Source organism: Equus asinus, chromosome 13 (genome assembly GCF_041296235.1).
Source record: "Equus asinus isolate D_3611 breed Donkey chromosome 13, EquAss-T2T_v2, whole genome shotgun sequence".
NCBI classification, from domain to species: domain Eukaryota; kingdom Metazoa; phylum Chordata; class Mammalia; order Perissodactyla; family Equidae; genus Equus; species Equus asinus.
Window position 1 is genome coordinate 15881553 of NC_091802.1, and position 284824 is coordinate 16166376.

Here is a 284824-nt window from a genome sequence, read left to right on the forward strand (position 1 = left end):
ACCTGTAATTTTCAATGGAGCACAGGCCGTTTTCTTTCATTCCAAGGCCATTGGGCACACTCCCCAGGCTGCCATCCCTCCACCATCAGGCATGCTACCCACTTACCTCTGGACCAAAAGCCTCTTCTTGGCCTAAGCATCACACACGCACACACAGATTTCAGACCTTAGCTCTCAGGAGAATGACTAGAAGTGCATATTCTGAGCACCCCAAGGCAAGTACCTAAGATGCCATTTGATTGGAAAATAAAAAGCATAACTCCATTTTAATTAATCCATAATATTACGTATGAAGTCCCCATGGACTTGTTTTTTAATTGGCTTTTTAATCGGTTTGCTTGCAAAAGCAAACAATGTAAATGTGCATAAAATTAAAAGTAAGGAGTCTGTATACATAAACGCTTATTTGCGTGAACTGTTGGGAAGGATACTCAAGAAACTTAGAAGTTCCCTCTGGATATGGGAACAGAGACATCAGAGTAGGAGAGAGACTTACTTTTCACTAATTACTCATTTGTGCAGCTAATATTTTTTCCATATAATATGTATTACTTCAAGAATACATACATTGTCCAAAGTAAAATAAAAAATAACTCTGCACCCTCCACCCCCCATATCCACTTTGACATACTAAGAGTAATCCACTGTTAATAGTTTTGATGTGTATCCTTTCAGATATTCATCCTTTTCTCCATATATTTTTCTGCCCCAACAATGTGTCTGTGTCTACGTATGAGATTGTGGAATAAACTACTTAAAATTACCCAGACATAGCAATAAGGCTCTGTCTTATCTTTGTGGTTCAGAGTTAGAGGAACAGAACAGTGACCCAGCGGGATAGTCAGCAATGCTGCGGGAGGCACTTTTGCCACGTTGCGAATGTGGCAGTGCCCACTGCAACTAGCACCATGCCTCACCAGCAAGCCCACATGACTAGACCACTGACTGCCTCTGTACCCGGTACCAATCCCAGGCTGGCTTATGGACAGAGCATCTTCTGTATTCAATTTTCTTGTTGAGCAAGGATCCCCACAGTTCCCATTCTAGTGTGTGTCCCTTCAGCCTATCTCTATTTGCCTATTCAGCAGGACCCAGCTCTGGGCCTCTGCAGGGAGGCTGCGTCAACCTCTCCCGGTACAGAAGCAACCAGTGCCCGGTTCTCAGCAGCTTCCTGAAAACCTGGAGCGTCTGTGTCTGTCGGAGCGGGGCAGGGGAGCGCTACAGCTTTATCCACTAGCCACTATAGGCGCTCGTGCCTCAGGCCTACAGTTTCCAAGGATTAATAAAATGATTGAGTCTTGAAAAAGATATGTATTATTGTCTCCAAAATACTACAACGGGAAAATTAAAATTACTAAATATTTACTTCAATGTCTGTAAAAACTAACACACCAACTTGTCAACAGCAACTCAAACCTTCTAGAGTCACCTGACCAGTTCCGTTCACTGTGGGGTGGAGGTGCTTGAATGTGTTCGATTTTACGTGGGGTCATGCCTCCAACACCGGGCACCGAAGGGGTGTGGGGCGCCGGCTGAGAGAGCCCGGCAGGGCTGCCTCCCGCCCGCCCAGCTCCGCGGAGCAGGGTAGGTGCTGCCCACAGTGTCCTTCTCCCTCCCCATTCGGGACTCTACCCCGGGCCCCCGCTCGGCCGGACAGAGCATCCAGACCGCTAGCCCAAGGAAAGACTCCGTTTCCCCCGCTCCTGTCGTTTTCTACGGGGGAAGGGTCGGCCGAGCCCGGAGCTCCCCCCAGGACCAGCCGTCTCCTGAGCTCGTCCAGCCCCGTGGCTGGGGTCTAAGACAAAGGGAATTAGGGAAGGAAAATGGCCAGTACAAGTACTACGGGGAACCCCAGAGACCCCCAAAGCGAGGGTACCAGGCGCGGGGCAGCAGCCAATGGGAAGCCTGAGGGGCGGGCCTCCTGTTGGATTGACCAATGGAAGGCCCTGTTAAAGCCGGGCCGACAGCCAATAGGGAGGCCGGAAAGGCGGGACTCCCGCAGAACCAGCTAATGAAAAGCCCGGAGAGGTCGGCGCTCTAATTACCTCCCCGACCTCCTCTGAGCGTCTCCCGCTGGTTCCGCAGGGTGCGAGCGCCATCCAGTGGCGGCCTGGCAGCGATCTACAGCTTCGTTATTAGGAACTTAAAGTCCGGCTGTTCTAACCTTCCTGGAGTTCCCCAAGTTCAGAAGAAAGGATGGTCCTGCGACCCTCCCCGCCCACCGGGGAGCAAAATAGTCCGGGACCCTCCTACTCCGCCTTAGAACTGAGTGATTCCTTCCCGCGACCGCCAGGCGCCCGCTCCCAGCCGTACCCGGGCTCCCTCGTTTGTGAGGGCGTTTGGTGCAAGGATTCTAAGTTAAATACTAGCAGATAGAGTCCAAATTACGTTAAAAGAACAATGCACAATGACAGTGATCAATGAGATCGTTAGGCGAGAAAAAGCATTTGATAAAATTTAACATCAATTACTGAGTTTAAAAACAAAAATGAAACTCTCGGTAAACTAGGAATTCAAAGAAACGTTAATAAAGACTCAGAAAACCACAGCGAATCTCACACTATGTGAAAAGCATTCCTATTAACGTCGACTCAAAAAAAAAAAAACTTAAGCCTACTATTAAAGTCAAGACGGATACAAACACCCCTGCTTTCACGGATTTCACTTAATGTTTTGGAGAGCCTGACCAAGCTGTAAGACCTTAGAGGGAGTGGTTAAAATCGGAAAGAAAAAAAAGACAAAATATCATTATTTCAGGTGAAATGATTTTTATTTGAAAATCCAGAAAAGTTCGCTAAAAACTAGAGGATTCAGTAAGGCATCTGGAAGAAAGATGTATTTGTGTGTACAATGTATTGTGTGTGGGTATACAAAAAGAGGGAAAGAAATCAAAGGAAAGAAGACTATAGCTTTCCTATGTGCTAGCGTCAAAGACTTAAAAGAAGTGGAGGAAAAGATCTTGTTCACTAAAAGAGGGGAGGCAAAAATTTTGTTATATGGAGATGATACGATTGTATACTTGGAAACATAAAGAGGGTCAATTGAAAACTATTAGTAACAGTGAGAGGATAGCGTAATTTGGCTGGATACAAAATCAATGTACAAAATTAATAGCATTTCCATTTACAAAGAACCTGGTAGAAAATATAATAGGAATAAAAGAAGCCCGTGTGTAATAGTGGCAAAAAGGGAAAATAACTAGGAATAAATTTAACAGGAAGTATTCATTTTCTTCCACAGGCCACTGAGGTACATAAAAGAAAACTTGAAATTGTCGAAAGGTATACCCTGTTTGTGGACAGGAGGCTCGATATTAAAGATGTTAAATCTCCCCAAATTAAATTATATCTTTAATGTGATCCTAATAAAAATTCCAAAAAGGTTTTTGAGAACTACAAAACTTTATCTTAAATTTATGTGGAATTATAAACTTGCAGTAAAATCAAAGGAATAACTTAAAATTTCCCTAACCTTATTGTCACAGATATCAAGGTTGAAAAGTTCACAGTCTCCAAAGCAATGAAAACAATTTATTTGAAAACTCACAACAAGACATGGCATCAAGAAATTCCGTATCAACTGTATATGCAGATCTTAAACGCTTCCAGAAAAGAAATATAATCAACTATAAAAGCTCAAGAATCAGAATGGTTATTCTGGTTGCTAGAAGACAGTGGAGCAATGCCTTCAAAATTCTGTGGAAATAAATATTTTCAACTCAGAATTTCTAGCCAAACTAGTAATCTAGTGAAGAGGTGGAATAGAGACATTTTCAGACTTGAGAAGACTCAAGAAGTTTGTCTCTCATTCTTTCATAAGAAGCTACAGGGGGACCAGTCCCGGCAAAATCAGAAAGTAAATCGAGACCAAGGAGTTCATGGGATCCAGAAAATCAGAGAATTAACCCAGGAGAGCAGCAAACAGAAGTCCCAGGATAATAGTTGTACAGGTCAGCCCAGAAAGCAGCCGGGACAATGGGAGCAAAAAGACAAAGGGCTCCCAGCTAGGGAAAAAGCAAAGTCAGTAGAACTTCAGGAAAGAAATAAGTCTATGCCTATGAGAAAGTGGGCAAGTTAAAACTGAGGTAACTCTTCTTCCTGGGGAAACATAAAGCTGCACAAGAAAGGAAATGAAATTCTACTTAACTTTATAGGGAGCAAAATGTATATCATTATAATGACTAGTACACCTTGATGGCTCATATAACTGAAACTGCTGATATTTAAGGAAGAATAAGATGGGGGGGAAGTTGAGAGAACTAATTCTATATCTTCCTGTCCTAAGAGGAAGACAATAAATATGACTAAAATTGATCAATCAATAAATAGCAGTATAAGCATATTATCAAACAATGTGACGGTAACAACTGGGGGGAAATGCTTAAGGAGGTAAAAGTGACTGCCTCTGGGTAGCAAAACCGGGAGTGGGGAAGGGCGATGTCACATCACTATTTTTTGTTTAAAACCTCCTTGTACTATCTAAATTCTTAAAATATGATTAATTTATCTTAATTTAAATAATGATATAAAGAATAACCAGGAAAAAAATTGGGGAAATCAGAGAAATACAGGGAGGAGAGTCCAGCCCTGTGAGATATTTTTAAATATTATGAAGTTACAGTAAGTTAAATAATTGGGACTAGCACAGAATAATGCAAGACTGTTCAGATATGGACCTATGTATGGAAATTTAATAAATGACAAAGATGACATTTCTAATCAATGAGGAAACATTGGGATATTCAATAAATAGTGCTTTGGAAACTGACTAGAAATCTAGAGAAAAACAAGTGAATCCCTACCTCACTTTACCCTTTATGTCAAATTCCAGATGAAACAAAGATTTAATTTGTTTAAAAAAATAAAACCGTAAAAGTTTAAGAAGAACACATGGGGGGAAAAAGGAAATTTGTAATCTTAGATTAAGGAAAGCCTTTATAAATTAGCCACTAAATCATGAAACCACGAAAAAAGATTGATTTGGCAGTTGCTGCTGGTTGCCGCCCTACTATCCTTTCTCCTCTTCTTCCTAACTAATAAAGGCTGATTTTGATGGTGGAAGGGAATGAACCATGTGCCCAAAAAATCATACTCATCTTTCTAGATTCCCTTGTACTCAGGGGTAGCCATGTGACACAATTCCGATCAATGAGATATAAGCAGAAATAGTGATTTCTGAGAAAGCTTTTCTTCCCTGATACAAGCCCAACCTCTTTATTCTTTGCCCTTTTCAATCCAGAATGGAGATGTGAGGACTGGAGGTGCCGCAGCTATTTAGCAACCACGTGGTGACCAATAAGGTGATGAAGACTGCATGGTAAGGAAGCAGAAAAATGGAGAAAACCTGGTTCCCTGATGGCATCACTGAGCTCGTGAACTGCCTACCTCCAGACTTCATGTTTGTTAAAAGACAACTTTCAAAATAAGGTAAAATCATGCTTCTCATACAGCATAAAAATGAACGTGTATTAATTTTATTTAATGCATCAATGAGGACACTGCCAAGATGTTACAATGCAAAGAACAGACACATTTTTAGATCACGAATATTGAAATGAACATATAAACAGAGGCAAACTGGTTTGTCCATGGGGGTGGGGCACAGTAGGGGAGAGTTGTCCCTCTCCTGGACATAATGCATTTTCATATCTATAGAGAGACTAGAATTATTTTGCTCTGCTATCAGTTATCTGAAACCTACAGAGTTGTAAAATAACCCCCGTAGAGTTAGAATTGGATAGGTGTGCTCGAGACGGTGCAGTTTCCATTTAGGCACAAAACTTTCCCTACATGTTGCATGAAATGAATATTCTCCCATCTGTTCGAGCGATTGTTAGTTGGCTTTTTATTTCCAGTAGCTGAATAGTGTCTTAGCTGATGCAGCTGATAAATTTGACTACAGAAAAAAAACTCTATACAGCGTAAAATAGCATAAAAAGCCAAAAGACAACAACAAACTGAAGTAATATTTCCAACATGAATGACAAAGGACTAATTTCCTTAATATTTAAAAACCAAACCAGTAAGAAAAAGACTAATGACCCAATAGAAAATGGCAAAGGGCATTAACAATTCACAGAAAAAGAGATGCAAATACCTTTCAAACATAGGGAAGATGTTCTAGCACACTCATGAGTTTTGAAAAAATGAAAATTGAAACTATGATGGAATAGTATATTTCACCTATCAGATAGGCTAGAATGTAAAAGTTTGTTGAGGGTGAGGGAAATAAAGTATTTTCATACATTCTTGCAGAGGGGTAAATTAATATAGCCTATGTGAAGGACAGCTTGGCATAACTTATCAAATTCAAAATGCACATTTCTCTTGCCACAATGATTCCACTTCTAGGCATTTCTCCTGTACGTATACTGTCTTGTACACACAAAGACCTATGTAGAAGAATGTTCTTTGTAGCACAGCTTGCAGTTGCAAAAGACTGGTCAAATACCACTCGTACATCCGTAAAATGGAATACTATGCAACCATTTAAATAATTGGGTAACGTAATAATATTAAAAGTCAGGAGGAAAGGTTTCCTTTTCTCCACATTCTTGCCAAGACTTGTTATCTTTGTCTTTTTTATAATAGCCATCCTAACAGGTGTGAGGTGATATCTCATTGTGGTTTTGATTTGCATTTCCCTCACGATTACTGATGTTGAGCACCTTTTCATGTACCTGTTGACTATTTGTCACTATTCCTCTGAGAAATGCCTATTCAGATCCTTTGCTCATTTTTTAATTGGGTTATTTTGGTTTTTGCTATTGAGTTATATGAGTTCTTTATGTATTATGGATATTAACCCACATATCAGATAAGTGACTTGCAAATATTATCTCCCATTCCATAGGTTCCCTGTTGGCTCTGTTGATTGTTTCCTTTGCTGCACAGAAGCTTTTTAGTTTGATGTCATCCCGTTTATTTTTACTTTTGTTGTCTGTGCTTTTGGTGTCTTATCCAAAAAATCATTGCCAAGACCAAGCTTTTTCCTTGTGTTTTCTTCTAGGAGTTTTAAGGTTTCAGGTCTTATATTTTAATCTAATCTATTTTTAGTTTATTTTTTATATGATTTGAGATAAAGGTTCAATTTCATTCATGGTTGTTAGGAATGTAAATTGATACAGCCATTATGGAAAACAGTATGGAACATCCTCAAAAATTAAAAATAGAGCTACCATATGATCTAGCAATCCCACTTCTGGGTATCTATCCAAAGTAACGAAATCAGAATCTCAAAAAGATATCCGTGCTCCCGTGTTCACTGCAGTATGATTCACAATAGCCAAGATTTGGAAACAATCTAAATGTCCATCAATAGATGAATGGAAAAAGAGAATGTGGTATATAGACAATGGAATATTGTTAAGCCTTAAAAAAGTAGGAAGCTCTGCCATTTGCAACAACGTGGATGAACCTGGAAGACATTATGCTAAGGGAAATGTCAAACACAGAAGGACCAATGCTGCAGAATCTCACTTACATGTCGAATCTAAAATAGTAGAACTCGTAAAAGCAGAGATAGAATGGTGATTGCAAAGGGATGGGGAGAGGATTAATGGGGTGATATTGATCAAAGGGTACAAAGTTTCAGTTATGCAAGATAAGTTCTAGAGATCTAATGTACAGCATAGTGATATAGTTAACTCCTATACTGTATATCTGAAATTTTCTAAGAGAGTGAATCTTAAATATTCTCACCAAAAAGGAGGAGGAGAAGGAAGAGGGGGAGAAAATGGTAACTATGTGAGGCGATGGATACTTTATTTAGCTTGATTGTGGTGATCATTTCACAACATATACATATATTAAAACATCAAGTTGTATACCTTAAATATATACAATTCTTATTTGTCAATTTTACGTTAAAGCTGGTTTTTTTAAGTCAGTTGGAAAAAGGTCAGTAAGAACCTTTGCAATGTCACTCTTGCTCCAGCATCATTATTAATTTTTCCATGTTCATTAAATGATCAGAGATTTTTAGGTTATCAGCATATCCCTTTTGTCTTTAATAAACAGAGTTCTATAGTGGATACCTATTGGGAAACTGCTCAGCTCACAATGACCCTTTAACTGTCCTCATCACCCACAGGGTTATTTGTGGCAGCCACTTGCGCCAACCTCCTGGCTATAATTGATTGGAGAAGAAGGTTATCACCTGACCTTCATAAGCCAATCAGATTTTCCCTCATAGGACTCTGAATAGAACTAAATACTGGCCCTGGACTGACTCTTAAATGAAAGAGATGTGGACTTGTATGTTATAGAAAGGCTTTTTACCAGAGAAGTAGAAAGCTGGTCTGTCAGTCTGAGTCCAATCAGGAGAGAGAAACCACACAGTAACTTGAATAGAGACGATTTAATAAAAAGAATTATTAACTGTAACGCAGGATTAGAGAATGATGGTTTGACTAGTAAGAAGTGAAGAGAACTCTAAAGAGTACAGGAATAGTAGAAATAAGGAGCAGCCACCCTTAGGGCTGAGACATGGTGCCCGAGGAAGCAGCACCTCCCAGGACTAAGATCCAGACCTTGGTGGCCTCAGGTCCCTGGATGGAAAAAGAAAAGAAGTCACTGTGGTTCCGCATGAGTGGACCTTGCTGGAAAGCCACCCTCCGTTCTCAGAGAGGTGTCTCTCTGGAAGCACAATGCTATAGAACTACCTGGACATGCAGGGGTTAGAGGAGGTCATCGAGAGGATGGGACCACCAGGTGACCCTCCAGCTGGACCTAGCCAATCAGAGGCTCCTCATGCCCTCCCCGTCCTTGGACCCTGCATCCCACCGGCCTTCCCCACACTAGAAGCTCCATCAAGGACACGCTCTTGAGAGAGTAATGTATTGTCGAGACCATCTGGACTGTATCCGTGACTGAACCCAGTTAAAGCCTCTAAATAAACTTTTAAGATTCTGGCAGGCAGATGCAGAGATCCAATTGTCTCACGGCTGCCCAAGACAAGCCTCGTAAGTAAGTTCCTTTGCTTATTAAACCTGCCAGCTACCCATCTGGAGTGGTCTGCTTCTTTCTTCAATCTCTCCTTGCCCTCTGTGTTTGGGAGCCAGTTTCAGATTTCACCTAGGAAACTCTGGAGGTTATAACCCAACAGAGTGCAAGAAGAGGCTGTTGCCAGGAGAAGCCTCTGGCCACCGGGTGCTGCTGGCTGTCTTGCCTTGCAGGAGCTGGGCACTGGAGAAGCTGTGGCACTGCAGGAATCTGGTGCTGGAAGAGCTGCCCAGGCTTCCAGAGCCAGACGTGAAGCCCACACATGCGCCTGGGCTCCAAGAGTTTACAGAGTGAACCTTAAGAGCTTGTCAAGCAAACACAGGAGAGCCAGAAGCAAAACCCTTCCTCCTGCAATGTCTCTCTTGCACCCTCTGCTGACAAAGCTTCACGTCGTGCCAGCTGGCAAAGGCAACGTTTAAAGGACCCGGGTCCATTTCACAGTCTAGGCAGTGAAGGGGAAACGGGGTGCTGAGACCAGCTCAGTTGGTCTTCAGGGATAGAATAAAGCTAAACAAAAACCACCACAGAGCCATAAGGAAAAGACCCAACAATGCAATAGAAAGGGAAAAAATACAGAGAAGCACAGAGAAAAGCAGAAGCGAGAGATAAGGCAAGAGGCCTGACCACCTTTGCTGTCCTTCCTGTGGCCCAGCTGCATCCTGTCCTTTGATTCTAGGAGACACTTCTCTTTTTAATAAATGCCTCCTCTTTGTCAGCTGAAACTAGCTTGAGCTGGTTTTCAACCCTGCGACAAAGTCATCCCAATCAATACAGGCTGGCAATAATAAGTCACTGAATTAAAATTTGGGATAATAATTTTATCATTGCTGAGACCTTGTAATGGGTTATAATTGTTTGGATCTGCTGAAATTTTATCCTTTCTAGATTTTGGAAACTCTCTTCCTTCATGGAAAATTCTATAATGAAAAAAGTTAAAATTCTTCTCCATTATATTCACTATTACACTCTAAGTGGTGCAGCTGGATTTCATCTGGGCCTCATCTCTGGACTTCTCCTCAGATTTCTTATTAGTGATAAGTTCTCGTAAAACCTACCAATTGCTATTTTAGAGCTAGGCTATAATGACTTCCTTGTTTGTCTTGCAGGGGATTAGTAAACTCATCCGATCCATTAATTTGAGCAAATTTTCTACCATCTTTCTCATAAAGTGTCTGCACCTTTCCATAATACAGTCTCGCTTCTGTCTCATCACTCATTTGTATCATGTTTTCACATGGAACTGTTGATGTTGCAATGTGTTCTTATTCTTTTCTCGGGGCTGTTTCTGTTTACCGTTCCACTTGATGGCGTTAATTCATCAGCCACATTCTTTAACTGCTGTAGTTACTGGATTATTTTGCCTTTCACATCATTAGTGGCAGGGTACACTTCACCCATGGGTGTGATCTTCAGCTCTTTCCAGCAGATCTGTTTTGTCCCTAGGTTGCTGGTAGGTTTCTGCAGTCTCACATCTTTCATCTGATAATTTGTTTTGGTTTGGAAAAAGAGGCTCTAACTATATTTTAATTTTTAATTTTAATTTAATTTCCAATTCTCAGTATCTGATTTTTCTTTTCACCAGATTCCTTCTATCTGTTTCACGTGTGATGCTCATCTCCTCTCCCACTGTTTCTTATTATAGGAGGCCCTCGTTCATGCAGCCATAATCCATTTGCATCTTAAACTACTCCTTACAAGCTTCATGTTTTATGAATATTTCTCTATTCTGTTCTCTCTAGCAATTTCCTTTCATTTTCATGAAAGATCTTGTGTCTTGCTGGGACAGACAATTCTCCCACATTTGTGACCGTGATGATGACAATCCCCTTGGGTGGGAGACTGGCATCTCTCAACCCCCCTGAACCCTCACTGTTCCCCACCTTTTCCTCATTGGACCCGGACTACTGTAACAGGAGAGAGGCTTACACAGAGACTGCAGACCGGATCAGTGGTTTCCGAAGTGAAAGACCATATCGGAACCCCTCATATGCTTGTTAAAAAATGCAGATTCCTGGGCCCTACCCAGCCCAGATGAATTCTAATCTCTGGAATGGTGCCTGAAAGATGCATTTTAACAATCTCTCCAGGTGATTTTTTTGCACCCTGAAGCTGAACTGCTAGAGAAGAAGGCCTCTCCAGATGGGAGCAGTATCCTGTTCTAGGGGCGGGGTGGGGAGGCACTTGTCTAAAGTTGAGGACAACCTTCTACAAAGTTTCTGCAGCCTCTGAGGCTTCCAGCAGCAATCATCTCTGCCTGAAGAAATGGAGACTTAAAGTCCCCTTCCAAGGATCGCTGCCCTTAGGTGTCATAACTGTCTCTCTCATAACTATGTCAGGCTTCCTCTCTGGACCTTAACCCTGGTTCCCATAACCAGCGCCTGCCATGGGAGCACAAGGGGCACCATGACATGTTTGACGACAGATGTTTGAATGGGCCATAGTACTAACCCACCAAATTCACATTTCAAATTCAGAGAACCATTGGAGACAGCTATGGAGTCCCACTAGACTTCCAGAGAGGCACCATTTCATCAGAAGCAGCATTAAAACCACTCCAGGGCCAGGTGGGTGGCGCAGCGGTTAAGTTCGCATGTTCTGCTTCTCGGCAGCCTGGGGTTCATCGGTTCGGATCCCGGGTGTGGACATGGCACCACTTGGCACGCCATGCTGTGGTAGGCGTCCTACATATAAAGTAGAGGAAGGTGAGCACGGATGTTAGCTCAGGGCCAGGCTTCCTCAGCTAAAAAGAGGAGGACTGGCAGTAGTTAGCTCAGGGCTAATCTTCCTCAAAAAAAAAAAAAAAAGACCCAACACTACACCCCATTCCCAGGCAATAGGAGGACTAGCTCCCTGAAGAAGGGAGAGCATCTGACTTGTCCTACAAGATTGAGGGTCCTCCAAACACATCCCCTAGTGGGTCATGGTATGGTGACTGTCTCTTGCCTTAACACTGTCAAGACCACCTGTTGCTGCTAGGGTCTGGGGCAGGAGAAGGTAAATGCAGAGTGAAGAGCAGGAGAGCTAGCATGTGGCACAGGCAGCAGACACTGCTACCCACTGGGGTGGTGAGGATAAGAGAACATCCTGAGGGTTGAGTGGACACCAAGGAGGTGGCTAGGCTTGAATTTCTTGTACCATTAACCAAAAGCTGCAAGGTAGGCTTCTTGGAGCAGGAGCTGAGGAAGGGGTAGAAAAGGGTCCAGCCTGAGCCCATCTCTCATGGCAGGGAACTTGTGACCAAACAGCAGCATTTGAATACCTGCCAAGCAAAGGAACCAATGGAGGGTTGGTACCAGGCAGAGATGCAGAGAGAACCAAGAGAAAGGGGCCTTCAGTCTCCCCCGTTAGGGCCTAATCACAAATGGAGGATACATTGTAACCAACCAAAATTGGGGCAAGTTCGTATGGCAGCCATGAGGAGGTGCCTCTCAGGTCTCCAACTGCAGGGGGCATTAATTAAGCAATGACCTCAGTTGCTGCACTCTGAAATCCTGTCACTGTGTTCCACAACTCACACCAAAAGCAGGCCTCCCACAGGCTGCTCCCACACTATGACTGGGTGTGGCAGGGATAGTAATTTTAGGCTCATTCTTGGGATATGCGGGACTCCTCTGGTGGGCAATTTGGGCTAGGAGGACTCCCCAACAGCCTTGCTAAATTCTTCTTAGAACTGGACTGACATCAAAGATGCCTCCACCCCGCCTCCCTTCCTCCCATCTCTCCCTCACTGGAGTCAGACCTGCATCACAGTCTGACAGCTCTTCAGCCTTCTCCAGCTCCCTTCCCATTTTCTCTCACAGGCCTTTTCTCTAATGAATTTCTTACTCCTGTCTTGGTGTCTGCTTCCCAGAGCAACCAGACTAATTCAGCGCTCTTTCAAAGGTGGTCTCAAAGTGAAGGGTCTCTGATGCCTCTCCTCCTGCCTCCAATACTGATGGGGAGGTGCCGAGAGGAGGGGCATGGGCGTGAGGACAGACAAGCCACCTGTCAAAGAAGACTTGCACCAGACAGAGTTCAACAGGCAAGAAAGACTTTATTCAAGACTGTTATAATAGGGGAGAGAGATGTGAGCTCAACTCCAAATATAACAGGGACAAGTGGGGATTTCTAGCCAGTGGACAGGGTGATGGCCTGACTGGAGGGAAAATTACTAAGAGCACCTTGGCTGGATATCAAGGGGTAGGGGCGATTCTTGATAAACTGGTTTAGCAGAATTCTTCGCTAAAACTAGGCTGGGCAGGCTAAAGACAGGCCAAGGATGACCTAGTTGAAAAGAGGGCTCAGAAGAGCCTAAGATTTGGTGAAGAAAAGAGCCTTGTCACACCCTACGCCAAGACACTGGACCCACCAGGCCAGCCTGCCCCAGGAGGTTGGTGGGGGGTCTTTGAATTGAATGTTAACTGAAGTTTAAAACAAGCACAACTGAGCCTGATCTGAAATGAGACTGTTTTGTTAGGTGATAGCTCCTCCAAAGTTGGAGAATTGGACTGCAATATCATTATTGGAGCCAGCTACCCAGAAGGCAAAGAAGGGTTGGTCAGAGCAGAGCTGGTAGCACCAATGGACACAGCAGGCATTCAAAAAACAAGATTGGAGGGGCCGGCCCGGTGGCGCAGCGGTTAAGTTCGCACACAGAGGAGGACTGGCAGTAGTTAGCTGAGGGCTAATCTTCCTCAAAAAAAAAAAAAAAAAACAAGATTGGAGGAAAACTTGAGCATGGCCTGAGCAGGCTCCTCAGGAAAGCCTTTCTCCATGTGGCAGGCAGAATAATGGCCCCCAAGATGTCCAATGACTGCTGTGAGCTGCCGGATGCTGAGGCAGGGGAAATAGCTTTCAGGAATCCTAAGATCCCCCCTCCATCTGGTGGGGGGAACACCTGAGCAAAGAAGTTAGACTGAAGGTGAGCTTGCAGGGCCCGAGGAGGGTCTGAGTAACTGGCCCACCTGAATGTCACTCATGCCTCCTACAGCACTTTCCCACACAGACAGGAAATGGTCAACCTCCACAGCAGCTCCAGGGTGCAGTGCTCTCCCAGCTTCTGGGAAGAAGCCTTAATCCCAGGAAGCAGTCAAATCATGAGGTACCAACAGGCACGGGGCGTTTGTGTGAAAGATGCACCTTCACTCGCCGCTGTGGGGACTCAACAGATGGAATCTAAAACTCTGAGAAATAGGAAGCATCAAACCGCAGGCTCAGGTGAGGCACCACAGAGCAAGGATGTGATGAGAGCAGCCCAGGAAGCTGCAGATATGGGTTCCAGGACAGCAGCCCCAAGCTGGGCAGGGAAACCAAAGAGAGCCAGAATGCACTTTCCCAGGTGCACTCCTGTGCATCCAGAACCCCACAGTCTGAAACTGACTATATTGAGGCCAACATATCTATGTAAAGCTACATCAAATTTGGATTCCAAACCGAAATTTGAAACTGATTCTTTAAGTGAAATGGAGATAATAATAACACATGCCTTACAGGGTTGTTTGGATGATTAAATGAGATAATACCATCAGTTCTGCCATAACACTTGTTTTGAAAATGGGGATTTGGTCCAACACTATTAATATTGAGTATAATGCAAATTGTACATTTGATTATGCAACTTGTCCATGAGAAATACTAAGTGAATGCAGAAAACCACATCCATCTGAATCGAACTGCAGAGAAACACATAAAACCCACATGCACACACCTCAAACATCTGCCAGCTACCTCGGCACATCATGAGTTACGAGCCACACCCACCCACACCTGGTGTTACCACTGTCTGTTCAATTTCAGAAAACCTCATCCCACCTCTTCACAGTAACTCAAAAGTGGCAAGGCTTCCAACATCCACTTCCACAAGCAAACTGCAGGTCTGTTTCAAAGTAAAGTGCCATATTTACTTTAGTATTTAGGTCTTTCTTAATATCTAACATGTGTAAAACTGTGCCACCATTTCCACTGAGTTCCTATATTTTATCTTTCTGTGTCACTGACAAAGTTTTTAAGTGTTATGCTCCAGCCCTATTTTTTCCATAAGCCCTGCAGTTGCACAATTTTGCAGTGTTGTGATTTTTAGGAACTAGTGTGTCATGTTACAGCAGAATTGACTGCATATGTAAAACACACAGCATGTGGTAAGCATTCAATAAATGTCAGCTGCTACTACTTTTATGACAATGACAATTATTATTGAAACTCTGGTGCTTGAATAACACTTGCCATTTGTTTTTCAAAGCTCTTTCCCAATTATGAATTCACTTTTATCCTCATGCTTTGCAGGTGGATTATTTTTTCAATTATACATAAAATAAATGCAAATCCAGAGAAGTTAAGTAATTTGCCCCAAATCACATAACCAAGCCCCAGCAGATAAAGGACTGTTCCTTCCCTTCAAATTTCTTCATGAAGAAAAAAATACAGATATTACTTCTAAGCCTACATCCAAACGCTATAAAGCAAACTACACATAGTGGACAGTGGGGAGTCAAAGCGGGGTAGGAGAGAGGGCATTTACTTATTAAAGGATCCCTGAAGAAGTGAATCAGGAGTTTGGAAAGAAAGTGGGCAGAAGGGAGAAAATTGCAGGATGGAGACAAATCAATGAATAGCAGGGATCTCAAACTCAGATGCCTATCAGGGGCCAAGCAAATAACAAGACTGAGTGAAATGCTGCAGGTGTAAACACCTAGGGCATGGTGGGACTGTGGTACGCTCAGGTCCCACCAGAAGGGTAACCTCTTGTGAGCTCTGACCAATTAGTGCCACTCCTAAGGAGTGGACCCAGCATCTGATTTTTAAAACAAACAGAAAAATTCAGATTTTATGTGAAATTTCTAGGTTTGGGGTTTGTGGGGTTTTTTTTCCAATTGTGGTCAGTTTTTTAAACATTGGTAACTAATTCAAAAATTTTAAAATACTTTTCAAGCCAAAGTAACACATCTACAGGGCAGACATGGCCCCTGGGCTATTCAACCTCTGGGTGAACTGAACAGCGATGCTCAGGACTGGGGTTCTAAGCAAAGAAGTCTGAACACTGATGGACACAAAATATGTTATTTATTGTCAATTTCTGCAAAGACACATTTAAGCAACAAAATATACATTTGTCGACCTTTTAGAATTTGTTTTATACATTAACAAATACAATGTGCTACCATAGCAATAAATTAAATGTACACTATTTACATTACATAGGCAGTCAGGGTCTACGAATCACCTCCTCAAGAGGAGGAAAGAAAGAAAAGTCAATCATCATATGGATCATCATTTCCGAGCTCTACTTCTTAGGTTCTATCACATAGAGGAATCTCTTCACACTTAATGTCAGCGCTTCCTGGGCTGGAGTGTGGAAGGGTAACGCCCAGGACAGGGGGCAGTTGGCACACATGCTAACAAGCGGGAAGGGGGAATTAACCCTTCCAAGCAGAAATGTCACAAAATCAAAGACGATGGCATTTAAATTCCAGTCTCCAGCCACACACCCTGTCCCCAGGGCTGGTAAGGCACAGGACAGAGCCAGGGCCCGAATAGCCTCTCACCAGGCAGGGCTTCACTGTCCTTGGCCCTAGCAGGGGTTGTCTCCTTCCTTCCAAAGGGACACATGGCCCAGCTGAAAGGAGGGAGACGTGGGGTTAGGGTGGAGAAGGGGCTGGTGGTAAAACAGGAATCAGAGCTTGTGGAAGAATGCCCCACCCGGCCCCCAGAGGCTGCAAGGGCAGCCTTGGCAAACTCCACTGACCCACCCTCGCCTTTGAGTTGAGGGGGCTAGAGGGTGGAGGAGGAGCCCGGGGTGTGAGCATAAATGACCGGCCAGGTCCCTGCCAACTACCTGTCGCCTTGAGATCTGGAACCCCGCCCATTCCCCCACAACAGACCTGTCTCTCCTGACTCAGAACTGAATGAAGAAGGTAATGTTCACACTGGCACCTTAAACAGTCAGGGTAAGAAGGTGAAACGGGCTCTCGTCCCACCTCGTCACTTGAGCCTATATTTTTATTAACCACCTTTGCTTAAGGATCAGGGAGAACCAGAGTTTTCTTTTACCACTTCTCTTCTTAACTTAAAAAGGGGAAACTGAGGGTTGGTTAACTGCATCTTTGCCCCGCCCTTCACCTCCATTACCGACTGGTTGAAAAGCCGATGTCACCAAGGAACAATCCACTGGAATCTCTTACTCTCCTTGTTTTCTTTCCTTAAGCTGCATCCAAACCCCAGGGCCCTCACTGAAAACTCTGAGAGACTATCCCTCCTGATAACACGAACAGAGACTGAGGTCCCACAAGCACCTTTGTCTGCTGACACCTCCCTCCCAGCTAACTGGCTTCTCCAAAACTCAGGGCCCCAGGAAATGCAGCCACTTGTTCAACCAACCACATAGGTGGTGCCAAAGGAAGGGCCCTGGGTTGTGGGTTCTAATCCCAGCTTTGCCACTAGCTGGCTGTGTGACCTCAAGCAAGTTACTTCCCCTCACTGGGCTGAGGTTTCTCACCTGGATAATGACATGGTTGGAATAGATCCTAAAAGGGGCCCAGAAGGCTTGAACATCAAGATGATGCTGACCAAGCTGAGACAGAATATTTTTCAAGAAATGCCATTTTCTACTCATTAGCATAGACAGAAGCTCTAGTCAAGCTCTTTCTGCATCTGCTTTTAAGCATTGACTGAGCACAGGCATACGGCTGCCCTACAGAGCCTGACAAGTACAGTGTCTTCTGTGAGTCAGGCAGTTCCCAGAGACAGAGAAGTGTCCAGGAAACACTTCTCCTGTATCTAGGAGATGGCAAGCAGAACGCCTCAAATACCAGCATGAGCACCATCAGGATGAGTCTAGTCACAAGGACTGATGAGGCTTGAGCAAATCTTTGAGCCCTAAGACTGGGTGAAGCAATAAAAGGAAAGACATTTTGGACCACAGCAGATGCAAGGAGAGTGTGAGAGAAGCTGCCTCCAGGAACCCGAGCCGCCTGCCCCACGGTCCAGAGGGGTGAGAGGGGACAGTCCTTGTTCTCCTCCCCCTCAGCCCTGGGACCTCAGGGGGACTAGTCGTGTGCATTCTGGAAGCCATAGGATGGAGTTTCTAGAAATGGTGATGCAGGACCCAGGGACCTTTCAGATCCTGCCCAGAGCACCCCCATTAGCACCCAGAAGGTAGACAACACTTTTCAGGTCTGTGCTTCTTAAGGGGCATGCCTGCGCCTCTCAGTTTCTCTGGACACTGACTCTCCCCAGGCAGAGTCTCCTGGCCACTGGCTCAGAGGCAGGGGCAAAGCCCTCACAGGAGGTGGGGGCTGCAGGGGGGAGCTGCCAGAGCAGCGGGGGAAGGTGGGTATGAGCTTCCCAAGTTGGACAGAGCAGGGACAACCTGAAAACCCCAGGGGACCCCCCGACCAAGACACAACACAGCACTACCACCCAGCAGCTGTAAATACCAGCTGCCCAGAGAAGCGAGCCAGAACCCAGGAAGAGTTTTCAAAGAAATGCAGTTTGACCTTTCAAGTTCCTTCAGAAACCCAGCCAGCAGAGCTGCCAGAATCCGCGGGCCTCATTCCAGCTGTGGGTGCCGCTACAGTGACTTTTAATAAAAGCTAAACAGACATTTTGGTGACCTTCTAACTAGAATAAATCTTACCGGACTAGTGCTTTAAGTAAATACATTTCCCAAATAGCGTGAGGGGAGATGTCTACCAGCCTGCAAAGGGGACCCCACCATGTCCATGCAAGTAGGGGTCAGAGGTTCATGGTTTTGCTCTAATGGCCAAAGCAATGGGGAAACTGTCACATCAGTCAAAAACAAGTGTCACATTTATAGGCCTGGACTTGGGAACAGGCCCAGATCCCAAGGCAAATAAAGCAGCTGGTTGGAAATCCTTGGCATCCACTTGTTAAAACAGGAGCCCCGCCAGCCAGCATCCCCCCGGCAGCTCCGTGTCACAGAGGCCCCACATGCACTTGAAGCTGCAGCACGGCCAAGGGTCTGCTCTTCAGTCTCTGTGTTTTACTTGGAGGATACCCCACCTTAAACCCCACCCAGGCCGGTCAGCAGCAATGACCTCTCGCATTGCAGACTTGGATGGCTGAGAAGCGAGGGGGGCTGCTCCTCAGAGAGCGAGCCGGCTCACCCAGTGAAGGTGGCTCCAGCTGAGGGTGCAGGCAGTGTCTGAACTGCACCCAGCCGAGGCCCAGGTTGCAGGAATCCCACAGATGTGACAACTGCCCACAGACTTGCTGTTGGAGGGGGGAAGAAGAAGATTGGGGGGATCAAACCCTGACACAGACAAAGGGCAAGTAAGCTGGAAAGCGTCCCTCAGGCAGCGCTAGGTCCCCCACAGAAGCCAGGAACATAAATTGCAGAAGGACACAGCTCTTAAGTCCTACTCACACACCAGCCTGACAAACCTGGTGTGTCATCCCCATCTCGCCTCCCCACCCTCCCCTAAGTGGTGGGTTGAAGTAACTCCTCCGTGAACCTCCACACCCAGTGGAAACCTGATCCCGGCCCAACCCTCGGATCTGAGGTTTTCCTCGCCCAGAGTCTGGGCACTCGCTGACTCTCCTCCCTGAATTCCTTCTTACTCCTGGCTGTCCATCCTTCATGGGAAAAACATCTGCTCAAAGGGGAGGGACTGACCCAGGGCTTCTCCCACAGCAACCACAATGAGGAGCCTGCGTGAAATCAGGCCGGACAAAAGTTCCAGCTGCCGGCAAGCAACAGTCAGCGCCCACTCCCCACACACGCCCGGCTGCGTCCCAGCTTCACGCGGATGCTCAAGATGCAGGGAGCAGGGATGGAGGCAGTTCTGGGCCTGATGTCAGCAGCGGGTAAGAAGTTTTTAGCACAGAAGCAAACAGATGTGAGGGAGCTCCAGAGATGTGAGAGCAATAGAGCTGATTTCTATTAGGACATCTTCAAAGACAGCTACGAATTTTGCTCCTGGAAAAGTGCTCCCTCCACCACCACTAAATGCCTTTGCTATGCCTGCCACGTCCAGGACACAGTGCTGCCCCTCCCTGGGCGCAGTCCTGCTGTCGGCCTCTGCTCCCCACCTCACCACTCTCTCCACCTCTCTGGTCTCTAACTGAGTCCCTGGTACCCAGATGCCCCCTTGCCCAGCTCTTGCCTCTGCAAACAAAACAAGATGACAAATGACCCAGACACACATCACATCAGGTGGTCAGGGGTAGGGGGAGCCTGGAGGACTGAGGCCTAGTCCACAGATGGGAAGGTGCTTTCAAGAAACAGGGTATCTTGGCAAAGGGGTGGGCAGGGCTGTGGCCGGGTCAGGACACTGGGACAGACAGCCGGTCTGCTGGGCAGGTGGCCGGTGGGGCAGCAGGCCTGTGACGGTCAGAGTAGTGGATGGCACCCCCAAACTGCTGAAATAGGAGTCTTCTCCGGGATAGAATTGGGTCTTCCCTGGAAGAGACAAGGAGAAGGGAGATGATGACCAAACGTTGGATAGAGGAAAGGAGGGCGAACACAGGCGCCCATGGCTACAGTCCACTGTATGTGCTCAGGACAGGAAGGGGCCAGACTTCACCCAACCCCAGAAGCTGGTGAACAGTGGCATCGAAGTACGCGATGGGAATTGGAGGTGAGTGTCAGCATTCTCATTTCACAGATCAGGTTTACTTAAAGTGGACTCAGCTGTCCCCCTCCTCTTAGTTCCAACTGTGACTCATACGGCTGGGAGCCCCACTGCAGGGCTGGGAATTCAGATGGGTCTCTAGTAACTTCTCTAGCAGGGGTTCAGGCCTTGGCAGCGAGCTGGACCCATGCCCTGCTCTTCTGAGAACCACACACTCTCTCGGCTGAGGCTGGAAGCAAAGGTCCTTCCTGGGGTCATCCTGCACAATGTTTAGAGGGCCTCTCTGGACATGCAGGAGGACACACTTCAGCCCAGAGCCCTGGCCAAAGACACAGGAGGGAAAGGCTGCCAAGAGCAGGGAGTCCAGGGGGCAAACTGAGGCATTCCCCCTCCAAGGAGGCAGGTGGGCTCTGAGCTCCTGCCCCTCTGCCTACAGGAACCAGGCTTCTCTGCAGGAGGGAAACCAACTCAGTGAGTTTGGCCCAATCCTACTGGGCAACCCTTCCCATCCACACCCAAGGCAATCTGCCCTCTTCCTCGTCCAGACTGAACCCCATCATAGAGGCTTCGGCAGGAGGCCACCGACCCTCCCCAGCTGTCAGGATCTCTCTGGCCATTCTCAGGTTATCAGGCCACCAGTACCCTGATCTTAAAAGGTCACACCTTCCCTCGTGGCCACAGCAGAACAAACCCTTGACCCACCTTTGACAGGCGAAGGACTCCTCTTTCACGTTAGTGACCCTGTTTCAACAAAAATCCATACAAGAGTTTTAAATAACCAGACAACATAATCCCCACCGACTGCAGCTTCTGTGCACTCAGCTCTCAACCCTCCAGTGAGCTCAGGAAGGGGCAGGAGGCCCCAGAAGCCAACAGATCACAGCTCCTACCGGGTGTGGCTCTAACACCGCGCATGTGGCAGAGGGGGCTGATAACCCCCAGGCTGATGCCTACACCACATGGGAACCAACAGCATCACCCAGAGATGTGACCAGAGCTCTCCTTCCCCAGATGTGATGTGCCCCCAGGAAGGAAGGCTGGCTTGTGGAGGACGTTGGAACGTGGGAGGCTCCCCTGCCACGGCCACCCCTCCAGATCCTTACCGCACTGGAGCCAGCATGGCTGAGCTTATCGAAGCGGAATTTCAGGTTTGACCTCGGGGAGTTTCTGCTTTTGACGTCTAGGAAAAAGAAGAATGCCCATGAAAAGAGGATGGGACTGTAGCGGTCACTGGGGCTGAGGGCGGGGAGGGGGCACTGGATAGGGAGGCCAGGAGAAGGGGGCCTCCTCCTCTCCACTAGAAACCCTAGCTGACTTGCACCGACTACGACAGCCAACTCTTAAATTTTCAGAAAAGTTGTGAGCTGGCTGTTAAACCCAGTCGTTTAAAAAAAATTAAATTATATTAGCTTACAATTGAATTATATTCATCAAAAGTAATAAATACTCAAAAGTCAGCCTTTCCTAGTTATTTCACTACATTTGACTATTATCTATTCTCTTAAGGTTATTTCCGTCTGTTGTATCTGTCTGGTGGCTCTTCCCAACTCCAGGTCCCATTGGTGGCTTAAGGTCAGCCATGGCAGGAGGGTTTACACCACAGAAACCAGCAAACACCACAAATCAGAGCTTGATTTATGGTTTTGTTGTCCAGACTCAAGAAACCAATGGAGAAAATGTTAATATAAATTAAACCTGAAAATGTGTTGTGTCTATAGCCATTGCATTGAGAATGGCACAAGAATTCACAGTGAGTGAGTGAATCCTCTCCCAGTGTTTGAAAACTGCTCTCTCCTTCATCAAAGTTGCTCGTGTCACTGACAAAATAATAGCAATGCCCATTCATGTCAGGACTACACTTGTGCATCATTTGGGATCTTACGTTCTCCATGGATACAAAGGTTAGGCAAATATCAATCAAAGTATTTTGTGATAATCGATTGACTATATGAAATTTGCAGTAAAGAATACTGGACATTCTATCTTTTATAAATTGTATGCTTCAGATTCTTTATAGCACTAGAATTTACAGTAAACATAAAGGTGGTGTGTGTGTGTGTGTGTGTGTGTGGTAGGAGAGCCAGTTGTTAAACATTTACCAGCACACCACTGGCGGGGGGCCACTTGGCTTTCTGGTTTTCCTCTGGCTGAGAGAACCAACAGCTCAGTACACTCCACCTGGAGGCTGCTGACTTACTCCTGGTGCTTCCAATCACGGGTTCCACTCAGTGCTATGAGTACCTCTCGATGTAACCCGCCAATCCCCTCTCAGGGCCGTAGGAGCCCCAGGTGTGAAATGACCAATGGTCAGGGCATCCGAGATTATGGAAGACCGGATGTCAGGCCCTCCCAGGCCACCTCCCTCCGCTCAGCCCTGTCTCTCCCCAGGTGCAGCTGAACAGTCTAAAACAGGTTTCCAGATCTCCACAAGCTCACCCTGTGGGTACCCGGCACAACTTCTGTGGGGTTGGGGATGAGGGGTGGCCCCTCAGGGTTAAATACTACAGGGCAGTGGGAGACAATAAGCACCGGGCAGGAGTTACCAGGCCTGTTCCTGGTCCACTTCTGCCACGGGTGACCTTCAGCAAGTCACAGGCACTCTCTAAACCTCCTTTACTCAAAACCTTATTTATTTTGATATTTATTTAACACCAAGTAGGAGCCAAGAGTGCTTACAGATTCTTCCATTCATCCCTTCAATATTTAATTAAGCCCTATTTTTTAAAAAATCAGGGAATTTGTATTACTACTCCACTTTATAGATGAGGAAACGGGCTCAGAGAGCAGACCTGTCAATGCCACGGCCAGAACGAGAACCCAGCTCCACAGCTGGCAGCCACAGCGGGCTGAGTGAGAGTGTGTTTCCATCACTTCAACTAGTTTCTCAACCTCAGCCTATTGACATTTTGGGCCAGATAATTTCTTGCTGCCCTGTACATTGTAGGCTGTTTCACAGCATCCCTGACCTCTGCCCGCTAGATGCCAGTAGCCTATCCCCTGACCCCCCATCATGAAAATCAAAAATGTCTCCAGACATTGCCAAATGTGCCCTGGGGAGCAAGATCATCCCCAGTTGAAAACCACTGATTACACTATTGTTCTATTCCTGTTATTAAATAAACTCTTAAGTTAACCATTCTAAATCTCTTAGACCCATAAGCTCATTTAATCTTCACACAACCAACCATATGAGGTAGAAACCATTCCCCTCCCTCTATTTTTCATTTGCAGAAACTGAGGCACAGAAAGACTCAGTAACTTGCCCAACATCACATCGTTAGTAAACAGAAGATCCAGGAATTGGACCCAGGCTCCAGAGTCCTGTCTCCACACTAGGCTGCCCTCCTCAAGGGCAGGACCAAGGCTCTGACTTCTGGGCACCCACAGCACCCAGCTGTGCCTACCACACACATCCAGACCGGGATGCCCCTCGGGCTCTGACCCTTCACCTTCTCCCCAGAGCTGGCTCCTCCTACTCTGCCCAATTGCAGGGATCACAGAACCCCAAAAGGCCCAGACTCCTTGCTCCCTCTGGACCCCGACGACTGAGTCCAGAAGATTTTACCTCCTTGACACCTCTTGAATCTGCATCCTTCTCCAATTTGCCCCAGACACTCCCAGATCCACGGCCCCATCACCCCTTACCGCCCACTGAGACCCCTCACTGATATCCCTCCCCCAATCTGCTCCCCGCCAATCCTTCCTACTCAGCCAGCTGCAGCCTCCAAAATGATCTTTCTCTACTCCAGATGGCGCTTCTCCACTGAAGAACTTTCAAAGACTTCAGACCCTCCAATGGCCTCCACTGCTGGCAGGATAACACCAAAATCCTCACCAGGGTCCCCGTGGAGGGCCCAGCCTGTCGCTCTAACCGCTGTCTCCTCTTTCATCCATGCTCTCTGTGAACTCCAACCACACTGAACCACGTGCGGTTCCAGAACAGTCTCTCAATTCCCTCCAGGCCTTTCCACGTGCAGCTCCCTCCACCTGCAACACTCTGCCACCTCCTATTCTTGCATTATCAGGACCATTGCTGTGACAGAGGGGCCTTAGGTCGATGACGAGGTCGGGCGAGAGGTCAAGGAAAGAGACTCAGCTTTACAATCCCAACTCCTCCAGCAAATCAACGAACTCTCTGAGCCTCAGTTTCCCCACGAGTAAGGAGAAGATAAGAACACAGGCCTCTTAAGGTTGATGAACAGATGCAGTGAGCTAGCAGAGCTGAAGGGCCTGACACTTTGGGGTAGGAATGGAAACTGGTCAGTTCAGGGTGCCTGGGGCATGCACCCTGCGAAGAGAGGTCAGGGTACAGCCCCCGCCCCCAGCCACATTGTACACACCACCAGATGCTACTGACCTGTAGGACTCCGGCTCATGATGATGGGGGTGGCGGCTGCCCCCAGGCTGGGGCTCTCGCTGCTCGGGGACTGGCTGTAGACAAACACCTCCTGCTTGAAGGGCGAGGTTGTGGACAGCTGGCTGCTCTGGGGAGAGAGGCCGGGTGAGCGAGGGCAGCCCCACAGGGTGGTCCATGCCGTGGCAGGCCTGAGACACGCCCCCCGCCAGCACAGGGCAGCCACTGGCCCCGACTCCTCACTTGGACCCGCTCTTTCCTTGGGCTGCCTCCAACCCTGGCTCCAACCTCCCCCAAGCCCAGCCCCCACGAAGTGCCATTGACCCTCTCCTCTCAAGCCAGGAACACCACTCAGTCTGGCCTCTGACCCTCTGCTGCTGCTCCTACGTCACTCTGAAGGAGACCTCCCTGAACCACTGCTCCCAGAGGGTGGAGATGGCTGACTGGTCCACCTCTTGTTTCCATACTTCCCCCTTTATCCACAGAGCCTAGAGTGGGGCTCAGCCCGCAGTACCTATTTTAATGCAGAGAACAGGTGTCTGGCTGGGCCCCAGGGTGCCCTTCCCTGCTCCCCAAGGCTGGACAGGGCCACACCTACCCCGCTGTCACACTCCTCCATGGCCTCCCCCTCCCCTGCCGTGCTGCTGAAGCTGCTGGTGCTGGAGGAGGAGCGGGAGATGTTGGCTCGGCCATTCTCCTTCAACTTAATGAAGGGCCTGCAGGGAACAGGAAGCAAGGCAGGCCCTGGTCACACACAGAGGCCCCCTGGGCCCTCCCTGGGGATGAGGGCAGGCTTAGCAGAGACCTGAGCTTGCCCACCGGCAGCTCCTCATGACTGTTGGCTTCTGTGTTCCAGAGAGTTCTCAAAGCAAGAGATGCTGACTCTCAGCTTGCCTGGAGCAGAGAGCAGCTTCCAGGGCTCCAAGCGGCTGCAGTCAGCCTTTCCCCACCCTCACTCTCTTACTTCTCCTTGTTGGGGCAGATTTCCGGAGAGCTGGGATTGGAGGAGGTCTCAGACTTTATCTCCTGAGAAGAGTGTCCGCCATCCGGGGTCTTGGGGTTGCTGGATGCACTGTCACTGAGGAAACGAGGATGAGGAGTGAGGCCAGGGAGGCTTCCCCCAACCCCTACCCCAGCCCCAGGCCTTAGACAGAGCCCGACCAGCTCTCAGCACCATGGGGGCCTATAGAGTCATAGCACCGCCTGCCAGAGCACAGCCACCAGGACCCCCATTCCCACCCGAGCTCCTCTCAGAGACTATGGCGGGCAGACAACAGAGATGTCTCCCTCCCCCTGGCCCCCGGCAACCACTAATCTACTTTCTGTCTCTGTGAATTTGCCTATTCTGGACATCTCATATAAATGGAGGCATACATGGTGGTCTTTTTGGGACTGGCTTCCTTCCCTTAGCATAAGGTCTTCAAAGCTCATCTACATTGTAGCGTGGATCAGTACCTTACTCCTTTTAATTGCTAAATATTCCATTTTATGGATTTACCACATTTTGTTTATCTATTCACTGAGTGATAGATATTTGGATTATTTCCACTTTGGGCTATTATGAATAATGTCACTATGAACACCTGTTTGCTAGTTTTTATGTAGACCGTGTATATTTTCTCTTGCGTATATACCTGGGAGCTGCGTCATATGGTAACTCTACGCTTAACCCTCTGAGGAACTGCCAGACTGTTTTCCAAAGCAGTCACACTAGTTTACATCCCCACCAGCAATGAATGAGGGTTCCAGTTTCTCCACATCCTTGCCAACACTTGTTATTATTTGTCTTTGTGTGTGTGAGGAAGATTGGCCCTGAGCTAACATCTGTGCCCATCTCCCTCCACTTTGTATGTGGGACACTGCCAGAGCATGGCTTGATGAGCAGCATGTAGGTCCACGCCCAGGATCTGAACCCACGAACCCTGGGCTGCCAAAGCAGAGTGTGCAAACTTAACCACTATGCCGCCAGGTTATTATTTGTCTTTTTGATTATAGCTATCCTAGAGGCATGAAGTGTCTCAATGAAGGTTTTTTTGGGGTTTTTTGGTGAGGAAGATTAGCCCTGAGCTAACATCTATGCCAATCTTCCTCCATTTTGTATGTGGGTCATCACCACAGCATGGCTGACGAGTGGCGTAGGCCCACGCCCAGGATCCGAACATGGGCCACCAAAGCAGAGCACAAACTTAACCACTACACCACCGGGCCAGCCCCTCAATGCACTTTCAATGAGGTCACTAACGACCTCCTAACTGTCAGTCCAAGCAAGAGTTTGGATCGTTGTGCTGGACTTCTCCACAAGTCTGACACTGCTGACCCTCCCTTGTGGAATTTCTCCTCTCCCGGCTTCTGAGCTCCCTGCCTCTGTGGATCAATGGATACGACCACCTTGGGGGGGGGGGGGCGGTCGGTGTGTGTAGAATGCCTTGGGAACGCCAGCATTTAAGGGCAGGTGGAGAAAGGAGAGCCAGTGAAGAAGACTGGGAAGGAAGGGTGAGAGAGGAGGAGGATCAGAAAGACAGTTGGCAAGAACAGGTTAAGTATAATACAACGTGAGAGTTACTTAAAAAAAAAAAAGAAGAAGAATAGAACCTTCTAGAAGCCCAAAGGAAGGTTCAAATAACTCTGCCTGGCAGAATCAGGGAAGGTGTCCATAAGAGAGGACCTCTGAGTGAGCATTGAAAAAGGAGGCAGAGAAAGAAAAGAATGCAAGCAACGTTTCTAGTTTGGGTCAAAATTTAACAAGAATGACTTTGGAAAGTTCTGTGCAGAGACTGGCCAAATCTGCCTTGGTGGATAAAGAGCTGTGTGAGTGACAGGGCATGTGCAGGGGCCTGAAGTGGGGACCACGCTTAGACAAAAGCCATCTCCCGAAGCTGCACAAAGCCCTCCCCAGGGTTAGGCATCTGATGACTGTGGCGGTGAAGAGCTGACAAACCCCAGAGTCGGGCTGGAGTGGGGGCCCCTGACAGTTACCTTCGTGTCCGGCTGTCCCCTTGGCCCTCAGAGCCCGTGTGCAGGCGAGGGAAGAGCCCCGACCGCCGCTTGATGGGGCTACGTGACTGGTTCTTCGCCGTTGCCACTGCCACCGGAGGCTGTCAATGAAACCGCCAAAATACGTGCTCATACCCCAAGCCCAGATCTCCTTCTCCGCATCCCCTCTTCTGGTCTACAAACAGCTCCTGCAACCCCCTACCTAGTTTGGAGGAGATTCCAGAAAATAGTAAGACAGCTAGGAAGGTTGGGATCTATGTTACAGCAGCTGAGACCCCGAGGCTCCAGACACTTGCAGCCTGTTTTCCTGTGTTAGTAAGCCCAGGCAACAATTCACCAAAGACCAGAATTCTTGGAGGAACATGGGGTCAGGGCCACCTTAAGGAGAGCCTCGCCTATTGAGAAGGACAGGATGACTCAGGCAATCACAGACTGAGAACCACAAAGTCTGGGGTTACCCCCAACAGCCTCAGTTGCTCTGGTCACCTGGCCCAAGCCTGGGTGAATGCACTCCTCCTTCCCAGGCCTGGAGGACCCTCCACGGGCCCCCGCTGGCCTGTGGCACTCACAGAGAAGGTAGTCTTGGTAACCTCCACGCTGTTGTGGGAGATGCCCCCGCTGAGGCTGCCGGGAATGCCCCCACTGTGCTGCTTCTTCTGGCTGCTCACCATGGTCTCCATGGAGTGGCTGCGCACACGGATGGCCCGCTGTGGGGAGAGAAGGTGACAGGACCTGAGAGGTGGAGCCTGGCTGCCACCAGAAGACCCTGCCCTCTTGATGGGGTCTGCAGACCCTGCCCTCAGCATGTGCACACTTGTGCACACACACTTGCATGCTCACTCTCTCAGTAGCTCATGCTACAGTCACTATGGTTCGCAGAGAATTTTCACATGTTCAGTCCCATGCTCTGGGCGTGGGTGACTCCTAGAAAGCAGAGGCGAGGGAAGGCACCAGCCAGGGAGAGTCCGAGGGGTCAGGGCCTCAGCTCCCCAGCAAGGTGGACAAAAGCTGTTATCCCCATCTTACAGTTAAGGAAAGTGAGGCTTCGACAGCTCACCAAACCCGTGTGACCCTGGTCTGTCTGGTTAGCAACCTCTCTAGGCTACAGCTTCTTTATCTGTAAACTGGGAATGATACGTTCCACGCAGGCTCGTGGTGGGAATTCAACAGTCATGTGCCTGAGCCCAATCTGACTCTTTTTCCCAGAGAACTAAGCATCCTTATATTTAAACACTAGATATCCCTTCTGCTGTCATCCCAATGTGGGCTTTGTGCAATGTGCAATACATTCGCCCCTGGTGAACCATGTAGGAGCGCTTACGAATCAGTGCATGGAGCCAACACTCACTTGCAGGGGCTTAAGACACTGTCAGTACAAGCCCGCAGCCTGACACAGCTGCTGAAAGAGAAGATGCACGCTCAGAGTGGGCAAGGTGGGAGGCCTCAGGGGGCAAAGAGCTGCTCAGCCCACAAAGAGCCCTGTGCCCACTTAGGGCCACCAAAGAGCAAAGGGCATTTCAGCAAACAGTGAGGTGTCCAGGAGGGGACAACCAGGGTGGTCAGGGGCTTGTCACAGTGCACGCATGGATAAGAACAGCTAAAACCAAGATTGCCGAGCCCACGACAGGGATGGACCTAGGAGGTGAAGACCGCTCCTTCAGACGGCTCTGCAGGCCTCTGTTGCTCTGGAACCAGACCCAAGGGGAGTGGTTATAGAGAGGCCAATCTCAGCTCAACCCAGGGAGGATGCCCTGACAAGGGAAGTCCAAGAGGATTCTGGCTACCACATGAAGGATGCTCTCTGGTTCTGGAGGCCTTCACAGATGACATGAGCATTCTAGGAAGGGAAGTTTCTCTCCAGTAAACCCCAAACCCTCGCATCACTCCCCTCTGATCATTTATTCAGTCACTCAATAATACAGCCAGGCAGCAATACAACTTAGTGGTCGAAAGCATGCAAGTGACAGGGTCCAACTACCAGGATTTATATCTGGGCTCCCTATTCCACCACCCATTAGCTGGATGCCCCTGGTCAGGTTGCTTACGTTCTCTGAGACTTACATGTGCAATGGAATGGAGGATATCTACTCCATGGGTTCTTGTGAGAATACATCCAAGGCTCTTAGCAGAGAGCCCGGCACACCATAAGTACCCAAGAAACGTGGCTACTCTAATTGTTAATATTAAGCATTTGTTGCATGCCTCTCATGTGCCTGGCGCTGTGCCAGGAACTGGGAGCATTGTAGGAGGGGAGTCAAAGAAGTGTGAGACCTGGCCCCTGCCTTCAAGGAGTGTACAAGTCAGCTGGGGAAACAAGGCGTTTTCCTAAAATTAGGGCACGCTGAGAGACCCAGGGCCCCTGGGTGCTCCCTCTGCGTTAATTAGCTGTCCAGGGCCCCAGGGCCTAAGAGCCACATGCAAAGACTCATGAATGGAGATATTATTAGTCATTCACGTAAAAGTGCCCTCCCCACCACATCCCTTGCTGGCAGAGCCACTGTCTGGTCCAATGTCCCCTCTTCCTCCGTGGGATGAAGGAGTAAATCAAGTCCAATCTAAGGCGGTCACATAACCCATCCCCTTGCCAGTGGAACATAAGGGGACCTCTGCTGGGGGCTTCAGGGAAAGGCTTCCTCAATGATTCCCAAAAGAGATGTGACATGTCTGTACCTGAAACCACAGCAGCCAGCTTGGGGCCATGAGAGATCGAGCCTGCAGGATGAAGCTGACAAGCTGGAGATGGCAGAAGGGAAAGGAGAAAGAACCCGATGCCAATGACCATGCAGAGCCATGAGTTACCTTGGCCTTCTTATTAAGTGAGCTAATGGATTTTCCTTATTGTGTGAGCCGGATGGGGTTCTCAGAACCTCGGCTTCGGGAAACCGATGCAGAAGGACAAACGTGAACACTGCTCCCTTCCTCCCTGGGTTCATACCCACACACGTACAAACATGCCAGTTTATGCACCCCATGTGCCAAGCTACAGATGTTCTCATGTGGAAGAATGAACCCCCTTCCCTCTCTTGAAGCCTCAAGGGAAGAGCTTAGTCTACAGCAAGGTGGTCCCAAGAAATCAGCATGAATGTTGCTCCTAGCGAAATAGCAGATCCCCCCGGACCCTCTCCCCAAGGTCAGGAAATCTCCAAGCTCGGAAGGTGAATGATCACCTCGCCTGCCTTTCTATCCTGACCAGGGAAGGTGATTCAGGAAGGAGGGCCATTTGTAAATATGACTGCCCTGGAGACAAGTTACTCTTGCGAATGAGGCACGGAGCCCAGCAGCCTCGTACCTGATGTCATCTAGCCTCTCCAAGATGGCCCTTGAGGGAGATCATCTCTCTCTCTCCCTTTCTAGACCACAGAATAGAGTCGCCTAGCAACAGTTTCCTGCACCATGGTTAAAACAGACAGCACATACTATTCATTCCATCACTTAAAGATCATTAAGTCACACACCCCTTGGAAAACTGAGGGCAGGAAGGGTGTGGCACCACACTGAGGTGTCCCTCCATAAACAGTGAGGTTCCCCAAGTGAGCTAAGTGCCTCATAAATCTCAGCATCATTACATTCCGTTGGTGCCCTGTGTGTGCTGCCACCACCACTATTGTCATCAACAGTGAGATGTCACTTAATCGTCTATGTTCTGATGTAGTCCTCACTGTCTCTTTTCAAAAGGGGTTTGATGTGGGTAATAAGCCCTGCGTAATGGCATCTGGTCTGCTGAGCTTCACACGCATGGTCTTATTGGATCCCCACAACTCTGAGAGGTACAGAGGACAGGCATTTGATAGAAAAGGTCCCGAAAGGTAAATTATTGCCTGAGGTCACGATGTAGATAAGACATTGCCATGACCCAAACCCAGGACCCTGGGCTCCAGATGAAAGGGTCCCAGGATCCCAAAAGGTGGTCCAGAATTGGACATATAATTCAACTGGTTGATGGACTAAGGATGATTAGAAACCAGGAGCTTTCAAAACAATCTCAAGGCTGATGTCAGAGAAGGCATCTTCTCCTCAAATGCCCTTGGTGCTGCTGTCTGAGTCATCGAGCTAAGTTTGCAGAGACAATGGGCTCACGAGGAATTCCAGGAATTTGCAGGGGGACCGTCTGCTGTCAAAGCAAACAGGGAGGGTTTGAATCCTGGCTCTTCCCAGCACAATGTATGAACCTCTCTAAGTCAGCCTCCTTGTCTGTACAACTTGGTGATGGTCCCTGAATGAGGATGATATGAGACAGCGTGTGCCAAACACCTGGTGTGATATTTACTCAGGATCAGCTCTCCTCCCTACTCTTAGGGATAGAAGCAGACAGACAATAGCTACCTCAAAACCTTAAAGTTATGTTCAGATGAAATCACCCAGGGACATAGTCTGAAGTATTTCATGTTTCAATCTGACGTAGAGATGGAAGCACTAGCCTTCTCAAGCTGGGCAGAAGAGTCAGGTGAAAGGTGAATAAGAGAAAGGAGGACAGTGATGTGGAGAGAGGTAGGCAGGAGAGAAAAGGACAGGCACATGAAGGCTTTGTGTCAGCATTAGGAGGTCTCCAGGGACCATCTGGACCCTCTCCCACTCAGCCCCTTGTTCATCTGGGCCACAGTTCATCTCTTGTCTGCTTGTTTCTTCCCAGGGATGGGCTGCTCACTGCTTTCAAGGCTGCCTGTTCCAGTGGTGGACAACCTGACCTTTGGAAAGGTCCTCTGTGCACCAAGCTGAAATCTTACCATTTCTAGACCTTGGGGTCTCAGACCAGTTTATTCCATATTTCACACAACTGTCCCTAGCTGTCCTCAGAGTCTGCTTTCCTCCAAGCTAATCATCTCTGGTTCCATCACCCACCCTCAGTCACCAAGGTTTTCCAGCCCTCAGCACACTTCATGGCTTACCTTTGAACAAGTTCTCCTTTGGGCGAGTGAGAAAAAAGAAAGGGTGTCACTTTCTCGTTATATGCTTACGTCACTTCATTTCAGGTAGGGGTTTGAACACCAACTAGCATCATGGAAGGAGCCATGTCTTTTCCAGGCCAACCACAAACCTCGATTCCTCACAAATTGGTGTTGTGAGTTGCTTCAACTTAACAAACTCAACTTAAGGGACACAATGCACAGGGATGACCACTAACGGGACATGCCTATCTGTACCAGGCAAGCAACAGAGGCAGGGGCCCTTGGAAAGAAAGATGCTAACTGCTTGTCTGCTGAGATGGCTCCTAATCAAGAAATACTCTGAGGTCCAGATTAGGGTCTTCTGTCCCCCTAGCAGCACAAATAAACGACAGAGGCTGACGGAAGAAGGAGCTATCCCTCCACATCTCCACTCCAGCAGACCAGAGCTCTCATCCATGAGCTGCCCCAGCCTGCAGGTACCTTGCTGGGGTTATCTGAGGCCTGGTGCTCCTCTCCGGCCACTAGGGGTCACATCAGACCAGTGCATTAACTATCACAGTCCCTCAAAGGCTGCGCGAATTCACCTGACAACTCCCTGCTTGCTATGGTCGCAGTCCTGCTGAGGCTCGGGAGCCTTCTCCTCCCTGGTCCTCCACTCCCTTCTGCATGACGAGGTCAATGGAGGGCTGGGCAGGGTCATTGTTTCTCAAAATGTGGCTCACACGTGCTTTAGGTACATAGCATGTAGACACATCCAGTATTGTCACTTTTTCTTTCCATTTCATTACGGACCAACAAAAACTTCATCAACAGCTGGCAGTGGCTGAGAACAGCATTTAAGACCAATAGTCTAGAAATCAATATTTTTCAAAGGTGAGTATGTACAGCTCCTTTATAAAGAAAAATATTCTTGCAAAACTCCAAGTGTATGTTCACAGACCCACCGCAACACCAGGGTTCCCACGGACTGCATTTGCAATATACCTACTTACTCCACAGAAATGTCTTTTAACGGTGAGATTCACTGCAAAAGTTTAGTCTCTATAATTGGAAATATATTTCTTTGATGTTATCAGCTTTGATGTTATCAGAGAAAATACAAAATTTAAGTGTTTGTAGCACTGGCAGATTCCTGAGAATATCTCCAAGCCCCTCAGCTTGAGAAGCAGATCTAGACGTCCATAAACCAATTGCTCTGTGTCTCGAGGAAGAAAAGCTTAAAATACAGCAAGTGGAACTGAATCAAGATGTGAAGAAGAGCTATTCTAAGTGGTGGGAGGAGCAAGCAGCCCAGCCTGGGGCAGTGGTGGGTCTGCTTCCTAGGAAAGGAACAAAGGGTCCCTTTGGGGGGAAGGGACAGTCACAAGAGGCAGGGGTGGATGGCCGAGATGGCTTTTAGTCCTGGGAATTCTCAATTATGCTTCCACGCACCTGTGAGATGAGAACTTTGACAGGAAGGAGATAAAGCAAATTTTTGTCCTGGCATCATTGCATGCACCACTTCTTTCAAGAGGAATTCCATGAAGGTCCGGGTAAGGGACCGCATGAGGAATCCCAATAATTCTGACACCACGGCACCACCCAAGGGGCCCACGAAGACATACCAAAACTAGAGACTGCTTCCCAAGCTGGGTCAGACCACAGGCACGGCCCAAACATCAGAATCCCCCAGCACTGGGCTCCATGCTGCTGAGCCTGGCCCACTCTCAGCTCTGGCCTCCACAGCTCAGAGACATGAGAGCAATGAAGGAAGGCGTGGGGCAAAAGGGTTCTTGTCCCCCAGCTGAGAGGAGGAAAACACGCTCTGAAGGCTTACAGGCCATGACAGTCCCCTCCCTCACCCCCAAGTGCTACCCCGGAGACGGGCATGGAAGCAGAATGCAGAAGTGGGCCTGTTTTCAGCCTTTCAGTTGGAAGGACTTAGGGTTGAAAAGAAGAATTCCCTGGATTATTAGATCAAATACAAGTAATGATAAAGTCTTGAAGCATCTTCTCTCTTGGAAACCCCTTTAGACAGACCCACTGGAGTCAAAGACAGATGAGATGCTACTCCTGCCAGAGGCAGGGGACTGGACCAGTGGCCTCAGGCCACCCTCCATTAGACCCGCAACCTGCCTGTAGCTGCTGGGCCATTTTACCCATTGGGCACCATGGCAGAGTGTCCACAGCCTACAAGCATTTCCAGGTGAATAAAGTATTTGAAACCTGAGAAAACAATAACTCCAAACCACAGAAGGAAACTTGCAAAACTGAAAGCAACAAATACTGCATTAAATGTCTGCAAAATATAACACCATGTCAACTAGGCAACCGCAGCTCAAGTCATATATAAACTACATTTACTGTGGGGCATGGGAGCAGTTTGATATGCTTGATACAATGTGGGGCAGAGGCTACAAAGTCCCTGTTCATAGGGTCTCACCTTCACTCCTGTCTCGGCCAGGTTGGCCGACCTGGCTCCCCTGTTCTTCCCCGTTCCTCTTCTCCCTTGCCCCGCTTTCCTCGTAATCTCCCAGCTTCTGCTAGTTCACCCTGGCTGCCACTGTCCATCAGGACTGAGCCAGATGCCCCAAGAATCTCTCACCAGCCTGGAAGAATGGCTGGGCTCCGACCCCCACCCTCGTGAGGAATCTGGGCAGCTGGCCCCGACTAGGGCCAGCAAAGCCCTGCCCTGCTGTCTGCGGTCCAGCCAGGCAGCGAGAGATGGAACCCAGGCTTGCCCAGGCCGGGCTAGTGTGCGTGGAATCTGAACCGAGTCAGGAACCAGGAGGCAGTGTCACACAGCTGTTAAGAACACAGGCTTCAGAATCCAGCAGACCTGGATCCGGCTCCCGTGTCTGCTGGGTGACTTGGGATAAATTACTGTGTCCCTTTGAGTCTTGGTTTCCTCACATGTAAAATTACACTCATAATTATTAAAATTGGGTATGAATTATTATACTCATAATAAGAGCCTTCTTCTCAGGGCAGAGAGGGCAGCTGTGAGGTTCCAGACAGGATCACGCGGGTTAAGCTTTCACTTTACACAACAATAACAGCTAACACTTTCACTGAGCATTTACTGCATTCTCCAGGCCATGCGAATTGTTCCAGACACTATTTCAACGAATTGTCACAACAACTGCATGACAGAGGTCCTATGTATCATCCCTGTGTCGTTGATGAGAAAAGAGTAGCTCAGAGACTGTGAAGACTGCCCATGATGACGCAGAGCTGGGATGCTAACATAGGCAGATCCAACCCTAACCCCCAACACGAAGCCCCCAAAATGGTAGCTTTACAAATCATTCTGCAATGGGCAATCCAGTAGAACATTGACTTAAGGACCAGAAAACCTTAAGGGCATGAAACAAGGCTCTACCTGTACTCAGGTGTGAGGTTTGGAGCAGTCCTGCGGCCTCTCTCAGCCTGTCCCCTCACTTGTGGGTGGAAATAACAAGACTCCTTCTGCCAACCACACAGGACTGAAGCCAGACTCAAATCAGACCCTGGATGGAAGTGCCGGGTAGACCAACAAGCACTCGGCAAGCACATGACGATGAACTTCTTCACCCCACATCAGCTAAGTGGCCGTCCAAGCTCCACCTAAATACTTCCAGGGACTTCTTTTAACAGCTTGTTCTCGTTAGAAAGTTCTTCCCTTTGCAAAGTCCACTGGGACTTGCCTGTAACTCCATCCCACCAGCCCTGGCCAGGTCCTCCAATGCTCTGCCAGCTGGGAAGAATCCTTGCAGTACCCCACACTGGCTGCTGAAGACCCCAAAGGCTTGTGTCCTTGCTCCTGCCGTCCTGCCCTGGACTCCCCGACCACAGAAGGAGGCAGATGGAAGCAGTCATGTTCTTGGTTTGTACCGGCTCCTCTCCTGCTGCTAACTCCTTCTCTGCCCCTGCATATCAGACTCCCAGGTCAGGAGGAGATGATCCAGATCAAGGAAGGACATGGCGGACGCTGCAGATACCGTTGGCTGCTCCGACCACTCACACTGCCTGATGCCTCTTCCCTCTGCAAACACCTGCGATGCCCCTGCTGGTCCTTCCACCTCTGGCTGGCATTTGGGCTCTGGGGTCAGGATCATGCAGACCTTGCACCTCTTCCCCTGTTTGTACCACCCGCTCCCTGCCACAGCAATCCCAAGCCACTCTTGTGCCTGTACCTTAAAAGATTCCAGGAATCCCCCATGGCCCCCATTCTCAAACTTGTCCTCTTCTGGGCCCAGTCCCAGCATGGCCTGTGTGTGGGCATGGAGCTCATCGTGAAGGTTGTCCAGGAGGGCAGCCCTCGTCCGGTCCTGGAAGGGAGAGGGCGAGGGTTGTGGAGCTAGCACTGAGGGCAGAGGCGTGCCCTCTCCCTGGGGGCTCCAGACACCTGGCCTGAGGGCTGCTATTCTGGCCAGCTGTATCTCGGCGACAGTGTAGACCTAAGGACAGGCTAGGCTCCAGGCTCACAAAGGCTGCAGTCAACACTACAGCCCCATTCCCGGCCCTCTGCTCTCTCCCCTCTGCCCCTTCTCCATGGGCTATCCCACAGCTCTACTGCGCAGACTCCCAGCCCAGATCTCCGCCCCAAGCTCTACATCCATGTACCCAACTGCCCACTGCTCCTCTCCATCCAGATGCTCATCCAGGGCCGTTCATACCGCCTCCAGGTGGCGCCATTCACACAGACCAGGACTAGATCTGTCAGCAACCCAGCCTTTGCAGGCACCTCCAGAGCAGCAGGTCTCAACAGAACTCATCTCCCAGGGGTCCCCAGGTCAGCAAAGAACCCAAGCCAAAGGCCCAAGAGCCACCCTACAATTCCACGTCCCTCTACCCTTATATACAGGAGTATAGACCGCCCCGCCCCCACTAAGAGAGGCAGGAGGAAGACCTTCGGAAACCACGCTCTCACCTCCAGCTTCGCGAACTTGTCAGACTTGCAGCAAGCGTTCTCTGCATTGGTGAGCTTGGTGAGCAGGAACTCCCTGAACTCTGGGCCCTGGAACAGACAAGATGCCCCGGGCCTCTCTCAGTCTCAGCTGTTGCCAAAAGGGCTTCAGCCACAGTAATGGGTAGGCAGAGCAGGGGTCTGGAGAGGGCCTCTGAAAGGTCCCCTGACGTGATCATTTCTAGCCCAGAGCAAGCCCACCTGCTAAGATGCCAATGTGGAAACCAGCTTCCCTGTCCTGGGAAATGCACCCTCCACACCCACAGTGGCATTTCCAGGACTGGGCGCCATTTTTGTCCAAGGGTCCTGGAACTGGAACATGGTATAAAACCCTTCCTTTAGCAGAAAGGCAACCCCAGTGTCAAACACCCTGACAAGAAGCCCTATGCTAGGCCAGGCAGGTAGCAGGATGGAGAGGTGGAGACCCTCAAACCCGGCAAAAGGTCTTCCTAATGCTCCCAGCCAAATTCAGCCCCACTCCAACCGCGGCCACTCAGGTATGGGAACCTGAAGCCTTAGGCATGAGAGGAGCAGAAAGGAGAGTTTCTTACCTTCTGGAAAACAGGAGGGCTGGGCAGAGGTGGCCCGAAGGCAGGCACGTCTTCCCGGGCAGTGACCGAGACCTGAAACACAGTATCTCGGTGTGGGCCAGGAGCTTGGAAGAGACCCAAGCAGAGGATGACAGCATGCCACATTCTGTGCCCTGGTGCTGGGGCAGCCCCATCCTACAGCAGATCTACCCGCCTCCTCCTCCATCCCCTTGGCAGAACACAAATGAAGTGCCCCCGTGAGCCAGCGCCAGCACCGCCCGAGTCACTGTTCCTAGAAGTGGGGCTGGACGGTGCAGAGCCATCTGCGTGCTCCCATCTGCATTCCTGGAGGCCAGAAGCGGGTTTGGCAAGAGGACTGGACAGGGCTGAGGAGCAGCCTGGGACCCTGATTCTAATGCAGTAAAAGTGTCCACGAGGCCTTATCTCATTACCTCACTTGATTGGGATCCTAATCCTCAGAGAAGGCACAGTGAGAATTACTAGCCCTGTTTCACTGATGAGGAAACAGATGCCCAGAGACATGGAGTGATCCCCCCAAAGGCACACCGGTGATCAGCCACAGAGAGGAACAGAGAATCCAGACCTCCCAGTCCTGCTCTGGAGTTATTTTCCCACAACACTGACTCCCACACCCAGCCATACAGCAGAATCACTTCAAGTGTTAATATCGATTGCATGGGCTCCACTGCAAACCTACTGAATCAGAAGCTCTGGGGTAGAGCCAGGAATCTGCACAGTTAAACGCTCCTGAGAGCTTTTGTGCAGTCGGTGGACTAGTGTCTGGGAGCCCTGGCCCCACACACAGGAGCAGTCAGTCCGGGTGAGGTTTGAACTAACAGAGAACCAGGGCCAAGGATGGGAACTGGGCGTGGGGGTAACATCAAGGTGCTTGTGTAGGGGTGTCCCAGGCTCTGGGTGGGGTGTGCACCTCTGACCAGTCTGGGTAACTGGAACCAACGGCAGGAGGAACTAATGGACTGAGAGTGCCCAGGTGTTCTGCCTGGGGGTCTTCCAGGCCCAGGAGAGGCCCACAGCTCCATCTCCCTTGTCTGCAAGGAGGTGCCCTGGTTTCACCTGCTCTCAGTCCACGAGGCTACAGACCTCTCTGGAGACTCTGCCCTCTCCCTTCCCCAGGCGGCTGCTGACGTGAGCCCAGCCCTGGCACGCCGCCAGCCACCCTGGCCTGTGAAGTAGGGCAGATGCAGAGTCTGCCAGACCGGGTGAGCAGGCAGCTCGGAGCCCGGCCAAGGAAAGGCCTTCCCAGGGTCTGCAGGGGAAGGGAACGGGAGAGGGCTGATCAATACGGCATTCTCTTCCCAAGCTCAAGGCTGTCTGCATGGCCCCAATTGCAGTACCCAGAGTCAGGAAATGGGGCATGTTTGGCTGACGTCATTTCTGGCTGATTCCAGCTGCCAAACACAGGCCCCCTCCACGACCCACTCTGCACCCGTGGCACCAGTCAAAAATTCTACCCACAGAACCAGAATCTGGGGAGGCAGTGGGGGGAAGGCCACCGAGGGGCTGCCAACTGGGACAGGGCCAGAGGCCAGACCCACCTCTCCCCTCTGCCCATCCCAATGCCCCCTCCTTCTCAGGCCTGCATTCAAGTGGTCTGTGCTGACTGGGGAAGTGGCTTCAGACATGCCCTTAAATCCAGAGTCTCCCAGCCAGACAAGCCCACTGCAGCAGCCGTGTCAGAAAGGCAGAAGACAGAACGCTTCCTGGTGACAGCCACTCATCTTCCGTCCCCACTGTGTCCCCTCTCCTGACCCCTCTCCAGCAAAGCGCTGGGCCTTTGTTGCTCCCTCCTCCTGAGGACAGCTGGGTTGCCGGGCTGAAAGCAGAAGCTGCCTGAACACAACCCCACCTTCCTGTTTTCTAAATCCAGTGAGGGCCTCTCGGCAGGGCGGGGCAAAGCTGAGAAGGAGAGGGGCAGCAGGTGACTCTTGAAGAGAAGCTTCAGGGCTGGAAAGCGGAAGGAGGCTGGGGCGTGTGAGTAATAAGGATGCACCAGGAGGTGGGGAAGCTCGAGGACTCCAGCCTTGACACGATCCTCATGTCTGTCCAAGTGGAGGCCTTAGAGGACGGCAGAGGTTCCTCAAGCCACAGATCAGTAGAGCGCGGAAGGGGGCCCCCAGACAGGAGTCTGCCCCAGTGGGCTGCTTGGCATAGATTCCTAGACCTTTGTGGGACTTTGGGCGGCAGGGTGACCTCAGACAGGGAGAGGACGGAGTTCTGGGGATGGCTCAGCTGGAATTTCCTTCCAATCTGGCAGGATAAGGACAAAATCCATGTCTAAAAAATAATCCGATGTAATGTTTCATGCACCACCGAGTTTCAGAGCCAAGTTTCCACCTGCTCCGACTGCTCAGTGATGAAGACCACAGGCAGACCTGGACGGGGCTCCACTCCACTGCTGCCAGGCCCTGTGGCCTCAGGCCTTAAGTGACTTCAGCTCTCAGCCTCAATTTCCTCCCTGTAAAATAGGGCTAAGGAGAGGCCCTGCCCAACCAGGCGCTTGTGAGGATTCGAAAAGACTGTGCTTCTGAGGGTGCAACTCAGTGCCCGGTATGCAGCAAGCACCCAGGAAGGGGCAACCATTGTCACCCAGTGCTTTTCTTTTCTAACTTTCCCTGCTGACCTGCACCTAAATAAAGGACACCTGAAATACTGCAGAGTTCCCCCAACCCAAGTCCTAATCCAACACACACACGCACACTCCTCCTTCTCAACTACCCCCCCTTCCCCTCCCGCAGCATGTCAGGGCTAGAAGGACCTTGGAGGTTGTCTAGTCCAACTTCCTCATTTCACACAGATGGAAACAGAGGCCCAGAGAGGGAAGGAACTGGCCCAAGGTCACACAGCAGTCAGAGGTAGGGCCAGGACAGAATCCCACGTTCCCGAGCCTCTCAGTCCGGGGCTTTTGCCTGCACATTCTCACACTGTCCTCCCCTTCCTCTTCCTCTTCTTCCCTGTTGTTCCTCCTCCCCAGTGGAGGCCTCCTAAGGAAATCTCACCCTCCTTTGCCATGGCCCCTAAGCCTGCAGGGGTCAGCTAAAGTCCCATGTCACCCTAGACCCTTTGAGGGATCTAACAAGGTCCTCCTCAGTCTGCTTGTCACCTGGAATGCTTCTGGGGGTGTGGATGGACAGAGTTTTGGGGTACGCCTTGGAAGGCTGGTCTCCCTCCCTGCCCTCTGCACCCCCCAGCCCCCATTCACAGGTCTTGCCTTCTGGCCTTAATGTTTGCCTGTCAGGTGGAGCACAAGGTCCCACAGCCCGGGGACAACCTGGCGCTTCCTGTGGGTCCTGCTTCGCTCGTTCTCTCCACCCTCCCTGAGGACAGTGCTTCTCCCTGGACCACAGACTGAGGCTCGGAAGACTTTGTCAAGACTTCTGACATCAAAGCTGGAGGTGAGATGGTGCTTTTTCGGATCTCTGATTTTTCTCTGCATTTTCCCACTCTGCTGAGCTCGTGGGAAAGTGGAGAAGCAGTTAGCTGAGCTCCATTTCCTATCAGGGACTAAAAGCAAATACTAAACATCCACAGGAGGCCCCATTCTGCCAGCAGAGGCCTAGCAGACAAGCCACACGTACATACATGACTGCCTGGCAGGGTCTGGGAGACGCTCCCATCACACAGCTTTACTTTGGGGATCCTAGCCCTCTGCCTCCGCTGGCTGTTAAAAGAGCCAGTCGGTGGTTCGAGCGGCCCATCCACTGAACAGCACTCACTGGCTTTTCTGTCCCTTCCCTGAAGGCTGGTTCTGCATGTCACTTTCACTTTCACATGCCCCACCCCTAGTGTGGCACCCAGCACACAGTAGGCACTGAACCAATAAACTTGCTCCCATCAATAAATCAAGCAGCTGCTTGAAGTGAATACCCATTTCAGTCAAAACAGGTAATCCCGTAGCATTCAAGGAAATGCCCAAACCATGGCTTCTCCAACTTTTCAGCTAAAACTGCTCAATGACAGAAGAGCATGAACACGGGCATGTAAAGAATCAGCTCTCCTCAACAGAAGAGAGCTGTGTTTTGTTTGTTTGTTGAAATCTCACATTTGGTTTTAAAGTCGATGTGAATTTCACATTTAATATATCTGGATTTCTACTGATGTAATAATGATCTAACATCATTTCTTTTCCCAAAATCTTTGAGCAAAATTGATACGTCACGAAGATGGCCATGAAATGCTATGGCTTTGCGCACCCCAGGAGCCAACCGGCCTAAGTCATTCTACAGGAAACACTTTCAGGCCTCCTGGTCGCCCATGAGCAATGACAGGCTCCTTTGCCTTCTCCCTGACAGCAGTGCTTCCCAACACTGTGGGGAGCAGGGATACCTCAGAAAATGTGAGCTATAGCCTCTCTCCCCAGAAAATGCAAAGCAGCACATAAACTCAACATTTTGCATATATCTGCAGGGGGTTCAAAGACTAACATCCACCTTAAAAACCCTCAGTCTGTCTCCCTTGGGTCCCATGCCCCAACACCACTGTGATACAGAGAAACTGCTGTCCAAGAGCTTGGGATCGTTTCTCATGGAGAAGAGAAAGGGATGGTTAGCGACACGGCCATCGGAAGCAGGCACGGTGAGGGCGGCAAGAGGCTCCTCTGCATTCGTGAGGATGGGGAGCCCACTGGAAAGACCACTTATGGATCAGGAGGCTCAGACTCAGGTGCTTGCAACCCCGCCTCCCGGGGAGTCTTCAAATTAAGGTTGAGCATTTACTCCAGAACAGCTAAACCAGAGGGGCCCACCCAGTGTCCAGCGTGGACCAGGCCCCTGAGGTTCTCCTCCCTTCTCACCAGAAACATTTCACCTTTTTCTTTCCTTCTTTGTTACCACCTTCCTTCCTCTCCTTTCCTGTCAATCCCCACTTCCTCTTTTTTCCTCTCCTCTGGCTCTGCCTTACTCTAGACTTGAGCAAATGGCATTACCAGACTCCAGATAGGAAAACTAGGGCTTGTCAACCCTTGAGTTAGATGCTGTCAAGACCAGAGGCAGCCAGATGGATGAGATGAGCTCAGACGGAGCCCTCACCAAGAGTCTAGCTCCCAAATCCCAGAAACCCGAGAATTCAGAGAAAATCAATCACACCAAAGGTAGGAGTGCCATTTTGGAGAATGGCCTGAGGAGCCATTGAGAACCAGTGTTCCTCAATATCGCTGAATCCATCAAGTGGGGTGAGGGGCAGGGCCCACTGCTTCCTCCAATGAGACGTTCTCCTTACCTTGTAGGATGGGGTCTCTGTGCCTGCGTTCTCAGCCTGTACAACAATGTAGGCATGTAAGAAGTTGGAGGCAATCATATCTGGGACAAATGGTGTATTTTCTTCTTGGAAGATGATGGCCACAATGTCATTCCCAATGTGTCTCTTTCTCTGGAGCTAAACAAAAAATGTTCCATTGTTATAAGCCAGTTAGGAACATCCTGAAAGCAAAATAGGTCTATACAGGAAATCCTCATTATTCTATCTTTATACATAAACTCTGGCACTCTGAGACCTAGCTCGCTAGGGAGTTTCTCTTGCAATCTTTAGAAGCCATCAAAAAGAAAAAAAATGGAGAAGATGCTGAAATGGTTAGGCAGAGACAAGCAAGCATCTTACTGAGCTCAACAGTGCAGAGCCCTGACTCAGGACTCGAGGAGAACAGTTAACAGGTGAGGGCTGGGTTTTGCCCTGGTAGAGCCTGTAATTGATCCAGGAGACACACAAACACAGGTAAAGCCACCTGAGAACACTAACAAAGCCACTAGCCAGCAAGTGCTAAGTCAGCTGCTGCAGACAAAGTGCCTGACTCTAGGGGCCAAGAAGAGGGCAAAATCAAAGGCCTGATGGCAATCTGAGAAGGCTTCCTGGAAGAGGAGATGGGGGCAGGCACTTGATGGAAATGTGGAAGAGCAGGGATGAGGGGGTGGATCATTCTATACCAGAGGGGAGAAGAGCCATGCTTAGAGAAACAAGGGGCACCTGGCTTGGCAGAGGTCACAGGGGAGAGAGAGACCCAACTCCGATTCAGTATCCCAAACTGTGCCAGGGGCTCACAGGCGACCTCAATCACCAAGCGCGTACTGTTTGTCAGGACCTGTGCTGGGCTGCTCACATGCCTGACTTCAAATGTTAAGATTCCCCCCATACCAAGTCCTGGCTAGATGCTTATCTACACATTTGTTCCTTTATTAAGCACCTACTGCATGCACACCCTATATTTCACATGAGTTTCTCAATTACTGAGCCACCTGCTATATACTGAGCCACGAGCTGAGCACTTTCACACAGATTGCCTCATTCCACACACATCATCCCATTTCTTGGGAAAATAAAATTAATATTTATTCATTCCTGGCTGTGAGCCAAGCTCTGTATCCCTCCCACTGAACATCCGTGAGACGAAAAGAGAGCCGGGCAGAGAACGGCCCTCAGCCTCCGGCTGGTACAGCGAGTGAGGGCAGCCGTGACAGAACAGAGATGGAAGGTGAAACGCTGAGAGAAAACCTACTTTGGATACAAAAGGAATCCTGCTCCCATTTGTTTCTAGAACATTCAGTAGTGATTTTAGAGCCAAATCACAGTCTCATTTGCCAATTTCCTTTTTCCCTAAGAAGCCAGGCACGATGTTTACAACTTCACATCTGTGCTGCCTCCCCAGTTCCCTGCACAGAATCGAACGGTCAGGGTCTGGTGGATGGTCCACCTTCCTTTCTTATTTTCCTGGAGATGGTGGGACAGGGCAAAGGGTGCAGTAGACAGGACCAGCTGCTGGCTTCAGGGGTCCATGAGAAAAAAAGCCAGGCCCTCCCTGGGGACACGCAGCTGTCAGAGGCAGCAAATGAGAGAGAGGGCAAGAAAACACTGGAAGCAGAGGCCTCAACCAGGGCTCCCTGGCTGAGGCAAAGGCTGAATTTCTGCCCACAGCAGGTGTGCTGAGAGATGAGGCTGAGAGCAGCAGAGCTGGGAGGGGGAGGGACCGTCTCAGGCAATAACCAGCTGCACATCACCGGGGTGGGAAGGCGGCCAAAAGCCCAGTGGCCTGGACAGTGACCAGCTGTTAGGTAGCAAGCCTGCCACAAGCCAGGCATGGTACTGAGCCCTACATTCAGAACCTTATGTAATCCCAACGATGACTCTCTGATGCACGTGGTGTTATCCCCATTCTACGGGTGAGGAAAATGAGGCCACAAGGTTACCCGGCTTGCCCGTAGTCACATATCCCTAAGCGGCAGAGCTGGCTTCAAGCTGCCATCTGCAGACCCTGTCAGGTACTCTTCACCATCACCCTCCATGATCAAAGCACCCGGGCTCTGCCCCTAATCTGGGAAACAGTCTTTTCACCGTGCAGAGCTGCTGTCTCCCCATTGGTCAAAGCTGAATAACCATGAGCCCTGTCCTGCCTCCTGCACAGGGCTGCTGACCGTGGCCTTGGTGAGATAACACAGCAGAACAGCTTTGATGAGGACGCAGCGGAACAGTCTGGCCTCTTGATTATGAAAATGGGGAGGGGGGCCACAGTCGCTCAGGCAGACCAGACCAGAAGCAGGCCTTCACCTCACACGCCCCGGGCTCCCACAGCCCTCCGGAACCAGCTTACCTGCTGGGCGTCTCCCTCGGTAAACGGCAGCTTCGTGGAGACGTGAAACATGATCTCCCTGTCCCGGAATATCGTGTACACTGATTCCACCCCCGTCTGTCCGTGGGTCACATCCAGGCCTCCTCGGAAACTGTCAGTGAAACAGGGCAGGTGCCGGGGAGAGAGAGTGAGGGGAAGTGGGCAACTTGGGGCGACCTCCCCAAAGGATATGGGAGCAGGAGAATGAAGGAGAAGACGTGTGAGAGTTGAGGCAGAGAGATTATGAAGCGTGAAATACAGGTAGGTGGGCTCTTCTGAGCAGACAAGCCCTGGCGTTCCAACCATAAATCCATTATTTAAAAGCCAAGGCAGAGTGCTTAAAATTCCACGCACTCCGCTTCAGCGGCCCAGGTTCACAGGTTTGGATCCCAGGTACAGACCTACTCCACTCACCAGCCACGCTGTGGAGGTGTCCCACATACAAAAAAAATACAGGAGGATTGGCACAGATGTTAGCTCAGGGCTAATCTTGCTCAGGAAAAAAAAAAAAAAAAAAAGACCAAGGCAGAACCTCCATTTCAAGCCTTGGCTGTGTTCTCTCCACACCATACGGTCTTGTGGGAAGGGAGATCGTTCATCCATAATCCCAGACAAATGTCGTCCCAGGTGCCAGTGGCCCCCGAGGCTGGGCATAAGCCTTTGCTCTCTACAAGGCCATGTCCAAGTCCTCAGCCCAGAGCCAGGGCAACCAGCCATCCTGTTGGATGGTGGTGAGCCCCACAGGAGCATCTGGCGCCAGCCAGGAGAGGTGACAGATGCTTGACTTCTACTCAGCCAGTCCCTGACGTGGAGACTCAACCAAGGCAGTACCCAGCTTGAAGGTACCCAAGGAGGCCCCTTCTCTGGCTATCTCCAAACAGGCAAGAAAGAAAAGAACTAAGGACCTAGGTGGGCTTCCGGGAGCCCCTTCTTCCTTTATGGCTGCTAGCTGTGCATCATATTCTTCAGCAAAGAGAGGAAGATGCAGGTTCCTTTAATAAAATGAAATAAAATAGACCCTGGATATCGGTCCCCTCAGGCACTACAATACAAGCCAGAAAATGTGCTCAGCCGGGCACAGCGGGAAGCACACTAGGCTGGGAGTCAGGCGCTCTAGACCTGCTTCTGCCACCAAGTCAGCACACGACCACGGGCATTTCACTTCATCCCTCTCGGCCTCAGTTTCCTCTCTCTACAAAATAAAGGGACAGGAATATATGATCTCTGGGGTCCTTCCTGGTTTTAATAGACTTTATTTTGTCTATTCTAAGACGCACCTTTTTTCACGTTTTAACATCTCTGAAATCAGGACACACGATGGCGTCTCAGAGTGGATGAAAGTGGTATAACAAGGACAGTAATGCCTACCAGCGCTCGCTCTGCGTGTGGCACTAGCTCAAATGCTTCGCATGCGTTATCTACGTTATTTCCCGACAACCTAGTGGGGGAATACTATCTTTACCTCCCTTTTCACAAGAGAAGAAACTGAGGCTTTCAGAGGTCAGTTCACTTGTTCAAAGTCATAGAGCTAATAAGTGGTGGAGATGGGACTTTAACCCATGTGTGATTGACTCCAGACAGCAGTGATGACCTTGAAGGGAGAGGAAGACAGAGAAAGAGGGAAAAAAAGAAGGAGAAGGAAGCAGAAAAGAAAGTGACTATGGACACCTGCTACATGCCGGGCACGGAGCTGGGTGCTTCCACACAGGGTAGGAGATCCTGCTAATGTGGCTGCCACAGTGGGGAATTCTGGGGGCCCAGCCATGTGCCAGCCACCAAGCATAGAACAGGCTGGCCAGGTCGGAAGGCCCTTCCCAAATGTTGCTTTTGTCAAGGAAAATCGAGGGCAAGAGTTTTCCAAGAAATAGCCCCAATTCTTTTTTGTCCACTCAGAGAACCACACACTATTGCATAGCTTCCTGCCAGGAGGGTTATTATATTTCCACCAACTCTTAATTATCCATTGCTTTTGTGTATTGTCTAAAATAGGTCATTTCCCCCAAAACTGCACAGGGCCCTCTTTCCTGAAAGCCTGGCAGGTGAGTGATGGGGAAGATGGATTCTTTTCACTCTCAGTCTGAACCAAATGGAATCAGGAAGCCAAATCCGAGGTGGAGCACTTTCATCACGCACCCGAAGGCCAACATCAATCCCTTTCAGGTAATCTGCCACTCTGGATTATCCCCTGCACCACCATTTCCTTAGGAACACAGGGAAGGGAGTGTGATCATGTGCTGAAAAACAATCCCAGGTTCTTCACATGTGTTTTTAACTCTCACAAGCCCTCCCTGAAGCTCAGCTGTCACCCCTTGGCCTTCCTCTAGGGCCTAGTCAAAGGGGCCGGAGTGATCCCTTGGCTAAAACCCACCCTTTGAAGTCCTGCAGCATGATTGTGTCTCCCAGAAGGTCCAAGAACTCCTTGAAGGCTGGGCTCTCCTCATTATTCCCAAACAGCTCCTCCTCCAGGGTCTGAAAGAGAAACAGGAACAGGGGCTGGAATTAGGAAGAGCCTTCCTGGTGCCAAGGGAAGCAACGTGGTTGTCCAGATCCCTGGTCCCTTTCTTCCTTTCTCCCCAGACCCAACACATTCACCACCCAGTGGCTCTGTCCTCAACTGGAGGAAGGACCAACAGAGGCTCACGCAACAGAGCTGGGTTTTCAGGGCTGGTTTATAAGGACTTTCTATCTGGACAAAGGCTACTGGTCAGTACAAAAAGCAAAGCTGGAGCAAAGAGTTCTTACACTTGCTACCAAAAACACAATCTATAAATGAAAAGTCAATAGTTGGACTTTTGACAAAGGACTTGTATCTAGAATATATAAAGAACTCTCAAAACTCAATAGTAATCAAAACCACAATGAGATATCACTTTACACCCACTGGGATGGCTACAATCAAAATGAAACACAAGAAGTATGGGTGAGGATGTGGAAAATCAGAACCTTCATATACTGCTGGTGGGAATGTAAAATGGTGCTGTCTCTTTGGAAAACAGTCTGGTAATTCATCAAAAGGCTAAGCACAGAGGTGCCATATGACCCAGCAATTCCACTCCTAATAATATACCCAAGAGAAACCAAAACATAAGTCTACGCAAAACTGTACACGAATATTGATAGCAGCATTATTCATAATAACCCAAAAATGTCAACAACCAAAAGTCCATCAACTGACAAAGAGATAAACAGAATGTGGCGTATCCATACAATGGAATATAATTCCACCATGAAAAGGAATGAAGTGCTGATTCATGCTACAACATGGACAAAACTTGAAAACATTATGCTATGTGAATGAAGCCAGACACAAAGGACCATATAGTGTGATTTATATGAAATGTCCAGAATGGGCAAATCCATAGAGACAGAAAGATTTGTGGTTGACAGGAGCTAGAGAGAATGGTGACGGGGAGTGAGCTAATGGGTATGGAGTTTCTTTTGGGGATGATGAAAATTTTCTGGCGTTAGATAGAGATGATAGTTGCACAACTCTCTGAATGTACCACAAGCCAGTGAATTGTATACTTTATTGAGATATAATTCACATACCACTGTGAACTGTATGGTATCTGAGTTATACCTCAATAAAATTGGTAGAAAAAACGTTTACACTTAATAATAAAAAAAAAGATCCAATTAGAAAATGGTCAAAAGACATGAACAGTCATTTCACCAAAGAAAATATACAGATGGCAAATAAGCACTTGAAAAGATGTTCAACATCATTAAGCATTAGAGAAACGCAAACTGAAACCAGAATGAAGTATTACTACACATCTATCAGAATGACTAAAACAAAAAATAGTAACACCACAAAAGGCTGGCAAGGATGCAGAGAAAACAGATCTCTCATACACATTGCTGGTAGGAATGTAAAATGGGACAATCACCCCAGAAAACAGTTTGGCAGCTTCTTATAAAACTAAACATGTAATTACCATATAACCCAGCAACTGTGCTCCTAAGCAATTATCCCAGAGAAACGAAAACCTATGATCACTCAAAAACGTGTATACAAATGTTCATAGCAGCGTTATTCATAATAGCCAAAAACTGGAAACCACCCAGATGTCCCCCAATGGGTGATTGGTTAAACAGAGCGGGGTACATCCATACCAAAGAATACTACTCACCAACACATAGGAGACAACCATGGATATGCTCAAAGAACTTGCGTGAATCTCGCTGAGTGGAAAAAACCCAGCCCCCAAAGGTTATATACTGTATGATTCCATTTATACAACGTTTTTGAAATGACAAAGTTTTAGAAATTGTAGAACAGATTAGTGGTTGCCAGGGATTTGGGGACTGGAGTGGAAGGGAGCATGGAGGCAAGAGAGAGGCGGGCATGGTTATGAAAGGGCAACACAGCGATCCTTGTGGTGGTGGGGTTCTTCTGGATCTTAACTTTGGAACCTACACACATGATATAATTATATACAACAAAATACACCCCCCTAAAAACCGAGCACATGTAAAATGGGTAAATCTGACTAAGATCTGTGGATTGTATCAGTATCAGTAGCCTGGCTAGGATATTGTGTTCTACTTTTATAAGACATGACCTTCGAGGGAAACTGGGTAAAGGGTACACAAGATCTCTCTGTATTTTTTCTTACAACTTTGTATAAATCTACAAATATCTAAAAATAAAAAGTTAACTAACTTAAAAAAATAGAAAGCAAAGCTGAAAACAGTTGCAAGCTCTGCAGCTGTGACAGGCTTGCAACACTGAGTGGCCCTCCCTGAGCAGTAGACTCTGCCCACAGTGACAGGATCTGCAAACAGTTGAAGGCTCTGCAAACACACACAGACAGCAAGAAAACTGCAGACGACACAAAGACACTCCAGTCTGCACACACTTCATGGGGAAAGTCTTCCATAAGTGATTCTTTAACACCTCCTTAACGCCTCCTTTACAACAAAAAAGAGCAGACCTCAGGTTCTATGTCTTCAAGAGGCAACAGAATCTAGCTAGATTTCAGTAACTTTGTTCTTTATAGTATTTCTTTTTAGAATTACCTTCATTTCACATAAGTGATACTGATTTTCCAATTAGAGTAGTGACATAAAATTTCCTTTAAAAATTCTTTTAAGGTGAAAAAAACTTTTTAAAGAAAACATTAAGTAGTTAATAGGAAAGGTGTGATTAAAAAGTATAATGGTGGCATACAGTGGAGCGAATAACAGGATCTTAGCTGTGGTTTGTGCATGTCTGAAGTTTGGGAAACACTGCTCGCTAACGGGGGTCTGCAAACTGTGGGCCAAGTCTGGCCTGCTGCTTGTTTTTATAAATAAAGTTTTATTGGAATACAGCCAGGCCAATTCATTTAGTATTGTCTACAGCTGCTTTTGCACTACAAAGGCAGGGTCAGCGCCTGCAACAGAGACAGTATGGTCTGTGAAGTCTAAAATATTTATTATCTGGCCCTTTACAGAAAATGTTTGCTGAACCCTGAGTATAGCACGGCAGGAAGGCATTGCAACTCTAGCCCACACACCGTTTGCCCCAGGTCATGAGGCCAGAGTGTCAGGGAACAGCTGCTTCCAGGCAACACACATCTTCTACTGGGAAAACAATCCAACTCATGCTCTGGGGTGTGCACCTCTCTCCAGGATTTACACCCAGCCTGGTATTAGCATCGTCTTATTTTTACACTGGCCTTGAGCTTGACCATGGACTCAGGGAGGGGGTCTTAGTCATCCCTGTATCCCCCACAGTGCTTAGCACAGTGCCTGACAAAGAGAGGAGTAAGTTGGGGCTTATTTATATCCGAAGACCAGCACAGGGCTTTCATGCAACAAATGTTCATATTAATTGCCCCCTTGGATACAGGTTTGCAAAACAACAATCTGCCGAGTTTTTTAAAAAAAGACTTTTATCTCGCCACACGCCCCCACCTCGCCTCGCAGCATCAGGTACATAAACAACACTCAGACTCCTTCTCAGAGGTGGATGGTTCACGTTCAATAATTATAACTTTGCTAGAACATGGGATTGTAATCACCTTACGAGATCTGCTTTGGTAAATTTCAGAAGCAAAGGACTTTAATTGGGGGGTTATATTAGCAGAGCTGTACAAAATAAAAATGCAATATGTGAAAATAATTAGAGCGGCTACCTGAATAACCTCCCTGAAATTATAAGATTCATCTGTGTGGGTCTTTCAGCTCCTAAACTCTTCACTGTGTTTAAGTCTGTCTAAGTGAACAGATGTCTCTGTGGGCTATTATCTTCAGACGAGGAAGTCAGCTATTAACTAGCCAAGAAAGACACTGTCACGCAAAAAAAAACACAGATAATGTTGGAAGATGCGACCTACCATTAGCAGAGTCAAACTTTTAGTCATTAATTCACATAACAAAAAATTATGAGTGTATTTATGTAAAGTCACCATGCTAGGCTCTTAGATGATGCAAAGATGAAATGGGTGTGGACCCTTCTTTCACACAACCCACGCGAGGAAACCGTGTGTTCAGCAGACCACTACTCAGGATGTTCATAAATGTTCATGGTAGGAGATACGGGAAGTTTGTGGTCAGACAAGTATGGGACATACTGAGTTCAACAAAGTCATAAAGAGTTCTTTACATTGGGGTTCCTTAGAGCCTTTAAAATGTTCCGCAACTGACCTCCAACCAAGTCATTTGCTCACAGAGTACCTCATCAGTCTAGCGTCTCTCAGGACACACTTTGAGAAACATTATTCTAGTCAACTAACTCCAAAGCAGCAATGTGCCACAAGAAACAGAAGAGGGTGAGCAGTGGTGTACTGATTAATTGTTAACAACCGGCTCTCCTAAGAGAGAAAACAGAAGCTCTGGGGTTTGCTGATTTCCGTGCCGTAAACACTTCCACCGTGGCTGATTTCAAGCTACCAACATGACGTCACTGAACTCAGAGCTGGGAAGAGATGCACACAAGTGGCTCCGGCACTCTGCTGAAGTTTGGGGAGAAAAAGCTAAGTCCAAGCTGGGAGAATGGTGGGCAAGGAGAAAGCAGCTTGTGCTGATCCATTCCCTTCACCCAGTCTGATTTTTCTTCTGACCAACAGCCCAGAATTAAATATAAGGTAAGGTAGCCAGGAAGAATTAGAATTTACTGTATGAAAAACTACATTACCATTTAAAGAATTTGCAGGCTTTTTTGAAGAGTAGTCCTCCTTGAAGATTCTGCCTCCTCTAGTCTAATTTATATTTGAAATGTGATTGTTGTATTCAGAAAATGTAAGAGCCTAGTGCAGGGCTCCTGTGCTTGGGGGAGGGGAAAAGAGAGGCCCCAGTGAGAAACCACAGGATCTAGTGACCAGTAGGGATCTGTGGTGCTTACCTGCCTGGCTTTTTGATAAATGACCCCAAATTTGAATGTGTTGTTGACATCATGCTCATCGTAGGACACAATCATTTGGGAGGCCTGGAAAATGTGGGGAGAAAAAAATCAGATGGTTTATTAATCTGGAGGTAAGGAAGGAAGCAAATTTTGGTGGAGGACATGTCCCCCTGATATGCAACATCCACACATGTCGAGGAAGAGAAAGGGTGAGGTCAGAAGCAGATGGTCAGGATGTAACTCCAAAGGTCTCAGCTGGTTCCCAGCACCACTCAGCTTCCCCCAGCAGTGGGCAAACCTCTGGATTACCATTCCAATCCCATCTGGATATGCCACCCAAGGCGCAGGCACAGAGGGAGTCCAGCAGGACTCAGGGAATTAACTGTACCCCAGTGTTTTATCTGTGGTGTAAAAAGTGAAGCCAGGACCCCAAAACTGGTCAGTGAGGATGACGCCAGCTCTTATTCCACCCCTAATCAGCAGTATGATTTTGAGCAAGGCACTGCCCCTGCCCAGACTTCACTCCCCCTCATCCATAAAGTAAGAGATCTCCAAGGCAGACACACCCTAATACAATATGCAAAGAAAAAAAAACCCTGAGTACTGCTTCTGCCTAATTTTCTATTGTTCTTCAAAAAGTTGGTGTCTGGGGATCAGAAACACTAAACTCTAATTTTGAATCTGCTGCTTTTACCTGTGTAGCTTTGAGTGAGCCACTTAACCTCTCTGGGCCTCAGTTTCCTCATCCATTAAATGGAAATGTGTGGTTGTGAAGATTCAGTGAGACCAGGCACATAAAGTGCTGAGCACAGAGCAGCTATCATCATCATCATCATCTATGGAACCCTCCAGAAAGATCAGAGCTGAACCAGCTTGTTAGAGAAGATTTGGGTGCTAGTGGGATGTTCTCTGCAATAAAAAGGAGGCACTCCAGGCACACTTCCTATTATGCAACAGGAAGAACAAACCAAGCACGACCTGCTGATGGGAACATGTGGCCCGTGTTAGGTTGTCACCCACCATACAGCTCTGTGAGGCTGTCAGCCACCTGAGGGAATGGATGCTTCTCAGCTCCCCCTGGAAGAGCGCGGCTACCTGCCCCAGAGGGAGCCCCCCACTCCCACCCAGGATGAGTCAAAGGCACGGCAGCTGTCCCACCAGGGAAGAGGCACCTGGCCACGGAGACCTTCCAAGGAAACTTCTAAACTCTGCGAATTTTAAAAATACACACAAACACACAACTCGGCCAGATGAACATCCCAGCCGGACTAAGCAGTGTTTCAAATACAGAAAACATGAAAATACAGCTGCTCTTCCATTATTACCGAAGTCGGAGGCTTTCCAAGTTATAGAGAGAATTATGCAAATGAGCATCAGTGGGTTCTCTCAGTGGATGTGATTTGACAACAAAAATTGCCAAATTTGCGGTTAAGTTAGGCCCTTATGATGGGGTTTTAATGTCTGGTTAAACCTCACTAATTCAGCTTTAATGGTAAAGGAGGGGCAGTCTGAATGACAGGAAATGTTCAGTGCAAGGCAGCATATTACTGCTAAGCGCGTACAGATGCTCAGAGGGCTAAAAAGACACGTCTGAGAGGACTCCAGCACATTCTCTGTGCAGGAAAGGACACTGCCATTAGCTCAGCCACTGTGTAGGGATAAATAGAGAGCCGTGCCCAGTCACGAACATTTAAGGCATTTGTTCCAGGGGTTTCTGGATGTCGAGCCAGGACAGGGCCTCTCTTCCCCACCCAACATTTCACCTCACGGTTCCTGGTTGTCAGAATCGGGACTCAGGGAATGGACCAAACCAGCCCCAGCAAGCCTCAGCTGCCACAGCGTTGGCCCACAGTGGAAGAGAAGCACAGCTCTGCCTTCCATCTTCTCTCCAGACAGTGCTGGCTTAGAAAGAAGCAGCCGGTGCACTGGGCCTCTTCCTGTGACCAATTTAAAGCAACTCACTGTCCACAGGTGATTCAAGTCCTGTCACGTTGCTGTAGTCCTTGAGTGGGCTTGTTGGTTTGTTTTGTTATTAATGCTCCTTTGCCCACCCACACCCCCACATCAGAACTGGGGTCAAGATCAGTCCAGTCCTAAGGAAACCAATAACAGAGAAATAGCCAGTTTATTAACTAGGGCCAGGGAGGGGCTTGTAAGGCCTCAGAGCTGTGGTAACATTGGCTATGGGGAGCCACTCCAAAGGCTATGAGTGGCCTTTTATTTCTTAGTGGGGTTCTGCCTTGTGCCCCCCTCACCCCTCCACGATGGCTGACCAGATCTGCATCTGCCCCCCAGCTGGAAGTACTCCCCACTCCAGCACTGGCCTCCGGGAGGTGAGACCGGAGTGAGGCGGGGAAGCGGCAACACTGCCACAGCTTTGCTGCCTCCACAGCAGCTGGAGATCAATTCATGGGGGCCAGAGCCTCAGGCACGGCCAAGGATGGGTTCTCAGTGGACCGGGTAATGAAGGGGTAGGCAGGGAGAGGGGCACATACGGAGCTTTATCACAGACACTCCATGAAACCCCACCAAGATGCAGAGAACTTTCCACAGAGCCACAGGTGTGCAAATTCGTGCCAAGCTGCAGAGCCATGGGTAAGGGGAGGAGTGAAGGTCCTCACCTTGGGGTACAGGACAGGGTTGAATTTCAGCCCCACTGCGTCGTCACAGAAAGCCTAAGCAGGAAGAGAGATGCACACAGTTCAGGGGCCATGTCCATGGCGAGCATCCGGGCTCCTCAGCCCACCAAGAGAAAGCGCATGGGATGCCAAGACCTACAGGGTCCGGAGGCCTGGGGTCAAATCCTGGCTCTGCTACACACCAGTGTGTGGTCAGAAAAGTCAACTGATCTTCCTGGGGTTTCCTGACGAAGAGAGGCTACCAAAGTTTTCGGCCCAATTCTGTCTGGGATTCTCGCTCCCAGAATGCAGGTGCAACCCAACCCAGCTGATCATCCCTCTCACCCCAGTTTGCTGCCTCAGTTGCCAGGTTCCCGGTACCCCAGAGCAGGGACATGGGTCACTCCACCAGCTGATGGCTCCTCACCCGAGGGGGTCCTCCATCTAGATCAACAGCCTGGCCATCCTTCAGCCCGACTCTCCTCTGCTGTGAAGTCTCCTCGGCCACCCCCTCCCCTTCCTCCTCTGAAGTCCCACTCTCCATATCCAGCCCTGCCTTTCCATTTCTCTTGCCTCCTGAACTAGCTGTGAACTTGGGGGCAGACACTATGGATTATCCTGAGCAGCCTCAGCAGCCAGGATGAGATGGGGAGGATGTGGGGAAGACAGAGGTATCTGCCAACAGCCCTCCCCCTCCCCCATCTATGAAGCAAAGGGCCAAGGAGCACAGTGGCCTTCCCCTCCCCAAGGGCAGAGCCCACCCAGGACAACCCTGCACCCCATCCCAGGAAGCCAGCCCTGGGCTAAAAGAGGAAGTCACCTTCTCTCAGGGATCAGTTTTTACCTTTGCAATCTGAGGGACGCTGGGCAACTTGCTCAGTCCAGCCAATGGAATCCGCTCATGCACTGTCTTCACTTTAGACCTGCAAACAGAGAAAAGAACGTCCATGAAAAATGGAGTCAATGGGGAAGGTGGCTGAGAACACGCCAGGCCACAAGGCAGGTACCCTTGCTTCATGTCTCCCCCGAGGTCAGGTCTGTCGCATTTCACCCAACCCACGTGTTGGGCACCACACTCAAATGGTGGGAAAATGGAATCCTACTTAGGTACCCCTTGGGAGGAGGATACGGTCATGCACTTTATCTGAGGGAATACGTTCCAAGACCCCTAGTGGGTGCCTTAAACCTCAGATAGTACCAAACCCCACATATATACTACGGTTTTTTCCTCTACATACCTACCTATGATAAAGTTTAATTTATAAATTAGGCACAGTAAGAGATTAACAATAACTAATAAAATGGAACAATTATACCAATATACTGTCATAAAAGTTACCATCGATCTTAGCAACCTCAGCATATGATTTTTTTTCTTTGCTTATTAACTCGAGAGCTTTCACCTTTTCACTTAAAGGAACCAGTTTACGGCTTCTCTTTGGCATATATGAATTGCCAGCATCGCTGCTCTTGCACTTTGGGGCCATTATTAAATAAAAGAAGGGTTACTTGAGCACAAGCACTGCAAACTGCGACACAGCAACAGTCTATCTGATAACCCAGACGGCCATTGAGTGACTAACAGGTGGGTAACGTGTACAGCGTGGATACACTGGACAAAGGGGTGATTCACACCCTGGGTGGGAGGGAGCGGGATAGTGCAAGATTTCATCACACTACTCAGAATGCCATGCTATTTAAAACTTATGGACTCTTTATTTCTGGAATTTTCCATTTAATATTTTCAGACCTCGTTAGACTGAGGTCTAACTCTGAAACCCTCTGAGAGAGAAACCACAGATAAGGGGGAACTACTTTACTTAAAGAACCTGCCTGGTAAAGCTGTCTGCAGCTGAAATACAGGAAATGCAAAGAGTCATCTTCAAGTCCACCATTATGTTTTGGTTTGTTTGTGGATTTTCTGTTTTCCCAAAGAATTGGGCACAGCTTCTGAATATATTTGGGTTCTCACATGCAATTAAACCTTTATGGAAAAAAAAATCTAATATCTGAAGATCTGGATTTGCTCAAAATATAAATGGGATGAAAGTTGCTTTATAAAAGGATTTACCATAAGACTAAATTTAGCCTGTTCCTCTGATTCATTTAGCACATTACGAAAGCACTGAATTTTACAGAATGCTTTTCTGCGTCTGCTGAGATAATCATATGGTTTTTAATCTATTAACCTGGTGGATTACATTTCTGTTGAGCCATCTTTTCAAGCCATGGGTAAAACTTCACTTGCTTATGATGCATTATTTTTTCATATCCTGCTGAATTTGTTAATATTTTATTTAGAGTTTCACATCTATGTTCAATAGCAAAACTGGCCTTTTTTTTTTTTTAATTTACTTGTACTTCCCTTGTCAGGTTTTGTTGTCAGATATTATTCCAATCTCATAAAATTGCTGGGGAGCAATTTGTTGTATAACATAGGGATTTTCTGTTCCTTAAAGGTTTCCTAAAGCTCGTCAGTGAAATCTCTGGGCCTGCTGCGTTCTTTGTGGGAGGATACCTTTGGCTAACAATTCGGTTCTTTAATGGTGAAAGTGAAGTTGTCTACTCCTTATTGTCAATTTTGGTAGTTTATGTTTTTCTATAAAATTATGCATCAAATGCATTGATATCAAGTCCTTTGGGGTGTTCTCTTGGGGCTTCAGCCCTCTTTGTAGTTGTGTCCCTGCCTTCATGGCTGTAATACTACCCATTTGTATGTTTTCTCTATTTTCCTGAATCAGTCGTAGCTGAGGGTTATCTATTCTATTAATTTTTTCAAAGAGATCGCCTTTGGTTTTGTTAATCATCTCTACTCTTTTTTATTTTTTTGAGGAAGGTTAGCCGTGAGTTAACATCCGCTGCCAATACTCCTCTATTTTGCTGAGGAAGATTGGCCCTGAGCTAACATCTGTGCCCATCTTCCAGACTATTTTATATGTGGGACACCTACCACAGCATGGCTTGATGAGCGGTGCATAGATCTGCACCTGGGATTCCAACCAGCAAACACCTGGACGCCAAAGGAGAGTGCGCCAACTTAACTGCTACACCATTGGACCGGCCCCTCTATTCTTTATTTTTCCTTTCTATTGCACTAACTTGCTCTTGTCTTTTTTATTTCCTTCCTTCTATTTTCTTTGGGTTTTTTCTACTGTTCTTTTTCTAACTTCCTGACCTGTATGCTTGTTCATTTAATCTTTCATTTTTTTTTTTATGAAGACATTTAAAACTTTCTATCTTTCTTTAAGTACCACTTTACCTGCATCCCACACATCTTGATAGGCAGTCTTTTCATTGTCATTTAGTTCTAAATATTTTTCAGTTCTTTTGTGACTTCCCCTCTAGCGCACGAGTTATTTCAAAGGGTTCTCTTTTTTTTTTTAACTTTCCAAATGTATGAGCTTCTTCCTTCAGTATTTTAATTGTTGATTTCTATCTTAATTTTCGTATATTCAGGGAACATAATCTGTATGATATTAATTACTTGAAATTTGTTGGCTTAATATATGGACTTTCTTTTTCATGTCCCATGTGGGCTTGGAAAGAATGTATTTTTTTTCTTTTGTTGAGTTCAGGAATGTATGTTATGTGATCAAACTTGTTAACTGCATTGCTCAAATCTTCTATTATTTCCTCACAATTTTTTGTTGGCTTGGTCCATCAGTATCTGAGAGATGTTTCTGAAATCTCCCACCATAACTGAGGATTTGTCTACTTCTCCTTATATTCTTGTCACTTTTTTGCCTTTTTAAACTCAAGACTGTGTTACTAAGGGCAAGTTCACGACTATAAGATCTTCTGAGTGGACTGTTCTCTTTATCGTCACGTATCCTGAGGTCTCTGAGGGGGTCCCGTAAAAAATATCTTTCTCTGACCAGGTTACGAACAAATTCAGAAGCAAAACAGAAAAATTAAGAGTAAGGCAGTTGGGAGTTAAAATAACTCCTTTGTTACTGATAAAGGCCAAGGGGAAGCACACGGCTTAGAGTGAAGAGGAAATGGGTCTTCTAACTAAACCTCAGAATAAGCCACCCAGTCACGAGCGGTGGTGGGCAGGGGCAAGGCTCCTCTTGTGGGGTCTGCTCAGGTGGAGCGTTCACTTCTATTCATTCATTGTATCATCATTTATTACCCCTTTTATAGATGCTATTCATTCTTCATCTTTAAAATTTGAAATATATTTAAGTCATTTTGAAAGCGTACCACTATTCGCATTTCATCAACAGTAAATCCACCTTCATTGTTGATGTTTTTGGCTGTCTTTCTTAATGTCAGTTTTCCCTGGGTGTTTTGGAACATTCCACTCATTTTTCCCTACCCTCAGTGCAAGCACTCGGGTTCCGCTCCCATCAGGCTGTTGGTTCGCACAGCTCCAGGGGAACCCTTCACATCGTGCAACCTGGTGGCCTGGATCATCACCTGTGATGATCACTGACTCACGGCAGCAGCCTGCTGACTCACCGTCCTACTTCTGGCCTTGCCTTCCCGCCACACCATTCTCCTTACTCTAGCCAGTGATCATTCTACAAGCAAATCTGATCATGACATTTTCCTTTCAGGAGCTCTCCTACTGCTCAGAGGATAAAATACATGTTCCTAGAAATAATCCATACATGATTTAGCCTCTTCTGATCTCTCCGCATGATCTCTCAACCTTACACACACTCACCCATATGCACATTCAGACACATTTCCACCTTCAAGCTCTTTTGAACTTCTCTTTCCCCCATACCATCGATCTTGGATCACCCTCACCAGAGTGCAATAATCCATGTCCATAAAAAGAAGATGAGTGAGAATGAGAACAGGGATAAGAATATCTGACACATACTGACCGCTTTCTAGAGCCAGGTAATAAGATAAGAGCTTATTCTTCACGTCGTCTCTACCCCAAGAGAAAGTCCGGCACATGTTAGGCCTTGCTTGAACAAACACTAAATGAATAAATGAATTTCCTAATATTAACCATTTTTGCATTCCTAAAGGAACTCTTTCTTGGCTATAGTGAATTATTCTTTTAATAGATTGCTTGCATTTGAGTTGCTGGAACTGGCATTTTATTTAGAATCTTTACTAAGATTGGCTCCTATTTTTTCTTTTTTTTTTTTTTTTTGCATTTCATTGGTCTGATTTTTTCATGAGAATCTTTTAAGCATTGTTAAATTAATTAGGAAGCTTTCCATATTTTTCTTTTCTCTTAAACAGTTTAAATAGCATGAAATCTGTTCCTTACAAGTTTAAAATAACTATCTGCAAATGATCCAGATCTAGAAACTTTGGAGAGAGAATTCTTTGAGAACTTTTTCAATTTATTCTAGTTATTGATCTGGTAAGGTTTTTTTTTTTACCTCCTGTTAAATTTGGTAATGTACACTTTCCTAGAAAGGCAACTGTTTCTTTTTTTTTCTTACCATGATTAAGATTGTGTATAGTCTGTTGAGATGTTGAGATGCTTTGAAATAAAGCTCGTTTTATCTTTTTTATGGAGGTAACTGGTTCATAACATTATATAAATATCAAGTATACATCACTGTATTTCAAATTCTGCATAGACTGCATCGTGTTCACCACCCAAAGACTAATTACGCTCCATCACAATACACACGGGCCCAGTCACCGCTTTCGCCCTCCTCTCTCTCCTCAAAAGGCGTCTGTTTCAAATAAAATTTCCAATATAATAGCATGGGTTGAACATAACATCTATTAACATCTATTAGCAGTTGTCTAATCTTCTTCACATCTGTGGTTATATGCCTTTTTCACTGCCTAATTTTGTGTATTTTTCACTTTTATCTACATTTCACTAGCTAGTTACCTGTTTTGTTACTGTTTTGTTCCCCAAAAGAAGTAGCCTAGATTTATTATCAAGTCTTGTGTTCTTTTTCTCATTTATTTGTTTCAGCTTTAATCTTTGTTAATTCCTTCCTCTTGCTTTCTTTAATGATAATATTGATAATAATAGCAGTTACTAGTGTTGAGTAGCTACAATGTATTGGGCTCGGGTACATAACAAGCATTCAAAAATTTTAAGGTAGACACTGCCATCACCATTTTACAGATGGAGAAACTGAGGCACAGAGAAGTTACTAACAACAATGACAACAACTTGCAAATATTCTTTCTTATTTAATAAGAAATTATTTAATGCAATTAATTTTCTTCTAAGTACAGCTCCGATCACAATCCATAAGTTTTTATACATAATATTATAAATGTCATTATTTTATAAATAGTCTTTAACTCCAGCTTTGATTTCCTCTTTAGCCCAATAGTTATTTAAGAAAGCGTTAACATTGTTTATTTCTAAGCGGTTAAGTGGGTTTTTTAAACATGATTTTGTTATTAATTTCTAGTTTTATTGTCAAATTGTAAGCAAATACATCCAGCAAAGTGTCTGCTATTTGACATTTATTTAGATTTACTTTGTGGCTCAAAAGACTGGTTCCTAAATCTACCTGCTATCAAGAATTATCCGCAAGATTTTTAAAAGTAGAAATTTGGCTTAACAATCCAATTTTTTTTAAAAAATGGAGTAAAGCTTATGAACAAAGAGTTAACAAAATAAATGCATGTGGTCCTTATAGAGAGAGATGCCCAACATCGTTCAATAAAATTACTGTAAATTTAAACCACACTAAAATACCATTCTCACCTATCAGATTGGTAAAAATCCAAGTGTTCAACAAAACATTCTGTTGGAGAGGCTTTGGGAAAATAGGCACTCTGATACATTACTGGTGAAAGTTCAGATTTATACAGCTCCTACAGAAGGCAATGTGGCAATATCTATTAAAATACAAATGGCATTTATGTTTTGACCCAGCTATCTCACTTCTGAGAAATTCCTTTAATACATACAACTTGACATTTGTACAAGGTTATTCATTGCATTATTTGTGACACCAAAAGACTGACAATGGCCATTAATAGGGGAGCTATTAAATAAGTTATTTCACATCTATATAAAGGAATACCATGCAGTAGTAAAAAGAATTAATAAGAAGCTCTTTATGTACTAAAATGGAAAGAAATCTAGATATACCATTAAGAGAGAAGCAAGTTACCGAACAATATGTTCTATAGAATGCTATAGAAATAAGGAGAAAATAAGAATATACATTATTTGTGTCTTTATATATCTTACATTTTTATATTCAAATATATATGTATGTGTATGTTTAAATTTTTATTGTTTTTTAAAAGGTTTTTATAAACATAAGACTTTATAAATAGAAGTCTGGGTTTTGTTTTTTGCTTTACTTTGCTTTAAAGCTCCAAGATGATTCTGTTGTAACAGGATCCACATAAACCACTGACCTACCTTACAATCAATTTGTGTAAATTTTCCATAGGCACTTGAAAAGAAGCAGAAATCTCTGTTAGAGGTTCAAAGTTTGATCGCTAAATCTAGATACAGATAAAGATAAATATATATAACTGACATGAATAGTACTAATGAGATTACCCACATCCTCTCATTTCCTACCCTAGTTGATCTGTCAAGTGATAAGAAGTGTGTTAACATCTACCACTACAATTGTATTCTGTGAATTTCTCCATACCTTAATCATTATATATAGACACACTATGCTATAATGTATACTATTAACAATAAAAAGTTTCAGAAGAGGGGCTAGCCCCGTGGCCGAGTGGTTAAGTTCGCGCGCTCCGCTGCATGCGGCCCAGTGTTTCGTTGGTTCGAATCCTGGGCGCGGACATGGCACTGCTCATCAGACCACGCTGAGGCAGCGTCCCACATACCACAACTAGAAGAATCCACAACGAAGAATATACAACTATGTACCGCGGGGTGCTGGGGAGAAAAAGGAATTAATAAAATCTTTAAAAAAAAAAAAAAGTTTCAGAAGATATCTTCACTGTAGATCCTATCTTCCATGAATAGAAAATAGCCTTCTTTGTCACACTGATTTTTTTGTCTTGAATTCTATTTTTTCATATTAATATTGCCACTCTGCTTCCTTTTGTATCTGATTGTTATAACTGTTTCTCAACACTTTTCTTTTTAAACATACTGAGTTACTTTCTCTAATAAAAGATACATAGATAGATAGGTGGGTTTATTTTATTTATTTTTTTTTTTTTTGGAAGGATGACCTAAACTGAGAATCTTGGCTATGTAACAGTGGAATTTAACTCATTTATATTTATTATACATCATCCATGTATTCAGACTTACTTCTATTATCACATTTACTTATTTATTATTCTTTTATTTCCTATCTTTTTCTATATGTGTATGTTTTGTCTTCCTTTATTATTTGGAACATTTTCATTCTACCAGTGAATATTAAATTTTCATCAGACTATGTCCAGCTTTTAGTTTCCTTTCCTTGATTTTGTCTGATACTGGGTGAGTCATTTTGAGCTACAGATTTAAGTATTCTTAAGTTAAGATAATTGATTACTTAAGATTTAAGTAATCAATTATCCACATTTAATTCCTGCTCACTATCCTCCATATTCATTATAATTTTGCTTATCATTTAAAGTTATTGTGTTTTCCTTTGATTATGTGGGAGCTTCTTAAGCTTCTCAATATTACTAACTGGGTTTGCTACAAAGTAGATTCTGCTCTTTACTCCTTCTAATACCATTTAACATTCTTTTTGGCCATTTTTAGTTTTCTTATATAATTTCCTTAATTTAACAAGCAAATTTTTCAGCTCATTCTGTTCTCTCATTTTATCTTTTGTCTTTTCTTTCACAGAGTTTATTTTTTCTATAGTTTCCTGAAAATGCAGAGTTAATTAATATCTAAATTTTACTTGGCTTTCTATAGTCAGTCCTTTTCAAAACTCAGCTATTTCCCTACCTTCTAAATGCTGGGTTATGCTTTCTTCGATGCAGAATCTTTTCTTTCACTGACCTGTGAGGGTTTTTTTTTTTTCCATTCTCTGTCTTCTTCTTTATATCCAAACTTGAAAAAGAAGAAATCTACTCAGGCTTGTTATTTGTTTCGAAATTGTGGGTAGATTCTTCTTGGCTACTCTCATGACACACACAAAGGCTGTTAGAATACTCTTCTCAGACTTTAGGCTGGAGAGCTGATTGTATCAATTAAATAATCCAGAAGCCTACGGGGAATGAGGAAGAAGCTGGGACAGGGGTCACTGCCAGCAAGGGAACTTCATCTCCGCATAATTTCTTCTTTGTGTCTGGTAAAGCTGCTAAGCCGTGGGGGCCAATTTTTTTATGTCTGGTTTTCAATTTGGCCTGGCCATCACTCCAAGTACATAATGTGATTGTCCAACTTCCTAACTGGTGTAGGGCTTCTCTCCGCCATCCCATTCATTGGCTTTCTATTTGGGAGAGCCACATTTGAGTTCCCCAGGGCATTGATTTCAAATGCTGTTGACCCAAAACAACAAAAACGATTCCATGTGGAAAGACCCCTGACTGTTCCAGGGCTCATTCTCATTTCTAAAGAGTATGGGATTCCCGAGCAAGCCATGGTGGCCTAGTGGTTAAAGTTCAAGGCGCTCCACTTCGGTGGCCTGGGTTCAGTTCCCAGGTGCAGAACCAGACCACTCCTCTGTCAGTAGCCATGCTGTGGTGGCGGCTCACATACAAGAACTAGAATGACCTACAACTAGAATATACAACCATGTACTGGGGATTTTGAGAGAAAAAAAAAAGAGAGGAAGATTGGCAATAGATGCTAGCTCAGGGTGAATCTTTCCCAGAAAAAAAAAAAAAAAGAGTACAGGATTCCCCCAGAATCTCCAATTTGATATATTCCCACACTACATTGCTTTCTAAGGAAGGCGAACTGGGGTTCACCTTTCATTATCACCTACATTATAGTCCTAACTGCTTCGTAGATTACAAAAATATATATATCATCCAAGTGTGTGTTGTGTTTCTGGCATCTTTCCCTAGTTTTCAGTCCTGCTGCAGTATCTCAGATAGGCTAGAGCATCAGAAAAAGGGGGTTAGAGGCTTGTGTTCATTTGTCATCTGACTTAGAATTCCTACCCAATCTGGGTCTGGTTTTTATTAAGAAAGGAAGTAATTTTCTTTACAGAGGTTTACCTAACTTGAAATCCTATTTGGACATGGGGATCCAGATATTACTCCCTCAGAAAATTGGCTCCAGCAATTTAATTGACTCTTCTTTGCCTTGCTGATATGATTTCTAGCCAGGTGAACCTCAGCGAAGACAACTGCTTCCTCTCTTAATAAAAAGCAAACCAAGATTGGACGGGTGCTGATGACTTCCTCGTCCTGCCCTCCCCTCCCCTCTCACACAGCAGGGCTCCGTGTCCGTTTCCTCTCATATTTATCTCAAAATTTGGGCAGAAAAAAATGTAATTGCTCTTTTCTAAATACCTTCAAATTAGATTTAACAAATATGGACTGGGAGTTTGACGAGTTCACAGCACTGTGCTGAGCACCAGCACCGGTCTTCACACCCGGCCTTCCTGCTTCTCCACCAGCCCACCAGGGACAGAGATAAATAAGACACAGACTCTCTATGATCCCACAGCATCCTGTGCATTTCGCTAAAACAACACCTGTGACACATATGAAACTGCTCTGTTCTTTTCTCCCACCAGACCATAAGCGTTTAGAGAACAGGGACCACGACGCAGTCATCATTGCATCCCCGCACCATCGCACTTCCCAGTACAAAGGAGGCTTTACTGAACATGTTAGTCAAACAAAACAGAAACCACTTCCAGTTCCTGCCCTTGAGGAGGTCATAATCCAGAGAGAGGTGCCCTGGCTTAGCTGTAAATCAGTGCTTCCACTGTGACATTCATTCCATCTCAGAATCCAGCACACACACAGATGCTTGGGGATCTACATTCCCTGACTGGATGCACACCACAGACAGCGTTCTGGCAAACCCTCTCCCGGGGCGATTTGGAGTTGTGTCTCAACAGGATGAGCCACCCTTACTTTTTCCTCCCATCCTCCTCAGAGCCACGGTCCCCAGAAGAAAGAGAGGCAGGTAGGGGTATGGTCTAGGTGACCTTGAGACCAGGACACCACTGTGACTTCCGCAGTCAGCCAGCTGGCATAAACACTGGTCTCCCTGCCTGGCAACTAGACATAGCCCCAGGATTTCAGCCGTCTGTTCCCCCCAGCACACCAGACCAGACTGGTCAGACTGGTGTTTCTGGGTCCCTGCCACTAGAGGTGTGGCCTCAACTGCACAGCAGCCCCACCTGAGAATGATCCGAAGGTACTCAATGCCCTCAGCCTCTTCGCACTTGATGGACAGAAGCAGGTTCCCCAAACTGCTGCCGGTGCAGTAAAAGTTTAGATGATCCTAGAAACAGAAATCAGGTGTTAGCGGGGAGGAAGGGACCTTTCAGACATGGCCCCCAAAATCACATCCTTCGCCAGGAGCAAGAAGGGCCATAGCAACAAGGAAGAGAAGGATGCTACTGCAGAGGCTGCAATTGAGGAGGAGGGGGAGGGGAAGGGGGAGGAAGAAGGGAAGGAGTGAGAGGAGGAGGAGGAAAGGGAGAAGGGGAGCAGGGAAGGAGAAGGGGAGGGAGTGGGGAAAAAGGAGGGGTAAAAGGAGGAGGGGGAGGGGAAAGAGGGAGGCGCGGGGTGGAGGTGGGGGAATCACAGTAATAAACTCCAGTTGCCGAGTCCTCAGGATGTGCTTTACAGGAGAGATAACATCATCTGCATTTCACAGAGGGGAGAACCGATGTTCAGGGAGGTTAAGCAACTGTCCAGGGTCACACAACTAGTAAGTGATAGATCCAGGGTTCAAACCCCTGGCTGTCTTGACGGAAGCTCAAATTCTTCACCGCAAGGTACAGAGCCCACTTTCTTGCTTCCCAGGGGCCACCCCTGCCAATTCAGACTATTTGTGGGAATAAAGTTAGGAGGAACACTGGTACCTCTACCCAAGGGGAGCTGGATGTCTTCTGGATGGTGGGTCTCTCCCTGGTTCAGGGAGCCCACCCTAGACCTGCCATATCAGGGCAGAGCCATAGGATCTCCATTTTAACAAGTTCCCTGGGGGGCTCTGATGCAGCTCCAGACTGCAAAGCTGCCCTAGGCTGGAAACTTCCGGAATGTGCCCTGGGGACTTCTGGAACCTGGCAAGTCTGAAGGGCAGAATATATTTAAAGAAATGTAACTTTGTCACTTTTAAGCAATCAGAGGCTCACAGCACATCATCCAGTACAAGCACCCCGGGGACCCGCTTGAACGAGGACGTGAGAGATTTGTACAATTTAGACGGAAACGAGGACTTGCAAGGTGTGAGAATGTATTTTTTTCTTCCACCCTCCTTCACCCCCAAACTACTCATTCCATCATCTCCTAAAGCATTTGCTGGGGTGGTCCCCACAGGGAGCCCTCACACTGAGCCTTCCTGACTTCTGCACACCCTCCACTCCCAGCCCAGGAGCAGAGCCAGTCGGACCTCTCCAAGGAGAAGGATGAAGGCAGGCAGCAAGGAAGGGGCAGGACCAGGGAGGAAAAGAAAGAGAGAAAGGGGCGCTGGAGAGGGACACGGGGTTCCCTGGTGCACTCCCCCTCCCACAGCTACTGACGCCCAGGGCCCTGGGCCTCACCTTCCCTAGGAAGTGCCTGCGGTAGGCCCTGGCTTCACCCCTGCACTCGAGCTTGTAGCCGAAAGTGTTGGGGCTGAGGCTGTCCTCTTCCTCCTCCTCGCAGATGCTGCTGCCCAGGGAGGTCGGCGTGCCCAAGTTCTCCGGGTCCTCGATCCAATAGCCCCCAAACTGGGGCAGGACGATGAGGGGGTACGGGCCTCCCTTCTCCACTATCTGGAGACAGAGGAAGGGTCTTGCCCTGCAGCCTGCCCTGACTCTACAGGGGGAGGGGAGGGGCGCCTAGGGGTGTCCCCACCCACCCCTGAAATGCTCCAAGGAGGGGACCCCTATATTTGAGGCCAAAAGTAGTAACAAGAACCCTTCCTCTAAGCCCCACATCTACAGCTTCACCAACCCTTTAGCCCCAGAGGTGCAGGGCCTGGATGGGCACCCCCAAATTTAACACGGAGAAGCTAAGGTCACAAGGGAAAGATGGGAAGAACCCTCAGACTCTCACGTCCCAGGTCCACAGTTCTCTCCCACATGGGGCTGGGCAGAGACCATCACCACCATCACCATCAGTGGCCCCAGCCCCACCCCAGAGACAGGACCCAGAGTGGGCTGCAGTGTGGCCTGCGGGGCTCCTACCTCGTCAATGCTGGGGTACGGGATATAGTCATCCTGCAAGACAAACAGACATGCCACCGTCAGTCCCAGCAGTGCCCACAGAGTTCGATCACTGTTTCCATTCCCCTCTCCCAGGTCTGGGGAGAGGGTGCATTGGGGGGCCTGGCAGGCTGCACCAGGCCTTTGGGAGCACCAGCGAGAAGAACACCAGACAGAAGAACAGCCTAGAGGCAGCTCTGCAATCTGGCTTCTCTTGAGTTCTTCCCCAAATTCACAGAACCTGAGTGCAAACCCTGCTGGCCGAAGATGCAGTACACAGAGGCGCTGGATTTCACACCACGAGTGACACTAGCTCTCGCCCTAGGATGCTGTAACAAGACGACGACCCTGGTCCCACCCAGTCCCCTCCAGGCAAGAGGGCTGACCTCCAAGTGATGAGCTGCCCCCCTGGGCCTTAGAAATGGAACCTGAAGCTGAGAATGACGCCTCCTGGAGCCCAGAGCCTGACACTCCAAAACGCTGTATGTGGTTCGTTCGCAGGAGGGGGTGCAGAGGAATCAGGCTGAGCCACAAGCCTTAGGTTTCCCCTGAGGCCTCCACCCCAGCCTGCCCTGAAGCTGCCCTCAAGGCATCAAGCCAGGGCCCCCCTTGCTCCCACCGTGCACCAGTCAACACAGCACAGCCACTTAAGTGGCTCTTGGTGAAAATCAGAGTCAGATGGTGTAAGATAGCAGGCCCCAGCATGCGGTGCTCCCCTGCCTTCCTCTCACCCGGCCCCCTCGCTGGGCCCACCTGGCTGCCACCTTACCCACCCAGCCCACCTTGTTCTTCTGGGGTCCTGGCTTCTGCTCTTCAAGCTTGATCCCCTGCAGAAACAAGGAAAAGAGGATCCATGGAAAAAGCAAAGGTCACAAAAAGCAGCCAAACAGAGGAGTCTGTTGGGAGCACTGCCTTGCCGGGGTTAGTATTAAAAACAGCAACAGCTGTAAAGGCTGGGCCCTTACATGTCACATACGTGTCATGCTCAGTCCTCACAGCAGCCTCAGGGGAGGCAGTAGGGCAGGGGGTTAAGAGCACGGACTCAAGCCAGATCACCGGGGTTCAAATTCCATCACTGCGAATTATGACCTTATGACCTCAAGCAAGTCACAAAAACCTCTCAGGGGCTCAGTGTTCCCTTCTGTAAAATGGGAATGATAGTGGTGCTACCATTGTGGTGAAGGTTAAATGTCAATAGTGTGTTAGGCCCTTGGAGCAGTGATGGGTATATAGTAAAAGCTAAGGGTTATTATTATCACGAGATAGGCAGTATTATCATCCTGGTGCTTCAATACCCCCACTGGACTCTCAGAGCCAGTAGGCAAGGAGCAAGGATGTGGGTGTCAGAGTCAGCACTCTGGACCTCCGGACCTAATGCCACATGAGCTCTACCCCCTCCCCGGTGGGCAGGCCGACAGGTAACAGGCAGGGGGCTGGTCCTCCGTCTACCGCAGTCTTACTATTGGCGACCCTGGACAAAGTCGAGCCTCCTGCCGCCTCCATGGCTTCATCCACGAAATGACGATCCTAACACACGCCCTCCCACCTCACAGAGGCATCAGCGCAAGGATCAGACTCCAAGGCTGGGCCTGGGTGAAAGGGATGCACCTGCAGGTATCTGGAATGTTCACTCCTGGAGAGAGTGCCGTGTCCAGTGGTCCCATGGCCAAGTTCTGACTTCACCGGGTTTTGTGGGAGGGGAGCGCATGGTGTGCCCAGGATTGTTTGAATAAATCCAAGGAGGGCATGAGATGGTGGGACAAACTAGGAGAAACAGGTCCCCTCTGGAGAGAGGAGAGTCCTGAAGCAGCGCTGCCTCAACATCACATCCCGCATCAGGATGTTAACCTTCCCGAGAGCGCTCCCTCTCTTGTCTCCTTTGAAGCCCACAGCACCTTTTCACCAACAAGGAAACTGAGGCCCAGGGAAGAAGTTGCTTGCCTAATGTCACTCAGCTAGTGAGTGGCAGGGCCTGGATTTGAAGCCGGGTCGTCTGTCCACCAATCGCATGATCATATCCCGCAACCCAGGGAACCCAGAGCTCCTGCTAACTGGGCGGATTTAGCCTTCGGCTTCTCCAGACTCCTCTGGGCTGAGTCACCAGGCAGCATTGTTCAGGAGCGTGTGGGAGGGCCCCTCCCACCAGACAGGTGCTACCATCCCAGCACAGGGAGAAAACCACCTGGGTGGCCCTGCAGACCCTGCCCAGGGAGGCAAACTGGGTGGATGGGGAGGGGGTGATGTCAGGAGTTTGTTTAGTTTGTCCTGCATTAGTCATCCTGCCTGGGAACAGCTCCTGGAGCAGGAGAGCAAACCTCCTACCATTCCCTCCCCCACGACAGAGCCACCGCCCAGCACTGGGCCCTCTCCTCTCCCCTCCCCTCCCTGTGTCATCCTTTACAATAGGTATTATCATTATTCTCCCCCTTCCCCCGCCATGAAGAAACTGAGCCTCAGAGAGGTCGAGTGACTTGACCAAGAGTTCAGGGTTAGAACTTGGACCAAGGACAGAAGGGATCCAGAGCTTGAGTACTTGGCTCCTGTTGCTTCACAGCATTGTGCCCTTCTTCAAATCCTCAGACTCTCGGGCTGGGGTCAGGAGTCCCAGATCTTAGTTTCGCCTCTTCCCAACTCAGAGCGCCCTGGGCACTTGACTGCTCTGAGCCTCAGTCTCCAGCACTGCAGGATGAGCGGAGATGGTGCCCACACTCAAGGACAGATCTGGCCACCCCATGAGGCCCATGCGTCCCCGCCAGTTCCCCACATGTGAGTTTCACACGTACATAAGAGTTGGAAACTGTGGGCCCCTAGGAGGCTGGGGCCCAATGGGCACATGGTAGGGACCCAAACACTGAGAAAGTCAGTTTTAGGCCCCTGCAGTCTCAGCTAAGGTGGAATCGGCAGACCACCCATGGGTGTCAGCTGCCATGGAGATACAGAGGAAGCACAAAAACAAGACCCCTGCCCTCAAGAGGCTCCCAATCTAGTTGTGAAGACAAGCCCAGCAGCCTCAAAACAACAGAACATTATGAGGCCAGTTAAGTGGGGCGGGGTTATGTGCTCAAACAGAGAGAAGGCAGAGTGAGGACAGGGTGAACCACAAATTCCCTGCCATCTCACCAGCGCACCGGGATTCCACGGGCTTGAGATGAAAATCCTAGCTTTACTCCAATCAACTGGGCACTGAATTACACACGGTCACCCACCGCTCACTGTCAAGGCAGATGCCGTCCTGTTTCCGCAACTTGATTGTAAGTTCCCTAACTGCATATAAAATTAGATTGTAGTCCACACACTGCCAGGCATGGAGAGGGATCTTAATAACTTGCTGGTGATAATGACACAACCACTAACAATATTATGCCCTCAAACAATTCCTCCGGGGCCAGCCGGGTGGTGTAGCAGTTAGGTTCACACACTCCGCTTCGGCGGCCCGGGGTTCACCAATTCGGATCCCGGGTGCGGACATGGCACCGCTTGGCACGCCATGCTGTGGCTGGCATCCCACATATAAAGTAGAGGAAGATGGGCATGGATGTTAGCTCAGGGCCAGTCTTCCTCAAAAAGAAAAAAAAGTCCCTCCCCTTCCCCACCCTTCGGGAGACCTGGCTTTCCCATGAGGACCACACTGGCTCGCAGCAGCCTTCTCAGCGGCTCCACCTGCATCTCAAGACTGTGGTGGGCACTCTATCTGCCTCTCCTAGAGCTTCCAGACTGTTACTACAGAATCTGCCCTCCTGCAGCCCGTAGCATCTACCTAAAAGGGTAAAAAGCATCCTAATATAATGGGTAAGGCTTCTGGCTCTGAAACTACTTATTAGCCATGAGTCCTTGAGAGTTTTATTGAATCCCTCTGTGCCTCGCTTCTCTCCCCTGTGAAACGGGGATAATAATAATATACCTGCTCCTGCGTGCTTTGTTAGGAAGAAATGAGATAACGCCTGTCAATCTCCGAGCCCAGACAAGTGACTGAAATATGAGGACCACTATCAGCATCTTCTTCCCACTCTTTCCATCAGTATCAGTTAAGCCTTCTGGACCACTCCCCATATTCCCCAGGGCAGCAGTTCTTAACCTACGAGCCTGAGCCCTTGGTAAGGAGTAATTATGAAGGACCCCAAATCCACACTGAATACTGATTTTTACGCCGTGTCTACCAAGTATTTACATATATTATCCCATTTCATCCCAACCCCCATGTAAGGGGGTATCTGTATTCTTATTTATTTATAAAAGCTGTCATACTGTGATTTATAATAATAAATATATATTTGGTTTTTGCCCAATTCCAGGCACAGAGCTCCTAAAAGCCTTGGAATTTCCTAAGTAATAAGAGCAATGGGAGCATCTTCCATTATAGTATTTGGCCTTTTGTCCTGGGTTCCTTTAACAGCTCCAGAGCTATAAGTGAAAGGAGTATGTTATTCCTAAGTTTATGTTAATGAGTTTATGTTAATGAGCTGACTTTTGGAAAGCCCCTAAGGATGAAGGCTGGTTGCCAGGGGAACAAACCCTGATTAGAGGGTTGGAACTCCAAGGAGGGGAGAGGGGCTGGAGTTGAATCAATCACCAATGGCCAATGATTTAATCAATCATGCCTATGTAAACAAGCCTCTGTAAAACCCCAAAAGGACGGGGTTTGGAGCACTTCCTGGTTGGTAAACACATCGTGTGCCCAAAGAGGGCATGGAAGCTCTGTGCCCCTGCCCACACACCCTGCCCTAGGCATCTCTTCCATCTGGCTGTTCCTGAGTTACATCCTTTTACAATACACTGATAATCTGGTAAGTAAACTGTTTTCCTTAGTCTTCGAGCCACTCTACTAAATTAATCAACTTGAGGCAGGGGTCGTGGGAAACTCCAATTTATAGCCGGTCGGTCAGAAGCACAGGTGACAACCTGGACTTGTGGTTGGTGTCTGAAGTGGGGGAGGAGGGTAGACTTGTGGGACTGAACCCTTCACCTGCGGGGCTAACACGATCTCCAGGTAGACAGTGTCCAAATTGAGTTAAATTGTAGGACACCCAGCTGGTGTCGCAGAACTGTTTGGTGTGGGAAAAACTACCCCGCATTTGGTGTCAGAGCGAGATGAGAAGAGCACAGTAGGCACAGAAAACAGGAGCGAGAGGCTTAGAAAACAGAAGGAACTTGAGTTAGTAAGTGTTAGATGCAGGATTTGAACTCAGGTCTGTCTCCCACCTGCCGCTCTGCCTCCCAGATACAAGATGCCTCCCCTGAGAAGGAGCTTTCTTTTTCAGGAACCCATTCCAGGAAAAACGGACCCTTTCAAATACTCCCCACATCCGGGGTTTTACAGCATCCCCATTGGCTCTGCTGGGGGGTTCTGTTTCTATCTCCTCCCTGTCCTTGAGGCAGGAGCCTCCCCCAGAGTCCTCGGTGCTGCACAACATGGAAATGGCCTCAGGTTGTCCAGGCCATCAGCCTGTGAGTTCTCTCTTATCTGCCCCTCCCTCCAAGACCCCCGAGTTCTGCCCGGGGGTTCTGGCTGGTGTTGTGTCCCCAAGGTCACTGCGGCACCCCCCACCGGGGCTCAGCTTCCCCACTTTGGGGGCTCACCTGCATTTTCTCCAGCATCTCGAAGAACTCCGCTGACTGAAAGACACAAAGAGGGTGGGGAGAGAAGGGCAGGGCATCATCCAGGGGTCTGCTGAGAAAGCCTCCTCACCAACAGCCTGCAAGCTCAGCCCAGGGCTTCCCCAGAGACAAAACTCATTTGGATCAAGAGAGAAGATAATTTGATTTTGCCTTTGCAAGGCTGGAGGACCAGAACACCCCATACAACAAAAGAAAAAATAAAACACGCCCGGACTGGCATATGGCCCCGAGGAGAGCGGCCACCGGGTCTCTGTCAAGAGAGAGGGGCCAGGGATCCCCCAGGAAAAGCCAAGTTCCCCAAATGCCTCTCGGCCATGGATTGGACTCCTGCTCCAGCAGGGGTCATGTTTGGGACGTTTTCAACCCAGCAGTGGGGCCAAGATGGCCAACACGAGTAGTATTCCAACTTTTGTGGCCACACAGCCCTTCTGTCTCACTTAAATCTCCAATATATAAAACCAGTCAGAGCAGAGCCACTGGCCAGAGCAGCCACAGGGGCCTGAGACCTTGATGTGCTACCCCTGCCTGCCCCTGTCCCCTGCTCCAAGGCACCTCTTTGGGACCCTAGAGCTTGTGAAGCAAAGCCTGAAAACCACTGAGCCACAGCCTCCAGGGGCCGGGATGGGTTACTTTAAAAATCTTGAACTACGTAAGTCCAAACCCTTAAGCTACTCTGGTGCCACCTTTGTAAACTCCAGGTAAAGACAAAAAGGAGAAAGGGGAAGTGGGGTGGCGGGGTGAGGGGCTGAAAGCTCGACCCTAACAAAACACATGCAGAGGTCTCTCAGAAGTCTCCCCACTCCCCATTTCATGACGACAGATACATTTGTCAAAAGATCATTGCCTAAATCTGGGCAGTGGAAACCCATGAGTTAATGAATGCCCAGAAGAGACAGTCCCCAGATGAACAGGAGAGAAAAGAGAGCAGTGATAAGAAGGAAGATGTATGTCCTTGTCATTTCTTGATGCAGAGATAGAGCACCCACTCTCCCTTCCTCCGCAGGCACCAAAGGGGCCAGAACTGCCCTCAGAATTCCCAGAAGAGAACCTGCATGCGAAGGACCCCTGTGGAGTCACCGAAGGACACCTAGCTCTGCTGCAGACTCCAAATGACCTCTACCAGTCCCAAAGCTGGCCTGCCAGAGGCAAAGGGTCTGCCACCCACCAGCAGCTCAGGTTCCAGGGTCTGGAAACCCCACATGTGAACATACAGGGTTGAGGACAAGCTTGGGGCACATGCCTCAAGCACCCTTAATCAGAAGCGGCCACCAAGCCCCCAGCTCCAAAACCTGTCCTTCCCACCTGCTCTGTGCACTCTTACCAACTCCAGTCTCCAGCAGACCAAGATTACTAGACATAAAGAACTTACCCAAATCAATAAGGCTGCAAGGATGAGCAGGAAGAGGACAAGGGGACAGAAACAATCAACATTTTAATACTCAGACCTCTCACCCAGCGATCCCTCTTCTAGGAATCTATACTAAAACACACTCACATATGTACACAAAGATAGATACAACAAACGTTCATTGCAGCATTGTCTATAACAGTAAAAAAAAAAACAATGGAAACAAATGTCAATCTATAGGAAACTGGTTAGAGCAAGCTACATTCATAGAATAAAACACAAATATTATGAATATCTACGTGTCAATAATTTAGATAACAGACAAAATAGACAAGGTCTAGAAATATACAATCAAAACTGACTGAGGAAGAAGTTGAAAACCTAAAAAGACCTATGACAAATAGAGATTGAATTAGTAATGAAAAACTACCCACAAAGAAAAGCCCAGGCCCAGACAGCTTCATTTGTGAATGCTACCAAACATTTAAAGAGCTAATACTCATTCCTCACAAACTCTTCCAAAAATAGCAGAGGGAACACTTCCCAACTTATTGTATGAGACTAGTATTTCCCTGATACCAAAACCAAAGACATCACAAGAAAAGAAAACTACACACCAATATAGCTTATGAATATAGATGCAAAAATTCTCAATGAAATACTAGCAAACTGAATCCAGCAATATATAAAAAGAATTATACATCATGACCAGGTGGGATTTATCCCAAGAATGCAAGGTTGGTTTAATATCCAAAAATCAATGAATGTAAAATACCACATGAATAGAATAAAAACCAAAAACATTATCATCTCAATAGAAAAAGCATTGAAAAAAGCCAACACTCTTTTTGATTAAAAAAAAATTCAACAAACTAGGAATAGAAGGGAAGTTCCTCAACACGACAAGGGACATCTACAAAATACCCACAGCTAATATCACATTTAATAATGAAAGAATGGATACTTTGCCCATAAGATAAGGAAGAAGATAAGGCTATCCTCTCTCACCACTTCTATTTAACATTGTCCTGGAAGTTCTAGCCAGAGCAATTAGGCAAGAAAACTACATAAACGGAATTCAAATTGGAAAGGAAGAAGTGAAACTATCTCTATTCACAGAAAACATGATGTTATATATAGAAAATGCTAGGGAATTCACTAAAAAACTATTAGAACTAACATAATAAATGAGTTCAGCAGGATTGCATGATACAAGATCAATATACAGAAATCAATTGTATTCCTATACACTATCAATGAGCAATCCAAAAATAAAATTAAGAAAACAATTCCAATTACAACAACACCAAAAAGAATAAAATACTTAGGCATAAATCTAACAAAAGAAGTGCAAAACTCATACTCTGAAAAGCACAAAACATTTATGAAAGAAATTTTTAAAGTTCTAAATGAATGGAAATAAATCCCATGATCACACCTGGAAGAGTCAATATGATTAAGACTGCAATATTCTCCAAACTGTTCTACAAATTCAATGCAACCCCTATCAAAATCCAAGCTGAATTCTTTGTAGAAATTCAAAAGTTGATCCTAAAATTGATATGGAAACTCAGGGGCCTAGAATAGCTAAAACATTCTTGACAAAGAAGAACAAAGTTGGGTCACACTTCCCCATTTCAAAACTTACTACAAAGCAAAAGTAATCAAGATAATGTGGTACTGACACAAGGAGAGACACGTACATCAATGGAATAGACATTAGAGTCCAGGTATAAATCCAAAGATCTATGATAATTGACTTTCAACAAGGGTTCCAAAACTACTCATTGGCGTCTTTTCAATAAATTGTGCTGGGAAAACCAGATAGCTGAATGTAAAAAAATGAGGTTGGACTCTTATCTCACACCACACACAAAAATTAACTGAAAACGGATCAACAACCTAAATGTAAGACCTAAAACTATAAAACCCTTAGAAGAAAACATAGGAGTAAATCTTTGTGACCTTGGTTTTGGCAATGGATTCTTAGATATGGCACCAAAAGCACAAGCAAGAAAAGTAAAAAAATCAATAAATTGGACTTCACCAAAATTTAAAACTTTTGTGCTTCAACGGATACTATCAAGAAAGTGAGGGGCCAGCCCTGTGGCCAAGTGGTTAAGTTCATGTGCTCCACTTAGGTGGTCCAGGGTTTCACAAGTTCGGATCCTGGGTGTGGACATGGCACTGCTCATCAGGCCATGCTGAGGCGGCGTCCCACATTCCACAACTAGAAGGACCCATAACTGAAATATACAACTATGTACTGGGAGGATTTGGGGAGAAAAAGCAGGAAAAAAAAAAAAGAATATTGGCAACAGTTGTTAGCTCAGGTGCCAATCTTTAAAAAGAAAGAAAGAAAGTAAAAAGACAACTCACAGAATAGGAGAAAATATCTGCAAATCATATATCTAATAAGAAACTTGCATCTAGAATAAAGAACTTTTACAACTCAATAATAAAAAGATAAATAACTCAATTTAAAAAGGATTTGAGTAGATATTTCTCCAAAGATGATATACTATTAGACAATAAGCACATGGAAAGATGCTCAATATCATTAGTCATTGAGAAATGTAAATCAAAATCACAATGAAAGAGCACTTCACACCAATAAAAAGACAAATAATAACAAGTGTTGGCAAGGATATGGAGAAATTGGATCCCTCCAACACCGCTGGTGGGAATGTAAAATGGTGCAGCCAATACCTGGAGGGTATTATGTTAAGCGAAATAAGCCAGATGGAGAAAGACAAACAGCAGATGATTTCACTCACATGTGGAAGATAAACAAACCTATGGACAAAGAGAACGGTTCAGTGATTACTGAGAGAAGGAGGCTGGGAAGTGGGCACAGGGGGTGAAGGGGAGCACTCATATGGTGACGGAAAAGAAATACTGTACAACTGAAATTTCACAATGTTGTAAACTATTATGAACTCAATAAAAAATATATAAAAATTAAAATTTAAAAAAATAATAAAAATGTCTAGACTAGGAAAATATAGAGACAGAAAGTAGACTTGTAGGGGGCTGAGGGAAAGGGGAGATTCGGAGGGTGATAGCTAAAGGGTACAGGGTTTCTTTTTGAGGTGGTAAAAATGTTCTAAAATTGACTGTGGTAACGGTTACACAATTCTGTGAATATCTTTAAATCCATTGAATTATATACTGTAAACGGGTGGCTTTGTGGTACGTGAACCATATCTCAATAAAGCTGTTCCAAAAAGAAACCACGCAGCCATTCAAAAAGAAAGCAATAGATCTACACTTCTTACATACAACACTCTCCAAGATGGATGAAGCATGTGTAAGGGGGAGAGAAAATCAAACCTAAAATTACCTGTACGAATGTACATAAACTCACAGAAAATAATACAGAAGAAGATACCTCACACTGTGAAACAGCGATTATGTGGAGACGAGGCGGTGAGAGCGGTGAGAGGGTTTTGCTTTATACATGGCCTACTTCACGAGCATGCAGGCCTACATTACTTGCATAGTTAAAGTTCAAATAAATAAATAAGTTTTGTAAGGGAAACAGAAAAATGTGCAAAGGACACGAACAATTTGCTAAAGGAGAAATATAAAATAACCAGTGAACACATGGAACACGCCCAGCTCCGTGGCTATTAAAGAAATTTAAAAGGTAACATCTTTCATCCATCAGATTGGCCAAGACTAAAAAGAAAACTCAACGCTGGCAAGGAGTATGCAGTTAAGGACACGGGGACTGCAGGTAAGTGTGCACCTTTCTGAAGGGTAATTTGATACCCAAGTGTCCAAAGCCTTAGAAACATTCACATATTCTGGTCCAAGAAACCCACTCTAGGGAATTTATACTAAAGCAATATTTGGGCAACTACCCAAGGATAAAATATACAAGGAAATTTGTTGCAACATTGTTTACAGGCAAAAAAGTGGAAATAGCCGAAGTACCACCAGTGAGGTAAAGGGTGAACAATGCATAAGAGTATGACAACACAATCAAATACGATGAGAGGAGATCTGTGCTAATTATACGAGCACAAAGACTCACAATGCATTGTTGCTAAGTGAGAAAAATAGGGTTTAGAACAAGATGGTCTCATTTTTTTCAATTAAATGTAAAAAAACCTGTTTGGGTATCTATGTGTATGTGTGTGTGTATATATAAATATAACTGCAAGTAAATATACACATCACCCATCCAGAGAAATATACCTTGATGGATACATGCCAAAACAAGTTACAGGTAAAGAATACATTTTTTCTTTTTTCTTTTCAATATTTTTTAAATTTTCTACAACAATTATGAATTATTTTTGCAGTCAATGTTTTTAAGACTTCAACACATAAGTGGCGGCTCTGGCATTCCTTTTCTCAATTCCCCCAACACTTACTACAAGCCCTTCCCCCACCTTCATAGCAGGGTGTGTTCAGGACACAGTACAGAGCCGTCGGTGCCCACAGAGAGCCCCAGGATTCAGGCTAACTCATTTCCAGGTCTAACCTTGGCTCTGTGTGACTAAGAGGCTCCCCTGAATCAACCCCAAATCCAGCTCACTCTCTGTTATCCATGCAAAGTGACAATCAAAATATACTTCAGGCGTGTTCTTAGACAATGCCCTTGTATTAGATAATCAATTAACCCCAACTGATTAAGCGCCTGCAAGGCATGGACTGGACACTGGACCAGGCAGGGGCCCAATTTCCTGAGTGCTTGATCTTAATTATGAGACAAAACTGTCCAGGGTTAGGTTACAGGTGATCAGTGCCACAGTGTTCAGAGGGGGCAGGAAGCACTTCTTGCCGGGAGGTCAAGTGTTCTCGTTCTCTATTGCTGTATAACAAATTACTCCAAACTTAGCAACTCAAAACAATTTCTGTGGGTCAGAATTCAGAAGTGGCTCAGTTGTGCAGTTCTAGCTCAGGTTTTCTCAGGTGGCTGCAGTGAGGATGTCAGCAGGGGCCGCATCATCAGAAGGCTTCACTGGGGCTGGAGGATCTGTTTCCAAGATGGCGCACTCACAAGGCTGTCGGCAGGAGGCCTCAGTTCCTCCTCACAGGGGCCTCTCCATAGGCGGCTTGAGAGTCCCCAAAACATGGCAACCAATTCCTCCGAGAGTGAGCCAACCTTTTATGACCTAGTCTCTGGAATCATACACCATCACTTCCCCTTTATCCTATTCATTAGAAGCGACTGTCCAAGACCAGCCCACACTCAAGGGGGTTCCATCTCTCGAGAAGTGTCAAAGAATTTGTGGACATATTTTAAAACCACCACATCAAGGAAGGCTTCTTGCAAGAGGTGGGATCCCAGCCAGACCTCAAAGGATAAACAGATAACACCTGATAGAGAGGGGCAAGGGGGCATTACAGGCAGGTGTAACTGTGGGCACAGAGGCGGAAAGGTGGAAAAGCAGGACATGTACTCAATGAGCTGTGAGTGGACCGACATGGCAGACTGAAGCCTCCGGGTCAACATCCTGAAGATCAGACTGGAAAGGAGGGCTGGAGTCCAGGCCTGGGAGTCTCCGAATGCCAGGAATTCGGGCTTCATGTGACAGCAGTGGAGAGCTACTGAGGTTTGGGTACAGTAGAAAGATACAGGAGGTGGCAGAGTTCAGTGGTCAAAGCCAGGTCCAGGGTGTGGCTAACTTGTTACTGCCCAGCTGTGTGGCATGAGGCATGTTACTCAACCTCTCTTTATTCCCTCACCTGCAAATGGAATCAAATAACCCCTGCCTTTTGGAGCTCACATGAGGATGCAGTGAGAATGTGGACGAGAAGCACCCAGGCAGGGCCTGGTCCACAGCGAGAGCTCAGTAAATAGCAACTACTAGAAGGAACTGTTAGAAAGCTCACTCTGGAACAAGCTTTGTCCTATTTGGAGACAGTCTAGTAGTTTTAGGGCAGTATTTAGCTTTTTCTGATTTAGGACACTTAGCTTTTCTTGACTTCATTGGTCTTTCCAGAGGTGGTATGTTTAGATTACTGTTAAAAATGGGTCTATATTTCCTGAATGAAGATGCTCCCTGGCGTTGGGGCTGGCACAGGTGGTGAAATGAAAGGGCCATGACTCAGCCTGAGCCCTGAGTAACGCAGTGGGTAGATGATTCCTGCCTGGACAGAGCCCTGGAGCAGAAATCAGCCAGTGGCAACTGGGCCTCAGCTGGGCTGGCCCCACTTCTCAGTGACTCGCTGAACTTTCCAATGGGACAGTTCCAGCCTTGGCAAAGAGCAAGTCTCCTTTTCCACCCAGAAGCCGGGTGACTCAGGCCAGCCTGAACAGCAGCTCCAGCCACTCAGACCCACCCTTGTCCACACCCCCTGAGATTGCTTCACACAGCCAAGGGCACACAGCAGGCACTCAATAAATGCTCACCGACTCACTGACACTGTCCCACAGGCCCTCTAGGACAGAGTGAAGTCCTGCCCGGGGCACCCTTAGGAAGGGGATCCCCCTCCACCGAGAAGCCACAGAGAAGTGTAATTCAGCCTCCTCATCAATAGCAGCGTCCGCTCAGCTGTCTAATTTATTATTAGCAACAGCCATTGCCACCCAAATCCAAGCAGCAGCCAGCATTTCCCCTTGGGCTCTGCTTTAACAGCCAGTCGAGCAGGCTGTGAAATAATCACCGAGAGCCAGCGCTCAGCCAAGGAAATCGCAGGCTGGGCCCCAGGGTTTAGTTCGGGTTCAATCCTTGTCGTCCTCACCTCCCAATATAGAAACCGCTGGTCTGCCTTTGGAAGGGCAAAGTGAGTCCTTGGGGGAGAATGCTGGAGGCCAGTCTTGAGAAACCTTCCCCATGCCTCTACTTGCTCTCTCTAGTGCCAGCCTCTGCCCAGCAGCAAAGAAATAGAAACAATGGAAGGAATACAGCGTCCATGTGGTGCTCATGGCATGTGTGAACATAGGATGGCCACCGCTGCCCATCTCACCATCCTGTGCCCTTCCCACGGGCAAGAGCAGCCCGACCTGCCTCCCTCTGGTCCACGGAAGCTCTACACATGGATGTGGCCTTTTCCTGCAGACAGGCGGCCACCTGTTCTTTCCTCCTTGTTGCATCGCAGCTCGGGAGGCCCTCACTAGCACTCTCCTCTCTCCCTCCTCCTCCTCTCTGACCCTAGTTGGAGAAGTGATACCCACTGCCACCCACCTACTGCCCGCAGAGTCTCTGCTGGATGTCCTGCCTTAGCTCTGGGCTCCTCTCCTCCCCTCCTGGAGGCAGGGTGTGTTTACATATGAGCAGCCGTCCTACACCCAGTTCCCAGGAGGCACCACACACCCACTGCTCAGCACAGGACGACAGATGAACGCCTGCACCTTGCAGGCTAACAGCAGCATGGATTCACAGGGCTGTGGTGGGATAACGTGAGCCAGTCTACAGAGCCTGGCACAGCACCCACACAGGACACACTCATGCACATAGTGGGTGCCTCCTTATCCCTGCCTACCTCAGTCCAGGACACACGTGAGGAGGTAAAGGCATGTCAGCGGCAATAAGAAGCACCAAAATGAGACAAGGATAGAGGACAAGGTGTTTCCACCCTACACAGGTCCCAGGAAAATGGGATGTGGGCTGGGCGGGGCTGGGAGGAGGAGGAAAATGGGGGTCAGAGCAAGTTCCCACAGGGAAGGAAGCATCACAAAAGAAAAGGATTTCTAGAGAGATGTGTAAAGAGATTTTTGGAAAGTAGGGGGAGCTGGGAACCCAGAGCACACAGCCCAGTGGGAGCCAGATGGGATGTGTCCCACGGCTGCCTAACCCCAGCGCATGCCGGGCTGCCCTGGCTCTGTGGCTGGCTCAGAGGCCCCCATCCACAGGGCGGGCAGCACAAGGGCCAGCTGGCTGCCAGCCTGGCTGCTGAGGCCTGTGGAAAACACCAAGTTGTGCACTGCAAGAAGGCAAAGGCTGGTTCACTAGAATAGAAGGTTCTCAAGGGTGAGGCTCTTTATTTTGTTCACTGCTGTACCCCTGGGCCTACAACTGCCTGGCACATAGCAGATGCTCAAGAAATGTTTGCTGAATGAATGACTGACTACTCTGTCCAGCAAGATGAGAATGAAGCAGGCAGTAAGGCTGAGTCCTGGGCCTGGGAGTCAGGGCTCGACAGGCCTGTGTCCCTACTAGTAAGCATTGCCCATTCTCTGGCCACGGACCGCACCCTGCAACCTGGACAGCCAACCCTATCCCCAGTGGGTGCGCCAATGATAAGCTGCATCCAGACACAGGTCCTGTTCTAACCAAGCCTCCCTCCCCCTCACCTCCATCCTACCCTCATGCTCCTCTTTCCCTTATTGGGTCTCTCCTCCCACCAACTCACACTGAGCACAGCTCCTCTACTGCTAGATCCCTTCAGAGGCACCGCCTCAGCCATATCAACTTGGGCCGGGAGCCCGCAAGGCTTTCCGTTACCTATGGCAATGGTAATACAAGAGAATCACCTGGAGAGCTTAAAGCACAGGTTTGTGGCCCCACTGCCAGAGTTTCTGATTCTTGGCCCAAGAATCTCCATTTCTAACAAGCTCCCAGGTGATACTGCTACCCCTGGTCCAGGGACCACACTTTGAGAACCACTGACCTACAGCATTAACTGTGTTTAATGAAGGTGGGGTGTGAAAAGGACCAACCCGGCCAGAGCAGAGATGGGGCAGCATGAGGAAGAATGGGAGATGGCTAGGGTTTTATAGGACATCTTAAAAATTAGGCAGACTTACATTTAAATCTCTTAGGCAGGATTTAAAAATGCAAATGACTACAGGTACCAGGCAAGTAACATAAAAGCATGAAGGGATAGCAAGTAAAGGGACTGATTCATAATCAAAAAGCTCCCAACAAAGCCCAGGACCAGATGGCTTCATGGCAAATTCTACCAAACATTTAAAAAAGAATTAACACCAATTCTTCATAAACTCTTCTAGAAAAACAGAAGAAGAGGGAACACTTCCTAACTCATTCTACAAGGCCAGCATTACCAAAACCATGCAAAGAAACTAGAAGGAAAGAAAATGACAGACCCCCTCCCTGATGGATATAGATGCAAAAATCCTCAACAAAATACTACCAAACTGAATCCAACAGCATGTTATACACCATGGCCAGAGGGGGATTTATTCCAGGAAAGCAAGTTTGGTTCAACATAAGAAAATCAACCAATGTAATACATCATATTACTAGGAGAAAAAAAAAAAAAAACCATACAATCATCTCAACTGATACAATACAAAATACAATACAATACAATACAAAATAGAGGAAGATTGCCACAAATGTTAGCTCAGGGACAATCTTCCTCAAGCAAAAAGGGAAGATTGGCAACCGATTTTAGCTCAGGCCAATCTTCCTCACCAAAAAAAATAAAATAAAATAAAATAAATTTAAAAATCCATAGCTAACACCATGCTCAATGATACTGAAAGCTTTCCCCCTAAGACCAGGAACAAAACAAAGATGTCCACTTTCACCACCACTATTCAGTGTACTGAAAGTTCTAGGCAGAGCAATTAGGCGAGAGAAAGAAATAAAAGGCATCCAAATTAGAAAGGAAGAAGTAAAACTATCTCTATTTGCAGATTTTATGATCCAATATAGAAAACTCGAAAGAATCCACAAAGAAACGACTAGAGCTAATAAAGTCAGCAAATTGTAGAGTACAGGATCAACACACAAAAATCAGTGGTGTTTCAATCTGAAAAGAAAATTAAGAAAACAATCTCAAAAAAAAAATTACATTTGCAATAGGATCAAAGAAAAGAAAACCTAGAATAATTTAACAAAGGAGGCGAAAGACTTGTACACTGAAAACTACAAAACACTGATCAAAGAAATTAAAGAAGACCTAAATAAATGGTCTGATGTCCCTTGCTCATGGGTTGGAAGACTTAACATTAAGACGGCCACATTGCCTAGAGCCATCTACAGATTCAGTGTAATCCCCGTCAGAACCCCAGCCGGATTCTTTGCAGAAATTGAAAATCTAATCCTAAAGGTGATATGGAAACTCAAGGGACCCAGAATAGCCAAAATCTTCTTGAAAAAGAAGTCACAGTTCCCAATTTCAAAACTTAGTACAAAGCTACAGTGATCAAAACAGTGTGGTATTGGCAACAAGAGAGACATATAGACCAATGGGATAGAATTTAGAGTCCAGAAATAAACCCATACATTTATGGCTAACTAATTTTTGACCAGGATGCCAAGACTAATCAATGGGGAAAGAATAGTCTTTTCAACAAATGGGCTGGAAAAACTGGATACCCACATGCAAAAGAATGAAGTTGGACCCCTACACCTCGCACATATACGAAAATTATCTTAAAATCAGGCAACAACCTAAACCTAAGAGCTAAACCATAAAACTCTTAGAAGACAACATAGGGATAAATCTTCATGACCTTAGAATTGGCAGTAGATTCTTAGATATGACACCATAAGAAACAAAGAAAACATAGATAAATTCGACTTCATCAAAATTTTAAACTTTTCTTCTTCAGTGGACATTATTAAGAAAGTAAAAAGACAACCAACAGAATGGGAGAAAATATTCGCAAATCATACATCTGATAAGAGTCCAGTATCCAGAACATATAAAGAACTCTTATAGCAAAAATACAAACAACACATTTTAAAATGGGTGAAAGACTGGAATAGACATTTCTCCAAAGAAGATACACAAATGGACAATAAGCACATGAAAAGATGTTCAACATCGTTAGTCATTAGGGAAATACAAATTAAAACCACATGAAATACCACTTCATTCCACTAGAATGGCTATAAGCAAAAAACAGCAAACAGGTGTTGGCAAGCAAGTGGAAAAATTGGAACCCTCATACATTGCTGGTGGGAATGTAAAATGGTACAGCTTCTGCGGAAAACAATTTCACGGTTCCTCAGTAAGTTAAACATGGAGTTACCATATGACCGAGCAATTCCACTCCTAGGTAGAGACCCAAAAGAACTGAAAACAGGGGCTCTAACAAATACTTGTATATGAATGTTGTTCACTTGTACACTGAATAGCAGCATTACTACCAAAAGATGGAAACAACCCGAATGTCAACCAACAGATGGATGGATAAACTTGTGGTGTATCCATACAATGGAATACCATTCAGCCATAAAAAGGAATGAAGTATGGGTACCTGCTAAAACATGAATGAACCTCATTATGCATATTATGCATATATGCAAATATGTATTATAAGCATATTTAACATTATGCTTAAATGAAAGGTACCAGATACAAAAGGTTACATATAGTATGTTTCCATTTCTGTGAAACATCCAGAACAGGTAAATCCATAGAGACAGAAACCAGATTAGTGGTTGCCAGGGGCTGGAAGGAGGGAGAACGAAAAGTAACTGCCTCATGGGGTCCTACCCAGGGGTAATGAAAATATTTTAGAACTAGATAGAGATGGTGGTTGCACAACACTGTGAATGTACTAAATGCCACTGAATTGTTCACTTGGAAATGATTAATTTTATGTTATGTAAATTTTACCTCAACAAAAAGAAGAGTGGGGAAGTGAAACAATGGTAAAGAGCCCACTCCCCTTTCAAAACAGGCAGCTACTGCTTATCTCTAGCCAGGCTGCAAACAGAAATACAAGCTCAGTGGTACCGGGGTTTTAAACTTCTCAAGATAAGCCAGAAATCCAAATTTGTATGTGGACTCTCCCAATTCTTTTTTTTTTTTTTTTTTAGATTTTATTTTTTCCTTTTTCTCCCCAAAGCCCCCGGTACATAGTTGTATATTCTTCGTTGTGGGTCCTTCTAGTTGTGGCATGTGGGACGCTGCCTCAGCGTGGTTTGATGAGCAGTGCCATGTCCGCGCCCAGGATTCGAACCAACGAAACACTGGGCCGCCTGCAGCGGAGCGCGCGAACTCAACCACTCAGCCACGGGGCCAGCCCCTGGACTCTCCCAATTCTTATACGTTGATCATCACTTAAAATTCTTAAAAATCACTACGTGGACTAAACAAAATACATCTATGAGCCAAATCAGCGTATAAGATACAAGTTCCAGGCTCTGCTCCGTATAACAGGCAGCCATTGAATGTTCCTGAGCTAGAAAATGGGATGATATAAGCCAAGTTTTAGGAAGCCCCAAGGTATCCTCTGTTGGGTACTCATGATGTAGCGGAAACTGGGCACCGGATCAGGCACTTCACAAATGCCACCCGTAAGCCTCACAAGCACCGAGGGAGGGAGGATGGAGGATGATGGGAGGGTCAGAGTGGTTGAACAACTTGCCCAAAGTGAACACACTTAGCAAAGGCAGAAGCCAGATTCAAGGCCAGATCTATCTGGGTTTGCCAACTCCACATCTCACATGCATGTCTGGTAGGCATCCCAGACTTAACAAGGCCCAAGAGAACACTCATCAACTTTTCTCCTCAAAAACCTTCCTCCACCCACCCTGGCACTCAGGACAAAACCCCAACGGTCATCATTGATTCCTTCATCCCTCATTCCCCACACTCAAACCACCTACAAGTCTACTGTCAAAATACATCCCAGGTCTGAGCCCTTCTCAGCAGCTCCCCTGCCTCCCCATCTCTCCTTGTTCCTCACCAGGACCATAGAGGAGCCTCCTTGCCAGGCTCCCAGCCTCCACATCAGCACCTGCCTGACCAGCTCCCCATACAACAGCCACATGGTCTTTCTGAAGATAAATAAGATGACATCAGTCCCCAGCTTAACACCCTCCAACGTACCACTCCACACCCCAGCCAAAGTCCAGGGGGTCAAGCCACATCTGTTTGTAACAGAATCACCAGGCTCACTCCCCGTCCTGCAGCCAGTGGTGGCAACAGCCTGAGTATGGGGGACTCCTTGGCCCAACCCTCAAACAAGTGTCCTGTCACTCCCCACACTCATCTCTAAACCATCACCCTCAGCTCCCCCAGAGAAAGGAAGAGAACACAGCCCACCCCCTACTTGCAGCAGGCAGGTCTGTGAATGCAGCAAAGCCTAGCAGTCCCCACCTGGCCCAGTCAGCCAGGGCCCCCATGTTCACCAAGAGGGGCACAGAGGGCCTGGCAAAGCTGAAACAGGGGACCCACAGAGCCCCCAGGGACAATCCGGCTTGGCAGGAAAGGACATTGACTCTCCAGGCCAGCTGGGAACGTCACACATACCATTCCCAAGTGTCACACTAACTACACGCTCTGAGGCTCTGTGACAGGATGCCGAGTCCCCTGCCAGGGCCATCCCAGGCACCACAGCACACAGGGGAGGGGGAGTGTCCCACAGGACTGGCCTGGCCAGCTCCAAGTGTCTGCAGCCAGGCAGAAGCCCAGCCCCAGAGTCCCTCCCTCTCTCGCCCTGGCACCCCCACCTGCAGCACAGCCTGCAGCTGGCTGTGGGTCCCCTCAGACTCTGGCATAGAGGTGAGCTCTGCCCAGTTTCCAAGCCAGGGAGGAAAGGCCCTGGCCCCTGACTGTCCCATGGCCTCCCGCGTCCCCCTCCACACACACAGTCCCCTCTGCCCCGATCTCTGTTTCCTCCTTCCCTTGAGCAACAGGTGGCTTCCACGCCCCATGATAGGCCAACAGCCACCAGGGGCTCCCTGCCAGGTGCCAGCAGGAGGGGCTCTGGCTCCTCCCCCATCCACCCGCTCCAGGCAGCTCCAGGCAGCTCCAGGCAGCGGGCCCTGGACAGGCATTCCTCCACAGCCCCGGGACACTCACCAAAAGGTTCTTTAAGAAATCCATCATCTTCCACCACTGCCTTCCCCTGCAAGTCGGGGGGCCCCGTGTGTCTGTCTGAGCACCACTGTAGCTGTGGCTGCTACCACCCCAGCTGCTGCTGCTGACGTTGGACAACTTCCTTAAGATCAAACAAGGAACTGCAGGATTTGGGTGTCTGCCCGGAGCTGTTATTCCACATTGACTAGCCCTGACCTTTGACCTCTCCTTTGCCACTGCTGTTTTTCTGGGGGGCCCAGGACTGGTGGAGCCGCTACACATCTTATGTTGTAAGGGTAAGGGGTCCCTCCCAGGGGGGAGGCACCATGCCAGCAGGTTGTAAGAGGAGACCCATTCAGGGGCCGAGGAGAGTCAGGGTGCAGGAAGCATTCCTACCCTTCTATCCTTCTCTTGAATGATTTCCCAGCAGTGCCGGTGATGGAGGGCAGGACCGAGGCACGAGATGCCAGCGACAGCACAAGGCCTGAAGGAGACCTGATGTCTGATATGTTGTGGGACTCAAGGCAGGCTCCACACTTGGTTGGGGCCTCAATTTTCCCAACTGCGAATGGAGAAGCCTTATGTGTAAGGAGAATAAAAACAAAGTAAAAGAAAAAAGCAAGTGCTTGCATCGTTAAAGGCATTCCCATGGACCTCACACAGCCCAAATCATCTTACTCAAAGATTTGAGGAAACAGCTAAAAGAGTAAGAGCGGTTCCTTTGCAGGTAGAGCCTGTAGGAGTGGGCAGAGGCATAGCGAACTGCTTTCTTTCATGAACAGCCTGGATTTTTTTTTAAATCACTGCATGTATTACTTTGGCTTAAAAAAATTTTTAATGTGCTTCAAAAAAGAGAGCCGTCCTCATGCCCTGTGGCTATCCCACCAGAAAAATTAAAAATGAATAAAGCAAGTGGCTTGCGGAGACTCCTACCACATCTACCGCTCCAGCCCCAGAGGTGCTCAAGGGCTTTCACAAGAACCCTTTGGAGAGTGAGGAGCCAGGCCCCGGAGTGCAGCCCAGGGCCCACCTGGGTCCCAAAGTCACTTTCCAACACTGGAAACACATCACATTTAATATCCATTCACGACCCTCAGCCCCGTTCCACGTTTGGGAGGGAGGCAATGTCCTTGACTCAGAAGGAAAGGAATGAATTTTTAAATCTCTCAAAAAAAAGCAGTGTGGTGTGGTAGAAATAGCCCCAGACTCAGTGCACAGCAGGCCAGGTTTCAACTCGTGACTCTGGTGATTACAAACTGTGAAAGCTGGTCACTCAGGCTCTGGGCCTTAGTTTCCATATCTGTAAAATGGAGAGCTCTGACACACTTTGCAAGGTGGTGGTAGAACAGGACGTGGTGTGTAGGATGCGTCCAGGGAGGGCGAGGCACAAATACCCTCAGTAAATAGCAACTGTGATGATCATCATTCCTTCCTCCCAGCCCTGCCTCCATGCTCGCTCTTCATGCCCCGGCCCCCAAGACAGGCCCCACCACCTGCTCAGCCCCACCCAGGAAGCCCATCTTTCCCTCCTCCAGTTTAGCTGCTGCCAGACACACAGCCCATCACCTCTCTCCAGCCCAGCCCCATTCTGCGTTTGCTCGAGCTCCAGAAACCCCAACAGCATCCATGGGAGACCAGAGAGGCCAGGAAAGGTCCCCAGGGGGAGAGCACAGCTCAATCGAGGTCAGAGAAGGCTTTGGCATGGGTCCGGCCCTGGGAGCCTGAAGTGACCCTGGAGGTCAGAAGGGGTAGGGGGAGGAGAGGGGCAGAGTTCTAGGATGTGAACTGGGCCCCCTCTCACATTTGGAGGAGTCAGGTGCTAGAGGGGACCCTGGCTGCAGAGAAGGCTAGCCACATCCCTTCCAGCTCTTACACTTCTGATATAAAAGATCATGTTACAAGAAGGGATGTGGTCAAGCTCACCAGCCTCCCTGCCCATGAAGGGGCCTCACTACGCTGTCCCTAAGGAGCCTGTCTCTCCTCTCCCTGGAGAAAGGGACCCAGGATAAGGCTCCTGCATCCTTAACATCCTCCTTGTTCCCTCCTGCACCTACTACTGGCTCATCTGAATCCTACTCAGAGCTAATGAGCCGTGTATCAGAGCCCCTACCCCAATCCGACCCTGCAGCCCAGCCCCCAAGGACATGCCCTGTCCAGAATACTTCTACAACCCCCTTGGCCACAGCACCCCAGGGCCCAGGAAGTGGCCTCTGCACAGGAATGCATTCAGAAGCATCAAGGAAGGAGAGAGACGAAGAACTTATGGATCCCCTCTGGGCCAGGCACTGGCTCAGGGCTAGGGACCCAGAGAAGTTTAGCCTCAGTCACTCTCCTCCTATCTACTCTCCGTTATTTAGTTGACTCCTGCTTGTCCTTTAGGCCTTAGCTTGGAGATCACTTCCTCCAGGGAGCCTTCCTGGCCACCACCCTTCCTCCAAGTGGTACTCCCAAAGCATCCTACATGTGCCCTACTAAATCACTCATCTCTCTGTATGGTAATTTCTTATCTGTTTCCCCCACTTCATCTGTAACCTCAGCAACTGGTATACTGGTGTCAAGAAATACCTGCTGAGTGAAGAACTGAATTAAGGAAATGCCTTCCATCTAGTGACTAAGACAATCACAGAAGTAAATACAGTAATGGGGTAAGCCAACACCTGCATGGACACGTGGAGGAGTGGGCAACGGCTGACCCGCAAAGGAAGGACTTTCCAGAAAGGAGTTACTCTCCCCATTTTGCAGATAAGGCCATGAAGGTAAAGGGAAATCAAGTCCTGCATCTAAGGATCCACCGTGGGAGAGCAGGAGTCAACGTGCAGGCCCAGGACTCATGCCCACAACATCCCATTAGACCCTTGACATAATCTAGTTCAGGAGGAGGTGAGAATTGAAGTTCAGAGAGGTTAACTGACCTGCTTAAGGTCACACAGCCTATTAATAGCAGAGACAAGTGTTCTAGGTGGGGATGAGGTTGAGAGAATGGAGAGGAAGAGGGGGGAAAGTGTAGGGAGGGAAGATAAGCGTGTTTGCCTGTCCTAAACTCAGAGGGCAGGAAGGAGGCTCTGGGTGAGGAGGCCACAGCCCCGGCAGAGTCATGAGCAGCAGCGGCAGCATGACCACACACTGGCGGCCTCTCCAGGGGAGCAGGGAGGGCCCGAAGGTCAGGAGAGTGAGCCCTGAGGACAGCCAAGCACAGAAGAAGGAATGAGGGCCAGGGAGACAAACAGCCACTCTGGGGGAGGCAAAACCGCCCACTGTCCGCAGGCAGTGGACATGGGGAGGGGAGGTGCAGGTCTGAGCACATGTCTCCTCTGTCAAATTAGCCTCCTGTGCCTCTGAACGAGACCTCTCTTCCTTCTACACCAGAAAACCCACTATAAAGAACAGCCAGCGGTAATAATTTTGATTATAAAATACCCCGCCTGAAGCGAGTCCACTGGGATCAGCAGGGTTTCCTTCCTCACCTACGGTTATTCACCAGCAGCTGTGCTCCAGTAAAACAGCACCAGAATGGGTGTCAGACAGACCAGCATCTGAATCCCAGCCCGGCCTCTGGCCAGCTTTGTGACCTCGGGCCCCATTCTCTTCATCTGTAAAGGTGGGATCATGATCCCCACCTCCCGGTGCTTTTGAAGATGAAATGAGGTGACAAACGTAAACACACCTAACACGAGGGCAGCAGCTGATGAACAAATGTAGCCGACTCTACATCTGCTGAACTTTTAGAATTGATTTCGTGATGGGAGCAGCTGACATTTATTGGGTTCTCCCTGTATGTGCCAGCCCCTGGTCTCAGTACTTCACTTGCGTTCTCTTATCTGATCCTCGTGCCCACCCAGGAGTCACTCATTATTCCCACTCTAAGTTGTGGAAACTGAGGCTGAGAGTTAACTAAGTCAACAGGCAGCATCAGCGACACAAACACTGTCAGCCTCCAGCATCCAAGTTTTGAACCAACACCCTGACAGGGGCTTGGGGACACTGTTTAGATTGGCTGGTTGATACACAAGAAGCACGATGCTCAGGGTGCAAATCCCACCCAGCCTCCCTAAAGTCTCTCTCAACCCCTCAGGCAGAATTCCCATAGCACTTGACTTGGTTTGGGTCGAGCACTTGACATCACATTCTGTTTCATATTCACGGCGAGGATTGTCTGATCTTTCCTCTAAACTGAAAACTCCTGGCAGGCAGAAGCTATGTCTACACACACCAGAGTTATACACACACCAGACTTCATCAAATCTAAATGACATCCACTGTAAGATCCACATTACTTTAGGGACCATTAATGAAGCAAAAACACCGCCAATTACAAACGACGGCATGCTATTGCTGGTGAGACAGATGCAGCCTGATTTCGCAGTTGTTAAATGAGAGGGGGAAAAGTGTGTCTTAGAAGCGAAGAAATACAGTAGTAGACACTCAGTAATTATTTGTACTCAGTAATTATTTCTTGGGGTAGTAGAAAGGATGAACTTGATATCACAAGCCTCAAGTGTGTGTCTTTCCAGTTGGCTAAGGGGAGTGCTGTATTTCTCTCTCCAAGACTCAATTTTGTCATCTATAAAGTGGGGAAAATAATGCTTCTCCAGGGTGGCTGTAAGAACCAGAAGAGCTCCGACAGTGCTTTGTAAACTAGAAAGCCCTGTACCAACCTAAAGCATAAATGACATGGAGATGAAGAGTGGATGATGTTCACCGTCAGTGGTTAGGAACAAAGCCAGAAGACCCTGTGGGTGCTTGCAAGGGGCGCTGTGAGAGGTGGCTGCCCTGGGGCAATCCAGCCCCATTTTCCAGGAAACAACTGGGGTTCCTGCTTCCAAGTTGTCCCTACCTTGGAACAACTTGTTCCCAGCCCAGCACCAGTTAAGGCATTGTGGCGTCTACACCGTGAAGACTCTCCAAGCCAGGCTTTGGGGTGCCAGTCGCCAGAGCTCCTGGTTCTGATCCAGTCTGTGGCCTGAAACTTCCAGTCTTCCTGACAAAGTTGGGCTCGGCTTCAGGGCTGAGCCTCACAGTGGGGACACTGGAAATACAGCTCTGTAAATCTCATCAGGTTATTTGAGATAAACCCTGCTAGGCCTGCAACAGGGTGATCCACAGGGTTAGGCACCCGAGGAGAGGCAACAGCCTGAATGGGCTTGTAGGAGGAAAGTGAGGGGGGTTAGTGTGGATTTGGTCTCAGCAGTGGCCAGACCGTGACCCAGGCAAGAAGCCCAGGTCCCCCCGCTGTGTCTATCCCTGAGGAATAGGAAATAAAGTGACCCAGAGGCAGAGAGGGTAGGAGCAGAGCGCAGTGTTGGCCTCCCGGAAAAATCTCTGCTTCCCTCTGAGCCTCCTTGTCCCAGAAATGCAAAGTGTCACACGCTCCATGGCTGTACACTCTCCTAATTGGGGGGTGGATGTCTGGCTGAGTGTCAGGGGCATGGCTCCCTCCCTCCATCACTCCTCAGTGGTCTTTGTTCCCCAGGCAAGGTTCCTGCATAAACCAGGGCACCTTCCAACTCACTCACCGTCTGACATTACACTTCCTTCCCCTCCCTTCTGCCCACTTCCCTGCTGGCTCTTTGAGAGCAGAAACTGCAGCCAGGCTGCCCAGCACACCTAGACTCTGGGTTTGCAGGCCAGGGCAGCAGAAGCCTTCTGAGCCCTACAACTGCCACCCCCCTCCACCAAGTGAATTTTAATACCAAGCATTGTGGACCCTGGTACCGATTAGCCTCCTCCCCCAGGCCTGGCCTTGACTTGTGCCTGGGAGGGAAGGGAGACCAAAGAAGGTCCTTCTGGGTTTGCCCATTCAGAGAGAACCCATCACGGCAGATGCGGAAACTGCGCCCTCCCCAGCAGACTCCTCTCCCCTTCTTTTATCTCCGAAGCTGTCCCCTGCCCGAGGCTCCCTCTCCATCTCCCCGCTGCCCCCCTGTGCCAATGCCCTCCTGGCAGAGTCTAGCATCATCTCATACTAGCTACCACTGGGGAGGGTGTCCTCCTCTTGTCAGTCACTTCACCGTGAACAGAGCTCAGTTCACTTACCTCCAAAACAAAGATTCATCCTATTTTCACCATTCAACTCACCCCCCAGGGTTGTTTGGGGGTAAAAGTGACTGAGCGGAAGGACGCAAGCTCACACCACTTCTAAAGTAGGAGGCACCATATACGAAGACATATACCAACAAACCCTCTCCACAGGCCTCTCCTGTCTCTGTGCCTCAGTTTCCACACTCATTGTGGGGTACGCAGGTGGCCTCTCTCCCTTCCCCCCCCATTGGGACTGCACTGTTGCCCCAGAGAAATCACTGGGTGCCCTATCACCGGCAGCAGGTCTTGACTGCCCAGCACCTGGCTGCTCCCAGCACCCTCCTGCCTAGGAGAAGCCCCCAGCTGCACAACCTCCACTCGAAGGGGAAGAAGAAAAACAGAGGCCCCAGACCCACATCAGCACTGTAGGAAGAGGCAAAAGCCAGATTTACAGACGATCTAAGCCAGAATTTCAATTATCTGGGCTCTTCCTGTTACCACCTCCTCCACCCAGGACAACACTTCACTGGGATTTCACCGGAGCCAGGCCCTTGCTGAGCACATAGTGGGTTCTCATCAGATGTACCAGATTGAGAACTGAATCAATCAACACGTGTTTTTGGGCCACTGGGCTGGGCTGAGGGAAGGGCAGTATCAGAAACTGGTGACCAGGGGCTCATGCTCCTGATGGGCCTGAGAGATGCCATCCAAGTCATCCCACCTCAGCCCCACCAGCCCCTAAAGGACCCCAGCCTTCCCCTCCCCAGAGGGAGATGGCGGGAGGAAGGCTGCTGGGAGTATCATTTCAGGCTCACCTGCAGGAAGGGGCCGTCTGCAAATTGCACGTTCTCTTCCTTCCCCATCTTCTAGTTAATGATTACCTAAATAAATGCTTCGGTCCCGAGTGATTCTAACAGTCAGTTTCTGAGCTCCAACAGCCTAATTATACATATACAACCCCATAGGGACTTGGACGCTTAACAGCTCTCTTCCCCGTAAACCATATGTCAAATAACACAATCCCCCTGCCCCCTTTTGCCAGCTGGGGATGATGAATGGGGTACACGGGCAAATGTAGACCCTCACAAGGTTTGGGGCAGGGCCATTGGGCTGCCCATCCCAGACCCAGCTGTCCCGGCTGGAGGAAGCATTCGGCTGCAAATACATTCACACCAATGCAGAGTCCCACAACACCCACCCCCAAACAGACACCCAAAATACACGGATAGTACAACAAAGAGTTACCCCAACATTCACATTCACCCCACACACGCAATAAACACTCACTCACGCAAACACACATGGCTAGTCTTGGGTGAGGTTTATGGGCCCCCAAGGCAGGACCATTAGCCAGCTGCACACGCCCTCCTGCTATAAACAGTTATCATCTGTTGCTGTTTGCAATTTGCCTGCCCAATGCTCCCCTCCAAAGCAGACCGACAACAAAGGAGGTGCACCAAGTGAAGGAGGATGAAGTCAGAGACCTCAGCCTCTTTCTCACAATCCGATTCCTTTTCTATCAAAAGAGATTTGCACAACCAGTGGATGTGTTTTATGTAGTGCGGGCACCTGGCTCGGAGGGCTGATGCCACCTTCCAGACCTTGCTCTGAAGCCAAAGGCTGGGTGGGACTGGAACAGCAGATGAGCCTGCCATGCTGGAAACGTGGGACACAACAGCAGAAGTTCATTCTGACTGAGGAGGCTGCTGCAGCCCCCATTTAAGCCTGCTCCCCCCTAAGGAGGTCTCCAGGGGCACCTGAGTGGCGAGGTCGGCAGAGGACTCAGCGGGCAGCTGGTGGCTTGTCACCACTCCTCAGTCTCCCCCAGCCTACCATCTGGGGTTGATGGTATCAGCCACAAGGGGGTCTGGTGAGCCATATGGAAGGTCTGGACCCAAAGCTGGGGCTCCAAGTCATCTCCCTGCGCTGGGTGGATAGAACCGAGACAGGTGATTGCAAAGCAGACATATTCAAAAAGAGCTCTGGCCTCTTACACTCTGAGAAGCACTGTTCCAGGACCCTTTCAGCTCCCCAAAGGGCAGGTGATATGCCCTGAGCCCAGGGCATAGCCCCATTTTCACTAAATTCGGAGTTCCTTTGGCCACACAGCTGTACAGGGAGAAGGATAAACTGGATCTCTGGGAGTGACCAGTCTGAAAGGGCCACCAGGAGGTGAAATCATGACCCTACTCTCCCACGCCTAAATGACGCGATATGTACACTGGAGATGGAAGGTACATCATGATTTTGGCTGAACCCACGGGGCTCAGGCTGGGCACTCACCCTCATGACCATCCTCTCCTAGAACCATCATGCAGCCTGGATCTGTTCTGCCCTGGGAGAGCATGCCCAGATTGAGAAAGGAGACCACTGCCTTCGCAGGGCAGAGCAGTCAGTCATGGGTTCTTTGCCACCAAGAAGATAGCCTGGCCATGCACATGGGAGACCCCACCTCCAGCTGTAGCAGATGGAGTCTTGGTCTTCCTATGCTTGGCCACACTGGTCAGCTCTGTAGAATTCTGCACACCTTAAGTGACAGTATTCCTGCCTCCATCAACTGATCAATATGGCCCCACAGCTCCCTTGAAGCTGCTCTTATCAAGGTCACTAATGATCTCCATGTTGCCAAATCCAAGAACTTTTGCCAGCTTCTTCTCTCAGCACCACTCCCTCTTCCTTGCAGCATTCCCTCCTCTGGGCTTCCCTCAGCCCTCCTTGTAGGCTCCTCCAGGGGAGGAGGATCTCCTCTGGGAAGATCTTCAAGGCTGCTCAGCCTGGGCCCTCCTCTCATCTCTGTCTCCACTGTCCTCCCAAGCTACATCCATCTCCCTGGATTTAATACCTCTCTACGCTGATTTCCGCAAATAATTAGCTCCAACCTTGACTTCTCCTTGGACCTTCAAATCAGCATCTCCAAATGCATATTTGATTTTTCCACTTCACAGTCCCATGAGAATCTCAAACTCAGTGTGTCCAAAATAGACGCCCTGATCTTCCTCTCTGAACCTTCCTAGGCTTCTCCATCTCAAAAAAATGGGACCAAAACCCACCCGTTACTCAGGTCCCATGTAGGATGACCAGACATCTAGATTCCTCCCTTTCCCCTCACCTCCCACATCCAATCCATCAGTACACCCTGTTGTCTCAACCTGCTCAACATATCTCAGATCCATCCATTTCTCTCCATCTCCATCGCCAACCCCCCAATCCAGGTTCAAGCCCCCTCCACTTTTTGCCCAGACTAGAGCAATAGTCTTCATATGTCTAGGATGTGAAATTATGACCCTGCTCTCCCAGGCCCACAGGACAGGTCATGTCTCCTGAAGAAGGAAAGTGCATTTGTAATATTGGTCTCCCTCCTTCCACTGTTGCTGATCTGTAATCCCTTCTCCACACGGCAACCAGATATAAATCACCTCAGTCTGCTGATTAGGATCCAAACTGTTCCCGAGGCCCACAGGCCTGGCATGTTCTGCTTGTCTGCAACCTCCTCTGGTTCACTCTACTCTAGCCACACAGGCCTCCTCTCTGTTCCTCAAAAGTACACATCTTCCCCACCTTGGGGCCTTTGCTTTTGTTGTCCACATACACTCCCAGCTCTCCACACAGCCATTCCTTCCCATCCTTCAGGGCTCAGCTTAAATGTGACCTCCTCCAGAAGCCTTCCTTGAGCCCCCATGGAAAGCCGTTTCTCCCCCAACAGACGCCAATATTCTCAAAGAGCACTCTTGAAATGCTGACCACTCAAGCACCATGTGTGCGTCTCTCTTTCAGAGCACGGATCAGAAGCCACCATCACCTGACTACTTCGCACCTACAGTCCATCTCCCTCCCTGGCAGGTAAGCTCCATGAGGGCAGGAATCGTGTCTGCCATGTTCACTGCTGTCTCCACAAGCTGAAAGTAGTCCCTAACCTGTGGCAGGTGTTCAGTAAATACTCGCAAAGTGAATGAAGGGATTTCACTGGCACTTCCATGTGTGAGGTGTTCTTGTGCAGGAGAGCAAGGAATACTTACTCCTGCTAGTGGAGTCAAGAAAGGCTTCACAGGAGAGGTGGCATCCAAGCTGTGCCTTTGAGTGAGGAGATCTGGAAAGAAGGAGGGAGGCTAAAGGGTGGGGAGAGAGGAAGAAGACTGAGTGACAGAAGAGGAGCAAGCACAAAGCACATGCAGGGAAAACAGCCACCTCGCTGGCTCTAGACCACCCATGTTGCCGTCAAATGATCCCTGCTAGGAACGACCTTTCTAGGACACCATCCCAGGGTCTCCCTCATCAGGTACCCCTGGAGATGCCCCAAGCAGCCCTTTGTGCACCTCCTGCTAAGAGGAGGCCAGCCAACTTTCCTACCCCATACAGAAGGAGTGGGTCTGCCCACAGCTGCTAGGACCCCCTCCTCCACCGCAGGAGGCAACGAGGCTGCCTGGGAACAAGGCAAATGTTCAGGATCCCACATGTGGTCTTCGGGATTCAACCAACTTAATGAGTTTCCCTTTAGCAGGACTGAGCTAGGCTATGAAGTGCCTTTGTGTGAATTAGAAAAGGACACCCCTCCAGGTTGACCAACTGGAAAAGGCATCCCTTCCTCTGATCATATGCAGCCCCTCAGAGGACACCTAGCTGGCCAGAAGATTGCTGCTTTCAGCCCCCACTCATCCCCTGTGCTCGGTCCCCGTGCAGGGCACACCTTCCACAGGGGCCCGCCCCACCACAGCAGTCCATGGCAAAATCTGGACGAGTCACCCCAGAGCCCCTTGCCCTGAAAGCCCCATCCAGCTGAGGAGTCCAAGTCAGCCACAGGGTCTCCTGTGAGTCTTGCCCAGGTGACCAGGGTGATAGTCCCCATGGGGCTGAGGCTGTAACTCGCCCACGTCCTTCCTGTCCCTCACAACAGCTGATGGCCAATTCCTAGAAGAGACCATCTGGGTCTCAGTGCAGAGCCCCCTCACTCACGGAGCAAGGAGAATTGGAGATTATCAGTGAGCTGGGAGGCCCCGCTGGGGTGTTTGCCTGTCCAGTGATACTGAATTTTAAACATGTGTGCCTGTTTACTCTCCCTGCCAGAGCCTCGCTGGCTGCCCCGTAGCCAGGCAACGCTATCTGACCTGGGGGACCAGGAGGGGGACTTTCCGTGCCAGGCAGGTCACCTGGGGAAGATTATCTAAGCACGGCTAGTCCCAGCATAATGAAGTGCCTCCCTCTCCTCCCACGGGCCTTCCCTCCCTCACCCCAGGATGACCCCAGACCCACAGGCTCTGCAGGACAGACAGCCCACTCTATCAGAAAGAAGCAGAGGGTGGTCCTGGGGATGGAAGTGATGGCACTGTTAGAACAGGACAGAAGCAGGTGACCGGGATTAGGTGTCATTATCAACCTGGTGGGCAGCTATGCTGTTTCTCTGCCAGATAAACTGAGAGCCAGCAGGCTGAACCTGCAGCAAGAAAGATCCAGGTTAGATGGAAGGAAGATGACAATGTGTGATTGGAGGTAGGTAACAGCACCTCCTTTCAAGAAAAGTTTGGACGACTCCAAATCAGGACTGGGTGAAGCTCATGTATGTTTTTTTTTTTTCGTTTTGCCTTATGAGGGGTGATCTTTCCACCTGGATGGGGGATCAGCAAGTTGCTGACTGAGAGTAACAAAATCAAGGTCACATCTCAGCTCTAGAATGACAGTGTGAGTACGTGTGGCCTCCTTCTCTCTGCAGAAGGCTTCGGGATATGCATCGTGCCTACTCCTCAAACCCCATGGTCAGGGGGAGGACATCCAAAGTCATATAATCGGCCATGGGCTCACAAAGCAAGAAATCAGGCAGGTGGAGAATCAATCACAGGACCATGGAATCCCACAGAAGGAAGACCTACTGTGTGCTGGGCCTCTGGATTTCCCGCTAAGAAGTGGGAAAAATTCCCCATTTTACAGATGAGGAGCCCAGGTCTAACAAAGCCCAGCCTCTCCTGCTGAACCATGAAGGTGGCCTGACCTTGTCAGAGGCTGAATAACGCCCCCCTCCAAAAGGTGCTCTTGTCCTAATACAGAATCTGTGAATATGTGAGATTACATGTTGGCAAAGGCTGCAGGTGGAATTAAAGTTGCTAATCAGCTAACCCTGAGATGAGACGAGGATCCTGGATTATCCTGGTGGGCCCAACGCAATCAAAAGGGTCCTTATAATTAAGAGGCAGAAGAGAGAGAACCGGAGAGACGGCAGCATGAGAAGGACCTGGCCCAACGTCGCTGCCTTTGAAGATGGAGGAACGGGACCAGAAGCCAAGGGATGCAGGTGGCCTTCTAGAAGTTGGAAAAGGCCAGGAAATGGATTCTTCCCTAGAACCTCCAGAAGGGATGCAGCCCTGTCGACATCTTGATTTTGGCCCAGTGAGATCCACTTCAGACTTCTCACCTTCAGAGCTATAAGATGATAAATCTGTGTTGTCTTAAGCGACTAAGCTTGTAGTCATTTGTTTTAGCAGCCATAAGAAGTTAATACAGACCTCCTGACAGGTACAGGCCCAGTCAGACTTTGTGTGGAGGGAAGAACTCTGACACTCTAGCACCATGCCTCTGACGGAGTCACCTTTCCCTGCTCCTCAAAACTAAAATGCTCTGTGGCACATACACACAAGCCGGGGTGAACTTTATTTTCATAACTGCCTTGAAGCTCTGTGCTGACCTTCAAGAAACCAGTTGTGGACTCCTGACCTCCACTAGGCCCAGGACTCATGCAGCAAGGAGAAAGGGGGCCCACCAGGGGTGGTAGAGGGCCATGCCATGCACACAGGACTTGGGGCACTGCCTGTCCATAATGACTCAGGTTGGACCAATGACCCGGGTGGCCTGGGCTTCCTGGTTCCCACCTCTGCTGCCAGCAATAACCTCAGGTACCCCCAGGCACTGGATCCCCAGCTCAGCCTTGCTCTCCAGGTGACAAGGCCCAGCCCTGACACTTACTGGACCCTCCGAGGCTTTGAAGACCCACCTTCCTGCTCCTCAGACCTGACCATGGTTCCTGACCTGCTTTCTGCTTCACTATTCTGTGTTTGAGAGACTCACTCTGGGGACTCTAGACCCCAGGATCCATCCCCTCATGCGGAAGTGACAGAGAGAGCATTGTTCAAGGATTTCGTGCCTTTTGTGCAAACTCAGGCCACCTTGCCTCCACCAGACTACTCAGTAGAGGTCATTTCCCATCTTGAGTCATTCTCAGAGGTGGTTTCTGGGGCTTTGCCTCCTCACAGCCATCATACTCTCAAAGAGTAAAGATCATATCATCCCAGTTCAACAGAGTCACCAAGCATAAGGAGACGAAGATAAATAAACCACAGCAACCGCCTCCTGTCTCCCACAACGCGGCTCTCCTGACCATGGAATGACCACCCCAAAGGAACACTCACATGTTGTCCTGGACAACCACGAGGGGCAGGTGGGCCAGGGTGCCATGCAGGGATCCAATGGATTCTCAGAATCATCCTGATCCCCACCATACCTCTGGGGTGAAATGCAACTCTGGTCTCCTCTGAGCCTGGACCACTCACCAGGACCAGCCCCTGGGAACAGAGAGCTCTAGAAACAGCAGCAGGGCATCCAGCAAAGGTCTTAAACCCAGATGCCTTTAGGAGCCAGGGAGGACATGAGGGCTGGAGAGAGCACATCCCTCCCAATGGAAGTGAGATGAATTTTTTAACATCACATTGGTCCAACAAAGCATATCTGGGGACAAACTAGGCCCAGGCCTGCCAGTGAGTGATCCTCCATGAAGCAAACCCAACTCCTCCACCTCACCTTTCTCATCCCTTCCTGTCTTTCCACCTTCTTTCCCTCCTTCCCTCCTCTCCCCTCCCTACCTCGTTTTTCCTTTCTCCCCAATTCCTCCTCTTTCGCTCTTCCACAGCAGATGACACCACCCAGCCATCCACCCCTCCCTTCTGGCCTCCCATTTAGAGCCAACTAGCCATCCTATTAACATCTGACATTTCAGAAACTTCTTGGTCCTGCTGCCAAATCAAATCGGCTCAGCCTGTGTCACTTGCTAATAAACCCAATTCACTCCCACAAGGGGCTCAGCTTGATTTCCACCTATAAATGAGCTGGGGCTCCGGACTCTCCCTCCACGTGGCTGGAGATGCAGAATCTGCCAGCCTAGCCTCATGGTAGGGGCACAGAGTTACCCAGAAAAGGAGTATGTCACACCATCTGAGGGGCCGAGGTCACAGATGGCATCACCTCCAAAACCAGCTGGTTCTCATAGTTCAAAGCAGGGAGCCAACCACTATGTATAAAGTTGAAATAATTTAGAAAAAAAAATTGTCTCCACCCTCAAAGGTTTGTTGTTGTTTCTCTTAAATCTTTTATCTCATCTTTAGAGACTCTTACAGGAATTAATACCTCTTATAGAGAGGAAACATTTTCCTAACCTTCAGGGATTCCTTCTGAGCTGCCTGATTTTTTTCTGCACTGGTTAAATGCAAGTAAAATTGAATTTAACTCTTTTTATTACAAAGGAGCACAAACAGAGCAATCCCATTTATTTATGCCTCTCTGTCTATGATGCCAAGATGTCTGGGCACTTAGCAAATGGTAAGAATGAATACGTCTGGATGGTAGGATTATTATTAGGGTGTTTTTTTTTACTTCCTTTGTACTTCACAATTGCTTAAATTTATTATAATGAGCACATATCATTTTATTAAAAATAGTAAATTTTTTTGCTGTTTACTTGTAAAAAGTCTTATGGAAATTCTCCAAGAAAATATTGGGCTTTTTTGTTCAATGCCACATTCTCAAGGCTGGATCAATCAACGAAGATCATAATCATCTATCATGAGTATTTATTAAGCACTGACCACTAAGTGTTTATGAAGCACCTACTGTGGGGCCCCTACGTACCAGGCCCTGTGGCAGCAAGGACGGGAAGAAGACGGCCTGTCCCTCAGGACATGGAGCTGGAGCTACACCAGGCCAGGTCCTCCCAGCCCTGCCCCTGCAACGTCCTGCCCCATCACACACACACCCTCCCGCAGTCACACTTGAATGACATCCAGCTACACAGGATGAGCAGGTGCTGGCAGAGCTTCTGGGCCTCCCCAAGCTCCCATCAGGAGCTCCCAGGAGAGGGCAACCCACACCCTATAGTGGGTTAAATAGTAGCCCCCAAAAAGCTAAGTCCATGTCCAGGAACCTGTGAATGTGACCTGATTTAGAAAAAGGATCTTTGCCAATGGAATTAAGCTAAGGATCTCAAGATGACATCATCCTGATTACCCAGGTGGACCCTAAATCCAATGATGAGTATCCTCACTAGAGACCCATAGAGCAGGGACACCCAGGGAGAAGAGAACTCACGTGAAGACAGAGGCAGAGAGTGGAGTCACGCAGCCCTAAGCCAAGGGAATGCCTGGAGCCACCAGAAGCTGGAAGAAGCAAGAAAGGATCCTCCTCCCCTGGTGCCTTTGGAGGGAGGACAGCCCTGCTGACAGCCTGATTCTGGACTTCTGACCTCCAGAACCGCAAGAGAATAAATGTCTGTTGCTTCAAGCCACCAAGTTTGTAGTAATTTGTTACAGCAGCCCCGGGAAATGAATCTACGCTCCAAGGCAACGAAACTCCACCTCCACATCAGCCAAGAGCAGGGAATCGGCTGAAGGTCCAGCGGAAAAAAGCCAACAGGAGGGGCACACGCAGTAGGTATGTAATGGGGCTCAGAACTGTGGGGGTGACATCCCTTCAGGAACAAACTCAGAACCTACCGTCCACTATCCCCCAAAGCACCAGACATACTGGGCTTGAGTGTCAGATAAATGAAACGCATGCATGGGGGTGGGGGTGGAAGGTGGGGCACAGAATCTGGCAGGACCCCACTCCTGAGCCGGCCTTGGTGAAGTGTCTAAGGCAGCTGGAAGAGAAGAAGAATAGGATTATCAATGAAACCACCCCACAGGCATTTAGCTCATTGCCCACAATAATGACCACTAGTATCCATTACATACCAATATATAACACCCGTACGTGCCTGGTGCTTTCGGAAGCCCTCATATGAAGCCACCCACTGCCTCCGGTAATCCTTATGGCAACCCTACGGGGTGGGCTCAGTTATACAAACGAAGGAACTGAGGTTCCTACGTTCCTGAACTGCACAATGTCACAGAGTTGTTTACTAAATCGCAGGGCCAGGACCAGGGCTCTGCACCACACACCCATCAGGGGAGTCAGGACCCAAAACAAGCAGGGATGTTGTAGAAGCAGGACCAGGATGGCTAGTGAGTCCTTCAAAGGCAGGTGGCATGACTAGGGCTGAGGCAGCGTAGGAAGCATCCCCAGGGAGACGTCCCGAAGGCCAAGTGCTCTATCAGGCCACGGGGTCAGTGTCTGTCTAGAAATATAGGCTCATTTTAATATTAGCCACAGGCAAAAGGAATTAGAAAGGAAACTCCTGATGGGGACAAACAGATCATAAAATGCATCCCATGGCCAACCCTGGGACTCTTTATAGCCCTGAATTACCCAGGTCTCTACTCAGTCCAATCCCAAAATCCTTTATGAGGATGCTGGCCTTGCAGGTTCTACCCAACATCATGGGGACCTGTGACTCCTGATTGCCTCAGGGCAGCAAGACTACAAGAGTTGGGAACCTGATCCAGAGGGATGCTTCCTCCCTGCAGACCCTCCCCCAGGGCTGTCTGAGTTTGCTGGGCAGGACCCTTGTTTTTGGCCTTTTTCCAATACTCTCATTGTGATCCACATAAACAGGCAGGGTTTGGGGGCTGAGACGCAGGGCTCAGATGGGGCTAATCACACAAAACGCAGTTTCAATTTTTGTTCACTGGATGTGGAGAGGCACCTCAGCTGTGGGTACCAGACAGGGCAGGGAATCAGGGAGTCCTGAGGAGAAACTATATTAATGACAGAGAAATCAGCATACTTCCTTCCAGACTTTCCCTCTAAGCACTGTTGTTCTCTGGAGAAATAATAATCACTAACATTTCTGCAGCACATGCTATGCGCCTCTGCTCCAAGTGATAAACATACATGATCTCAATGAGTCCCCATTACAACCATATGAGGCAGGCACACATACCCCTATTCTACAAGTGAGGAAACTGAGGCACAGAGAAGTTACACAGCTAGGAGTTCATAAAAGCTTAAGCCCAAAAAGACTGGCTCCAGAAACTGTGTTTGTAACTACTACTTGATATTGCTTCAGCTTTTTGAGAAAGAACCTCAAAGGGATCTGGGTCTGGGTCAAAGGAAGTGGATTAGCCTCCAGTGGGGGAGACCACGTGGCCTCTCAGAAGGAAAGGAAGATAGGCTGGAGAATCAAAGAAGAGGGGAAGAGGGTTCCCAGAGAAAGCATTCAGGAAGCCCAGCCGGCCTGTTCCCTCCACACAAGGGAGAGAAGGAACAAGGCCCAGATGGCCCGGATGCCTAGGCCAAGGCCTGTGGCTTGGGCTCTGTTGGCAATTTCTAGGAAGCCGGGCTCCCCTCTGGGGCCTCCAGCTTGGAAGACCAGTGGCTCAAGCCTACGTGGGAGCAGACAAGGGATTCTCATGTGCTGGTAGCTCCCAGTTCCCTAGAGGGAAGCCCTGACTATGTTTCTCAAGGGCAAGAACCACAACATCATCATCATCATTCTCCTCCTCATCAAAATTATCATCAAAAAACAGGGGCCAGCCCCGTGGCCGAGTGGTTCAGTTCACGTGCTCCGCTTTGGTGGCCCAGGGTTTCACCAGTTCAAGTCCTGGGTACGGACACGGCACCACTCATCAAGCCATGCTGAGGCGGCATCCCACATGCCACAACTAGAAGGACCCACAACTATGTACCACGGGGCTTTGGGAGAAAAAGGAAAAATAAAATCTTTAAAAAGAAAATTATCATCATTATTATCACAAGCAATTATTGAACACCTCCTGCATGTCAAGCACTCTACTAGCTACTTCATAGACTACCTCATTACTCCAAGGGGCCAGTGTCCCTATTCTACAGATCAGGGACAATGTCAGGGAGGACAGGGAAATGAAGTAATGTGCTCAAATGATTCACGCAAAGCAATCTAGAGTAGTGGGTAAGACAGCACAGGCTTCGAAGTCACAGAGACAGCCCTGAGTCCACATCCTGGCTCTGCACTCACCAGCTGCAGGACCTTGAGCAAATAACTTAACCTCTTCCAACAATTTCAATCAGAGATGCCAGAAGTAATTCATCTTAAATGTCAACTCCAAATGACTGGCGGTGGCTGCCTGCAGTGCTTTGTGAGAGGATGCTGAGACCACGTCTAAACTCATGGGAAAGAGAGCTGTGATCAATTACTAATATCTGCCATAGGGGCAGGAGGGTGGAGGCATAGCACAAGTGTCCCCTATATGCCGCCCCTGATCTAGCTGAACACTGTGGCTTGTAGAGACAACTTTACAAATACATGGGTGCACTTATACGGACAGTGGTTTGCCTAAGGCACCAAAGCAACTCAAAATCTTTTCAACGACCAGATATCCACATGGGAACAAATGGACGTAGACCCCCCTATCATCCACACCCAATTAGATTAAATTGAGATAGATTTTAGACCTATAGTTAAAACACAAAGCTTCCAGAAGAAAACATGGAAAAAAATCTTTATGATATGGATTAAGCAAAGACATCCTAGGACACAGAAAGCTATAGACATAAAATGAAAAAAATCCATAAATTAGACAGCATCAAAATTAAAACTTCTGCTCATCAAAGACACTGTTAAGAAAAGAAATGAACTTTTGTCCAGAATATGTAAAGAATGCCTACAAGGAGACAAACCAATTTTAAACAGGGAGGAGGGACAAAAGGAACTATAAGAATGGTCAACAAGCATTTGAAAAAGTGTCCGCCATCATTAGTCATCAGAAAAACGCAAATTAAAACCACAATGAAATACCCCTACGCGCCCACTCAAGTAGCTAAAATTAAATAGACTGACAATGGCAAATGTTGGTGAGGATGTGGAGCAGTCAGAACTCTCATGACATTGCCAGTAAGAATGCAAAATGGTACAACCATTTGGCAAAAGATTTGGCAGTTTCACATAAAGTTAAACATTCACCTACCCTTTGACCCAGACATTTTACTTTAGATGTTTACCAAAGAGAAATGAAAACACACGTCTCATAAAAAACAAAAAACACCATAAAACTTATATTGGAATGTTCGCCACATTTGGCTATTCATCACAGCCCCAAACTGGAAACAACCCAATTGTCCATCAACAGGAGAATGAATAAACTGCGGTGTATGCATACAATGGCAATAAAAACAAAGAAATTACTAACACACTCAACAGCAGCGGCGAATCCCACAGACATTATGCCGAGCTGGACACAAAGGAGTACATGCTACATATACGTTTTCAATTAAGTTCTAGAACAGGCCAACTAACTTACAGTGAAAAGAATCAAGAGCACTGGGTGCCTCTGCTTCTTCTGTTGGGATTGACTAGGAAGGGCCATAGTAGAAAATTCTTGGGGGAAAGAAACGTCCTATAACTGAATCAGAGTATGCATCACATGGATGTATCCATTAATAAAAGTATACAGTTAAGATTTATGCATTTCAATGTATGTAAATTTTTCAAAATCTGGTTATACCTGAAGTGATTTGAGAGAAGTGTAAGCTAGCTGGCCTTAAAACACGAACGAAATCAGGGACAATATACATATGTGCAGACATGCACCCCTGAGGGGCAGATTCACGCAGGTGGTACACACGCAGATATCGCATGGTCTTAAAGCCTCCAAGTGCACCCCACCCCTGCAGATCCAGGGGAGCCCCTCCTCACATCTCACTGCCCTTGGGCTCCCCCGTCCACTGGCCTATATGAAATCAAGGAGCTCCTGGGAAGCGGCTCCCAAGGAGACGCATCTGGACAGGTGACATAAATAGGGTCTATATGGAGACCAGAGATGGCTCTCCCAGGACCCACAGAGCGGTGACAAGAGAACCAGCTGAGCCTCATGTCCCCCTCCAGGACTTTCTTGAAGAGGGGAAACCAAACCTCTTTGCTGATGTCCTTGAGCCCTTCCTGCCCCCACCAAAGGAGGCTCCCAACATCCTTCCCACAAATCCCTCCTCAGCCTTGTCCACACAAAATTGGTAGATCTGTGGGGAGCTGACACCCCCTCACTTGACCCTGATGGAGGGGAGTAGTCTCCCTGCCAAGCGTGGGAAGAGAGAGAGGTGGCAGGAACCAGGGGCAAAGTGAAGAGATGACAGCAGACCTGGGGCTGTGCTACCAGCTGGAAAAGAAGCTCCAGCCCACCCCCAAGGAGAAGGAATGGCTGGTGGGCAACCGGTGAGCCCAGGAGGGTGGGAGGAGGAGACCCGGCACCGCTCTGCCCAAAGGGAATGAAGAGGGTACAGAGGAGAAGGCTCCCCTGACCATTTTCTTCACTAGCGTCTGGAGACTTCCACACCCCCCTGACCTACGTCTGAGGGTTTTGGGGCCATTAGTGAGTCATGGAGGGCAAAGTACCAAAGGGGCAAAGTAGAACTTTCTGCTTAACCCCAGGCCTCCATTATCTTCTTCTGGAAAGGAGAAGGTCGGAGGGGGCCTGCCCTCAGACTTGCACAAGGAAGGGTGGAGAAGGCTGAGTAAGGGTCACCTCCCAGCTGACCCGGCCGGTTCAGGCCTTGTGGGGCTCCAGAGGTGAGTGTGACAGTTCAGATGAAGGTCACATCAAGTCCTAGTATCGTCACCTTCAACATAACACCCTGTGCACTTACTGTGAGCTGGGAGGGAATCGGGAGGGCCAACCCTGAGCCCTTCACTTGATGAAGCCCAGAAATGTTGTGGCCTCAGGCCCCGGGGCTTTGCCCAACCCCTGTGCTTGCCATTAGGGCCCCCTCACTCCTCCACCCTGCCTCCCCACAAAGCTGTCCTCACTCCTCCCCACCCCACTGGGAAGCCACATGACACACTGGAGCTTGTCACATGCTGAGCCATATGGTTTCTTCTGCTCAGTTAAGGCCCCCTGTAGACAGCAGGTTCTCTGAGGGGCCAGGACTGCAGCCTCGGTTTGACCCCAAGGGGCCCAGCACAATGCTGGGCACACTGTCGGCCCTCCCTGATGCCTGTTGATCCATTTGGACATGAAAGCCAGATCTTAAAAAATGTGGGTCTGGAAACAATCCACAGCATTCCCAGGAAGACAGCCCCAAACCCCTCTCCCAGCCCACCCCGCGCCATCCACAGTTTGAGTTCTGGCTGGGAACTGGGCTCTCATTCAGCCCATCTGCTCAGCATCTCTGGGTGCTTTTTCTCAGTTTCATATTAGCAAAAAAAAAAGAAAAAAAAAAAAAAAACCTTGAAAAACACAAACAGCAAAGAGGTGGGGGAGGGTGAGTAAAGACCAGTTGCAGCAGGCATGCCAGTAGGGTGGGGCTTGGGGGGATCCTCAGCTGGAGGGCAGCTACTCCCCCTGCAGTCCCTTCCCAGTGTGAGAAGCAGCTAGAGGGGCTGTCCCAGGCTGTGTGGGGTGGGATGAGAGGAGCACCTTACTAAAACTGGTTTGGGTCTTAGAATTTAACTTACTCTGCCAACAATAGGAGGCATGCAACTATCTTTAGTGGGACGTTGGGTGAGTCATTTCCCATCCAATTTGCCTATAAAGGAAATGGATGGTCCACCCCTGACATTCTGTGACTCTCAAGCTAATCAATATCAAAGGAGTATCTGCACCACCCCTGCCCCAAGCCTGCACTGCTCAGGGAACCTGGTGAGACCCTCCCCTACTGCCCAGATGCTCGGCAGGGAGTCTGCAGGAACCCCAGGAACAGAGACCCTGGAGAGAGTCTAGCCTCCACCTCGGGCATCGCAGATGTCACTGTGCAATAACAACCTGGGGAACCCGGGAGATGTCAGCACTGCAGAGGCCTGATGCCACCCTGGAGAGGATAGCACACGGGGGAGCCCAGGTCTGCGCAGGTGACACCACGTGAGACTGATGGGGAAGAGGGGGCTTCAGTCACATCTTGAAGACTCATATCTACGGGCTTCATTTAGTACCTGGAGATCAAGGTTCTGCTGGGAAATAAGATTGAAGCAAGACTCAAGAGTAGAAGATCAAGTGCCATCTCCCCCGACCTGGACTCCCGTACACACCCGTACATTCCACGGACACCTGCCAGTCACCCACCCAGGCCAGGACTGGGGACCACAGAACAAGACACAGGCACTGCCCTCAAGGAACTCAATGCAGTGAAGCATCTGACGACCAGCAGCATAACTTGATGAGTGCAGTCGCAAAAGGGACGCTCCCTCTGTGGTAAGCAGGCTAGAGTGAGGTAACTGCAGATCTGGCTTTAAGTCCCATATGGGTCAGTTGGCTTTGCACAAAAGAAAGAAAATGTCCTAGCCACACACAGCCTCCTAACCATGGCCACTGGCTAAGGCTTAGGCACAGAATAAACCCAAATGACAGTTGCAAAGAGACCCCTAAGTCCAGATATGCACACACTGACCTCCAATGCCAACCACAGAAGGGAGTCCCAACCTAGTGTGAGCCCCCAGGGCGACCCCTCGCATCTTCCTCTGAGTTCCCAGCTCTGACTTCGGCCTTGGGGCTGTGGAGAGTAAAGTCACAGGCTGGGAAATTCCTGTGCTGAGTTCAAAGAGAAGAAGGACAGTGCAATCGGGGGTGGGCCTGTCTTCCGACTGTGGGTCACTAAGATTTCCCTGCAGGTTGCTGCTCTGCTCTGAGCCTGTCTGGGATCCCCTCAGGCCAGCCTTACCCCTTGACAGCCCACTAGGCCCTGTGCTTGCCAGAGCAGAGTAGGGTCAGGCACCCAGCAGATGTTCATAAATAATTTTTTGCATGAAGCAATGCGTTAACTAATAATCCCCTACTTGTGCTCCAGATTCCTGATGAGCCCCCCTCTCCTCCATGTCCCTCTACCCTCCTGGCCCCTTCCTCTCAGCACTTCTATATACTCAAGTCTCCCCAACTCACAAGCATCATCGACACCCTCTGACTCTCGCACCATCTCTACTCACTCCTTGCACAACCCCGTCTGCTATCCACCCTCATCCCTCCCCAGAACTGTTCAGTTACATCAGCAGCAGCCACCAGGCCACTAAACCCAGAGGACACTGTGTGCTCCACCTCGTGCTTGGCCTCTCTGCGGCCGCTGACACAGCTGCTCGTCCCTCCTTGGTGAAACGCTCCTCCCACCGTGTCTCCTGCCCTCTCCACACAGGCCTTTACCTGGGGGAGTCCCTCAAGGGTGCCGTCCCGGGAATCTCTCTTCTCACTCCACCCTCGCCCTGGAGAGCTCACCGCCCCTGCCCCAGGCTTCAATTCCTATCTCTATGAAAATGGCTCCGGATTTTTACCTCCAGTATGGACCCTTCTTCTGAGCCTGGCCCCCAAATACTCAGCTGCTCACTGACATCCCCATTCGTGTCGCAGGCATGGCCAGCTCCACACACAGAACTTAAGCCCTCGTCCTTCCTCTGGGGTCACTCCATCTCAGAGAATGGCTGCGACACTTAGCCAGTTGCTCCAAACCTGTAGCCATTCTTGCCTCCTACCCCTCCCCAAATGCTCACATCTCGTCAATCTACCTCTTACGAAATCTGAGCTCTGACTACTTCCCAATGACCTCACAGGCCCCTTGGATTTAGGCCACCATGCTCTCCCCAGTGGACTCCCAAATCCTCTCCCACTTTCCACTCTGCTCCCTCCTACACATTCTCCACACAACAGCCAGGGTGATTCTTCAAAAGTCCCATCGTCTTACTCCTCTAACATCTTCAATGACTTCAATGCCCTCAGTTAGGATAAAGCTCAAAATCTTTAACCAAACTTCCAAGGGTCTGCCTCTTTGTGCAGAACTGTGGATGCTCCGGCCACTCTGGTCTTCTTCCGGTTCCCCCAGAGCAACCTCCTCTCTCCTGCCTCAGGCCATTTAGGGAGCCTAGTCTCGAGCTCTAACATGGGAACGAATCACTTGGGAATGTTGGTAAAATGCAGATTCTGATGCAGTAGGCTAGAGTGGGGCCTGAGCTCTAAGGAGCTCCCAAATGATGCAAGTGTTGCTGGTCCCTTGGCCTCACTTTGAGTAGCAAACATCTAGAAGACTCTCCTCCACCCTGACTGCACCTTTGCCTAAGTGTTCAACTCTCAGTGTTCAGCTTAAACCTCATTTCCTCAAAGATGCCCCACCCGACCCTCACCAGGATTAGATTAGACTCCCCCACACACACCTTACGTTGTCCCCAAGCTATGCCGTGCTCCTTTGGAACATTCATCACACCTACTTGTCTATCTCTCATTCTTGAAATTATTTTTCCAACTTTTGTCTCCCAAGCTAGACTATAAGCTCCAGGAGAAGAGGAACCATAATGTCTTGGTCAGTACCCAGGTCCCCCGCACTCAGCACTGGGCCTGGCACATGGTCAGCACTTGTAGTAGAAAGCTGTTGGCCTTGCCTACCCTGCATCCATTTCCCCTTCTTCTCAGAGTAGCACCTCAATTTTCCTTTGAGAAGCCACCCCTCTCCCTCTCAGTTGTTACCTTTAGGCAGTGGACATGAGACCCAGGTCTGGCCAATGAGAGCCTTCCGCATCTCTGGTCACAATGATTGGTTCAGAGAAGACATGTGACCTAAGCCAGGCTAATCTGCCTCCTCCCTGGGACCTTTGTTAAAACTACGGAGGAAGAGATACCCTTCCTTCCACTGGAGTTACTTAGCAGGTAGGAGCTACTGTCAGCATCCTGCCACCACAGAGACAGAGCTTGACCAAGAATGAAACCAATACAGAAGAGAGATGAAAAGCGACCAATTTCATGGATGCAGCCATGCTTGGAGTCAATACTTGCCATTACAAAGGTAACAAATTCCCTTTTATGCTTATGCCAAAGTGAGTTATGTTTCCATCACTTGCAACCAAGGTCTTGACCAATACAACCTTCAAATAAAAACAGGCTATTGAATGAATTAAATGAGCATGCAAGTAAAGTCTGCCAAGAGAACTCAGTGACTCCTCCTAGGAGACTTTCTGAGCTCTCCTGCAAACTCCCGCCATCCATGAGCATAAAGACAAGCATCCCACACCCAACTCTGCAGACTAAGGGGCTGAAACTCAGAATGGTGACATGCTTCTCAGCATTACCCCAGGCAAACAAGCCACCCCAGCACCTGGTTCAGATGCCAGTACTGTGACTAGGCTGATGAAGGCGGTATGGCTTTCAGTGCCCCCAAGTACCCCACCAGGAGGAGAGCAGAGCTGTCCTCAGTGTGCCCTGCACCCCGCCCACTCCTGAACTCCTAATCCAACCAGGCAGGCTCTGGCCGCCATTCTGTGATCTTCCCCGTCAGTGCATACCACACAGCTCTCTGCACAGGGGACATTCAATATGGGACAATAATGGGAAGACGGCTTTTATCTCCTTCCTTTGTGGGTGTCACTTTGCAACAGATTAGGTCAGGGAAGAGGAGGTGCAAAAGAGAGCAACAGGGAAGAGCCCTAATTATTTCCTTGTGAGTCACCTCATAGCAGAGGCCAAGGTCAGAGATGGGGACTAGCCTAGATGTCCCTTCCGATGACTCAGGAGGCAGGTGACTTCTTCAGAGCTCAGTCCTCACCCAGCAAAACTGAGGAAAGGAGGGAGGGAGAGGGGTGCATTGCTGCCTAAGCAGGGACATTGACTGAACCAAAGTCTGTCCTTCCTGAGAGCCAGCTCAGGCGTGTATGGCCATCGTGCCAGAAAGGGTCTGAAGGGTGAATGGGGAAGGGCATGGTGGGGGGAAGGTGCTGACCCCTCAGTTCCTTTCCAGGGATGAGACAGGCCTAGGCCTGAGGTCCTGGGATGTGGTCTCCCAGAAAGAGACTTGTGAATGAAATGCTAATAGGAAAATAACTACTGGCCCCCAGAAGGTCCAGGGCAACTCTCCTACAGGAATTGCGATGACAGGGACAGCCCAGGAGGACCAGTCAGAGGCAGTTAGACCAGCATGCAAGTGGCATCATGTCCCAGGAGGGTCCGAGCCCACAGGACCCCTTCTTCCCCAGCCCCAGGAAGCCCTTCTGGGCAGTAGCCCCTTAAGGCACCCAGCTGCATTCTAAGTCTCCCCACCTACTCTTGCCTGGGCCCCTTGTTCCAGAACAAACTCCACAAGGCCTCTCGATAATTACTAAGCACGCTGCCAACCCCATTTGGCCCCAGTCTATTTCCTCACTGCCCCGACACCTCTGAGTTTCGCAGTCACACGTTCCTCCCGCGCTGGTGAGCTTAAGTGGACGCTGCCTCCAGAGATGTCAGGGCACTCCATGGCGCCCACTGGGATGGAAGCAGCTGGGCCTGGAGCCAAACTGACAGTGATAGCAAGGCCTTGAGACTTTCCCCACCCATTGCCCCTCCCCGCTTACCAACTCTAAGCCTCTTACCTTCATGGTGGGAGGTGCAGTGAGAGGAGGGGACAGCGGCCGGTCTGGGAGCGTCACATCCGAGCTGTTGGCCAGCTCCTGCTTCCTGTGAGGAGGCCACAGAACACAGAAGAGGTGAGTGAGGGCGCACCTGCACCTTCCCCTCTCTCCTGTAAGAGCAGCTGGGCTTGAGAGCACAGTCTCACACACTATGGGAAACTAGAGTGGGGTACATTTTTTTGCTGGGATGTGCTGAAGTCTAAAGCAGAGCTACTCCAAGCGTGCTCCCTGCACCAGCAGCATCATTCTCAGGTGCACACCAGACTCTCCAGTGAATCTGTGTTTGAACAATCCATACAGGTGATTCTGATGCACGCAGAAGGCTGAGAATAGTCTAAAGAACTACAGGACTGAGGCTGGGCTGGGAGAAGAGGACAGGGGCAAACGAGTGTGATTCATCCTCCCTGGGGCTCATGTGTCCCTATACAAACACGTGCACACACACGCACGGGCACACATGCCCTGGCCAGAGAGCTGACCTTGGGAGGACGGGGCTGCCTGCTGTGTAAACTGCAGGTAAAACTTATTTTAGTCCATGTGGGCTAGGACCATGGAGAGACAGCTATAAACAGAGTTGTGTCACCATGACAACATGATTGCAACAAGTTCGCTGTTCTCACACACTCCCCACTTTCCATCTGGCCCTTGCTGGTGACCAGGGGGTGCTGGTTTGCAGTCCAATCACCAGATAGAATGTCTGTGGTGGGGTAAGCCATCAGAGCAATGGTTACACCACAGGGTCAGCTGGGCAGAACCTGGGAGAGTCCCCAGACAAGGGACTCTGGTCCCTTTATCCTGGGACAGGAGGGAAGGCAAGAATAATGGTACAAAGAGCCTAAGAAGACCAGGCTGAGCCATCAAAGCCCCAGCTTTGCAACTGTCTCCTTCTCCAGAGCCCCAGCTTGAAGCAGCCAGAGTCAGCCTGACCCCTGGTCCCACTTAAATGACCAGAGAATCCCCACGGCCACCTCAAGAGAATGCTTCTCTACTTCTTTGCAGCTCATGTCCTGCCAGTGGGGGTGACAGCTTCAATGCCAAGCCTCCTTCATGAGAGAAGCCCACCCTCCCAGGAGAGCCCAGCCCTCCACCTTTCCAGAGAAGCCCTTGCCTTAAGGCCCAGACATCGTCCTGTCCCGGACTCCCTCAGCCCAGGCAGGCCCAGTCCAAGAAAAACCATGCCAGGTGCCGCAGGCCCTGTCTAGCCTGTCCCTGCAGCCAGCCACGCCTCACTGTCCCCTAGATAGCCACGTAAGGAGGCCGCGTGAACATCTGGCTTAGCAGAGGATCCATATGACCCCATTAACTTCAATCCTGCCAGTCTCCCCTTTCTGCTCCTCCATCTGCCTTCCTCCCTCTTTCTCCTGGACCTTGGTCCCACTCTGATGGCTGGAGGAGGGGCCCTCTCCCTCCTGATCCAGACCGTGACTCATGCAAGAACCAAAGGACCAAGTCTCAGCACGTGTGCGTGTGCATGCACACCTTCACACACAAAGGAACGACTGCAGCTCCTTCTACCTCTCAGCCAAAGCCACCAACCTCCCCTGCCACTGATGGCCTCAGAGGTTACCATTGTGGGGTCCAGCCCGCCTGCTCTGGCCTTCATCTTCCTGTGGACCCGAGAGAACTTAGCCTAGCACAGGCTCACCCCCTCCCACCACTCTGCACTCTCCCAAGCATCCACTGCTCCTCCTCAATGGGCCTGCACCCCTGAGAGCGATGATGGGGGAAAGGGAAGGGAAGAAGGGTGATCAAGGATGGGGAGCACCACCCTCGGGCCCCCCAAGGTGAAGAAGGATGAGGGCAGCTCCCCAGAGGGGCTGGGAGCCTGGTAGGGGAAAGCATGCAGGGAGGGGAGGGGGGGGGCAGGCCCCCCAACCCAGAGTCCATAGGACTGCTGTGGATTAACTGAGGACCTCTGGCCCAGGCCCCTGGAGTTGGCTTGTGGGCAAACTTAACTGATAGCTGCCCTGGCTCTCCAGGAACAAAACTCTAGAGGAAGGCAATGCTGGCAGGTCAAGGGACGCATATACACATAGTCATGCTGTCCTGTTCTCTCCATAAGGCACAAGACGTCCACTCCCATGGGACCAGAGCAGATGTCATTATTGTCCAAGGTCCCTGAGTTCGAGGCAAGGGGCCCCTGTACCCAACCCTCCCTGGACTGAGCCCGCTCCCCTGCACCAGCCTGTTTTCCCAGAACACAGGAATAAGCCCTCAGGACCAGTCTCCAGGGAGTGGTGAGGACTATCAAGTGGGAGCACGGGGCATCTTCTGCCAGAAGAATTTCCTGAATGGTGCTTGAAGCCTGGAAGGTGCTGGAGCAGGAATGAGCACCAGTGGCTATCATCCTCATGCTAGCTCCAGCACTCTGTCTAAGACTGCAGAGCAAACGCCAGGACGGGCAGAGGGCATGACTGCTGGCCTCAAAAAGATCAAAACCGAGAGCACACACAAGGCCTTGGCCGCAAATTAGAATCTACCCTGCCTTGGTATACAGATGGCTTGGAGTGGCACCTATGGAAAGGGAGGGCCACACTGCATCATCCCTCCTCTCGACTCCAGCCCTCCCTCCTAGGAGCCAAAGGTACTTATTTAAGAGCTAACTGCCTGTTATGGGTCAAATCACGTCCCCCAACAAGATATGTTGAAGTCTTACTCTCCAGTACCTATAAATGTGACTTTATTTGGAAATAGGGTCTTTGCAGATATAATCAAATTATGATGAGGTCATTAGGGTGGCCCTTTAATTGAGTATGCCTGGTGTCCTCAGGAGAGGAGAAGGTGGCCATGTGAAGACACACACAGGGAGAAAGCCATGTGACAACGGAGGCAGAGATTGGAGTGACGCAGCTAGAACGCCAAGGAATGAACATCAAGGATTGCTGGCCACTGCAGAAGCTAGAAGAGGCCAGAGGATTCTTCCCTGAGCCTTCAGAAGGAGCACAGCCCTGCTGATCCTGGATCTTGGACTTCTAGCCTCCAGGACTGAGACAATAAGCATCTGTTGTCTTAAGCCACCTGGTTTATGGCACCTGGTTACGGCAGCCCTAGGAAATGAACGTACTGCCCAGACCCAGGTTCTGGCCTTGACTTTGTAATTGGAGGACCAAAAACAAGAAGGATGAAATCCCTGCTTCAGCTTCACCACCCGTACTGTGGTCAACGGGTCTCAACCTTGTCCTGTCCCAGCATCACAACCAACGACATTCGCTTACGAGCCACCCTCCCAAGGACAGCCAGGCCCGGCCTAGCCACTGGCTGGTGCTGAGATAAGACAAAGTAAGAAGCACAGTGCTGGGTGCAGTTCCAGCGCTCGCTCAAACATATCAAACATGAGGAGTAATGTGACCCCATCAAGGGACAACATTGAATCTGCTCTAATTCATTTTAAGCAAAAGATAAATTATTAGCAAAGGTAGCACCCTTACTGTTCTTTGAAACAACTTTCTGGAAACCCACAGTGCTCTTGACATGCGTCATAGCCCTGAGATTAAAAACTCCCCCTCCAGCCATCCCAGCCTAATGCTCACATGCAGCTCTAAGGACGCAGGGTCCCAGACCCACATAGGGATCCACAGAGGAGGGGTTGGTAATGGGGGCAGAGGAGGGGAAAAGGAGGACGGAGAGAAGGCCGAGGAGGGGAGGAGGAAGATCCTACACTCAGCTAAAAGAGAAGGGTGGCAAGAGCAGGAGTGAACGGGCAGATCAGGAGAGCTCCCTCCAGCCTCTGGGGTCCTGAGGGTGCCACCCCCTTGGCATCCCGACTGCCCCAGAACCACATGGCGCTGAGCTTCTCTGCCAGGGATTCTTTCCCCAGAAGCACAGGGCAGCGGGGAGGGGTCAGGGAGGCCAGGAGACATCCTAACCGGCTTTAGCCAAATGCAACTCTCAGGAGAAAATGACCAAAGAGCCTGGAGCGGAAGCTGAGAAACCAGAGCGGGTGATTTACCCAGATGGGGCTGTTCGCAGGGCACTGGACAGACCCCCAGGGGAGGGCCCCCACACAGCACCCAGGCCTCCAGGGTCCGCACCCACAGCTTCAGATGTCTCTGCCCCACTTAAGGTCAATGAAGCCATGATCCCTCACCCATTTCTATGAAAGTGCCCTACATTAGGAATCAAGAGATCCCTGGGTTCAAGTTTGGTTCTAACTGCTACCCTGCTGTGTGACACTGGTTAAGTCACCTCGCCCCTGTGAGTCCCAGGTCCTTCATCTGCAAAAATGGGGGTGATAATTTTCTGAGGAATTAAACATAATGGATGAGAAATAAAACATAAAGTCCTATACAAATGTAGACCATTATTATTATTATAATCGTCTTTATTATTGTTATAATTTATAAAATGGTGATCTGATCTCCAAGTAGAGAGAGAGAAGCAAGGATTCAGGGCTCTTTAAATGTCCTTGAAAACATTTCTGGCATCTCAGATAAGCACCAGTTCTAGCCCCGGGGATCTACTCTCAGGACCATAACCATCGGTTAATAATCAACAACAGGAAACATACCCCCCATCAGCAGATGGCTCTGGGGCCAGGTTTAAGGCCTCGCTCTGGCAGAGTATTCTCCCCTACCTTCAAACGCCCATTTTCTGCTTCTCCCACCACACCAGCTGCCCAGCCAGCCCACCACGCTCAGCTCTACTTTCTCTTGCTTTCCAAATAGCCAAGCTAGGGAAATGCAGACAGCTGGCCGCTGCAAAGAGCTTCTCAGGACAACCAAACCGAAAGGAATGAGAAACATTATTCACAACAGCCAAAAAGTGGGAACAACCCAAGTGTCAATCAATCAATGAATGGATGAACAAAGTGTGGTCTATCCACACATGGAATATTATTCAGCCATAAAAACAAATGGAGTACTGATATATGCCACGACATGGATAAACCTCGAAAACATCAAGCTAAGTAAAAGAAGCCAGACACAAAAGGCCACATATCGTATGATTCCACTCATATGAAATGTCCAGAATAGGCAAACGCAAACACAGAGATAGAAAGTAGATTAATGGTTTCCAGGGGCTGGGAGGAGAGGGGGGTGGGGAGTGACTGCTAATGGGTACAGAGTTTCTTTCGGATGTGATAAAAATTGTTGTGGAACTACATGGTGGTGATGTGCACAACTTTGTGAATATCCTAAAAACAACTGATTTATATACTTTAAAAGGGTGAATTTTACAGTATATAAATTCTCTCTCAATTGTTTAAAAGGAACAAGAAAGAAGAGGCTGAAAGGGCCCCAGAGCTGTCATTCCTGCTGCTTAATTTCTTCTCTGGGTGCCTTTTGGTGGCCCCAGGGCCCAGGCTGTGTGCAAGTTCTCGCCTTATGGCCGTGCTTAAGATGCTGAGTAGGGTTTCCTTATCACTTGCAGCTGCTGAAAACAACACTGTATGTGTCAATTATCTCACAATAAAAAGAAATAACTAAGCTTAAAAATTAAAAAAAAGAAAGCAACCCCTTTCTTACCCCCTCCCAACACTCTTAAGTACTTACAGCACAATCATTCATTTGGAGAGATTTTTAGAGTTCCAACTTTTCACATTTTCACATCCTATGTAACCAACTAGACCATAAATGATAGAAAACAACATAATGAAACAAAATATAAGGTAAAATAAAAATCTTCAAGAGAAATCACCATCAATAGCAGACACGATGTGAGAAAGAGGGCACTAGCGGCCAGGAGTAGCTCTAGCTGGCCCCATCCCTGACAAGCTGGACCCTCAGAGTCTTCATACCTCTGGCTTCCCTTCTGCAGAGGGGGCAAGCTAACACTCATCTCCTGTTCCCCGCACAGGACTTGGAAAATTATGCTCAACTCCTCAATGTGACTAGAGTCTTAGACAGTTTTCACGTTGGCAGAGAATGTGTGGTCACTGGGCAAGCCAGGCCAGGGGAGGATCTGGCAGGGACCAGGCTGGGTGGGGGCTGAAGTTCCACCCATGCCCAGAGGAGTCCGTCTTGCTGTCTACAGAGACCCAAGGCCGGCAGCGCAATCACAGAGCCCTCATTCTAGCAGCCAGCAGAGTTGGGGCATCCCTGTGGCTGGGAAACAACATTCGAAAAGTTCCGTCCACACATGGCAGGCCAGCCTGGCTGCAGGCTGGAAAGAGGGCCAGGCTCCAGCCTCAAGGGAGGTGGGTGGGCAGTGAGTACAGAGGATCAAAAGCACTGGCTTTATGGTCCAACAGGCCTGGATTTGAATTCCAGCACCACCCTGGTCAGCTATGTGACCCTGGTTGGGCTACCTCACCTCCCCAAGCCTCAGCCTCCTCGTCTGTAAAACGGTATAATAATGCTCACCTCCCTGGGTGGTTTGAACAGACCCTGTATAGCACTTAGCACAGTGCCTGGTACCCCACAAAAACACAGTACCTGGTCGTCATTGTTGCCAAAGCTGCAGTCAAATGAACTGGAGGGAGCGGGCATGGTGGGGGGCCAAGGCAGAAAGCCAGTAGGAGGGCAGAAGGGAGGCAGGGATGTCCTCAATCTGGGGGAACTCGCGTGCCCACATACTTTGGACTGTAAGCCTGGACGCAGGGACAGGAGAGCCCAGTTGCTGCATGTGAGCCACCAGGTCCTGGGTACGTGCACATGGCTTGATTCCAAACCCCCAGGGGACAGACATGGAAGGGAGGGCATTAATGTCCCTCCAGTGTTGGGGCCGATGTGGAAGTGGAAGGACACGAGACCAGGAGAGCTGGCAGTGGGGGTGGAAGGAGGGAAGGGGGGCACAGGATTCAGGAATGAGAGGCTCTGACAGGTGAAGGGAGGGAATCCCAACACCCTGGAGAGCCGCTTGGGAAGGAGTAGGTGTTGGTCACCTGATAGCACCTGGCAGGGTTGACTTTGGTGTCACATCCCATCCCCGTGCATACTCTAAGAGGATCCCAGAGAGTCAACTCTGGACCTTTAATGATTCAAAATTCCCCAGGGAATGCAAAACAGCAACCCTCACCCCCACCATGCCCACCCAATCCCAGAGTTCACGGACAGAGACCAGCAGCCCTGGGAGAAACCACTAGACGCCATCCAACAGCCTACTCACACAGACAAGGACGCCAAGGCCCAGAGAGGCAGAGGGAGTTGCCCAAACCCCACAGCAAGCCTCTCTCCTGTTCTCCAGAGAAGAGGCACAGATCCCAAATCACCTCAGCACAGCAGGAGGTGAGCAGGGCACGTCTCGGGGAGAAGCATCAGGAAGCACAGGTGGTTTATGGACCAACATTTATAAAGCATGAGTACCAGGGCCCTGCATGAGGGGAAAGTGGAGGAGGGGCTCTCAGGGGTCTACACACCCCCCTTAAGGGATGAACTGATGGCAGAGGCCAGGGCTGCCCTGGAGGTGTACCAGGTGCGACTCTGCCACAGGCCACACCCTTGGCCGTGAGATGTGGCTGCATGCAAGACCACAAGGCGGCCTGGGGGATTCTAGGTGCCTGCAGCCTCGAAGGACATGCTAGCTTCTCTCTGGTGGCTTGGGTAAGGATGGCACTTCCCAGGAGAACCCTGAATCCCTAAACTAGGCCACGGGCAGGAGAAACCACAGGAGCCAAGAGGAGCAGGACACGACAGGGCAAACCAGCATGGAGATCCAGCCACGGCCCCTGGTTGGAGACAATAGCCTCCTCCCACCTTACTCTCAGAGCTGATGGACCACCCTACTCACACGGGCAAATCTCCACACTCCCAAGAAATAAGCCTTTACCAGACAGACATCTTTTAGAACCGTCTGATGCTGTTTGGTTCACACATGAATAAGAGGAGATTCTGAGGGGATTCAGCATGGGTCTGAGGGTCACAGTGTCAGAAAATTCGAGAGTTGGGCCTCAACCCCAAGATCTCCGACTCCAATTCCACAGCCCTTTTCCAACACAGTGAGAAAGCCAGCTCCCCTGGCCTGAGCACCCCAGCAGGATATGAAGAGAGGACGCTGGCCAGCACCGTCTCATGTCCTTTAAGCCCAAGTTCTTGGAGATCAAGGGTGGGCTGCGTGTCTCAGCGTGGGCGGTGACCCTGGATTATTTACAAGCATCTGAGAAGATGATCCAGGCGGGAGAAGGGGAAATGCAAAAACCCTCCAGCAGGCCCAGCACGCCCACGTGAAAGACCCATTTGCCAAGTGTTAACTGTGGGCTATGGGTTAAAACAGATACAGAATAAAGTGCCATGGGGACATAGAGAAGGGAGAGCCAGGCCTCCCTGGGAGATCAGCTAAGGTATCACAGAGCAGGTGACAGCTGAGCTAGACCTGGAGAAAACACATCCCTGGCACTTAGCAGGCCCTCAAAAAGGAAAAGTGAGGGGGCTGGCCCCCTGGCCTGGGGGTTAAGTTTGGTGCACTCTGCTTTGGCGGCCCACATTAGCAGGTATGGATCCTGGGAGTGGACCTACACCACTCATCAGCCATGCTGTGGTGGTGACCCACATACAAAATAGAGGAAGAGTGGCACAGATGTTAGCTCAGGGCTAATGTTCCTGAAGCAAAAAGAGAAAGACTGGCAACAGATGTTAGCTCAGGGTGAATCTTCCCCAGCAAAAAAAAAAAAACAGGAAAATTGAAATTAGCCAACAGTCCTCAGGGTTGATCATGAACTACATCCTGTCTGAAGTGATCCACATATCCTTTCTCATTCAATACTCGCAACACCTCTTTGCAGGAAATATCACTAACCTCACTTTACAGATGGGGAAACTGAGACTCAGAGAGGTTAAGTTACTTGCCCAAGTTCCCACAGCTGGAAAGGAGGAGAGCAAAGCTTGGACCAGGCAGTCTGGCTCCGCAGTCCACGATGTTAACCACTGGGCTGCACAATGGGGAGGAACAGGAGAAGAGAGTCCGCAGCACACTCTCCTGGAGCAGGGTGCACACCTCCATGCTGGCACCTGAGGTGATCTGGAGTGATCTTTATTGTAACAGTTACTTATTGATCCTTTATGGTGACCTCCTATTGTGGCAGCCCACCCCGATTCTCCTTTTATGGTAGTGACATAATGTTGCTTCTAAAACAAGTTCATTCAAGTTTTAAAAACTGAGCCAGTTAAAGGAAATCATTAAGTAACGAATACAGGTGGAACACAGACATGACAGAAACAGTGAAGCTGGCTTACTGACGGCTGAAGTTCGGGAAACACGCAGTGAGCAACCTGAACTCTATTTCGTGGGCAAAGGGGAGAGGCAGATTTCGAAGGCAGGGCACAGCCGACCTGCAGGGCTTTGCTCCCACAGAGTGACCAGAAGGGAAGAGGATGGCATGGGAGGGGCTCCACTCTTCTTATGGCCATAGAAATGAAACTAAAGGGTCTGATCCATAAGGCATTTCAGAGGCAAAATTAAAAATGCTTGGTGACAGAGTAAAGGAGGAAGAGAGAGCTAAAAACGTGAAGACTTGGGTTTCAGATAACTCAATGACTGATGCTTCAACCACAACACAGACTGAGGAGGAGAACCGGGTTTGCAAGAGGCAGATGATAAAGCATTCATTCTGGACACGATGCAAGTCAGGAGCCCCTGGGATACCCAGGTGGGATCAGAAAAGAACTGAAGCCTAAACAGAGAGACAGGTGTAAGAAGAACAGAGTGGAGGCTGAGGCCATGCGAGGAAAGGTCCCCAGGGAGAACAGGTGGGGATGAAAAAGCAAAAAGGAACAGGAGCCCTCGGCAGGGCAGGAAAGGAGAGGTGAGAGGGAGGACACTCCCAGATGGAGTATGGAAGCAGAGGGAGGGGCAAGTGCCAAGGAGGCAGTGGCGGGAAAGTCACCCCACTGGACCAGAGGCTCCATTTCCCCAGCACTAAGGAAATAAACTACGTGCGCGTGTCACCCAGCCCTAATGCGCTGCATCACTTGGAAACTGCTGAGGGAGCAGCTTCCCTCACGTGGTCAGCGGTTCTGCTTGGCACTGCCTGGCCTCAGTTGAGGGAGCTACATCACGGTCACGGCAAAGGCAGCCAGCTCACAAGGTCATGGCAAAGGCAGCTTCAGAATCCAAATCACAAAACCATGGAGTCACGAAGGCACAAAATATCAGCATTTTCCCAGGCTGTTAGTATTTCTTGACCTGGATGGCAAGTATGTGGGTGCTTATTTTATGATTGAGTTTGGATGTATGACATGTATCACAATAAAAAATAATTTTTAAGTAGTTCTCTCTGACTTCCCTTAGGAGAGATAGATATGGATAGGGATTTAGAGATAGAGATAGAGACAGATATAGTGGTAAGCCTGTTGAGACTTCCATGATGAACATATCAGACTGATTACATGCATTGATTTTGCTTCTTCTGAAGCCTCTTAAAATAATAGTTTTTTAAAAAGTGTGAACTGACAAGAACAAGTGTAATGGAAAAGGAAAATTCATCCTCCAAGGGATTAGAGGTGCCTGGAAGACGGACCAGGGATGCATGACGTGGGGGAGTGTTTGATACTTGAGACACTGAGCCTTTATATCCCCCACCAACCTCAGGTCACTTTCTCAACAGCCAGGTGACCCCCCAACCCCCACCAACCATGAGAAACTGAACAATCCCTGAGAAAAGACAATATCTGGGTTCCTCCATTGGAAAGGGCAGCTTGCTACCTGATCATCACCCTGAGTGGAAGCCCCCAGGTGGCACACCAGCCCAAGCGCACAGAGCTGCCAATCCACTTCCTAGTGCCTCACTCTTGGGTACAGGGAGACAGCCAAGGATGGCCAGACGTTTGAAGAAAGGCTCCAACATGATGGAGAGATGTCAAAACAATCAACAGGAACCTGAAGGAAACAGACAATGCAAGGAACCAATAGAGACTTCAAAAAATACCATAAAGTAATATCCTCAGAGAGACAGGACAAGATTTTGTATTCATGACACAAGGAGAGAATGCTATAAAAATGGAATGATCAGAAAAGAAAGAGATCTTAAAAAAGAGAAATATGACTGGAAGACTAAGTTGAGGAAGTCTCCCAAAAAAGTAAGACAAAAAGACAAAGACATGGAAAATGAAAGAGAAAAGATAAACACATCAGAGGATCCAATATCTGACCAATGAAATTTCCAGAAAGAGGAGGTAACAGAGAAGAGAGTGGTAAGTTGTGGTAACTAGTCTCCAAGTTGGCTCCCCTATGAGCACTTCTCTTGGTATTGATCCCTTGTACCCCTCCCTTGCTTTGAATCGGGACTAGCCCTGTAACTCAGTTTTGACCAATAGAATGAGACAGAGTAACATCACTTAACTTCCAAGGCTGAGTCATGGGAACCCTTGAAGCTTCCACCTTGATCTCTAGGAACATTTGCTCTAAGCAAAGCAAGCCAGTATGTAAGAAGTCTGACTATCCTGAGATTGCCATGCTGTGGCTACCATATGGAAAGAGATATCCAGCCAACTCCTAGATGTTCCAGACATCCCAGTCCATGCAAGTGAAGAAACTATCTTGGACATTTCAGTCCAGCAGATGCCATGAGAAGAACCTAGGAACTAGGCCAGAGCCAAGGCTCCCGACATATAGCCCCAGCTGAACACCCAAGGCATCTCCAGCCACATGAGCCACCCAAGATGATGTCTCAGACATTGTGAAGCAGAGGTAAGTCATCCGTCTCCAACGCACCCCACCTGAAATCCTAACACACAGAATTTGAGCATAATGTTTGAGTATATGTTTCCCCATAACAGAAGCAAATTATCAGAGAATCAGCACAAGAACACTTCCCAGAACTGAAGGAAGGACCTGAGTCTCTGGGTCCACCAAGTACCCAGCAGAGTGAATGACAAAAGACCCACCCCAAACATTGTCAGGAAATTTCGGAAGACCTGGGTAGATGAACCATCTTCAATAACTCCAGAGAGAAAATATAAATACACACCATATGCGAAGGAATGTAAATCAGCGCATCATCAGACTTTTCAACAGCAGCTCTAGAATCTACTAGTCAATGATGTAATACCTTCAAAAATCGGAAGGAAAATTATTTTCAACCTAACATTTTATACTCAGGCAAACTATCAACCACGTGTGAGAACAGAATAAAAACATTCTGAAATATGTAAGAGCTCAAAAAAATGTACTCCCTTGCACCCTTTCTCGCAAGGCTACTATTAAAAAGCAACCGTCTATTAGAGGATAGAGGGCTCTAGAAGTGAGGTCTCCTCATGGAAAGAATAGAATTGATAGGATATTTAATGGGTGCAAGCTTTTGGTGGGAGAAAAACAATTATTCAAGGAATTATAGTAGAATAAAAAAACTAGTAAACTAGAAAAATAAACATAGGTACATAGAAAACTATGCTAATGGGGGAAACATGAGTTAATCATTAACTCCAGGAAAAATAAAAGGTTATGCAAGTAAGGAAACATAATTATAGCACCCTCCTGGGCTCAACAATAAACAATACTTACGCAGTCATAATAAGTAAACATTAACTATTGAATTGAACCAAAAATGGTGCTACTGGGAGGACACACAGCTTAGTGGTCCCAGGTCTTGGCTGAATTCCTAGTTAACCCTAGGAGAGAAGGCTCCCCACCTCCTAGTGCCCAGCACAAGGGGTGTGTGAAACCATCCATGCAAAGAAACCACCCCACAGTCTGTTGGCATTGGGAGTCACCCTATCACAGAGCGTCCTGGCCTCCCAGCTAAGCCATCACTCCACCCCACTCCAAGACTGTGCCTCTCAACTCTGACCTATTCTCAGTAAGTTATTACTCAGTGAAATATCAGATTAGGGATTTTCATCATTGGTTCAAACTAAATAGTCTTAGCAGGGACAGACCATAGCATTTCAAGGTACACACATCTGGTCTTTTCAATTAATAACGTTATTCCCTATCTGTGAAAGTTTCACTCATCAGAAAGACAAATGCTTGGAGGTGGTTTCCAGTACTGAGACAGGGCACATGGCCCATCCTCATTCTTGCATCACTGGGAGATAAAAGTCCAGGGCAAGGGAGTCCACCTGCAGCCAAGCAACCAAGAGTAGCTGACTCAGGCCACAGGGACCAGGGCTGCGATCTCATCTCACCAACACGCTCTTACCCAACCTACAGAATCTAATGCATACGAACCAAAACCAGTGACATCAAAACTCTTGCCTCCTCCCGGCACTGGCTTCCTCCTTGTGGACATTAGGAAAAGAAGGAACAGATAACTATGAGAGCCTCCAGGGGCACACTGGAGTCTGGGCATGACCCTTGCAGTATTCTGTGGCTAGAAGTTTTGGAAAAAGGGCTTGGCAGCCTGGAGCACCTCTGGATAACCAAGATCTCCAAGTGATGAGCAGAAACCCATGCCCCTGGCCAGGCGCACCTCCCGACTCAGTGAGAACAGAGGGCCTTGATGAGCCACCCCTGTCTGGCCCCTTCTCTGGTTCTAACATGCACTCTGTCTGCCAGCCCAGTCCCCAACATAGTGGCTGGTACTGAATGAACTAGAGAATGAATAAGCAGTGGGGGGCTCATAGACCCTTGGAGCTACTCATAGACCCTTGGAGCTACAAGACTAAGTTAGAGCAGCATGAGCAGGCTGCTGCCATCGCCACTGCAATTTGATCCATTCTCTGTTGTTGCTTTGACAGACCTCGACTCCCTGCTCGAGAGTCTGAGACAGAGACAACCCATTCCCTACCAGTTTTATCTGTCACCAAGCTCATGTCATCTCCTGGGAACTGATTCTGCTCCTGACCTTGGATTACGCCCCTGGTCACCATATAGAAATAATAGAAGTATCCTTCATCCTCATCCTCACACCAGCTAATATTTATTTAGCACTATGCAAAGCTCTTTACATGCATTATTTCATTTAATCTCCTCAACAACAGTATGAGGTAGACAGAATTATTCTCCTACTTTACAGATGAAGAAACTGAGGCTCGGAAAGGTTATACGACTTGTAGAAGGTCCCACAGCAAGTAAGTAGGGGGCAAAGCTGGCACTCTAAGGGACCCTGAAGGGCAAGTTCTAGATGGCCCCCCTTTGTCGAACTCCTGCTTTGGAGGCCTAGGCATCGTTCCAGCTGCCACCCCAGCAGCCCTGGCCTCCGAGAGGGGGCAGCTGAGGCACCAGGATCATTCATTAAACCCTCTGTTGAGGAAAGTGTAGTTCAAGAGCCTTGAGGGTTCCCTCCTACACCAACCCAAGGTCCAAAAGCAATGCTGCTTGGGAAAAGGACCTGAGATGACTATTTTTTTGTTTAAGAGAAAATTGTTTTTTATTTGCTAAGTGCCTGCAAAAATATCCTTTCAAATACAGATAATCCATTCTAGATTGTTTCAAAGAACACTGCTAAGTGAGAGACCATCCTTCTATTTCTGATTTCTACATTTTCATTGTAAATATCAATACATATTCATTGGGAAAGAAATCCGGACAATCCAGAGGCATCTAACGGAGTGGCCGGGGTGTGGAGAGAAGCTTGCCATGTGTGCCTTCTGTTCTGCTCATGCAACCCATCAAACCAGAGCACACGAAGCCCCAGGGAGCAGACCCAGCACCTGCCGCAGGGAATGAGGGCTGAGGAAAGGCTGCTGCTGTGGTCTTCCTGCTGAATCGCTTCCAGCTGCCCTGGTCACTTAAGTGACAAGATGATGCATCAACATCAACAATGCTGGAAGGGCCTGCCCACGAACACAGTATTGTTCTCCCCAGGAGGCATGAAGTGGACCTCGAAAGGCAGCTGGGACCACTGAGAACCAAGCATCCCTGCCTAGGGCCTCTGTCGTACCCTCCAAGATCTACTCCAGGCCCCAGGTGGCCAGACCACACAGTGACAGGACAAGGCCATTCCTAGGCCAGCCAGAAAACCATCCAATAAGTAGGGGCTGCTCAAGCCCCTGGACTCAGAACTTAGTGCATGTGACAGGACAGGAGGAGAAACCAAGGGTGAGGACATGGAGCCTCTTTCCACTGGAGGAGCCGGCACAGCTTCAAGACTCAGTGGGACACCCAGGCCCTTCGCTGGCCTCCAGCGTGCCCCTGCACAGCGCCTGGCTCCTGGGGGTACTCAGTAACTATACGTTGAATGAACTGAAGAGCTGGAGGGCTATGTTGGTTCAGTGCCCCATAAGAAAGCATGATGAGAACATTCCAGCCAGATCCTCCAAGAAATGTGTCTCTCTGCAGGCGAGGCTATAGTGCTCTGGAGACAGAGACTGTCCTAGCCATCTCCGTACAGCCCACAGGGCCCAGGGCAGCATTCACACGCTATAGGCCCCCCAAAAATGTCTGTTAAGACTTACTAAGACCTTACATCCATATAACAATGTGCACTAATGACATTTATCATCACCTTCTCTGTCAAGCACAATTCTGTGAAGATGATCAGGACAAGGGGTATGTTTTCACCCTATATATAGATGAGTCAGCTAAATGATTTGCTAAAGGAAACACTAGTTAGTGGAGGAACTGAACTCAAGCTCAAGAATTCTGACTGCAAGATCTGTGTTCTGAGCTATCCCGCTTATGTAGGGGCTGAATGAGTGGATGAACGAGGAAAGAATGAATGAAAGGCTGGCTGCAGCCCCTCTGATCTCTCCCACCGCTGCCTGCCCGCATTCTCTCAGCCCCACAGCAAAGCAGGGAATTCAGTGCACTTAGTTTTCCCTGCTCCATCAGGGTCCCATCATGTGAGGAGGGTTCTCAGCTGCGGTGCAAATTCCAAGCTTCCAAGGACCCCCTGCTCCTTACATCCTCCCGCACCTTCAACAATGCTGAACAGTAAATTCCTGTCCAGCCAAGCAAAGGACACAGCCATGTCCTTGTTGGGGTAGCACCTGGTGCTTTTGCATGGTTCACCTGCGTCTGTTAGGCCAGGAACACAACAGGCCACCGGGTGGAGATGGCCCCCAGCAAATCCTCCCTGTGGTCCCGCGCCCTCCCTGGGGAGAAGAGAGCAGGCAGAGGTCGACTCACCAAGGAGCCCACGGTCCACACAGATGGAGGTGATGCGGTACCTCGTCTAGCTTTGCGACTGCTCAAAGGCTGGCTGACATCTCCTAGTCCCCTGCTGTCCTTTCTGGGTCCCTCTCCAGACCAGAAGGTAGGCAGGGAGTAGAGAGAAAGGGCCACCCACCCGCCTATCTGGGTCAGAGCCTCTGAGGCCTGGCTGACGAGGCCCCGGGCCACACGGAAGTGCCCTGGGATTCTCCACCAATGGCCCTGGGCCGCAGGAACAGAGCCGGCTGATGCGCAAAGCTCAAAAGCCAACTCCCAAGGAAGGCAGCAGCTTTATCCTGCTCGAGCTGCAGATGGAATACGTAAATGAGATTTTTTTCAATGTGTTTGTTTTACAGATTTACAGAACGGGGGTCAGGGCCAGGGGGAGAAAACAGGCAGAGGACGAACAGGGAGAGAGAAAAGAGAGGAAAGACAGGGTAGAGAGAGAGGGGAGAAAATGGAAGCTTTGGGAAGCTTTTAGATGGAAGACACTTTCCTCCCCATCAAGGCCAAAATCCATCAGTTAAAAGGCCGCGGAGCCGGAGAAGCCGCAGCAGGCCAGGAGGTACCCAGAACAGAGGCCTGCGGCAGGAACCACAATGGAACCACACACAGGGCTGGGCCAGGTCCTTCTGGGTCCTCCCAGAACCCCGACGGAAGTGTCAAGAGTGGAGGAAACCTCTGAGTCTCGCTCCCTGGGCGTCCCCTGGAGGAGCAGCGGGGGTGGTGCCAGGTGTCACATATGGCGTCTCAGTGTCCCAGGCCCATCTGCACAGAGGAAATGCTTTTACTCCACGCCTGGGGAGCTCAGAAAAGGCTTTGCTGCCCTCAGAGCTGCCAGCTCAGCCCTCGACTGCCCCCACCGGTTCAGACCTTCACCCGAAAGGCCATTCTCTCCAGCTCCCTAGCCCCACCCACATGGTCTCCTGGGTCTGGAGACTTTGAAATGAAGAAAAGATGGAGGCGGTCCCGCTGTTCTGCTGCCAAACCCCACCTTACCATACTCCCGTCCTCAGAAGAGGGGCTGACAGGCCTCCTTACCCCACTCCTCCAAGGCAGAGGGCTCTATGAGGGAGCAGTCATGGGAGGGGCCCTCAGTAAGAGCACAGAGAGCTTCAAAGTCCCCATTTCTCCTCCTCGGGAATTTGGCATTCATTCAGCAAGTATAAAGCACCCACTATGTGCCAGCAGAGTGCCAGCCACTAGGGATATGATGTGAAGAAGTCATGCTTGAGCCCCCGCTTCCCTCACCCAAATCCTCCAGTGCATTACTAAGTCCTCACCACCTCCCAGATCAGCTCTGGCTCTCTCCACCCTACCCCCTCCTTTCAGTGGCTCCCCATCACCCTTAGGATCACACTCAGCTCTTTAACCTCAAGAGCCCCTTGTCCCGGCCCATCCAGCCTCATCTCACCCCTCCCGCTTCCTCTCCTCACCTGCACCCACCAGGCCACAAAATTTATCAGTTCCTCCACTGAGCCCCCCTCTCATTCACATCAGATCCCTCCGTCTAGACTCTTCTCCTCACCCACACCCCCTCTACAGACTTTGTCTACCTGTGTCCCATTCATCCCCAAGGTCTCTGCCACAACGGCCCTTCCTTGAGGGCCCTGGTGCTCCTCCTGGATCAGGGCCCCTGCGTTCTCCACACCAGGGCACCCCACCCGTCACAGCACTCAGCCCCTCAACTGCAGTGACCTATTCGATCCCTTGTCTTTCCAGCTGGACCATGAGCTCCACAAGGGCAGGGATTGGGCCTGCCTCATCCCACCTGGATCCTCAGCACTTCCCCAGCCTCAAGGACCAAAGTATAATGGGGGACACGGATGCACAGATGGACAATTACACTGCCCCCAGGGAGCTTAGAGTCAGGCTCAGAAGGGAAAAGAGAATGGATGAGACCAGCTTGAACGCATGGGCACCAGAGGGATTCAGGGCAAGAGAGATGGTGGGGCCTGATCTGAACGGGAGAGGGTTCAAGCCAAGGAGAGGGACCAAGGAGGAAGAGGGACCTTTGATGTGAGAAGGGCTTGAAGGTGGGGCCAAGTCAGGTACCTGCAGGGGGCAAGGAGGGAGGAAGTGGGCAAGACCAGTGCCCATTCTGACTGTGCCACACCCTCTGGAGATAATTTTTTATAAGGTTTTTTTTTTAAGATTGGCACCTGAGCTAACAACTGTTGCCAATCTTTTTTTTTTTTTTCTGCTTTTTCTCCCTAAATCCCCCCAGTATATAGTTGTATCTTTTAGTTGTGGGTCCTTCTAGTTGTGGCATGTGGGAACACCGCCTCAGCGTAGCCTAATGAGCAGTGCCGTGTCAGCACCCAGGATCCGAACCCACGAAACCCTGGGCTGCCGAAGCGGAGGACACAAACTTAACCACTCGGCCATGGGGTCAGCCCCTGCAGATAATTATTATAACCTCACTGAGCACTGGCCAGCGCCAGCCTCTGGGCTCAGTGTGTTATATACACCATCTCATTGACCCTCACAAGCACTATTATTACCCCATCACACAGATGAGAAAACTGAGGTCCAGAGAGGTGAAGTGCCATGCCCAAGGTCAGCATGCTACCAAGCGGCTAAGTGGGATCTGCACCCATGTTCGCCCGAGACCACAATGGGGATCCTGGGCAGCAGGGACACCCAAATGCTCCCGGACAGCGGATCCTGACAGTTGCACCAAAACTGGAGAGTGGCCACCTCCTCCTTGAGAACCAGAGTTGTCTGGCTTCCCTCACGTGCCCCATGCTGGCAGCTGCCTTCAGGGAAAAGGCTCCCACTCAGTTTCTTTGTGAGGCTGTTAAACCAGCAAGGTCAGAGCCGTAGCGAATGAGCCTGGTGAAGTAAACACCCACCCACCGTCCTGCCAGCTGTCTTAACCAATGCCCTTGCCTTGGCAGGGATCTTTCATGGCAGTAACACAGCTTCCGGAGAGGTAGGGAGTCCGTCCCCTCGATGCACCCTCTCCCTACTCAGTCTCACTACACCAGGGCTGAGTTTGCTCAGAGGCCTCTCCTCTGAGCTTCAGACCCCACTCTCAACTGGACATCCCCATTTGGGATCTCACGGCACCTCAAACTCAACATGCCCAAAAGTGACCTCATCATTTCCCCCAACCTGTTCCTCCTTCTGGGTTCCGTCTCTCAGTTAAAGGCACCGAGCACTCCTGACTCTTCGTCCTGCCTTACGCTTGACATCCAAGCCAAGGACCCCAAGGTGTCCAAGGACCAGCAGCAGGACATCACCTGGAAACTCATTTAAAAGGCAGACACTCAGGCCCACCCCAGACCCAACAATGGGAAGCTGCATTCGACAAGACGCCCAGGTGACTTCTGGGCACAGTCAAGTATGAGAAGCCCGTCTCTGGTAAGAACAATCCTTTCTTCCTACCACCCACATTCCTCTCAGGTCCATCCACATCCCTCCATCCCCCCTCCACATCACCTCCAAGCCACTGACGTCTTCCTGACCAACCTCCATAAGCCCACTCTTGTCCTACTCTGGTCCCCCAGGAGCTAGAGTGATGCTTCGAAACATAAATCTGATCCTGGGAGCCGCCTACAAAAGACCTTGAAATGGCATCCCGTCACCCTCACCATGAAGACCAAATTCCATGCATGCATTCATGACATTTTTACTGAGCATCTTGTATGTGCCGGGCACTGTTCCATGCATTCGAGAGAGAAGAGTGAACAAAAGAAACAAAACCCCTGCCCTCATGGAGCTTACAATCTAGTGGGAAAAGAGATAATAAATACTTAATAATGTAAAAACTTTTTAAATATCAAGTGGTGGCAAATGCTATGAAGAAAAATAAAGCAGAGAAAAGTTTGCAATTTAAATAGGGTCATCAGAGAAGACCTCGAGGAAAAGGTGACATTTGAGGGAAGGCCTGAGGGCAGTGAGAAAGCAAGCAATGAGGGGATCTGGGGTGGAAAAGCATTCTATGGAAAAGGAACAGCAACTGCAAATGTCCTGAGGTAGGAACATACCTCAGTTGGTCAAGGAACAGCAAAGAGGCCCATGTGGCTGGTGTAGAGAGAGCAAAAAGTAAAGAACAGGAGCTGAGGGCAGAGAAATCACAGAAGGCACGGGCCTGTCAGGTGGTTTGGGCTTGGTCAGTCTTGAGTTTGAGCCTCTGCTCTCCTTTCTCCCTTCTCCTAGTCCACCCTCCTTCCCGCTTACAGGTCATTCATTCTTATGCATCCAACTCAACCACCTGGGGCCCCAGGTGAGGACAAAGTAAAAGTTTAACTCTCCCCAGGAAAAGCCAAGACATTCTTTTCCCCCCAGGTAGCAGCTATAAATTTTTCTGAAATTCCAACCATTCCTCCCTCCTGGTTTTAGTCTTCAAGCCTCTCCATTAAAATGCAAATGTCCAGGCTAGCCAGAGGAAAGGGAGCCTGACCTGGGCAGCCAGAGTACTCCTCATCTTCCCAATAGTTAACCCACAGGGAGACCGATCGTTCCCAGACACCAAGCCCTTACCTCATCCAGCCATCAGATTACAGAGTCTTCTACTATCACACTCCACAAAGGATCAAATGATTCTCCCAGAATAAGGTAATTTATCCACAGTCGTAGAGCTAGAAAGGGGAAGAGCCAGGATCTGAACCCAGGCCATCTGACTCCAGGGCTCACATGCAATAGGGTTTTGGGGGGTTTTTTTTTTTTTCAGTTTCTTCCACTTTTTTTTTTTTTTTTTGTCTGTTAACTTTTCTCACTTTCTTTTCAGTGTGGTAAAACGTAACATAAAATTTACCATCTTGACCATTTTAAAGCATGCAACTCAGTGGCTTTAAGTACATTCACAATGTTGTGCAATCATCACCACCACCACAGGTCTAGTTCCAGAACTTTTTCATCACCCCAAAAGGAAGTTGGTCTGTTGACTTTTGAATGAGCAATACATTAGCGTGGCTCAAAAGCCAAAAATTATTAGAAGGCACATAGTGAAAAGCTTGGTCTTATCCTCATTCTAATCTGTCCAGTGCCCACCTGGCCTGTGAAATGATTTTTCCACATCCTTCTGCAGCTTCTTTATGCAAATATAAGCCAATATGAAGATGGAGTCCTATTTTCCCCTTTTTTTATACAAAAGGGAGTCTATTGTACATTCCATTCTGCACCTTGCTTTCTTTCCTAAAATATCTTGGGAAAACTTTCTATCAGCCCACAGAAAGTTTCACCATCCTTTTTTAAGTAACATAGTCGGCCATGGCATGAATGTGAATTAACTGAGTGAACCAGGTCTCTGTCGACAGGCATTTGGTCGTTTCCAATGTTTTGGTTTTTCAAATAATATTGTGGTGAATGGCCCTGACCTATATTATTCCACGTATGTGGAAACATACATGCTGGATAAGGTCCCAAAGTGGTTCTCTGGGTCAAAGGGGACGTGCATGCATAATGGTCACAGGTGTTGCCAAATTATACTGCTTATGGGATGGTACCAACTGATCTCCCATTAAACAGGTATGAGAATGAGGGCCCCGTGCTCACCCAACACACTGCGCTAGCCCCCCATGGCTGGAACCAGCGCCGAAGCAGCTTTTGTCTATGGGTTTTGCTTACCCAATTCACTTGACCCCTTCCTCTGGCAGCAAAATTCCCCACCTTTACTTTAGAGAACTGCTCCTCTCCCACAGGAAAGGACTCTTGTGATCACAAGACCCACATCAGCCACAGGAATGAGTCCCTGACTGAGGCTGGGCCAATCGTTGTTTCCCACCCCCACCTCAACACAGGGATTGATACAGAGATGGACATGGCATTCAGCCCAATCAGAAGGCCTCCTTGGGGTGTGTCTAACTGGAGCTGGTGGAAAGGAGCTTTTTTCCCCTCTCTGAAGGAAAAGGGGTTGAGATGTTAAGCTCACAGTGGTCTGTAACCATAGTTCCAACATCATGGGGAGAGATGACCCAAGAGAATGAAGTCAACACAAAGAGAGCCACAGATACAAGAGACAGAGAGGAGGAGAAACTGCTTATAGTCCTGGATCCAGCTGTTCCTGAGGCCAGCCCTTTTCACAGATGGGTTATGCCAGCCAACAGATCCCCGTTTTGTTTGGCTAATTCAACCTGTGCCTCTGTCACTTTCCCCCAAGAGTCTTGACTAATATACTATATATAAAGTATAATCCCAATTTTGTTAAAGAGAAACATATATAGATGCAGATGTAAGCATATTGTGTGGGAGGGTATGTGTTTGGATAGAAAAAAAAGACCAGAAGAAAATATATTAAATGTTAATAGTGGCTATCTCTGTAATCCCCCATCTGGGATTGCAGATGATTTTTATTTTAGTCTTTGTACTTTTCTGTGTTTTCCAACTTTTCTGCAAGGAACACGGATTTTAAAAATATAATAAACATTTCTTTAAAAAATCATATTGGCAAGAAGCAGCCCAGAGAGCACTCAGAGGAAGGTTCTGAGAAGCCTGCTCTGCATGGTCGGCGCACCCAAGGTGGCCACTGCCCATCTCAGGGCCAGCTGGCAGGTCATTGAGAGCATCCACATTGTGGTCACCAAACCCAAGCTTTCCGTTGTGTGGTCACAGTCTCTGATCTGTGCCCAAAGGTCAGCACAGAGCCAAGACTTTTTCTCCACACTCCTGGAACCCATGCTGAGCCCCCATAAGTCCCCACGACCAGCAACCACCACCGGTCCCTTCGGCCTCCAAGGAGAGCCCCACCAGGCACTGGCAAAGGCCTGTCCACAAACCTGCAACTGCAGGAAGGGAGAATGTCAGGATAAAAGGGGAGCTCACACGAGGTGGCCGGGTCCCTCCAGGGCCTGCTCCCCGGGCTGACCTTCCCCAGCAACACACGATGGTCAGTGGGGGTGTATATGTTTGGGCAGGACAGAGTCCTTGGGGACTCCAACTTTAGAATATGATCTGTTAGGGAAGGGAGGGCCGTCGCTCCCCTGGGGTCCCCAAGGCACTCTGGCTCCAAACCCATCTCAGTTTTCATGAAGGCCAGGCTGGAGCCACCCCCTCCCGCCCACCCCATTTTCAACGAGAGAAACACTCTCTTTTATCTGTTTTACATATTAAGGTTCTGAATAAGATTCTTCTTTCTTTTACTACTTTAGCCATTTTTAAGTATGCAATTCAGTGGCATTCAGTGTTGTACAACTGTCCCCACTATCCATTTCCAGAACTTTTTCATCACCCCAAACAGAAATTCTGTATCCATTAAGCAATAACTCTCCTCCCCCCATGACCCCAGCCCCTGGTGACCTCTATTCTACCTTCTGTCTCCGTGAATTTACCTCTTCTAGACCCCATATAAGTGGAATCACACAATATCTGCCTTTTTGTGTCTGTCTTATTTCACTTAGCATAATGTTTTCAAGGTTCATCCATGTCGTATCAGAATTCCATTCCATTTTTCTTGGCTGAAGAATATTCCATTGTACAGATATACCACATTTATTTCTCCATTCATCTGCTGAAGGACACTTGGGTTGCTTCCACCTTGGGCTATTGTGAATAATGCTGCTATAAACACAGGTGAACAAATATCTATTTTGAGTCCCTGCTTTCGATTATTTTAGGTATATACCTAGGAGTGGAATTGTTGAATAATATTTTTGTTTACACAAATAATTGGATAAAAGAACAAGTCAAAATCATTCATTAGTCCCGGTCCCATTTTACAGATAGGGAAACTGAGGGCCACAGCTTAAATGCCATCTATACTGAGGATCACATGGTTCTGCTTCCCTGGGTTTTTCCATGAGGCTTCAGGCTGCCCCTCGGCCCTTCTACAGTTATAGTCTTGCTATCTAGGGGTCCCTACCTCTCATCTCCCCGAGACCTCTGCGGGGCCTGGGCCTCCAGCAGGGGGGGGTGGGTCACAGAGAGCCAGCCCCACTCTCAGGCAGGGGTTGTGACCAAGAGCACCCTTTGGCTAGCTGGTTGGAGGGAGCAGCAATCTGTATGCAAGAAATCCAGACTTTCTGGGTTAAAGGGCAACTGGGCCCACCAAGCACCAGCAAAAGAGGATAGGGAAGCATTATTCAACCCCAGAGCTGAGAGACAACCCTGAGTCAGGCCAGGCTGTCCTCCCAGATGAGGTCCTCAATGTTCTGGATAGAGTCAGGGAAAGGGGGGCCTTGGGTGGTCCCTCCTCTCTTTTGACCCCCAGAGCACCTGTCACCTCTTTTCCAGCACCACCATCTTCTGTCTTGGGTTTGCATCACACGCCTGGTCTCTCCTTCTGGAGCACAGGCTGCATGAGGCAGGGAGAGTGTCTTATTCTCCTCCTGGACCCCATTGTCCAGTGCCGGGTGCACATCTGGCACTCCACGAATATTGATGGAAATGAATTGAAACAGCACGAATGAACGTTTGGAACACAACCCTTTGATAAGCAGGACTGCTGCCTGCATTTGCATTTATGGAGGAGAAAGAGGGCAAATGCTGCAGAGAGGGGTGGCAGCACTTTCCAGAATGGGGGGTGGGGGGGGGTCAGAGGAACCGAGATATGGAAGCCAGGTGTCCCCGTTCCCATCACTTGCACCAATGCCTGTGTCCCGCCTCCCCGTGGCTGTGCCCTTGGGGGACCTTCTCAGCTATCATTAACTGGCCCTTGTTGATGTCACACTCAGAAGTCCTCCTGGCACATCTGCAGATCCAGTTTACAGAGACAGCCTGTTTCAGTCACCTCTTGATTCACACAGTTTCTGCCTTTGCATATCAGATTAAACATCTTATTAAAATAAAGTTCTATTAAAATACAGATGGCATGGGTAACCCGGGCTCCAGCCCAGACCTTCCAGTTCTGAGAGAAGTGGGAATTTCTGTTCTAATTAGCAAGGACAGCAGCCAGGAGACCTTTCAGCTTATCTGAAGCCTGTTAGGTCAGACCCTTCCCCCACCCTAAGCTCCACCATCCCCTCCAGTTCAAAAGAAGCCCAGCTGCCCCAGGGACCCATCCAGTCCCTTCCTTAAAAAATAATGAGAGGGGCCGGGCCCGTAGCCGAGTGGTTGGGTTCATGCTCCGCTGCGGCGGGCCGGGGTTTCACCGGTTCAAATCCTGGGCGTGGACATGGCACCGCTCATCAGGCCATGCTGAGGCAGCATCCCACATGACACAACTAGAAGGACCCACAACTAAAAATACACAACTATGTACCGGGGGGCTTTGGGAGAAAAAAAGGAAAAATAAAAAATCTTTAAAAAATAATAATAATAATGAGAATGGGCTAAGGTGCCGCGGTTCTTAATGTTTTGAAATCTTCTCATAGAGCTGGTATGTATTTCATACACCTGAGCTGTATTGCAATCCACTTCGTAGATAGTGAAAGTCAAGGGCAGAGAGGTCAAGTAATTCAGCCAGGGTCACCATGTAACTGGCGATGGAAAAAAAGGCATAGAATTTGGCATCCCAGCTCTGCTGTACAAGCTGAGTGACACTGGCTATGTCACCCCTTTTGAACCTTAGCTTTCTCCTCTATGAAAAATGAAGATGATGATAAGCATCGTGCAGAGAATGAAACAAGATAACAGAGGTGTAAGTGCCAGCCCAGGGCTATGCCCAGAGTGGAGCACAATACAAGCCCCCATCGCGGTGCCTTCTCTGTGATTCCTGAGTTTTTGTATTGTAATACACAGCCTCCCATAATTTCTGTTATTTTATTTGGGGGTAATTACGGAGGGGGAGGGAGCAGGAATGTCTACAGGCAAATTAACACTGGCCATTCTGCAGCTCCTGCAGGGAGCCCAGTCAGGCTGCCAGGACCCCTCATTTCCAATCACACTGGACCAGCCCAAAACCAGGGAAGCCCAGAGGGCACACAGGGTGGGGACCCAACCTCCAGCTTACAGCTCAGTGAGTTCACCTAGCGCTCCCCAACCCTGAGCCTCCTGCTTTTCACACTGTATATCCAGTCCCCCACGGGCGGGGCAGGTGACACAGGTGTGGCCAGGGATGGGTGCTGTGGTGAGCAGGGGGGCACTGGCCCTGTACTGAACCGGCAGCTGGCAGTTTAGATGTGATACAGGAAGGCAGGCCCAGCCGATGCTGCCAGAGCTTCTGATTTCTCAAGAGAAGACTGAAACATAGATTCCTAATGTGGAATCTTCCAATTTTAAAATATCAGCTTAAAAGGAATAAAAACGTACGTGGGCCTAACAAAGCCCCTCGAGAATGGGCAGGGCTTTGCTCCGGAGCTGTTCCCTGCCGTATCCCCAGCACCCAGAATGGTGTCTGGCGCAGAGTAGATGCTTCATGAAGCTTTGAGGAATCTGCAGGGGCCAGTTTCTGACCCCTCCGCCTCAGACTCCAAATTCAGGTGCTGGGTGCTGCTGTCCCCACTCTCTGTAGACAGGACAGTGTGGCGTGGTAGCACATGACAGTGAAAAATGAGGGGGTCCTGCCTCCACTCTTGCTAGGTATCTGTCCTGGGAGGCAGGTGAGAGCTGTGCCTGGTGCTTATAACAAGAGGAAGCATCACAAGGTCCCGATTCTACCACAAGGCAGTCAGTGTGGCTGGTAAAGATATTTACAGCAAAGAAACAGAAAAAGGGGGAGGAGGGGAACGACAGAAGAGGGGGCAGCTCCAATCAATGGGCCTGCTCCCTCCTGCCTTTGGAGAAGTAGACTGACCGTGAGCCCTGGCAGGGTCAGCCCACCCCCAGAGGACTCCGGGAAGGACTTGGCTGGAGCTCCAGCCTTCATGAAACAGAGTGTTCATAACCGATAAGCTTAAAAGCAAGTGACAATTTTTCAACCCACCCTTGCTCCAAGGGCAGTGAATAAACACAGCATCGGCTCCAGGTTCCCACTGAGAGTGTCTGGAAGGAGAGGGGAAGGTGAAACCAAGCTCGCTCGCCCCTAGAAATCAGTGTGAATTCTTTGACACCATCCTCTTCAGGGTTGAATCAGGACTCCCAGGAACCCCAACTCACAAAATCCTAGACATGCTCTGCCCTTTATCACGGGGTCAAGGCTGCCCCAGGTACCAATCAGCCACAAGAGCTGGAAAGTTCTGTATCTTCATCTGGGTGGTGTCTACATAGCTAGATGCACATGTGGCAATTCACTAGCTGTACCCTGAGATTTATGCCCGTGCTGTATGCATGTCACACTTCGGCACCTTCACAATAACAGCAGCTGCAGCAGGTCTTAAGCACTTCTCAGAAGCCAGGCGCTGTGCAAGTGCTTGTCCTGGGTTCCAAATAATTTAACAGTTAAGAACACGGCCTCCGGACCTCAACAGACCCAGGTTAGAATCCCTGCTCCTCCACCTCTGATCCTGCCCCCAGCACATTCCTCAGCCTCTGAGACTCTGTCCCTTGGGTGAAAAACAAAAATAACTCGTAGAATTAAGACAGATATGCACGTAAGCCCTTAGCACAGGGCCCAGCACACAGTAGGCCTCAAAAGGTGTTGGCTTGTTACAACCATTCAACCTTCAGCAACCCCAGGACATTGGCAGTGTAGGGTCCACTTTAATGTACGAGAAATGTGCCCCTTGCTTCCAACAGTGCCCCCCAAACCACAGGCATTGCCACACCATCTTCCCAATTTTTCCAAAATCCATGTACCACCTGACTATTACTTTTCTTAACACTTTTCTTTGAATTGACTCGCGATTTTTTTTTGCTTAAACAAATTTACTTCTTAAAAATGTTATGTAACTGTCGTACATGGAAAACCGGCATCACTTGCCAGAATTCATTTTTTAAAATAGCTATTAAAATAAAAAGCACTTGTCCACCTGAAATCGTCTTGCCTGCCTCATTTACTTTTTATGGACTCGGAAGGCAAGGAAACTGTTTGCGGGGCAGGCGTGGGGGGGGGGGGGGGCCTCAGCTGCTTAAAATGACTGAGAAACTTCCTGAGCCCTTCGGCAGCCCCCGTTTGCACAGAAGTGATTTTCGTTGGTTTAACCGAGCAGGCCTGGCAAGCCCTCTATTTGGCAACATCCTGGTAACCAGCCATCTGTGCGCCGTGCAGGCTCCAAAGAGATAAAGCTGCATTTAGAAAAAAATATATATTCACCAGTGGCGACCGTTCACTAATTCAGACGCCCACTGGCCCCTCTTTGGCATGAATGAAGGGAGCCCACCTCTGCCTACCAGACGGCAGCTCCAGAACGCGAGATCTAGGAACCCTGAGTGAGGACAGCCCTGGCACTCGGCTCCAGAATCAGGATGGTCAGAACCGAGCCTGGACCCTCACATCTCTGGGTCCGCAAACCACACAGAGGCAGGGAAGGCGTTAGAGGAATAACAGTGAACCACAAGTGTGCCGCTGATCAGCTGCATTTCTCTCCAAAATCTCTTCCAGAAGGGAAGGAAGGAAAGCGAAGGGAAAGACTCCCCAATCTCAGACAAGAAAAGGGCACCTTGAAATCTGTGTTGGAGGGCGCTGCAGTATTAAGAGGACCTCGGGGTCACAGGCGACGTGTATTTTCGGCCTGGGGAGTCGGCGAGTATCGTGAGCATGCATTCATTCATTCAGCAAATGTTTACTGAGCACCTCCTATTCTGGGCAAGGGGGACCCAGAGGGAAAAAGGCCGAGTCCCTGCTCTCACACAGCTCGCGTTCTAGGGCAGGGAACAGTCATTAAATCGTTTCTTACATAAGCTGATACCAGCTAATAAGCGCCGTGGAGGAAATAAATGAGGGACAAGCAATGGCTGGAACGAGCTGCTTAGACTGGATGGTCAGGGGAGTCCTTTCAGAGGAGATGGCATTTGAGTTGAGAGCCCAACAATGAGGAAGCCTTAGTCAATTAAGTCACCGTAAACAGCATGTGTAAAGGGCCTGGGGCAGGAACAAACTTGGCATGTTCCAGAAACAGAAAGAAGGCCTTTGCAGCTTCAGAAGTACAGCGGTCACAGTGAGGGAAGGGGAAGGGGTAGGAGGCAAGATCAGAGAACCAGGCAGGGGATGCAGGCCCAGCTTCAGAGTTTGGATTTCATTTAGAGTATAACGGAAAGCCTATGGAGAGCTTTCTGCAGTAGAGAGACTTGATTTTATTTGAATTTTTTAAACTCCACTCTGGCCGCCACATGGTGAATGGATAAGGGGGACAAGAAGTAAGGAGACCAAACAGGAGATTAAAATACTGGCTCGAAAGCAGTCTAATACACTCATTTATGCTTCAAATTCTGTCCCTTAACTCTAAGTGACGCTAACTCACAGTGAGGTTAAAAATGGGAAGCTGGCTAATGGGAGATGTTTGTGCTGTAAAGCAACGACAGCCAACCGGGTGGCATTCAGACATCAGACAAGAGAGGGCAAACAACAGGCCCCTCCACAGAGGGCAGGACCAGCCACCTCCTAAGAGGAGAACAAGCAGCCATCTGTTCTGAGGCCAGGAAGTGGATCAGCTCCTGCCTCGTGCCCCTTCCAGGCCTGGGACTCTGCAACTCCAAGGCCAGGACTCCTGGACACCACAGGCTCAGACCCTGTCTCCAGCCAGCTCGCAGGGCTGTCACTGGCTCTCCCACGGCAGAATGCAAGTGTCCTCCACAACACCAGCCTTCAAACCCTAAGGAGAAACCAATTAACAGCTCAAAACATGACAAAAACAGACAAATGAGACAACCTCCAACGGCACGGTCTTGCCCCCAAGGGGCCGGCCCCGTGGCCAAGTGGTTGAGTTCACGCGCTCTGCTTCGGTGGCCCGGGGTTTCGCTGGTTCAGATCCTGGGGACAGACATGGCACCGCTCATCGGGCCATGCTGAGGTGGCATCCCACATAGCATAACCAGAAGGACCACAACTTCAATATACAACTACGAACTGGGGGACTGTGGGGAGAAGAAGAAGGAAAAAAAAAACGATTGGGAACAGTTGTTAGCTCAGGTGTCAATCTTAAAAAAAAACTCATACCTGATTCTGATAGAGTCCCTAAAACTAAATACCAACTTACCGTAACACAGGGAACAGAAGAACATGTTGAATGACACCAAGAGACACCACCCATGAAATCCTGACTGTGAGGAACCCCCTATGATCATCTAGTTTCTTCAAGAAACTGTAAGGGGGAAAAAAAAAGAGCTGGAAGAGAAAACATAGATAAAGAGAAAACTATCACCAATCACACTGGATATTTTGAATCCCGACTCAAAAAAGCTTTTGAAAAATTTCATGAGACAATTGGGGAAATGTGAATACTGACCGAATATAATATTAAGAAATTATTCTTGGGGCTGGCCCGGTGGCATAGTGGTTAAGTTCGCACCCTCTGCTTCTGCAGCCGGGGTTCGCAGGGCACAGATACATGCACCTGTGGTCAAGCCATGCTGTGGCAGCATCCCACATATAAAGTAGAGGAAGATTGGTACAGATATTAGCTCAGGGACAATCTTCCTCAAGCAAAAAGAGGAAGATTGGCAACGGATGTTAGCTCAGGGCCAATCTTTCTCACCAAAAAAAACAAATATATATTGTTAACTGAGGGGGTTTGATAATGGTAGTGTTATGTTTTTTAGGAGAATTCTTATCTTCAAGATGCAGACTGAAATATTTCAGAATGAAGTGATATAACGTCTGGGATTTTCTTCAAAATAATCTTGTGGAAGAGTAGGTTGGTAAATAAATGAAACAAGATTGGCCATGGGTTGATAACGGCTGAAACTGAGTACTGTATTACACTGTTCTCTCTACTTTAGCCACACTTGAAAATTTCCACAATAAAAAGTTTTTTTAAAAAAAGCTAGAGATGGACTTTTTCTAATAACCTACATAGGAATAACCCACCAGACATTATACCCCGCAATGGAGGGATCAGATTCATCAGATTCACTGTTCTGCCCCCTAGAACCTGCCAGTAGTGATTTGCTGAATGATGAGTGAATTAATGTTTTCCTCCTGATGGAGGAGGGAAACCCCATAGTGGGAGTTGTCCCAAAATAACTGCCCCTGTAAGAAGGGGATTTCTTTTTCATTTATGCTAGTTGACCTCTCTCCAGTTCAGAATGTCACACCTGAGTCCACACCGACTTTATCCACACCTCTCAGAACATACACATCTTGACCCCGTTCCTCTGCCTCCATCCTTCCCGCCAGAGGCATCTGTTTCTCCCCAGAGGGCACTGCTCCTCCCACCACCCACTTCTGTCATGACTGAGGTGGTGCTCTGGCACCTACCCTGATCTTCCACACCCCTAAGAAAGCGGGCTCTGAAAATCAAAGCGTTTTAAAGGGCTCTTCATGACAGTGGTTTCCCAACTGCCGTCTCCAAAGAAGGCCTCATTCAGGTGCCCCCTTAGAACGATGCTCAGATCTGATCCCCTTTCAAACACGCCACTGCTTTCGCAAGATCACCGGTGATGGAATCCCTGGAAGACGGTCAGAAAGCAGCAGAACCTCCAAGTTGTTCCACAACTCGAGAGAGAGTCATCAAGTCAAGGCTGATGAGCACCACACCCATTTCTCCAGGAAGCAAACTGAGGCTGGAGCTGTGAGCACAGTTCTCAGGACCTACCAAGAGTGCCTGGGAGTCTCCTGATTCTGGGCCCATATGGGATACCTGTGTCATGACCATCCTCCCTGGCACACCTACCTGCCCCCACTATGCAATATTTCCCATGTGACCTGGGAAGAAGGCAAGAAGATGACAAGGACCCCTGGGCCATCACTGCAAGCCACACAGGACCATTTCATCTCTTATGGCCAACTGCCAGGAGTGTTATCTGCACAAGCCTGTCAATTAGAGGTGCTGGGAAGATCGATGGATAAATCAAGCCTTCTGGGAAGGATGAAAAAGAGGCCTGAGTCTGACCTGACCCTGTGATGAGACAGAGGAGGAAAGAGGAACTCAGCAAATTTAACACCCAGCATGGAGTTTGGGGAGTGCTTAAGAGAGGCTGGCAGCCGCAGCTGCTCCAGACCCCCCGTGGCCAGTGCCCACAGAGCAAGGGTCAATAGTGTGCACTGCACTGATTTCAGACGCTCGAAGACAAAGAAGCTCCAGATTACAGTAAGGGAAGCAAAGGTCATTTAGCACCAACATGAGATCAATCTCTCTTTCTCCTCAGGTAGGTAAAGGCCACGGCCAAATCAGGATGGCAGGAGCAACAGCAGAATGGGATGAAGGCAGGGGTGGGAGGGTCACCACTGTCTGCCTGCGTTGCAGGGAAGAGCACGTGCATCCAGCAGGAAGGATAAGATGCCATGAGCCTGGGGCATCCTTGCCAGCCAATCTCTTCCTGTTCCCTGTCCAGGTCCTCCCCTGTGCCTCACTGCAAACCACCCCCCCCCCCCACCAGATTATCGCTGCCCAGGCCCAGGCCTGCATGGCTGCCTCCTCGGCCCAGCCATGGCTGGTCTTGACTACTGGTGGGGCTGTCACCACCAGACATCTTACCTTGGTTTCTGGGGGCACAGGCCCAGAGAGAGGAGAACGGGAGCGGTTCTGATCACACCTCTCCATCTTCGTGCAGCCCTTCCTAACTTTCAGATGCACCTTCGCCCACATTATCTCACTTGAGCCTCACAAGCCCTTTGTGTAGATGCAGAAACTGAGGCTCAAGGAGATTAAATCTATATTATCACATCACAGTCAATGGATGAGCCAGGACTAGAACTTCTAGCTCCCTGTGCAGGGACTTTTCCACCCCACTACACGTTCTATACTCAGAGATAAGAACTGGTCCAATGCATCTGCCTTTCTATCAAGCACCTCTTCCTTCTCATTCCTCAAAACAGGCCCAGGTTGTCTCAGAACAGCCATCCCATATCCTTCTGACTTTAGAGGGTTGGCTTGTTCACCCCCCTCTACAGATAAGATGCTGAAGGGCAGAAGGGAAGAGAATTAAAATCTAGGGGAGAACTGAACCCAGACCTGGAGCTCTGGGCTCCAGAGGCCTGCTGGCAGCTTTTTCTGCTAGACGAGTGTGTCCCCCCAACGTCAGCCATTCCTACATCACCTGCAGGATTTCTGCCACATTGTCTCCTGTTTGTACTATTACCACTATTTTTATTAAATAGTCTCATTCTTGTGACTTAATGCATTTAATTTAAAGTGATGCTTTATATCACCACTGCAAAGGGGAAAATCAGTACCACTGGCCATAACCAGAAGAGAATCCTAATCCTAGTACAAAAACAACCTACAGTGTAGGCAGGCCCTGTTTCCCATTTAAAGGCCCTGAGCCAGAGGTCTGCTCTCTCTTTGTTATAAAAGGGAGGTTAGCAAGTGTCAGAAAAGTGTTATAGCCAGACTAGCACCAACCTGAAACTTTCCCCTTGAAGAAATCACAAGAATTAGCAGAGAACCGAAAAGGGAAGACCGTTCTCACTAGGTGACTCACCGTTATTTCATGCTTAACCACCGTAGGTCATTTCACTGGAGATTCACCCTACTCTGTGGGGAACATTGAGTTAGACTATAATATAGGAAGGGGGACAGGCAGGACGGGAGACAGCTGCGCAGGGGGAACCCATGCCAGCTTCTCAAACTGCTCCAGTTCATTGCCTGCCACCTCCCCCAGGCACGCCCAGCTCCTGGGCAAGCCCAGGGGCCACCAGTCACCACCCAGGTGTCTCTGGCTCTGCTTCCGGTGTCCTAGCCCTTGTCTTACACACAGTGCCGCACTAACCACTCCAAAACACCTTCGGAAATGAGGATCCAGCAGGGCCACCAGAGGTTACCCCAAATCCCCACAACATCTCTGTGGACAGTCAGCTCCAATGACCCCCAGTTGCTGGGAAGCTTTGGGCTTGTGTCCCCCAGCATGTGCCAGCCTGTGAGGGCCGCTCCCGGGGTCTTGTGGACATCAAGCCTGCAGCTGGGTGCTGGAGCCCAGGAAGTTGCCCCAGAAGCTCCTTTGCCCACTCCAAACCCCACACCTCTCACCCCATAGGTCATCCAGGTATCTCTGAAATACCCCGAGAGAACGATTTTCATCACTCAGGAGCAAACATTTAGGGGAGCAAACCCAAGAAAGGTGAAGAGTTAAAGACAGAAGACCCCAAAGGCAGGGAGACACGGAGGTGGGAGGAGGAGGAGAGTGGGGTGGAAAGCAGCCTGCAAACTTGCTCCTTGCCTGCCCGCACCTTGCGCAAAGCAAGCAGATCCCGGCCTGGCTGGCACCTCGCGGGCTCAGCCAAGTTGCAGAGAAACAAATGGCATCCCCAGCGCATTGGGCCATTCGGGCTGGGCCAGGAACTGTCGCCCGAGTCGGATCAATGCTACCCGCGCTGCAGGCTATGGGAAGGGCGCCACGATCGGCAAATGCCGGGAGTGGGGGTGACAGACTTGGTGCCCCGCTGTTGGGGATAAGCCCGAAGGGCCCTCCCAGCCGCCCTCCGCCCCAGCCAATGCCCTGCCTGGGCTTTCTCATAACAGCCAGCGTCTGGGGCAAAGCTCCGAACTCGCTCCCCCGACGGCGCCTGGAGTAAGAGGTTTTTTCCCGTCCAACGCTGAGCCAAACGCCCTTTTGGAAAAGTCCACCCCAAAGAAAACGGGAATTGAGCACGAGAGCGGAGGGAAGAGGAGGTGGCTCTGCCAGCCTTTACCTTTTCTCTTTATTCTGTTTTCGGGATTTGTGCAGGAGTCCGATGAGCACCACGGCGGCGCGGATCCCCGCCTTTCGGCAATGCATCCTGCCCGCCGGCTGGGACATGGCGAGGCCGCCGGCGGTGCCCGGCCGCGCCCTCGCCCTCGCCCGCCCGCCGCGCGCCCCCGCCGGCCCGGCTCCGCGCGCTCCGCGCCACCCGCTCCCGGCCCCTGCGCCCGCGCCCCGGCCCCGGCCGCCCGCCTCGCATGGGCCCCGCCCCGCCTAGGTGCGCCCCGGGGGTCAGGTGACTGGGCGCTCACTTCCCGGCGACCTTCAGCGTCTCCTCGGGGCCCGCCGGGCGGCCGGCGCCCGCACCCCCAGCGCGGGCATTTCCAAAGCTCGCTCGGGGCGCGGCCCGGACGGGCGGCTCCCGGGCTCTGGCTCAGACGCGCCGCCCGCGCCCGGGACCCCGCCCCGGCCCCGCCTCCCGTGCCCCGGCCCGGGGCGCCCCGGCTGCGGGCGGTTCAGGCGGCCCGGCCGCCAGCAGAGGGAGGCGGCCCGCTCGCGCTCAGCGCTCCCGGGGGCTCGGCGCCCGGGTTCGCCCTCTGCCTCGCGCCCAGACCCGCGTCCGGCCGGGCGGCCGGGCCTCCCGCCCTTGCCTCGCCTCTCCCTCTCGGTCCCCCACCCCCGCTAGCCGGGTCCTGGGCTCCCTCCCCAGGCAAAGGCGGCTGACGCGCTTTTCCAGCCCGGCCCTCCGGGATACTTCTCCGATGCTGTCACTGTCTTTAAAACAGAGGGAAAAAAAAACATGCACCGAGAGGAAACGCGCGTCCTCAGTCCAAACGAAACTGCCTTCGCGCGCGGGCACCACCGGGGGCCTTCCCCGCCCCAGGGACAGGCTGCCGGGCGGTTAGGGGGGCACCCGAGCCAAGCGCCCGGCGCCCGCCCTCCGGCCCTAGGCTCCCTGGCGTTTTGACTCAGCTGGATGCTACTTCCCAGCTTTCCCCAAGTCCAGGAAAGGATCGTCGTGGGAGTGGAGGGGTTCCCTCCAGCGTCGGCACCTACGTGGGCTGGGGTCAGCCCCTGGCTTAACATTTGTTTTCCCGGACCTGGAAGTTTGACACAACATAGGGTCGATGATCAATTTCACGGCTGCTACACCTCCGCCCCGCGTCCCGGGTTGCCAGGGAGACGCGGGGGGGCACCCCACTCCGCCAGACCCGGGGCCCCAGCGCTGGCCGCGGCGCACACCCTGCGTCCGTTCTTCCCCTCTTCCTGCACACCGCGCGCAAGCTTCCTCCTCACTTCAGAACGCAAAGACGGAGGGTCTCGCCAGTTCTTGGGAGAAGGACCCTGGCCTGGGGTGCTCGTAAGCACCCCTCACTCACTTACTTTTGCGGGGAGCCTAGCCCCTCTCACCACCCCCCACCCCACGCCCCGGAGTAACGGAGTAACGACTGGCTTTGCTTCTCCGTTCATTCCCCCCAGGGAAGGGAATCGGGCAAAGGGCTGGAAAGAATTAAAACAAGCCAATTAGTCCATCTTTGGAAGCAGCCCTGTTGGGTCCAAAGAGGTCCCTGAGGCAATTTGCCTTGTTTTTTACACAGTCTGGTGTTCAAGCAAGCAAGAAAATCCAGACAGGGAAGGGGACCTTGCTGGAGAGGGGTCAGGGGCGGCAAATGAAATTAAGGGCCTGAGGCCTCAGCCCGGCCTCTCCAATGGGCACAACATCTTGCTGGCATTGGAGTTGGGGTGGGGGGGAGGGAGGGAGCACAAGGGCGGTGCCAAAATATGACTGGTTTATTTATGATGCATCCATTAGCAATGGCCTCAGCCCCCTGAGCCCGCCTGGGTGTAGGGGGACCACAGATATAGCCATAGACATCTATTTATAGCCAGAGTGAGTGACCCAGGCGCCACCCCTGGGACTGCAGTTAGGCCGGCGGCAAGGACCACATCAGTAGTGACCTGAGAATCAGTCTGGAAAAAGAACTGGGAAATGAGCATCCTCGGTCTGGAAGAGGGCAGAGTCCCAGCACACGCAGCCCAGGGCTTCTCGGGCCTCTGGCAATACACAGAACCAAGAAGTTAGCTGATGGACTCCTTCAGCTAGATGGCAGGGCAGGTGCTGGGGGCACTGGCCATAGGTCTAGCCCAGCATGGGGTGTATTTTATGCACACACAGGGGTAGCTGCCCCTCAGATCAAGGCCTGACCACCTCCCAGGGAGGTGAGTGTGGATGGTTCCCACCCATCCCCCACTGCCTAGGAGATATTTTAGGTCAAGCACACACATCAGTGGGCAAGGGGCATTGGGATGAAGGCAAAAAATTTTTCCAACAAGCAGGTAACTTTATTCATTGTTGTTCTAGGGTTCCAGGCCCTCTCAGCAACTCTACAACCAAGATGTTTCCAGCCCCAATGTGGCTGAAAACACAAGGTTGTCCCCAAAAGACCATACATGATCTGATTCCTGGGGCCCTGAGAGGTAGAAGTTTCCAGGGGATGGGGGGGAGGCCTTCCTTCCGCCCACACCCCACACAGGAAACACCAAGGCCTAAGGACGCTCATCCATGGCAGAGAATGTCGTGGCCATCTATGCTAGACTTGCCCATTCCACCAACACATTTACTAATCACTTAGGATGTGTCCAGCTTTGTGCAAGAGACTAGGGTAAGAGAGAAACAGAAGACCATCCTTGCCCAGAACAGTCAGGGCTAACACCTACGGAACCACGAGACCATCCCATTCCCAGCTCCCTTGTGCCAAGTGACCCAGCCACTGTTCTCCAAAATTAGGCCGTTCACATACCACCTTCACACTTTCCCATCTTAAAACTTTACTACTCAGTTATTTACTTCTTATTTTGCTTTAATTAAATCGATTCACTTTTTTACTTAATCTTAAAAGAAAACATTACCACCCTAAATGAAAATCCATTATTATTTGTCCTTTATACCATGAAAATAAATACAAACGTATTAAATTTCAGCTCAATATACTGTTGCCTGACGAAAGCTCTGAGCCTGAAGCACCTTCACTAACAGAGAAAAACAGACAAGTGCAGGTGTCAGCCATACACTTGCGCCAAAGGAAGACACTGTCCTTGAAGAAATGATTAAGTTTGAAAGAGAACCGAAAGGGAACATTTTCACATTAGTGACTCGGAGGTGTCTTCTCAGGCCACACCCATGGGGCACTTTGAGGTGGACTGAGAAGGCTGGACATATCCAGACCAGCAGCTTATCCCCAGCAGTGTCCCAGCTCAAAGCCCCATTCCAGCCCATCCCTTCCCTAGCCCACAGGCCCTGAGAACAAAGTGCCAGGCAGCTGCCAGCCTGGGTCTCTGCCCCAATCTGGAGAGACCCAAAGGCTGAGGGGCCCTGGGGCAAGGGGAGGAGGGGACAAGGAAGTTAATCGAGAACAGAGGGCACAGCTGCACAGCCGTTCCTAAGGCACCAGTGGGGTGAGACACTCAGACACGCATGCTTGGTCCTGAAGAAAAGGGCCTTCTGTGCCTGGGAACCCGCTTCAGGAGACACATCCGTGTGAAACCAGGAATCAGTCAGCACCCAGGTCTCAGAGAGAGCCTGGAGCAAGCGCTCCCTCCCTCCCCGCCCCACCCCACCCCACCTCTGCCTCCCAGTGCCTCCGCTGCTCTGCAAAATGACTGCAACCCTTCTGGGCCAGGATTGGGCGTAGATGTGGGGCAAGAGGGGCTGTGGAGCCACGAGGTGGGACCTTTTATGTAAACCAGACGTCTTCAGATGCCTCGCCCCTCCCCTTCTGCAGGGGACAGTGTCCTCAGCCACCCCACGGATCACACAACCTTTGGAGCAATTCAAGAGTTATAAATATACAACTTCAGACCTGCTGGGGACAAGCCAGCACTCCCACTCTCTTATGCCTTTGGGGCACACCGATACACACACCAGCTCAGAGAAATCACTCGGAAGCCCCCCGGCTCACAGCTCTCTCTGCAGAGCACTCACACCTGTGCTCCTAAGGAAGTGGACTGACATTCGTTCTTGGCAGGTACATCAGCGCCCCCTGCTGGGGCCACAGTACAGTTGCTTCTGGGATACACCACGTGAGGAAAAAGAAAAGAGAAAGAGGAGAGAAAGGGGGAGAGAGAAGGCAGGGAGGGAAAGAGGGAGGGAGAGAGAGAGAGGAGGGGGGATGGAGGGAAAGATTGGGAAGATCATTTGAGGTGGGGAAGCAGTTTCTATTTTGAAAACAGAGACATACAGGAGGGGTCTTTGCCAACATGTTGACCCCTCTCCCAGCTCCTAACCCTCCCTTTCAGACCCTCACCCACCCTGAAGGGGTCTATCCCACCACAACAGGGTCCTTCAGCAACAGGCCATGCCCAGGTCGGGCTGGGAGGCCTCGAGACAAGCCTCGGGAACCACAGCTCAGCCGTACTTTCCCGGAGCTTATCATACCAAACAGAGGATCTGCCGAGAAACTGGCTCAGATGCTGGAAACGGATCTGGGTGACTTGTGTGGCATTTCCGAGCTCCAGGGAAAGGAAACCATGCCCGAGGAAACCCACAGCTCCCACTCAGTGGCAGGCATCCAGCCCTTGGGCTGCACATCATTTGGTACCCAGAACCTGCAATGCATGGTGTCAATCAGAACTGTGCTGACTTCTCGTTCAGGGGTTACAAAAGGGGTAGGAGGAGGAAGAAAGGAGTTCCTCATCTACTTCTTGGGTCATTGGAGGTATTTAAAATATTTCTTTTTGGTTCATTTATGGAATTTTGAATCTATGAATTTAAGTGATACAACTATAATTTCTCCCACAGTAGAAACATTCAAAAGGATTCTTCTGTGTGTGCAATTTCTGACAAACATGAAAAAGTGAATTTTGCAAAGAGGTTGCCCAGGGGTCATTGCAGAGACGCAGGAGCCCGTGAGGCCAAGGCCGAGGGCTCCGTAGCCTACAGCACAATCGTCTCGCCCCCAGGGTCCCCGGCCCCTACCTCATAGATTATCAGGCCTCCCCAATTCCTGCTACCACTGAAGCCACTTCCAACCCTAGGGTTTCTGGGGCTGAGTGGAAAAGCGGGGAGGGAAGCTGTCTTTCCACAATATTAGCAACATTGCTTAGCAACATCTTTCAAAGCAAGAACAGGCAGACTCTCCAAAAACCTATTCAGTTTGGCTCTACAGAGAACAGAGTGGTTTCTTATACATGGATTATTTATATACTATTTTATATGCCCAGGGATGCCTTCTGTGCCTGGCTTCCTCGGGAGATGACGTATTACACTTGAAACTTCCAGTCAACAGAGCTTTGAGTAGCAAAACTTTTGTTTGTTTGCTTGCTTTTATTGTAATGACCTTGGCTAGAAAATTCTCTAAAATATCTCACATATTTTGGTCCTTTTTAAAGACAGGTTTAATGTAACCTTTTCTTGGTGACTCAGAGCCATTATTATCAATACCACCTACTGTCCTGAGCCAACACTCCTTATGAACTAACAGGCCATTGAAGTGAGGACCCATTTGTCCCTATACTTGATGACCTCAGCTAGCTGTGGTGCAAAGATGCTACCGTGAAGAAAAACTAAAAGACCCCTCAGACAAACCGGAACTAGAATCCCATCTCCAGTTTTTACTGTCTCAGTGGCCTTGGGTTAGAAATTTAATCTCTCAGAGCCTCGGTTTCATCATCTGGAAAATGGGAATAACAACAGTGCCATCCTCGTAGGGTTCTTACAAGGAGCACGCATGGTCCACACAAAGATTTATAGGAAAGTGTTCATAGCAGCTTTATTCAAACTGTGGTATATCCACATGTGGAATAGCACACAGCAATAAAAAGGAACAAAATACTGACACACGCAACAACATGGCTGAATTTCAAAGGCATTATGCTGAGTGACAGAAGCCAGATACAAAAAATATTCACTGTATGATTCTATTTAAGCAAAGTTTTAAAACAGACAATCTAAGGTGCAAAAAAGTAGAACAGTGGTTGCCTCTGGGGGTGGGGACTTCTCTGGCAAGATGGAAACGTTCTATATCAGGATAGGGTGGTGGCATCCGTTTGTCCAAAATGTATAAGATTTGTGCATTTCAACGTATGTAAACTTTACCTGAAAAAGGAACTGAAATTAATCATAAAAGTGGTAATAATAGAGTGGGGTGTGCAGTGGGGGGTAGAGATGAAACAAGAATGGCAGAATGTTGATAATTGTGGAGGGGCGGGTCATGACACTATTCTGTTTATATGCTTGACATTTTCATGATAAAAAGTAAAAGAAAACGTTCATAGTGGGGAAAAGGGTTAATGGTGATTATATCTGGAAGTATGCTGATTTTTGTCTTTGTATTTTTTCTTCGATTTACACATTTATAAGGACTCCAGATTAATTTCATAAATAAGTAAGAAGGTGGATATGATCCTCAATTAAATGAGAATGCACACGCAGCACCTGGTAAGTGCTCTTTAAGTGGCCTTTCTCGCTGTGCTGTTTTGAGTCCTTGCTCACAGTGGCCGCTCAGTGGGAATCCAAAAACCAAGCTTGACAGAAATGAGAGAGAGCATCTGAGGGTTTTCCAACCCTGACTTGAGAACCTCTCTCTCTCTCCTCCTTCTCACGTGTCTGTACAAGGGTTTTTAGAAAGACTGAGGTGTGTTCACTCACACAGACACCGCGGTCCCATTTAGGATTTAGGTGGCCAGTGCACTGAGTTTGAATTCCCAGCACACTCCACTGGGTGTGTGTGTGTGCGTGTGTGTATGCACAAGGTACCAAGGAGAGTGTGCAAGCCGGACCAGACGCGGCAGGGGCACTGACTTCACCAACACAAAATTCACCATGTGGTTTGCAGATCACTCACATGCCGGGTCAACAAAATTCATAGGTTAGGGCCCCATCTACTTGATTCCTGATCAATTCTTTTTTTTTTTTTTTTTCTGTTGTCTGAACTAATCTCTTGCTTCTATGAGTCCGTGAAGAACTCTGGGTTGGATACTCCTTTCTAGAGGGAAACTGCCCCATTGGTGGGCGTAATCAGACCCTTTCTACCCAGCCAGAAACAGAGTTTCCTTCACTACGGACTCTGGACTCTAACTCATTGATGTGTGAATGACTTTTTCCGCACGCTGTCATTAAGTCCTTTTAGCCTTAAAGACAAACACAAAGCTTATCTTCCTTGTTGACACAGGACCCTCTCCCCCAGCTCTGAGCCTCCCACTGAGCAGCTGTGTCTACAATTCGCAGGCTTTCTCCCAGGTCTGCTTTCTGGGGCCTTGCCACCCTTCCCATCAGGAAAGTTCTTCCAGCTGTCTAGCCTGCATCATTCCTGTTGTAATGTAAGCTCTCCTGGTGAGCAACTCCCCTTCACGCTTAGGGAAAAACGCCATTTCGTTCCTACTCTCTTAACCTCCCTCAAGTCCCAAGGCGGCTTCAGAAACTTTCCCTTCACCCTAAGGCTCCAAACTCTCTGCTTCCTCCCCTTTCTCCCCTGCCCCAGCCCCCTCGCTCAGAGTCACAAGGCAGGACCAGGGGCTGCGTGGGTCACAATGATGGGTCACAGCTAATAACTAAGGGACCAAAATTTCCCCTTTGTTTCCTTCTTCTGAATACATTAGAGCAGCATCAAGGTTATGGAGAGCCGGGCTCAGGAGCCAGCTTTGTGAGAACCGCATCCATCGCCCCGTCGTGCAGGGGTCACGTGGGGAGGGTGTTCTGAGAGCGTCTCCAGGCAAGCCCAGTAGTGCCCTCCGTGTGGCCCCGTGTCAGCTATGAGAATTGCTGTCTTCACGATGCTAAGCCAGCAAGGGTCCTGTGTTTCTTGGAGCACCTGGGGTGGAAACAGTCTCAATGCACCCCACCCGGCAGGTCAGCAGGATGCTGGAAACAAGTGTAGGCAATTAATCGACAGTGTAATGTAACGAAACGATCCAAATGGGAAATTAACAGCGCTGCCTTCTCAGCTGTTGACCTGTCCCAAAAGAATGTCCCCTCCCCAGAGAGGGCTTCCTTGACCACTCACCCAAAGTACATCCCTCTTGGTTATTCTGCATCTAGCCCCCGGTTTGTTTCACGGCAATTATTCTAGCTTGGGGCAGGGGTGGGGTGTTTGTTTTTTATTGATGTGTCTGTTTGCTAGGTTTTTTTGGTCTCTTTGCCCCAGTGGAATGTAAATCCGATGGGGGCAGACACCGTGTATGTGTTAGCCATCGCCATCACGTCCCCATACCCCACCCAACTCCGTGCCCAGGATGGCATCGGACAAACTCTAACCCTCAAAAAATATCGTTGGAAGGAAGGAGGGTAGGAGGGGAAAAGAAAAGAGTAAGGGAGAGCACCCTTCCGGGAGGATCATATATCCTGGAGTCTGAGCTTTTCTGACCCCAGAAAATCTTCCAGGCTTTCGACTTGATGGAATTGGGTTTGCCGGAGGGGAGGGCAGAGCATCGAGGTCCCAAGGCTGGAGACCCACCCTCCTCCCTCACCCTCTCACAGGTGAGAAAACTCAGATGGGGTGGCTAAAAGGATGCCGACTTAGAAGCCCCACGCCCCGCCGGCGCGGCCATGTGAGTCTCACAAGGAGAAACTTCAAAGCAGCCAAGGTCTCCTTCAGGGCACCCAAAAGTCCCCCCAGCTTTTAGACAACCCTGGGGGGTGGGGGAGGCTCCAAAACTACTGTATTTCCTGCCAACCCTAGAGGGATTTAAGCATTTCTGGAAAAATAAAGGAGTGTAATTAGTTTCACATCCAAGGCTGGTGGCCAATTCCCTACCCATCACCAAGCATGAGCCCCAGGGCCAGACGGAGCTTTCAGGGTTGGCCCTGACCAGCTGGGGACCTGGACAGACCCCTCCTCCCCTCTACCAACATGAGAAGGATACGAATACCACCCCGGGTGGTAGAGTAAATGTTTGTGGAAGGGCCTATCTGACCCAGAGTGATAGAGAAGTTTGAGACTCAGATGGCCCGTCTGCACAGGACACTGCTACAGGCTCCCTCTGACTCAGGCTTCTGTGTCCTTAGAGATGCTATGGGGACAGGAGGACCAGGGGAAAGGTCGTGCCCCAGGGAGGCCTCACACCCATGCCTGGGTGGCCACGGCTCTTCTAGGCTGTGTCTGGGGCTTCTCGGGGGCCACATCTTGACACTGCCCATGAATATACCCCCTGCTTCCCATTCTGTCTTAAAAGGACTTTGGGACCAGGCCAGGAGGTGAGCCTGAGACCCATGCGTTTTCCCAGCACCTATTCTCAATATCTTCCGCCTCCAGAGTTTCTCTAACATCTATCACTCAAGGACGGCTCTTCTGATTTTTGAAATGTCCACATACCTCCTGTACCATTTATCTATGTAATGTTTTTCTTTAAATAAACTTTCTTCTTTAAACAAATGTTTTTAAAAGATTTGACATTAATCCTATGAATGGAAGGTAATTATAAAAGTAAATATAATATCCTACTCCTTGGGTGTGGGCTGTGCACAGTGACCTCCTTCCAAAGGGTACAGTATATTCCGGGGGAACAAAGAGTAACTTTGCAGTGGAGAAACAAGACAAATACTGCCTTAGCCAGGTGATCAAGGCCAACGTCAACAGTGGTAGGTCGTGTTGATAGCATGCACCTTTGATATGATGGGATGAAAAGGGCACTTTAACGGGATGTAATGTACAGCATAGGGCATATAGTCAATAATGTTGTAACAATTTTGTATGGTGACAGATGGTAACTAGATGTATCATGGTGATCACTTTATAATGTATAAAAATATTGAATCACTATGTTGTACACCTGGAACTAACATAATAGTTTATGTCAATTATACTCCCACTTAAAAAAAAAGAAAGAAAATGGTACTTTGCCTCTGTGGTCTTCCTCCCAAAACCCCCAAACCTCAGCCTAATCATGAGAAAAACATCAGATGAATCTCAGTTGAGGGGCATCCTGTAATCCACCTCACCATCAAAAGCAAGCAGAATCTGAGAAACTCCCCCAGCCAAGAAGAACCTAAGGAGACATGGCAACTGAATGCAATGTGGGATTCAGACGGGATCCTCGGACAGAAAAAGGACCTTAGAGAAAAATTAAGAAAGTCCGAATAAGCTATGGCCTTCAGGTGATAATAACATATCAATATTGGTTCATCAATTACAGCAAATGTACCATACTGATCCAAGATGTTGACAATAGGGGAAACTGGGTTATGGGGCATATGGGAACTCTCTGTACCATCTTCTCAATTTTTCTATAAATCTACAACAGTCCTAAAAAAAAAATTCTACTTTTTAAAAAGTAAGTATAATGAAAATTAAACAGTGTTATTACAATCTAGCTAGCGAGACCCTGTTGCCTGCCCAAGGCCCTGAGCCTGAGACCCTCTCTCCATCAATAAGGGACATTAGCAAATGTTACAGAGTGTGAAAGACATATGAGCACCTAACTGAGCTCTTCTCCCTGAGGCTGCAAGGAGCACTGAAGGAGAACTGAAAAGGGAATGGCTTTCTCCCTGGTGATCAGCGTCAGGCAATGCTGTGTCTTTGCACCACCTAATGTCGCCTTTCCCAGTTCCAACTTGAGAATCACTGTGCCAGCCCATGTACTTCCACCTTCCTCCTCTGGGGCTCAGAGAATGAGCAGAGGGCTCCGACGGTCCCCTTGTGGGACAGTGCTCTGCTCCATTCTAGGGTCACCTGAGGAGAAATTATCCCACTCATCCTGTGGGGTCCGGGGCAGGTCACCTTCCCGACTGTCTGGGGAGCAGCTCCAAGAATAGGCCCTGCCACCCTGAAGCAGGAGCATCAGCTCAGAGGGCATGAACACCACACCCTCAGTGGAGCACTTTATAGTCATAAGCACTTTCACACCTGTTACTCCACTGGATACTTACAGCTCTGTAACGAAGGAATATTCATATCATCCCCATTTGCTGGATGAGTACACTGAGACCCAGAGAGGTTAACTCTTCTGTCCAGGATCACACAGCTACTAAGAAGCAGAGCTGGGACCCAGACACAAATGGTCTCCATAGACACTGACTTCCACAAAATCCAAAATGAAGAGGACTAGAGACCCCAGGAGATTAGGCAATGACTCAACCAATCAGAGGCTCACCATGCCTGTCATCAGATGAAGTAGAATCTGCTTCTCTGCCTGCTCAGTACCCAGGCCCCTTCTTCTGGTTGACAGATGTTGATTTTCCCTTGGAGAGTACCCTGACACCACTGGTGGTTTTTGTGGTTCAGTTGGGGCTGTCCCTTTCTTAACCTAATTATCCTGAGCTCTAGGGTGGGTACACGGTCCAGGCCTGACCAATCCATGTATTCTATTCACAAGGCCACAGTGATTGCTTCAGGGATGAGCATATAAACCTACTTGGTCCAAACAGGGTAAACACCTATGTTTCTGCTGGCACCATAGAAAGAAGCAGCTTGCTACACCCTGGGGTTTCCAAAGTTGGTGGCTGTCTTATGAGAGGAGAGCTGCCTGTGAATGAAGTGAATGCAGAGGAAAGCAGAGCCAAGAGATAGGAACAGATTGTCTGATGACATTTTCTGACCCACCTGGATCCAGCTATTCCTGAAGCCAGTTTTCTTAAACTTATCAATTATAAGAGTTTTCTTAGATTTGTTTCTACTTTTGGTATCCCTTTTTTTTTCTTAAGCCAGTTTGACTTAGATTTCTGTCACTAGTAGCCTAGTTGATTAACATACCAGATCTCTACCCAATGGGCAATGAAACACTTGAAGGAGCAAAATAACAGCTTTAGACAACTAAGAAGGCCACATCACTCCTTCACCCAAGGGGACCATCCCCCAAAGTGGGCCATGGATAAGACTCCCCAGGAGGAGCCCCTGGAGCTGCTTCCTCAATGCAAACAGACCTGGATGCACCAACCCAGCCCATGAGCAACAGGTGTGGGGGCAGTCCCCCTGACCCTACTCAAGGGGAAGGCAAGGTGGCACAAATCTGAACATGCAGATAAAACAGAATTTCTCTCTTTCTCTTTGCTGTCAGCATGCAGGTCGCTTATTTCATCTTTCTTCAGTAAAATCAAGGACTTTTCAAGGAAAATGTTGAAAAAAAAGGAACATTCAGACAAATCCAAAATGTAGGACATTCTACAAAACAACTTTGCCAGGTCTGCTGTTCTATATTTAAAGAGACTAAAGAGGTGTGACAACCCAGTGCAACGAGTGACCATTAATAATAAATCAATAACATAATCTAATATACAATCCATATTTAAATTTGGGAAACGTTTAGATACGAACTGTACATTGTTATATTATTAAATTAATATTAATTTTCTTATACATGATAATAGTATTGTAGTTATGTCAGAACATGACAGTATTTGGAGGAAACATCTGCTGAAGTATTTAGGTACGAAGTATCATGATGTCTGCCACTCACTTTCTCTGTTTTACTATCATTGTACAGAGAACAACGGCGGTAAACGTCAATAAGTGGTGAAGCTCGGTGAATACAGGTCTCATTGCACTAGTCTCATTTTTGCATAGGTTGGTCATTTTCAAAACAAAAAGTGGAAAAAAACCTACATCACCCTTGCCTATACCTGTCCTCAAATCTTCACATACCTAGCGCACACGTGCAGTGACCGCATGTGTACACACATGCACGCATGCATTCTGCAACACAGCAGACTGGTGTGCAAAGAGAACTGGGCCAGAGTCAGCAGAACCAGCTTCTGGAGCAGATCTGTCCTCTCATTATCTGTACATCCCTTTCCTAGTCTGTTTTCTCAGCTACAAAACCAGGGCTGAAGCTTCCATACACACGCACGAGATGCAGTATGAGCACTGAGGCGGATGGAGTAGTATAGTTCTTAGGGGTTAGGAACTGAAGGCAGAGGCCTAGATGAGATAGTCCTTTCTACCTTAAGGTCCTTTCTAAGGAGGGGGGTGTGGGTGACAGAGACTGTCTCCAAGGTCACCCCTTCCCACCCAACTGCCCAGTTCTCAGGGGACCCAGTCCTTAGAACTTGACCTTGCGTATGAGATTGACAGGCAACACTCGTGGACTAGCCCAAAGAGAATCAGCCTCCTGGTTCCATCAGCAAAGGAAGCGCATTTGGGATCTAAGCTGTGGCTAACCAAGGACCCCTCAGGGCAGAACCTGTGCCTTAATAACTGTGAAAGGAGGAGAAGCCAAGGCCAGCCCCTCTGAACTTGGCTGAGGAAGTCAGCGCATTCAGTCTCACAGTCAACTTGCTAGCCACCTCTCTGGTCAAAAAGACCTCCCTGGTTTCCTGGGGCTTCTGAAAAGGGAGAGGTTGAGGATATTCTCAACAAAGACCATCCCGCAAAGACCCCAGGCAGGTGCAGGAACTTCAGAGGGCAACAGTCCGCTGACTTACAAGGCCTGCGCTGGTCTGGGCAGAGGGGTGGCGGGGCATTGCACAGCTGGAGAAACTCAGAGGGCGTGAAATCAGAGAAATGCAATCACAACGAAGAGATAGGACATTTCAGCCAACAGACTGGCAAAATCTACATGCCTGCTAGTGGTGGGGGCAGAAACTAGAGGGCACTTTAGCAGTACGATTAAAATAAAGTCACCTACCCTATCACCTAGCAAATATGACCTCTAAGATTTACTCAAATCTAGAGACACACTCTCAGTATGTATAGAGACCAGTACGAGTACATTCACTGCAGCACTTTCCATAAGACTAAAAAAATACCAGAAACTACCATTTAGAGGGGACTGATAAGTAGGACGTCATATATTCAAAACCTAGATACTATACAATGGTTAGAAGGAACGAGCTAAATCTATAGGTATGGACATCCATGGTTACTTAAGATGCATGTAAAAATATTTTTTAAATATCTAGACAAATATACACCAAACACTGAGCAGTCACTTCTCTGGGGAAGAGAGGAGGGGCGTGGCATTGCTGCCCAGGGAAGACTTCACCCTTAACATTCCAGGGTTTTCTAAGGTATTCATATATTACTCGTGTAATACAAAATTAAGCTTCTTAAAAGAATCATCAATTTCTAAAAGTCAATCCACATAGTGAAATACTATACAGTTATAAAAAAAAATGAGGGAGGAGGAGGAGAACAGGCTTTCAGTGGATGGAAATGGAAAGATCTACCAGACATGTTCTCCAGCGAGAAAAGTAAGATGTCAAACAGCATTGTGTGGGATATTACCTTTTATGTAAGAAATGGAGATGAGAAGAATGTGTTTATATTATATAGGAACACAGAAGCACTGGAAAGAACCTGAGAGGTGGATTTAAGGAGGTGACAGGGTGGATTGGAGCAGGAACAAATATTCTCACCATATATATTTTTATATCATTTCAGGTTTTGGACTAAATATGTACAAATATGAGTACTATCCAAAATAGATTGTAAATAAATGAATAGCACCGGTCATACTTTAGACAGCATCGCGGAAACACTCAGCATTAGTCATAAACGCAGAAGTTGAGACCCTTTGGGCCAGTTATTCCATTCTTGGGATTACATCCTAAGGAAATAATTTCTGCACATGCAAGAAACTACACACGCCAAGATGGTTGTTCCAGTGGTATTCCTGGGAGTGGAGAATTTGAAGCAACATAAATGCCCACTCAGAGGGGATCAGTTCATTTCTTTCTGCCCTGGAGACAAGGCTGCCGGGCAGTTGGTGGGCTTTCTCCCTCAGATGCTCCTCCACACCGGTTCCTCTCGCACAGGGGCCAAACATGGGTGTCAGGACAATGACAAGTTAGTGCAGGTGGCCAACCTTCAGGTGAACGGAATGGCTGATGATGGCACAGGTGGAATCCACTGACGCTCAGGATTTCCAGCCGTGAGCCTCACGCTGAAAGCTGCAGGTTGCCCAGCTCCACCCTCCAAATTCCCGTTTCGCGGGTCGGGGGTAGAGCCCAGGAATCTGCATTTTAACAAGTACCCCAGGCAGTCCACTTTGAGAACCGCTGACCTACCTCAATGCAAACTTGTAAGTAATTTCTGTGTTAGGAAGAGAGGATCAATTACAGGAGCTTTTTGGTCCGTTTTCTGAATATTTTCTTTAACCTTGTGTTATCTTTCCAGCAACAACACAGACCTGCGCGCATGGAGAATCATTTTGTATTTAAGCACAAGCATGGGAAGGTGAGTTCTGCTGGAAGCAAGTGTCTGGGTCCTGTTTTCTGGGCAAACCAGGGAGCTCTATATATTATTCTAATAACACGTTACCATCTATTGCTGTTATATTAACTTCAATTAGTTAATAATATATTGTAAGTATAAACATATTATGGTTAATAAATAATAATTATTATTACAGCAAGCAATTTCATTGCATTTATCATGTGTACTGTTGGAAACACCTTCTACATGTTGGCTCAACTAACCCTCACGACAACCTACACGGTGTTACTACTCTCACTCCCACTTGACAGTGTAGCAGCCGAGAGACAGCAAGGTTAATGATTGCCCAGGGCCCATGGTAAGGTGCAGAGCTGGACTCCTCGCCAGCAGGAGGCTGTAAGGGACCACACTCCTAACCGCTGTGCTCACCCAACAGCCTTAACCTTGACAGATGACAGCCAGAGGTCAACACCAGGCTGCGGCCAGTTCGCTCTCCACTGAGAAATCACTCAAAGGGCATGTCCTAAATGTGGGGTAGGGTAGACGCTTTATCTTTGTCGACTAAAATGACCCTTTCGTAACAGTCCTGGCGGTAGGCTCTCCTGCGGTTTCATGCCATCTGTTTTGCTGTCCCGTTCTCCCGTCTCAGCTCAAGCCCTGGTTCCCACTGTCAGGGGTGAGTTGCTGGAGGTGAGCCAGGAGAAGCACTGGGAGGTGGGCCTGAGGGGTGCTGGATGAGGGGTCCCAGAAACATTCTCTACTGATGGGGTCACTCCCCAAGCCCTGGCCTTCCCTTTCATGGAGAACAGAAGCCCCGGGAAGGAGGGGTAGGCACAGAGAAACGGAGGGGCGTCTCCCTGACCCTCCTCACCGGGCCCTCCACCTGAACCACCTCAGGAAAGCGAGAAATTAATCTTTGAGACAGGAACCAGCTGCACCAGGGCACAGTGGGAGAGGGGAGGAGCAGAGATTGAAGAGAGAGTAAGAGAAACAAAGGGAGAGGAAAGACACAGAACCCAGAAACGGGGAGGGAACAGTCACCAGTGGAGACATGAGCAAAGAAACACTGAAAAACAACACAGCAGAGGGAGAACAGTCAGGAAATCCTCAGCTGCTCTTCTGGCCTTGGCCAGGGCTCCCACCTACGCCGACCTCATCTCCCCAGAGGGCGAGAGTGCTCAGGGCAAGTGAGAAACCTGAGGTCAAGGCACCTGCTCTCCCACCTGCCCGCCTGGCCAGCCTGGGAGCAGGCAGTCCTGGGCTAACAGCACCACCTTCTGGCTCAGGGGAAAACTGTCTGTGTTCCCATCTTGCCCACCACCCGGGGGACAAGCCAGCCACCTCCCATCCCATCCCCCACCCCTCCTTCTTCCTTATCTTCACAGTGGCCAAGCTGTTGCCGCCTCAAGGCCTTTGTACGTGCTGTTCCCACTGCCTGGAATGTCTTCTCCCAGATATCCTCATGGCTGGCTCCTCTTACTTCAGGTCTCCACTCAAACGTCACTTTTACGGAGAGGCTGGTCCTGACCACCCACCTAAAGCCGCCCCCTGTGCCCGCCCCCCATCACCTCACTGTTCTGTTTCCTTCAGGGACTGGGCATTACTGGAAACCACCACCTGGGTTCTTTATTCTGTTCCCGTCTGTCTCCGGCATTAGAAAGTACGCGAGGCCCGAGCGGATCTTCACGGTCCACTTTTGTGTGATTTGCGCTCAGACCAGGCCTTGGCAATGAGCCTTGGTGAGTGAACAGCTCCATATTCATTCGAGCTCAAGAACCCAACTCCAAACTCCGCAGGGACGACCCACAAGCTCCTCCAACTCACCCTGCTCAGGGCCAAAGTCATTATCTCCCTGCAAACCAGGCCTCCCTCCTGCACTCCTGGCCCAGTGACGCCCGCGGCAACTCTGCAAATCCCCTGGGTGTGGAACCCCAGTTTCTACCGGCTCCTCCTCTCACACTCCTCAGGTGGATCAGATACCTGGTCTGATGATTCCACCCTAGACCAGCCCCTCCCTTCCAGCCCCAGGCCACCCTCAGGTTCCTCAGGAGCAAGTTTCCTTGCCTCCCTAATCCATCGCCAGGACTCCCAAAGCTGCCTTCCAAGTCAATTAGGAGACAGAGGGCTCCCCATCTCACTCTTTCGGGGCACATGTCACCTCCTCAGTACCACATTCAAGACCCTCCCTGAGCAGATCTCACACTTGCCTCAGTGCTGGTTCCTGCCAGTGTTTCTCAAACAGCTCCATATGCTTCCCCAACCTGTGCTTTGCCCTTGCCGTTCCCTCAGTCTGAATGCCCCCTGCAACCCTCCCTTCCTAAAGGATTCCTTTTCACCTTCAAATGCTACCTCCTTCAGGAAGCCCTCCCTGATTCCACCAGGAAGAATTCACTGCTTCTGCCATATCTCTACCAGCATTGCTTCACACTTTGCCACTGGCTATGAAATATCTATCTTCCAGGGCCAGCCCAGTGGTATAGTGGTTAAGTTTGCATGCTCTGCTTCTGCAGCCCAGGGTGTTTGGATCTCAGGTGCAGACCTACACAGCACTCATCAAGCCATGCTGTGACAACGTCCCACATACAAAGTAGAGGACAATTGTCACAGATGTTACTCAGTGACAATTGTCATCAAGGAAAAAGAGGAAGATTGGCAACAGCTCAGAGCTAATCACCCTCACAGAAAAAAAAAATTGTCTATCTCCTTCATAGACTGTGAGTTCCTTGGGTGCAGAGACCAGGCCCTGAATCATCTAACCAGCCTCAGTGTCTTCAGCAATGGCCACAGTCCTGAGCACTAAAGACTATACTAAGTACTTTTCATGTGTGAGCTCATTTAATCCTCAAACATCCCTAGGAGGTAGGGACCCATCATCTTCACCTTCCAGTTGGGAAAACAGAAGCTCAGGGAGGTTCAAGGCTTGTCCAATGTAACTTCATTAGTGGGTGGCAAAGCCAGGATCCCCAGCACCTAGGACAGAGGCTGGCACAAGGTAGGCACCCAACAAATACTTATTAGATAAACAAACGCCTTCATTTCTCCTGCGTGGGACCTCGGTGTTGCTCACAGCTCAAAGACAAGAGCACCCTGTGTCCTTGCTTTCTCTATTCCAGTTCTGACCCAGTGATATCAGCAAAGTTTCTCCTTCTCTCTTCCTCTCCATCCTCCTGTCCAAATTGTGAGCCCAAAAGGACCCTGCCGTGACAGGTGAGAGAAAAGAGAGTGATAAGCCTATGTTTAAATGGGGGGAGGTGGCGGCATGGGAAGTCTTTAGGGGAAATGAGGCACTGTACAGAGGCGCCCCTCAAAGACTCTAGGTCTTCCCTTCAGAATTGCCACAAGTGTCTCCACCTACCTCCTCCTCCTCTTCTCCAGCACGAGAAGCCTCCTTACTTCAGCTCAGTCAACAAAATTTGCAGTCATTACACTATTTCCTATTGCATTTTGTTGTCTCCATGCTCCGTCCGATCAGTAATTGCTGCAGTATTGTTCTGCAGTCTTTCCAGCGGCCTTATTTGTTACACGGCCACACAGGAACACAGCCGCCTCTTCTGACTTGGACTCGCTGGTCTCTGGACAGCTAACCTGAGGGGAATGCGCCATGCACAGCTTCTGGGGAAGCTGCAGTCAGCCCGCATTACTCTGAATGCTCAAGGCCCCTCCACGGCAGACACAATGCTGTCTACTCAGTCCTTGCAGGTGACTGACAGCAGATGGTGAAACACCACGAGACGGATAAAGGCAACAAGGATTTTTTAACTGAATTAGAATCCTAACAGATTTTCTTTCTCAGACACTTATAAATTCCTGAACCCAAACTATTTGGGAGGCAGGGCGTGCAGACATTCCTGGGGCTCCCCTGACAAACCTCGGCCCCAGTTCACTCCCAGGAACTTGGGCTCCAGGGTGAGAGACCACAACCAGATAAGACACAGGTGTCTTATGTGTCTTCTCTGAGCACAGCCCTCCCAGACCCACGTGACTGGAAACTAACAGGGTCCCAAAAGAAGGAGGGAGTGCGTCCAACACCCTTGCTGACAGAGCTTCCACAGCAGCACCTGGAAGTCCTGGGTTCAAGTGTAAACAGAGAAAGTGCCAGAGGTCAGGTATCAGGAAGCCAGCCTCAGCTCCAGCCCCATAACACCCAAACACTCTGGACCCAGGTACAACCACCTCTGTTCACAGCTTTTACAGTTTACCACGAGGTTTTCCACACACCTGGGCCTCGCAGCCCTGGGAAGCAGCAAACATCACTCCCCCCATTTTAATTCCCTCCATTACTTCCTATGCCCCTTGAGCCTCAGTGGGACCAGCAGCATTGATGTGTGTGTTTGTGGAAATGTGGAGCATAATTCCATCTTTCCACGCCTGAACCTGTGTGTCTGAGTGTCATCACTGGGTCGGCCTTTGGCCCTGGGCTCAGAATTCAGCATGATCAAGAGAACAGAAGGATGACGCCTACGGAGTCAGGCTACCCTGGCCGAACCCCAGCTGCGTCACACCCCGAGCCTTGGTTTCTTCCACTGTAAAATGGGGAGAAGAGCAGGAACCATTGCACAGGACACTTGTGAGGACAGAATGAGGTTACAGAGCTGCTGCTCCAGAACTCGCAGCTATTTTTGTTGCTGTTATGATGGAACGTGGCACCGACCATGCTTGTGCTGTTTGGGGCACTGTGTTTCTGAGAGTGTGTGTGACCTTGAGTGACAGGTGTGGTCACATCTAGAATGCATGTACCTATGTGTGGGTGTCTGAGTGTGAAGGCAGGACTTAGAATTACACTTGAACTGGATGTCAAACAATTCTCTCTGCCCCTGTTCGCAGGCCCAAGGAGACGAGAGCTGTGTGTGAGCCCAAGATACTGTCTCCTCGGTGCCACCTAGTGGCACTGGATTTGTGCAGCTCATTCATCTTCTGGTCTGCAGGTCTGAGAATGTCTCTGCAGCGTGCGACAAGTCACAGACTGGTTAGGATCTCTGGGCTTGTCCGGCCCTTGGAAGACCCTCAGGGGAGTCTGGCCTTCAATCTCGACCAGCACTGTCCAACAGAATCTCCTGTGACGATGGGAATGTTCTGTGTCTGTGCTGTCCAATATATCTGTGCTGTCCAGTATAGTGGCCACTAGCCACCTGTACTATTGAGCACTTGGAATGTGGCTAGTGTGACTGGAGAACTAAATTTTTAATGGAACTTAATTTTAATTAATTTAAATTTAAATTGCCACATATGACCACATTGGACAGCTCTGGTCTGGAGGATTGTTTAAGCCCTGAGATCCAGCTATGCCTTAAGTCAGTTAGACCGACTCCCTGGACCTCCCAGTTACGAGAACCAAGACACTCCCTCTTCATGTAGGCTGGTTTGACCTGGTTTCTGGCCACTTCCACAAAGAGTCCTGACCAATCAGATGATGACCAACTGGATCCTGTTCCACGGCATATGCATACAAAACACACTCAGGAAGGCAGTAGGAAGCAGTGGATGTCTGTTAGTGAAAGACAAGAGGAAGCAGGCCTCCAGAGTTGCTAGTGGGTCCGAGGCAGTGCGCCATGTCCGAGGATGCTGCACAGCCCGTCCTGGAAGAGCTGGGATCCCACGTGACTGAGGAGCTACGCAGGGCCTTTCTGGGCCTCCTTACTGCAGACACAAGCATGGGTTTATAGACAGTTAAACCTGGTTCAGTTCCCAGATTACCAGCTGTGTGACCTTAAGCAAGTGACAACCTCTCTGAGCTAATTTCTGTCATCTGTGAAATAGGAATCAGAGCACATATCTCATAGGGATTGAGTGAAGACCAAGACAATGCATATGCAAAAGCATTTCACACAGTGCAGTTGCACAGAATGAACACGCAATGTTTGCTAAAACTATTATTGGTACTAGATAGCTTTATATTAAACCATCATCATGTAAGTTTTTACAACCTGAAAAAAAACTTGATTAATAGAACAATTATCTGGGTCACTCAGATGGCACACCAGGGCATACTCCTTAGCTCTCCCATTTCTGCCCAGCCCAAGTCCAGCCCGCCCCCACGTTTTGCAGACTCTACCCTGTAGCATCTTGCAGCCATCTGTCTGTTTCCACACCACACTTGAAGCCACCTCCATCTCTCTCTTGAGCCATTGCTGGTCCAAGTCCACCCGTGTCAACAGGGTCCCACTGGGCCTACCCCAGCAGTCACAGGGACCTTCCTATAAAGCTCTGGGGGAGTCCCTCCAGACCTCAGCTCTAAACCTCCAACTATCTCCCCATCACTAAACAAATTCTACATACTCTAAAGTCTGACCTTCAAAGCCCCCCGCCACACCCCAGGACCTGAACCCCCACTCCTCCAAGACCCAGCCGTACACATCACTTGAGCAAACCTGGCTCTTTTGCACCTCTGAGCCAGTACAAGTTTCAGCAGATAGGTCAATGGAATCAAAGAGAAACCCACACATGTATCTCTGGATATGTAAGAATTTAGTTATGGAAATGGAAAATTAAAGTATAGTGCTGGAACTAAAGTGTAGTGCTGGACTGATTATTTGAAAAAAAATAAAATTATAATTTCTTCTCTCATCTTACCCCAAATTAAATTCCAAATGACTTAAAGAGTTAAATGTGAAAAGAAAAGAAAACTGTTTATATATATATATATGGAACCATCAATTTTCTGGATGGAGAAGGACTTTTCTAAGCATAAAAGTAACAAAAGAGGTCACAAATGAAAAGATTGACAGATTTTACTACCTTAAAGTTTAAAAATTTTGTGCTAAAAAACAACAGAATCAAATTTATGGGCAAAGGGTAAACTGAGAAAGATTATTTGGAAATAAAAATATGAACGACAAAGGGTCAACAACTTTAGTTAAAAGAGAGCTCTAGTGACTCAACAAGAAAAATACGAACATTCCAAAATCATGAAATATTTTCTCAAAAAATTTTAAAAATAAATGTGTGAAAACATTTTACCTTTAGTGGTAGCAAAGGAAATAAAGATACATACAAAGACTTATATGCAAGGATGTTTTTGCAGCATTTCTTAATAGCTAAAAATTGAAAACAATCTTAACATGTAAAAATAAAGTAATGGTTAAATAAATTATGGAACATCATAATGATAGAATATATGCAATATTTTTAATCACGTTTTTAAAGAGTATTTAATGATGTTGAAAATGAAAATTATATAATAAGTTTTAAAAGGAAGCTAAAAGGCATAAATAGACTGTAAAGAGATGCATCAAAATGATAACATTTGGTCAATTAAGAAATCAAAGGAGAAATAAAAAAATATCTAGAGACAAATGAAGATGAAAACACAACATACCAACTCCTATGGGATGCAGCAAAAGTAGTGCTAAGAAGAAAATTTATAGCAATACAGGCCTATCTCAACAAACAAGAAAAATCTCAAATAAACAATCTTAAACTACACCTAACAAACTAGAAAAAGAATAACAAACAAAGCCCAAAGTCAGCAAAAGGGGGGAAATAATAAAATTAGAGCAGAAATAAATGAAATAGAGACTGAAAAAACAACAGAAAGGATTGATAAAACTAAGAGCTGGTTCTTTGAGATGATAAACAAAATTGACAAACCCTTAGCCAGACTCACTAAGAAAAGAAGAGAAAAGGCACAAATAAAATTAAAAATGAAAGAGGAGCAATTACAACATATATACAAACGATTATAAGAGAATACTATGAAAAACTATATGCCAACAAATTGGATAACCTAGAAGAAACGGATAAATTCTTTGACACATACAACCTCCCAAAACTGAATCAAGAATAAATAGAGAATCTGAATAGACCAATCACAAGTAAAGACATAGAAACAGCAATCAAAAACCTCCCAAAAAACAAAAGTCCAGGGCCAGATGGCTTCTCTGGAGAATTAACCAAACATTCAAACAAGATTTAATACCTATCCTTCTCAAACTATTCCGAAAAATTGAAGAAGATGGAATGCTCCTTAACGCATTCTATGAGGCCAACATTACCCTGATAACAAAACCAGAAAAGGACAACACAAAGAAGGAAAATTATAGGCCAATAGTACTGATGAACATAGATGCCAAAATCCTCAACAAAATATTGGGAAATAAAATACAGCAATACATTAAAAGGATCATACACCATGATCCAGTGGGATTTATACCAGGAATGCATGGATAGTTCAACATCTGCAAATTAATCAATGTGATACACCACATTAACAAAATGAGGAATAAAAATTATACAATCATCTCAATAGATGCAGAGAAAGAATTTGACAAGATCCAACATCCATTTATGATAAAAATCCTCAATAAAATGGATATAGAAGGAAAGTATCTCAACATAATAAAAGCCATCTATGACAAACCCACAGCCAGCATCATACTTAACAGTGAAAAATTGAAAGCCATTCCTCTGAGAACAGGAACAAGACAAAGGTGCCCGGTCTTGCCACTCCTATTCAACATAGTACTGAAGGTTTTGGCCAGAGCAATTAGGCAAGAAAAAGAAATAAAAGGTATCCAGATTGGAAAGGAAGAAGTAAAACTCTCGCTGTTTGCAGATGACATGATTCTATATATATAGAAAACCCTAAATAATCTACCAGAAAACTATTAGCAATAATCAACAACTACAGCAAAGTTGCAAGGTACAAAATCAACTTATCAAGATCAGTTGCATTTTTACAGACTAATAACAAACTAGCAGAAAGAGAAGTCAAAATACAATCCCACCTACAATGGCAATAAAAAGAATAAAATATCTAGGAAAAAATTTAACCAAGGAGGTGAAAGACCTATACACTGAAAACTATAAGACATTATTGAAAGAAATTGAAGAAGATATAAAGAAATGGAAAGATATTCCAAGCTCATGGATTGGAAGAATAAACATAGTTAAAATGTCCATATTACCTAAAGCAGATTACCTATCTACAGATTCCACGCAATCCCAATCAGAATCCCAATGACATTCTTCATGGAAATAAAACAAAGAATCCTAAAATTTATATGGAACAACAAAAGACCCTGAATAGCCAAAGCAACCCTGAGAGAAAAGAACAAAACTGGAGGCATCACAATCCCTGACTTCAAAATATACTACAAAGCCATAGTAATCAAAACAGCATGGTACCAGCACAAAAACAGACAAACAGATCAATGGATAGAATGGAAAGCCCAGAAGTAAAACCACACATCTACAGACAGCTAATCTTCAACAAAGGAGCCAAGGACATACAATGGAGAAAGGGAAGTCTCTTCAATAAATGATGCTGGCAAAACTGGACAGCCACATGCAAAAGAATGAATGTAGACCATTATCTTTCATCACACACAAAAATTAACTCAAAATGGATTAAGGACTTGAAGGTAAGACCTGAAACCATAAAAACTCCAAGAAGAAAATATAGGCAGTACACTCTTTGACATCAGTCTTAGCATATTTTTGAATACCATGTTTACTCAGGCAAGGGAAACAAAACAAAAAGTAAACAAATGGGACTACATCAGACTAAAGAACTTCTGCAAGGCAAAGGAAACAGGAACAAAACAAAAAGACAACCCACCAATTGGGAGAAAATATTTGCAAATCACATATCGAACAAGGGGTTAACTTCCAAAATATATAAAGAACTCCAATAACTCAACAACAAAAAAACAAACGAACCTGATCAAAAAATGGGCAGAGGACATGAACAGACATTTTTCCAAAGAAGAAACACAGATGGCCAACAGGCACATAAAAAGATGTTCAACATCATTAATTATTAGGGAAATGCAAATCAAAACTACAATGAGATATCACCTGAAACCTGTCAGAATGGTTCTAATTAACAAGACAAAACAAATGTTGGAGAGGTTGTGGAGAAAAGGGAGCCCTCATACACTGCTGGTGGGAACGCAAACTGGTGCAGCCACTGTGGAAAACAGTATGGAGATTTCTCAAAATATTAAAAATAGAAATACCATACAATCCAGCTATCCCACTACTGGGTATTTATCCAAAGAACTTGAAATCAACAACTCAAAGAGATTTATGCACCCTTATGTTCACTGCAGCATTATTGACAATAGTCAAGATGTGGAAACAACCCAAGTGCCCATCAAATGCTGAATGGATAAAGAAGATGTGGTATGCATACAATGGAATACTGCTCAGCCATAAAAAAAGACAAAGTTGGGGCCGGCTGGTGGCGCAATGGTTAAGTGCTCATGTTCCACTTCAGCGGCCCAGGGTTCGCCAGTTCAAATCCTGGGTGCGGACATGGCACTACTTGGCAAGCCATGCTGTGGTAGGCGTCCCACATATAAAGTAGAGGAAGATGGGCACGGATGTTAGCTCAGGGCTAGTATTCCTCAGCAAAAAGAGGAGGATTGGCAGCAGATGTTAGCTCAGGGCTAATCTTACTCAAAAAAAAAAGACAAGTCCTCCCATTTGCAACAACATGGATGGACCTTGAGGGTTTGATGTTAAGAGAAATAAACCAGACAGAGAAAGATAAGCACCACATGATTTCACTCATATATGGAAGATAAACAAACGCATAGATAAAGAGAACAGATTAGTGGTTACTAGAGGGGAAGGAGTAGGGGTGTGGGCGAAAGGGGTAAAGGGGCACATATGTATGGTGATGGATAGAAACTAGACTATTGGTGTGAGCATGATGTAGTCTATACAGACATTGATATATAAGAATGTACACCTCAAATTACACAATATTATAAACCATTAGGACCTCAATAAAATAAATTTTTTAAATGATAACATTTGGGATGCTAGGTCATGGGTTTTTATTTTTTCATCTCAATATCTGTACGTACTTTCTAAGTCTTCTACAGTGAGCATGTACTATTTTTATAATCAGGGGAAAACGCTATTTTTAAAAGGAGAAAAAAAGACTACCAATGTGGGGAAATGCTTGTGATACGACGCAGAAAAAAGAACAGAGGCACACCCATGCGGGCCTGTGGAGAGAGACTGAAAGAAGCCATGAGGGTTTCCATTCGCTTATTCAGAGTTACATTCATGTTTGTGTAATAAAGAATGAAATAAAACCTGCTGGGGTCTATTAAATCAATGTAAAAATTAAATATCAGTGAGGACACTGGGAAGAGGACTCCCTTGGAATTTTCACACACCCCAGGTAGCAGTGCAAATGGTAAAACCTGGCTTTAGGGCAATCTGGCTACACCCACTAGAGCTGGAACCCAACGGCTCTGCGTCTAGGACCTCCCCAGCCCTGCAGCCCCGCCCAAGCACACACAAACACACAGTCGCTACAGGATTGTTTGCAATAGAAGAAAACGGAAACAACCTAAGAGTCCACCAATAGGAGACATGATGGGGGTGATATAAATACTACATGGCAATTAAAAAGAAGGAACTGGATCTACGACACCATGGAGAGATTCCAAAATCCATGTGGAGGGACACAAATGCAAAACTATATGGTAACAACTCCCATATCCAGTGCGCTCTGCAGCCCCACACCGTTCTAAGCACTGGACACATGTCAGCTTACGTGATCCCCAAAATAATCCTACAAAAAGGGTTAGAGGTCTCTCAGCTAGTAAGTGGCAGAGCCAAGATCTGAACCCCAGCATTCTGATGCCAGAACACCACCACGACACTCACATAAATTCAAAAGGACATCATGCGTGTGAATTTTAAATACACACAAAATACTGTATAGTGTTTCTAGATACCTATCCATGGGTGTGAGAGAATTAAAAATGTGCATTGAGAAAAACACACCAAATTCCCGAGACTGCTCCCCTCTCTGGATGGGGGAGACAGAGTGATGGGGCTGAGAAGGAACGATGGCAAGAATTTAACTTTATGACGTTTTATTTCTTTTATTCTTAAAAAAAAACTCAAAAAGTTAGCTATAGAATTACCATACGATCCAGCAATGCAGCTTGTGGGTATAACCCAAAAGAACTGAAAGCAGGGACTCAAACAGACGTCAGTGCACCAGTGTTCACAGCAGCATCACTCACAACAGACGAAAGTGGAAGCAACCCAAGTGTCATCGCCAGCTGACTGGATAAAGAAAATGTGGCATATGCACACAATGGGATATTATTCAGCCTTATAAGGAAGGAAATTCTGACACCTGCTACAACATGGATGAGCCTTGTGACATTATGCTAAATGAAATAAGTCAGACACGAAAGGACAAATACTGCACGATTTCACTTATTTGAGGTCCCTAGGATTGTCAAATTCATCGAGACAGAAAGCAGAACGGCGGCTGCCAGCAGCTGTGGGGAGGGGGAATGTGGAGTTAGTGTTTAATGGGTACAGAGTTTCAGTCTGAGAGGATGAAAAAGTTGTAGAAATGGAGAGTGGCGATAGTCATGCAACATTATAAATGTGCTTAATGCCACTGAATGACACACTTAAAAATGGTTAAAAGAGTAAGTTTACGTTATATATATTTTACAACAATAAAAAAAGGTTTGATGCAACAAAATGTTAACAGCTGTCACTTCTACTGAGTCATGAGTACTCAGACGTTTGCCACGTCATTATTCTAAAAAACAAATAAACAAAACCAGAGGCTCCGTATGGCCGAGGATGTGGACACAAGACCCGCGGCAGGCAGGATGCTCCTCCAAGGCAGCTCAGGCCTTTTCCATCTCTTCCCTCCTCCTCCAACTATTTTCACTGCATTGTGTTGCTATGGAAACAAGGGGCACCTCAGGCTCCCGGAGCTCAGCCCAGGTGCTGCTAACTCCAGGAAGAACGTCAGAGTGTGAATAAAATAAAAGCCCCAATCGTCCAGGCCTGATCTACACACATGTCTACCCTCCAGATATGTTTATCGAGTGACCGTGCGTTCACACATGCCTGCAGGGATCGCCACCTGCACAGGTCTGTCCCCAGGCTTGGGTCTGATGGAACATTGCTCCAGTTTGCCGGTGCAGGTATGGCATGTGGTTACATGTGTCCACACAGCCCAGGACCATTCTTACTAATGTCAGAAATATGAAGGTAGAGAACATCTACCAACTGTTAGCTACGTACCAGGCACTGTGCTCCAGGCTTCACCCAGATGATCTCCTTTAAACTTCACAACAATAGTACCTACATGTAGGTACTATAATTATTCCCAGATAAAGAAACAGAGGCACAGAGAGGTTGTGTCACTTACCCAAGGTCACCCAGAACATATGAACCTAACCACTGAATCTGCATTGTGGGGAAAGAGAACTTTAAATGTCACTGGTTCCCAAACAGCTGCAAACCCAGCGGCCTCAGAAGCACCACCTCTGGTCCTGAGAACACACAGGCTTTCTAGGCCCCACCCAGGCCTGAGGAAGCAGAATCCCCGGGCTGGGTCTGCACTGCAGCCAGAGGAGGCAACCATGGGTCCAGCGCTGGGTTGAGCTGGCGGACAAGGTTGGACAGGACATGGCAGGGCGGGGACAGGGGCTACTCCTGGGCCCAGAAATGGGCCTGGGGAAGTCTGTAGCTCAAAGCTCCTCGGTTCCAGAAGGCATCTGCTAGCGGCAAGGTAACCAAGAAAGTGCAATGGCTGCCGTCACACACACACAGCCCAGGGCAGGGCTCCAAAGTCAGTTTTGTGGCTTTGTGGCCTGCCAAGCACGGATTTCCACCCACTCCACCCTCTCAGAATGAGCTGGGCGTGAGGCGGGGGGTGACGCTGCGGTAACCTGCTGGTTCACAGCTCAGCCCAAGGCAGGGAGGAGTCGGCCACCTCACCTGAACAACAAACAGTGACGCAGCCCCCATGGGGAGAGGGACACAGGCAGAAACCACCGGGCCACCACAGGGCAGGAGGAGCTAATGTGACCAGCTAAATGTAACCTCGAGGTTCTAGCTGCTCCGGGAACACGGAGAAGGGAAGGCTTCATTCTCACGGGAAGGTGTTCAGAGAGGAAGCAGCATCTAAGCTGGTGTGGCAGGATGGGTGGGATGATGCTGATGGAGGAGAAAGAAGTAAAGGCATTTCATGCTGTGGGGAACAGCATAAGCAAAGACGTCAAGGCTGAAAAGTGCCAGAAAACAGCAAGTCACACCATCTAGCTAGAGCTAAAGGTCAAGAGGAGGCACAGCTGCAAGAAAAGAAGAAAGAAACCTTAGAAATGTACTGAGGCCCAAAGAGGTTAAGTAACTTGCCCAAGGCCCCCGAGCTGGTGGAGTCAGGATTTAAACATCAGCTGCCTGACTCCACAGCCCATGAATTGACCACCAAGACGGGGTGCACCAAGTGGTAGCCTTTTCTTCTGCGCAGTTTTTAGAACGCTGTAAAGGTGAACCTGGCTGGGTCTGCAGCAGTGGTTCTCAGCGGGGTGGGAGAGCTTTTATACCTCCACCCCAGAAACTCAGCAATGCCTGGAGACATTTTTGATTGTCAGTACTGGGAGTGGGTTGTTGGCATCTCGTGGGCAGAGGCTAGAGATGCTGCTCCTCATCCTGCAATGCACAGGACAGCTCCCACAACAAAGAACCACCCAGCCCCAAATGTCAACAGCTCTGCCTGTAGCTCATGTTAACATCCAGCCCAACCTGAACCACTGACAGTCACCACACTCGTTTGTCCATGGGCACAGGGGTTCCCAAATTTTGCTGCATATTGGAATCACCTGGGGATCTTCACAAAGTACTGACACTGGGTCCCACCCCAGACATTCTGATTTCCAGTTCTGGAACTGGATGCAATCTGGGCATGACAAGTTTTTAAAGCTTCCCAGGTGACAGAAAGTGCGGAAAAGTTTGGGAAGCAGGGCTTGGTGGGGGAGCAGGAGGATCGAACTATCTGCTGTGGACCAAAGACAGTCAGTGGATGCTGACGCCAGAAAGAGAAGTCATCAGAGAATAAACACAATGCTTCAGAACTGCCCAGCCTCCCACCGGCCATCCCCGCACCGGGTCCCAGGAACAGGCCTGTGTGGAATCAGCACTAACAAGGTCTGCCATCGGCCCGGCAGATCGAGACCTCCTTGGAGCGGGGGTGGCAGAGCTAGAGATGGCTTTGGGGATGATGAATTAGTCAGAGCTGGCAGAGGCCCGAGGAGGAGGTTAATTAGACAGCCTTTGTCACTGTCTGGGCAGGAGACAATGGGCCTGAACCAGGAGGAAGGCGGGAGAGGACCCCATGACTCAGGGGCTTCACAACCCAGTGACAGAGAAAGAGCTGGATATGGAAGAAAGAAAAGGTTAATTGAGAATGAGTCTAGTCTGGGGACACAGCAGGAGATGATCGGTCAGGGGCTGGAGGTGGAGACAGGGCACCGGGAAGGGGTGGCCTGGGGAAAGGGACTAGGGAGTGGCCACGGGGAGACAGGAGCCAAAACTTGAGAGGGATGACGTGCCCCGAGCAGAGGTGGCCCACGGTGGCTCTGTGAGCAGAATCTGACCTGCAGGAGAGGCCACATATGGCTTTGTTTTTTAATTCTTGAGTTAGTTGTCAAGATTTTGCCTAAAACTCCAGATTTCCAGCTTCTCTTGTAAAGTGGAAGATCTGGTGAGACAGGCAGTGTTCCCGCAGAGAGGCAATGTGCACCCCCAGCCCCTCCCCCTGATTGATCCCCCAGGCATCAGGTCTGTCTTCAAAAAGAAGAGATGAGGCCCTAAGTCAGAGAGCAGTGATGCTGGAGCAGTTGGTGGAGAAGCAGGAAAGGAGCCAGGCACCGCACAGAGACTGAGAGCTGACTTCTCGTGGCCTGGTTCTGCACCCACCACCTTGGAGCTGTGCCATCTCAAGCTAGGAACATCCCCGCTTGGGGTCTCAGTGTACACAACTCATCTGTAAATAAGGAGGTTGAAGCCCATGACCGCTAACTGTCCATCCTCATGTCCACTGGCCTCCCGCAGGCTTCCCGAGCCAACCCCTCTGGTCAGGCTTTGAGACGAAGCCTGGAAAACCTAAACTCTTTCAACAAAGATCAGCCCAGTCAGTGAGAAACCCCAAACACAGCCAACGGGGCCAAGGATGACCAGCCAGGGGAAGAGAAGGCTCAGCGAACAAGAGTCACCTTCCAAAGTCTGAAAAGGTCTCAGGAGAAAGAGACATTAGCCTTATTTCAGCAGCGGGCTGGGGGACCAAGAAACGGCAGTTACTGAGATTCCAGGTGAAAATAATGGTCAGCTTTGAACAATCAGAGCTGTATTGAAATAGACTAGAAATCCTTACGAGGTAATGAGCTCCCCATCACTGGATGTAACCAAGCTCAGGCCACTAGTTTTAGGGGCACAATAAATTCACATAGTAGCTAATCTGAGTTTAGTTCAAGTTGTAAGATTCAAGGACTCCCGAGATCTGGGGATCTCCCCTAAAGGCTCCTTTCTCCCTCTCCCAATGCTCCCAGAGAGAGCTGTCAAAGATTAGGCTCAGACTCTGCCATCCAGAGAGGGAAGGTCTAGATGGTCTGTAAAAAGCACAGAACGTCCACCTCCTTGCTCCCCCTGCCCTTCATGAGGGCCACAACCCCACAGCCAGACCCAGCAACCCTGCTGCCTGGCCGCCGTCCCAGCATAGGCTCACCCAGGGCCCCCTCAGAGGCAGAGAGAGCAGCTAGCTCCTAGGTGAGGGTCCATCTACACCCCCTCCTGACACTCCTGTCCCCACTCCCTGCTCCCAGCCCAGAGGAGCCAGCAGGAGGACGGGGGTTGGAGCACCCTCCTCCCCATTCCCAGACACCTGTGAGTACTGCCTGGGCCCCATCCATCAGGAGCCTTGGGGTGGGGGTGGGGTGGTCCTGACACACCCAGGGGTCCACAGTGTGTAGCACAAGGGATGCACAACATGGGAAGTCAGAGCCTCTCTCCAAAGCCCACCAGGAGCACTCCTTCCCCAGCCCTGGCCAAATCCAGCTCCCAGTAAGCTGGGCAGAGCGCCCTGGCCTCCTCTTCATGGGACCCTGAGCCTTCCCATCGAGGCCAGCCAGCAGGCCTCTGGGCCTGGGAGACCTGCGAAGAAGCTCAAGTGCGTGGCCAGAGACCTGGGGGTCCACAAGGACTCTTTCAGGGAGCTGAATGGGGTGAAGGGGGCCCCCCCAGGGATCGCTGGGCCTAGGCCCGGGGCCACAGGCTGCCCCATCTGCATTCTGCTCTCCTGCATCCCTGCCCTTGTCCCCAACAGTAGCACAGTTAGCCCTGTCCCACCGGACCAAGGACCGTTCATCTCACCAGCCACACAGAAAACACCCTCACATAACCTCAGGAATAAGCAGAGCCCCTCCTGCCCGCAGTCCCACACCCCCTTCAGAAGAGCCCCAATGCCCAGTACCTACTGGCCAGAGCTGCCAGACAGCTCCCTGCTCGTGGGTATCAGCAGATACCCACTAGACCTGGTCAAAACCCAAGGAGCTGTATGTCCATCAAGGAATCAGAACAGGGACTCACCAGATCTTCCTGGGCATGGCAGGGACCGGCCAGGATGAAGGCCAGGAGCACACGGATCCCTGGAGTTTTCAGACCCTGCTGCCTGGCAAATGGCACCTCCAGGTGCATCTCCAGTGCCTGGCAAGGAAATCAGGCCACAGCCCAATTGCCAGCTAAGCACCCGCCCGCCGTGCTTCTCCCCGTAGCCACTCACGCCCCAAGACTCCAGATCCCAAAACAGACATGTTCGTGGTTACCATAGGAACTCGCTAAAGCCAAAAAAGGCACCACACAGTCACCCACATGGGCCCTCCAAGCTCAAGTCCACCGGCATGGGCAAGCATACACACACGCCTACACACACCTATGCACGCCAACACAGTTCTCAGGCTCAGGGCCCACCCTGAAGAAATCAATGAGCTAGGGCCTTGAGACAGAAACAGGGACATTCCCCTCGGCCCCACCTGGAACAGGTCTGAGGTGGGCTCCCTGCATGCACAGTCTCACCAACTCTCAGTTACAAGGGCAGTGGCACCAGCCAGTGCTCGTCTGGAGCTCACCTGCCAAAGGCACTCCAGGAGCTGCACGGGGTGGGGGCCAGAGCCCAGGGCCACCCCCAGTTCCGCCTGCTTCCTGGCCACAGACCAGCTCTTACACCCCTTGGCACACTGTTCCCTTCCTCTGTCCCCTTCTATGGGGGGGCAGGGGTAGGTCTAAGGGTCAGGACCTAAGCCAGCCACACAAGAGGTGAGACGGGACAGGGGGACTGGAGACTGTACATTCAGAGCCTGACTCCCTCATCTCTGTAAATTGGACCAACATCCACCCAAGGGCTCACCTGGAAACTTGAGAGTCTTCACCTTGACCCCTCCCTTGCCCTCACCTCCCACACCCAAACTAGCTCCAGGCTGAGGAGTCCACCTCCTTGATGGCGCTCCAGTCTGCCCACTCTCCCCAACTCCAGTGCGCCTGCCCCAGCCTCCAACCTCTTCAATGTGTTGGCAGAGGGCAGCCGGGCGGCCTTCAGACCCAGATCTGGAGACGTTACTCCCCAGACCCAGGTTAAAACCCTTCAATGGCTCCCAGTCATCCAGAGAAGCAAGCCCAGCCCTCCACACAGCTGTCCTATACTCCTAGCCGTGGCCCAGTCTGCCCTGGCACTGCCACCCCTGTTTGCTATCTGGTAACGATAACCACACTCAGGTCCCTCCCACCCTGTCGTTTCTTGCCTCCCTGCCTGTGCATTGGGGCCAGCTGGAGTGCCTCTCTCTCCTCCGGGCTGACCTTACTCACCCTTGGAAATGGCTCAGGCATCACCAAGTCTCCAGGAAGCCCTACTCCATCCTCTCTGAGGCCATCTCTGCTAGCACTTGTCACATTCCATTGTGATCGTCTGTCTATATGTCTGTCTCCCTGCAGGGCTGCAAGCACTCACAAGCAGTCTGTGTCTTTTTCATCTCTGCTTCCCCACCAACCCCAGGGCCTAGCACTGGGCTTGGAATGTAGGTGCCCAGTAAATCCGAGCTGAACTAATTCAGCCTTCTAACCCCCCGAAACATCAAGCTTCTCCATCCTTGACCATCCCAGCACGCTCTCAGCAGATGCCCTAAGTGTGTAAGAGAGGAGTTGACTAAGATGAGGCAGCCCAAGAAAGTTCTAAAACATCTTTGTGGTACCTGAAGGATTCTTATAATCACGGTAAACAAAGACCTGGTGGAACATGGGGAAATGAATTTGTGATCATGGCCTTCAACCAGTGCATGAAAAAAGTCATTAAACTGGAATCAAGGGGTGGACTGTGGAGGGATGGGCTTTCTGGAAGGAAGGCTGGAAAGCTGGAAGCAGAGACTTGATGCACTGACACCTGGGCCCTGACTCTCCTCCCAAGATGAGAATGTGGCCTTGCTAACAACAGAAGACCCAGGAGAAGCAGATATCTGTGAAGGTAATCCTCTAGATTTGGTGCATAATTCTTACAGAACTGGGATGGAAGCCCTGAGTTTAAAAGCGCTATGACGCAGCAAGAAATCGAGCTTTCTGGATGCAGCAAGTCCCCGTCCTGCATGAACAATGACTCCAACAGCTGCCGTCAGGGACTCCAGGAGCTAAGGGAAGCAATGCTGAGTCACACTGTATCTGCCCCTGCCCTCTGTGGTCCCCTCAGTTCCTGCAGGATTTTGAATTCTTAGCTGGTAAAACTGAAACCTAGGATAGAGGTGGCTGTGGGGTGTCCTCTGGCCAAACCACAGGACAGGGGGCTGGGCAGACCACTCCTGCAGGCCCTCTCCCTCCCTCTCTTGAGGAAGAAACAAGAGGACACAGTCAACTTTAGTCTCCAGCATGTGTTTTCCCTCTATTCAGAGATGCCATTTCTAGTGACCAAGAACTGGGACCATCAGTTAAAAAGTTGGATTCTTTCTCCTACAAGGCAGTAGGTTCTAGATTTCTCCATCATCAGGAGTGTGCATGATGCTGTGCCCCCAGCTGTGGAGACAGGCTGCACTGAACCATCCCCATGCTCACCCAGTCCCACCGTGGCCCGTCTCCACGTAGGACAGTCATTGCAGATGATTGGAGCATGTCTTACCAGCCTGTGCACCAGATACACAAACACACAAGCACACACACACTTCTTCCTTTAGCAAAGAAGCAGGGGTCTCTGAGAGGTAGGGTGGGGGCATCAAAAAAAAAAAGCACCCACAACTAGAAGGACCTGCAACTAAGATATACAACTATGTACAGGAGGGCTTTGGGGAGATAAAGCAGGAAAAAAAAGTGGAGGAAAGCATCTAAGGCTCCCAGCTCAGGTCCCCACCCTCTGGATGCTGCTCCAAGGACCTCCATGAGCAAACCCTAGATACCTGGCCCTCCCAACCTGGGCTCTCCTCTGGGGGAATCTAGTCCAGCTATGGATCACCTACTGCAGAAAGGGATCTTATCCCAAGCTGGCCTCAGAGCAGGCTGGAGAAGGGGGAGCCTCACCTGTTGACCGTGCCTCCTTCCCTCCATCCCTCCACCTGCACGTGATGGGCTAACCATGACAACCCATAATTGATTCATTCAGCAAATACACACTGAGAACCTGCTATGTGCCAGGCACCGTGTTAGATCCCAGGGAGCCAGAGATGAAGTGTGCAGAGCCCCTGCTCCCAAAGACCTTCATTCATTCATGCCTGCATTCACTTATTCAACAGCGAGCACCTACCATCATCAAGGTCCTGAGAGAAATACAAAAGGACAAAAGTCATGAAGCTGAACTCCTAGAATGTCAAAGCCAGAAGAGAGCAGATTAGACACTAATCCAACTTTCCCATTTTACAGATGAGGAAACTGAGGCTCAGAGGAGTTAATGATTTGCCCACTTGTTAGCCTGGGACTATAACCTGGCCCTCCCAACTCTCTCCTGCATGTACTGTCACCCCGTCCTCCAGTGTTCCTGTGTGGCCCCATGCCCCCTGCACCCCTTGACTCTGAGCGTCTTCATCATTCAGGTATCACAGATGCCATTCAACCTGGGGCTCCAGCAGGGCGATGGGACCTCTCACCCACAGCCTTGTGGAGGCAGAGGTGCATTCTGTGGCCAAGGCACACAGACTCTCCATGTACGAGGCCCCCATGTACATTGGGAAAAGAGAGTGAGAAAGTGGGGCAGGGTAGGTGCTGAGAACTACTCAGCTCGAGCCTGGACTGAACCAGCTGTGACATACAGGCCTGGGTTCAAATCCCAACTCCATGACTTACTCACTGATGACCTTGACCAAGTTTCCTAACTTCTCCGAGCCTCCACTTTCTCATCTGTAAAATGCAGAGAGTAATGGTAGCTGCTTCATGAGGCAGTTGTGAAACCTCAGGGGAACTATGCACTGAAAACTGAGCACATAGTAAGTGCTCAATGATGGTGGGACCAGAACCCCCATCTTCAGAGCTGCATGGCTCAGAGACACCTCCAGGAGTTGCATGGCTGACTGTCTTCATGACAAGGACGCCAGGTCCCTGGGGAAGGAGCCAAAGCAATCAGGAGCACAGGCCACAGCGGAGAAGTCAATGGGCTACAAAAGTAGATTGAAGATGTCTCACCCAGCAGAGGCAGAAGGAAGGCAGCATTCTGGGAGAGCCCTAGCATGTGCAATTGGCTGCCTAACAGACCTGTCAGTGAGCAGAGCCATGTCCTGGGCATCCGCATCCGGGTAGAACTCCATACTGGGTACTGTCAATGGGGGGTTGGGGGGCGCCACTGGGGACAGGTTCTAATCTCCCTTTTAGTCCCAAGGGTAGTGGGGCTGGCTAGATAAAACCTCTTAGGATGTCTGCCCTGCCCACAAGCCATCTTTCTTCTCTGAGAACTAACACTTCCCACATAGAGAGGTGGCTGCAGCAGCCGTATCTTATACATAAAACCCCACCTCTCCAGCTAAACTGCTTGGACCAGGGGGACACAACAGACCCAAGCTGGGCCAATGAGATTCTCTGTCTCTTTTTTAACAGCTTGACTGAGATGTAATTTATTTACCATACAATTCACCATTTTCTTTTTTTTTTCTTTTCTTTTTTTTTCAAGGAAGATTAGCCCTGAGCTAACTACTGCCAATCCTCTTTTTGCTGAGGAAGCCTGACCCTGAGCTAACATCCATGCCCATCTTCCTCTACTTTATATGTGGGACGCCTACCACAGCATGGTGTGCCAAGTAGTGCCATGTCCGCAGCCAGGATCTGAACCGGCGAACCCCGGGCTGCCGAGAAGTGGAACGTGCGAACTTAACCGCTGTGCCACCGGGCCGGCCCCTAATTCACCATTTTAAAGTGTATAATTCAATAGTTTTTAGTATATTCACAGGGTTGTGCAACCATTGCCACTATCTAGTTCCAGAACATTTTCATCACCCCAAAAAGAAGCCTGGATCCTTTAGCATTCACTCCCCTTATTCCCCCTAACAAACTCCCCAGCCCCAGGAAACCACAAATCTATTTTCTGTCTCTACAGATTTGCTTATTCTAGACATTTTATATAAATGGAATCACACAATATGTGGTTTTTTGCGACTGACTTTCACTCAGCGTAATGTTTTCAAGGTTCACCTATGTTGTAAAACATATCAGTACTGCCTTCCTTTTGATGGCCAATACACCATTGTCTGGATGTGTCACATTTTGTTATCCATTCATGTGTTGATGGACAATTGGGTTGCTTCCCTTTGGGCTATTATTAATAATGCTGCTATGAACATTCATGTATAAGTTTCTATATGGACATATATTTTCATTTCTCTTGGGTATATACTTAAGAAAGGAATTGCTGGTCATATGGTAACTCTATGCTTAACCTTTTGAGAAACTGCCAGATTGTTTCCCAAAGCAGCTGCACCATTTTACATTCTCAGTAGCAGTGTATGAGGGCACTAATTTCTCCACATCCTCACCAACACTTGCTATTATCTGTCTTTTTGATTATAGTAATTCTAGTGAGTGTGAAGTAGAATCCTTTTGTGGTTTTGATCAGCATTTCCCCGATGGCTAATGATGCTGAGCATCTTTTCACGTGCTTATTGTCCATTTGTACATCTTCTTTGGAGAAATGTCTATTCAGATCCTTTGCCCATTTTTTAATTGTGTTATTACTACGTTATTATTGTGTTATTATTATGTGTTTGTATATTGAGTTGTAAGAGTTCTTTATATATTTTAGATATAAGCTCCTTATCAGATATATGATTTGCAAATATTTTCTCCCATTCTGCGGGTTGTCTTTTCACTTTCTTCATGGCACAAAAGTTTTTAATTTTTTTGAAGCTCAATTTATCAATTTGTTGTTGTTGTTTGTGCTTTTGGAGTCATATCTAAGAAACCATTGCCTTATCTAAAGTCGCAAAGATTTACATCCATGTTTTCTTCCAAGGGTTTTATAGTTTTCACTCTTACATTTAGGTCTTTGATCCATTCTGAGTAATTTTGGTAAATGCTGTGAGAAAGGAGTTCAGTTTTATTCTCTTACATGTGGATATCAGTTGTTTTAGCCCCGTTCACTGAAAGACGGTTTTTCTCCACTGAAATGTCATGACACCCTTGTTGAAAACCAATCGACCACAAATGTGAGGGTTTATTTCTGGACTCTGAATTCTCTTCCATTGATCTGTATGTCTGTCCTTACGCCAGCACCATGCTGTCTTGATTATTGTAGTTTTGTAGCACAAATTTTGAAATTGGGAAGGACAGTCCTCCAACATTGTTCTCCTTTTATAAGATTGTTCTTGAATTTCCATGTGAATGTTAGGATCAGCTTATCAATTTCCGCAAAGAAGCCCCCTGGATTTTGCTGGGGTGGGTTCCAGTTCCTGCTCAACCCCTCCTGAGCTCTAGCTCCACCTCCTCCCCCAGGCTCCCTGAGGCTTCCTGGGGTTTTTTTCCATAAATTCCATCTTTTGCTTAAGTGGGTTTTTGTTTCTTGCAATCAAAAGAATCTTAACTAAATACAAGAACGAACACAGTCCTACACACTGTCTCAAATGACCTCAATATCCCCACCCCGGTGCCTAAGCCCTCAGACTGCCCCCCAGATCCCCAGAGACCCCACTGGGGCCCAATCTCAACACTGGCCTATGCCCCACCCCTTCACTCCACCTTGTAACTAGTTCCCTTCCAGGTTACATAGAGATCATCTTTACCAGTTAAAACAAACAGGCCCGCAATAATGCTTGTGAAATTGAACTAGATGTCCCAAGACAGCAGCGAAGGAAACACCTCCACCACCCCACACCGTCTGCTCCATGCCTGGAATCTCCTTCAATAAGCAGATGAGCTCTGGGAGGCTCTAGGAAGGCCAGACATTGTTGTGTCCATTGGACAAAAGATACGGAAACGGAAATCCAGAGAAGTTAAGTGTCTTGCCCAAGAGTAACTTGCCCTGGACGCTGTGGCTGATGCACACCCCACGCCAACCAGCACAGGCAGGCCCATTGTCCTCCCCCATTTTTAAGAGCTGCTTTAGAAGCCACCTCCTCCCATCAGTCTTCCAGGACTACTCCCACTGCACCCCTGGCGTCAACTCTACAGAGAGACTGAAAGCTCTCAGAGGGCAGGGACAGTTTGTTGTCCATCCTAGCCCTGCCAACTGCCCACCGTCACCCTTCTGAGCAAAAAAAACAGAGTGGGAAGCCTCTTATTTTGACCCCTTTATATGCCAACTCTCAACACTGGTTGTGCTTTGCCCAGGGACCCGTACCCAGGGATGCACAGTCAGTGCTGGCACCTGAATGGCACAGCAGAGCGAGGCCGGCCTGGAAAAGCTTTCAGCTCATGTGGGGGAGTTACAAGTAGGAGGGGCTGCCTTCAAGGGAGGAATTTTTCATGCACAAACTATTCTCACGTGGCAGGATAATATTCTGAGCTAGCGACCAATGCCATTTCTCCTGCTAGAATTCCCCCCTTTTCAATTCACTCAGTTGGAGCAGGTGGTTGGTCAGTACTCATTGCCCAAGGGAGGGATGTGGATGGAAGCTGACCTTTCTTAAGTCTCAAGGGGAAAAGAGGATCAGGATGCAGACAAAATGGTTTGGCCAGAAACCCGGAGGGCAAAGGAACAAAGGTGGTGATGGAAGAGCCATTGGAGGTTCTAGGACAGAGGTGTGCCTGCTCAGGGCTTCCCAGACAGACGAGTGAACATGTGGTAAACTAATATAGGGGCCCGCCCCGTGGCTGAGTGGTTAGGTTCATGTGCTCTGCTACGGCGGCCCAGGGTTTCACCAGTTCGGATGCTGGTCGCGGACATGGCACCGCTCATCAAGCCATGCTGAGGCGGTGTCCCAGATGCCACAACTGAAAGGACCCACAACTAAAAAGATATATGCAACTATGTGCCAGTGGGCTTTGGGGAGAAATAGGACAGATAAAATCTTTTAAAAAAACCCAAAAAACTAAGGCAGACAATTCCCAGACCCAAACTCTGGTGTTGGAAGCCTCAGAGAGCCCCAGGGCCAGACTGATCAGGATGACATACATCTGGTAACTGATGACTCAGTGACCAACTGACCATACACATACGCAGACGCACATGCACACAAACACACACACACACACACACTGGGGTGTTTTATGAGGTCCTAGAACTACGTGGCACAAGTTTTCGTGTAGGTGGGAATGTCAGAAAGACAATCTGATGAGACTAGGGCTTCACATAAAAATTGAGGTGATAGAAAATTATAATTATATTTCTTACACCCCTAAGTGGTTGCTTAAAAGTCACACCGCTATACACAGTCCCACTGTTCTGGTGCCTGCTGCTTCCATTCCAGCACCGGCCTTTCCCTAGATAACTCAGGAATCAAAAGCCAGGTCCAGCCTCCTCCAATCGAGAAGCCCCTGAGACGGAGATGGAGAATCTGACAAACGCCAACAGCACACTCGTTTCCCACAACTTAGCAGGGAACGAGGGCCCCAGGGGAGCTCCTGTCTGCCATCATCTCTGACCTTTACATAACAGGAAGTGACTACTTACTTGACCTTCAGGCTCGCCAGCATGGTCTTGTCGATCCTGCCAAGAGAAAAGCAAGGGCTTTGATCAGTGCCAGGGCTGAGGGCTCCCACATGGCATCTGCAGGGGAGAGGTCCCTGGGCCAGTATAGACCACCAGACCAAGAGGGCCCTGTGGGGGACAGCTGCCACAGGGGGAAGTTCTCCTCCAGCCCTGGGAGGAGCTGGGAGCTCTGGGAGGGCTGGGGTCACACGTAACCCTGTGAGATGGGTACTGTTACTCTCTCCAATTTGAAGATGAGGAAACTGAGGCTCAGAAGGGTAAAATCACTGACCCAGTCTGAATCCAGGTATCTGACTCCAGATTCTGGAATCTTAAGCACTCTACATGTGGCCTCTCCTTTCATCAACCCCACTCCACAAGAGGACTCTGCCACCTAGCTTCATCTGTCACTGGCAACTGGACATTCAACGCATCGCTATCTGCCGAGCTTCTGCTTTGGAAAGATGCCAGCACCCCAGCAGCAGGGACCCGCCTGTTCTGGGAGCTGCCAGTCCATCAAGGAAGCACACTCTACTCCTGGGACAGAGCCAACAGCAGGCTCCAGGGTGCACGGGCAGTGGGATCTGTCAGGCACAGGAGCTCAGAGCAGGGAGGATCACGTTTGCCAGCAGACTGTCCTGGCAGCCAGCTCCTCCGCCCCAGCCTGCACCCGCCCTCGCTGAAGACAAGGCAGAGCCGCTAAGCTTCTATTTTTACCCTCTGCATATGCCAGCCCTTATGGCTGGTAGAAGAGGCCCCTTCCTCTCTCCAGAGAGAAAAATGTGCACAAGATTCCCCCTGTTGGTGTCTCCTCTTGTTTAGGGGTCACAACTATCAGTGTCACCACTAGTGTCACATCACCACCAGTGTCACTACTACTACCATTGTCACCATCACCATCAGTGTCACCATTGGCACCAGTGTGACCATCACCACCTGTGTCATCATCACCACCAGCGTCATCATTGCTCAGTGTCACCACCATCAATGTCACCACCACAACCGCTGTCACCATCACCATCAATGTCATCATCACCATCAGGGTCACCATCCCCACCAGTCTCACCATCACCATCAGTGTCACCACCATCATTGCCACCATCACGACCAGCATCACCATCGATGTCACTATCATCATCACCACCATCCCCTGTGTCACTATCACCCATAGTGTCACCATCACCATCGGTTTCACCACCACCCCTTGTAATCACCACCATCAGTGCCACCAAAATCACCACCACCTCCAAGATGCTTGAAACCCTGGTAAGTTCTTTCAGTCACCCCTTTCCAATCAACTCAGCTCTGCCACAAGTTTCCCATACACACAACTACTGGGGCCAGGAGGGGAGGGAGTGGTATCAGGGGCCACATGGTGAAGATGCAGAGCTGCCCCAGCAATCACAGGTCAGCACCAAGCCCTCGAGCTGAGGGTGGGACCCTTTCACTCTGAGTAAACTCTCAGTTTCCTCAGTAAACTGAGGAAACTTCTGACCTCAGTTCCCAACAGTGAAACAAGCCACACCCAAGGCTCCTGGGCCAGGTTCTTCCCCACACACCTCCTGGGCCCCTTTCTTGGGGATTCCACACCTGGTCCCCAGGGGTCTCATTGGGCTCCCAACCTACTCTGGGATGCAGAGCCTCCGCCTCTCCCATTCAATCCAGCAGATGGGAAGGGTGGACCTGGGAGTCAGACTCCCACGCTCTGCTGTAATACGTGTAACCCAGAGCAACCCAATGGTAACCCCTAACAATAAGCCCCTACATTTTGCATCTTCTCAAGAAATCTTTTTAATTCTTATAACATCCCCGTGTTGTGGGTAAGGCAGAAATCCCCCACTTAAACATGGGGAAACTGAGACCCAGAGAGGGGAAGTGTCGCATCTGAGTTCCTCAATAAGTCAAGATGGAGCCAGGACTAGAACCCAGACTCTTGGTGTGGTGCCCTCTCAACCTGACCACCACGCCACCCACTGGTGCTCTGGGTCACAGGAGCCCGTGTCCCAGCACCCACACCCACCCACAGCCTGTCCGCAGTGTTCCCACGCTGGGGAGTGGCACCGGGAGGGCGGGCCCGTGGCCTTGGCAGGGCTGAGACAGGAGATAAGGCAGTGGCTGTGACACTGGGCATTCCCCAAGTTCTCCCTTGTGCTTCCTCTCTCCTCCCTCCCCCGCCTCATCCCATTCCCACTCATCACCTTGTCCACTCCGATGCTAATGGATATCCACTCTGGCATCCAATGGACCTTTTAAAATACCACCCTCTCAGACTCTCTTCACTGTCTGGAGTGGACCAGGGCTCCAGAAATCTGTAATTTAGCCCTCAACCAACGGCGATGTCCCCTCCAAGCTGACAGCCATTCCCAGATGATACCTACCCTAACCCTCCAACCCCACCAGGAAGCCCTGCTATCCCCTCAAGATCAATGCGCCCCCAACCAAATGCCTGTCATGGGCAAAACACCTCACTTAGTCATCCCATAAGCATCTACGGAGCATGTACGAGGTGCCAGGTACAGCTCTCTGTCTGCTCCACATTTCCCAGAGGAAGGTAGGCCTCAGGGAACACATCTCACTGCCTAGGGCCTGCCCTGCAGGAGCCCCAGCCCAGCCTCACACACTCGTCCCTGATCGGGAAGCAGACTATGTGATTGGAACCCAGATCCCACCCTCAGGACAGCAGCCCCTTGGCCCCAGGTGTCAGGGAGAGCCAGCTAGCAGGTATGAGGCCACACTCTGCCACCCCGGGCATCGTATCATCTTCACTGTCCCCATTTGCCCAAGATGGAGCAGCCACAATCCGTTCCTGCCAGAGGATGGATGGCAAAGAGCTTTCAAAGAGGAGGAAAAGAACAATCAGAAGCTACACGCATATGGGAGCAAGTAATCAGCCAGAGGAAGAGCCCATCTCTTGCCAGCCCCTGGTGCCTCCCTCTCTTCCCCTCACCTCTTGTGCATTCCCCGCCCCATTAGCCCACCAGCTTCCACACCAGGACACCTCCCAGGCACCCTCCCTCAAGCAGTAGGAACCTGTTCTGTGACAACACCCCAGGCCCAGAAGCTGAAAGGAAAGCGATAATGAAAACCACTAGATCCCGTTCTCCAGCTGAGGCGAAGCTGCCGGCAGCTGGTAATCAGAGACAAGTCTTCGACCTCAGTGTCCCCACTTTCTGGCCCCTTGAGGAGGAAAGAGCCTCTCGCTCGTCGCAGACAGAAGCTTAGGAGCAAAAGGTGGCCCAGTGGGTCAGGCAAGAGGCTGGAGTGCAGTCCCAGCTGCTTAGATGAAGATAGACCTGGATTGGCTGCCTGGGGTCGGGGAGGCAGGGGAGGGACCTCTGGAGACAGGCCTGCCCCCTCCTCTCACAGCTCACCCCTACAGGGAGGAGGCAGCCCAAAGGTCCAGCAGGCCACAGACTCCCCCACCACGAAGTCTCAAAGATGACACAGACAAGAGCATAACACACAGGCACAGACAAGAGCACACTCAGGTACAGAAGACCAGCGGCGCAGACCAGCACCTGCTCAGAAACACACAGTGCACATGTGGTCACACACACGGGCACACCCACCCAGCCAGGCACACACCTCACACATGGCCACACAGACTGGCCATCGCAGACACGCACACACATTCACAATCATCACAGACACACATACACATAGACAGGAACACATGACACAGAGACACACACATTCAACCACAGTCACACAGTCACACTCATACCGGCTCCAACTCCAACCTTCCAGATTCCCTTGAAGATTGTACCAAGGGACAGTGAAGAAAAGCTTAGTGTCTGATGTCCCTGCCAAGATCCTGCATCTCTGTCCAGCCCAGGCATCTGAAAGTGCCCCGCTCCTGACCCAGGTCCAGGCACAACCAGAGCCCTCTGTTCCCTCACCCAGCCACATTGCTCAACAAGACTTCACGGCTAGTTTCGCTCCCATCCCTTCAACCGCCCTCCCATCTGTCACGCACCATCCGAAACCCCCAAAGGAGACGCTGCGCTTCCTGCCAAACATGACTGTGGCTGCAGGGCCCCAGGTCCCGGCGATGTCCCCAGGTCCCGGCGATGTCCCGGGGGCTATTGGCAAGAGGAGAGCCGTGGTGCAGCAGGGTCAGCGGGCCACCGGCATAGGGCGGGGCGCTCAGTACGGCACCTCCCCCACTGCCTGCCCTCTGGCCCAGGCTTCCTGTGGGTGAGGCCACAGGGCTGGGAGGTGTGTCCTGCCCCCCGGGAGGCACCAAGAAGGGCAGGAGAGGTCACAAAGGGCAGCTTCCCCACGCCCTGAGGAACCCGCAGCTCCGGAAAGGGCTCGGCTGGCAGATTGCACCACAGCTCAAGTTGGCAGCTTGGCCCCACACAGCCCTGGCTTCCTGGAACCCAAAGGAGGCCCGAGGATTCCCACAGCTGTGCCTGGGAGGGAGAGAAAGACCTGGCTGGAAGGCTCAGGGAGCCCTGCAGACTGAGGCGCCTCCCACCCACTCCCTGGCTCTCCCAGAGACGGGGCCATTGCTCTCTGTTCCACCATGGCTCAGCTCAGCACATGCCAGATAAACCAGCCTGCATATGTAATGACACCTGCACAAACGTGGCACAAGATCCACAGGTACGCACAGGTACACGCATGCTCACATGCGTGTCATTAGACACACACGCACAAGTGTACAGGTACTACGCACTCAGGTGCAGGCTCATATAGACATTAACAGACACCTGCAGGTACATCTCACACACATACAACTCCCCACACAGACACGTGCTCACACATGGATGCAGACACACATGCTCACACACAATCAACACACACGTGCACACATGCCTACAAGGTGCATTCATATGTACACAGGCACAGGCACAGATCTGTACTTCTCAGACCCCCTCGAGTGTCCAGACAGAGGTCAGCAGTGTCCCGCTTCATGGGGCAGTGGTGGAGGTGGGAGGGGGGCACCTTGTGTGCGTGTGTTTGTCTTTCCAGCTGGAACTAAAGGCTACCCCTCGCGTCTGCATGCACCGGTGCTGACCATGTCAGGTACACAATAGGCACTCACTAATGCCAGCCCTTAGAGGGGTGTGACACATACACTACAGTAGACTAGGGTAGGGAGGCACAGAGAGGGCGCCAGGCCCCCGCCCCACCCCCAAGCAGCAGAGAAGGGGAAATAAGGCTGTGAGGTTGCCGCCACTGGCCTCCCTCGCTGGCCCACCCTCCCCACAGCTTCCTGTTTGGGGCCTGCTGCCACTCCAGGAGTCAGATCTGCACTGTGGTGCTGGAGGGCCACCCCAAGGTCATGGACAAGGGATGCAGGCATTTCCATTTTCTTCACTCCTCCACAGCAGGGAACACTCCAAGGGCCTCAGGCAGCACCCTGGATGGGCTGCAGGAGCAGCTTCACGGTCTTGGCCCAGTTCAGGGCTGGGGGGTGGAGAGCGTGGCATCCTTTCCTCCAAGGCAGCTGGAGGAGCCTGGTGGTCCCTGGTTCAGGCCACATCCTCCACCCCTACCTTCACTAGGAAAAGAAGGATCATGTGGTTGACCCTCTGGGGTTGTGTCAGACCGCTGGCTTCCCGCTGGACGTCTACTCCACACCAGACCTCTCACCTTCACTACATCCACCACACACCCAGGAGATGCTCAACAGGCATCATGGACACCTTGGGTCCTGCCTGCCCTGTGGCCATTTGGCCTCTCTCTGAACAAAACAGGTCTGCACTCCATCGGCCCCTGGGGGAAGCACCTGGCCAACCAGGGCATCCACCCTCCCAGCCGCAGTGACAGGAAACCTAAGCACACCCAATAGGACTTACTCCCAAAACACTTCCCCCTCTTCTCCCTAGGGTTGCTAAACCACAGGATGGAAGCCTAAGGCTGTGGAGAGCACAGGAAAATGCAGCCAACCCAGAGGAAGGCAGGGGAGAGAATGGACGGAGACAGGGAACGTGACAAAGATGAGGTTTTAAGGACATGATCTGAGCTCCTGGATCCAGCTGTGTTAGAAGCCAGATCCAGCCCTGGGTATATAAGAGCCAGGAATACATCCCTTTATTCCTAAAGCCAGTATGAATTGAGTTTCTCTCTCTCCACTGAGGAAGTCCCAACTAAAAGAAAAGGCTTGATGAGCGAAGGAGTGAAGACAGAAACACTCCTTCAGCCGCTCAGCCTGCTCCCGCACTGACACCAACACCTACTCCAGGCTACCACCACCCTGGGCGCCGAGAGCACCAGGGTGAACCAGATGCCGCTCACAGCTTCAGCCCAGCTGTCACACAGGTTACTAACAACAAAATTCCTTTCACAAATTATTTACTTTTTTATCAATTAGAGGGAGTTTATGGCAAGCCCATCACTGGAACACATCATTTGACATGCTTTCCTGAGAGAAAAAGAGGTGGGGCTACAGTCACCCCGAGCGTGGGCACTTCCGGCCACCCATCTTTCTATTCTTATCTGTACACACATGTGACCATGTGTGCCTGTCGTCCACAACATGTTCTGGGGAAGACACAGCTGAGACTTGCTCCAACGCAGGCCCTCACAATCCACAAGACACCCAGGTAAACACTCAGGTAGAGGGCCACCTGAGCCAAGTGTTTGCAGACTCAGGAGGGATGCAGACCCAGGCCCCAGCATCTGAGGTCAGCAGGGTGGCCCAGGGACCAGGCAGGGAGGGGCATTTCAAGCATTTCAGCTGCTGCCACCCTAAGGCTGGACTCTCCCACCTGGGGTTCTGGTCCCTTGCATGGAAGCAACAGAAGACACAGAGTCATGGGACTCAGACACCTGGTCAAGGAGCAGCAATGGCCTGTCTGCAGCAGCAGGAAAGGGCAGAGAACTCACAGCATCCTGGACTTCCTCGAAGCCACTGAGATCCGGAACCTTGGAGAGTCCAGAAGGACTCACGCAGCTCCCCGCCCCCAGAGTGAGGGCCTGGAGAGAGAGAAGGGAGGTCCCCAGATGGCTTTTAATTTACTCTGTAAGCTCTGGAGGGAGGCGAGAGCCACCCCAGAGCTTCCTTCACTCTCCTCCAGCCTCAGCGCTCAGTCTCCCAAGCTTCGCAGCCGTGTGACTTCCAGCAGGTTACCCACCTCTCGGGGCCTCAGCTTCCTCCTCTGCAGTACGGAGTGGCTGCCACCAACCTCACAAGATTATAAATGCACATAAACGCTCAGCACAGGGCTCTTATACTTATTATCTACTATGATTCCGCCCCTCCCTCAGTCCCCACTCAGCTTCCTGTAGCCCCTGCTCTGACCCCTGGGCTCCTCTTCTGTGTGGGAGTGGACAGTGAGGGGTCCACAGCCTCTCTAGGAAGGCCTGTGAGTCAAGAGAAAAGAGAAGCACTCTGTGAGCCAGGCCCAGCCCTCCTGCCCCACCAAGCACAGCACAGCTTCCTCCCAGACCTCAGCTGATTCAGCTTGCCAGGTGGTCAGAATGGAGATGAGGAAAAGCTATGGGGACAGGGGAGCCAGGGGCAGTGGCTGTGCCTGTGGGTGTACAATGGGCCAGAGCTGACCTCATCACTTAGCTTGTGTCAATCTCACAACCACCTCTGAGATGGTACCACTGCTATCCCCACTTTACAAATGGGGACATTGAGGCTCAGAGAGGTTAAGGAACTTGACAAAATTTACCCAGCTCAATGGTGGTAGAGCCCAGGTTCTCAGCTACTGCTCTACACAACGATCTGCATCAGTAGGCGTCAATCACCAGATCAAACCAGCCCCAATGACTACAGAACCTACAGAAATGCAGAATTCGTGCAGTGCCCTTTTTACAGATGGGGAAACTAAGGCCCTGGAAGCAGAGCTCAGCTCAACAGCTGGGAGAGAACAATGACATGGGAAAGAACATGTGCCCAAGTCCTCCCAACTCCTAGCCAGACAGGCTCCTCCTCTCCTGAGGTTACTTGTCGCCCCTTCCACGGAGCCCACTTCGGGTCACCAAGTCACAAGGCCCCGGCTTCCCCGGTGGAGGTCCGTGGGTGTTCTGGGTCCAGCTGAGGGGCAAGTCTCAGCCAGAGACCCAACCCCAGGACAGAGCTTCGGGGAACCCACCTAGTTCTCTGGGCTTTAGAGGAACATGGAACGGAGAAAGCTGGCTGGGATGAGAGACGGAGACAGCCCAGGCCCTGCCAGCAGCCCCTCCATCGAGTCTGCAGGCCCTCGGGGGCAGGAGGAAGGGAGAGACAGCACGGTTTCCTCTGCTTGGGCAGCTCTGTCCACGCAGCCACCAGTGGGAGCTGAAAGATGAGACAAGTTCCTTTGCCAGGCGTGGAGATGAGGCAGTTACAGGAAGCTCAGGAAACAGATGCCCCTAGAGAAGCAGGCACCAGATCACTCAGCATGGATCCTCCCCTGCTCCAGACAGCATGAGCTGGCACCAGAACTGACCCCATGGGGCTCGGCCCTTCTCCCACTGAACCACTGAATCACCTTGAGCAGGTCATGTACTCTTTGGGGGCTTCAGTTGCACTTTCTTCAAAGGGGAGGCTAGATTAGCCTCTGTTTCCTTCATAAGTCAGGTGAGGACAAAGGATGATGGCAAAGAAAGCCACTCTGATCTTCAGGAAAACAGGGTGCAGTGGCCTTCAGAGCCAGCAAACCCACATGAGTTATGAATCCACTCCTTGGGATGGAGATAAAATGACATCTAACATCTGTGTTGTGATTTACAGCACTGATCATTTCCCCACACAGTCTATCTCCAGGGACAGCCTGGATGTGCCATTGCACAAATTCTGAAAAGTGAGACAATGACAAAAAAAATTGCAAGAGGAGTGCTTGTGAAAACTGGGTTCCAAGAGCAGGGCTCTGACATACAATTGCACAATTTATTCCGATCTGTTCAGCAATGCCAGCCTAGCAAGAGAACTGCTAGCAATACATGGCTGTGGACTACAGAAGCTACAAAATGTACCATAATTTAAGAAATTTTAAAATAATAAGGTATCACTTCTACCCATCAGAGAGTAAAGGTTAACCAAAAGAACCTTGATAATGGTGTGAGGATATAAGGAAACAGGCACCCCCACCATTCATGTGTAGATATTTGGCAATATCTACCAAAATTTTAAGTGCACATGTCCTTTGTGCTGACAATTTTGTTTTTAGAAACACTCCCCAGGTAAACTCATCAAGTTGACAAGATCTGTGCACGCAGATGTTAATTATCATTGTTTGTAATAGCAAATGCAAGAAATAACCTAAATGGGCATCATTTAACTACGTTGTAGAAAAAGCATACAATGGAATACTATGTAGCCAGTGAAAAGAAGGAGGCAGAATTTATGTTACTACATAGAGATATTCTAAAAACTGAAGTAAGAAAAGAGACACAGAGCAGGTCATAAAGTAGGATCCCATTAGTTTAAATAAATAAATTCTTATATACGCCTAGACAATTTCTGGAAGGAGGCAATGGTCCAAGGCTGATTAGCTCTGAAGAATGGGACTGGAATTAGAAACCTAGCGGAAGGGACTTTTCGCTTTATCTTCTTTTGTGCTGCCTGATTTTTTTTTTACCATGAATATGTTATAATTTAAGGGGAAAATGTTAAGTATATGGACAGTTTGCACTTCAATAAGAAGCAGCAGCAGCAGTTCCAAAGGCTCATTTCTTTAAATTTTCTTATAAGCTACTTGGAGCTCAAACTGACCACTGATTCCAGTCCTGGGACCACCTCTTCTACCCTGAAGGGAAGTCCATCTTGCCCCAGAAAGAGAGGACCAGGGTCTCTCTCTTTCACAGCCTGAATCCAGTTGGTTCTTCTTCCACTCTGCTCTTAAGCAATGAGTTTGTGCTTGAATCTTAAGAAAACTCAAAGGAGCTCAATATACAACTTTGCTGGGGTAAATTTGACAAAATAAATCAGAATCCTTACATGCAGGCAAGGAGGCTTCCAGAGCACAGATCGTGGCCCGTTTTGGGATCTGGGTGTTGGTTTTACATGAGTGTGTCAAGTTTGTGGAAATCAATCAACTTGTACACTTAAAATCTCTGCTCTTCTCTGTATGCAATCATACTTCAATAAAAAGAGTTGTTTGGGTTTTCTTTTTTTTTTAACATATATGCCTTTTGACTTGGCAATTCCATTCCCTATTCCATGCCATCCCAAGGGGAAAATTCAGAGCTGTGTGCCAAGTTGTACTTTTGAGGGTCTCCAGTGTATTGTGGTCATAACTATGAAATACTGGGAACAACCTAAATCTCCAATGGGGTAAAGAAAGACGACATCTCCCAATAACAGAGCACATTTCAGCCAATACAAAGTGGGTGTGGAAGTATACGTAATGACATGGGAAGACAGTTACAGTAAATTTCCAAGTGGAAAGAAAGAGGCTAAATAATATGCTCAGGGCCATACTGTTCAGGGGGTAAGATTAAGGATCATGATTTTTTTCTTCTTTGTGTTTTTCTAAATTTTCTAAGTTTTCTGAAATAAGCAATTCCTCTGTAACATTTTTTAAAAACACAATAAATCCTATTTAAAATAATGGCAAATAAAAGGAAGCAAAAGGAGACAAAAGGGTTACAAAATAGTGGTTCTCAAATGCACTGGGCATGAGAACCCCCTGGGGCTCGAACAGCAGGAGTTCAAACCCCAGCCCCAGTGCTTGCCAGCAGTGTGCCCTTGGGCAAGTTCCTCAACCTCCCTGTGCCTCAGACGAGACTCCCCATCTATAAAATGGGGAGACTTGGGGCCGGCCCAGTGGCACAGAAGTTAAGTGTGCACATTCCGTTTTGGTGGCCCAGGGTTCGCCGGTTCAGATCCCGGGTGCGGACATGGCACTGCTTGGCAAGCCATGCTGTGGTAGCCATCCCACATATAAAGTAGAGGAAGATGGGCACGGATGTTAGCTCAGGGCCAGTCTTCCTCAGCAAAAAGAGGAGGATTGGCAACCAATGTTAGCTCAGGGCTAATCTTCCTCAAAAAAAAAAAATGGGGAGACTAATAGTACCTACCTCATAGGGCTGTTGGGAGGGGTAAATGAGTTAATATGTGCTAAGCCTTCAGAGTAGTGCCTGGCACAGACCTACAGGCATGGTAGTTAACCATAAAATTCTGATTCCATCATTCTGGGATAGGGCCAGGGAACCCGCATCTTTAACAAACCCCCCAGATGATTCTGACCCTGTGAGAAACACTGGATAAAATCCACTACAATGCTCCCAGTATCTTTGGTGGTCCTGGAGTTATCTGTAGGAAGGCTTGGGTACTAGGAGCCATGTGAAGGGGATTCTCACCAAAGGAGATCACAAAGCCAGCTCTTTGCTCTCCCTCCATCCATCCGGGTCCCTCTCAACCCTCCCCTCCTACACAGAGCCTCATCTGGGTACTTCCCTCACCAGCACGGGGCCAAGGATGGGCATCAGCACCCTCTACAGGCATGTTTGGGTAGTACAAGGAGGAAGACGGGGCATCTTCTTGCTGGTGTTTCTAGGATGGCAGCCATATTGCCCTCTGGCAAAAAGGATGGAGGGATGGGGGAATTCTCTGTGTTGCAGGAGATAGGCAACAACTGCCTGACGTCAGAACACCAGCACTGGTTCTGACATTAAACGTAGCTGTGGGGAAGCCACTTAAACTCCCTCCTCCTCTGTTTTCTCATCCGTACAGAATAACTGCAGTCATTTCTTGAGAATCTCCCAGGAACCAGATGCGTCATACTTTTTATTTCCTCTAATCCTTACCACAACCATGTCCTTTTTCCTGGTGAGGAAATGGAGCCTCACACAGTTTAAAGCGCTTGCCCAAGGTCACAGGGCTGGTAGGCGGTGGCGGCAGAATTCAAACCCAGAATCCCTGCTTTTAACCATCCTGCCATTCCTACTGGGAGGTCTCAGGGCAGAGCAGGCCCCAAATGACGGCAAGGCCAGATGTGTGATACTGCCAGGCCGGGCCCGGGCAACCCTGAGATTCTTCCTGGGCCCCCTGCCGATGCCCAGCTGAGGAGGAGCCCCAACCAGGGCCAGGACGTGCAAACCTTGAGATTCCTCCCGCAGGCCTGGCAATCTGGGCTGGGGAGTCATACTTCTGGCAGATGAACAGGGACTCAGGTGGAGACAGGCAGGGGCCACAGAGGAGAGGCTGGGAGCTCCCTCAGACACTTAACAACAACAAAAAAAAAGGCCTGCAGCTCAAACACAGCATGTTCATGATTCATTCATCCTAATTTCCCTGGATAAAGATGGGGTCCTAGTGGGGTCTGCCCCATCCCCAGGCCCAGAGGAATTGTCCCGGACCCCCAGCCTCATGGCATCTCCATCAACCCTTGTCCTTTGCCCCTTTGAAGGGAGCAGGGCTGACTTAGATTGATCTAATAAACTGAGATGGAAAAGGCCATTTCCACTCAAGGTCCCCTCTTCTCTCCCCATCACTGGCCCCACCCTCAGAAGGGCTCTGCCCTGCAAGGTGCCTCCTGTATTACATGAGAGTGGGTGTGGAATTGGGGCCGGATCCTATAGTTCCGTGAAAATCTGGACCAGAGCTTCCCCTATGGCCAGGGGATCCATGGGCAGAAGTGTAGTCACTACTAAAGGAATAACCCCATGAGGTACATACTGCTGGTGTCCCATTTTACAGATGGGGAAATTGGGGCACAGAGAGACTAAGTAATTTGCTCAAGGTCATACTCCTGATAAGCGACTGTGGCAGATTGTATTTTCCAAAGATGACCACATCACCCCACAATACATGCCCGTACCACATGCTCTTCTTCCCAGGTGACATTAACACTCTTCCATTAAGAGGCAGGGTCTACGTTCCCCCCCGCCGCGCCCCTTGGATCTGTTTGGATCCGTGACTACGGCAGGAGCAATGCTGCATCATTTCTAAGGCTGGGTAAGAAAAGGTGAAATAGTTTCTGCCTGGCTCTTTCTTGGGATTCTTGCCCCTTAACCCAGCCTCCCTGCTGGGGGAAGCCCAGACTAGCACAGAGAGAGTGCGCTGGGAGAAGCCTGCGTGGCGAAGAACTGAGACCTCAAGCCAACAGCCAGCATCAAATGCCAGACATGCACACGACTGAGCCTTCAGATGATTCCAGCCCAACTTTGAGCCACCCCAGCTGATGATGGCAGGACAGATACAAGCATCCCCACCAAACCCTGACCCAAGTGCAGACACCTGAGCAAAATAAACATCACCATTGTTTTAGGCCATAAGTTTCTGGGTGGTTCATTATGCAGCATTAGATAATCGGAACAGGGGCAGAGCCAGAATGTGAACCAAGCGAGCTGGCTCCAGAGCCTGTGCTCCCGGCCACTCTGTCACCTGGTCCCTGCTGGGTGAGAGACAGTAGAGAGCGGGGATTTATAGCTGCGGTCTGGAGTCAGACATGTATTCATTCATTCATTCATTCATTCATTCATCAAATGTTTATTGCATCCTACTGTGTTCCAGGCTGTCTGGTAGTGCTGAGAACATTTCAGCAAATGAGACCGACCAATCCCTGCCCTGAGGAGTGTGGGGAGTGGGGAGGTGGAGGATAAAAGGGGGATAACTTTACACAGGTATTTACACTAGGGTGATATTGCATGGGTGGGGAGCCCTGTTTCCAGAGGACGACCTGGGAAGGCCTTTCTGAAGAGGAGGCTGCAAGGATGAGATGACCCTAGCCTTGTGAAGAGTGGAGGGAACAGCAGCAAGTGTCAAGAACAGACCGAGGTCACATCTCAGCTCCACTATTTACTTGCTGTGTTACCTTCTGGAAGTGGCTCAGCCTCTCTGAGCCTCCTCTTCTTCATAAGATGGGGAATCCACCTCATAGGATTGTTCTGAGAAGCCAATGAGCTAATACATGTATAGTGTACAGTCCAGGGCCTGGTGCAGGAAATTTAAACAATTGTGGTGACAAGAATTATGCTGCAACCACGGTCCCCAGTAGGATATCTGAAGCCCCAGAAACCACTCTGCTCCCCATCGGAAACTGTGCCAGCTACAGCTACCGGGGATGAGGAGAGAGAATATGGACAGCCGGGGTGGGGATCCCTCCACTGCTGCACTGGTGCCCAAGCCACTGAGGATGGGTCAATGCACGGGGGCGCACACACTTCCCTGAAGCGTGCTGACATACAGCCCAGCTTCCCCCACCCCCTGCAGCCATCCCTGACTCGTCTCCTCGACCCAGGGCACACCTGCCCGTCACCCTCTGTGCAGAGCCTGAAGGATGGAGCTGGAGATTGGACCGGTTGCCCCTCCCCAGGCCCAGCCCCCACAGCAGTGGCCACCCACACAGCCAGTGGGGGAGAAGCAACTTCCTCAAGGCAGAGGGAGAGATGGGGACAGGAATCCTGGAGAGAGGGCAGAAGACTCAGGAGTCCCAGGGGGCCAGGAAGTCCTGCTGGGGTGAAGTATCAGCTGCCACTGGACAGGCACACCTTGGAGGACCCTGGAGAATGCCTGGTGGGTGGCCAACACACATACCCAGAGAAAAGCACACACACAAGCCAGAGCACACAACAATGCACACACACGCACATGCTCAGAGGACCCCAGGTAACTGCATAGAGATGTGCAGAAACGGCAGTTCAGCAACACACCCTCCAGGGACACGCGTGCACCGTGTCCACACACATACAGGCATACATACCTCACTGTGCCTGACTGCCTGTCCCTCCCGCCAGCTCTTGCTCACTACCAGTCATCTAATCAGCAGGGTCTCCCAGGGGCCCATGCCCGATGCCATCTGCTGACCCAGACCTGGCAGGGCCCAGCCAGCATGACCAGCACGATCCAAGAAGAAGTCTGACAGTGCTGGATCTGAACTAGGGAAGGGGGTGGAATACCAGCTGGCCCTGAGAGCAAGCTGCCAGCCCAGAACCCCAGCATGGGCAGGGCTGGGGGCTCAGCACAGCTTCAGTCTCAGGCCGGGTTCCCTAGGGCAGAATCCTTGCCTTGGTGTCCCACCTGCCTTGAGAGCCCCTACGGCCACTTCGCATCTTGAGCAGGTGGAGAGGAATCTTCTTACAACTATCTGGAAGCACTGAAGGGTTGTGGCAAAAAGAGGGAAAAAAGGAAAAAACAGTGCAGCATGGCAGACTGAGACCAGACGTGAGGCAGAACTTCCCACTAGAGAAGCACCACAGCATTGAAAGAGGTGTAGGCAAGAAGAGAGCATCATCTGGCTCCATAAAGATGCACTCTTTAAAAGGAGAGGAGATGGATAGGCTGGCATTACTGATTTTATTTATTTATTTATTTACTAAACTTATTAAAAACAAAGGAGTCTCAAACTGCAGAGGTCAGAGGAGTCTTTAAATGGCCATAAATGAAGACAGTGGTGGCCGCACCTCCCCAGCCTAGATTGGGTATGACCTTGACTGAAGGCAGAGGGATGGACGCAGTGACCTTTGTATTGCCAGCCTGAGCTGCCCGCGCATGAGCAAGAGGTGGCTGGCCACCTTCCCCACTGTAGGACCTCTCCCTGAGCGGGTGGCACGTTGCTCAGAGATGGGAGAGGGTAGGGAGACAGGGCCACTGTGGTACCATGGCAACAGGCCTCGGCAGAGGCACGTTGGCACCTTCTCCAATCACCGCTCACAACAGGACCCAAGTGTTTGCAGACAGCACCTCCCCTGCCAAAGGGGGTCCTGGCCCCAGAGGGGCAGGGAGACACATTGGGAAAAAGGGGACTGAGAAGGCTTGTAGGTGCTATACCCTGAAACATACAGCCTGCCCCAGCTGATGCCCCAAGACCCCTCAACTAACCCTCAACCACTGCCCCCCTTCTCTCACATCACCCCGTCACTCTCCTACAGGCCAGCCTGTCCCCGCCACCTCAGACACCCTAATCTTGGGGCACCAAAGCTGCCCACCTCAACCCACAGCCCTGGCTCCTCCATCATTCTTGGCCACCATTTGTCAACCTGCTTTCCCCTCCCTTCCTGCCCTCCATTTTCTCTCTCCCTCCTCCGCCCCCTGCCCTGTCCTCCCCACTGACTGCGGCCCAGACCAGTGCCCACGACCATCTGCCGGCTCCAAGGGCCAGCATCCACGATCCTGCCACTCCTCCTTCAAGCACCTGCTTCCGAGCTGCCTGCTCCCCTCGCCCCCTCTGCCCACTGCCAGGCTCCCATGTCCTCCTGGGGACAGAGCCCAGCAAGAGGCACGTCTAAGCAGCCAGCCCAGGAGCAGGGCAGTGTTGGCCCCAATTCACAGACTGCGAAACAGAACCATTCAGGGGGTCTGGGAGACTGAGCCACAGCTCCGGGGGAACTGAGCAGGTCAAGCGTCTGGCCCTCGAGCCCCAGATTCTACCACCAGGAGGGAGGTCTTTAGAGGTCACCTAATCCAGCCTCCTCCTCCATTCAAGTGAGTGAATATCTAACCTAGAATGTGCTGTCTTTCCAAATATACAAAAATACTTCAGGGGCCGGCCCCGTGGCCGAGTGGTTAAGTTCACGTGCTCCGCTTCGGCGGCCCAGGGTTTCGCTGGTTTGGGTCCTGGGCGTGGACATGGCACCACTCAGCAGGCCACGTTGAGGCAGCATCCCACGTGCCACAACTGGAAGGACCCACAACTAAAATATACAACTATGTACCAGGGGGATTCGGGGAGGAAAAAGAAGAAAAAAAAAAACATACTTCACTTGTGGAGTCTGAGCTATGGACCCATCACTGTGTTCAAAAATTTAATAAATATCATATTTAATACTCACAACCCCCAGATAAGGAAACTGAGGCTCAGAGAAGTTAGCTAATTTGCCCGAGGTTACACAGCGTGTTGGACACCTCAGTGTGCCACTTCAAACCCTCTCAGCCTCACTTCTTACTCCAGCCATTTCTGCAATGACCAGTTCCCTGCAGGCTTCAAGCAGCAGCTGACGGTGCCACATGGCAAAGTGTCACCCAGGGCAGAGCGGGGCCTTCTCTGAAGCTGCAGCGTGGGACACACACAGGAAGCCACTTAGGCCTCACACATGGGCAGCCTGGAAGCTTGTGGGAGGTAACGTCCATGGACAGGACAGAGCTGACGGATGAATGCCTCCCTGTTTCTCTCCCCAAAGGGCAGTTCTGAAATGCATTCCACGGGGCTCCTTGGGAGACCGCCCAGGACGGAGCGGTGGTCATGATAAAAATAACACATCCTTGTGCTGCTTTCCCTTTCTCTCCCTCGTACCACGGGCCCCACCCTTGTTCCCTGAGACCACTTCCCAAGCAAACCTCTCAGGTCCAGCTTTGGGGTAAGGCAGGTGGAGACACAGCCAGTGGGTGGTGGAGGTGGGGTTCAAATCCGGTCTGAGCGACAAGAGAGCCTTTAGGCTGAACCACCACACTGTGCTGCTGCCACCACCATACATGCCAGGCTCCCTTCTCTCAAAGTTCAAGTCATCCTGAACCACGACGGCTCGGCCACATTTGATTCAGACAGGGTCACGGGAAAGATGGAGGGGAGAGCGTGAGGGTGTCTGCAGCAGGAGCGTCATCTTCTCTGGAACTGAGGCCACCTGCCACCAAACTGACTCAACACTCTAGGCTGAGCGGGAGTCCCAGCTCGACATGCCCTGGCCCTACCCAAGTTTAGCATCTGCCTCTGCGCAGAAACTTCTGTGGCTCTTCAGCTCCAATCCCCGCCTCCATTCCCCATGCCCCGCCCCACCCCCCATTCCTCAACATCTTGGAAGGGAGGGGGCACCCAAGGTAGTTTCTTGAAGCCTGAGCAGCCAGGTCTAGCAGACACCCACCCTGCCCCACACCTGGACCAGAAAACCCAACACACCTGCTTGGCGGTGAGGGCAGAGCGTCCCCCAACTCCCGCCCACGCTGCAAAGATGTGCTGGGACTTTCCTGGGGGAAATCACTGCTCAGGACCTCACATGCCCTGAGTCACTCCCAGCGTGCCAGCCCCAGACAGCAGTGCAAGCTTTCTGTTTACTCCTCACCCAGCAGCAGGAAGAACAGGGGAGGGGTGTGCCTTCTCCCCTCTCCATGGGAAACTGAGACCCCTGGGGCTTAGGGGATGGCCCCAGGGTCACAAAGCATGAAAAGAACCAGAGATCCCTGGCACCCAGCCCAGGACAACCCTATTATTCCCTATGGAGGCTGCTCTGAGGGGGGCCACTCAACAGAGGCAGATCCCGGCATTCAGAGCCCAAACCCCACTTGCATGTAAATGCCCTTTGGTTTGTTAGGAAGAGTGTAAAGGGAGCTATAGAAAACAGATGAGGAGAAAGAAGGACATCCCCCCAACCAGCTCCCAGGTCCAGGCACACAGCACCTGGCGGTGCCAAAGCCAAGTGGAGTCTACACAGTCCTGAGGTGCCCTGGATCCCCACCCAGGGCTGGCACCCCACACCCACCCAGGGCCTCTAGAAATGTGCATCAGGCTGGAGGCTGGCCTTGCCCCAAGGGTCCATGAAGGCCTCCAGCCAGCATCCCACCACCGCAGCTCCCCTCCCTGCAAACGGCACAGGTTGGAGTCAGGACGGGGTGGGGTTTATGCTCTTTCAGGGGGAGAAAACAAACCAACCCAGTCTAGCTACAGGGTCCTCCTCGGGTTCCTGGCTTTTTCCTTCTGCCACCACCTGTAAACACCCCACCTCTGACCTCCACCTCCGTCAGCTTCTCTAGCCAGAGACTTTGACAGCAACATCTCACTCGCGCACACACACTCCGACACATGATGTCTGTGCGCAATGCCCCACCCGCGCGGATTTCTGAGGACAGTCACCCCACCTCCCAGACACAACCCGTTACACTGAATTGCTCTGTGGAATCGCAGCACGGAGCTCACACGCGTCCATAGGGGCTGGATATCTGTTTGCAACACACGCATTCATACTCACAACATACACCCCAATTCCACGTTCAGTCACACCCAGGACTCACGTCCTGGTCCAAGCTGACTATGGAATTACCACCCAGCCCGGGACCCACTGACCTTTTGTGATGCCGGCACCCAGGACTCGCTCCCCGACGTGGACAGAATGTCAACAGTCAGTCGCGGCGGCTCACCCCGCCTGTGCTCCCGCAGCGGCGGCGTCCACCCATCTCCATCCGGACCCGAGCCCCCTCCTCCCCGGCGGCGGGCTTCCCTCGCAGCCCGCCCAGTCGCGTGCACCGTCACCGCGGCGCGCACACGCGCACACCCGGCCGGCGCCTGGGAACGCACAAAGCTGCGCCCTCCGCCCGCCCGCAGCCGCCCGCACACCTGGCTGGCGCGCCCCAGCCGCCGGGGCCGCGCACACGCAGCCCGCCAGGCCGCGCGGGGGGACGCGGGGGTCCTGCAGCGCCACCGCCCACTGCGGACCGCGCCCACCTCGGTCGCCCGCCCCCGGCGACGCCGCCACCAGGGTCCGCGCCCTGGTTCTGGCGGTGCCCACCCGGCCCGCCTAGCGCAGCCGCCGCGCAGCTGCCGGAGACGGGGTGGGAAGGCGGGGACCAGGCAGGCGGGTCCTGCCTAGGGGCGGGGAGGGCGCCGGGGTTGCAGGAGAAGGGGGTTACTGCGGGTCCTGAGCGCTGGGCCCGCCGTTGGGACGCTCGCGTAGCCACGGGACTGCCCTGGGGGAGTTCTCAGAACAAAGGCGCGGGATGAAGCAGACGCGCCCCAGGAACCCGAGGGAGAGAAGGAGGGAACAGCCCACCTGTCCATAGGAGTTCCTGGAGGATGGGGTCCCGGGCCGGGGCCGGGGGGTGGGGGGGCGGGGGGGGGGCGGGGAGGTGGAAGGGAGGAGCGGAAAGATCCACGGGTTCCTGGTCTATTGAGGAAGACAGTCCGGGGCTCTCTCCAGCTCTGCACGGGGTGGGACTGAGAAGGGGATACAGTCCTATCTGGACTTGGAAGTGGGAGGCCTCAAGGACTGCCAGAACCCCTGAAGGCCCCCCTGCCTTGGACCAGGCAGCCTGAGGCTTTCGTTCACTCACTCCACAGACATCCTCCCAGCTTCTGCCAAACCAGGGATGCTCCTGAACTTGAAGAGGTTGATGGCGTCCAGGCAGCCTTTGGGATGCTTCTCTTCCTCAGTAACCTCCACAGAGACGGGCCTCTGAATATGGCTTGCACACGTCAGTGATGGGAAGCTCACTCCCTCAGGGGCAGCCCACGCCATCCTCTGGCAGCTCTAAGTGCTAGAAAGCCCTCCCTTTAATTGCTCAGAAATCTGCCTCGCATCTGTCTGTTGGCCATGGCCTCACTCTGCTCTGGCCACAATGACTTTCCACTTCTCAAACATACCTAGAGCCTTGTACTTGCTGTTCCCCCTGCAGGCATACTCTTCCACCCCGTCTCCTGTGCCGCCACCATCCATTCAACATCCCTTACCAGCAGCTTCCCCATATGGCTGCCCCCTTGTGTCCTTCAGGACTCAAACCAGATTCAGCTCAAATGTCACCTTCCCAGAGAGGCCTCCAGCTCTTCCAAAGTCCCCACACACCCACTGGTCACTCTTTATCTCAAAGCCCTGTTTTAGTTTCTTCAGCACTCTGACCGTCTTGGGAAATTTTCTTGTCCATGTGTCTATATCTGTCTCTCCCACGAGACAAGGCACTGTAACCCCAGGGCCTAACCCAGAGCAGGATGGAAGGAAGAAAGGAAGGCAGAGGTGGCCAGCCCGTGGTCTGAGTCCCTTCAGCAGCAAGGTCCCTCACCCGGAAACGCAGCCCGCTCAGCCATGACATCTGGCAGTGTTCAGCAGAGGAAAGTACTCAATCTCTGTCCACCGAGTAAATGAACGAATGACAGAACATCCGAAACTCAGATCAGCGGGAGCTTCCCTCCCCCGCTCTGGACCCTGCCTGAGCTCCCGCAGCCCCAAGATGCAAGTGTTTTCTTAAAACCTAAAACATAGGGCTATACCCAAGCTTCTAGTCAATTGGAACCGCAGACAGCTGCCCAGATGCAAACAGGATTAGAGGGCAAAATAGATTTCTCCTTTATCCCTGTTAAGGTGTACCTACTACACTCAGACCTGGTCTCCAGTCTCCAGGGCACTTTGTGTCCCAATTCTGCCATCTCACCTGTTGGGATGGTGCCCAGGTTCTTGCCATCAGCAATGTCACCAGCATCTGTCTACACCCTTCCTCGTCAAGTCACTGATAAACATGTTGAGCAGGACACAGCCAATGGCAGCCCACTCATCAACCTCATTAGCTGTGCCAGCCTCAGCCCACATTCCTCTGTGTCACCTGCAAGGCTTTGATGGGAAGAAAAGAACATTTTCTTGCTGAAACTCAGAACTACTGTCTCCTGCTCCACCACCATTAACCTACTTTCTAGTCTAGAAAACTAATCAGAAAAGCAAATAAGCTTCCCCAGCAGGATGGGTTCTCATTGCTGCTGCTGATCACCCACCTCTTCCTTTTCTAAGTGCCTCCAAACCAGGCCTTTAATAGCAGACTGAAACTTGATCAGGACAGACGCTAGGTTCACTTATTTATGGTTTGTGGACTTATTTCCTCTTTGTAAAGATAAAAATTACCTTCCCCATCTCCCACCTTTGAGCGTATGCCTTATTCTCTGAAAGGCAGTGTGCATAGTGGCTGTGACCACTGCCACTTCCTCTGTACCTCAGTTTTGTCATCTGAAAAATGGGGAGAACAATAGTACCTACATCATAGCATTGTTATGAAGATTAAATCAATTTATTCCTGCAAAGTAATGACAACATGACACATAAGCACTCAAAAAGTTAAACTATTAATATTCTATCACAAAAATTAATAGAGCCACAAAACTATAGCAGCCTCCTTTTCAAGTCCCCTGTCAGGTAGCCTTCCCAAGTATGAAAGCTGAAGTCATTTCAAATGGCTCCACACTGTCTTATGATTGCTTCCCTCCTCCATGGACTCGGCTCTGCTCCTGTGACCCTGAGGAGCATTCTTGTTCTTTCACTCAGCAAACAGACCAGCTCTGTTAGCCTCAGGCCACCCGAGGTGGTCTCACCCGCCTCTACTTCCCTTGCCAGTCTCTTGGGCAGGTGTAGCTGGCCCACCTCAGACTTGGGGCTAACCCCTCTACCAGCCTTCCTACAGGTTCTGAGCCTGCATTGTGTTCATTGGCAATTCACCCAGTGCCAGTTTAATGAGCCCCTTCTCTGAGCTAGGACCTCAGGATACAGCAGAGAACAAGATGGAAAACGTCCTGCCCTCGGAGAGCTCACATTCCAGGGCGGCCAGGGCAATGGACAAATAGAAAAATAAGATAATGTCAGATCGTGGCGAGAGCATCGAAGGCAAAGAAAGAAGGTGAGAGAGAAGCTGCTTTATGTCAGATGGCACTGGGCACACAATAGAGCTCTGCATGTTGCCTGAAACTTAATCTGACCATGTGTCCTTCATGTCCACGTGTCACTAGTGTGCTCCCAGAACAGCCACACCAGTCTTTCTTTTTCCCTGCAAGAATTCACAATGCTACACTCACAATTTCATTCTTGCACCCTTCCCAATACTCCTGCCTCAAGTGCTAGGAGCTTTTCTGTCTTTTCTCTACATGATTTGAGATCCAGCCTCTGGAGTCCAGGGCACCTGTCTGACCACCCATTCCCTGAAAACCAAGAGTTCCCAGGTGGCCTGAGTCACTTTTCCCAGGGTTCCTGTCACTTCCACATCATCATCCAACTAATTCTTCCTCTTTGGGCAGAACCAAATCCAGAGCATCCATCTGCCTCCCTGCCCCGTACCTTCTGAAATCATCAATGAGACAAGAAGGAGCAGATGGCCTGCTCTCAGCTAAATAGGATTCCTGGCAGATATCTGGGGAGGTAAAGTCTCCTGTCACTTCTAAACGTTATCCTGGGGCCAGTTTGGGGAGCTGTAGTAAGAGCATCATCGCTGTTCCCCTTTGGGCCAGCCCATGGTATATCCCCAAATGACGTCACTTCCATTCCTCTTTCATTCAACCACCCCTGGGAGGAGAGACCTGTTCACCCTTGGCTTCAAGGGTCTTGCTAATTTAGAAGCTGGTGCAAAAAGGTTTGATGGAGAGGCGGGGAGAAAGATCCAGGGTCAGGTCTAGCAGAAGCCTTGGGGAGGGAGATGGCAGCAGCAGGGACACCCAGGATGTCCATGTCGGGACTGCTAGCACTGGTCACACCTGCCCACAGTGTTCAGAAGAGTGCGCAGGAGCTTGGGAGCAGGAATCTGGGTCAGGAAAAGCCCTCATCTCCCACCCCTCTCCCAGACTCAGGATCCCAGCTGGATAGTCTGGCGTGGGGGAGGAGGAGACAAGGAAGGCAGGGCTGGCTCCACCCCAGATCAAAGTCAGGGCTGCCCAGCAAATTTGCCTGCCACTTTCTTTCTTAAAGAGGAACCAGCTGATCTCCAGGCCTCAGAAATCTCTGCGGGCATTATTTCACTTGAGAGTCACGATCTTCCTGATAGAAGGCAGGGAATATATAATCATACCCATTTCACAGAGGAGAAAGCGGAGGCAGTGAGTTGCCTCAACTCAATCCGTGTATTCTAGGCTGGATAAGAACCCAGGCTGACAAACTCTTTCCAGGCCCTGAGAGGCCTCTTTACCACTGAAGACAATGGTTCCCCGCTATGGGCTTATGGACCAGTGTGAGGCTGGCTGCGTAAGTACCACCTGGGGGGCCTGGACTCCAGCTGGAGAATAAGCATAAGGACTGTGGGTCCCTTTACCTGGAGGGAGACTCAAGGTCAGCGCGGCTGAGGATGCGATGTTGCTGCGGGCTGTAGAGCCACTGGAAGGCTGTCAGCGTCCTCTCCTCGATTCGGAACCGCCCTTCCTGCACGTACCTGCAGGCAGGACAGGAGAGAGTGAGGAGCAGGCAGGCAGGGCTCTGCAGAGCTCCTCTGGGGAGTTGGCCCTGCTTGCTGGAAAAGACAGATGAGGGGTACTTGTCCCTAAGGATCCCCCTGTTCATCTGCCAGAGAGCCCTGTTTCCAGAGGGTCACAATTAAAGTTCCCTGAAGAGGAGGCAGCTACAGGGAGCAGGTTTCAACTCAACAGATGGAAATGCTTTCTTTTTCTTCTTCTTCTTCTCCCCAACACCCCCCAGCACACAATTGCACATTCTAGTTGTAGGTCCTTCTGGTTGTGCTTGGAAATGCTTTCTAAAGTCAGCTGTCTGAAGTTGAAAGGAATCACTTGGAAGAGGTGAATTCCCCGTCACTAGAGGTATGTAAGCAGAAGCTGGGCAGGGGATTCGAGCATCCGACAAGGATCCATTCTCCAAGCCCCTTACAGGACTGAGACACTGGACTTCTTGATTTCACAGCAGGAGAGGGCCGCTCTGGAGTAGGGGTCATGAATCAGCAGTCAGGATTAGATCTTCCAGCACCTCAAGGCTTTCTCACAGTGTCCCAGCCACCCTGGGGATGGACAGTCAGCCCAGAGTAAGGCTGGAGAAGCTGGGCTGGGGAAGGGTAACAGAAAAAGATCCCTCCCACTCTGGCCACCCCCTCCTGGTAGACCCGTGAGTCCATTCATTAATTCAGCATTTATTGAGTGCCAACAATGATGAGCAAAAGAAACAATCTCTGCCCTCCTGGAGTTACGGGCCGTGGGGAGAGAAACCATCAAGTAATCACATGAACAAATATATCGTTACAAACAGGCCCTCTCATCCGTTACCAACGGGAGTGTCAATTGGTAAAACCTCTCTGCAGGACAACTGGACAGCATCCATCTAAATCACAAATGCAGCTCCCCTGTAGCCCAACGATTCCTTTTTGGAGACTTTATCTACAGATCTTAACATGTGGATGAGGTCATCTGTGGCATTGTTTATAACAGCAAAAGACTGGGAATGACTCAAGCGTCCATCCATAGGGGACTGGTTAAGTTAATCGTGGTGCCTCCCTATAGGAAAAGTGTGCAGCCATTCCAAGCGTTTTAAATGAGGGTGTTCTTGTGTGCCATCATGCAAAGATACATTGCTAAGAGAAAAAAATCAAGTGCAGAAAGAGCAGTATGTGTAATTTATGCTAAAAGACGGGAGGGACTAAAGTATGAATTCGTGGTTGCTTATCTTTACACATAGAAACTCTGGAGACAGAAAAGCTGATAAAAGTAGTTACCTGGGTGGGCAGAGGAGGGAACTGGGGGAGTGGGGCATAGAGCACTGACTTTTAACAATGTATCTTTTCGTAGGGGAGGGGGATTACTGTTCCAAAGGTTGTATGCGAGTGTGTGTGAAATTACAAACTGCATGAAGTGCTGTGATAAAAATTGTGCGGCTGCTCTGACACTGCCCGGTGGGGCACAGGCTATTTGCTGGAGGAGAGAATTTCCCAGAAGGCAGGGTTGCTGGCTTTCATTGCCGCTGTGGCCTCCCCAACCAGAGCATCTGGCCTGTCTGCCTTTGCTCTCCTGGACATGATCTGATAGGCATTTGGGGAAGATCGTCCAGGCTGCCGGGTGGGAAATGGCAGGGCAGCCAGGTTGGATGCTGTTGCAGGGGTCCAGGTGGGACAATGGTGACTGGTATGGGGGACAGTGCTGGAGATGCAGTGAAATGGGAGCTAAGGAGGTAGCGCTGGCTGGCGCCTGTGATGGGTGAGACACAGGTGAGGGGGAGACAGACAGCAAAGTGGTTTCCCAGGTATGTGCAGGCAGCTGGCTGTAGAGCCATTCGCGCTGGACAGGAGAGGTTTGGGAGAGAAGATCACGACTTCCGTTTGGGATATGACCCTCCTCTGTGACCTGCTTCCTGCCCTGAGATGACTCCCCTCCTGCAAAACCTGGCTCAAACTTTGGCTCCTCCAGGAAGCCCACCCTGATTAATCCCATCCCCCACCTTGGGCTCCTCCATCCTGAATGACATGCTCTTGCCATCTCTATGGGAGAAACTGGTTACGCTAGTTGCCTCCAAAAAGGAGAATTGAGTGGCTGGGGAACATTGTAACTCTTCAGTGCTTTTTGAATTTGAACCATGTGAATAACCTATGTTTGTTTGTTTCAAGATTGGCACCTGAACTAACATCCATTGCCAATCTTTCTTTCTTCTTCTTCTTCTTCTCCCCAAAGCCCCCCAGTACATAGTTGTATATTCTAGTTGCAAGTCCTTCCAGTTGTGCTCTCTGTTTTCAAAAAGTATCTTTTTTTTTTTTTTTAATTTGAGAACTCTGCTGATCATGAAGTCTTAGGTCATCAGGACCAAAAAAAAAAAGCCCCAAGAAGGCACTCATTTTGTCTGACAGCTTTATTTTACAGATGAGGACATGAGGCCCAGAGCAGGCACAGGGCTTGTCCAAAGACACTGGCAGAACCAAGGCCTGATAGTGATGTCCCCTCCCTCCCAGGCTGATAGACCACAAATAGGTCTGTCCTTGACCCCACTGGGCACACACAGGCCCCCAGGCTGAGGGAAGAGCAGGCCCACTCAGGAACCAGGCCCACCCTAATCCTCTTCTCCCCCACCACTCACCCCTGCCACTGTGCAGAATGCAAACTGTAATAATAATACCACTTTGAAGGCTTGTTGCTAGGATTAAATGAGATAATGCGAGGGAAGCTCACGCACGTGGTCATCATGATCACCCTCCCTCCCTGCCATCTTTATCAGCCTTCACCAGTCACGGGCCTTATGGGCTTCACCGATGACAGACAAACCCACTCCCTGCAGTCTCACCTCTAAGCCTCACATCGAACCCCTTGGAACCAGCTGAGCCCATTTTAGAGATGGGGAAGAAGAGGCTCAGGAGAGAGAGGTGAACTAGTCCAAGGGCGCACATGCAGGAAGCCGCAGAGGCCAGGCCCTCCTTGTACCTTCAGCCCGAGGCATCCAGTTTGCTCCTAAGCAGTCCCTACACACACACACACACACACACACACACACACACACACACACACACATCCTCTGCCTCCTGCACACCAGCCCCCGCTTCCCAACACAGATCTTCTCAGCTCCTCCCCTGCCTGAAAATGTTAGTGGCTTCCCAGTGCATATCGAATATCGTCCAAACTGCTCACCTTAGACGTCCACTCCCTCCCCACTCTGTTCCCTCCCAGCCTTTCCCACCACTGCATGCTGCCCCTCCGCATGCACCCCAACAGACCCCTGCACTCCTGGTCTGTGTGTCCTTCTCCAAGCATGCCCTGCCTTTTCCTACCTCAGAGCCTTTGCTCAGGCCGTGCTCTGACCTGAACTTCCCTCCCTCCATCTCTACCCGACTCCTGCCGACCCTGCCCCCACTGCTGGAACCACACTGCCTCTAAAACTCTCTCCCCAACCCCCAGCCAGAATCCAAGAGAGCTCCAAGTTTCCCAGGAGGCTTTGCTTAACCTTGATCACAGCGCTGCTCTCTGCCCGCCTGTACGTGAGTTATTTATGTGCCTGTCTGTCTCCCCGCAAGTGCAAAGACCATGTCTGATCGTCTCTGAAATCCCTGCACCATCCGTCCTCATGCAGCCCTCTGGTCCACGAGCCAGCCTGCCCTGAGACTCAAAAGAACAGTGATCCGCTCACAACATCCTCGGGAAGCTTCTTTCACAGAATGCCGTGACACAGACTATCTCCATTAATGAATCCAATTTATTAACTTAGTGTATTTGCTGAATTGGACCACACTAAATAAAAGGAAAAACAGAACACCACCCATCCCCAAATATCTTCCCTATTAACCTGCCAGCTACCTGAAATTCCATTGAACAGTACACCAAAGGAGATTAACGACTGCTGAGGGTCAACCTTGTAAGCCACTATCAGCCATTAAAACTTTAGCAAGAAGAAGCATCTCAGGTTATCCATGGGACAGCAGGAGTCAAGAGACCTGGGCGTTGTCAGGGACATTTTGAAGGGAATGAGAAGAGAAGAGGAAGGGTAGGAGCTGCTCCTAGAAACAGGCCCCAGGATGTGAGGGTGGGGTGACACCTCCAGGAGCATGCAACCCATCACCAAAAGAAAGAAGGGTCCGGCTCTTTACAGGTTACACCTTTTTTGAGGCTGAACACTGGGGTAGGTCAGGCAGATCCTGAAACTTGAACCTGGAAAACATTATGCTAAATGAAAGAAGCCAGACACATAGGACCACATACTGTATGATTCCACTTATATGAAATATCCAGAACAGGCAAATCCATAGAGACAGAAAGTAGATTACTGGTTGCTTAAGGCTGGGCGAGGGGGTAAGGAAGTGAGGAAGGAGAAACTGCTAAATGTTGTGGGGTTTCTTTTGAGGGTGATGAAAATGTTCTAAAGTTGATTATGGTGATGGTTGCACAACTCTGTAAATATACTAAACACCACTGAATTTTACACTTTCAATGGGTGAGTTGTATGGTGTGTGAATTCCATTTCAATAAAGCTGTTATAAAAAATAAATAAGTATCCATGAGTGCATACTGATATAAACAGATGACTGAACAAACAAATAAATGGGAGGAAAGAGATAAATATCCCATGCAGAAGAATTCCAAATAATATATGTAAATGCTCTACCCTCATGGAAGTGGGTCACAGCTCCACTCTGCTGAAGCGTGGGCTCCACATAGTAACTCCCTTACAAAGAGTAACTATGGAAAGGGGGAGACTCTGCAGAGGAGGAGCCTGGTGATCAAGGTCAACGTCAACAGTCATAAATCACGTTGACAGTACGTACCCTTGGTACGACATGATGAAAATGGCACTCTGTCCCTGTGGTCTTCCTCCCAAAAACTCATAACCCTAGTCTAACCGTGAGAAAAACATCAGGCAAATTTCAATCTCTACAAAATATGACCAGTACTCCTCAAAACTTTCAAGGTCACCAAAAATAAGGAAAGTCCAGGAAACTGTCACAGCCAAGAGGAGCCTAAGGAGGGAATGACAACTCAATGTAATGTGGTGTCCAAAGGGAACCCTAGAACAGAAAACGGACATTAGAGAAAAACTAAGGAAATCTGAATAACCTATGGACTTTAGTTAATAATAATATATCAATATTGGCTCATTATTGTAACAAATGCACCATATTAAGGTAAGATGCTAATAATAGTGGAAACTGGGTGTGGGGTATATGGGAACTCTCTGTACTATCTTTTCAATTTTTCTGTAAATCGAAAACCGTTCTAAAATATAAAATTTACTACAAAATTTTTAAAAGACTAATACCCATGATAAACAAAGAGCTCTTACAGATCAATATGAAAAAATTTGCAATGAGCAAACCAACAGGGGAAAAATGAGCAAAGGAAATGAATGAGTAGTTTACAAAAGTAGAAACACAACCAATAAACAAGAAAAAATGCAACTTTTCTTTAAATAAAGAAATGAAAATTAAAGCAACAATGAGAGACCATTTTTCATGAGATTGGCCAAGGTTTAAAAGTGTGTTAATTCCCAGGGTGAGCAAAGTTGTGGGCAAAGTGGCATCTCACACAACCCTAGAGAGAATATAAAATGGTGCGATTTCGTTGGAGGTCAGGTTGGCAATATCTTTTACAATGTGCACGTGCTTTTACTCGGCAATTTCACTTTGAAGAATGTATCCAACCGCTATCTTTGCACATGTTTTCATGGAATAGATCCAAAGATGTTCATTGCAGCAATGTTTGTAACATCAAAATATTCAAAATACACTAGAAGGTCATCAATAGAGGCTAGGTGAAGAAATTATGGTCCAACTTACAATGAAATACACTTCAGCCAGTAAAAAGAACATTACCAGAGGGGCTGGCCCTGTGGCCTAGTGGTTACGTTTGGCACACTCTGCTGCAGCAGCCTGGGTTTGGTTCCCAGGCACGGACGCACACCACTTGTCGGCAACCATGCTGTGGTGGTATCCACATACAAAATAGAGGAAGATTGGCACGGGTGTCAGGTCAGTAACAATCTTCCTCAAGCCAAAAAAAAGAGGAAGATTGGCAACAGATGTTGGCTCAGGGCCAGTCTTCCTCAGCAAAAAAAAAAAAAAAAAAATTGCCAGAGCACTCTGCTCCACTTTTCAGCTACTCACACAGCCTTGGCCTCTAGCCTTTGTCAGCTCCCCCTCCCAGACTCTCAGGCGCCCCCATCAGAAACTGAGCAGGGCCCAGCACAGGCCCTCAGATGTAATAGGAATGCTGAAAAACCCATACATATTTAATAACTTGAGCGGATGAACCCAATCAAATTCTAATTTAATTTTTGGTAGTTTAAGGAGAATTTGGAGAAGGAGTCCAAAGGAAGAGAGCTATTCTGAAAGGATAACTGGACACGAGTTGTGGTTTTTTTTAACATCATCCATCATTATACTATCATACAGAGTATTTTCACTGCCCTAAAAATGCTCTGTGCTCTGCCTACTCATCTCCCACACACGCACACATTCACACACACACACACACAAAACCCCTGGCAGCCACTGACCTTTTTACTGTCTCCCTAGTTTTGCCTTTGCCAGAACGTTATATAGTTGGAATCACACAGAATATAGCTTTTTCAGATTAGCTTCTTTCACTTAGTAAATATGCATTTAAGTTTCCTTCATGTCTTTTCACAGCTTTATAGCTCATTTCTTTTTGCTGCTGAATGATATTCCATTGTCTGGATGTGCCTCAGTTTATTCATCCATTGACCTACCAAAGGATGCTTGATTGCTTCCAAGTGTTGGCAATTATGAACAAAGATGCTATAAACATCCATGTGCAGGTTTTCGCGTGGACAGAAAGGTTCTCAGCTCCTTTGGGTAAATACTAAGGAGCGTGACTGCTGGATTGTATGGTAAGAGTAGGCTTAGTTTTGTAAGGAACCCACAAACTGTCTTCCAAAGAGACGGTACCATTTTGCATTCCCACCAGCAATGCGTGAGAGTTCCTGTTGCTCCACATTCTCGCCAGCATTTGATGTCATCAGTGTTCAGAATCTGGCCATTCTGGTCTGCAGTGCTATCTCCTTCTTGTTTTAAACCACTACTTTTTTAAAAAGAATACATTTCAATGGATTATTGATACAGTTTTTAAAAGATACCAATTCGGGGCTGGCCCGGTGGCACAGCAGTTAAGTTTGCACATTCCCCTTTGGCGGCCTGGGGTTCGCCAGTTCAGATCCCAGGTATGGACATGGCACCGCTTGCCAAGCCATGCTATGGCAGGTGTCCCACATATAAAGTAGAGGAAGATGGGCATGGATGTTAGCTTAGGGCCAGATTTCTTCAGCAAAAAGAGGAGAATTGGCAGCAGATGTTAGCTCAGGGCTAATCTTCCTCAAAAAAAAAAAAAATGAAAGATCCCAATTCTCCCGCAAGTCCAAACATGGCAATTTACCACAGTTAGACCTTAAACAACGGTTCTGCCTTGGGTTTTCAATTTTTCATTCTTTCTTTCTTCTTCTTCTTCTTTTTTTTTTTTGCCAAGGAAGATTTGCCCTGAGCTAACATCTTTTGCCAATCTTCCTTTTTTGCTGAGGAAGATTTATCCTGGAGCTAACATCCATGCCAATCTTCCTCTATTTTGTATATGGGTCACTGCCACAGCATGGCTGCCTACAAGTGGTGTAGGTCCATGCCTGGGAACCCAACCCAGGCCATTGAAGAAGAGCATGACAAACTTAACCACTAGGCCAATGGGCAGGCCAGGTTTTCACTTTTAAAAGGCATTTGAAGCATTTTATTTTATGAGAGAACCATGACAGTCTTGCCCCATATTCTGTGACTATTTAGGTGTTCCTATGCTCTTATGTACCATGAACATATTAAAAGGTTAGCCAATCTGAATAGATGAAAAACTTATTATCAAGGAGCTTAACAGCTCTGCAGACGTACACATTTCCTGTGGAACTGGTAGACCTATACCAATAGCTTAGGGTACAAATCTGGTCATAACTCTTTTTTTCTTTTTCTTTTTTTTTAAGATTGGCACCTGAACTAACATCTGTTCCCAATCTTTTTTTAAACTTTCTTCTTCTCACCAAAGTCCCCCAGTACATAGTTGCATTTTCTAGTTGTAGGTCCTTCTGGCTCTGCTATGTGGGACACCACCTCAGCATGGCTTGATGAGCGTTGCCGGGTCCATGCCCAGGATCCGAATCTGCAAAACCCTGGGCCGCCAATGCGGAGCACGCGAACTTAACCGCTTGGCCACAGGTCCAGCCTCCATAACTCTTGTTTTCTAGTTGATTGCTTGAATCCTCCATCTCTCTCAAACCATATTATTATAAATTTGACATCTTGTTTTTGAATTTTCAAAAAACCCCAGAGCCTTGCTTAGTCCTGCTTCTGAAATACCAGATGCAGACAAAACTGGATAAACAGCCCTCTATGGCTCTTGCCTCTCTGCACCACAAGGTGGCACTGTTGAACAGCAGTCCTGCACAGCCCGGTGGACACAACCGCTGTGGGAAGGTCCTTGCTCTTCTGTATCTGCTGTGGCTGCAGTGGTGTCCCACACTTGGTCTCCAAAGTTCACTCCTCTGGTTCATGTTCAGACGTTATTCCCCCAAATCAGATGTGAGTAGCATCCACCATCTCTCACGTGTTGAACCTGAAGCAATCACCAGCTAGACTCCCAGGCTTTTCTTGGTAGGCATTACAGACTGAATGTGTGTGTGCCACCGCCCACCCCCAAGTTCATACTGACCCCTGGTATTACTATATTTGGAGATAGGGCCTTTGTGGAAGTAACTAAGGGTAAGTAGGGACCTGAGCCGATAGGATTAATGTCCTCATAAGAAGCAACACCAGAGAGCTCGTGTGCTCTCTCTTTGTCACATGAGGACACAGTGAGAAGGGGGCCATCTGCAAGCCAGGAAGAGGGCCCTCACCAAACCCTGACCACGCTGGCACCCTGATCTTGAACTTCCAGCCTCCAGAACTGTGAGAAAATAAATTTCTGTTGTTTAAGCCACCTAGCCTATGGTATTTTTTTTATAACAATACTTCTTGCATTTAGCAAATTAACATTTAACCTGTTATGTGAAAACGCTGTTATCCAGCTTCTGGTTCGCCTTTTAACTTCATTGTGGATTTGCGTGAGCTCTCTTTGTTGCCCAATGACTTGCCATTCACCACCCTCTCTCCCACTCAAAGTTCTGTGGTTTGGGCGGAGTTAACCCCAGCCCCAGCTCCATGGGTGGGCACATGACAGCCTGGCCAACCACAGTGATTGTGACCCATGTGACCCAAGTCAGGCCAATGAGATGACATCCTGAGACTTTGGCTAGAACCACTGAAAAAGGGGAGCACTCTGTCCGTGAGGGTTTCTAACTTGGAGCGCTGCCTGCAGCTGCTGGTAGCCACCTTGCCTCCACAAGGGAATGAGAGCAGAACAGAGGAAAGCAGAGAGACAAAGAGAATAGAGCATTATTTGGTGACATTATTTGAGCACCTGAATGCAGTTGTGCCTGAAACATGGAGAGTTCCTGGAGTTTTCAGTTCTGGGAACCAATGCATTCCCTTTTTCTCCTAAGCCAGTTTGAGTGAAGCAAACTGACTCCATCTGAACTCCTGTAACCAGGAACCAAGGCTGACCATATTGGGAGCATGCCATGGGATTCAGACGGTGTCTGGCCTGAACAGCCCTCCCTGCCAGGGTGCCTGACCAGTCAAGTCACATCTTCAGGACCTTCTCAAAGGCATGGGCTTTTACCCGGGGGTGAAAGGTGACCCAAAACCTAATTAGGGCACTAACAATGATTCATGCATCCTCAGGTCCAGCCCAAGATCCAACCCAGCCAGGCAGTGCCAGGGCAGAAAGAGAGTCAGGGCAGGAATTCAAGTTCTGCCCCTTTAAGACTCTTCCTGTGCCCTCCTCCGTGAAATGAGGGAAGAAATTAAACTAGGCAAACTGATGTGAGAGGTCCTGGGGTTGTAGCTCCTTTCCAGCAAGAGGGCACAAACTGCCAGCTTCCCACCAGCTCTTCAAACAGATCAACTCTACTTTCATCTGATTTATGTATTGGGGTTTCATTTGAAAAGTGGTTCCACCGCTAAATAATAATTTTGATTATTTGGACTTCAATTCTTGGAATCGTCCCAGGGCGGGGGCGGGCTGAGCAGGCTGGAAACCCAATGACCCCTCCTGCTCTGACATGCTGGGTTTTTCTGACAATGTGAACTTGGATGTGTGGCCAGCCTGGGTGGGATGATCCAGAAAATAAGAAGCAAAACAAAGGAGCAGTTAAGTCCCCGGGCGAGACCTCAGTTCAAACCCTGACTCTGCCATTTGCTTGCTGGGTGACCTGGACTAACCACTTTCCTTCTCTGAGCCTCAGTTTCCTCCGCTGTAAAATGAGGGTGCTAATATCTTCCTCTGAGTATCACTGTGAAGAATAAGTGAGTCAATGCTGGGATCTTGAATATGGTGGAGCCAGTAGGAAGTGCTCAGGAAGCCCAGGTTGCTGTTAGTGATGATAATATTATTGTTATTTGTATTCAGGCTACAGAAGGTACCTGGTGAGATGGTACCTCAAGAGATGCCTCCTGGCCCTGGTATGGGAGGGATGATGTGGGATGGGGAGGGGTGCAGCCAAACATTCTCCTTTGATTCTTGGAGTCCTCTCAGGGTGCCAGCGGGCTGAGCAGGCTGCCCTGCATTCTAAATCCCGCCAAGCAGAGGTCAGGCCCCTGGCTGAAGCAGCCCTCAACATTCGGACACTGGGGACATGGGCCCAACCCAGGTGACTCGGCTGCGATGCGTCTCAAACCCTCTCAGCCTGCAGTCCCGTAACCTGACACCGGCAAGCTCTGATTTCCCAGCCTGGGCGGTTCTGTGGGTAGGGGCAACCACCCATCTACACAGGGACCTCTTCCCTCACCTCCTAGGTCCCCTTCTCTAAGCTCCCAGCCCCAAAGTGCCCACCCACAGGGGTCTCTGTGTAGGTGGACTGGGGCATCTCCCTCAACAGGGGAGCTGAGGGCTGTGGGTTGTGCCCTCTCGGGGCCCAAGTCCATGGCCCTGCCCGGAGCAGAAGGAATGGAGGTAGACAGAGGACCCCCATGGCACAAAAAGGAAAGCTGAAGGGGACGGGGGTGCAGGAAAGGAGGGAAACTCAGCCGATGACCCTGAGCCTGTGGAAAGAGGACTGGGGTCGCTCCAAAGCCTGACGTCAGGGACAGGGTTCCGCGTCCCAGCGCGGATCTCTCTGGAGAGCCGCAAGGACCGGGCGCGGGGACGCGGGATGGCTATGCCCAGGTAGCCCAGCGCCTCTCTCTGAACCTGGCCCCGCAACCTCAGACCGAGAAGAAACTTTGGGCCAGCGCCCCCGCTCCTTCCCGCGCCCAGCCCGGCCTCGGGGCGCAGCGCGCGCGGCTTCGCGCCCGCACCAGGCCCCGCGCCCCCCGGCGCCCACTCACCAGCGCACCAGCTGCCAGCGCTTCTCCCCCGGCGCCCGGCGGCTCGCCATGCCTCGCCCGGCTGGCCGCCCACTCCCTGCCGCCGCGGGGCGCCCGGCGGAGGCGGCTCCGGCTGCCGCAGGGCCGGTGCCGAGGGCGCGCTCGCCGTGGCCGTGTGCGGCGCGGGGCCCGGCGGGAGGGGCGGGCACGAGGCGACTCGGGCCGGAGCCCAGGCGGTGCGGACAGCGCCGCGCTCAGCCCCCGAGGGCGGCCGCCGGCCCCGCCCCTGGAGCGGGCGAGGGCTTGGTCACTGCGCTCCTCCGCCTCTGCCGGGGAGACCACAGCCTCTCCCCTCGCTGCCTTCTCCCGGCCTGCCTGCAGAGCGGCGCGGAAGAGCCAGGGTTCTTGGGAGCACTGGGCGAGGAGCCGGGTTCTCCAAGTTCTACTGCGAGGGAAACCTGACGTGCCGAGGGACTGGAGGCGACCCACTTAATCCGTCTGTGCCTCACTCCCTTTTGACACCTGTTCTACCCACCCAGTAAGTTATGCATTAAAAAATTAAACCACTCCAAACGCCTAAAATAAAAACTGATGTCCCCTACACATTATTAAAATATTTTAAGGTGACAGTAATTAAAACAGTATAGCATTGGCCCAGCACACCGCCCAACCCTAGGACCAGCTCCGCCCAGGCCTTCAACCTACTTCACTCCGGAATCTGTTCATTCCTGGAGCTGAGCAGAGACCAGGCTGGCCCACAGCGTCACGGGAGTGTGTCTCTCAAGCCTGGTGTGAAGGAGCTGAGTCTTAGAAACGGTTATAAACATAGAGATTGCCTGCCCATTGCACAGTGCCTTCTCAATTCACCTGCCTCCCACATCCTTAGCAGGAGAGAAACTTATGCGAAGAGGAGAAAACCTGGCCCCAGTGTGGAGATCCTGGGAGCTTACTTTCTTCTTAGGAGCTGTAGGCCATTCCCAGGAGCACTGGAACAGTTTCCAGGGAAATCCAAATGCTACTGACACTTGTCATTATATCCATAGGTGTTCAAAAAAATCAAGATTATGTAAATCCTAAGAATCCTCACCTGTGCTTTTTCACTGTCTCAACTAAAGAAGCGACAGGAAGCAAAAGGAGATGAAGAATGTAACCAACACAGAGGCGTCATGTGAAAGGAAACAAGGAAGGAGCTACAGACAAGGAGGGTTGGCAGCTTGCCTTTGACCTTTAAGTGTTTAGCATGAGGCTAGCAATTGCCTTTGAGCATACTTTCTTTAAGCTTCCGTGACATAATTAACACAGAGACCAAGAAAATAGAATAGAAGGTCCAGAAACATCCCCAAAGGGGTGTGTGTGTGTGTGTGTGTGTGTGTGTGTGGTGTGTATATTTCAGATTAATAGGGGAAATGGTGATGGTACAATTAGTTAACCATTTATGGGGAAAAAGCAAGGTCTCTATTTCACATCACAAAATATATTTCATAAGAATTATAAATATGGGTATAAATATATGGAAACAACTAGAAAAAATATATAGGCAGGTTTTGTCATTATATTAAAGTGGGGATGGATTTTTTAAGCTTGACATCAATGGCAGAAGCCATAAAGGAAGAGATTAATGGATTTGATTAAAATAAAAATATTTAACTTTAGCATATCACAAAAACACAAAGCAAAATAAAAGGCAAATGTCAAACTGGTTTAAAAGATGTATGCCTGTATTTGTACATCCATGTTCATGGCAGCGTCGTTCACAACAGCTGAGGGGTGGAAGCAATCTGTGTCCATGGAAGGATGAATAGTAGACACATTGTGGTCTATACGTACAGTGGAATAATATTCAGCCTTAGAAAGGAAGGAAGTTCTGACACATGGTACAAATGAATGAACCTTGAGGACATTATGGTACATGAAATAAGCCAGACACAAAAGGGTAAATACTATATGATTCCACTTACATGAGGTACCTTGAGTAGTCAAATGTGTAGAGACAGATAGTAGAACGGTGGTTGCCAGTACCTGAAGGTGGAGCAGGGAGGAGGGGAGAAAATGAGGAGTTATCGTTTAATGAGCAGAGTTTTAGTCTGCATGATGAAAAGAATAGAAAGAACTGTGGAGATGGATAGTGGTGATGGCTGCACAACAACGTGAATGCACTTCTGCCACTGAACTGGACACTTAAAAATTGTTAGGATAGTAAATTTTATGTTATGTGTATTTTACTATAAAAACTTAAATATGAAAGTTTTTATTATAAAGGAATAAGAGATGATAAACACTTCAATAGAGAAATGAGTGGACATAAACAAACAATTCACAAAAAATATATAAATGGCTAATGGACACATTTTAAAAATTCAATCCTACTAGAAGTTAAGTAGTTGAAAATTTAAATGCAATACCATTTTTTTTACTTGTCAAATTTGGAACAGTTGGCTATCGTTGTTTTTAATTATAATTAAAACACCACCCAGGGTTTCTATGAAGAAAAGAAGCGGACACTCCTAATCATGACTGAGGTTGCAATAGAAATTGGTCCAAGCGTTGTGAGTGGCAATCTGACAAGAGGATCAAAAGCCGTCAAATGTGCGTGTCTCTTGACTGAATAATTTCTCTCCTTGGAATTCATCCTGAGGAGAGCATTAGCAATGCAGAAAAAGGTCTCTGTAGCAGAATGTCCATTGCAGCATCGTTTACAATACAGTAAAACTGGAAACAACACAAAAGTCTAACAGGAGATTAGTTACGTGAAGAAGCCTGTTCATATGATAGGATATTAAATAGCTACTAAGAAAGATTTTTATTGATATGAAAAAATCAAGATATATTTTGTCATATAGCACGGTGACCATAGTTTATAACACTGTTTTGCATATGTGAAAGTTGCTGCGAGAGTAGATCTTAAAAGTTCTCATCACAAGAAAAAAAAATTCTAACTATGTTTGGTGACGAATGTTAACTAGACATATTGTGGTGATCATTTCACAATATATACAAATATTGAATCATTATGTTGTACATTTGAAACTAATATAATGTTATACATTAATTATATCTCAGGGGCCAGCCCCATGGCCGAGTGGTTAAGTTCACACGCTCCACTTCAGTGGCCCAGGGTTTTGCCAGGTTCAGATCCTGGGCATGGACATGGCACCAATCATCAGGCCACGGTGAGGTGGTGTCCCACATGCCGCAACCAGAAGGACCCACAGCCAAAATATACAACTATATACTGGGGGAATTTGGGGAGAAAAACCAGGAAAAAAAAAAGATTGGCAACAGTTGTTAGCTCAGGGGCCAATCTTAAAAAAATAATAATAATAATTATATTCTCAATTGAAAAAATATATCTTTTGAAATTTAAAAAATCTTACCAAATAGAACTAGTATATTAATATATTTGTAGTATTATTATTAATTTATATTCATATATTATGTATTTATAATATATATTATATTAATATATTATATAATACAGTGAATTAATTTATATATTGATATAAATATATAAATTAATATAAATATATGTAGTGTATTTGTAGAAAAATCTAGAAGAACTACAGGAACATATAAAAAAGTGATTTATCTCTGAGTGGGTAAAGTTATGGTGATTTTTATTTTATTCTTTTTCTTAACCATATATTCTATTTTTTCTAAATAAACATGTGCAATAACAAACTACAATAAAAGTCACTTCTCAAATGATTAAGCTACCAGGATGTTCATCACATGACCACATATAACATAAAAAAGTAGAAACAATCTAATTATCAAACAATAACAAAAGGGAAAGATACAATATACTGTAGTTTATACATGCAGTGGGGCAACACTCTGCAGCAGGAGAAAAACATTCATGCTATATTGCTGGGTTAAAAAGCAGACTACAAAATACGATGTTAAAATTATGTATAAGGTTTATATATGCAAGGAAAAAAGATGTTTTAAAGAATGCCAAATGTTAGGAGTCATCATGACAGGGAGGTATAAATGGGCAATTTTGTTTCATATGTTTGCTTATCTAGAATTCCTAATTTTTCTACAATTAATGATAAAAAAATTTTTTAATACATAGGCATTGATTAGCAAACTAAAATGTTTAATGATTTTTAGGAGATCTCCAAAATACAAGTGAAAAAAGCACAATGCAGAACAGGTTGTGACGCTGTATGATCCTGTTGGTGTCTTAAAAATAAAAAACCGTGTGTGTGTGTGTGCACAGAATTTGTTAATGGCGGAAAACTTTGGGCAGAGAAGTTGAGGATGGAAGATGAGAAGGTTTTCACTTTTTTTAGCATCAGCATGTCCAATTTTTTAAGGCATTTTTAGGAATTGTCTAGATAACATAACTAATTTTCTAGTGCCTTGTTGGTGAGATTATGGACTCTGTTTTCTTCTTTAGGAAAATCTTAAATCATCTTAAAATAATAATGTATTTCAAACGAATAAAAGACAAAAACCAACCACAAATAGCCAATTATCTTTAAGAGGTCATTTCCCAGCCTTTCTGAAGTGTGATTCTAATACTTCTCCAATAAAACGTAATGTTAAAAAGAGCTGGCTGTAGTGAGTGGCACATTTAGGGCAAAATGTGGAGCATTACGTGTGACAAAGCTAAAATAAAGTTAGGGGAAAAAGGGGCCACAGTTATACCCAGATCACCAAAGCTATAAGGAGCTAGTTGCCCAAGATCATGGAAAGTGGTCTGAAATGAAAGGATTTCAGGCACAGGTGGTGAAACCCCTCAGGGTCCCTTTCGTGATGCCTGCCAGGTGAGCTCTCTGCCACAGATGGAGGAAGACGTGGGCAGGGTTGAGGCAGAGGGAGTGTGTCTGAGACCACACACACACACACACACACACACATACACAGAGCTCATTCCTGTTGCCATGTCAGTGGTTTAGGAATGATCAGAGACTCCGAAAGTCAGAGCTGACATTTGAGGGATCATTTTCTCCAGATCAGGCATTTCACCACTAAGGAGAATGCAGCCCTGCCCCTGTTTGATCTCGCCTTCAGAAGGTAAGCTGGCTAAGAGGCTTATCCTCAGAAACCTCTGGCTGGCTCTCCAGCCCAGAGCTCCCCATACACAATCCCTCTAGCTGTAGAATCCCAAGGAACCCAGAGAGGGTGGTCTTTCAGGACCCCTAGCTGAATTGAGGAGGCCAAGACAGCACAGCCAGAGTCTTTGAAGAACAGAGGCTACCTCTATCGTACTGTCACCTGCCTCCTTGTTGCATGGAGAGGGGGTCGTGGTGCCTACTGATGCTGGAGCACTCAGTGGGCAGCAACCTAGGAGGGAACAACAGCCCAAGCTGGTGAGGAAGGTCATGGCACATATCTCATCCCTCCAGAAACTTTCCCTGCCTTTCTCCACTCTGCTTGCACCCTGGGAAGTCAACCTGTGCAGGCAATGTCAATGGACTCCCTTAACGTCTGGCTTCTGATTGGGATTGGCTGGAGGAGGTACCAGCAGAGCACTGGGAGGCAGGAGGAAAGTGAGGTTGTGGTATTTATTCCTCCCCTCCCTCCCTCTGTGTCACTGTGCTCAGTTCCTTCCCTTTAAGGAAAGCCACAGCTCCTGCCAGGCAGCCTTCTCCCCTATCTATCCTTTCTTTTTTTTTTAAACAACCTTAACTTTATTGTATTTTAGTGTTTTGCTGGGGGGGTTTTTTGAGAAAGATTAGCCCTGAGCTAACAGCTACCACCAATCCTCCTCTTTTTGCTGAGGAAGCCTGGCCCTGAGCTAACATCTGTGCCCATCTTTCTCTACTTTATATGTGGGATGCCTGCCACAGCATGGCTTGCCAAGTGGTGTCATGTCTGCACCCGGGATCCGAACCAGGGGACCCCAGGCCCCTGAAGTGGAACATGTGCACTTAACCGCTGCGCCACCCAGCAGGCCCCCTATCTATCCTTTCTGAGTTCTCATAACTGCCTTCTTCTCTTGTCCCTCCAAGCCCAGGGATGGTAACAGCTCTGCCTATCCCTTGTCCTTAAACTCCGCCCACAGCTTTGTAAATAGTTCCTTAACTCTTTTCAAATGATCCATTTTAAATGTACAGTGTGTTCCCTGCCAGGATGCTGACTGATACAGAGTTGTTACCCAAACAGAACTCAGAAAGTTGTATTCCAAGCTGTCACGAAGAGATAGAGAGAAGCTCTAGGCCTTGTCTGACCCCCACACCTCACTCTCCTAGCTGGCATTCAAGGCTCTTACCTTCCCCTAAAGCTCATGGCCACTATGGGTGCCTTCTGCCACAGCTGGATTCATCTCCTCGCTGAGAGGCCTGAGGAAGCTCGCCTCTGGCCTTGACTGGGCTGGGGTTTCAATCCTGGTTCTGCTGCTTACAAGCTGGATGGTGTTAAATTGCCAATAGGATTTCTTGGAAGTTTCAGTGCCATTACACTGGTAAAGTGCTCAGCTCAAAATAATGGTTACTTCTGAGGCAAGATGTACACTTTTTGTACACTTTAGTTTGATACACAAAGGTTTTTTTTTACACACAGTCTTTTGACTTTGTTACAAGTTTAATTTTGAAAATAGAAAAAAGATACTTTAACAGTATTTAGTATATTGCCTAGCACACAGAAAATGCCTAATAACTGTTAGTTATTATTGTGATCAACATCATCATCTCCAATGTCATCATCTCCATATTTCATAATATGTCTCTGCATCTCCCCACAACTTCAGGTAGAGTACCATGCAGTCGGCTTTGCTAAATATTACTCTGTGTGTTGAGTGACTGTTCGCCTCCTCCAAGGAAGTGCCCCTCAGTCCCCTGGTCCCCAAATCCAGGTCCTAGCTCTGCTTTCACAGGGCAATCTCTCAGCTCTGCTGGCTCTGCCACTCTCAGCTGCTCCCTGGGTGCTCTGTACACATCTTTTGTTGCTTCACCTGTGGCTGTTTTCCCAGCCAAAGATGTTGCAATTGTCCTGAGGACAGCCTTAGAGGCCAGGCCTTTTATGCCCAGCTGGGAGCCCGACCCAGTGGAGGACTCTGCAAGAAGCACTTCTTGTTGCAAGGTTGGGGCCCCCCCTGAACAGGCGGGGCCACCCCTCAGACAGACATCCAGGACTGTTTGCTTTAGCTGATGAAAAGCCACTGTCCCGGGATCCATCTTGTTATAGATCAAGGAGAAAAACATTTGGGGTTTGTTCATAACCATCCTATCCGCCTGCACTTTACACAACCCTTTCAGTCTCATCTCAGGACACCCTCACAATGATGCTGTTGGCAGAGTAGATATTCCCATTTTGCTGAGGAGGAACTGGAGCTCAGAGAGGTTAAGACTTGCCCAGAGGCCAGCATAGTGGTTAAGTTCGCACACTCCACTTTGGCTGCCCAGGGTTCTTGGGTTCTGATCCTGGGTGCGGACCTACACACTGCTCGTCAGCCATGCTGTGGCAGTGTCCCACATACAAAATAGACAAAGGTTGACACAGATGTTAGCTCAGTGAAAATCTTCCTCAGGCAAAAAGAGGAAGATTGGCAACAGGTGTTAGCTCAGGGTCAATCTTCCTCACACACACACAAAAAAAGCCTTGCCCAGAATTACCCAACTAGTAAGTGACAGAGCTGCCATCAGAACCCAGGTTTTCAGGCTCCTTCATACCATACGTCTTCCAGGGATACAAAACAAAACTTTCATCCTTCTTACCGATATATGGACTTTAGACCAGTCCAGTCTTTATCCATTGACACCCAAGTCCAGTTAAGGCTTAAAAGTTGACTGATGAACAGGATCCATGGACAGAAGGCAGGGAGTCCTTGAGGTCAGTGAGCCACAGGGACCCTCCCCCAGGCCCTCACGCCAGGGTCTCCCAGCCCTGGAGACAAAGTAGAGGACTTCACTGGACTTCACTGGCCCCGGAGGGCAGGGCAGTGAGTATTTGGCTGGTAATGGAGTGCAAAAAGCTATACCAGCCCTTTAGTCTGAATCCCCTCAGCTCCTTTCTCTGGTCCCTGAAGGCAGGGATGGAAATGACTTATCCAGAGCTCTGAGCCACCTGCCACTCAGACAATGCCACCTGGTCCCCTGCCATCCTGAGCATGAATGCCTAATGAGCACTCGGCACTGTTTTAACCACTTTACATGTGTTAACTCATTTAATCTTCACAACAACCCAAAGATCTTATGAGCTGCGGGGACCATCCTTGTCCCATTTTACAGATAAGAACATCGCGGCCCAAAGAGGAGGAAGGTATTGGTAGAGCTGAAACTAGAAGCCAAGCAGCCCCGCTCCAGAAGCCTCTCATGTGCAGTGAAAACGGATCAACATCAACGTTCTGGACTTTAGACTTTATAAAGGATCTTCTCTTGGCTCTTGGGACCGCCACATAGAGGGAAGGAGGGTGTCATCAACTGGAACCCAGAAAGGTGATGTGACTCACCCAAGGTCACACAGATAGTGAGAGGTCTGGGGCGGCTTTGCTACCAACTAGGCACAGAGTAGGCTTCCTGACCGCCGGTCAGCTCGCCCCCCACCCCAACCCTTCCCTGGGCCACCGAGGGCACTGTCTGTTGTTCCCACAGCAGCGGGTGGGCGGAGGGGCGGAGCGCAGCGCGGCCCGCCGGCCTGGGCGCTGTCCGCGGTGCTGATCCGCCCGCCGTGCCCTTGCTCGCCTAGTGGCAGGCGGGTGCCCCGGGTTTCCCTTCCAGCTCCCAGCCGAGGCCGCCTCCGAGAGTCCGGCGGCCCGCCGGGGTCCTTAGGCCCGACTCTCGGGACTTCCGGGGTTCCCCCTCCCCCGACAGCGCACCGCCAGCCTCCCCTCCCCCCGCCCCGCCCACGGCCCCTCCCCGCCAGTCCCAGGTCCCTCCCCTCCCCCCTTATCTCTCCCGCCCCCCCGCTCCCCCCTACGGCTCGTTCGCCAGTTCCGGTCACGTTGCTGGGTGTTTACGCCTGGAGCCCGCCCCGGACCCCCCCTCGGCGCCCCGGAGCCCCCCGGAGCCCCGGCCCGAACGCCCCGCAGCCTCGCAGCAGCTGATGGCGCCGCAGCCGGGGCGGGCGCTGCGGAACCCCGGGCGCAGCTAGCGCGGGGAGGAAGAGCGCCTCCCCCCACCCGGCCAAGCCCGGACCCAGGGCTGTGCTGGCCCGTCGCTCCCTCAGGTCCCAAAGGTGAGGAGGCCGGTGGGCGTGGGGGGTGGGCGCCGGGGTTCCCCCGGGAAGGCTGGCGCGGGGCTGGGCACCGCAGCGCGCGGGAGGCGGAGAGGACCCGCGAGCTGCTGGCAGAAGTTGTCCTCTGCCGCCCAGACTCGGGCCCTTCCTGGCCCTGGTGGAGAGTCCAGAGCTGCCCGAGGTCAAGTCCTCGCTACCTCCTGCCTCCTGCCACCTCCCACCACACATCTTTCTTTCTGCCTGCCTTTCCCTGTCCTCCTTAGTACCTCTCTTCCCCGTCCTCCTTAGTCTCCACATCCCCCTACTGCCTTCTCTGGGAGTGATATTCCAGGCATAATCAGGGCAGAACATCAAGACTGAAGGGGACGGGAGATCCAGTTTCCCCATACATCCCACGCCCGTGTCCCTGGATCCTCAGCTTTGCTGAGGCTGGGGGTCTGGGATTTCGGGGGCGGGGGGGGGGGGGGGGGGGATGCGTGGTCTACGGGTATTGGGAGAGAATGGGCCCTGGGAGTGGAGAGAACCACAAGACCCTAAAGAACATGCCTCCACCACTGGCCAAGTGAGCCCACCTTGCAGAGAGTCCCAGACATTTGTCAAGGGCTGACTTCTAGTACCCAACTCAAATCCCCAGGAGAGCCGAGGACTTGGGGGGGAGTAATTATTTTTTAATGCATGTACTTTTCTTGCCCTGGTGATTCCCAATTAACACTGAGCTCATCTTTCCTGTTTCACCGATGTTCGTTATGTGACTATTCCATGCCAGTGATTCCCAGAAACAAAGCCCTGGCCTCAGGAAGCTTATGGCTCAGAGCAGAAGCCAGGTGCATGCACACACCTGCACACACATACACACACAGAGGACAAAGTGTGAGACGTGGTAGAATGCCTGGGAAACACAGACCCCCAACTCGGTGGGGGTCAGTGAGGGCTTCCTGGGAAAGGTGGCATCTGAGCAGGACCTTGAAGGATGGGTCAGGTTTCAGGAGGCAGAGAGAGGGTGAGGGATAGTAAGCGAGGGGCTGTGCACCGGCAGGGCAAGAGTTTGTTGTGAGAGCAGCAAGAGGTAGAATCCGAAAGAGGAGGAGATCAGACTGCAAACGTGGACTGCACTTAAATTGTGAATGGCCTTAAATGCTAGGGTGAGCATCCAATGGGGTGCTCCTACTTGCCAGGCAGTGTGGTTGTGTACACTAGGCAAGCTCCTCAACCTCTGGGAGCCTCTGTTTCCTCATCTATGCAGTGGGTATACTAATAGACCCTTCAGTGAAGGGTTATTGTAAAGAGAAATGAATAAGTATATGCAAAATGCTAAGAGCAGTGCCAGCCATTTATTATTATTATCATAAGTATTACTAGCTGCATGCTGATTATTATTATAAGTATTATTACCTGTGCATCCATATCTGAGAAAGACTTCTTGAGTTCCTATTCTCCCCCCTACCGTGGGCCTCAGTCAGGTAGTGAAGAGGAATAACAACCAAGAAGAGTAATAAACCTTTCAATTCATTTATTACCATGCCTGTCCTATCTAAAATATCTGTCTGGCTATAAGAATAATAAAAATAAGTTTAACATGCTCCTTCAAACAAGAAGGCATTCTTAAAGAATTTTAACAAAATGTAGGTATTCAGTGTTCAGAACAGTGCAAAGGTATTTGTTGACTCAATAAATATTTTCAGTCCCAAAGAGAAAAGAAAAGTTAAGAATGAAGTTGAAACTGGGACAAGAGACGTAGTCTCTTTCTCCAATGATTTCACACGTACAAGCCCACCATATGAAAGACGGACAAAATTAGCAAAGCCTCAGGCTCTGCCCTTTACCTCCAACCCTTTTGGCCACATCTGAGACCCCTCTGCCGAACTCTCAGACTGTATGGAGCAGAATTTGAAAACCACTGATTGAGATGATTCAGAAGGCCTTCCGAGCCCTGAGTGCTAGATTCTGTACTTTCTATGGTTCTTCCAACTCAAAGAACTATAAGAACTGGAGAGAGGAGGGAACTACAATCTCCTACTTCCCACGTCAGTTGTAGGCAGATAGCTGGGAGGGAAAGTGAGCACCCAGGAGCTCCAAAGAGAAGCAGGAGGCGAGGTCATTTTCAGAGATCAGGAGCCCAGGCCTTTAGAGAGTCAGAATTGTGCCAGGGTCAGAGGATTCTTGAGCCTGACACTTTGTTGGGGACCTGAGCACAGAAGGCTTCTCCCACCAACTTCCCCAAGGGGAAAATTATCTGTAACTTTCAAACAGATGAGAGGCATATCAAAAGTATTCGGGATTAACTCTATAAATTGTGAACCCTGTGTTACAGGTCCTTTTTTATTCTGGATGACAATTTTTGAGAATGAACTTTTTTTTTTTTCGTGAGGAAGATTTGCCCTGAGCTAACATCCATTGCCAATCTTCCTCGTTTTTTGCTTGAGGAAGATTAGCCCTGAACTAACATCTGTGCCAATCTTCCTCTATTTTGTATATGTGATGCCTCCACAGCATGGCTGATGAGTGGAGGAGGTCCACGCCCAGGATCCAAACCCACAAACCCCAGGCCAACGAAGTGGAGCACATGGAACTTTAACCACTTGGCCACAGGGCCAGCCCCTTAAGAATGAACATTTTTTATCAAACTAGAAATTTAAAACAAAGAAGATCTAGGAGCAAAGGGAGAGGGTGGGCAGCAGAAACAATGCAGGCCCTGAGGTGGTCAGGACAGGGGTCCGAGGCAAGGGACCCTTCTCACTTCAACCTGTGAGGCTGGGCATCTCAGGCTGGATGTGGGAGAAGAAGCTAATCTTTCAGCTGCTGCCACTGACCTGGACAACGTCCTCAGGCATGAGCTTCTTCTGAAGCCGGGAGGTTCCAGGACTGCATTTCTGTGCAAAACCCTGACATTTTCCTGGCTTGGGCCTTCTGAAGTGCACGACTCCCTAGCCACACAGAGAGCTCTGTGTTGTCCCTGGTGCCCCCTTCCCCACTCCACTTTCCACCCTCCCCAAAACAAACTAAACAATAACATCTAAGAAAGAATATTTGCCAAGATCATTTGTGACCCAAATTCCTGCCCTGAGAAAAGCAGCCTGCCTACTTGGAAGCAAATACTCAAGTCCTTCTGGGAAGGCACAGAAACAGCTGGTTGGCTCAGCCTCTCCCTGTGGCCAGGGTCCAGTCTCCAGGGCTGTGTGGAAAGGGCTTTTACCCTTCAGAAACATTTGCATTGCAGTGGCTGGGAACAGACATTTTCTCTCTTCCTCGTAAGCACGGGCCCACATGCTTTCATCCTCCAGGTACGCACACAGCAGACACATAGATGCAAGAGAAGCAAGAACCACCCCCCCCACATGCATGTATGTACACATACATGCACTCCTCAAGGCACGCACACAGGCTCCGGTACACACACATAGGCACACACATCCCAGCATAGATATACAATAGCACAGACATAGCTCCCCTGACTTATGCACCAGTATGTCTTTTTGACTTCCTGCTTGACATCTACTTCTTCTTTGAGGTCTCTTGAGCATGTCAAGTCTAACCATGTCTCAGGCTTGATCTTACCTTCTCTGTAAATCTGCTTCTCCATCAGCCCTGCCCCAGCTCCAAGATTCACTCACACGTGCATTCTACACATATTTACTGAGTACCTCCTATTTGCCAGATTTTGTGCCAGGTACTAGGGAACAGAAGGGAAAAAAACAGAGCTCTTCATCATGTGTTTCCAACAATCTGGCAAGGGAAACAGACAATAAACAAAAATGTAATATATGCATCTGGTGATAAGTTTATGGAAGAAAAACAATGCAGATTAAGGGAATGGAGAGTGACAGAGGGTTCTCTTTTAAATCAGTCTATCAGAGAAGGGCCCTGAGGAGGTGACATTTGAACAGAGTCCTGAATGAAGGGAGGGAACTGGCCATGAGGGTATCTTGACGAAGGGTGTTCTGGCAGAGGGGACAGCACATACAAAGTCCCTGAGGCAAGAGTGTGGTTGGCACATTCAGGAAACAGCCTGGAGGCCAGAGTGGCTGGGGTGGAGCCAGCAGTGGGAGAGCAGTAGGAGATGAGGGCAGACAGAGCCGGGGCGATTGTCTGGGGTCTGGTAAGAAATTTGGATTTGGTTTCAGATGCGATGGGAAGCCAATGGAGGGTTTTGAGTGGGAGACGGGGAGACATGATCAGATTTGCTAAAGAAACTCTGGCTGCTGCGTGAAAAACAAGGGCAAGAGGGGAAGGGAGAAGCCAAGTAAGAGGCAGCTACAGTGGTACACCAAGGGGATGGCGGTAGCTGGGACTATGGAGACGGCAATGGAGAGAGCGAGAACTGATCGGATTTAGGACATTTTTTTGAAAGTGGAGCCAACAAGATTTGCACATGGATTGGCTGTGGAATCAAAGAGACTCCTAAGTTTTGGGCCTGAGCAACTGACAGAATAGGCAAATAGCAGTGCCGTTTTTCAAGATGGTGAACAGAGGGCAAGAGCAGGTTTGTAGGAGAGATCACAGGAGTTCAGTCCTGGCACTAGTAAGTTTGAGGGACCGATCAGACATCCAAAAGGACACATTAGGGAGTCAGTCTAGTGTGTGGGGGAGAGTTGGTTTAGGAGTCAGCATATAAACCACATTTACAGCATGGAATTGGACGAGATCACCTGAGGAGTATCAGATAGAGAAGAGGTCCAATGTGAAAGAGGTCTAATGTAAAAGATGAGGAAGTGGGGAAAGCTCCAGCAAACGTGTCTTCATACTTAAGTTGGCCAAGCCAGAGAACTGGCAGCCATCCCTCTCCCCATCATCGTGACCTAATCCAGTCCATGCCCACGTCCTGCCAATTCTACCCCCAAAATTCACCCGGAACTCCTCTCCGTCTTCACCTCCATCATCTGGTTCAGGCCTCCATCCTCTCTCACTTTGACCACTGCTGCATTCTCCCAGCTGACCTCCCCGCCCCGTCTAGTGCGCCCTTCCCACAGCAGCCAGTGATGTTTTAAAAATGCAAATCATATCATGTCTGTCTTCTGCTTAAAATCTTTTAACTTCCCAATTCACTTACTATTAATGCAAAATTCTTGACATAGTTGACGACCCTGTGTGATCCTTCTCTTGCTAACCTCACTCCCTGAGACCCTCCCCCAGTACCTTCCACTTCAGCCTTCACCAGCTGTGGCAATATCTCTGTTCCTCAAAAAGACCATGTGAAGCACTTAGCACAGGGCTTGGCACATAGTAGGCACTCAACAACTGTAAGCTACCATTATTATTCTACCTCTGGGCTTCCACAGATGCTGTTCCCTGTTTGGGATGCTCTTCCCTTTACTCTTCAGACTAACTCCTCCCCACCCCACCCCCAAGTCTGTATTAGTCTTCTATTGCTGCATGACAGATTACTACAAACTAAGTGGCTTAACACAACACAGATTTATTGTCTCACAGTTTCCAGGGATCAGGAGTCTGGCACATGTTACCTGGGTCCTCCACTCAGGGTCCCACAAGGCTGAAATCGAGGCAGGCTGCATCCTCATCTGAAGGCTCAACTGGGGAAAGACCCACCTCCAAAATGCCTTAGGTTGTTGGTAGAATAGACTTCTTGCAGTTGTAGGACTGAAGTCCCCCTTGTCTTGCCAGCTGTCAGCCAAGGGCCATTCTTAGCTACTAGGGGCTTCTCTCAGGTCCTTGCTGTGGCTTCCTCCCTAGGCTCTGTCACAGCCTGGCAGTTAACTCCTTCAATGCCAGCAGCAGACTCTCTCTCAGGCTTCATACCTCGTCCTTCAGTAAGGGCCCTTTGAACTGGCCTGCCCAGAACATTCTCCCTTTTGATTAACTGAAAGTCAGCTGATCGCAGACCTTAATTATATCTGCAGAATCCCTTCACCTTTGTCATATAACCTAATCACAGGAGTGAAATCCATCCATAGTCCCACCCACACTCAAAGGGAGGGGAAGATACAGGAGGGCATGCACACCAGGGCTGGGAATCTTGGGGACCATCTTAGAATTCTGCCTGCTTGGAGGTCTTGGCCCAAAAATCACTTCCTCCAAGAACATTTCCCTGACCCTAAATCTAAAATAGGTCCCGTGTTATATTCCTTCACATTACCCTGTAGGTTTCTTTCATGGCATTTACCACAGGTTGCAATTGTATCCTTATTTTTGTTATTATTTGTCTGTTTGATGCACTTATTTATTTGTTTGATTCTCTCCCCCTCGCTCTGTAAGCTCCATGAGAGCAGGAATTTTGTTTCATTCATCACTGTGTCGCCTGAGCCCAGCACAGGGGTTGACAATAGTAAATCATTGAATGAATGAATGAATGAATGAATGATGAACCGATGAGAAAATCAAGACAGGGATTAACCTACTCGCACAACAAAGAGAAGAGAAGGGATGCAGCATTGACTGAGCCAGGTCCTCTGGAGAGTGCTCCACACTTTTTAACCTCATTTCATCCTCACAACTATCCCAGGACTGTCCCTATTAGTAGCCTCATTTTACAGGGAGAGGATACAAGGTTCAGAAAGGCTAACCTTCTTGCCCAAAGTCACACAGCAGGTAACTGAAAGACCTAGGATTCAAATCCAGGACGGTTCTCTGTGTAAATACTGGGAACTTTCTTTGGACTCAAGACTCAGTTCAAGAATTGGGTCTGCCACCCCTTACTGACCATGTGAACTGGCTCAAGTCACTTCAGCTCTGAGTCTCAGCTTCTTTGTGAAATGGAGGTGGCAGTACCTCCTAAAGAGTGGTCGGCAGAAGTAAGATAATGTGTATAAAGTTCCCCAAACACAGCAGATGGTCAGTAAATGGAGCCAGTAATTCCCACAGGCCAAAGGGCCAGCCGCTGCTGAAATGAAAGTCCCGTTTGCTTGGATGAGGGAGGTCAGGAGTTCAAGGGGAGGGGCCCCAGAGAGAGGAAACTATGAATGTGAGGTTCTCAAGTGGACCTGCTTGATGTGACCCTACAGATGAAATTTGGATTTGCAGAGACTTCCATGGGAGCCAGACAGGAGCAGGGGACCATTTGCTGAACAGAACCATCCATCAGCTGGCCTCCTTCTCCACTGCCCAGGGAATTCTTAGGCAGGCGGAGGCAGGTCCTTGAAAGCTTAGGGAGTCCCTGGCAGAAAAGGCAGGAGCTCTGAGTCCTGGGCTCCAGAGGCCTGGGCCTCCGCTGCCCTCTGCCTCCTGTTGTTGCCCTCTGCCTATACTTTTCCAGGACGATGTTACACAGAAGACACTCACTGGGAAAGGGGTGGGGCTGGAAGAGAGCTGAAAAGCCAAACCATCGTTAGGATTCAGGGCTGCAAACCTCCCCTCCATCACAGTGTCTTAAGTTTCCACTATGGATTCACTGCTTGTATCTCCATATCACCCTCCTCTATTCCTCTTTTTAAAAGGAACTCCACCGGGGCTGGCCCGGTGGCATAGCAGTTAAGTTTGCACACTCCACTTTGGTGGCCCAGGGTTCACAGGTTCAGATCCCAGGCACACACCTACACACCACCCATCAAGCCATGCTGTGGTGGCGTCCCACATACAAAATAGAGGAAGATTGGCACAGATGTTAGCTCAGGGCCAATCTTCCTCACCAAAAAGAAAGAAAGAAAGAAAAAGAAGAGAACTTCACCACTGCCTTTAGCCCACAGAGTCAGTGTTAGTAAAACATTCATCAGATCATCCTCCTCTGTGACCTGGAAGAACCCAGAGCCCTGGGTTGAGGTTAAGTCAGAGAAATGGAGTTGAACTGGGGGAGGGATGTGCTCTAACCATCATGCTGCCCTGCCAGTTGACGGTCGCCCTTGACGTGGGATGCTTGCGGGATGGCAGAGCTGGAAGAAACTTCAGGATTCATCCACTCCACAACTCCCTTACCTTACCCATGAGAAAACTGAGAGCCCAGAGAGGGAGAAGGCTTGCCCAAAGTCACACAGCTGGTTAAGAAGCCAACTAGAACCCAAGTCTCTGTCTGTCTTTACTGACTTTGCTGCTCCATTTGTTTTCCTCTCTGAGAAGTAGAAGAGGCTAAAGTTACATGGGGGCAGGAGAGTGAAGCCGTTTCCCTCAGGGCCCCTGGTTCTTCATCTGTTAAATGGGAATAATTATGCTTCTCTACCAACACACCCACTTGTTCATGAAGCTCTGGTGAGTAAATACAGGGGAAATGACTGTAGTGGCAGAAACGTCTACCTGGTGGCAACAGGACCCCAGATTGGAGGAGACTGCCTGGGATCCGAGGTTGGGCAGGGCAGATGGACCTAGAAGATGTTGGTTCACCTTGTCATCCTCCCCAGGTGGGGCCCAGGCCTGGGTTGCCATGGATACCGTGTCCCTGGAGCATCAGATCCAGAGCGTGCAACGCCACATCAGCTTCCTGAAAAAAGAGCAGATGGCCCTGCTGCGAGACCTGCACCTGGAAATCCTGAGGCTGCAGAAACGCTGCTCAGGTGAGGCCAGGAGGGATGGCTGGGGCGGGGGGGGGGGGGGGGGGTGACTGTCATCATCAGAAGTGCTATCTCTGATCAGGTGTCCATGGGGAGGCTCTCTAAGCCTCAAAACAATCTTGCCAGGCGGGTGTTCCTCACCCCTTTTTCTGGATGAGGAAACTGAGTCTTGGAGAGGTGAGTTTCGGGGCAAAGGGCTCTGGTTCTGTACCAGAGGGAACCTAGGAACAGTCCTGAGGATTCCTGTCCTTTTCCACTAAATGTCCACCAAGCACCTCCCAACCCTGAGAAGCCCCCAGTCTAGTTGGGGAGACACACACACCAACAGGTAATATTAAGATAGGCAGAAAATAAAGAGGGCCGATGGGAGTTCATGGGCAGGATCATGTCCAGCTCGAGGCGTGGGTGATGGAGGAGGAGACGAGGCATCCCCAGCTCCCCAGAGGAGGGAGCATTTCCACTTCCTGAAGGTTGAGTAGGATTTAGACATGCTGAGATATTATGGGGGAATGAGGGTGGAGAAAGCGTTCCAAATGAAAGGAACAGCATGGCAAAGGCCAGAAGGTAGGAAACCAAAAGCTCATGAAAAGTTCCATTTGACCGGATAAAGATACGCTTAAAGCTGATGAGAAAAGGGGAGCCGGATCATGAAGACCTTGACAAATATCAGGGCAGCTGAGAAGTTTGGCCTGTCCTCCTCGGTAGTGGGGAGCCACTGAAGGATTTTGAGCAGCATCCTGCTGCCTTAAGAAACTCAATCTCGTAGTCATGTGGAAGATGAATTGGTGGGGGAGGGAGGCAAGGAGACTAGTGACAGGGCTGATGACATAGTTCAGGGGGGGGGTGAAGGAGGATGGAAAGGGGACAATCAGTGGGAGGCAGATCGAAGGAAACGACTTGACAACCGATTGGATTTGTGAGCAGGACAGAGGGAGGCGCCAAGAATGAACTAAATCCCAGGCCTGACCGCCCCTCTTGGCCCTCGGGCCTCGGCTGCCTGGCTCTCTCAGAAGCTTGGCTCTGGCCCAAGCGCTTATCCAGGCCAAGTCTCCAAGTGAGGCTTTAAAGCCAATGACTCCTTGAATGTCTCAGCTGGAACGGCCCAACCTCTTCATTGTACAAGTAGGTAAACTGAGGCCCAGAGAGAGAGAATCACCATATGTTAGTGGCAGAGCCAGGATTAGAAACCAGGAGGGCTCTAGACTCCCAGTTGTGCATGCCTCTGCAGCTTTCTGCACATTCTCTCCCCAAGATGCTCAGATTTCCACCTTCATTCCAGCCCCTGCTCATGGGAGGCTCCCCATTCCCCAGAGGGTTTGAGTGACCTGCCGGGCTCACTCTGTGACATGAGGAAGCCAGCAGTCTGACTCTCAGCCCCCATAGCCTCCTCTGGCTCCATATACAGGTTCAGCTGCCACATCCCAAGGCCAGGCTCCCTGCAGTCTCCCACAAAGCCTGAATGCCAGCAGAGGCCAGCCCAGGGAGCAGGGATGGCCCATGCAGACTCAGCCCTGCCTCATGCCACTTTCTTCTTGTAATAACAACACTAAAGGAAACCGAGACAAGAGACCCTAAAGCTCTACAGCTCTTCTGTTTGCTTTTTGCTTTGCCCTAATTCTGAACACCTTGGTCCTTCCACTCAGGACACAGACCAGGATCCCGAGAAAGTGTAATCGCAGGAACGGAGGGCCCTCGGCCCCCACCACACTTCTCAGACGGGTGTGGACCTGCAGCCTCTTGGTATTGATTAAGGAGATAAAAATAACTCTGCCCTGGAGCAGCCACTCTTGGGGCTGATATGCCTGAATAAGGCCCTGTCTCCAAGGGGTGGGAGAGTCAGGAAGAGACAGGAGCAAAGCAAAGGAGAAGATTAAAAAAAAAAAAAAAAAGATTAAAGAGGGACCCAGAGGCTGGGAAGGGGATAGGAGAGGGGAGGGGCTGGTATAGGAGTCACCGGGGCAGACCTGCAGGAGTGCCTGCCAGAAAGGGGTGACGACTCCCAATGGAGGGGCTTGACAGGTGGGTGGGTGTGTTCTGAGTGGCGGGCAACCTGGATGACAACAAGAACTGCCCCCCCCCCCCCCCCACGTATTCAGCACTGACTCAGCCACAGGCTGATCCCTCTGTTTATTTCCTCTCATTTAATCCTAGCAACAGCTCCTGGTGAGGCAAGTATGATTCTGTCGCCATTGCGTAGGTGAGACAACTGAGGCTCAGAGAGGTGCTGTCACTGGCCCAAGGTCACACAGTGTATCTGGCCTCACAGCATATTCATCTAAACTGTGGGGACTCTGGCCACAAGATGGGCAGGGAGATTTGATGGATGGGGGAGCGGAGCCCAGCTGGGATTCTGTCTCCCCTCCCCCAGCTCCTGGGGTTAAGGGCTGAGGAGAAACCAGCCCACAGGGAGTTGGTGGCAGAGCAAAAATCCCTTGGGCTATGTCCCTGAACCTAGTCCAGGGTTCCTTGGGCTACATCCAAGGGCTTCGGAGGAGGGGCCAAGTTGGCCCCAGGAAGCCCTGCGGGGTGGAGGCATCACAGTCCTCCCAGGGGCCTCAGGGAGGAGGTTCAGGCTCCGGTCACGGCAGAAGGGCCCAGGCACCCCGGGCTCTCTGTCTCCTAGCAATAGTTGGCCTCCTCAGGGAAAGCGTCTCCAGCAAAGCCCTTGGTCTCTAGAAGAGCCGTGAGGGCAGTGAGCAGGGGCAGGAGAGGGCCCACAAGGCTAGTCGCTGTGGGTGCTGCTGGACGGTGGTCCCAGAGATCTGCTACCTTCCCCCACCCCCACCTCCCTGCAGGCACACACAGGTGCTCCTGAGTAGGTCCCTCTGTCACAGGCAGCGCAGCTGCTGGGCCCCCTCCTGCCCCTTTCCCAGCTCATGAGCCCTGGTGGAGTTTCGGGAATGGGGGTGGGGCTGGAAAAATGATCAAACTCAGCTGGCTGAGGGGCGGGGCATTCTGGGCTCTAAGGAATGGGGACTGGGAAGACAGACAGGCAGAGGGGTGGTGGCTGGGCTGCCAGCGCCCAAGAGGAAACTGCTCCTGCACCGGCGCCCTTGGCGGGCTCCTTGGCTGCCCCGCCCCGCCTCCTCAACGCCAAGCCACGTGCCATGCAGACTTTGCTTCGCCAGATGGCGCTGTCCTCCTTGAAGCCCCCTCCCTGCCGTGTGGAATATGGCGGGACCGGGGCTTGAAAAGGGGCGGGGCTGATGTTCAGAAAATAACATAGGCACAGGGGTACTGCCTGTGGAAATAGTGAAACGCATGTGTCCTACTGGTAAGCAGCCACTGCCCTGAGTCCCCGTCCAGTGGTCCCAAGCAGCCCAGGACCCTCCACCCTTCCCAGATCCACCAACTAACGGGTCTCCGCCCCGCACAGCAGGGGGGGGGGGTCCTCCAGACCGGCTCTGATTGGTTGGCAGGTTCAGTATTTATGTATCACCCCTGGGAAGGAGCACATGCGTCTCTATCCCCAAAAGCAAGCCGGGCTCCTCAGTTCCACAAGAGTTGAACTAACCCCAAATGCAGGCCACATAGCTTGCGCTGCAAAGATCTCTGGGCTTAGTGTCAGGCAGATCGAGCTAAGCTGACCCTGGCACCTCTCTTCATCTGTTCCACTCACGGGGCTGTGGTAAAAGAGGTATGGGGGGGGGGGCGATTAGATGGTTTCTAAAGATCCTGATTTCCACTTTTACTGGGCTCTAATTATTCCCTGATCCCTCTCACACACCTTCTCTCTCTCTGACACACACGACTGCCTTTTATTTTCTCTCCCCCCAGAACTGACCCATGACCTGGAGTTGAGAGAGGCCCAGTCTCACCAGCAAGGTAAGGGAAGGATGACTGGTGGGGAAGTGCCATGGGGCCAACAGGTCACCTTTTCCCCACCACTTAGTAGGACCCAAGCCTTCTCTATCCCCAGTCCAGGCTTGGGGACTCCACTCCTCAGCTTGTTAAGCAGATGCAGGACGTCGGTCCCACTTGCCCACTCAGCTGGGTGACCTTGTTGCGTGAACAACCTGTACCACCATACATAGTGCCCTGTATCCATGTCTCTGTCCAAAGTAGGAAAATGAAAGCAGGAAGGAGATGGTGCCCAGGATATCCACCTGGCTGAATTCATTCCTTTCTGTGACCCACCTCCCCAGTCCTTCCCATCCTTGCACAAATGATTCCCATGGTCAGTGTCCACGCCCTGCAAGATGCTGAGTGTCAAGATGCAACACAATGGCAGTATAGGGGTCCTTGACTTGAAGGAACTTAGTCTAGATGAGGGGAAAAGAGACACACGCACATTAGCAAATCTTTCATTTTACAAAAGCATGACTTCTTGGCAATGTAGCAATTCCACTAAAAAACTTGTTTACAGATTATTACTTCCTCTGTAAAACGGGGGGTGGCGTGGGGAGTGGTGTTCAGTGGGTATAGGGTTTCAGTTTTGCAAGATGAAAAAGTTCTAGAGATCTGTTGCACAACAATGTGAGTATACTTAAACTATTGAACCATACACTTAAAAAATTAAGATGGTAATTTTTAAGGGTTTTTTCTTACCACAATTAAAACTTTTTTAAACTGGGAGGGGCTGCATTGTTGAGATCTTAATCACCAGATTGTCTGATCTCTGAGAACTAGGATGGGATGCCCATGGTCTCCAAGTACAAGACACATTACCCGACATGGAGAGGAACTCCGTAAATACCTAATTAAAAATGAATCACAAAAACAGTCTTTTTTAGCCAGGAGAAATTTAAGAATGGGCCATGTTAATGTGCTACTCATAGATCAAGAGCTACATGGCCAAGAGTTCGGGATGGGGAAAGCTGGAAGTTGAGAGTAAAATTAAAAGCCCTACACATTGCTTTGTGTATTTGTGCATAAAGATCTAAAGACTTATGGACTTGAATGAATTCTGCCCACTCCTTTAAGTGGCCACCACAGGCAACCTCTTGGTGTCTAGGTGCTTAGAGGAAGGGAGCACACATCCCAGACACCAGGTAAGGACAGTTCTGTGACAACAGCAGTTTCCCTTCCACCTACTGTCCTTCCTCTGAAAGGCTTTGGAGTCACCTGGGCTCAAGACACTGCCACAGTGTTCCAGTGTTTACCTTCTTTCTCAGTGCCCTTGAGAGCTCTCTTTCTTTGTTCTTTTCTTCTATGATCACCGAGTGATTTTCATATCCCTTCCAGCATCACCTTCTGCCTACCTTCTGTCACCTTTCAGCTCCATATATCTCTACACTCACATGTGCATATCCCGGGATACTGTCTCTGCTGAAATGGGACTATGATCCAGTAGGCAGGAATCCTCAATTCTAGGGGTACATTAGAATCACCTGGGAAGATTTTTTTTTTCTTTGAGGAATATTAGCCCTGAGCTAACATCTGCTGCCAATGCTCCTCTTTTTGCTGAGGAAGACTGGCCCTGAGCTAACATCCGTGCCCATCTTCCTCTACTTTATATGTGGGACGCCTGCCACACATGGCTTGCCAAGCAGTGCCATGTCTGCATCTGGGATCCGAACTGGCGAACCCCAGGCGACTGAAGCAGAACGTGCGCACTTAACCGCTGCACCACCTGGCTGGCCCCCACCTGGGAAGATTTGAGAAGTACCAGTTCCCAGGTTCAATCCCAGATTCTGACTCAACTGGTCCTTGGTTGGGCCTGGGAAACTATTTTTTAAAGCTCTCTAGGTGGTTCCAATATACATCCAGTGGTAAAGGCAACTGTCACTGCAGTGGCAAAGGCAGACAAACAAAAAAATTACCAAGTGCAATAAATGCTCTCTCTTTGAAGGAAACAACAAGGTCTGGGCACACTGACTCCCCTCTCCTCCCCACACTCCCAGTTCTTTCAGTCCCTTGGCCTTGCGTGTCTCTCCTGCCACAGGGCTTTTGCACAAGTTGTTCCCTCTGTCCAAAGCACTCTTCTCTCCCTTCTTTACAACTTAGTTCCTATTCATCCTTCACATCCAAGCCCAAGTGGCTCTTCTGCTGAGAAGCCTGCCCTGCTTAGGTCACATTCTCCTGTTACAGTCAGGGCACTGGCACATCAGAGGCAACCTCACATTCATTTGTGATTCTGTACTGCACCTCTCCCACTATTCTTACTGTAAACTGCATGAGGAATGTTTTATTATCCACCATATCCCCAATGCCTACCACAGTGCACATAGTTGGGGCTCAACAAGTATTATGGAGTGAATAAATGATCAGGGAGGGTTTTGCACTTAAGCTGAAACCTGAAGAATTAGAAGGGAAGCCAAGCAGAGGGTAGGAAGGTGCAAGGGCCCTGAGGCAGGAGGAGGAAGGCCAGTGTGGCCGAAGCGTGGGACGCGTGGTCGGGGAGGGGCAGGGCTCTGTCACGTGGATCGGTGGGCTGTGCAGGTTCCGCCAGGCGGGACCATCACTTCTCCCCGTTATCTCTTCCTTCCAGAGGCGGCGTCCCGGGAGCTGGAGAGCAAGTGCCGCGCGCTGGAGTCCCAGCTGGCGGCGCGGGCGGCGGCCAACGCGGAGCTGCGGCGGGAGGTGGCGCAGCGCGAGGCGCTGGTGTCGGCGCTGCGCTGCAGCCTGCGCGCCGAGGAGCGCCGCTTCCTGGACGAGCTGCGTCGCCGCAGCCACCGCACCACTGTGCTGGGCACCGAGCTGCAGAAGCACACCGAGGCGGCCGCCTACCTCTCCTGCCAGCTGCACGCGGTGCGCCAGAGACTGCAGACTCCGCGCCCGGGCCCCGGCGCCGCCGCCGAGCCCCGGCCCCGCCGGCGCGCACAGCGGGCCCGCCGCCTGCCCGCCCCCGCCGCCGCCGCGGAGGCCGCTGCCAAGGGCCCCGGCCGGGACTGGGCCGCCTGGGACCGCGCGGCCGGCGCCCTGGACGACGCCGATGCCATGCCCGACCCCGCGCTCTTCCTCTACGCCCGGAGGCCCCCGCGGCCCAGCGGCCGCAGCCCGCGCCAGCCGCCCCCCCAGGAGCCCCCGGACGAAGCCGGCCCGCAGCCCGGGGCCTGCCGGAGCCCGCCGGCCGCGCCCAGCCCGCCCGGTGCGCCCGGGGACCAGGAGTAGGCGCGGGGCCGGCGGGGTGGGGAGGGCGGGGAGGCGGGGCCGGGCAACGGCTAGGACGCAGCTCGGGCCGCGCTGGCAGGTCCCCGAGGCCGAGGGAGTCGGTCCCTCCTCCAGGGGGCGGGCGGAGGCGACCCCCGCTCCCCAACCCCGTCCCACCGCCCCCGCCTTTTGTATTTCCCGATGTTTCCGAAGCTTCGAGCTCTCCCCTCCCGCGAGGAAGCTCCTGCGCGGGGCTCAGCGATTGCACCTTCTTTTGTGGCGTGGACTCGCAGTGCCGATCCCCACCCAGCCATTGGGAGGGGAGGGGGCAGGTGTCACGCCCTGCCCCGGGAAAGCTGACAATCGTTTGGCGGGAGGGAGAACGCTGGGCTGGCCTCCGGAAAGGAACAAGAGTGGCACTTAGCACCCTTGGGCCTTCTAGCCCCTCCCTGCGGCCTCCCCGCGCCCCGCACGCCTGCCCTTCCCGCCGAGCCTTGCTCCGCGGAGAAGCTCGGCGGCGGGCTAGAGGCTGGGCCTTTCCCTCGGAAGCCCCGTCTCCTACCCCTACGCCGCTGATAGGTCCTTAGGCGTGAGCACCGAACACTTTAGAAGAACCTCCTCGCAGAGCTCCTGGTGGAGAAAGTGTGGCCTGAAGGAAGTTTGAACTTATGGAAAGTAGCAGCCATAGACCCTTAGAGAGGATTACAGAGTGGCTTTGGCGGCAGGACCTGGTGTAGAGCTGTCTGCAGCTCGGTTCTTTCCCGGGATGCCGACCAGGTATTTAGACTAGGAGCTGAGCTGGGGACATGAGGGGGAACGCTCCAGAGTCGGGCCGCCCTGCCAGAATGTGGAAGGGCAGCAACTGCCTTCAGGAGGTCGCTGGGAACCTGAAGGCTGCCCTGGGAGTTGTCCTAGTCCTGTTTATTGGTGCTCGTTTTGCCCAGCTTCCTAATTAGCTGGCTGCACCCAGAGGCGGGAAAAGGACCCGGCTGCTTGGAAGTGGCAGTTGTTAGAGGTTTGAGTTTGCTGGGGCGGGAGAGCGCAGGTTAGTCCTCAGCCTGGCCCCCTCCAGGGAGGCCCCCAATCCTATCAGGTGACGGGGTGCATGGTGCCCTTCTGTCTTGGTTGGGGAATGGCCAGATGGAAATGGAAGGCCCCCACCTCCAGCTGCGTTGCTCCCCTCTCCCGACCGAAGGCAGGCAGTGCAGTTCCAGTCCAGCTGGTTGCCCCTCCCCCCAAGCCCAGCCTAGAAAGACACACCGCTAGAGCCCTCCCAGCCCCACGCCATTCCTCCTCTGTTGGTCCTGCATCGAGTCCTAAGTGCCTGTGAGGTCTTCCAGGGGCTGCCGAGGGAGGACATGGGGTAGGGAGAGGCCTTTACCTCCCTCACAAACACCGCATTCTGGCAGGTCCCCACCCTGGCTGAGGTCGTACATTCTGTGTCACCCCGGGATCCGGGCAGTGAGCAGAGTCAATCTCTAAGGGTGATGAACCCTTCTCCCCGTACGGCTGGCGGTGAAAAAGAGGGGGGAAGTCCGGAATCATATCCTCTTTCACTCTATATGTTAGAGGGAGGGGGAAATCAGCAGGAAGCAAACCCAGTGAGCACACTGCCGCCTCACACCGACATATAGCCCCTCCCAGCTGGCCACACTCAGGGCTGCTGAGACCACTGAGCAATAACCAGGCCTGGTCTGGGCGTCCAGCCACTGGGATCAGACGGCCAAGGTGTGGCCACCCTTGGGACAGACAGTGCTCTCTAGTCTAACCTGAGCCACAGTAGTGGCCCAGGGTCCTTGCTCTGCCTGCCCCTGCCTCTACCCCCTGCCCCAGTCTCTGGTTGAGCCTCTGCCTTCTGTGTCCCCCTTCAAGTGTGTGTGATGCTGTACCCCTCGTCCTGTCGCCCTCCCTTTCAGAATGGGTCTGTGTGAGGAGGCCTCTCTTCTCTCTTGACTGCACTCACAGAAGGAGCCCAGAGGATGTGGGAAGGAGGGAAAGGGTCTCTTTCTGGAGGCACCCCCCAGACCTTCATCTTCCACAACCACACTTTTGGGGTGAACAGGGTGACTTTGTTACGTCGCTTCTTCTACAGAGATGGTGAAGTACTTGATCCACCTACCCACCTACTAAAAGCCATAGCAACACCCCCCTGGCCTCCCCCTGGCTCTATAGCAATAGCCCTCTTCCCCCTTCCCTCCTGGGGCCCCAAGGTGTCCTGCTGGGGCTCCCACCACACCCCCACCCCAGGGATCCTCCGGTGGCCTGCCTGTCTCTCCCCAAGTGACCCCATCAGCACCTCCCAACTCCTGTCCCTGTTCTAGCACCAGAGATAATGACATTTAATTGTCTGTGGGGTGCTTGGAGAGCCCTGAGATGAAAGAAAGTCCTAAGTGCGGGGGCGGCTGAGTCACTGAATGTCAGGGGTATTGGGCCCCCTTGGAAGGGAAATAAGGCGATCCTCCCCCCTCCACTAGCAGGCTGGAGGAGGGGCTGCGGCTGATACAGGGTCTCAATTTTAGCAGAAATTCCCTTTCCCCATCTGTCTCCTGGAAATAATGGACTAGAGACTCCCCTCCAGCTGCCTGCTCCGGGTTTTGGAACAGAACACTTGGTGCAGCAGAATGGGACTGGGAGTCAGTGGCCTGCTTGGCCTCAGCCTCAGGGTTGGGAGAGGCCCTCCCCATCCCCTAGCCTGGGGGACCCACCCTGCCAAAGGAAAGACTCCTTCCCACGAGCTCCTGGAAGGTCTGGGTAACTAGAAGGGAAAGGATTCTTTCTCCTCCTGGCTTCTCCCCTCTTCTCTGCTGCACGAAACCCCAGCGGGGCAGGGGTGTGTTGACAGAGACATTCAGGGGCCCTAGTCGGAGCTCCAGCCACACCCCAAGTGTGCACAGACCAGGAAGGAAAGTGCAGGTGGGGAACCCTCCCTGTTCTGGAAGCCAGCCAGGGACCAAGGGGCAATGCAGCATGAGGCTCTGAACCCCTGCCCCCTCATCCCACCCACAGTGGCCTGCAGTTGAGGGGACCAGTCCAGGGCTGAAATGGGGTAGCCCTTCTCCAAATAAGCAGCAGAATAGAGGCCTCCCTGGTAGAGAGGAAGGGGACCGAGAGGGTGTGGAGCAGCATGTCCTCAGTGCGGAGGGTGGGGCATCCCTAAGCGCCCTCTCGCTGAGGCACCAGCCTTGAATGGGGGACAGGCAGGGCTTCAGAACCCCCTGGCAGGAGCCCCGTGAGCAGGGCAGAGGCATCCTGCTCCAAATTCTCTGTTGGCTGCGCTTTTTAATCCAATGCTTTTCAGAGTGTATTCACTCACCCACAGAAATAGAGCCCTGTGCTTTAGGGGTGACTGTCATATGCCTTATTCTTAATAAAATATCTGAAAAACACATAAGGCAGACCTCCTCTCTGTGGGCACTCCGCCTCACCCCACTCCCGTTCCCGCAAGTATGGAGAAAGGATGCAGAAGAGGTAGAGAGTGGTTTGGGAGTCAGGCAGTGGATTAGGTGAGACTGGGAGCTGAGACTCTGGAGTCCCCTCACATAAGGCATAAGGCACTCATCTGAGATGTCCCAACGCACAGGCTAGCTGTGTCCCTCTCTCCATGCCACCCTGAACCAAATGAACGAACGAGACTTTCAATCACAGGCTCTTGGCTAGGGTTGGGAGGGATAGATTGGAAGGGTTCCATGCCTGCAATTGCCCATAATCCTGGCCTGGAAGGAATCCCGGGGTTCTGGCAATTTGGCCGGGCTGGTTCCCCCTTCCTGACACCCACCCCCATCTGATCCAGCTGCATCCCCGAGAAGAGCCCTATTCTTATCCTCCACTAATGAGGGTTATCCTGGGACTGCAGCTTGAGCGCTCAGTACACCCAGCACCCACAAGAATTCAAGCCTGTGTGTTTTAAGCGCGAGGCTGTGTTGTGGATGGCTGTAGGAGAAAAGCAGCAGCTCTGCATTCTAAGGATGCAGGGGACATATTGCTTTTGCCTGTGACCTTTCTTCTGATAACAGGACCCATCATTTCCTTTTGGGCAACTGCCTTTCTCCCATTTCAGTCCATGAGTTGGTGGGGGCGGTGGGGGGGGGGGGCTGACTCCACCCAGATAAGGTAGGTCACACTGGTTGGGTTGGAGATGGGCACATGACTCAGTTTGAGCCAATGAGAGTCGATCTCAGGACTTTTACTGGAACCATTCACTCAACACACCAAGTTAGGTGCTGGGGATACAGCAGGGAACAAAACAGGACTATTGAGAAGGACACTCTGGGGTGGCTAAAATGGCAGAACATCAGCCTGGAAGTCTGGCAGGCTGGACCACACCTGCAGCAAGCCTGGGAAATACGGCCCAGGCCTGTGCTTGTCCCTGGCCTTTTATCTCCCAGGGCAGCTAGAAGAGGGAAGCCCCAGCACTGGATAAACATCTACCAAGGGTGTGGGATCCCATGTTCAGTTAGAGAAAAAGGAGTCAAGAAGGGGAAGGAAGAGACGGGATTGGCCTTAGGATCCTCCAACAGAGCCCTGGGGGTGCTTGGCTGAGCCCAGCCCAGAGTTGCAGTGCAGGGTGGAGATGTGCAATGACAGCACCAGATAGCTCCGAGATCATCCGTGCAACCCCCTCATTTTGCAGATGAGGAGACTGAGGCCCAGGGCATCTCGCTGTCGCCCCTTCCCTCCTGGCAGTTCTGCCCACACAGGTTTGGGGGTGAGGAAGGTGGGGCATCTCCTTTCTCATAGGTCCCTTGAATCAGGCCTGCGACGGACGGGACTACTTCCCACAATCCAGGGGGTTTGGGTTCCTGCTCACCTCACCAACCCCTTGGGAACTCTAAAAAGGAGAGGAGAAGTAGGCATGCCCAGCCAAGTGGGTACATCCATCATAACAATAATTAGAGAGGTGGGACGCTTTAAGCAGGCTAATTACATAGGCTTGGTCTCAGCCTCGATAAGCCTCCCTTCATACTTACTTAGCATCTTTCCCCAGGGGTCCTAAAGATGGGAAAACTGAGGTGCTCAGGAATGCTACCCAGGCAGCCCTGAGGATGGGGGTTGTGTAACAGGAGCCTGCTAGGGAAAAGGGAAGGGGATCCTTGGAAGCCAAGATGTAGGTTTTAAAGCTGCTGGAACCAGATAGTCACCAGACACAGGGACAGACCAATCACCGGCACCCATGCTGACCAGTTGGCACTCAGGCCCTGACCAAGAGGACAGGGGAGGAAGGCCAGGGCATGGTGCAGGCTGGTGCCTCTCCAGGGCTCAGCCCGGTGGGTCTCAGCCAGGCATTGTGGAAATGCTGTGAAGCTCTGGATACAAAGGTCAAAGCATACAGTACACAGAAGGGATATCTGCAAGGAAAGCCAAGATATTATAAATAATGATGGGGGTCAAAGGTGAAAGACTGGACTGCTAGCAACCCTCCCCCCTCAACATCCTGTGGAGCCCTCAAAAGCACTGCTTGGGACCCCCTACTCCCGGGTCACCCCTTCAATCAACATATGTGCATTAAGTACCTACTATGCATCAGGCTCTAGGAAGATGCTGAGGATACCCAGATAAATAAGGTGTGGTCCTCGCCTTCAAGAAGTTCCCCAGTCTAGCAGCTGGACTCCACCTGAGAACCAGACATTCCAGTTTGGCCAAGGCGTTATCAATGTATGCTTGCTGTCCAGTGTCATTATTAATAGTGTCCGCTGTCACTCTCAAAAGTGTCCTGGTTTGAATAAGTTATATAGTCACCTTAATGATCCCCATCTGTTTAATCTGTACACAGAACATATCATATAAAAAACTGGGCTAGATTTAGATGAAAGAGGAGTGAACATTGGTGGAAGGAATATCAACAATCTAAGACATGCAGATGACACCATCTTACTTGCAGAAAGCAGCAATGACGTGAAACGACTTCTGATGAAAGTGGAAGAAGAAAGCGCCAAAGCACGACTGCATTTGAACATCAAGAAGACAAAAATCATGGCTATAGAAGAACTACACAACTTTAGTGTAGACAATAAAGACCTTGAAATTGTTGAAGATTTTGTTTACCTCGATTCAGTCATCAATTTAAATGGAGAGTGCAGGCAAGAAATCAAGAGAAGACTGAGACTCAGAAGGGCAGCCGTGAAAGAACTGGGAAAGATCATCAGGGGTAAGGAAGCGTCACTGTAGACTAAGGCCAAGATTATCCACACCCTCGTATTCCCAGTTACTATGTACAAGGGCAGAAGCTGCACAGCGAAAAAGGCTGACGGGAAAAAATGGATTCATTTCAAATATAATGTTGGAGGGGAGCTCTGCCAATACCTGGGACTGCCATAAAGACGAACGAGTGGGTCCTATAGCAAATTAAGCCTGAACTATCGCTGGAGGAAAAATGATAAAACCGAGGCTGTCCAACTTTGGGCACTTCATGAGAAGGCAGGATTCCTTGGAAAAGACAATAATGCTGGGAAAAGTAGAAGGCAGCAAGAAAAGAGGGAGACCAAATATGAGATGGACTGACTCCATAAGGACAGCCATAGGCGTGAGTCTACACAAGCTGAGTAGGGTGAGGACAGACATTGTGGCCGTCACTCATTCGTAGGGTCTCCAGGAGTCAGAGCTGATTTGACAGCACATACCTCACACACACACCCTACCCACAGCACAATGTGTAGACAATGGTGGGAATAGTTGAGGAAAGTGGTGGGAGTAGTTGCTGTTAAGACTGTGATGAACAGACATTGGTGGAGGCAGCCTGAAAGCAAAAGTCTGCTTAACATGTGATCAGAGGTCAGACTACCAGACTACAGAGAAAGTGGTCACAGGATGATGCTTTTTTTTTTTTTTTTTTTTGGTGAGGACGATTGTCCCTGAGCTAACATCTGTGCCGATCTTCCTCTATTTTATATGTGGCTTGCCGCCACAGCATGGCTTGATGAGTGGTATAGGTCCACACCCAGGATCCAAACCTGCAAATCCAGGGCTGCCCAAGCGGAGTGCATGAATTTAACCACTACACCATCGGGCCGGCCCCAAGGATGATGCTTTTTGTGTGTATCACTTTCCCCGTCCCCAGACTTGCTGCCTCCCATATCAAAACTGAGCTATGCTTCTGGTTATGAGTAGTGTTACCAACATGAGGGGGCTTCCAGCTTCAGCTACACTGGACTAGGCACAATTCTCCAAATTCTTTGAGTTTCATGGGTACAAACTAAGTACTCATCAGTCTGGAGACTGGTCAAAAGAATTATGGTACGGCCACACAATAGAATATTATCCAGCCATAAAATCGAATGAGAAAGCTCTTTGTGTACCCATATGGAACAATCTCCAGAATATATTATTGTTGAATAAAAAAAAGCAGGGTGAAGAATAGCAGGTACATTATGTTACCATTTGTGTAACTCAAGGGAAAAGATATATATTTTTTTTAATTGAGGTATAATTGACATATATATATTTATATGCAAAGAATATCTCTAGAAGAACATAAAAGAACTGGTAACCTTGGTGGTCGGAGGAGAGAAACTAGGTGGCTGGGGGCAGGTGAGAGATTTCACTGTATATCCTTTTGTACTTTTTTAAGTCTGAACCATGTGAATCTATTACCTATTCAAAATTCTAAATACAATTAAAATGCTTTTTAAAAATAACTAAATGAGTGAATAAATTCCCACAGTCGCTCCTTCTGTGTCTGCCCATATTATTCTTCTGACTTGTTCATTAAAATCTTTCTTACCTCTCAAAGCTAAGAGCCGCCTCTTTCCAGAAGCCCTCCCGACTGACTCTCCTGCACACTCCAAACAGCCTTCTTTAAAGGCCTTTTATTCTGCAGCCTTGGAGGTGAAGTAACTGTGCGCATCTCACTTCATCCACCAGGTTGCAACTTCTTCTGGCAGGGACTGGGTCCTGTTCAACTCTGATCCTCCTGCAGCTCTGAGCTCTTGCAAGCTGTGCTTGAAAGACTGAGTGACTCACTGAGTGTTTTACGCTACCTAAAGTGCTTTGATGACCACCGTCTCCTCCCAACAGTTAAGTGAGGCTAGACAGATGGGTGTTTTTATTTGACAGAAGAAGCACCTGAGATTCAGTGGGGTGAAAGTCGAAACACTTGCTCGAGGTTACAAGAAGAGACAAAGTAGAGGTTGCAGGATGCAGATTTCCAATCCAGTACAAGTCAGTGTTAGGTTCATGCACCACTCTGGCTGCCTGCCTTCCCTGTACACGCAGGAGTCAGGTCTTGCTTTTATTTCTAGTCTTCTTGTGCAATAGTCCTAACTCATCTCCCCCTAGTCAAGCTCAGTTCCCCTTATCCTCCACACAGCAGCCAGAGCATTTCTCACCTCCCTTCCTCCTGCTTAAATGCTTCAAGTCTTTCACTAGCTCCCCTTCCCACCACGTGTACTCCAGGACAAAGTTCACTTTCCTTTGCAATTTTTACGAGGCCTTAGGGCCCGCCCCAGCCCACCTCTGCAGCTTCAGTTTCTCAGTCCCCATTAGATCCTGGCCAACGTCAGATGCTTCCCAGTGGCTTCCGGGCCTGTGCATGGAAGACCCTCCCCACTCTGCCTGGAGAACTTCAGCTCACTGGCAGGACCTGGTAAAATGTCACCTGGGGAGCATTCTCTGACCTCACTTCTCAGTCCCTACCAGCCCCAAACCCTTGAAAATATGAACTACCGTAAAGTGTCCAGGCTGCGGATTTAGCCTGACCCAGCGCTCAGTGACCTTGGTCTCAGCTTCCTCCTTTATAAAATGGGGATGACGTACCAGCCTGGATGTGAGCACCCATGTGGTGAAAGGGGTCGAGGCCGCTGGGAGGGAGACCCGTTGTGGCTCAGCACAAAGTTTGGTGGGTCCATTTCTGACACTTATCCCCATTAACCACCCACCACCCCCACCTCTAGTGACCATACTCTAGGCCGCCCCCCAACCCCTCCTCAAGAAGCCAGAGGCACCCTTCAGCAGAAAGGGCAAGCTTGGTGAGGAGGGCGCTGAGGGTCACACTAACACCGCAGGTTAGAGACCGCGTGGTCATTTGGCATGTTTGCAATAAGAAGCAGTGGGTCATTGCGGGAGGGGACGGTTAGCAATGGCAGTCCTAGAAGAGTCTCCATCCAAGGTCAAGGCGCCCGCCGGACAGGCAGGGAATCGCAAGGACGTCCTCCTCAGCCCCGCCCCTTGAGGGGGCCCGAAGCTTCTCTCTCATGAGTCTGGGTACGTTCCCTTTAAGGCGTTCGGGAAAGTCACCGCGTTGGTAAACGGCCAACGAGGCGCGGCGCGTTTTGTCCCTCTCGGGCCTCCGTGGGTTGGGCAGGGCGCGAGGGCGGGGCAGGGGAGCGGTGGTGGGGTCAAAGGCTACAGCGCACACCACGTGGGCCGGTGACTCCGTCCTTCCCGCAGCGGCCGCGGCGCGCAGGGCACTTGGGTTAGTGGCGCGGCGGGCGGCTGGGACAGCCTACCTGGACGCCCGTTCCCGCCGCCATGGTCATCAAAACGGACGAGTTGCCGGCGGCCGCCCCGGCCGACAGCACCCGGGAGCCCAGCTCGCAGGCCGGTGGCAAGGGGCGGCCGGGCGCGGCCGGTGAGCGGGGCGGGGGCCGGCGGGTAGCCGGGTGGGAGGTTGGACCGGGCCGAGCGGGCGGGCGGGTTCGGGTTTGCGCGGGGACCGCCGCCTTCCCTCCGCGCCAGGCCGGGTTGCATCTCACCCGGCCTTCCACCGGACCGCCCCTGCCCTGAAGGTCACCTTCACTGTCGCCCCCGGCTGCGGCCCGGACTTCACAGGTGGGGTCCCGGGGAGGACAGCAGCGGCGGGCACCGGCGCCGGGCACACGCGCGCCGGATCGCGGGGACACGTGCGCGCACACGCGGTTTCGGGGTGTGCCGCTGCCACAGACGGATTGAATCGGCGGCCCCACCCCCTCCGCGTCCGGGTCTAGGGAGCCCTCCGGGCTGGGGTACTGACTTTTGCTTCGTCAGGCACTCCTCCGCGGCATGATCCCAAGCATTCTCTGTGCACAGGGCTGCAGCCCTGCGAGTAAGGCTCAACTTGGGACTTCCCAGGCTTGGTCTGTGGGGAGAGCGCGAGTTGCATGTGTGTATTGTGAGGGGGCTTCTCTGGTTCCTTCCCAGAGGCAGGGCTTTAACCCCAGGTCTGCAGGGTCTGATCTCTGCCCTGTGAGGTGTTGGCCTGGTTGGCAGATGTAGGGGTCTGCATGTCTACGGGGGCAAAGCCAAACTCCTTGGCAGGAGGAGGTGTTTGTGCCAGAACTTGATCATTAACCCGCCTTATTGCGAAAAGTGGGTCAGCCCAGAGTTGCTGTTTTTAAGGCAAAGGTCGTTAGTGTGGAGCTGAGCTTCCAGCTCTCCCTCCATGTGGGCTGTGTGGCAGTGGCTTTGGGAGTGGCTGCAGCTTTTCTCCCGTGGGGCCTGCTTCTCTCCCTTTCTCCTGAGTTGCCTCTGTGCTTTCCATCATGGTTTTAGATTCCAGCCTTGAGGCTGGAAGCTCCTCCCCAGCTCCTCAATTGTCATCTCCAAATCTTCTTCAGAGCCCCAGGGCTGGACTGTGGTCCTTCTGTTCCCCGGGTGGCAGTGTAGTGCAGAACTACTCCTGTCTCCTACTCCTCCCGACTCTGCTCAGCATGGACTTGTCATCTTCCTCTCGCTTCCCAGTTTCAGTGAGTAAGGATGAGAACAGGGTTATGTAGGCTCTGTGACCCTGTAACCCATCACAGCAGGGTTCCCTTGTGGTGGGGGATAGGTACTGTGGCAGCTTTGCTAATTGCCTAGACAAGGCCAAGGTTTGGGCAGAACGACAAATGCTGATGGCTCCAACCTGCCAGGTTTTGCCTTGATGTGGTTCTGAATCAGTGGGGCAGGCTAGATGAGAGGAGGTCGGGCTGACTGAGTTCCCCTTTAGAAAAGAGACCTGAAGAGATGAAGTGACTTGCCCAAGGTCACACAACGATTTAGCTGCTGGGGGTAGCATTTGGAGTTCCAGCTCACAGCCAACATGTCAAGGCTGTTCCGGCCTGTCCCAGAGGAAGCTGGGACAGGCCTATTGGTTGGGATCGTATGCTGAGAATGTGGGCACTGAGAGTATGTTGGAGGATTTCTCTGAGGGCCTGAGTAAAACCCCTTCTCAGCTATGTGCTGAGAGGCTCTGTCTGGGGGACCCTGGGTCGGGGAACAGAACAGCTGTTCATTTTGGGAAACTGGGAGCATACCAGCAGGTGGAACACTGGCTCCTTATATCTCTGGGAAGCTAGTATAGATAGCTAGGACTTGAATTACAGCTAGCCTGAGTCTACGCAAAGAAGAAGGGAGCCTGAATTGAGACCCCCAGCGGGCTCTTATTCAGGCTCCTCCCCTCAGGATCCAGCTCTGGAAGGCTCTCCAGTACTTTGAGGAGGTGATCAGGGCCTTTTGTTGGGAGGCGCAAGGGTCAGTTACCTTCTTGGGAATAAAGCTGCTTTTAGGGGTTAAGAGAACGGGCAGGTTTTTCAAGTTCACAGTGGTGTGTCAAGTTCCTTCTGTCTAGGGGAGGACTCCTTGGGGTTGAGGCCCAGAGCAGAAGAGAAGGGCACTGGCAAACTGGGGAGGGACTCGACGGCTTAGAGGAGCTCCTCGGAAGGATCCCAAAGCTCTTCTCTTGGGTAGGTCTGAGGAGAGCAGCTTGAGGAACCCTGGACTACCACCACACCATGCAGACTTGCCTCTGGTCTTGGGGGACAGGAATTAGGCAAAAGAGGTGCCCGCCTCCTTGGGGTCTTCCTTAGGCTGCCTGCCTGTCCCTGCTGCTTTTTCTTGAAGCCCTGGGTTCTCGGGATGGGGTGCTGTGTCTTCTGTGGCCTTTCTTCCTGCTGGAGCCTCACCTGCTAAGGTCTTGGCTGGGGTGGGGCCTGGCCCTGGCACAGACGACTGAGGGAGGCTGTGCCAGGCTGGGGAAGGCACACAGAGGCCACCCCAGCTGGCCTAAGTTTCTTTTCCGACTCCTTTCTGCTGCCCGTGGGGTCCTGGGGCTCCCAGGCCAGGGCAGGGTATGCTTTATCTCTTCACTCTGATCTGGCCAGTGAAGACTGGGGTGGGGAGGGGGCGGTTCACCGCTCCTTGGGCAGCCCCTTCCTGTTCTGCAGAGAAGCACCTTTTCCCTTTTCCCTGAAGCCCAGATCCTCAGAGGTGCCCCTGGGATATGAGAGGAACCATGCTGGCCCAGAGGTGTAGAGGCTTGGGGAGGGAGTCCTATGGCTGAAGATAGATCTGCCTCGTGGGCCAAGGCCTGAGGCCTAGAGGAGGAAGGGGGTACTCTGTATCTTGTGGGTGCTGTAACCTGGGGGGGTAGCACTCGGGACCATGGGCCTGGGCATCTGATGGCCCTGTTTTTTTCTTGACCTGGCTTCGCTTCCTGTTGCCTCTGCGACTTTGGGCAGCTTGCTTACTAGCCTTCTGGAGCCCCAGTTTCCTCAAGTGAGGTGGGCTGGGCCTAGAGTGTGCGTAGGCTGTGTGGTGACCAGAATGGATGTGGCTGGCACCACCATTCGGGGGTCATCTCCAGGCCCCCCTGTGGCTTCTCCAGAGGCTTGGGGTGTGTTGGGGGAGAGGGTGGGATAAGAGAGGCTCTGCTGGGCCTGGCCTTTCATACCATCTGGTCAGTGTGTGGGGGCTATAGAAAGGCTAAAGGGTGTGCTGGGTGCCAGTCCCTCTGGGTTGCCTTGGATGGGACTGGACGGACGTTGGAGGTGGGGTGGCTGGAGCAAGCCTGGCTCCCCACCCCCACCCTGGTTAGTATGGATGCCGGAACAGTCCTGACTGGGCCCTGGCAACAAGTCAGAGGCCCTGGGAAGGCGCCCTGGCGAGGCTGGGCATGTTGCTTCTCCACAGCCAAACGGCCTTCGGCCTCTTGTTGCCAGCTCTGTTTTCCCTGGGGGGAGACTTGGTTTTCTCCTGGCAGTGCAGGGACTGCTGGGAAGGGAAGACGGAGCCTGCCAGCTTCTTGATGGAGCTAGAGGCGTGGGGCACGGATGCGGTTGTCCTCTGGGAGACTGGGGGCCCATCCCCCTCCCACCAGAACCAGTGACTCTCAGGAAGGGGAGAGCTGCCAGGTCACCTGCAGGGGGCAGCATGAGCCAGACGCCCTGGCTGGTCACTTGACCCAGGAGGAGGCAGGGTGCTCAGTGTCTGCGCCTGGTGGACAGGGGGCGGCCACCTCATGGCCTGGGCCCAGGTCTGTGCCAGCTGTTGCCGGCAGCTGGCTGAAGCAGTCCTGCCCACTGCCACTGGGGTTGAGACTGAGGAGAGGACCCTCTTGCTGGGCCCTGCCTCTGCCAGGCAGTCCCCGGGACCCTTGATCCCAGGGGTCCCAGGTACCCCAAACCCTGGGTTCTCCTGCCCCTCTAACGGCTTCACTAGCAGTGACCCCCTTTCTGAGGGGTACAGGAAGGAGGGCCTGAGCACTGGTAGCAGCTCCACCTGGGGTCCTGGAGCCACCGCGGCCTCCTGGCCCACAGCCGTCCTTCTGGCCGACCTTGAGCAGGATGCAAGGCAGGGGGAGTGTGCCCTTCCCAGGGCCGTCCCAGCAGGCCTGGCCCCACTGAAACCCGAAGCCAGCCGGAGCTCTAGCCCTGGGCCGACCAGCTGCATGGGAGCAAGCGTAGTGGCAGAGGTCGGACCGAGAGACACAACCAGTGCCGGGCCTGAGCCAGAGACCTGGCTGCCTCGCTGCCATGGCAGTCCTGAGACTCCAGAGCCCAGGAGAGGGCAACCACCGACTGCACCAGGTGGGCCTTGGGGGCGGTGAGCCAGGTGGCTGGCCTCTTGTGGGGAGATCACTTAGCCTTACTCCAGTGATAGGGAGACTTCAGGGTCCTTTGGAGGAAGGAGGAAGGGCAGGGCGGGCTGTCCTAGGGGAAAGGAGGCCCCTGGGAACCACATTCCTTTGAAATCTGATAGGAGATTGAATGCCGCCTGGGGCAAGAACCTGGTGCCAAGGTGCCTTCTGGGCAGGCTCACTGGGCTGGGGAAGGCAGAGTGGGAGCTGTGGCCACTCTTGCCTTGTCTTCCCTGCCCTCCTCCCAGTCTTCCTGGCCCAGACTCAGGGAGCACAGGCTGCCTGTCTGGGTCTCTGACTTCCCACTTTTGGGGTCTCAGACCTCAAAGCTCCTGTTCCATATTGGATGGGGACCCCTTACTGCGTCTCCCCTCATTCCGGGGGATCACCAGTCAGCAAAAGCTTTCTCAAGGACTGTTGGGGGAAGTGCCTCCTCATATCTGCCATTCCTTTTGCTGCCTTTTGAAAGCTGACCAACCACCGCCCTTCTCCCCGCCCTGCTGTCTCTGTCTGCTTTGTCATAGAGTTGGCCAAATTCTCCCTTTGGGGCCGGCTGTTCACTTTCTGGGGGCTTGGGGCTGTGGGCTAACTGGATGGAGAAGTCCTTGTGGTTCTCGGGAGTTTCACTTCAGGTTTGGAGAGGTGTGCTGGGAATGGGGACGGGGGTGATGACAGCCATCAAAGGTCCACAGTGGCCAGGATTGAGGGCAGTGCAGCTGCGTGGTGGTGTCCTCTCTTGATGGGGAATCTGGGATCCACTCTTGACCTTGGGCAAGACTCTGAACTTTTCTGGGCCTCAGATGTCCTTGTTTGGGGGAAGGAGGAGGGGACTATATCTGAGCTGCTGGAGGTCCTGTTTATCACTAAGTGGAGGGGACACGGGGACGAGGGAGTGGCTTCGCTCCATGTCCCCCTGGTGTGCCCTTCTGTGCTGGGCTTATCTCCTTTCCTGAGGCCCCTGCTCCACGTTTCTGGCAGGTCTGGGTAGGGCCCACACAGCTCTGGGGACATGCACCTCATCCCCGCTCCTAACAGCTGGGTAGGGAAGAGGAGGTGGGATGGGCTGGGGTCCGGAACAGCTCGATGAGCTAACCTGTCTGCAGCTCCCAGAAAGCAAGGGGCTAGTTTAGCTGCCAGGTGGACCCTGAGTGGGAAGCCCCATGGGCCAAATGGGCATCCAGGCAGGGCTGTGTGTTGCTGGAGGGCTTCTTTGAGGAGGTCCTCTTGCTCCCCAGAGCAGGGAGGGGCCTCTCCTTTGATCCCCTTGGTGCCAGGGTAGAAATGGAAGGTTTTGTCACCTGCTCCCGGCCTCTCTCCACAACATGTGAGTTGGGTGCTCTTCACAAATAATTGGACTCAACTACACGTTTACAGTAATTAACTCAGTGTCTTTCTGTTGAGTGCGGGCAAGACAGAAGGAGGAAGATAGAGCTACTGGTGGGAACAGCCAGCCACCCAGAATGCAGTAGAACAAGTGCCCTGGGAGGTGGTAACCATGTCTCTGGGGACAGTGGGGTGGCGGTAATTCTGCTGTCTGGGGTCATTTGGGCAGGTTTTAGAGAGGAGGGTTTATTTCACCGAGGCCTGGACGGCTGAGTAAGAATTTGCCCAATGCATGGTCTGTCGGGGGCAGCACGGGTGGGAGGGAAGATGTGTGGCCTGTTCTCAGGCTTCCAGGTAGTTTGGTGTGGCTATACCTCGACAGGGAGAGCTGGCAGGAGCCAAGATGGACTTCAGGCTGTTGCCTGAGAGTGTTGGCTTAAGAAGCTTGGATGTGGTGAGCAGTAGGGAGTTTAGAAGGTTCTAAGTGGTGCTCTTGAAATAGGGGAATTGGCCTGCCCAGGGCCATGGCTGCAGAGCCTGGGTCCCATGGCCAACTTGGAGGTTAGCTTGGGTGACTAGATAGGTGCCTTGTGGGAGCATTCACAGAGAAGGGACCAGTTTGTGGCAGAAGATGAATTCCATGCTGACATAATGAGTCTTTGGTGATGCCTTGGAGTAGCCACGTATTGAAAAGCTTGAGCAAGGCCTGGATTGGCCATGTGAGCTGTGAGGCAGGAGAGCATTTGAAGCCATGGGAGAGGGTGAGATGAGAATGAGGAGAGGCTGGGGCCCAGGGACACTCACAGCTCAGACTGCTAGAAGATGGAGCTGGAGAGGGAGGAACAAGACTGTCAGCGTCTGTCAGGGAAGAGGAGGAGGAAATGAGCAGTGGGAGGGCAGCTGAGGGGAACCCAGACACATTACAGCCAGAGAAGACCCTTGGGTTTGGCCCTCGGGGTGGCATTGGTGGCTCCAGGGAGAGTGGTTTGGGTGGCGTGCTGATATAAGTGGGACTAGTGGACTGAGGAGTGGATGGAAGGGAGGACCTGGGTGTGGAAGGGAGAAGACAGTGGCCTGCAGGTGGCCAGGGCTGAGGGGACTTGTGTGCCCAGTGTGAGGTGGGACTGTGGAGTGTGGGGTAGGGCCAAGTCTCAGAAGGACATGGAGATGCCATTTTTTAATTTTTTTTGAGGAAGATTAGCCCAGAGCTAACTACTGCCAGTCCTCCTCTTTTTGCTGAGGAAGACTGGCCCTGAGCTAACATCTGTGCCCATCTTCCTCTACTTTATATGTGGGACGCCTACCACAGCATGGCTTGCCAAGCAGTGCCATGTCTGCACCCGGGATCCAAACCGGCGAACCCCAGGCTGCCGAGAAGCAGAACGTGCGAATTTAACTGCTGTGCCACCAGGCCAGCTCCCACGGAGATGCCATTCTATAGGGCACATGCCCACCCTTGGGGGTGAGCGGATGGCCTCACCTGACCAACTAGGGCCATCTGACTCAGTTCCCATCTTATCACCTGCAGAACTGCCGTCAGTCATGCTGTTGAATGGGGACTGCCCAGAGAGCCTGAAGAGGGAAGAGGGGACTGCCGAACCGCCCCGGGAAAATGGGCTGGATGAGACCGAGCCAGGAGAGGAGACCACTGGACAGGAAGTCATTGTCATCCAGGACACAGGCTTTTCTGTGAAGATCCTGGCCCCTGGGATCGAGCCCTTCTCCCTACAGGTGAGATGGGGGAGGGGGTGCTGGGGACCAGGGCCAGAGCCTTTTAGGGAGGATGAGGCTGGAAAGCCAAGCCTTGCCTTTGTTCGTCCTGGCCCCAAGTTATAGCAGGAAATTGAGGGTCCTGTGCCTTGCCCAAGGTCATTCAGCTAGCATTGTGGATGTGGCAGTCCAGGTTCGAGTCAGTGCCCTGTTGCTGGGGGATAGCGCCCAGCTGGGACCGCCAGCCCTGCCTGGGGAAAGGTATTCCAGCGGCTGAGTGCTGTTGGGGTCCCAGGGCTCCTCAGCCTTCTGCTCTGTGCCCTCAGGTGAATCACCTCTCTCTCTCGCTGTGGTTTTACCGTCTGCCTAAGGGAAAAGCCACGCCAGAGGTCTAGCAAACCGTTAACTCACTGGGGAACCAGGCAGTGCCCTCTTACATCTTTTGTATCCGCAGCTTGGGCCCCAGAGAATCCCTTCTCGAAGTGGGGAGCCCTTTGCCTTGGGGGCCTTGGCATTGGGCAAGGGAGGAGGCAAGATTGCCAATTTCTTTTCCCCGTTCTTCTATCTCCTGCTGCTCTGCTCAGGGCTTGCTCTTGGTCTACAGGAATAGTTTAGGCCCGAGGGTGACGGGGCTAGGCTGTGTCCTGCACACATACACAGGTGCAGATGGGAGTGGCCTGTATGGACAGGGCCTGGAATTTAAAAGCCAAAAAGTGGGAAACTGAGTATTTGGGGCATTGACTCTAGGGATCCAGGTGCTTTGCACTGGGTGAAGCGGTTTGCCCTCACCAGGGTAGTCGGGGCCTTCTCCCTGGCAGGTGTCCCCGCAGGAGATGGTACAGGAAATCCACCAGGTACTCATGGACCGTGAAGACACGTGTCACCGCACCTGCTTCTCACTGCACCTGGACGGCAACATGCTGGACCACTTTTCAGAGCTGCGCAGCGTGGAGGGGCTGCAGGAGGGCTCCGTGCTACGTGTGGTAGAAGGTTTGTCCGGAAGTTGGGTGGCCTGCCAAGGGAGGGCACATGGAGGCAGGGCCAGGCAGTACTCCACCCGTCCTGGCTGGTATCTCTGTGTCACAGATGAGCTCGTGGAGGCTCAGAGCAGAATCAAACTTGTGGAGGTGGGATTGGAGCACAGGTCTGCTTCTCAGGCCATCACATGTGCACCCTCCAACTTCATGGGTTAAATTTCAGGTTTGTGATTTAAAAAAAGAAACAGTACTAGGCAAGGGCTTGAAATCAGCCCAGTCAAATTCTATGGAGATAAAAGTTAAATCTTATGAGGAAACAAGTCTCACAGCTCTCTAGTAGGGAAGTTGGGCCAGGTGTGGAGCCATCAGCTGGTGTGGTGAGGCTGGTTTGGTTGTAAAATAAAAGTTCTGGTAAATTTGAGTCCCATGGGGAGGAGTGGCTCAGAGGTTCCGGGCATGTTGGCTTGTTAAGAGCAAATATGGAAAAAATGTAACCCAACTCTGTCCAAACTTGATCACGAACCTCTCTCCTCCCCCAAAAGAGCCTCCATTAAAATTTCGTGAAACATATTGGGGAGCAGTGTTGTAGTTCAGGGTCCTGGTAAGTCCTCAGGCCGCCCTTGAGCGAGGGCTGCCCTAGGGCACACGACCAAGGCCACAGGGCCCAGCAGCTCTGTAGGCTTGCCCGCCTGTGGACAGAGCAGCGAGCTTCTGTGGCTCCCCAAGGCCTGTGTGCCCTCTGGCAGAAGGTTCTTTGCAAACAAGGATCCCTGCCCACTAGCAGGCAGGTGTATGTGTTGAAACCAGAACTCCAAATTAGGTGTTCATAGTGGAATTTGTAAATGGAAGCCTAAAATTGAAAATCAAGACCACCTGTGGTAGCACCAGGGCAAAAACTTCTCTGTGCTGGGCAGCATGTTGCAGAGCGGGGCCCTGGTAACGCCCTGCCTCTCCCCCTCCCAACAGAGCCGTACACGGTGCGTGAGGCCCGCATCCACGTGCGCCATGTCCGAGACCTGCTCAAGAGCTTGGACCCGTCCGATGCCTTCAATGGGGTTGACTGCAACTCCTTGTCCTTCTTGAGCGTCTTCACCGACGGCGACCTGGGAGGTGCGGGAGGCACTGGGGCCAGGGGTTGGGCAGAGGGGCTGGGAGCAGGTTGGCCAGGGCTGACAAAGGGGCTGAGGGCCAGGCCTTCCCACCCAGAGGGGGTGGGGCTGGAGGTGCCCAGACTGGGGCCAGTTTAGGCTGGGAGGTGGTTGGCCCCTGGGTGGCCCTGTGCTGACCACCAGGCTCGGGTCCCTCAGACAGCGGGAAGCGGAAGAAGGGCTTGGAGATGGACCCCATCGACTGCACGCCACCCGAGTACATCCTTCCAGGGAGCCGGGAGCGGCCGTTGTGTCCCCTGCAGCCCCAGAACCGTGACTGGAAGGTGGGACTCCCGGAGCAGAGCCGGGAGGTCTCTGGCAGGGCGGGGGTTCACCACACCAGGAGGCCTGGCTACTCATGCTTGGCCATTCCTGCAGCCCCTGCAGTGCCTGAAAGTGCTCACCATGAGTGGCTGGAACCCGCCCCCTGGGAACCGTAAGATGCATGGGGACCTCATGTACCTGTTTGTGATCACGGCCGAGGACCGGCAAGTCAGCATCACGGCGTCCACGCGGGGCTTTTATCTGAACCAGTGAGTCCCTGTGCGAGCCTGCTCCGAGTCCATGCGCAGCCGCTTGGGGCGCCCTGTGCAGTGACCACCCTCTCCCTGTAGGTCGACAGCGTATCACTTCAACCCCAAGCCCGCCAGCCCCCGCTTCCTCAGCCATTCCCTGGTGGAGCTGCTCAACCAGATCAGCCCGACCTTCAAAAAGAACTTTGCTGTGCTGCAGAAGAAAAGGTAATGCCTTTGCCCCATCTCTGCCCCTTGTCTGCTGTCCCAGGGGGGATGGTGTGAACCAGCCAGCCTAAACCCTAGCACTTCTGTCCTAGGCTGCTCAGCCCTCAGCTTCCCAGCCTCCTTTTAGGGAGCTGTTGGCCAGGTCCCGAGATAGCAGTCCTAGGAGAGGCACCGATCTGCTTCTGTCGGGCTCTCCAGGGCTGGAGTCTCAGGACAGGGAGACAGTGGAGCAGGTGGGGTCCCAGGGCAGGCGTCTGAGCTTGGTGGGCTGCCCCATCTTCCCTCCTCTGCCTGCCACAGGGTCCAGCGCCACCCGTTCGAGAGGATCGCCACCCCGTTCCAGGTATACAGCTGGACAGCCCCCCAGGCAGAGCACGCCATGGACTGCGTGCGCGCAGAGGATGCCTACACCTCGAGGCTGGGCTACGAGGAGCACATACCCGGACAGGTGCCTGTGGCCCAGCCCTACCCTCCCTGCGCGCCTCCCTCCTATGCCTTTGGTGGGTGCCGGGATGGGTTCTGTGTGCTTCCCTGGAGGCTCTATCTGCTTGCTTGTCTGTCTGATTCACTTGGGAGCCTGTGGGACTGTCCATGGGAAGGTGGAGGAAGTGACTGCCCAGGGCAGATCATGGGGCACGGGCTGAGCTGGCGTCTCCCTCCCCACTCCCTTTGCAGACCCGGGACTGGAACGAGGAGCTGCAGACCACGAGGGAACTGCCCCGCAAGAACCTGCCTGAGCGGCTGCTGCGAGAGAGAGCCATATTCAAGGTGCCCATGGCCTCTGACCCGCCTGCCCCCCTCCAGCTGTTTTCTTGTGGACAGGAGGAAAGCTGGCATACGCTGCAGGGGGTTCTGCTGCCTTCTGCCTCCTGGCAGACCACCCCAGCTCCTTTTTCTGGCTTCTCTGAGACTTGGAGTCCGTAGGCAGAGGAGGGACCTGCCTCCAGTGTGGGCTCAGTGACAGGGTCCATTCCGGCTTCCCACACTCCACGGACCGCCCTGGGGCCCTCGCCTGGGCACATATGCCCTACTGTGATGTTATTAGTGCTTTTACAGAGGTAGAGAGATGGAGAGAAAATAGTGCCTTCAAAAAAAGCTAAATTTAAAATCTCCCATAATCTTACCACCTAGAGATGGTAATCGTAAAAATAAGGTCTAAATGTCCTGCGTACTAATTTTGCCAGGGGCTCTGCCAGGCGTTTTGTAGGCGTTGTCTCTGGTAGTCTTCTAGACCCCTTGTGAAGGTCGGTGCTTTTATTGTCCCCTTTCTGTAGTTGAGAAAACGGGCCTGAGAGGTGACCTGTCCAGGTTCACCCGGCCTGTGATTGGTGGGTGCCACACCCGCTCCAGCGCTTCCGCTCTCTGTTAGTCACTCAGCTCTGCTGTCTGAATATCAGTGTTAAGTTTTTTTGAAAAAAGAGTTTCTTGCCCTTTGCCAAATGTGAGGAAATGGAGGCTCAAGTCCCTCGGCCCCCCGCAGGCCTCTGCTTCCACCATCTGGGTGAGCTTGACCAGGTGGGACGAAGGCTGAGGCTCTTGTGGACAGAGCCTCTCACTCTCCCAACCTTGGGTCCCCCCAGGTGCACAGTGACTTCACGGCGGCAGCCACGCGGGGTGCCATGGCGGTCATCGATGGCAACGTGATGGCCATCAACCCCAGTGAGGAGACCAAGATGCAGATGTTCATCTGGAACAACATATTCTTCAGCCTGGGCTTCGATGTCCGTGACCACTACAAGGACTTCGGTGGGGACGTGGCGGCCTATGTGGCGCCCACCAACGACCTGAATGGCGTGCGCACATACAATGCAGTGGACGTGGAGGGGCTCTACACGCTGGGCACGGTGGTGGTGGATTACCGTGGCTACCGTGTTACGGCCCAGTCCATCATCCCTGGCATCCTGGAGCGGGACCAGGAGCAGAGCGTCATCTATGGCTCCATTGACTTTGGCAAGACAGTGGTGTCGCACCCACGATACCTGGAGCTGCTGGAACGCACGAGCCGGCCCCTCAAGATCCTGCGGCACCGGGTGCTCAACGACCACGATGAGGAAGTGGAGCTCTGCTCTTCCGTGGAGTGCAAGGGCATCATCGGCAATGATGGGCGCCACTACATCCTCGACCTGCTGCGCACTTTCCCCCCTGACCTCAACTTCCTGCCCGTGCCTGGCGAGGGGCTGCCCGAAGAGTGCACCCGTGCTGGCTTCCCCCGCGCCCACCGGCACAAGCTCTGCTGCCTGCGCCAGGAGCTAGTGGATGCCTTTGTGGAGCACAGGTGAGGAGCAAGGCCTGGGAAACCGGGCCAGGGCTGGGCTGCACCCAGCCGGTAGGTGGTTCTGATGCCTGATCTTGGTAAGAGAGGCTTTGGAAAGTGGAGAAGAGTTAACTCTGGCCGCAGTCATTACAGCTCCAGCCTCCCCCGCCCCCAACTCTGACGTCGGGGTCCCCAACAGACATCCAGAACTTTATATTGGTCAAAAACTAGCAAGCAGCTAGACCAGTGGCTCTCAACTGAAGCAGTGCTGTTCCTTTAAGGAGCGTGTGGAATCTGCTAGGGTGACTTTGAATATCCCGGTGCCAGGGCCTGGGAGGAAGGGCAGGGGTGTCACCACTGCTGGCATTTAGTGCTTAGGAGTCAGCCACATCAAATGTCCCACACCACAAATAGTTCTTCCTTTCAAAATGCCGGTGGGCTTCCTGTCACTCTTGAGAGCCCTGGCCTGCATGGTGAGCCACTCCCCCACCCATCCCCTAGCCGTTCTCTTACTCTCTGGAAAGATCTCGTATTGTGCTGCGACCTGCAGCCTCCTGGTAGAGTTGCTGGGCAGGCACCTACATGCCTGCATTGACTCTTGCCCACTGGGCAGGACATGTCCCCGTGTCAGCAGAGTGTCCAGTCCCAACCTTCCTTAATCCCAGCAGGCCAGGAGCCTGGGGCTTGCCTCTCCTCCCCATAGCCTGAGGAAGCTGCTGGGCCAGCGAGGCTTCCAGATTCCCCTTTCCTATCCCCTGCTCTGCCTGCTCTGCTGTGCTCTAGGTACCTCCTCTTCATGAAGCTGGCTGCCCTGCAGCTCATGCAGCAGAAAGCCAGCAAGTTGGAGAGCCCCACCTCACTGGAAAACGGCGGTCTCCCATCCCCGGAGTCCAAGCCTGAAGACCCTCCAGGACCCGAGGCGGGAAGCGAGGAGGAGGGCAGCAATGCTAGTGGCCTGGCCAAGGTGAAGGAGCTGGCGGAGACCATCGCCTCGGACGACGGGACAGGTGGGGCTGCTGTGGATGCCGAGGGGAGCCCCAGGCCTGTCCTGGCAGCTGGTGCTTGTTGGGGGTGGCTCACGACTCAGCCCCTAGAGAGCCAGGCAGACGTATCTTCAAGGAGCTGCGGGAGGCTCAGGGCAGCCTGGCCCCACCGATGGTGGAGTGGGCTGCCTCCCAGCAGGCCGTGTCTCCACAGCAGACCCTCGGAGTCGGGAGGTGATCCGCAACGCATGCAAGGCAGTCGGCTCCATCAGCAACACAGCCTTTGACGTTCGCTTCAACCCTGACATCTTCTCGCCAGGCAAGCGGTGGGGCAGGGCGGGCACAATGGCCTGGGGGTCATCTTGGGGCCTTGTCCACCCACCTGAGTGCCAGCATTTTTCTTGCCTCCCTTCTTCGGCCTCCCTTCTGCGTGGCTCAAGCCTCTGCCCTCCCTCCTGCAGGGGTTCGCTTCCCTGAGTCTTGCCAGGAGGAAGTTCGGGACCAGAAGCAGCTGCTGAAAGATGCCGCTGCCTTCCTGCTCTCCTGCCAGATCCCCGGCTTGGTGAGCGGGGGAGACAGGGGTAGGGGGCTGCACCAAGGCTGCAGTTACAGGCCCTGGGGCCTTGTCCATCTCTGATTCCGGAAGCTTGTAGAACCTTCGCAGGAGTGACTTCCTTAGACCTGCTGACCTGCAAGGCAGGCAGGGCAGAGTGCTCATCCCCATGGTACAGGTGGGGCCGCTGACCCAGAGAGGCCAAGGGAGGCATTGGGTTCAGGCTCTGCTCTGCCATGCTCTCCATATGGGCCGGCAGCTGGGGGTATGGTCCCTTGAGCCCCTGTGTGATGGGATGGCTTACAAGAGGGGTGAGGGGCATCTGGGAAAAAAGGTGCGGGGGGGCCCTCCTGTTCACCCTCACAAGCTTTGTACGTAGGCCCTGTGGATGACAGGGTGCTTGTTCCCTCCTAAGGTGACTTTGAGGTCAGTGGTGCTCTTGTCTCAGATCTTTGAGCCGAGCCTGCTGTGCCCTGGCCCCCTGCCCGACCCCTCCAAGGCTTGGCACAGGGATGGGGTGAAGCTGTGGTCCCCGAGTGGTCCCGCCTGCTCCTTCCTGGGTGGTCAGAGGGGAGCCTGTTCTGCCCACTGAGCTCTTTGAGTTCATCACCTCTGGGGCTCCCTCATCCCTGCCTCCCCATCAGGTGGGCCAGGCAGTCCCAGGGCCCCTCTTTCCTGTGGCTTGTGTAGAAGGCTGTGGTCCAAGTTCTCACGTCTTTGCTGCTGCTTTATCTCCTTCCCTCATCCCCACTGGGAGCTGGGGTCTTAGTCTCCTTCCTCAGGGCCTCAGCAGAGCATGAGCTCCCCCGGGAAGACCCAGGACAGGAGGAGGCCGAGGGCCTGGGCTGGGGGCGCCTGACCTGTTGCAGCCCACAGGTGAAGGACTGCACAGACCATGTGGTGCTGCCCATGGACGGGGCCACACTGGCCGAGGTGATGCGCCAGCGTGGCATCAACATGCGCTACCTGGGCAAGGTGTTAGACCTGGTGCTCCGGAGCCCGGCTCGTGACCAGCTGGACCACATCTACGTGAGTGGTCCTTAGGGTGGGTGTGTGACAGTGGGGCCAGGATGGAGGCCTGAGCCTGACTAAGACTTCCCTCGAACTCTTGCAGAAAATTGGCATTGGAGAGCTCATCACCCGCTCTGCCAAGCATATCTTCAAGACATACTTACAGGTACCACTGTTCCCTCCCCAGCCTCGGTCGTGTGGGGCATCAGGGAAGAGCCCTGGGCTGCGGCCTGAGGGCCCTCGTGACTGATCCAAACCTTCCTTACAGGGAGTTGAGCTCTCTGGCCTCTCAGCTGCCATCAGCCACTTCCTGAACTGCTTCCTGAGCTCCTACCCCAACCCCGTGGCCCACCTGCCCGCTGACGAGCTGGTCTCCAAGAAGAGGAACAGGAGGAGGAGAAACCGTCCCCCGGGGGCGGCGGATAACACGGCCTGGGCCGTCATGACCCCCCAGGAGCTTTGGAAAAACATCTGCCAGGAGGCCAAGAACTACTTTGACTTCAGCCTCGAGTGGTGCGTGAGTGGCATGGCAGGCAAAGTGGGTGCTGGGCTCCCAGCCAGCATCGAGGTTCTCTGACAATGTGGGGCAGTGGACTAGGAGAGGAGAAAGGGGGGAGCTGTGGGGGCCATTCGTTCTGGAAAGTGCGGATGGGAGCTGTTAGTCCGAGTCCTCCAGGAGTCCTGGCTGGAGGAGGAGTGGCTGGGAGGGGCACCTGGGTGGGAGGTAGCTGTTAGGGGAGGGGCGGAGTGGGGGCTGCTCGGCCTACCTGCCGCTTCTCCCCAGTGAGACTGTGGACCAGGCTGTGGAGACATACGGCCTGCAGAAGATAACGCTGCTGCGGGAGATCTCCCTGAAAACCGGGATCCAGGTGGGTACAGTTCATTGTCCCTCCTGTGCCGTGGCTCCTACAGGGCCGTTGGGGGAGGTGGCTTTCTCTTGACACGTGGTGGTGGGTTGGGAGGTGCTGGCCATTTAAGCCTGGGACTGAGCCTGCCTGGGGGCGTGTCCCCTAGATCCTGCTGAAGGAGTACAGCTTCGACAGCCGCCACAAACCCGCATTCACTGAGGAGGATGTGCTCAACATCTTCCCCGTGGTCAAGCACGTCAACCCAAAGGCCTCGGATGCCTTCCACTTCTTCCAGAGCGGGCAGGCCAAAGTACAGCAGGGTGCGTGGCCAGGTGCGGCTCGGGGGAGGGGGGTTCCCTGGCCTGGCCCTGACCTTGCCACCCTTGGGGGTGCCCTGCAGGCTTCCTGAAGGAGGGCTGCGAGCTCATCAATGAGGCCCTGAACCTGTTTAACAACGTGTACGGAGCCATGCACGTGGAGATCTGCGCCTGCTTGCGCCTCCTGGCCCGTCTCCACTACATTATGGGTGACTACGCTGAGGTGGGCCTTGAGCACCCTCTGGGCTGTGTCAGCAGAGGCCTTGGGGCCTGGCCTTGCACTGGGGATTGGCGAGTGAGGGGGCTGGGGCCGTGTTCTCACCCCTGGCGGCAGCAGAAAACGGGAGTCCAGGCCTACAGAACTGGAGCACCGTCCAAGGGGCCTGGGATGCTGCTCACCTCCGGGCCCTCCAGGGAGGAGCAGACAGAGACCTGGGAGACCTGGCGAGTCGCTTGTTCTGCCTGGGCCTCCCCCGTCTCTGCTGTGCCTGTGGACAAAGTGGGAGTGATGGCAGGGACGTTGGGAAGGATAAATTTTGAGACTCGGAAGCACCATGTAAAGCTGCTAGGGGTGTCTCTGCTGCTGTTTTTACCTGTCATGCAGCTGGGGGTGCACCTGCCTCGTCGGCCCCGGGGCTTCCAAAGGTGGTTTCCTGGGGCAGACATGCTGGAGGCGCATCGCCCTTCACCCACAGCGATTCTTGTTTTCTTTTGCCTACAGATGCCTGTTTTTTTTTTTCAATACTTTATCTTTAGCACAGTCTTAGATTTGTATGTATGTATTTGCATAGTTTTTATTAAGGGGAAAAAAGGCTTAAGACAAGTTTTTTTAAAAAGTGAAACGGGCTGGCCCGGTGGCGCAGCGGTTAAGTGTACATGTTCCACTTCGGCGACCTGGGGTTCACCGGTTCGGATCCCGGGTACAGACATGGCACCGCTTGGCAAGCCATGCTATGGTAGGCGTCCCATGTATAAAGTGGAGGAAGATGGGCACGGATGTTAGCTCAGGGCCACTGCTCCTCAGCAAAAAGAGGAGGACTGGCGGCAGTTAGCTCAGGACTAATCTTCCTCAACAAGAACGACAACAACAACAAAGTAACACCTTCTCAGAGTGAGGCATAGACTTCCATGGTCACAACAGCTGAACCGTGGCCCTTTGTCCCTGCCATTGTGCAAAGTAAATAGCTGCAGTCGGGATGAAGCCAAGCTACTGTGTGTCCGTTCATGGGCCAGGCAGAGTCGGTGTGGGGCAGTGCCCACCCTGGGGTGACAACGCCCCCTTCTCCCAGGCCCTGAGCAACCAACAGAAGGCAGTGCTGATGAGTGAGCGAGTGATGGGCATCGAGCACCCCAACACCATCCAGGAATACGTGAGTAGCCATGGGCGGTGGGGTCTGTGCAGGTGGGCAGGGTCTGCGCCTGCCCTGCCTTGACACAGCTGTCCCCGCAGATGCACTTGGCCCTGTACTGCTTTGCCAGCAGCCAGCTGTCCACGGCCCTGAACCTGTTGTACCGCGCCCGCTACCTCACACTGCTCGTGTTCGGGGAGGACCACCCGGAGATGGCACTGCTGGACGTGAGTGCTGGGAGGGGCAGTGGGACTAGCCTCAGCCCCAGGGGAGCGGGAGCTGACTAGGGCCCTCCCGACTGCCCCCAGAACAACATCGGGCTGGTGCTGCACGGAGTAATGGAGTGTGACCTGTCGCTGCGCTTCCTGGAGAATGCGCTGGCCGTCAGCACCAAGTACCACGGGCCCAAATCCCTCAAGGTGGCCCTCAGGTGAGGCTGCGCTGGGTTAGGGGGCAGGGGGGCCCCAGGGCCACAGGGACAGGGTCCCAGGAAGCACTTGGCATTGAGGGCGGGCACGGGATGCAGTGCTCTGTCTCCCATCTGACTCTTGAGGAAATTTCTCTTAATTTCCATCTCTTCTCGAGTCCTGGACTTGTTTGTGGGTAGATTACGTAGCAGGATCCAGAGTAGTGTGCACACCCCCCAGCAGGCCCCCACTGCCCTGGCCCATTCGTGTCCCTCCTTCACCCGCCGGGCCATGCCTCCTTGCAGCCACCACCTGGTCGCCCGGGTCTACGAGAGCAAAGCCGAGTTCCGGTCAGCCCTACAGCACGAGAAGGAAGGCTACACCATCTACAAGACCCAGGTGGGCCGCAGCAGGGGCCGAGGGGGTGGAGCTGGGCCTGTGGGCTGTGGGCAGCCCTGATCCCTTCCTGCCCATGCCGCCTCTCGCCCCCTGTAGCTGGGCGAGGACCATGAGAAGACCAAGGAGAGCTCTGAGTACCTCAAGTGCCTGACCCAGCAGGCCGTGGCCCTGCAGCGCACCATGAATGAGATCTACCGCAACGGCTCCAGCGCCAACATCCCACCCCTCAAGGTACGTCCCCGGCGGAGCTGGGTGGGCCCACACCCCAGCCTCCCGGCGCCCACCCCTTGGCTCATCTTCCCTGCCACCTTCAGTTCACAGCCCCCAGCATGGCCAGTGTCCTGGAACAGCTCAACGTCATCAACGGCATCCTCTTCATTCCTCTCAGGTGAGGCCCCTCCACCACCTGCACCCCACCCCCTCTTAGCAGTTGGCCTTGAGTTTTCTGTTTTAATAATATATACTACATTGACATGGCTCAGAATTGGAAAGTACAGCCAAAGGTGAGACGTTTGTTGTGAGTCCTTCTGGAAATACTCCGCGCCTAATTAAGCAAACACGTATCTGTAATCTTTTTTCCCTCTTTTTTTGGGCACAAAATGGTAGCAAGCCATGTGCATAGGTATTTTTTTTTCCTACACTTAACGTATCTTGGCGGTCTTTCATTTTGGTACATAAAGAGTGGCTTCCTACCTTCTGTGGCCTCCTGCTCTTCCAGTGTAGACATGTGCTTTACAGCCAGACGCTGAGGGTTCCAGTGTGGCTCTTACAAACAGTGCCGCCTTCGTGGGCCCCTGGTCCTGTCTCCCTCCCACCAGTGTGGGACGTGGGTTTGGTCCAGCAGGGGTTAGGGCATTTACCATGTACCAGCTGGGAGGGCGTCCTAGTCCACTCATTTCCTGTGTGTAACCTGCTGTAGGAGAGACCACATGTGATGCAGTGGGTTTGAACTAGACATAAAGGCCAAGTGGGAGCCAGGCCTTAGCTGGAGGCTGTGTCTAGTGCACCGAGTTCGTACTTTTTAGCACTTGGGGACCTTTCTGCTCTGGGGAGGGGAGCACTTGTTCCACACAGATCTCTCACTGACTGAAGCACAGAGCCTGATCTTGTCCCAAGTTTGTTTAAGTAAAGCCAGTAAGGTGACGGGGCCCAGGCCCGCTCTGATACCCACCCTTCACCCCTGTTCTTCTACTCAGCCAAAAAGACTTAGAGAATCTGAAAGCTGAGGTGGCACGGCGGCACCAGCTCCAGGAAGCCAGCAAAAACAGGGAGAAGGCCGAGGAGCCCATGGCCACCGAGCCTGAGCCAGTGGGGGCCCCAGAGGATGTGGCCTCCCAGCCCCCGGCTGCCAAGGACCCTTCTTCCCCGAGCTTTCAGGGGTAGAAAGGGAGAGACAGATGAACAGTCAGCTGCCCCGTTAACCAGTGATCCGGACTCCAGGAGAAGGGGAGCATGCCCTGCAGATCGGGAGAGGAAACAAGTCCCTCTTCTTCCACGTTTCCAACCCCAGCCCCATCCCCAGCATCCTCCTGGGACCCCGGCCTGGCCTGCCTGTCCCCAGAAAGATGTTTTTGCACTGGTTCAATGAATATACGATGCAGAGGCCTAACTGAAGACATGTGAATGGAGTGTGTGGGCATCAGTTCCCAGCTGGGGGGCAGGTGGCCCCACAGGCCCCCCATCCTCGAGCAGTGTGTGCGAGTGTGTCCATGCCCGTGAGCGTCTCGGTCCATCCTTCCTAATTGTACATAGCCCCGAGTGGATGACGTGCAGCTGAGATTTCTCAGGTCATTTGTATGTTTGACATTATGGCTGCTGCTTTTGCTGCCACTACCCCTGGTCCAGCCTGGCTTAAAGTCCAGGTTTGAAGCCAAAAAGAGGGGAGCTTTCCTGTGTCCTGGGATGGGGAGCCAGAGCTCCGTGGCAGGGCTGGAGGGTCGGGGTGCACTTTAGCTTTGTGGCAAGGTGGGAGCTGCGGTAGCAGCTTTACTAATTGGGATGGGTCTGGCCTGGCTGTGCTGGGGGTGGGCCGTGGCGGTGGTTCCTCAGACACCCCTGTGCCCAGCCACAGCCTGTCTGCCCTTGGGCCCCGGCAGGAGGCGCTGCCTCCCCACTCCCTGCACCCCAGTCGGGGCTGACCTTGGGGGCAGCAGTCTGAATGTATCCTTCTCCCCATTTAACCTGAGCTGCCTAACGCACAGTGGGGGTCGGGGGGAGTGAGGGGTTGAGGAACCAGGGCTGAATCATGGATCCTGGGGGGGAAGCTACTAGATACAGGAGTGATTATCATTGTTTGTGGAGCCCAGGTCCCTACCTGGTCCTTGCCACACAAGCACCTTCTACAGAGAGTAGCTCTGGGTGGCAGGGTGGGGGCTGCATGGAACATGGCGGCCCTCACAGGCCCTGGCTCCTCCCTCTCTCGCCTGCCTGTGCCGCTTCTCTGTGCCTGCTGTTGGAGCCCTGATGGGTGGGTGGAGTTCGCCACCCTGGTGAGCCTGAGGGAGCTGTTCCCAGGAAGGGGCCTCTGCCTGGGAGCTTTGCGGGGAGCTGCTTATGGGTGTTGTCTGTCCAGACACCTTGTTTCAAAGGGAGTGGGCGGGAGCTAGCAAGCAAAGCATCCCCACAGCTGATCAAGAACTTTTTCTTGTTTTTAAACCATCACGTCTTCATTTCACATTGGAATAAAGTGAGTTTTTGAAACCTGCTGCCCCAGTCTCTCCTGTGTGTTCTGTACCAGTCTCACTTGATTGTGAGGGCTGCTGCCAGAAAGGGTGTAAAGCATGTGAATGTGTATAAATTAGGTCAAATTCAAGGTTATGCTTATAATGTCATTTAAGCGGGAGGAAAGAGGGTGGAATCACAGGCACCCAGCTCGGGTTTACCAGTTGGCCAGTCCTGAGACCCATGGGAGTGGCGCACAGATGAATGCCACCTCTTCTTGGTCACGGGAGAAGGAAAGGCTGAGAATCACTTCTCCGTTGAGCTTTGTATGGTGCATGCTGGAGCAAAGGCAGCTGGAGTGAGGGTGCTACAAGGTGGGGGCCCAGGCCCTGGGCATGCTGGCCCTGAGGTCACTGAACACCTAACTCTGGGCATCTGCCCTTGTCCCTTTCGTTGAGTCAAGAGGACTGACAGCACTCCCCAAAGACTGGGAGTGGGAGGAGAATGGACGGTGTTTGAAGCTTGCCTCCTAGGGCGGCTTCAGGGTTAGCGAGGCTCTCGTGGAGATCTAGGGAGGAGAGGGAAGGGGAGCCCACCTAGGTGGCCTTGAGGGACAGGCCTGTGACGTGGGAGGGGGTTTGGAAAGGGCTTGTCTCTAAGCAGGGGGGAGTCTGATTACAGCTGGTGGCTTCTGCTCAGCCATCCCTTTCCTGAGCAGGCAGGCCCTCAGCCTCACGCATCCTAGAGTGCCGGTTTGAATACTTTTTTTTTGAGTTGTGTCTTTGACATTCCGAAAAAAAATTGCAGCCCTAATGCCTGTTAGTTTTCCTGAACCAACTAGAAAAGACGACTTCCCTGCCCTCGAGGTTTTCAGTTGCCGTCAGTGCCTTGACGGTGCTGTGACGCACGCTCCCAACAGCCCCCACCACGTTTGCTTTTATGATGTGGTGGTTGTATTCTGAACATGCCTTCCTACGGCCTTTATCCTGTGAACACTAGTCACATGTTTCACAGCACTTCTGGAACTTATCTTGTAAAGCTGAGAAAGGATTAGGTTTAAAACCTACTAGTCACCTGAGGCCCATTTTTCATGGTTGATCTCTTAAGTGTATTAGTGCTGTCAGATACCGTTTTGACAACCCGGATAACAAGGGGCTGCTGTTGTATAAACAAGAGGCTCTAGGTATGAAATCCACCCTTTCTCCTTGCCTTCTCTGAGTTGACAGATTTCAGTTTTTTAAAAAGGGTGAACAGTGGCATCCAGGAAGGGTTAATGTGAGAACCAGCATGTCATGGTCACGGTCTGTGTGGATGGGCAACTGCTCAAGATGGAAATTAAGGCTAAATCGTGTGAGCCACACCCAGCTCTGTCTTCCTGTACCCTATGCTGGTCTTTCACTTTCCACTCTTCTTCCAAGTTAGAATTTCTTTTAACATGCATATTACTTTCACACCTTAGAAATTTTTTTTTTTTTGAGGAAGATTGGCCCTGAGCTAACTGCTGCCAATCCTCCTCTTTTTGCTGAGGAAGACTGGCCCTGAGCTAACATCCGTGCCCATCTTCCTCAACTTTATATGTGGGATGCCTGCCTCAGCATGGCTTGCCACGCGGTGCCATGTCCGCATCCAGGATCTGAACTAGTGAACCCCAGGCCGCCGAAACGGAACGTGCACACTTAATTGCTGTGCCATCAGGCTGGTCCCAGAAAATATTTTTAAAAGAACTATTATAACCAAACTTCAATCATGTGTCTCCACACCTGCCCTCAAATTGTCATTGTTAGATGTTAAGTATTTTCGGGGGGTTTTTTTGGTGAGGAAGATTCACCCACCCTGAGCTAACGTGGCAGTCTTCCTCCACTTTGTATGTGGGATGCCTCCACAGCATGGCTAATGAGTGGTCCAGGTCCACACCTGGGATCCAAACCTGTGAACCCAGGCCAATGAAGCAGAGCATGCGGAACTTTAACCGCTCGGCCATGGTGCCAGTCTAAATATGGGTATTGAGAGACCTGTTAGACTTCCTTGAGGAATTCCTATATATCCTGAAACTGAGAATAAGGTATCCTAATGTGGCCCGAGTATTTCCTCACCCCTACTTCCAGATCTAAAATACCAAATCAAATAAAGCATGCATAATTAGGACACCTACAGAGGACAGGCAGCCCTCCTCAAATGGAAAGTGAAATACCCCCATTAAGCAGGCAAATCTATCGATAGTAAACCAGACACCGAAATGCAGACAATTCAGGACACAATTACCCTAAGAATCAAGTCATTTCATATAGAATGATTGAAGAACCTTCCTAAGTGCCAAGTGTGGGTAACTTAATTCTTTCTTAGCCATTCCCAGCCTCCACCCCATTCTTAATGGCCATCCCACAATGCAGTTAGCAGTGGGGTGTGACGTGGTGATAGGGAGGTGCTCAGGGATGGGGTGAGGGTCTTCCTTACACTTAAACAGCCAATAGAATGCTTTATACAGGCACAACCTGATAAAGGAAAGAGTAAGTGCATTTCGGTTAAAGTCCCAGCTCACCCTTTAATTAGCTTAATACCTTTCACATATAACCTCTCCTCAAGTGAGCCTGTTTTCCTGTCCATAAACATGCACTAATATCCACCTGTAGGGGGTATATGTGAGAATAAAGTGTGTTGAGAATAAAGGTTGGTACTGGCACCTAACAGGCATTTTGTCAGGAATTTTCCCGCCTCTAATCCCTCCACCTCCACTTTTATTGAAAGAGGGCTGGTGACCAAGTGGGAACGACCGAACAAAATATTCAGTAAGGACAAGCTCCACATATCAAAGAAAGAGGAAAGAGATCGGGTTTAAAAGCCCAGGGACCAGTGGCTTTTGTCCAAATTTCTTCTTTGATGAGAAGTTAGTTGGATCATTTAGATAAGTGGTTCTCAAACTTGAGCCTCCGCCAGAGTTGTCTGGATGGCAAATCTAAAATAGGTATGCTGGGTCCCACCCTGTTTCAGATACAGTAGGTCTGAACTGGAGCCCAAGAACTTGCATGTCTAATGAGTTCCCAGGTGATGCTGCTGCTGCCAGCCCTGGGGAACAGAGAATCACCTTCCAAGAGGACTGTGGTATGTCAGCAGTTGAGAACTGTCAGTCTGCATGCAAGCTAATTTTCA

The 284824-nt window shown here is 50.1% G+C and overlaps 3 protein-coding genes across 26 annotated transcripts; 2 read left to right on the forward strand and 1 right to left on the reverse strand.

Moving 5' to 3' along the window:
* Nucleotides 1-15992: 15992 nt before the first annotated feature.
* RAP1GAP2 (RAP1 GTPase activating protein 2) lies at nt 15993-226782 on the reverse strand. 21 transcript variants are annotated; one of them, XM_070482581.1, is made up of 26 exons: nt 226628-226782; nt 215057-215173; nt 191461-191496; nt 116125-116209; nt 74627-74662; nt 69832-69876; nt 69032-69064; nt 68405-68617; nt 67034-67137; nt 56686-56764; nt 55845-55898; nt 53224-53307; nt 48262-48362; nt 45876-46005; nt 43517-43672; nt 38282-38353; nt 37695-37781; nt 36958-37092; nt 28487-28624; nt 27900-28018; nt 25888-26001; nt 25522-25639; nt 24927-25053; nt 21673-21749; nt 21272-21310; nt 15993-20397 (listed from the first exon to the last, which is right to left on the reverse strand). In XM_070482581.1, the coding sequence occupies exons 1-25, from the start codon at nt 226675-226677 to the stop codon at nt 21302-21304; spliced, it is 2319 nt and encodes a 772-aa protein (XP_070338682.1). In that variant the 5' UTR covers nt 226678-226782; the 3' UTR covers nt 15993-20397; nt 21272-21301. The 21 variants fall into 21 exon arrangements, 20 of the variants coding, with proteins under 20 accessions (XP_070338682.1, XP_070338684.1, XP_014682423.1 ...); XR_011493635.1 differs by lacking the exons at nt 215057-215173; nt 226628-226782 and adding an exon at nt 195203-195410 and having other exon boundaries at nt 24927-25048; XM_070482583.1 differs by lacking the exon at nt 191461-191496.
* An 8700-nt stretch (nt 226783-235482) lies between these two features.
* CCDC92B (coiled-coil domain containing 92B) lies at nt 235483-254584 on the forward strand. Its single transcript, XM_044745814.2, has 4 exons — nt 235483-235729; nt 244012-244164; nt 247939-247986; nt 250592-254584. The coding sequence occupies exons 2-4, from the start codon at nt 244035-244037 to the stop codon at nt 251212-251214; spliced, it is 801 nt and encodes a 266-aa protein (XP_044601749.2). The 5' UTR covers nt 235483-235729; nt 244012-244034; the 3' UTR covers nt 251215-254584.
* Nucleotides 254585-260504: 5920 nt separating this feature from the next.
* On the forward strand, nt 260505-281727 carry CLUH (clustered mitochondria homolog). Of its 4 annotated transcripts, none has more exons than XM_044745027.2 (26): nt 260505-260755; nt 267849-268051; nt 268849-269020; nt 269974-270117; nt 270315-270439; nt 270534-270688; nt 270770-270895; nt 271196-271343; nt 271571-271663; nt 272476-273170; nt 273933-274156; nt 274347-274451; nt 274594-274694; nt 275562-275714; nt 275800-275862; nt 275965-276209; nt 276481-276565; nt 276711-276864; nt 276945-277084; nt 278151-278231; nt 278312-278437; nt 278519-278640; nt 278923-279016; nt 279113-279247; nt 279331-279404; nt 280213-281724. In XM_044745027.2, the coding sequence occupies exons 1-26, from the start codon at nt 260656-260658 to the stop codon at nt 280397-280399; spliced, it is 4050 nt and encodes a 1349-aa protein (XP_044600962.1). In that variant the 5' UTR covers nt 260505-260655; the 3' UTR covers nt 280400-281724. The 4 variants fall into 4 exon arrangements, with proteins under 4 accessions (XP_044600962.1, XP_044600963.1, XP_044600960.1 ...); XM_044745028.2 differs by having other exon boundaries at nt 274350-274451; XM_044745025.2 differs by lacking the exon at nt 260505-260755 and adding an exon at nt 264321-264947 and having other exon boundaries at nt 280213-281727.
* The last annotated feature ends 3097 nt before the right edge of the window (nt 281728-284824 follow it).

Excerpts from the sequence above, each read along its gene's own strand:
- RAP1GAP2 (XM_014826932.3), bottom strand. The coding sequence starts at position 195,387 with ATGTGGCTGGGTGAGGGAACAGAGGGCTCTGGTTGTGCCTGGACCTGG. Across the intron at positions 74,663-116,124 it reads CTGCACCTCCCACCATGAAG|TCAGCGGAGTTCTTCGAGAT; the intron begins GTAAGAGGCTTA and ends TGTGTCTTTCAG. Across the intron at positions 38,354-43,516 it reads CAGAGACCCCATCCTACAAG|GTCTCGGTCACTGCCCGGGA; the intron begins GTAAGGAGAACG and ends ACTGTGTTTCAG.
- CCDC92B (XM_044745814.2), top strand. The coding sequence starts at position 244,035 with ATGGATACCGTGTCCCTGGAGCATCAGATCCAGAGCGTGCAACGCCAC. Across the intron at positions 244,165-247,938 it reads GCTGCAGAAACGCTGCTCAG|AACTGACCCATGACCTGGAG; the intron begins GTGAGGCCAGGA and ends CTCTCCCCCCAG. Across the intron at positions 247,987-250,591 it reads GGCCCAGTCTCACCAGCAAG|AGGCGGCGTCCCGGGAGCTG; the intron begins GTAAGGGAAGGA and ends TCTTCCTTCCAG.
- CLUH (XM_044745025.2), top strand. The coding sequence starts at position 264,380 with ATGGCCTGGGCCCAGGTCTGTGCCAGCTGTTGCCGGCAGCTGGCTGAA. Across the intron at positions 271,344-271,570 it reads AGGAGCACATACCCGGACAG|ACCCGGGACTGGAACGAGGA; the intron begins GTGCCTGTGGCC and ends CTCCCTTTGCAG. Across the intron at positions 275,863-275,964 it reads TCTTCAAGACATACTTACAG|GGAGTTGAGCTCTCTGGCCT; the intron begins GTACCACTGTTC and ends CCTTCCTTACAG.